The following is a 288358-nucleotide window of genomic DNA, read 5'->3' on the forward strand; positions in this document are numbered from 1 at the left end:
TTCCTTTGTTTTTTACATGGGATGACCTAACAGCACATGGATTTGAGATGCTTTCATCTGGAATTTAACTCTATGCAAAAATGCATGTGTAAGAAGCTTTCATCTGGAGTTTAACTGCATGTAAAAAGTTTGTGTGGGAGGGAAGAGTGGGGTGAATGGTTTGCCAGAGTACTTGACAGACTTCTGTGAAGTTCTATAAAATGAGCTAAATTTCAGTTCAGAAAATTTCTATAGCTGATCCCTGTAAAGAAAGAATTCAAGTGTACTTAAATTACAAAAAATGTACAGCTTATAAAAATTACCTTTTTGATGAATGAGTTCACTGGAATCTCCAGTTCAAGCCTTGATGATGTTGTCATCTGGCCTCTTAACATTCTTTACTTTTCTTTTTGGAAGAACCAAATTAATTAATAGCAATTGTATTTTATTAGAAGGATTTAATATAATGTTGTATTTAATAGTTTTGATAAAACAAGACTGTGCAGTAATATCACAGAACAGCCCTCCTGTAACACACATACTGTACAGTACCTCTTTTATCACAGATGTGTGTTTCGTAAATTTGTTTTGCAAAGACACACTACTGAGTTGCTAGGCAAAGTTCAGTAATGCATGGTGCAGAAACCATCATCCACTTTGTTGATTTTTCTCTTGTAATTTCTATCAGAAGAGAAAATTCTGAGAATTCCTTATTGGACCACAAATGAATTAATCATTCAGAAAAATAACCAAGTTAACAGCTCTGTGATTACTCATTGACCACACTTCTCAGCATTGTTCTAAGAACTCTTGCTCTGTGGTAGATAGCATCAAATATTGCTCAGTGATAGAGAAAAATATGTTTCAATATACATTTGTGGCTGTCTGGACCACAAAACTATGTAACTGACTGAAGTTAAGAAATAATCTTACTGTAAGGCTTGCAGAACGTAGTCCATAAATCCTCTTCCATAACTGTTAACCATACAGCAGGTTTTCATTAGGTCTGCGTGTGAAAATGAGCTGCAGCTTTGCTGAATTGGCCTTGCCTCTCAGGTCTGGCAACCTTTGACTTTTTTATTTTGAGTCATAGACTGAAGCATTGTCACAATCAATTTGAAGACATATCTGTCCTTAAGGCCACAAAGAACACAAAACCCACAGAAAGGTATTGAGGAATAAATTCATTAAGCCTCACTCAAATACCTTTTCCTGGCGAAAATAAGTAGGCTTTACCGTTAAAGTATGAACAGTAAGAGTTATGCCAGAAACATCCTTACCGTGAATCTTTGTTCCAAATAAGTATTTTTTAAAAAAAACTTTGTGATAATGCCAGTAAAGTCCCCTTGTTCTCTGTTTATTTTCAAAATTATTTTTATAGGTGTTTTTCCCCAACACAAAATTACCATTGTCCATTTGAAATGGGTTTGCTTCACTTTTCTTGGCAGAAGCAATACATTCTTTAATCATTTATTCCAGCACTACAGAGGTGAAGCTGTACTGTATGTGCACTTTCTCTGGCAGTGGCAATTCATCAAAGATAAAGTTTAAGCATTGTTTCATAATATTTCATAAATTTACCACTTAATAATAAGGATAGAATATGTTGGTCTGTTTTACAAGTATCCCTGATATTGTTGTTTGGCATGTTTATACTTTTGCTTTTTTTCAATCTCATATACTTTCTATAACCTGGAATATAAGAACATAAGAGAATAATAACAGCTCCAAAAGGGAGGAAGCCCTTTAGCACATATGTTCTTGGTAGTAGTTAGTAGCTAATTTGTATTAGAGCATATTCATTTTGAATGACATAGTGCAGAAATCTTCAGATCAATACTGGTTTCCTGTATTTGTTCCTATGCTCCTACGGAAGTGCATTTAAAGCCAAGAAACAGTAAAACACTTCTCACTGACGAACAAGATGCCTCAAAGGTTGGGTCATAATTCAGCAGCAAAGTTTTTGGATACACTTCTGAAGCAGCAGAGGAGCTTTATATTCAGATATCATTAATATCATATATCATTTTCACAGTTCTTGCACCTGAAGTTGTTCTGCAATGCTTACAAACGTATGTGATAATCAGGGAACAAATGAGAACTGTATGTGCTGGTTTTAGGAAGCGAACTGTAAGTGTTTCATTTGTTATTGAACTCAGCTGCAGTTCTAGCTTTAATGGCTAACCTAAAGGAGAAAAAAAGTTTTAATCATAGGACATTTCTGGCTGTGTCTCATTTTGTAGTACAATATATTCAAGTCTACAAGTAATTATTTTGACTAAATTATAAATATACTACAATCAGGTGTGACTACACTGAGCTACAAAACATTGTAAAGAATTTATTTTTTAATCCCACTTCCACCCTGCTCACAGAAATTAGTTTCATATTTTAGTTTATTCTGAATCAATAGTTTCATTTCTAGCTGCTCCCACGTTTTCACATTTTGTTAAGAACATAAGAATAATAACAAAGGAGAGCAGGATATTTGGCCCATCAAACCCATTTGGTAATTCTGCTCCTGCCTACAAAAATTATAAATGTTGCTAAATCCGACAAGATTTATGCAGTTTTTAATCTGACAACACATTTTAATGCAGGATCCAAATGAAAACAAATGGGGCCATAACAGTAAATGAATTAAGAAATTAAAATTTAATTTTTGTGGAGACCAGCCTGCAACAAAATATTTTTGCCACTTCCAGCCTTATCAAGGCATCACATAATTTCTAAGGGTCATTTTTGGGCAGTATTTGAGTTGTAGTTGAAGTTTCCATTAGATAATGTTTTTTCTTTTGAAGTTATTCTTTGTTCTGTATGAGATGTCCTTGAAATAATGCTTGATCAATGTGAAAGGGAAGGATAGTGGCTTTCCAGAACCTTCTAAAGCTTTATTACAAGGTTTTACAAATACAGATATGAGTTTCTTGATTTTGGCATCACTTTAAGCATCTTTATATTGTCATGGTTTCTAAGAAAACCCAGTCCTGTTACAGTGCTTAAGCAACGTAGTCCAGAACAGAAGTGATGAAAAGGCTTCTACCGAAGTTTGCAAGCACAACTCTTGGTACAAAGGTACAGTACATGGAAAGGAGGACTTAAGTTTTTCTTCATAAGGTTAACACCTGACCTATTAATAACTACTGTAACAAATGTTTTACCCCAGTTTCAACTATCAAGTTTTAAACCTTCATTTATTACTATCATCAGCCTTTATTCTCTCAGAAATTCTAACATTTATCTTTCAACACAAAGGAAGTGTATCCCTGAGATCAATTAGAGGTGATAATAGTATACCATTTACGAAGACCTTTTAACCCCTAGTGAAGAGGAAAAGGGTATTTCAGAAAATGCAGTGAACTGCAGTGGGAATAGTCCTCTTAATGAGCTTGTTAGACATAATCTCTCCTGTTTTCTGACATTTCAATGGGAACTCATGTCATGTAGGACCTATTAATTGATTTAAAGTTAAAATCTTATAGAGTGTGCTTACACAATGTAATTCAAAAAATGTCTCATTGTTTTTGTGTAATGGACTCTCTGCGGGTTAGGAGACTATCTTGCTATAAGGTAGCTATAACTGCTACACACTTGGCTTACAGGCAATTAGGTCATACAGGCCCTCCGGGAAAACCACAATTTCTACTTCTCTGAGTGACAGATAGAGCCTTGTTGATACATGTGCTCCAGCCTGCCAAATGGGCACATAAAACACTTGAGAATTAATGTTTTTTATATATTATCTGCTCTAAATTGTATCTAATTATAAAAAGCTTAAATCTGTGTTATATCTAATATCCAAATATTCAAATATTTCTAAACAAAAATATTTTTTTTCAAATGGGTTGAATGATTGAATCTAAGATATACTGTACTATGTGATGTTATATGTTTGAATTAGTGCCTTTTACTGTTATAAATGATAATGTAATACAGTGTTCTCAAGACAGATTTACTCTACAGCTAATTCAAAAGTAGTGAAAGAAAACAAAGAGCAAAAGAACAATAGTTCATGCTGGAAATCTGAATATGAGTTTAATAGTTGGAATGCACTTACAATATAAGCATATGGCCAAGTGAATTAAAACAAGCAGAAAATTGTTTTGAGCTAACAAAATATAAGTCCCAGTTGCTCTGTGAATAATTTTACAAACTAGATTGTGCCAAAATCTGAAGTTCTAAGGAAAGGAGAAGACAATTTGCACTTGTGTAGGTTTTTCAACGCCATCTCTGTTTTGTTTGTGGAGTTTTCTTCCAACACATCACCCAGACTTTATTTTAATAATTCAAAGCCCTTAAAGATGTTGTTCTGTAAAGCGTTAAATGCCTTGCTATATAGACTTGAAGAAGAACATCTTGTTGTTGATCATTTCTTTGTGACCTGCGCTAAAGTTTCTCCCATATGGAGAAAGGGTTTGTGCATTAGTCAACTCCACCACATCTCACCCCCAGCTGAGATGCATTCCAACAGAAAAAAAACCTATTGGCACTTAATTCAGCCCTTATGGCACAGAACCCCAAAGCAGCTCAGATTGCTTTATTTTTTTAAACAGTTCACACATATCTCTCCATGTAAGATAAGGAGTTATACACACAAGCCAAACCTGTTAAGAACATTTTGTTATGGAACTAAATCTGAATCAACAGAACTACCTAATAAAATCACTAAAGTATGTTATGTTTGTGTAATAATGTGTTTTTTTGTTTAATTTTGATTACTGAAAGTAAGAACCGAAGGGTAAATTCGGAACGATGAAATTCAATTTCCCAGTGTATGCTGGGAAACACAGTGTAGACGCTTGTTTTGTAGATAACTATTGCAATAATTAATTAAAACATTGGAAGCATGCATTATACATCAAAGGTCACAAATGAAAGGTCATTCGGCCCATCTAGCCATCAACTTTGCAAAATGAGGGATATGCATAAAGTTCAGAACCATTTATATTTCAATGAAAGAACAAGAAAAATAACAAATTGCACACATACAGTATATCTTCCTGAAAGACTCTGAAATTCACTTTTTAAAGCTAGTGTTCAGTGTTTTCCCATTAAACTTTTTTTACTACATTTCAACTGTAATGAGTGTTAATGTCTATAATTATATTTTTAACTGTACGTCTTGATTACACAATGTGTGGCTACAATTCATGCTGTATTTAACATTTGACCATGACTGATTATTTATGAAATTAATCTACCTACTACTAAAGATGCTACAGTGTGGCTTTCAGGGGCTTTCCAGAGTCTCTACATATCCTTTCTCTACTCCTGGCTCAGTAGGATGTTCAGTTAACAAAATACAATGTACCTATACAGTACATACATACAGTATATAATTTATTGTATAATCTGAAATTATGTGCAGGAGCATCATAATATGTTAACATAACATTTTTGGTATAATAAATTTATGAATGTGATTTTAACTGCTGTGTTAACACATGTCTTTTTATATATTCAAGGTTGTAGACTTTTTAAATTTTGGAGTTCATAAAGAGACTTGCTCTCATTTGATATTCATCCTTCTGTATTTGAAATAAAATAAAATGTATTTACAGTATTTTTTTTACACTGGACAGAAACTTAGAAACATGCACTATGTTTTAAACAGCCTGCCTATTTGATTAACCCAAAGGGAAATTGAGTTCTGTTCTGTATAGTAGAGCAGGAAACAGAGTACAGAGGTATAGTGAGTGATTCCAGAAAAAAACAAACACTCAATAAGTAGATGGTTTTATTTACTGATTAACGTTTTATCATAAATAGCGTAAAAAATGCATAGCTACACCTTTATTTATGTAAATACAATTATGTTTATTTAAATACAATTATATACTGTAGGCTGTTTATAGTTATAATATCAGCTGATTGGAGCATTGAAGCACCATAATGAAAAATATCTATTGTCTGTAATTATAACATTTGAAAACCCTTAGAAACAAAAACAACAGATTTAAAATATCTGTTTAAATACTTTCTGGTAAACGTGCAAAGGACTGATGATAGTTATAATTTATTACTTAGTGTCAGCTGCTTACTGTAGAAGTACTTACCGTAATGCCAGAAAACTAAACTACCTTAAAAACCTGTATTTCCTTTACACTCTACAGATCTAAACAACATCTAACATCAGTAGAATTATAATTGCAAATGCTGTCTGTTGTTAACTTATCTTGACATTTCTAGATAGAAATATTGCACAGTGTATAAAAACTATTCTGTATATTATACAAGATACTGTTTATACATTAAACTAAACTAATATGCAGAATATTAACATACATTCATAAGTTTAATTAAACCTGTTTTTTGTGGAATTTGTAATGATGTAATCTTTTAAATTATTGCATTCGACAAAATATTTTCAGAAATATTTGCTTTTACACACACACATACAATTTTCATAAGCTTAACTGTGCCTATTTATTTATGTCTCATACATTGTTTATTATCAACAGTGTTAGTCATTATTGTCTGTTCATTCTCCTGTAAATTGAAATGGCAGTCACTGCCTAGCTACCCTTTATGGGGCCGTGTAATAGTCCCAACCTGAAATAGAATCTGATGCCCTTCATTTCAGCAGTACAAAGGCTGAAAAATCTTAATTTAAGACAAGTTGAATGGGGGTTGTTAAATGACCCGAGCTGACCTTTAGATGCCAAATTCAGTCCTTGACAAGTGTGTAGTAAATGGAACTTGGCATCTGTTACATTTGTCACAATTGGTGACAAGGCCGGAATTCAGTTACAGGCATCAGGTGAATTGTTCTGTGTGACTTGAAGAAAAACAGAAGAGAAACCAGAGAGCAGTCAGACGGGCCTAAAAACAACAAGTGCAAAAATAGTTTGTCTAAACAAAACAGAGACCTTTTCACTTGAGGTTAATTTTGTTGATTTCTGCCTTCAGCGATTAAAAATAGACACCACAGAAAACAGACATTTTGAACATAGTAAAAATATCTTATTAAATAGCTTAGTGATGTTCAAATAATTTGTAAGTAAGACTTACTGAGTCTCAGACACGCAGACAATAAAATAAATCTTTAGGAGCTGCTCATAGACTAAGAATGTTTAGTGTGGGATGACGAAGCATGGTATATGAAGGCTTATGGCATTTTTACAAAATGTACAAAATGAGATGTGAAGGTTATTTCATAGACAGCACAAATTAGGTAGATTGTTAACTATACAGGAACTCTTTGATTAACTACAATCCGTAGTACATTTATTTATACACCACTATCAAACTATCTTTAAGGAATGAATGGAAACTTACTCCATTGTAGACACAAATACTAATGTAATACTAAGGTGAGAAAAAATAGAAGGAATGACTGAGAATCAAAGTTGAATCCACTGTATACTGTAAATGTACATATGTTTATATTTTTTCCCCGCTGGAAGTGTCTTCTATTATTAAGAGAACAATGAGAAAGGATGGATTTTACCATCTTTATTAAATAATCTTGGCAAGATTTCTCCATACTTGATCTCTTGCTTGATTAATGAAGTGTTTGTTACCTCATTTAGTTGTTCAAATGTTAGCACAGTGGAATGTAATTTTCAACAAGAAATAAGTAGAGGTTAATTCCAAGAGGAAAAGTATAATGGATTGGGAATTCATATAGCTCACTTCAATAAACAGTAGGAGGTCCGTTCTCCAGAGAAGCACTGAATATCTAAGGAAACATTACATAAAGCATAACCCAGCTATGGAGAATGGTAATTCAGGATACATGGTATTCAACTTATTGCACTTTAAAATACAACAATAACGTGTAGACAGTCAATAGGACAGGCAACAATGAAGTGGTTCAAGTATGTAGCTGCGTCAGCATGCGTAGGCTACAAAGGAACAAGTAAAGGTTTATTCCATGCTGAAAAGAGAAGGAAGGAAACACAACGTTTCAGCTGTGGAGCCTTCTTTGGGTGTTAAGAAGGCTCCACAGCCAAAATGTTGTGTTTCCTTTCTTCTCTTTTCAGCATGAAATAAACTTTTACTTGTTACTTTGCAGTGAACAACAAAGCATTGAACACTATATTGCTTCCAACTATCAGCCAAATGTCCATAAGTCTATACCTAAACCATTCTCTAGTCAGCGTTCCTGTGCCACTGATTACTACACTGCTGGTGCATGTTTGTCTTGGGAGATCTCAGTCACAGTCTTCCACAGTTAGCTACACCACCCCCTGTAATGCTGTCTTTTTCAATGGTTCCTGCACTTTAAAACACACACATGCTGCACTGCCCACAATAATGCTGCATGCTTGAAGTTTTAATCAAAGTGTCATCATCATTCCTCTCAATAAAGGCTTTTCCTGGCTTAAAAAGGATCAGATTCCCTTAATTGCTGTTAGCCATCTTAGCACAATTCCTCCTTCACTCAATTTCCCTGCAAACCTACTCTCCATGTTCCTATGAAAGCATGTATTTCCCCCTGAAGAAGTAATAGTAGGCTGTTTTGTCAAAAGCTTTCACAAAAGCGATGTCAGTTTTGTCAGTGCCTGGACTTTATCTGTTGGTGATCCCATACCAGTCTTACTGGCAAAATCAGCAGCTTCTAGTGAATGTTCAGAGCTTGTGTTAAGGAAGGCTTTGTAATGGACTCCATTGATACTTCAGGATACATATAGACAGTTATGTAATTCAAGTATGCCTGCTCTGATTTGAATTCCTTTCTTTCCTTTCTTCTGCATTATGTGTGGAGCTGAATGATCTGCTGTCAGACCCAACTGTGTTCCAGGTCTTTATGGTGAATTGTAAAAATAAGTAGGAAAATATGCAGAACCTGAAAAGGCTTGTATCACAGTTAGTCCAGGGGGTTAAAGAGTGAAAGTGGTCTAGGTGTACAGATTCCTCATAGCACAGGATTCCAAGCAGTTCTACTGATTTCTTTGATTTATAGTAAGGAAAAAAAGAAATGATGCACAACGTAATTTAAATGATTGTTCTTTGACAGATGTAATGATGTACACCTATGCTTACAATGTCGTGCTCCAGCATGCGAAAATATTCCAACAAGACAAGACATCTGTTATTTTGACAATCTACTTGATAGATGTTTGAGTAGTCACTTGATCCACTAGTCTTACAGAATTGAGAGAAGCTGTACAGTAGTCTGCGTTATTCCCTTGACATGTCTGTAGCCAAAATGTATATATTTGTCCATGTTTTCATTGTCTGCTGGATTACCTAAAGCAACAACCACTAAACTTTAGGTGCTGATTTCAAAAGGTCAGCCAGGGCACTATCTCCAAGGGCATCTGCTAAGAGACAATGGAAAAGTCAAAACAAAGCAGAACAATATGCAGTCCTTAATGAAAAAAAGCAATAAAATCTAGACATTTTTGGTAACTCAAGTAAATGTAAATGACAAGAGTAAAAATAATAACTATAATTCTATGCACATTAAGCTAACCAAACCACAACAATACATTATGTCATTTAAACAATGGAAGATGAATACTGTTAATAAAGAACACAAATACAGTACTTCTACAATTTTACAATCCTTATAATTCAGGTACATTAAATAGCCTCACTTATTCTTTGAATTACTAGTTAAAAAGCGAGATTATGGGTTGAAGGATGTAGAGGTGGATCGCCCTGGCCTTGTATGTAGTTAGAAACAAAGAGGATTACGCACATATCCTAACTTGGTCCTGGAAACTTACACACCTGCTGACCTCTTCACTTAAATTCTGAATTGAACCAAAAAGTCACTTGGTTAGAACCTTTGCTTTTTTGAAAATTGAAAATTTAAAGTTACTTAAGAAGCACAATAGTTACAAAGCACATTCTACATTTTTAGGAACTGAAACCAATTAAAGAGTTCTTGTTAATGACATTATTAGATGTATTAAGGGGTGAATTACTTTACTGAATGCTCAGGTGGAACAAAAACCAGTAGCTATGTGGGACCAGGGAGAGGACTGTAAATCCCTGTCTTAGAAAGACAGAGGACGGCAACACTGCCCAAATATTTGTTTGCATTTAATTATCTTGTCAAATTTCATGAGTGGTATTCAGAGAAGGTGATCATTATTTAACAAAACATTTTTTGCAAAAAAAACCCAGTATACTCCAGCCTTGTAGAATGTTAACCACTGGTAGAAATATTGGTATAACAAGTATAAAGTGGGATATATAGATCTTTAATTATAATCTCCTGCATACAAAACAATGAGTAAAGAAAAATAAACAGCACAAGGAATCCCTGCCCCATGGACAGATCACAGTGCAAATAATTAAGACCTGAAAATACAGCAAGTTCATGTTGCCAAAGACAAGATCTGGTGAACCCTGGCTTGTTCAAAAAGGCAGTTTATCTAGGACTAGCACAATGTTTTTGCACTAACATTTTTTGACATGACATGGTTATGTCAAGTGGCCTTTAACCCCCATGCACCCCAGTCCACCTGTTTAAATTCTAAACACTTTAACAATTCTGCATTTGATGGAAAAAATTGTCCTTTTACATCTGTTTTAGTCTACGTAGTTATGCAACAATGCTAAGGGCTCCAAAAGGAAATATTAATTAATGGTTTCATAGTATTTTGAATGACATGTACCTGTATATGAACAAAGATTTAAAGGCTTCATCACATCTGCCAAATACATGTGTAAGCCACAAAAATGAATTCATGAGGAATCTGAATCCAAGAATCAGATGATTTGTGAATGTTTATTATTTATCTATATTAAGTCTTTGCATAACCTGCTTGCTTAAGAAGTCCCTCCTGGATATAGGATGAGGAGGCTAGATCCTCTCTCTCACAGAGAGAGGAGTTAATCAAGGGGGTAGCTACAGAGGTGGAAATGGGGTGTTGGAGAGATGAATGTGAGAAAAAATGCTAGTAGTGTGTGCGAAAGTAAAATACAGTGAAATCAACCATAGATAAAAAATCAGGTTTTCTTTGAAAGGTTCAAAACTATCAAAATTGATCATGTTCATTGTTACCATAATATAACTAAGTTAATAATGTTATGACCATTTTACATAGTGCTAAAACATACCACATAGTTTTTTTACAGGTACCTTTGAATTGATACATTTCCATTGTATATAATGTAAATATATTGCTAGCTGTAATCTGTATATGTAATTTCTCTTACAGATAAATAGAGCAACTAAATGGAATAATAAGTGTAGCAGCATTATGCCGTAAAGACATGATAATCATAAAATGGCAATATGTGAATAAAACAACATCCATTCTTAAATGATAAGAATGTATATACTGCATATGTTTATACTTTATAAACAACTGTAACCGTTGTTTTTCTTCCTTTTTTAAATGTTTATCACTGTATAATAGTGCAATTTTGGGGGTAAAATATAACAGCATTATTAAACTTTTTAAATTCTGTTTTCTATTGTCAGGTATTTTTGATATACAGCATGACTCACAGATGACTATTAGAGAAATATAAAAAAGGAAGTTTAATCATATTTTAACCATACTTATAGAAGCTCTTTAACTGAGGACACATGGACAAGGGTCTTGTCAAATGTCAACATGCTTCGAACTCCTTTTAAAAATAAACAAAGAAAAATACTGCATGACAGACTGATTACTGGCATACATATTAAGTTACAATGAAATCTTGTAAAGGTTAATTAACTGTACAAAAAGTTATATTATGACAATAATAATGGGGCACATGGATTCCAAAAGGGTACTGAAAGCTTTCAGACAAGTACACATAATATAGAAAATAAACAAAAAACAAAATACTGCTCCTCCATTTCAGAAACTATGACAGCAGTACTACAGGACCTTTTAAACATGTTTTTACATATAAATCATATACAGTATGTAAATGTCAAGGCATATTGTGAATATTGTTTTTCAAACTTATGTTTTTCATAACATTCTTAATTTTTATTATATAATATTAACAATTTTTGCTACAATATATATATATATTTAATGTTAAGTATTGCTAATGGTATTATTAGTATTCCGTTTTTTATATGAAGTGAATAACATGCAGGCTGTCTACAGATTAACAAAGTTACTGTAAAATATGGAAATTAATATTTAAAACGATGGATATAAACTGGCATTTTCATTGATGTTGTCAAGACTGAGAAATTTAATTACAGTAATAGCATTTTGCTGACGAGATTTGTCTGGGAGTAGGAAAGGTAAATTGATACAAGATTTGTGATTTTTGTCTTGCAGTTTTTTTTAAATGTATAAGAGCATGTGTCTGAAATGTTTAAAAATGTAAATGTAAAATGTTCGTGCTCTTGTTTGGACTCGTGGACCACTTTAAATGGGAATATGAGAATTGAATCGGCAGCAGAGATAGGAAAGGACATGATGCAGGTCAGGGGGTAATTCTGGTCCTTGGGTCCCACAGTCCAGCTGGTATTACATGTCATCCTTAGCTCATCAATCTCAAAACTATTTGAACCGTTCCGTTGAACCGTTTTGACCACTCAAGCAGGCTGATTTGTTCAATTACGTTGTTCTGAGACCATCTGAAATGAAAATACCCACATCCTGTAGCTTCCAAAGGCCACAGCTGGCCAATCCTGACTTAATTAAACTAACTGACTAAAGTAATTAAAAGTCACATTGCATTGTTATAAGTATTGGTGTCCTGTCATTACTTGCTGGGATAGGCCCTGGCTCCCCCACAGCCCTGTATGGTCGCTCTCCAGATTCAGAGTGGTCCAAACCCCCCATAAATTCCCAGCACAAACAAAAACAAGCACATTTTTCAGGCTTCCATTTTCATTTGCATAGTGTGAATCTCTGCACTGAAACAGTGTGGAGTATTTACTGTATGTAGACAACATTCAGTTTTTTCTGCAAGATAATCAGTAAACCTGTATAATATCTTATGTTTAAAAGCCATTAATATTGTTTTAAGGGACATACAGGAGCATCATAATTAATGCAAGAACTGCATCTTCAGATCCATTTTTGTAGGTACTGTAATCTAGTGTCATTTGGCATCATTAGTTGTCTCACACTACTAATTAATTTCAGACAGTGCTAAAAAAATCCTTCCAAGAAAACGTCTGAATCAGAGATACCATAAGTGGCGATTCTATGACTTCTAAAATCACATGAAATGGTGACAATGAGGAGCAAGAACTACCACAGGGCATTTGGTACATTTCTGTGCTTTTTTTCTTGTCTGTTTCTTTTTACTACGATGCTTTGATATACAATGACTTTATGTGCAATTATCTCAAATTAATCTTGTGCATGTTCTGTGTTTAAATAAAAAATGTTAACAAGTTACAAATTACTGAGCTGTATACATTCTCAGTGAATTTCCATCTGAAAAATTCTGCATTAATATTCTGCACCTAAATTTTGTAAATCTTTGACATAAAAGTCTGTGATTTGCTAATGTGAAATAATTGACACAAAAACACAATTCACCTATTAACTATTTTCTGCAATTTACATTAGTATAATGCTGGTCAAACATTCACTGATCTTTTTTCAGATGGAACCAGCTATATCAGATCAGTAAAATCTGCCAATAACTGGTAGCTTTTGTAGGCCCGATTCAGTCTTACACCTCTGGACAATGCTGGGCCCATGTCATTGGTCTAATGGGCTACCAGTTAGGGACCCATGCAGTTTTGCATATAAGGACCACTCTGACATCTGATGTCATTACATCAATATTTGCTGGGCCAGTTGACCAATGATGTAGGACCAGACTTGCCCTAATGCACAAATCTGCATTGTAAGAGCTGTGGGTTATAGGCTGAGGTTTTAGTCTGGGCTGTGTGATTGGAGGTCAAATGTGGGCATTTCTGCTAAATTTGCATATACAGCTTTTCACATGTGTTGTCAAACAAGGTGTCACACCCAGGCTATGGTAGCTTGCAGCTCTCAGTTTCCTCAGAAACCGTGTGCATTCCCATGAGAAGCCACATTCCTTCAGAGCCTATAGTGCCCCCTACAATTCCTCATGGGGACCATGTGTGCATTTTGGTGGGTAATCATATCCATGTACATGCTCACATTGCTCACATTATTATCTCTCACTGTGAAGATAGTTATTTTTCAAAAATTAAACAGCCATACTGTGATTTTGTGGTTTTGGAGTAAACCTGATCTTTGATGCTTCATGTCTGTAAATGTCTACCATATTTCAGAAAATTCACTTAATGATATTATCCTTAGATTATCTATCCACACCCCTTGTTCAAATAATAATATTATTAAAAACACATTTCATAAAACATGTTAGAACACATTCAAACATTTACAATATTTATTTTCACCTTTAGCAAATTTCTTGTCAATTTCATAGTCCTGAGATTTAAGATTTACCTAGTGTATTAATCAATGCAATATTAATGCATTGTTACTGTTAATACTGTTTTTATTCAAAATTGTAATGTAATCAAATGAACATTTATATACTGTATGTGAAAGAGACCGAATGTCAGAAACATTTGCTCAGGAGACATAAAAGGTCAAATTTACTGATTATATACGTTTTCAGTACTACTTGTTGGAAGCACCTGTGATAGTAATTTCCACTTGCAGGCTTTTTGGATAGATCTCTAGCAGATTTGCACAGTGGGATGATGTAATTTTGCTGTTTCTTCCTGGCAACAATTCCTCCAGTTCTCTAGTTCTGAAAATACTGTTGGGGATTGCTGAGGCAGTGCAATCTTCAAGTCTTGCTATAAATGTTCTAAAGGACTTCCAGTAAGTCAGCATTTTGACAGGTCTATTCAAGTATTTTAATGTTTTTATTGTCAAACCACTCTAGTGTGGTTGTGGCCTTGTGCTTTGTATCATTGTTATATAAAATATAAATCTTCAACCCAGTTTTAGATACTTGGATGACTCAAGTAGGTTTTTGTTTATGATTTGCCTCTAGTGTGCTCACTTATCACTCAGTTCCAGATGCTTCTCATTACTCAGTCCCTGCTGATGAGAAGCTTCCCCATAAAATGATGCTGCCACTACCATGCAGACCAAAGTTCAGTTTTTGTCTTGTCTAACCATAAAAACCTTTTCCACATGTTTGCAGTATATCTCTAATGAAATTTTAGTTGTTCTGTTGGCATTACACATATTCTACTTCTCTATATACAGTACCACTTCATCTCTGACTTCCTGGTTGATCTGTGGTGTAGCTAGGTGAGTTTACATATCTAAAATATCTGTCTGTGGGAACATACAGAGACAGATACTATTTTTCTTGAAAATTCTAATTCATTTACTGATATTTATCATATTTTCATCTTTTTCAGTTTGGAGCAGTTTGTGTAAACTGTAAATATGCCGTCCTATTTGAAAATGTTATGATTGCAGGCTCAGGTAGTAACAAAATATGGAAATGTTGGGAACTTAAAAAAAAGAACCATTGGGCCCATCTAGCTAATTTATTAATTAGTTGTTGCATGGATGTTTTCTAAATATTTATTTAAAAGATGCCAGGGTATTCAATAACTTATGTGGTGGCCTGTTCCATTCTCCCACCATCTTTTGGGTAAAGAAGAGCTTTTTTTCTACTTTTTAATGGACCTTCATGTATATTTCACTTGTGCCCTCTAATTTGTGATTCACTGTTCATTTTGCAGAAATGCTCTGGATTGACTTTGTCAATACGTTTGAGCAATTTGATTACCTGTACCAGTTCCCCTTGTAATCTTCTGTCTTCCAATTAATGAATGTCCAGATCTGCATGCCTGAATAAATTAACAAAGCATATTGTGTACTCCTCAAAAATTTTTTTGTCACATATGTTTTGGTTCTGAAACGGAAATGCTCTTTATTTTTTTATTAACTGTATTACAGAATATTAATAGATTACAGTATAAAGTAATGACTGTCATAATGGCCAGCATATTTCTTCCCAATTAAGGTCATAGAATGTGATTCACCATGTGCTGTATTTATAATGTTCTTTGTGCGTGTAGGTCACTTAAGACCTTAAAACGCATCACAAATAAAACTTGTTGATTTCACTTCAGTTTGAATTTCAAATCAAGTATATAACACAAATATTGACATATATTGTAGATAAAAATGCAATACACAAGGAGACAGTAATAAGTGACAAACATGGTCATGAAAATGAATTCATAACTAATAATAGTATAAGGTGTGAGCATAGCTCATCAAAATAATTTAAATCTTTCATTTCAAATTAAACATCAGTTTTGCTGTTTGAGAACCTCTTTCTTAGACAAACAAGGCTAGAAGAGAAAGTCACAGTTTCTTTACTGGTCATGTTATTCAGCTTTTGCAGCAGTCACTGCATTGCATTAGCACTTCATTGACCTATTCAGAATCTCACAGGGACCACAGGGAATAGTGTTTCAAACTAGGGTTTGGGTTTATCTTTGAAGATCAGAGACCTCATGAATAATGATATATGAAGAAGCTTAATGGGCTCAAAATCTTGCATCTGCAAAATAAAAGCAGTTTTCCTCAATAAATTCTGATCTGATTCTATAGGAGGTACTGGTCAGCATGCTAGAAACTGAAACAGGATACACCTTGTAGCAAGATGAGGTTGTTGCACAAGTATGGATTCCTCTTTCAGTCTGTTTTTGCATGAATTCTTTAGGTTTTTTGTGGTTTGTGGAGCAATTTAGAAACAATAGCAAAGAAATGTCTTTCCAATGAAATGGGTCTGAGCAGCTGTCATAACACTAGGTCACCCATTTTGTGGCAGGACATGTGTGGTCTTGCTTGCTTGATAGCAACTTCTGATATTATAAACAGTCTCATTAAGCACATTGAGGAGCCATGCAAAAAGTAAAATTTAAGCCATCTGCAGGTTTTATATAATTTGATGTCTGACAGCCAATGACAGAACATAGAATTAGACACAGATTGGATTCCTGTTTTCACATGTTAAATGTCTCTAATTAAAGTACATACGTTAAACCTCAAAGTTACTACAAACCTCAGCTGCACTAAAACATGTATACTTGCACATGTTGTACATTACTCTTGGCAAAATGATTCATGATCTTTGAAAATGTTTTATTCTAGTTATTCACAAGCTTCTTAAACCTTTAATGGACACACAGTTTGCATTTCAACAGAACTGTGTTAAAATATGCAACAGATACAACAGCCAAAACAGTGTGTTTCTTCTTTCTACTTTTCGGTATTGAAATTATTCTTTACTTGTTAATTTGCAGCCAGTGCATAGTGGTGCAACGTCCTATTTGATCCTGTCTCCCTATATGTTGTTTGAGGGTGTGAGTATATTACAAAGTGTCTACTAAGACATAAGGGTTTAAATTATGGGACTATTCAGTGAAATATAAAGAAACAAAAATATAAAACAAATACAAATTTGTGCAAAAACGTATTCTCTCTAATGAAATTCAGATTGAAAATTCTGTATATGTTTCTCTCACATTTTACTGTGTTATTCTTTGTTCTCATTAACCAATCTTAAATTTTTTATGGTTTCTTCATGACACTATATTTGCAAAGAAACTTCTTTACTGTTTCCTTTGATGAAGAATTTGTTATAGAATTGGAATCAACAGTCCTTCAATTGTTTATGTCTCTCGTTCTCAGATTGTTTTGTTTTGTTTTCTTGTAGGTTTTAGTATGCTCTCAATGGTGTGCAATTATAGAATGTCATTGTATCTCATCTTATTTCTTAAAAGCATGGTAATTCATTGTAACAAACACGCCTTTTCTTCTATCATCCCTGTTTAAATGAACAAAGAGTTGATTGACCAGCCTATCAGTTGGTGACTTCTTCCAAATTATCATGTTTCCCTTTCCTTAATTATTCCTAAAAGCCGGCTCGGTGTCATGTGTATGGAAGCCCGTTTCTGCCAGGGAGTTAAAAAAACGCGCTATGGTATCTCAGAATTGCGACTTAGTAACTCAGAATTCTGACTTAGTATCTCAGAATTGCGACTTAGTAACTCAGAATTCCGACTTCGAAATAGCCCACATTTCATTGTCTATCCTTTTGTTATTGCAACGGATTCGGGTTCTAGGGCTTGTGCCCTCTCCGCTCCCACCCTAGTTTGTGCCTCACTGCATTGGCTCGAACCCAGGTCTTGCCAGCTGAGCTAAAGAAGACCTTCTTTTTTAAGTAAAAAATTACATACAATGGAAATATGTAAAAAGCATAAGTTTCAGCTTTTATAATTGTGAATTCCTCTGGATGTGAAGCGTCTATTTCTGTATCGTATTTCATATTCTGTCTCCGTTTTTGTATTTCTGGTGTTCAAATAAAAACTTTTTTTAAAAGCCCACCGTGCACTATTCCATCCAGGTACTACGGAAACCTAACTGGCGGAAATGGGATTCTATAAAAAATAGTGTAATTAATTTGATTTTTATCAGGGAACTGTACAAGACAAGTCTTCAGGCCTATAGATCCTATGATCCTGTACGATTCATGAATATAGTGTAATGGAACGGCCAACATACAGGTTGTACGATCTGGTTGCAGTGTGGTGACGGTACCGCCCTCCCCTGTGCATAACAGGGATGTTGGCCGCCGGGGCTAAAGAAAGTGTTCTTTAGCTCAGCTGGCAAGACCTGTGTTCGAGCCAATGCAGTGAGGCACGAAGTAGGGTAGGAGTGGCGAGGGCACAAGCCCTAGAACCCGAATCCGTTACAATAACAAAAGGACAGACAGTAAAATATGTGCTTCCATAGTACCTGGATGGAATAGTGGACGGTGGGCTTTTTAAAAAAGTTTTTATTTAAACACCAGAAATACAAAAACGGAGACAGAATATGAAATAAGATACAGAAATAGACACTTCACATCCAGAGAAATTCACAATTATAAAAGCTGAAACTTATACTTTTTACATATTTCCATTGTATGTCCTTTTTTACTTAAAAAAGGTCTGCTTTAGCTCAGCTGGCAAGACCTAGGTTCGAGCCAATGCAGTGAGGCACGAAGTAGGGTGGGAGCGGAGAGGGCATAAGCCCTAGAACCCGAATCCGTTGCAATAACAAAAGGATAGACAATGAAATGTGGGCTATTTCGAAGTCGCAATTCTGAGTTACTAAGTCGCAATTCTGAGATACTAGGTCGGAATTCTGAGTTACTAAGTCGCAATTCTGAGATACTAAGTTGGAATTCTGAGTTACTAAGTCGGAATTCTGTGTTACTAAGTCGCAATTCTGAGATACCATAGCGCGTTTTTTTTACTCCCTGGCAGAAACAGGCTTCCATATCATGTGAGAGAGAAATGAGTAATGAAATTTTCTTTCTTAATAATGTTTGTAAGGCACCATTTAAGAAAAGAAAAGCAGTTAACAATAAAACGAATTCAATGTTTTATACAAAATATAGCGATAATAATACAATTTTATTTGTAAATGCTTTTAAAAACAGACATACAAAGGGGAGTACAAAAATGCTTAGATAATGCACAAAAAATAAGTAAAAAAAGAGAAACAACTAAGAGAAACAAAGTAAACTGAATGAAAAAATTAAAAAGAAATTAGAGTAAAACTGAATCCTACATTAAAAACAAACCAGAGAACTTGGGATAATTCAAGGAGTATTAAAATCTTAATACAATACAGTATATCTAAGTCTAGATAGACAGGTTTTCTTTTTAAAACAGTGAGTTTTAAAAATGTGACTGTGTTCAAATCTAACGGAATGAGTTTTACAGATGTAGTGCTGCATAGGAGAGAGAAGTCTCTATCTCCCATTATGAGGAGCATGGTCACTGGTAAAATTAGAAGGCCAGAACAATCAAACCTTTTATTAAGAGCTGGACTTGACTCATGCAGTAACACCTTAAAATAATCTAGATTTAGTGCTTTTCATGAGAACAGGAAAACCTTAAAGTCTGCTCTAGGGTTTAAAGGAAACTGGTGAAATTTACATAGGATGAGTGTTACAGTATATACTGATGCAGAGTAGGTTCAGTTTGCTCATGAGTTGCAGAGCTCTGGAAATACTGAAATTTATTTGGTATCTTAAGAGTTACCTCAGCACATAAAGAGTTACAACAGAAGTATTAATGAAATAAAACCATATATCAATATTTCAGCATCATCTAGAAAGAGCAAAGACTTTAAATGAGCAATGTAATGTAGGTGGAAATAAGATCCTTGTGGTATTAACATTTGCTCCACATGAGAGCACAGGGTCAAAAGAAAAGCCAGCATTTCTATCTTTTCTCAAGTGTTCGATTTCAGCACTGTCAACAACACACAAGTCATCAACCTTGTCAAGCTGATGATGGGAACAGATTCTGTGTTTTCTGAACAGTTTGGGATTATTTTTTCATCCTTGATTTGGCAAGCATTTAAAGTTTAGGACATTTTTACACTGATGTTGACACTCCACACAGCAGTCTTTTTTCATAAGAATTATTTCTTAGAAGAACCTGACAAAACCTGACATTATCTGCTTTGTCACACCACTGAGATTAAGTTAGAAATGAATGCAAAAAGAACATTTTGCATCTGATCTCTGGTGAGAATACATTGTGTTGATTGGATTTTCTTATCAACTTCGCAAATGTGTTATTGTCATCTTGTAAGTACTAAGGTTAGGAATTTGGGTCATTTTTAACTGCAGCCCTGAACCTGAACCTGAAGCTCACATTCACAGAGGTGTGAAGCTGTCTTATTTTTATATGTGTAATATTGTGCGTCTGTCCACAATCCTCGTAGTCTGATGCAGAAAAACTAAAAAATTTTTTTCAGGCTTAATTATTGCAAATTGGTGCTTGATGGCATATTCAACCAGGTTCGCCTTTATTAGCTTATTTGCTGTGATTTTCTGGGAATTATGTTCTTACAGAATTCAAAATAGTGCAGTTTGTTGGGCTCTGGTCTTTTTTCAGCACCCAATATGAGGCTTCAAACTCTGGGAGACTGTTCTTTTTCCCCAAGACTGTCGAAAATATTCCTCTATCATATCAATTCCTGCTTTGTCAGTTAGCACTTTCAAATTCTATTCAAAAACTCACTTCAATACTGTAGCTTTTATTTTGGTTTATTTTAATGTCTAACTGGTTTGATTGTTTCATTGTACAGTCCCTTTGGACGCTGTGCCATGAAGTTGCTATTTTAAATTATGATTATTTTGTATTGTACAATAACTATGAGTAATACAGTATAACTGAATACATCCATATCTTTAATAACAGAAACATGTGAAGTGTGGGTCTGCAAGTCAATGTGAGTGGTGTCTGCATAGTAGTGAAACCCAAGTCCATGAATAACCTGACCAAGAGGCAAGATGTAAATTCTAAAAAGTGAAGGACTCAGCACAGAACCCTGCTGATCATCCTGCGTAAATGGTACAACATCAGATTCAAAACAGCCATTTATGAATTTGCTTCTGTTATAGCCAAATGGAAGTAAACCAACAAAATGAAGTAGTCTTTAGATTTCTATTACAACAGAAACTTTAAAAATCATTACCTATAAAAGGACTGAGTCCCTTAGGGAATGACTCCTTAATTGAGAATAGTGACAAAGCTGAGATAAAGATTTCTACATCTCTGACACATCATTGACTAAGAGAACTTAATTCCAATCCTTGTTTTGGGAATAGACAATAGAGTACTATCTGCTAAGAACAAGGAACAGTGGAAGTACAGTATAAGGAAAAAAATATGTTCTATACTTTGTACTTATTAATTGGGTGTGCTTAAAAAAAGATGAAAATCTTACTATTAAAAATATTAATAATATTCAAGGTATGTGTGATAAAAGAGCTAATACAGTACTTAACAAACGCCTCTCTCTTTTCTTCTTTGGCTAAATTGATGTGTGTCACGAAATCACTCCAGGGTGGCTCTGCTCTGTGGAATAATGTAAATGCAAAAGCACCATAATACCCTTGTTACTGTTAATCTCCTTCTGAGAATCTGTGTTTCGGGTTAGAACCAGTGAACCCAAACCAATGAAGGAACAAAAGCTGTGAGGCATTGCTGAGTGTGAAGCAGACAGTGAGACAAAGACCATGTGGGAGGCAGAGCAATCCCCACAGACTAGGTGCCTCATGGCTCCTTTCACTAAACCTCAGAAGGAATGAAATTATGGAGTGTTTTCCTGCTGTTTTAAGGCTGGTTTGCTGGCTTGGCGGAAAGCCAAGACGTCTGAACCAGTTGGTGAATGCTGGGTCCGATGATCTGCTCTTTGCCAAATTGCAGACGAGCTGTACAGTTGAACTCTGAGTCTCCCTGCCTAAGCTGTGGTTGCTTAGACTCACTCATCACATCCATCTCTGGAACATTAGCACATAGCAGTCTACAAATCACATTTTTTTCTATCACTCAACCCTTACAGAAAAAAGCCAGATGCTTTTCAGTAAAGTGTTTTGACTGTTCAATATGTAATGTTCTTTGCAAGTGTGTTTACCAGCTTCTTACCTAATGTTTGGATAAACCAGTTAATTGAGAATTCCAGATTTGTTTTAAGTGATAGCAATTATTCTTACTGCTTCTGGAATGAAAGTATATATTGTGTACATTCACATAATAAATAAATGAAAATAAAATACATTAAAGAGCATGCTTGTCTGGTCTATGTTAATATAATAAGTAGTATACCCCAAGACCAAAACAGTGGTGCAGTGGATAGCATGGCTGCCCAAGCCCTGGGGCTCTGGGTGCACTCCAGACCTGGGGTGCTATTTCTGTGGAGTTTGTACTGTATGTTCTCCCTGTGTTCATGTGTCTGGGTGCTGCAGTTTCCTCTCACAGTTGAAAGACATACTGGTCGGTTAATTGGCTTCTGGGAAAATTGGTGTGTGTGTCTGTGTGCTCCCTGTGATTGACTGGCATCCCACCCAGGATGTATCCTCCCTTGCCCCTGTTGATTGCTAGGACAGGCTCTGGCTCCCCTGTGACAATGAATTGGATGAAACAGTTAGAAAATGGATGGATGGTATATCCTACTTCTGGCTCAAGTGGAAAAGCATATGCATTTTCTTGTGAAGGAAATCACTTTCCAAGTTAAAAAATAGACTGCAGCACATAATTTAAATGCATGCTAGGCTAATTCCATCTGATAGTAACCCATTGCAAGATGTGGCTGCATCTCATGGATGTAGTCCAGTATGTGAAACTTCAGACAAGAAATGACATACTAACTCAATCTAAGACTTGTAAGACTTGATTGCATTTTCTACATTCATGAAAGTAGACAGTGATCTATTACACAAAGTATGCCGCTTTTACCAATAGGAAAGAAATCAAATGCTGTAACTCAGTTTATAAACAAAATATTGCTACAAAACTGGATATAGCTCACTGGAAATTTAATAGCTGCATGCAAGACACAAATTGAACCTTTCAGTTTGCATTTTCCAACAATGTATGGAGCAAAACAATATGAAAAACAAAGGTCCAAGTGTTAATTTTAAAGTCAATGCTTCAGAGTCAGCAATGACATTTATTGTTTCTGTTACAGAAATGTAGTAAACGTTCTCATCGTGGGAAAATAAATATTATGCAGTATACTTTGAAAGAAAATATTACATATTTAATAGAAAAATGTAAGAAAACATTCACATTTTCTAGATAATAAAATAAAGCATGTCAATAGTTAATTTTAAAGATTAGAAGCATTGTGCAAGTGAATTGACGAATGTCTGCTTAATATTATGGTGTATACATGTGTAAATAAACAGTAAGTACAGTAATGTAAATGACACAACAATGTCAGTTAATCTGAAGGATGTTCTGTAACAATACATCACAAACTAATTACCCGTTAATCCAGAAGAGTGTACATTTGATGTTTTTGCATATATAGAGTAAAAAATTAAGTTAATCTGGAGATGGGACCTATTAGCACATAAATTAGAAATGGAATGTCACAATGTTTTCCCAGAGTCTGTAGCAGCAGCCTAATTGTTCAATACCTCCATCTGTAACCTGCCAGCAAAGTATGAACTAATAGGCCCATCAAAGACTCAAGGCCTCTGATTCTTATTAGTCCAAACTAGCCAAATAAATTTCATTGGTCAGTGGTTTAAATTAGTGCAGCACCTGGGGTTTCTCTTGGCATAGGGCAGTGCAGGGGATGGCTTTGACAGAAAGAGGGCTTACCCAGTTGCCTCAAAGCTTGAACAAACCCAGGTCAGCAGGGGGCAGAGCTCTTGGACGTTCCTCGCCTGCAGCTAAAACTGTGCCCGGCTCCATGTCTGACAAAGACCGGCTCCCTTGCAACAGCACAGGGATTTTCCAAGCGGTTCCAGATGTGAAGCAATATTGATATATACAGTGTGCCACCAGCCGCAAACAAGATTCTCTTTTTTCAGATTGCAGGAGACATTTTTCTGGGATTTGAGAAATCCTTTTGTATTATTGACCCAAGATGGCTTGGAAATACAAAACATCACTGTTTTTAGTTTTTTCCCCTTCAGTTCACTTCACTTTTTCAGGAACAAGAAGAGATTAATTTCACGCTGAAAAGGTATATTTTGAATATTTAATTTTAGTTCATACAAGGTAAACATGAAGTACACTAAAAAAAGAAGTATTGCAGAGATGAAGAAGGTATCTTTTACTTTTTCTATTAATGCATATGCAGTTGAAGGGAGAAGGCTATGCCTGCAACTCTGAGGTATTGGAAGTTTGTGGCCTTTTATATATACAGTATGTAGACATACAGTTTGTGCTTATTTTGGAAGGTCAGTGCCTCTGCAGCTTTTCCTAGGATGCAGAAGAAAATTAATGGAATTTAGTAGAAATCACAGCTTTCAGCAGAGTGTCCGTTTTAGGCACAAAGCTCCTCCTGCTGAGAGCACCACCGCAAGTAGAGAAAAGGAATGTCAACAAGTACCATCAATCAAAGGAGAGATGGAGTGGATCTGGATTTGATTCCAGCAGTGAGAACAATACCTTAATGACAAAACACATGCTTGCAGACTCACAGGGCATGCTTTTACATCCTTGTAACATATTTTCTGAAAAAGATGTTTTTTTCAAATTCGTCACACTTCACTTTGAAGTTTTAGAATTGGCACGTCTACACTTCCAGTAACGTCAGTACACTGAGTTCACACATGAATCCTTAAGGTTTTACGTCTGTTTTTTGTGATATCAAGGTGTAGCCTGGAGCTCACATATTATTGTTGCCCTGTACTGAATCATTCATTGGCAAAATCATAGGAAGTAAAGAAGCTTTGCTAACTCTGTGTGATAAATATCTCACAATTACCAAGAAAAATAGTCCTATATAAAAGAAACTGGTTTCATCATTAAAGAACTGTTACGAAGCGTCTTTCAGGACCCTATGCAGACGACACAATCCGGAAGGGAGTGAACACACACGGGGGGAGACGAGAAGATGGGCTGGTAGAGGTACGGGGGGGTGTGACGAAGGGGCGTGGTTCAGGCGAACAGTCCAAAAGGGAGTCCAAAGGGAAGTCCGGTGCAGGCTAAGGTCCAGAGCCGGGTTATAAATCCAAGACGAACAAAACAAAGTTAAAAGCCGGAGTGGAATCTGGTGAAGGGTCCAGTGGGAAGAAAGGGGGAACAGAACCAGGCGCTCCAGGTCCCGGGCTCGGCTGGTTCAGGATAACTAGGAGGCGAATGCCACCTGAGCAGCGGACGTAGGGCGACTCGGTGATAGGCGAGCCTCCGGGCGTCCGTGTTCCAACACAGAGCCCGGAACAGAGTGAGCATCTGGCTTTTAAAGGTGGGCTGGAACAAGGAGCAGGTGCACAAAATCAACTTAAAAGTGAACAAGCCTGAGCACCCTTAAGGGGGAGGGACTACAATCGTGACAAGAACAAGAAGCGCAATCCTTATTTCAGCCAAACGTTTTGAGAAAGCATTGCATCAGAGATGTTCCCACATCTTCTTTTCACACAAAAGCATATTATCCATCAGACTGAGCATGTATTGTTGGATTAGGGGGTGAAGCGAATTTCAAGATCATTTGGTGTTTATTTTGTGTTGGACTTTATGTTGCAGTAACAGGGCAGTGGTTGTTGCAACAGGAGCTTGCACATGCAGCTGTGGTGCTTGACTCACACGTGCAAACGTGTGCACTTGACCCACAAGCAGACATTGCTCTGATTTCTCCAATGAGTCCTATCAACCAATTCATCCTATATGGCTCATGAGGCATCTCAACCAAGCAATCTCTCTTGCCAACTACCACTGTCCTGTTACTGGTGCATTCTATTTCAGATTTTAACAGAGGTAGTTTCCTTTTTTCAATTTTACAAATGAACCAAGACAAATATAAAAACAGAGAGAGAGGGAGGATTAATGCAAAGATGATGTTGGTGGTGCAGGAAGGATGCTCAAGAGGACACATGTCGGAGCAGTGCTCAGCCAGTGAGCGTTTATGCACTGGGAAGTAGAAGTGCAACATTAGTATTTGACGTCCAGGCGAACTTCTGTTTAATAACACATACTTCAGTTGTTTGGTCAATTTATAATAACGTTGTAATGAGCTGACAAATAAAGAGATTGCTTGATCAGTACTTTGGCTTTTACTCTCCTAGCTAAGGACATGACTGCGCTGGGCAAGATCAGCCAGAATCCCCAAAACATAGACACAGATTTCTAATGATGGTCTAAAAGCAAGTTGGTTTGGCTGTGTTTTCGCCAGAACTTAGCCAAACGTGTGTAATGAACAAAAACGTGTATGATGCAGACTTGCGCTAGTCTGAGCTAGTGGATTTGGATGAGGTCCTGAGAAGCACGTACAGTATGTCGTGGATGAAAAGACACGCGTTAGTTAGACAAAATGTATTTTGAGCTGAATCCAAGAGAAAATGAAAAGATGAACGAAAAGAAAAGGAATATAAACTATATATGTGTCAGGAAGAGTTGAAGGCTAACGCTGACCAGTTGGACATAAGCCAAAAGGAAGGGTAAATTGTCACGATCATCATCCCTCCTTTAGAGGGCACTCCGACCCTTTTGTATTTTAATTTCGTTATTACGTGCACCTGCCCCCTGTCTGTTGTTTACTATTTAAGTGTGGCGTTTCTGTAGCTCTTGGCTCAGCATCTGGAAGATGGACACCCAGAAGCCTGCCTACCAGCAGGTCCAGGAGTGACCCAACGGCATAGGCTTCATCACAGCGTCCTGACCATCTAAGTCCGGGACTCGGAGTCCCTGGCCTTGTTATACTTTTAACCTCTGTGTTCCTGTTCGAGTACCCCCTTCCCGGGGATTTTAATAGTCCTTGTCTTTGATGAGTTTTAGATCATGGACTGCACCCCGGTTTCCCTTTTTGGACTGTTTTGGACTCGTTCGCCTGCGCCATGTACCCAGAGCACCGGATCACAGCCATCACGCCCCCATCTGTCATCCTGTCCTGTTCCTGCCATGTTTCCCCTGATGTCCTACTCCAGTCACTCCCAGATTATACCATCTGCATAGGGTCCTAAACAACACATTCGGTTGGTTGTACTGTGCAGACATCTGCAGCAGTTTCTTGGTTTCTGGGAAGCTTGCTAGCATCAGGAGATTTGAAAGAAAAATGTGGGCAGTGTGGTGGGTACAGAGACGCTTAGTTTTAGTGGAGCTCCGAGTCTGGAGAGGCATCCGTCTGTGGCAAAGTGTTACACAGGTTGCTCAAGAGGATGCACGGCAGTGCACTGTTCATCCAGGAAGCTGAGATCAGCCAGTGAGCTTTTATGTGTGGGGAAGCGGAAGTGTAACATTAGAATTTAACCTCCACCTGAACTTCTGTTCAATAACACCTGAACTTCTGTTCAATTATTTTATATTTCTTTATATATTTATATATTTATATTATATTTTATTTCTTAGATTTTTTGTAATTATTTTGTCTTCATGTAAATGATTTTGAACAATACAAACTAAGATCAATGATTAAAAATTAATTGAATTATGTTAGCTGGCACAGTGGTGTGATAGTAAGCTCTGTTTCACTCACGGCTCTTGGTCCTGGGTTCAAGTTTGGATTGGAGTACATTCTGCATGTTCTCCTGTGTTCAGGTGGGACACTCCACTCAAAGTGCTTTACAGATAATGGGGACTCCCCTCCCCTCCACCACTACCAATGTGCAGCACCCACCTGGATTATGCGAAGGCAGCCAAAGTGCACCAGTATGATTACCACACATCAGCAGCCATTGGGGAGGAGAATAGAGTAATAGAGTAAGCCAATTCATAGATGGGAATTATTAGCAGGCCATGATTGGTAAAGGCCAATAGGAAATTTGGGCAGGATGCCAGGGTAACACCTCTACTCTTTTTGAGAAATGATTATTTTAATGACCCTACTGGCCCCACTAACACCTATTTCAGCAGCAACCGTTTTTTCCCAGGAGGTCTCAAATCCAGGTACTGGCCAGGCTCACACCTGCTTAGCTTCAGTGGGTTACCAGTTGTGAGTTGCAGGGTGACCTCCATTAGACTTGCTGACTAGAAAAATTGGTGACTCTAAATTACGTTTGTGTGTGCCCTGTCCTCTGACTAATCTTTCCTTGCCCCTTGTGCTTCAGGATCAGCTGTGGGTTGCCAAGAACCTTGCCAGGAATAAATGACTACAGTATCTGATAATGGATGAATGGACAAATATATGGACTTCATATCTAAGACTTACTTCGTGTTCATAACCAGAAGGACCAAAAAACAAACAAGATCATGAAATAAAGGCATTTCGTGTTAAAGTTAAATCTCTTTTATGATGCTATTCCAAATCTGTTTACATCACTCTAATAATATCTGGTTTACAGCAGCTAAACTTCCTCTCCACATGCAAGTGTCTGTAATTCAAGATTCTGTGGTGATTCACCAATGGAAAGTTGGGACCTGTGCTTAATGTTTAAACCTGTTCTATGAGAGAAACTTTAATCAAATGAAGTTCAATGCTTTTTAAAACAATTTTAATCTGATCATTTTAGACATAAAATATCAAAAACATGTGGTATTGGTCTGATTTAGTGGTTAGGAGCCTGGAATTTCCATATACATTAATACCACACATACACACTGTGGTTCTGATTGTTAAAATTTCATGCAGATTTATTTTCATAGTAAAAGTCTGATTTTAAAAGTTTAATTTTTTCTATTGTAAGCTAATTTCAGCTGCTAAAATATAGAAGCTGATAAAATAAAGTTCAATTCTTCCCATAAATTGCACATAAACATCTTTGTATTAGTAAACTCAGACAATGTTTTCTGCAATATCAAAGGAAGGAGAACTGTTTTTTAAAAATACCAAATAACAGAGAGGTAAATTAGTCCAACATTACTCACTAGTGCTTGAAAACAAATCCAGGGGCTTTTGTTATTTTATTTGGCCAAAAATGTCAGAATCTGAAGACAATTATATTTAGAAATGTTACATAAATAACAACATCCCCTTGTCCTAAAGCATGCCTTTTATTTCTATGCAATGAAAGTTTGGTGCCATGGAATTGCTTTTCAGTTTTAAACAGACACCCTCTTCAGAATAATGAAACAACCTGAGGATTGTTCATATACTTTAAAATTCAGACATTTGTACTTATGTAATTTACTGTTACTAATACCGGTAATCTGAGCTGTATAAATCATCTTTTATTTTATGCAATTACAATAACTGTGTAATGCACATCTTAAGAATATGTTAAGAAAAGTAAAAAGAAAAAGAAACAGGCTGAAATTCAAAGTAAGGAATCATTAAATGGGTGAACTAGCCCTACCTTTGGTGCTATAATGAGTAAAGGAAACATGATCTCATTCTCCATGTGCCACAGACATACAAAGAGAGTTTACATTTAGAAGAAGTTGTTCTTACACTGAAAAGCATGTGTGTTTAAATATAGTGCACAGAGAAAGACAAAAACACGTACACAGAGCTCAATTCCAAATTGTGTCAATATCAGATACTTTGAATGGAAAATTCTTTCTCCCCTCCTTACCCACCTCAATAACCCTATGTTTTCCAAGTTGCTTTTTCTTACCAAATGGAGTTCGGTCCCCTCAGTTCCTTTAAAGTGAAAATGCATGTAAGAATGCTGTGGTTGGAAGCAACCAATTTTGAAGTTCCTATGGAGTGTTGTACTTTCATTTTCTTGCTCAATTACCCAGACGTTTTGAATTAAAAATATTTCATAACCTATACACAATGTAGAGAAAACGACTGTGAACCCTCTAGGTTTGTCCATATTCTTATATTTATATTTTAAAATTTAAACATAATTAGATCTTGATGAAATTCTAAAAGATACATGTAGCCTGATTAAATGTATGACATGAGATTAACAAAATGATCCAACAGTAAATATCCTCTTGAGTCAGTAACTGGTGCTACTTGAGCAGGAATGACTGCAACTAGAGGTTTTCTGTAACTGATCATCAGTCTCTTGCAGTGACTTTTATTTATTTTTACCCATTGTACCTTACAGTATCCTTTCAAGTCAGTGACATAGGTTTCCTTACTTGAATAGCTCTCTATTATCCAGACTTGGCCAATTCAAAAAGTTAAATTTCTTCTTCAACCATTCTATTGGAGATCTGTGTGTACGTTTTTGATCAAGTGATTGTTTTCTTATTCAGCTTGTTATTCAGATTGTCAGAGCTTTGAATGGATGACAAAGGTCTACATTAAGAATAGATCCTACACTATAGAAAGAATAGATAGTAGATAATACTATCTATCAAGAGCTAGGAATATTGTGATATTATCTTTGTTTTCTTTTGTGACACAAATAACTATTTTCTCACAGTAACAATACTAATGACACACATCAGAATTGTAAATTGATGTAGTAGTAGTACCATATACTGTATGTACTATAGAATAGAGCTCATGCTCCTCAGTCCTCCATGAAAATAAAAAAATATTAAACTACAGTAAAAGAGAATACTGTTATAATGTACTATAAATCATACAAATCCCATTTTCTTACCACTTTGAATCTTGTTAGTAATTACAATTACAATTCTGTTGAATTACATTTGTTCTTCATTAATGAGAAACGAACTGTTCCCAAAACTGTCTCCAAACTCTGCTTAATAACTAGAGCCTTTCTCACAGGTCATAAAAAAATGTGTTCTGATTTGTATTAAAAGTGTCAGCATTTGACCTAAAATATGTTTAAAAGCTACTATGAGCTGAGCGGCATTCCCTCTTTACCACTTTTTAATGATCTCAGCTAGCTGTGTTTTGCATGGTGACGTCTAGATAGCGGACACAGGAGACCTGCAAAATGTTTACAACTCCTGTGTGTAAACCTAGTGTATGTGCATGTCTGAATTTGTCATCTAGTTTAAAGAGGGGTTGCTATGGCATCAGTTCAAGTCCCCGTGTCCAGGTTTGGATCTTTGCTCCACAGCAACCCCTGCAGGTGAAAACAATGCTATTGAAGCTACTGAGATGTCTGTTTTCCCGTGAAACTTTAAAAATAAAATAATATTTCTGCATTGGTGAAAACTTGTAATGCAGTATCACACCTCGCTCTTTTCTTCTCACTATGTTAGGTTAATTAAACTAAGCTATTCACTTTTGGATTGCTGATGGCAATACTTTTTAGCAGATTAATTTTATCCAAGGCCAGCTGCAGCTGAAGAAAACAGAGTTTCACTTTTGTGGTCCATAACATTCTAAAGTAATATAAACATTCTATTTGTGTTCAATACTATATTTAAAAACCTGACGATGATCAAAAGGAATGGATTTTGTTCAACACAACCTGCAAGATTTTCTTTTCATATAATTAATTGTAACTTCAAAATATTGATATTCCTCATAAAAATAATGGAACGAAATGAAACACCTACAATTTCTAACAGGATGATTAACTGTTTCTCTAGACCATTTGGCAGCATTCTGGCCCATGGTTGCAGCAAGCTGTTAATGTAAGAGCTCCTGCAGAGCAAAGAACAGGTAAAATGCTAACATTCAAAGTTTCCACAGTGGAGTGGATTTCAAAAGCAAAAAAAGATCCACAATAAACTACAAGGAAACATTTTTAAATGTACCTTATCATTATTGCAATTTATATACTGTCTGTTTTATAAAACTACACTATGTGAAAGATTGACTTAATAATTACACAGAAATATTTTTGTAGTTAGGGCTTGCTGTCACATATTAAACAATAAGTCCTGAGGTAAATTCGGCCTCAGATGAAATCATAGTAATTTATACTAACACAACACAAGCAAAAGTACTGTATATGGTATCAATCAGCCTACCCAGCAAGCAAACTGGCGCAAGTCTGGATACACCCTGGACCAGACATCAGTTCATCGTAGGACACACACAGACACAAACATGCACACAGTCACACCAGGGCCAATAATCCCAGATGTCAATTAACCTACCAGTATGTCTTTGGACGTTGGAAGAAAACCAGAGCACTGTGAAGAAACACGGGGAAAACACAAGCTCCATGCAGATAGCTCCCCAGATCTGGAATTAAACACAGGATCCAAGGCAGGAATACTACCACCATGCCACCTTGCCACCCTTTTACAACCAAATAAGATAACTTTACTTCTATTTACTTCAGTTGTGGTGCCATAAGTAACACACATGTAAGGAATGCATTCTAAACAAACTTAAATATTAACCACTGAGGGTGGCATGGTGGCACTGTGGTTATCGTTGCTGCCTCACAGCGCTGGGGACCGAGGTTCAGTTCTGGACCTGAGCTGCTATCTGTGTGGAGTTTGTATGTTCTACCTGCGTTTGAGTACAGTAGGTTTCATCCAGGTGCTCCAGCTTCCTCCCACAGTCCAAAAATATACTAGTAGTTTAATTGGATTCTGGGAAAGTTTGCCCTAAATGTGACTGTATGTGTGGCTGTGTGTCTGTCCTGCAATGGATGGACTGTTATCCTGTCCAGGCTGTACCCTGCTTTACCTTGTTGCTTGCCCGAATTGGGTCTGGTTTCCCTGAAACCCTGTACGGGGTGAAGCAGTTATAAAATGGCCAGATGGAATAAGCACTCAACAGCTTCATTACAGTAGGAACAAAATTTGACTATACTAATTTTCTTAATTTTCAGAGGGCACTGCTCTAGGAATAACAACACCCAATAATTAGTTGTACTAAATGGAGTGTTTAGTGAAAATTTGGCTTAACCTGCTTGGCTGAAGGCTAACCTCCTGGCCACTGGACGAGGAGGCTGGGACCCCCATGTAGAGTGTGGAGTGACAAAGGGGCAGGTGGAGGTGGGACGTGGATGGGAGGGAGAGAAGTGGATCAGGTACAGTATTTATATTGCTATACAGTATAGAGTTTTAGGAGAGGAAATGATGTCAGGAGTGATAGCTGACAGCTGAACTTGGTTGTTGTTGTCCCTCCCAAACTTTTGTTACAAACTCCATAAAATCAGTTAAGAATTGTGTTAAATTAGAATCAATGTCTTCACTTCTTGCATACCTGATCTGATGCAAATAAATAGTTTTGATGACAAAACACATAGGAGAAACAGTATAGAAAGCAAACATCCCATCTTTAGTTCTTTTCTCATCTGATAGAAAACATTCTGAGAAACATTTTAAGCATGAGAAGCTATTACAGAAATGGAGTAGTCTGCTCTGTCCAATGGAGTAATTTGTATAGAAAGCCTATCCAAAAAGCCTGGTTTTCATCCAGACAATAAGAGAAGCCACAATTGCTCCTCTTTATAGGAACACATTATTGCTGTCAAAATTAATGAAGACAATCATTTAGTAAAAAATGTGCACATAAAATGTGATGCTTTGCTTCAACAATCACCAAATTTATTTGCTTCTGTCCAGGTCAGAATAGAATAGAAGGTCACTATTCTAACCAGGAACATCACATTCACCTTCTGCTTCATGACTGCAATGGCAATGGTATGTGAAATAGCAATAAGAAACAATCTGGGAATCAGCAGAACAACTTTTTCACTCTATCTCCAGTACAAGAAAATCATGTGCATGCTCTTCCAAGGAGTCTCAACCTTTGTGTTCAGATTTCGTGGGCCAGACAACAACTGAGGTGACAAGGAGACTAATTAAGTAATAATAATAATTCCTTGCCTTTGTATTGTGCTTCCTAAAAGATCCCAAAGGGATTTATACATAGGAGGGGAATCACTTCATCCATCACTCCTGCAGTGCAGTAGAAATGATCCCTCAGATTAGACATTGCTTCACTGCTTAAACTGAGTGAACTAGGTGTGCTAGAAGCTCAGCATGGAATGTACTGTATAGCCCCATATATAGCCCCAATACACTAGGGTGAACACCCCTACTCTTTTAAAAGGCCTTTAATGACCAAGTAGTCACAATCTTTGTTTAACTGGCACTTCCTACAGTACAGTATATCTTTTCAATACACTGGGAGTTAGGTTTCTAAATTCTTGTCCAGAGGGAAGGGTTCCACTTACTGGTCCTGTAACACCACTTACAGCAGCAGCATGGTTCTCCTTGTTGTTTATTCCCAATACTATTTCTGTTTAGTGCTTCCTGAGAGGCAGTTTGTTTTTGAAAAACTAATGCAAGATAATCAACAGGGGTCAGCCTCTAGCATCCCTTAGTAATCTGTTTAGAGGCTTATTACTGTAGGTCCATGTGGCAGCAATGACGAGATTGTGTGACTGCTGTGCTGAGACAGTTTCATTATTATTTTCACACTAACAGTATACCATTTTCATAGAATAAAATCATGAAATGAATGTTGAAGTATTCAATTGCTGTAAACATTCTTCATACTGTATGTACTGTAACTGTTGATATATTGCTTATACTTGTAATTACCTATTAATAAAAATAATAATTTACCTGTTAATATAACTGTTAAAATCAAATTATACATTGAGTGTTAGTGCACACGTATAAAGTTCTTTACAAAATTAAAATGGATTTGCATGGTTATGTTTTCCCTTGACAGTTAAACATGGAATTTGAGCTATAATATATTTCAAACCATGCTGCTTGGACGCTGTTTGACACCAATTGGAAATACTAAAAACTCTTTTTATTTGGTGCCAGCCTGTGCAGACCAGCCCAAACATAAAACTGTTGAACTTTTATTCATTTTGGTCTCTAATTAGCATACTTATAATTTCACCTAGAGTGGAAATCATTAAACTTAACCAAACAAAAATCCTTCAAGCCAAGTAAGCCAAGAGAACAACATTCCACTGCAGATGCATTAAAGTTCTGTATAATGAACATTAGTGGCAAATTAAAAACATAATCAGAACTGAACAGTGCTCTGCATGAAATCAGACTAGTTAAAAAATAAAACAGCTGGTCTCTCGCCTCTCAGCTTGACCTTTCTCTACTTCAGTAGAGATCCCCTTTTCTGCTTTAATTCTTTTTAATGCATGTTTATGAAAGGTTCATTAAAAACTTGGTTACTTTATTCAGCAGGACACTAAGAAAGATTCTTGATGATAAGGTTACTGGCAAACCATAATAAGCCCATTATTTTTCATAAATCTTCCATGCATTCCCTGAATGCATTTGTCTGTGGGATGTACAGTATTATTGTCATTTCAGGCTATTAACTGGATCTTGGAGCAGAGATGATTTAATTAAATAATTTCAGCTGTGTAAAGCTCAGATTGCCCCATTGATTATGCAATTCAAACATTATTATCATTAAAGCCATATTTGAATGAACCGTTCATGACAAGGAAAGGGCTGTTTAAAATTAGCTTAGAATATGTATCTATGAATTATGGGAATGGATATTAATAAGTTCTTGCTGACTTAATACAGAGGGAGACAGAACCATCTAAAAAGAATTCTAGTTTCTGCCTTTTGCACATATTAAGTCAAAGTTAGCAGCTACAGTATGGACATCTTTTTTACTTAATATTCTTTCCCATAATTTGTAATGCTTTCACACTTTTTGCTTCTTGATTTTGAAACGTGTGTTTCTGTGTTCATCTATCTATTTGATAATTAAGTAAATTTATCTTATTAGTGTTGTCAGTGACTGCTACCTTTAAGTTTATATATATATGAAAGATTAGATCAGAATTATAAGAGCTCATTAATACATATTGTATTTCCACAACTTAGTGACTGCATTTCTTTTAATCGCAAATCTAAAAAAACATTGAAATATTTCTTTCTATATACTGTATTATATAAATATACTTGATTCAAAACTAAATTTATCAATGTCTCATAGTAGGACACAGTTAAGCAAAATTGCACTCTTGATGTTGAATTGAACATTGAGAGGCAAACCCAGTTAACCAAATTACTTAGTGGCAACAAAATAATTGCTATTTAGTACAGAAACATTGCAGCAAAGATCAGCGCCACCATTATTTTGTCTCATCAGAACCACAACATTAACAATGGTACTGCAATGTTCACTTGTTAGTATTTGGTAAAACAATGGTACCTTAATGTATTGACTGGTATTAAAATGCAATAATTGCTGTTTCTATTAGTCATTTGTTGCATTTGTAATACCTCTACATGTATTAATATGTATAAAACATCACCAAGTCTTTTACAAACATGCTGTTTACACAACACACACATTAGGTATTTGTAATGTGGCAACAATGCTTATGTCTCATATAACCACACGGCACCCTTCCAGTAATGTTGTAAAACTTTTGAAAGAATATTTTGTGTGACATTACCAAACCACAACCTTTTAGCAACATTTGCAAATGTTGGTGCAATGTTTTCTGTTAGATGGGCATGTTCTTATTGGAATCCATGCCTGATGATTAGCCAGGAACATAATGTGCGATTCATGCCTGATGATTAGCCAGGAAAATAATGTGCAACTGTGTATATGGACATGAAGTTACTTTCCAATAACAAAATCAAGTCTCTCTGCTGAAGATAAAGCTAGCTGTGGCCTTCTGGGAAACATCCCATCTTGGTTGATGGAGAGAATGGCAGCTGATCTGTTTTCAACACCTACACATAAGTAGTCTGGCAAGACTACTAATTCTTTGACAAGAGAAGCTGTCGATCTAACTTCAGAAAGTTTGGCCCTGCCAGAGAAATGCAGACTCTTCTCTCTGTACTGTCAGGAGAAGATTCACAGCTCCCTGAGCCTGATCTGTCACTATGGAGAACTCTAGAGCTCTCACTCTCTCTCCCCCCAGGCTGGAGCCTATACAAAGACAGAAACCCTTTTCCTTTCAACTAGTCTTATAAGCCTTCTAATTAGCATAGATGGTTTATTTCTCACAGAGCCTATCCCCAACAGTTTTAGTTTTAATGCACTTCCATGTAGTTTCTCTCTAGTTTGAGTTTCACTTTTGATTCTGAAGAAGTCCACTGTATTGACTTTGTCTGTGTCATGGAGGATTTTAAATATGTGGATTACGTCTACTCAAGATCTTCTCTGTATGAGACTTAAAAGATTCAGGTCTTGTATCCAAACCAAAACTATATGAATGATGATGAGTGTTTTTTGCGTAGATTCTGCAATGGACTGGGGTACTATCAAAGGGAGATGTTATGTGCTTGCAGTTTGCTTAACACCATGGAAACTGGGATAAACTCTATCCCTGTGACCTGTTGTGGCCTAATTACCTATTCTACCTATAGTTTGCTAATCCACATTTTTGGTACCCTTTGCAAAACTGACTAGTTTAGAAACTTTACCAGAATCTAGATCATTGATATAAATTAGGAAATACAATGGTCCCAGTATAGATCCCTTTGGTATCCCACAAATTACATCACCGCAACATTATCAATCATCCCTATCTGTCTGCACTGTTTCCCGTCCATTTACCAATTCTCAATCCAAATATATGTCTTTGTCTACCCCCTGTAATCTGAGAAATAATGTTTTATATGGAGAACTTCATAAATCGCCATGTGAAAATCTAAATCCATTACTGTTGTTGCTTGTTCAAAGAACTCAAACAAATGGATCAGACAAGAGAAGGGACCTGATCTTAAAGTCACAGGGCATGGTCAATCGCCCGAAGGAAGATCCACTCATGAGTGATCTGTAGGGTGGGTACCAGAACTATACCTACAGTAATGGTATCTCTGGTTGTACTATAAAACAGTAACACAAGTAATTTTTCACTGGTTAACTCACTGACTTTAAATCTCTCCATCTAAACTGGCTGTCTGACTGTTACAACTACATGACTACAAGCAGTCCAAGTCTGGACAAACTTTTCTTCAAGAAGCCAAGCTGTTATATGAGACTGATAGAACCTACAGTGTACAAGGTACACTGTAACATGCTATAGTCAATGCATATTTCAACCCTTATTAACTCTGATCTTTGTAATGACTAAGTAAAAGATCAGTCATTCGTATTCACAGATATATTGTATTGTGTTTGTTGCTTGTTCTGCGTGTTTTGGTAATATCAATAAATTACATGTTGTATATTTAGAATCCATGTGTGAGTCTTAAATTATTGTTTGATTGGTTCCTAAAAGTCGTCAAGTACTCTCATAATTTACTCTTACAATTCCTGAATGTTACAGCAAATTAAAACCCCCAATCTCCTACAATATCAAAGTTCTGTGAAGATGGTGCATTTGTGTGTGACTGAGTTGTTGTCATCCCTCCCAAAGGCCAGTTAGTAACTTTCATTTAGTACAGACCTTTGCCTTTCTGCTTTCTGAAACATGGGGTTAAGTTCTTCCTTAGTGAATACATACCTGTGTGAAATTACTGACTTATTCAGTGCATCACCTATTTCCCTTTCATTGTCTAGAATTTTCATGATTGTCTCACATACATTTTATTTAATCCTCTATAGTTCTTTTTGCAGTTATTTTTATCATTTATATTAGCCTCCATTGTCATATTTCTTTTCGTCTTTTTCTTGACCTGTTGTATCTTTTTTACCTGTGTTTCTTTTCATTATACTCCTTTTAAGTTATGGTTGTTGTCATTTTTATTTTTATACAGCATTTTTCCTTATTTTTCCTAATAGATTTGTTGAAACATTTAGAATCCTATTTTTTAGCTTTTGATCTGCTGACTCTTATGATAATTATACATTTGTTCTTTGTTTCAAGTAGAATTTGTTTAACTTGTTGTCACCCATTCTCCACTGATTCTAAATAAGACCTTTGCGATTCTACCTCCCTGTCTAATTCTAGAGATTAACACTAATCCTGAAATTACCTGCCCCTCAATTGTTTATGTGAGGTTATTAAATGCTCTATTAGTGGTGTTGTACTGCTTAAGCTCTGTTAGAAATTACAATTCTGCAGCTGGAAATAGAACAAGCATAATTTCCTAGAGCGTAGGATATTTGGCAGCTCTGAAAAGTGAATTTAAGAAACTCTTGCTGGTGGTGTGTTATTAATTCAGCCATAAATTAAATACTAAATTCTGTAAATTTTTCATTGCAAACTGGCTTTCTTCATAGATAACAAAGATCAGATTTAAATTAGCCTCTTCTTAAAAAAGAATAACAATAGAACACTAGCTATGGGCTGTTATTGCTATTAAACCCAGACATAAAACCATTTGTAAAGACAAACAAATCTAATACATCATATCCAGACCTTTTTAAGGGGCTGATTTGCTTCCAGTACCATAAGATGGCTCTATATCCAAGACCAGGCCTCTCATCATCTAGCCTTTTGTTTGATGCTTTTTTAAGATGAAGGAAAAGGCCGAAACTTGGAATTTATAAGGTGCTCTAAATTCCTTCAGTTTTTGCCCTTCACTTGTCACAATAATCTTTACTCTGTTCAATAGTCCAACCCCTTGTGTGCGGTCTCAGTCAATTGCAGGTACGCACCAAGCAGAAGATTTTGACAGAGCTGCCCGTTATTACCATTATTTGGTCTTTTGCTAGCAATAGTGATTGTGCTTGTGTTCGTATTTTATTATAAAGAAAAGACAGTGAACACTGATAGTCAGTTGTGTTAAATGAACAAATGTATTATTCAATACTGGTAGTACCGTGCATGATAGAATATTTAACAAAATCCAATATATTATTATTTAATATAATCGGTTATTTTGAGGTTTTTCAAAAACCTTACTTGCTACTGTATGTCAATTGGCATCAATTATATTCCCAGGCCTATGTTAGAGTTAGGTTTCAATTGCTTTCAAGAGGAAGGAGGTAGATGAAAATACCCAGAAAGGTGTTCCTTATTTTCCTGCATGATCTCCAGATTACTGGACTATGTACAAGCATGTACAAGCACATGTGGATGCTTGTTTTACAATATCACTTGGATTGGGATTTCAGTGTCAAAATTACTTTCCAGACCAAGAAGCTGCTGAAATTGCAAATATGGGGAAGAAGTAATAAAACTATTTGCTCAAGTTTAAAACTGTCTAAGTTTATGTTCTGTTGTAAATCACTAATAATGAGCCATTTGGTGCTAATATACTGCAATTCATTTGGCACAGTGTGCAGAAATAACATTCCTGGTTTTATCATTGATACAACCATGCAAAAAGAATCAGAATGTGCCCACCATATGTTAATAAAGATAATCTTCTTGAATGAGAACCTAACCTAGGAAAGCAACATTTATTTGCATATCTTTGCATTGGGATGCTAAAATCATTATTTTTGTCAGGTATTTGAACACTGCTACTGTAAAGTGTTTGAATCTATTTAAAAGTGTTTGGATCTGTTTAAAAGCTAGACATCTATCAGAAAGTGCTGAGACTTAAAGAAAAGAATTGTGTGTGAAAAATAGATTGCATGGATTTGGCTGAGGACAGCTTGGTGGAATGGTGAATAGTATTGCTGCCTCACAAATCCTGTGTTTAATCCTAGACTGGGGCAGCTACTCTATTGGGTATACTGTATACAATACACTGTATACTGTATTGCATGTAATCTTTGTGTTTGCTTGGGTTTTCTCTGGCTTTCTTTCACCTTCCAAAGATGCCCATGCAAGGTCAGTGGGTGTCTCTAAATTGACTCTGTGTGTGCCCTTGGAAGAACTGGCATCCTGTCTTTAAGCCCATCTTAAGCCCTGTGCTTCTGGGAAGAGTTCCAGGTTGCCATTACCCTTACTAGGAGTAATCAGCTTTCATACAATAGGAGGGATGGATTTAGCCGAAGACCAGTACAATAAAAAGTTAATGTAGTATTGTCCACTCCAGCTGACATTTCTCCCATGTCTTAGATCATGTCTAACACCAACATTTTTAAAGACATTGATTATAGGCTTAAAAATGTTCATTTTGATTTTGCTTGTGTTACTGTTTTTATGATTAGGATAGAGGATGAGCAACTACTTCATTTTTTATTTCTTTTCATCAAATTATTCTCATATGATGCCTTTACAGGTCATAAGTAATGTCAATGAGATCTTCATTCAATAGCATTTTGTGATAAATACAGTAATTCTCTCCTAACGTTTAATACTTCATGTTTTTTAGTTAAATTTAGAGTAATTTTAGTTTAGTAAATTATGCAACCAACTATTAAGGAAAGCTCTTTGGAACAATGGTCTTAACTGTTTGTATATTTCTGGAAAATCAGAAAGAGTTGATAGGGATTCATGCAAAAAACTGAAATGACTTTCATGCAATCTATTATTTAGTTAGTTTGAAACTATAAAAGCCAGTATTTGAATATAATTAAATCGGAGGGCGTAATTTAAGAACAGAAAATGCTATGCTGCTAAGCTAAGTCAAACAAGTTTTCTATTTTAAGTCCCGTGTGATGCCATTCCAATTTTCACAGGAAAATATTTCTTTTCCAAAAACCCTGGAGAAAACATTATCTTATCATCACCTCCTCAGATCCTTGCTCAGACATCTCCCTTACAGTACATTCTCTGTTCAGTTAATAGTTTGAACTCACTCATGCAAATGGCTTCAAGCTATTGTCAAACGCCCCTACCAATAGGAATATCTAGCTTAATTATGTTACATTTTCAAAAGAAATAATCAACTCTCATTTTATATGAGTTAAACTCAACATACAGTATATACATGTAATAGGTTAATCATGCAAAAATATCTACAGATACTACAGATAAAACCACTGTCAAGTGGCAGTTACTGTTTGTCTCAGGAAATACTTCTTTTTCACACAGGTTTTTCTGGGTGGAAGCTAGTTGAAACGTAAAGACCAACGTATTCAAACTTATACCTTTTAAAGTACTCATTACTACATGGACAGAAGTAGCTGACTCAGTGGCTCTTTCAGATCACAAATAGCATGTGGTAGTGAGAGGGTTTGAGCAAATGGGTGAAATTACAGTTTTCAAAAGGATTTTTTTTCCCAGTTCTCTTTTGCCTTGTCATCTTGTGGTTGCTTATTAATCAGCTGGCATATTTTCTAAAACTCACAGCATTGAAGTACAGTACATGTATGTGCACATTTTGCAGATGTGTTCAGGAAGCGCTCTGGTGAAATTAATTGCAGTAATGAAGTCCAGGAGTTTGGGTATTTTTGATATGTAATATACAACATGATATGCTTTTATCTTCTACAGAAGAGTGATATGGACTTTTTAAATTAACTCAAGGAGAAAATACATTTTTGACAGTACATTGTGGTATTTCCTGCATCAGTTCACAAATATTTAACTCAACCACCAGATTTCAGACTGGTTAATTCAGGGAAACTGTTCTACTCACTGAGAAAAACCAGAGATCATTGCACAGATAAAAATCTGTCCACTCACCTTCCTTTCCACAATTCTAAGCATCAAAGATTTTCAAATCCAATGCACCAGTAAGGTGACTGACACCATGCAGTAAAAGTTGCTTCATTTGTCACAGACCTAATTAAAATTCTACAATTGTACATTTTACCTAAACTAAAGCTACACTCTCAACTAATTTAGTCTATTAATTCCAGACCTCCTTTTATCCTTGAATAAGAACTGCGGCCAATGAATGGCAAAGACATTTGCTGTAATGCAACAAACCTACAGTATGGAATTCTCTTCAAAAGCGTATTAAACTTAGAGACTTTTTCTAAAATGCATTTTGAACCTGTTTTTACATTAGGTTTCTAAAATATTTGTGTTTTATCAGGCTTTAAGTTCTCAGACATTTGTATAAGATGAAAAAGACATTCTGACAAATGCCCTTTTCAATTAAATTATTATGTGCATACTACACTAATTACAACATCTAAAAAAAACAAGATCTGTGAAAAAAATTTAAACATAGAGTGGATTAAATTATTTTATTTTAACCAGCATCCACAAACAATTCTAATATCTGTTAATTACTGTTTGCAGAGAAGTATGTAACTGACAAATAAAAGCTTAATAGTACAAACCTAATGTTTGAGGATGCTGCTGCTTATGATGATTATGAACAACAACAGCAACCTGCTGCCTTTTAATCCCTGTGTAAACAGAGACACTGCTACTGCTACTGTGCTACTGTCAATGTAAAAAAAATACCTCTGTAAACAGTGCAGGTTAAAGAAGGGCTGTAAAAAATTATGATGGCTAATTTTGAGATTTGCACTTATACAGGATTGCATTTTAAATAGATTATTAAAACGAAATTGCTAAGAACAAACTCCTCTTGTAACCATTCAAATCCACAATATGAAGAACACCAATTTCAGGTCAGTGGTGGTAAAAATGCATTCCAGACTAATTCCTCTTAATATCCTGTGTTCAAAGTTGATGTAACTTTAAAAAAAAATCTTTAAACAAACACTTTTATTCTTCATTGTGCGCAAAACTGTTTGTCTAAAGAACAGCTTTAACTATCAGAGAACAAAAGATATTCATGCTGCAGACCTTGAGGTCCATTTGGTATCAATTTACAGCAGTTTTTAATCAGGTCATTTGGAACAGCACACACGGAAACGAGCCAAAACCCCCACTCAGGAAAGCCAGCTTTCATGTAATTGTTTATATTCTTCACATATTACAATGGGATCACCTGCCAACAAAGTTGCCACCACTGTGTAAGTAAGTTTATCATAATGCATAAAGTTATGAGGTGTATTGTGCTAATTGATACTTAATTAAAAATGTATATGTATTAATTCTGTGCTTTTGAAGTAAAAACAGATGAAATTTAATGAGCACATATTTCTGCCTTTAATAATTATTTTGAATCTGACCTGATGGGACACTCTGCTGCCTTTGCAATTTTTCAAAATGACCCAACTTTTTTAGCTGTTGTCTTAATCTTTACTTGTTGTGTAATAAATACGAATAAAAGAATCAAATTAATATTCTGTATATAAGGCAGTGAGTGTTAACATATTTAACAGCTATTCTATATTGTTGTGTTTTAATTCAGTATATTCTCATCTCTTTTCATTGCCTATACTGTACTTAACATTTTGAAGGAAACAGTATCAGTTAATTAAAACATGAAAACAGCCTTTCTCTGTAAGATAACATTCTTCATATGAACATGATGCAGTTATGCACTTCTGATATATACAGTATATATTATTTTGACTATAATTAAGCAACAAAAGGTGTTCCTGTGTTTAAACATATAAACATAGACAGCAAACCCGCAGCTGTGAAGTTATTAGGTCTCCAGTAGATGATAGCCTTTCAAAAAACTCAGAAACACAAGTTTTCTGTAAAAATAACTGACTAAATGCTGTATTTCTGTACACTTAAATTAAAAAATAATGCTTCATAATACTGTAATTCATAATATGTTTTGTGTTTTTGTCAGTATAAGGACAGTGAGGGAAATTCCATTTTGTGAACAGATAAGTGACCATCATTTGAACCAGGATATACAATGCTCTACAGGAAGTAAGCCTATATGTATTTACTCGTGTGTTAAATTAATGTAGCTCATTGGTTAACAATCTTTAAATGTTTTTATTTCCCCATTTTCTGCTGCAGGAGCTTGCTTATGGTTTTCACAGATTTTTGACATTCCATGTACAAAGTAACCTGACTCTCCACTGCTGTTTTTAGGGACTTGTGCTGTTTGTGAAATTAAATGCTTTTACAGTCCTAGCTTGAAACTGCGTTTATGCACTCATTGTGTGCACAGTGCTGTAAACTATATAACATTCAGCATTTGCATCCAATGTTTTCTTTTTCACTTTGTATTTCTAATTTATGGCATGCCCATCAATTCCTAAAAGGATGATTTATTTTTCAAACATTTTTATGTTCCTCTGCATGACTCTCTTAAGCAGTGTTATTTTGAAAGTTGGAAATATTACAATGGCTATTTCAGTCTGTTGAGTAAGTGCAGCTGTTTGAAATACCCAGGTGGCAGAGACTCAAGTTTGGAATTTGGAATTGTTTAATTTTAAGACAAAGTTTTATATAGATTTTAATGGCGCTAACTTAAACCAATCTCATGCCAGGACAAAACTGAAATACTTGCTACATAATACTTTTTCTTAAATACAAAATAAGTAGTGGGGCAGCACAGTGATACAGTGGTTAGCATTGCTGTCTTGCAATGCTGGGGCCCTGGGTTCAATACTGGAACTGGACACTATCTGTAGGAATTTGTACTGTATGTTCATGTGGGTTTTCTCTGGGTGCTTCGGTTTCCTCTCACACTCCAAAGACATGCTGGTAGTTTAATTGGCTTTTTGGAAAAGTTGGCCTAGGTGTGAGTGTTTGTGGATCTGTGTGCCTTCCCTATCCAGGGTGTAACCTGCCTTGCTCTAACTCCCCATCGAACCCTCAATTTGATGAAGTGGTTAGAAAATGGAATGTAAGTATAGAATGTAAGGATGGAATGTAAGTAGCACTCTTCAACTTTTGTCCATCTTACATAAAACCGAGGTCCTGACTCTCTGTGGTCATTAAAAATCCCGGGGTGTTTCTCAAAAACAGTTGGGGTGTTACCCCATTGGCCTTTACCAATCATGGCCTCCTAATAATCTCCATCCATGAATTGGCTTCATCACTCTGTTCTCCTCCCCACTGCTAGCCGATGTGTGGTGTAAAGAACATTTCGGTAAACATTTATTTTTTTATCCTGATTAGTTAATTTAAAGATATTAAACATTATCTTGAATACATGTCATTCAAATATTAAAAGCAAGACAATTGGACAAACAAGCTCTTTATTAGGATCTTAATTGCTGAAAAAATAATTTAAATACAGAACACTATTTAAAAGTCAGTTTTCTGAGAAAAAAAATGTTTGAATTAAAATTCAATGTAATGAGTTCTTAAACTTTAAGACTATACATGCATTTCTCCATCTCCGATCATTGATGGATGAAAGGGTGCTGCTTGAGCAGGTCCTTTTAACCCTGTTTCTGAGACAACTGGGGAAGTAGTGGGAGTTCTCATGGTCAACAAGGAAAGAGATGGAGAAAAACTTGGGGTCATGGCTGAGGGTGTGAGGCCTGAATTCCCATTGAGTGGGGATTTGGCATATTTAGGGAAGGATGGCCTGCTGGTTAGACTGGGCATCCGAGGAGGAACTGCTCGGATTCCAGGTTGAGCCACAGATGTAATTAAGGGAGGGGGGTAGATGATGCCTCTTGCTTCCTTCTCAAAGTTGTGCTTTTGTAGTGTTTCATCTCTAAGCTTGGCAATATCAGTAAAAACAGAAGCCAGCGGCTGAAATGTGGGCTCCCAGTTAAGCAAATAGTCCCAACTGTAGCTGCCCCGGAGCTCTTCTTCAGCACACACAAGGGAAGTAAGGGAGCCATCCACTGAAGTCTTGCTGTCATTCTGAAAAACATACTGTCTTGTTCTGTCTGAGACAACATCTTTCACTTTAATTGTCCTGGATAACAATTCTTCACCTCCACCTTCTTCTTTGAAATTGTAGAGGCTCTCAGCGCTTTCTGCCTCATAGTGACACCGTTCACCCATAGTGGTTGTGGCTAAGTCAGCTTCCTCTGACAGACAAGACAGGTATTCTGAATCTCTAGGGATCCCTGAATCTGGAACTCTGGATGCCCTGTCACTCAGGGCTGAGCCTGAATTTTGACAACATGGATGCTCATTGATCATCTTGATCTCCTCATCTTCAGCCAAGTCTCCTTCTGCAGAGCCCCGACCACTGGAGTCTGAGTGCCTGCAAGGGTTGGCCATTTCTTTTTTGGTTCTGATATCAACGTCTGCTTTTAAATCCTGAAGGCAAATAGAGCTCTGTCCATTGTCACTTGGTTTATCAAAATTGTCTGTGCTGGGGTATAAACTAGTGGCCAAGGAATCCATTGTTACCTTTTTAACTTTGGCATCATTCCTCTTGAATCTTAAAATAATCCCCACAAGGCTGATGGCTAACAGCAAGAAAATGACAAAGGAAACACTTAGACTGACGGTTAAAATGCTGAAGGCTAGCCCTGTAAAAGCCTCTGCAGATTTCGATATATTAATGGAAACCAGACAGGTAGCAGATTTAGAGTCAAGCTTGGGACTGCTGGCTTTAACCACAAACTCAACAAGGTCCTCTCTGTGCTTCAAACTGCCCTTTCTCCTGTAAACTGTGCTAGACATGTAAATGGTACCACTGGTTCTATTTACTGAAAAAAACCAAGATGGCTCGGGCAAAGAATATATCAGGACTCCATCAAGTCCCCCATCTCTGTCCATGGCTAAAACCTGGCCAATACTCTGGCCGACTTCAGAGTTCTCAGGCAGCTCAAAATAATACAGATCTTGTGTAAATATGGGACTAAATTCATCAACACCCTCAATGTCTATATGAACTTTTATTGTTGCTGTTTGGTCTCCTCTATCTGTAGCCTGTACAATAAGACAGTATTCACTCTCTCGTTCATAATCAAATGCTTGTTTGGTATGGAGATCTCCAGTGAGGGGATCAATAGCAAAGGTCTCCTTTCTGTCAGTGCCCCCATAATCCATGAAGCAAGATGACATAATGGAATAGGTTACATGTCCAAAGGGGCCTGTATCATGGTCCACTGCATAGAGAGAGCAAACAGGAGAGAAGGCTGGCTGGTTTTCCATGACAGAGCAGTTCACAGCAGGTAACATAAAGTAGGGAGAGTTATCATTTTCATCAAGCACAGAAATAAAAATCACTGCAAAGGCCACCTTTTTGGTACCTGCTTTACCTCCATCAGAAGCTTGTATGGTCAGTGTAAATTTGGCAGCTTCCTCATAATCCAAACTATGATTCACTTCCAAAGCACCGCTCCAGTGATCCAGCCTGAACAAACCCTTGCCATTTCCAGAAATTATGTCATACCTTATCTCTGCATTACTACCCTCATCTGCATCACTTGCTGAGATCTGAATCAGCCGGGTGCCCAGTGGACTGCTTTCACTGACCTGAACATGGTATTCCAAGCTCTTAAAAATAGGTGCATTATCATTGATATCTAGCACTGTCACAGAGATCACTTTAGAGCTGTTTAGAGGTGGAGTTCCACGATCAGAGGCCACCACCAATAGTGTGTAATTCGCTGTGGTTTCCCGGTCTAGGTTTTTGCACAACACAAGTTTACCGACGCACTTTTGTCGAGTTTCAGTCTGTACAACACTTGCTTCAATGCAAAATCTTTTCTCTTCATTTCCACTGGAGATAGTATAGTCAATGTGAGAATTAGCATGGGACCAGTCGTCATCATTTGCTGACAGAAAGAGGAGAGTGGTTCCTACAGCTGCATCTTCAGAAGTGCTCACTTCATAACTGACTTGCAAAAATCGGGGAGCATGATCATTAACATCTTTTAGCTGTATTTCCACAGATGTCACTGCTGTTAATGCTGGGTCACCTCCATCCTTGGCTTCAACAAGGAGCTGAATAGCAGTGCTGTCTGTGACATACCTCAGCAGCTTATTAGTGTATAATGAACCTGCAAGTAAAAACAAAAAAGTACATCAGGTCATATGTTTGTACTGAACACTCCTAGATGGTGAAAAGGACATGTAAAATATTTTTTTTTCTCTACGCATCACTGTTTTTTTAGATTTAAAGTGTTTTTAATTTAGGTATAAAATCAGCATAAAATCTAAGGTAAAATGTTACACTGTACAGGTATTATTTGACTTCTGTGTGGACTTTAAAATCCTCGTGCTCAACTATAAGGCTCTGCATGGCTTGGCACCTCAGTTCCTGTCTGAACTATTATCGCCTTACTTCCCACCTCACAACCTTCGCTCTTCTAATTCTGGTCTCCTAACAGTCCCCCAAGCCCATCTACATTGTATGGGTGACAGGGCCTTCTCCTGTTATGCCCCCAAGCTCTGGAACTCTCTGTCCAAGGATATCAGAGAGTCACCTTCTCCTTCAAATCCAGACTCAAAACCTTCTTCTTTAGAAGAGCCTTTACTTAACTGGTTCCATTCTTCACCCCTCTGCTTTTCATAGTACCACCATCCACGGTCTCCTCTGTATATTGTAATTGTGTTTTATCTTCTGTATTCTTTTTATTTATTGTTGTTCTCATTCTGTAAAGCGCTTTGAGAAGCCACCTTTAAAGGTGTTATATAAAATAAAGTTTATTATTATATTGTCTTCCTACTGTATTACTCAGCTCGGATATCTTTCATATATTTCTTTCACACTTCTTTAACTTATCTCTGCTTGCCTCCAAGTCAGACACCGTTTTCTCATGCCATTGGCCTGAAAGTTTGCAATTGGCCAATACAAAATTTAGGGCTGTGGCATTTCTGTGGCCTGTATTCTAGGTTTGTCTCCTTGAAGGTCCTGTTGCTACGCAGGTCTGGGGAGACTTTACATAAAGTCTCTAACCTTTCCCAGAGACTGCACCCTTCAGGATCGGATACCCAGCTTTTCCTTAGGGAATATACCTTGAGGCAACAATAACCTGCCTAATGAACTGTTGTACTAACCTCCGAGAATTTTATTGTTGCAGTTCCCCTTCTCAGGGAAAAGACTGAGAGGACCTGCTGATTACTTTCAGCTCTTGAGGAACCAGGTTATATTTCTTCTTTAACTCACTGGGGACTAGATCCCATATAACCACCTCATGAAAACTAAGGATTTATACACTGCAGCAACCCTGGCCCATTGCTCAAGGACTGGGAGCATCCTAAATGCTGACAGCTACCTCCTAGCTTACACTGCGAGTAAGATTAACCTTCTCCCTTCCTCTGTCTCTTAAAATCAAACCAAGTCTCAGTCTCCTGAAGATTATAACCCTGATATCAAGAGAAGGCAAGTTCTTCCCTGTTAAAACATATTTTGTCCTCGTAGATATTTTACCACATTATGAAGGACATCCTAATGGTGCAAGGATGATACCTTAAGAGAGCTGCTGGTCTTTTACCCTTTTACCCTTAGGCTAGACCACAGTGCTATGGCACCGAGCCTGAGAACAGCAACCCATTAAGCTCATCCCCTACTGGGTCTATCTTTTTCAGAGCCACCCTTGAGGAGAGCAATCTTATGCCCTTAGTGCCTAACCTAATTGAAATAATTATACCCAGAGCCTAATAAGTGTTTACAGAAGTAATTACATGTAAAGGTATTGTATGCAAAACAATTCATTTACACACAAATGCCACTGGATAATAGGGTTGATGCCAATTCACAACAGGTGAAGATAGCCACAGGAATATGCATGAACCTGTAGTTCTTGATTTATGCACTCTTAATTTATGCAAACAGGAATGTATCTGAGTAAATTGAAAATGTAAACCAATAATTACCTTACAGAGGTAGAGAGAAAGAGATGTACAGTATCTTTCATTCAATTCAAGCCAGTACACAAAAATCAAACCAGTTTCATAATTTTGATAATTATCTCTTTGAAATCACTGAGAACAACAATGAAAGAGCTGAGTATAAATGTGAGTACAGCCTTTTGCAGTCCAGCTTGCTGTTGAAATGACTGGGCTAAAAAGAAACATCAGCTTCACAGGTGAAATGAGGCCAATGCTGAGGAGACATACTGTATTGCTGGAGAACCTAGTCCCTGAGTGCTACATTCCAGCAATCTACAGTAGATGGGTTATTCTTCGACATTAGCCTCTAGAGATGTGGAACTCATGAATGTGTGATCGATTTAGTCATGTTTTCAATTAAGTCAGCCTACTGTGGTCCTTCAGGGCTGCAGGGTGTTTAGGTTTGTGTTAAAAATGATCTTTATATGAAGCTGAATACATTCCTGGCTTAACTGGTAGCCAAATTAGGGTTGTACAACTCTGATGTATCAAATTAAAGTAGTGCTTTCTAAAACTGATCTAAAACATTTCAGAATGTGTTCAAACTGAATTTAGATTTATCTGTTTCATTAGAAGAAATGTTTCATTTTGGAATCTGCAGCTTACACATTTTTTCCAAATCCATTTTTTTCTAAAAGACATTCATATTACAGAATCAAACAGGTTAATAATGCAATATAATATACACAATATACTGTACATCACATAACACCAATATAGGGTACAGTATCAGATTGCAGGGAAATTTTGTGTTGGATTAAACAATATTTTGAAAACTCAGATCTACTATTGAAATAATTCCAGGGTTCACTTTCCATTAGTCATTCTGCCACAAAACATGTAATAAACATTTCTTTTCTGCTATTAACTTTTGGCCTCCAAACAAAAACATTGTAAATCATGCTTCAGTGAGAAAAAAGTTGATGGTTTTCCATGACTTTCAGCCAATTTTTACCCATGTCTTCTCTAATTCATCTTAAATTAGCTTTGATTCTGAGTGTGATGATTTTATTGTATTTTCAAACTTAACATGATTCTTGAAAAGAATCTCAAACCTTTCATTACACACATTTCTCATTCATTTAACCCTCTTTATTACTTTTTTCCATACTGATGTACATATATGAACTTAAAGGAATTATAAAAGCTGCTGGAAAAAAACAGCATTTTATGTGAATCTTTGTTAAGATGCCATGAAGGATCTTGCAAGGGCAGTTTACTGGAATTCTTTTCATGGCACAAGCACGGCTAATGTGCTGGCTTTACCAGAGGCTTATTTGTGTAGCAAAAACTGTATTGCCAGAATATTTGACAAGAAACTTGGAAACTAAGACTGGGTTGTCATATTTCACTGGGCTATCTTGCTACACGATGTATTGCATGCTTTACTGTCACATTCTGTCTCTCATTCATAACACTTATTGGTAAAGAACAATTGTAATTTTATTCCACCTTTTGGGCAGCTCTGTAATGTGTCCTCACAACCCTTATGTTCTGGGTTTTATTCCAAGCTGGGGAACCTTCTGTGTGGCATTTAAATGGTCTTCCTTTGTCCGTATGGCTTTTCTCTGCTGTGTTTTTCTTTCACATAGGTTTACAAATGAAAAGAGTCCATTTTGCCCCATCTGATAATAGTTAATTAATCCCAGGATTTCAGCAAGCCATTTCTTGAAACAAATCAGGGTATCAGCTTCAAATCAGGGTATGGCTGGGTAACGTGTTCCAGAATCCCAGAACCATTTTCTGTACATAAAGTAGTACCTCCTGGTCTCAGTTTTAAAACCACCTCCAAGCATTTCTTTTTTAAACACTTTTTATTTAGTAATGAAAGGATTTACAAACAGAACATAACCAAAACAGCAGAATAAACATTTGCCTTTATCTTACATTTTTGTTAACATTGTATAAATAAAATGAACTATTTATATTATACCAGCAGGTATGGAGGGCCATACAAAAAAATATAATTGTTTGATAGGAAACACAACAGACAACAAAAAAGTCGACCCATACCTGTAGATATCACTGCATATTTTCTTGGAAGCTAAAATCAGGTCCCTGTATTGAGATAAATTTAATCCATGTTTCCCAGTATTTGCTAAATCTCTGCCTGCATTCCGAGAGAAAAAGTTTTTGTTTCCATTATATAGATCTCATTCACAACATTAACCCATTGTTCATGTGTTAGAGGTTCTTTTATAAGCCATTTTCAAGTAATTGCTTTTTTACTAGCTGCTAGAAGAATTCCCAATATATATCTATCCTTTACTTCAATATCATCAAAGTCAAAATTGCCCAAGTATATAAAAGAAAATTCAAATGGTATATTCACATTTACCAAATTATTAAGAGTTATATGTATAGATTTCCAGTATTGGTGTATTTTTGGGCATGACCAAAATATGTGTGAATAAGTTGCATCTTGCTCTCCACATAATCTCCAACATTGTGAACTACTGCCTTTTTGTTTGGCTTGAAATTTAGGGCTGATAATAATCAGGTCAAATTCTTCCATCAAATCTACACATATAATTCCATTGATCCATAGAAAGTGTTGTGTTGATTTCTTTTCCCCATTTTATTTTAATATATTCCATTGAATCTTTGTTCATATATTCGATACTACTTTACAGCTTTGATATTTTTTTCAAATTACCTTGCTGATATGCAGCTATAAAATTAACAAGCAGTTTATTACTTTCCTTTATATGTGGCTGCTTTCTCCATCTATTTATATAAAAGTCTGATTTGAAGATATCTATAAAAATCTTTTTTTTTTCCAGACTATATTGTTGTGATAGATCATCAACGTTTTTCAGATGGTCTTGTTTCATCAAAGTACATATTGCCGTAATCCCTTTCATAGCCCAAATCTTAAATCGTGTGTCAGATTTTCAAGAATATTTTAACCTCTCTCCAAGTCACAGATTTGTATTATCTTAAACCAAATTTTAATTGGTAAAGTTATCCAAGGTATAGCTGTTTTATATATAATTATAGCCAAATATCTATCTCCCAGGACCGGCTGTATTGGGAATTCACCTATAATCAAAGACTCCATCTCTTTCCATTTTGCAGTATAATATCCATCACACCAACATATTAGTGTTCTAAGCTGAGCTGCTTGGTAGTATGACTCTAGACATGACAGGGCTAAACCACCCTTCTCCCTGGACAATTGTAGTGTTTTAAACTTAATTCTTGGTTTCTTTCCATTCCATATGAAACTTGAAATCATTGTATCCCATTCATTAAACTGTTCTAATGAAATTCCCACTGGGACTGAAAAAGATATAATAATCATGGCAGAATATTCATCTTAATGACTTCTACTCTAGATCCCAATGAAATAGGTATCCAGCCAGCCAGATCATCTTTTATTTTACATATTAGAGGACTGAAACTTAAATGGAATAATTTTGATGAATCTTTTGGTAAACATACTCCCAAATACTTAATAGAGGGTGATAACCAATGTAACTTAAATTTTTCTTTTACTTGATCTGTGGGGTTATAATTATAACATAAAACATCTGTTTTTTCTAATTTAATTTGTACCCCGATAGCCAACCAAATTTTTCCAAAAGATCCATCACTCTGATAAATGACTCATTAGGGTCATCCAAATAAAGCAGAACATCATCTGCATACTATGCAATCTTATGTTCTTGTCCTTTAATTTCTATATCTTTAATTTTTGGGTCTCGTCTAATCCACTCTGCTAAGAGTTCCATATATAGAGAAAACAAAAGAGGTGACAGGGGACATCCCTGTCTTGTAACTCTTTTCAAACAAGATCTCTTAGGGAGATGTTCTTTGATTTTGATTTGTGCTATAGGATTTAAATAAATTGTTTTTATTATGTTGATACATTTATCAGCAAATCCAAATCTCTCCAATGTCTGATATAAAAATTCCCAATTAACCCGATCAAAGGCTTTTTCTGCATCTAGGCTGACTAAAATCGCCTCCCCCTTTGATCATTAATACAGTGTGCCTCATAATATGAAGGGTATGTCTAATATTATCTTGTGTTTGTCTGTTCTGAATAAAACCAGTTTGATCTAAATTTATAATCTGATGTAATATTGTCTCTAATCTTTTAGCCATTATTAAAGCATCAATCTTGTAATCTACATTAAGTATGGGAATTGGGCGAAAAGACCCACATCTAGTTTGATCGTTTCCTTCTTTTGGGATAACAGAAGTGACAGCTTCATTCCAAGAGGGTGGTAAATCCCCTCTTTCCCTTATCCAAGTACAAGTGGACAGGGGAGCCAATTGTTTTTCTTCCAAGCAGTATTCTTTTTTACCAGATTTAAGTCTAAAGTCAGATAAACTGGTGCATGGTCAGATAAATCCAAGGTTTCAATTTCACAGTCCTTTATTCTTGATCTGTCTAATTTATACATAAGAAAGTAGTATATTCTACTATATGAATTATGAGGTGCAGAAAAATGTGTATAATCATTTCCTGTAGGGTAAAGATCCCTCCATACTTCAACTAGGCCTAAATCTTCTATAGATCTATTCACATACTTCTCTAAAGATTTAAGTTTCCTTTTACAATTCTTAGAGGTATCTAATTTGGGATTTAAATTAAGATTAAAATCTCCTCCGAATATCAACACTCCTACTGTTTCTGCAGCTATTAAATCAAACACATTTAAAAAAAAAGACTTATCACTTCCTTATGGTGCATAGAAATTAAACAATGTAATTAAAGAGTCTTCTATTTTCACTCTTACAACGATGAATCTACCATCTTTGTCTTTAATCTCTGACAAACACTCAAAGTTAACTGTTGATGGAATGTGTATAGCTACTCTAATTTTACATCCCGTTTTATGAGATGAATAAAACACTTTATCAAAACCCATCCTTTTCAATTTACTGTAGCATGTTCTGCGTCAGATAGATGAGTCTCCTGGAGAAACACTACCTGGGCCTTGTCTTGCTTAACTTTTATTAGTGTTCTACTTCTTTTTATCGGATTATGCAGACCATTTACAGTACAATAAAAGAAATTACTTTAATATCCTGTGAAGACATCATTTAGAACTCTGCATATAAACCTCCCAGTCTCTCAACCATGCTGGCATTTTAAACTATACTACGAAAACAATCATGAATAAAAATAAAACCCTTTTTTTTTCTTTAAATTTCAGAGCTTCATGTGGGGGGTCTGAAATACAACCCCACCCTTTATGCCCCGATTAAAGTCTCAGGGAATTAGGAAACAAGAATAAAATTAAACCTCCACTCTTTTCTAAGAGGGCCCTAAATAAAAATACTACTGTTTCTTCGCTTCTCTCGGTCTCTAATCTATTTTACCTTATTTAACGAGCCCATTTTTATCATAAAAAATGACATTATATTAAATATTAATTTGCAAGATTAAGTAACGTATCTATATTAACCAAACTTATATTACAAAACACCATAGCTCCATAAATTTCTTAGTTACTTCACAACTAGTTGAATCTAGTACTTTTGGAAGGGAATAAAAGGGGTGGAACCTTACGGTAAATTATAACATTAACCAATAGATAAACAGGTGCTTTAGTTCTGAGGAAGGTAATACAGTCCTAGTAGTCTTGTGAAGTTTGGCGGCGGAAATCCTGGAGTGTCTTGTCTGTCTTGTCTTGTCTGAAAGCCTGGAGTGTCTCCTCTGTCAGTGTCTCCTCCTTGCGTCTCCCCCTGCGGCTGTCCACCCGCTGCCAGGAGCCCTGTCTAACCCGCCCCTCCGTGGACATCTCTGCCGTCACGGCTCCGGTCGCACCCGCAATTAGACCTCGGCGTATTAAATCCTTAGTAGCCTCCGCGGCACAATTATACGTTTGGACACCCGAGTCAAAAAAAAAATCTTTAATTTGGCAGAATTTTAAATTTGATGTTCATTTCTTTCAACGTCTTTTTTATTTCTTTGTACTCAAGCCATTTCTGGAAAACATCGGGTGCATAGTAGTGATTGAAATATATCCTTTTGTTTTAGTAAAATTGCTCCTTTCCCCCCCAGGCTTTCATTAGAACCTCTTCTTTGGTTCTAAATCTTGAAAAGCTGATGACAATAGATCTTGGTCTGGACTGGGGATTCACTGGTTTGGAGGCCAGAGCTCTGTGAGCTCTTTCAGTCCCTAAATCAAGCTCAGGGGAGAATTCTCTGAGAATTTTCAATGAACTTGGTTATTGACCCTCCTTCGCTCTCCTCAGGAATTCCTTAGATCCTTAGGTTGTGTCTCCTTGACCTGCCCTTTAAATTCATGATTTTGGCCTCTAACTGCTTCTGTTTCTGGAGCAGGTCTAAAAGCACGCCATCTGTTTTTTCACTCCACACCTCGGTTTACTCAGTGCATTCCTCCATTTCATTTACCCTTCTATTCATTTTATTTATTTCTTCAGTAAAGTCAATTAACGTTTTGTTTCTATCACTTCTGAAATCTTTCAGTTTGGTAACGATTTTTTCGAGGCTCACAGGGGATTCGCGATCTCCAGATTCTTCGGACTGTCTCCTTGCGCCCTGCTGGGCAGGGGGAGGACTATTTTGATCTCCACGATCCTCTTCAAAAAACCCTTTATTGGATAGTTTTGAGCGTTTTTACGTCCTCTTCCTCGTTTTTCCATTGTGACCCAACACTTAATGTTTCTTTTAAATGATATAAGATACGATTTTAACGAAGTTGTTGGTTTTTTTTAAAGATAACCGAGAGAGCAAACAAATTAAGCAGCCATTGCTTACATGACATCACCGAAAGCCCCCACCTCCAAGCATTTTAGACTGTGTCAACTGGTTTCTGTTTCACTGTTAATATTAAAGAAGTGTGCTGCATCAACTTTGTCAATGTCTTTGAGAACTTTAAATACTTGTATCAAGTCTTCTCTGATTATGACTAAAAAGGTTCTGTTCTATCAGTCGAGAGCTCTGGTTCCCTGCCAAACATAGAGTACTCTGATACTACACCATCCATCCATTTTCTATCTGCTTCATTCAATTCATGGTTGTGGGGGAGCCACAGCCTATCCCACCAAGAAACTAGTGCATTAATATTGGTAATTCATGATTTATTTCAAGCAAAGAGTTTGCTTTCTGCTTTACTTTTATAGCAAACCAGGAGAACATTATCACAGGATATGCAATTTTTGATTTTCAACGGGCCTTATTTTGGCAATTCAAAAAATGTTCAATACCAAAATCTTACCATTTTCTGAACTGATGTAAAAGCCCTTTGTAGGAGATGAAAGAAGGCGGTAGGAAATCTCTCCATTGAGTCCGGAATCGCTGTCAGTTGCTGAGAGGGCCAGGACAAAAGTGTCTTTGGGAGTCAATTCAGGTATTACAACCTACAATTGAATTTTGTACAGCTTCAGTAACAAAAATATAACCAAACATTATAATCTTCATTTGTATTGTTCAAAACTTGTATTTTATATTAAAAAGAAAATAGTAAGTCATAAAAGCATTTGAGTTTTGTTTACACTTACAAAATCAACAGATAAAAACAGTTTGAAATGATCAGTTAGATCAGCCTAAGCACATTTCAATGGTTAGATCTACGTTCCTTCAGTTTTGTCAGTCACAGATATTTGAACAGCAACATACTGTAACATATAGTATTTGATTTCCCTACACGTGTGGAGCAAATTAAAAAGGGTAAAATAAATCAATCATCTGCGCTGTACAGATTTATTGATAAAAAGAAATGTGAAAGTCTCACCTTGTATGTGACTAATCTCTTGTTCTCTAGCTACCTTTCATATATGCTGTATGTACATTGTGCTCCTTTGCAGCACAGTTGTCTTGCAGCACTGCATTCTAGGGCTTGTCTTTGTAACAAGTGGGCTTTACCTGGTATGATTCCCGTGAGAAGACAGGTGGATTGTCATTGACATCGAGCACATGAACCCTGACAGCTGACTCTGTTTCATGAACTGAATCTGAGGCCCTGATCCTGAGCTCATACTGAGATTGGTCTTCGTAGTCCAAGGTCTCTGTCAGCGTGATCACTCCTGTGTATGGATCAATCGCAAATCTCCCACTTGGGTTCCCCTGCGCTGGGAAACTGTATGACAAGGTTGAGCTGAGGTCCACATCATTGGCTGTTACTTGCGTGACAACATAACCCGCTGGAAGGTCTGTTAGTAATAAAATGGAGAAAATGCCACATTTTTCACATCATTTCTCATTTTTGAAAAACACAAAGGATTTTTTTCCAATATGAAATTCTCAAAATATTTAAAAACTCAGACTTTAATTTTTGTTTAAAATGGGCAAGAACTAATCCAATCGTAATATCTGTTGCTGACCAGATTAAAACTTACTGAGCTACACTTAATTATTTATTATTTTGAAGCTGTGTTGCTGCCTTTACAGAGTCAAATCAAAGTGTACTTCTTTGGCTGGTTTGTAATGCAGTGCTAAACAATAGATTTTTCTTGTTATTGAAGATGTATCCTGTAAATGAGTCACTGTGAACTTAATGTTGATTCAATCATGTAACAAAATACAGGTGGCAACTGCTGAAAGAATGAATAGTTTGACACTGGACAGATGCCTTACTCTCTGCTATCTCTGCAGGCTCCATTGGGGGTATTGCTGGGGCATTGTCATTGACATCAACTACCTCAACCTTGACAGTGGCAGTTCCTGTAAGAGGTGGGTCACCTCTGTCTTTGGCCTGTAGAACCAACCTGCCGGAAGACAGATTAAAGGATTAAAGAGAACAAGGATTAAAAGCCTGGAGAAACTTGAAGATGGAGTGACCTCCATATGTGATGTATGTTTCAATGTAATCAATAAATCTCACCCCAGTGTCCAAACCTTAGACTACACAATCAAGCTTTTGAAATTTGTAGATTTAAAATGAACAGATAAATCATATTAATGTGCACATAGTTTGAAAACTCCTAGAGTTTATCTGAGACATCCACAAGACTGATTTTACCTTAGATCAAATTGATAGTATGAATTAAAGTAAACTTTGAAAATAAGAAGAAAAAGAATCTAAGCCAATTTAAAAAGAATGTATTATTTCTTTTGTTGACATTAAAAAATGTCAAGATCCTCCTATAGATTTTTATCATTCAAGATTTTATTAAAAGATAGTTTGTGTAGAAAGACAGCTTCTCCTCACCATTTTGTTGTGTCATATAAGGACATTACGGATTGCTGAGAAATATAATTTAAAAATCTGTGTAAGATGGCCTTGTCATTCACTTTTCTAACTTAAATTAGGATAGCACACATCACCTGCACACCACAGAATATTTTAAAGCATCTGGTCTAATTACAGTTACATGCCACTTCAACAATCATGCCATATGGAAATTAAAAATCCATCATAGCCTCAAGGCAATCAATTTTTTTTATGCCGTAAAAGAGCAACAAGCTCTTTTGCACTATGGGGTTAAATTGGATGACTGCAATATTGCCATGCATGAATATTGAACATATTACATGAAAACAAACAAATGGGAAGGAATTGTAGTAACTTATTTAATAGTATTTTGCACATATTAATTTAAAGTGGCTTTAATCAAAACCACAGTGTGTCAGAAAGTCCAATAATTAAGGATATCCTGAGTTTAGAATTATATTAAAGTTGTTCTGTGTTGAGTCTGAAGGCACACCTACTTGTAAAATGAAACAATTTCTCGATCCAGAATGGTGTTTGTGGCCAAAATTCCCCGCACTGAGTCAATTAAGAAGGCGTCATTTTGGTTTCCTGAAAGGATGGAATACTCTATCTGCCCATTAACACCACTGTCGGCATCAGTTGCAAAAACCTGACAAAAATAAAATGAGCTCTCAAAAATGATTCTGTAGTTTAGTATTATACTTTACCTGAGGGCTAGTTGGACTTCAGTATATAGTTTTGGCCTTGTAAATTTTAACTTGTTTGCACTATTTGAACCAGTGGTAATTCAAATCACTGTCATACGTTATACATCAGATTAATTTACTTGCTTTAAAGGAAAATCTTTCCAAAATAAAACCCATTTTCTTCATGTAAAATCAAAGGTGTTCTTATGTCTCCAGAATAAAAAATTACAAAAGTTATTAATGCAGTATATTAAAATAAAACATGGATATCTCCCTAATCTTAGGGAAAAAAATTATCTTCATTTCAGGATTCCATAGAGAAGTTAAGGTGCTGATACAATTTTCTTCAGATGCACAAAAATACAATTCAGAAGCCCAATAACAATGTGGTTAATTTTCTACTAGCATGGTACATATTCACTACAATGAACTATAATCCCTTTTTTCAACTGTATTCACTAACCTTCACACTCATGTACAGTAAAACAGTATGTTGTCACCAGAACAGTTACTCCTATATATCTCTGACACAATGTCAAATAAATTTATAATGTAATAAAAACAGTGACTGAAAACTACTTGTGTCAGACTTTCTTGATGTCAAGTTAAAAAAAAACTGAATGCAAGAATCACATGACAAAATTCAGCATTTTCAGCATGTTAGCCTACTACGTTATTTGCATTAGGGTAAACTCACTTTTTGTCTATAACAACTTCTGAGGTACCTATTAAATCTGTTAGTACACTTTACAATAATGAACTCTTTTATTAGGAGTGCTAGCCTGATTGACTATGTTCAATATTAAAGGCAGACTGGTATTACCTGCATTATGTAAGTGTTGTGGATCTGCCCTTCCCACACTGCTGTTTTATAGTAGGTTTGTTCAAATCTTGGCAGGTTGTCATTCACATCTTGAAGTGTAATAGTAACTCTACAGTGAGCAGTCTGCCAACTGGTGGCTGCCAGGACCACAAGGTGCACTTTACTCTTCTGTTCATAGTCAAGACTACTCTGGTCCTTCACATAAATATCTCCTGCACACAAAGAAAACAGACATTTATATCAAAGTGTGTACTTTCATCTCCTATACACACGTTTTCAAATATTTTTAAAGGGGAACTGTTCAGACTAAAGAATCTCTATACACATACAGTACACTTTCAAAAAGTCATGACAGTGTATATATTCACACACCCACAGATGTACAGTTTTTTGATCTCATGAAAGGGACATCTGGGGGATATGTTTGCTTATATAAGTTTCTATATGATGATGACCATGAGGGCACAGCCAGACTAAAACTAAATAACTTAAAGAAGTTTCAGAAAAAAACTGCAGCGTGTGAAAGGTATGTGCTAGTTTTACCACTCCCTCAAGCTTCACTTAATTGCAATATGAATAGTGAATTTGAAATAGAAAATTGCTACCAATTGGCTTAATTAGTCTCATCAAGAAGATTTTGACAGAATGGACAGAACCAGACATCAACACTTCTACAGTTCCCAGCTGTGATAGATTACCCATGAATCCCCACCCATGAATGTTTTAATGAGAAAAGTTTGCTGTACAATACTGGCAAAACATGTGCCCCAACATATTTTATTTTTTAGAATGTTCATAAAAATCCCATGAACCAACACCAAAAGTTTAAACTATTTTTTGTTTTTTTGTGAAGAAAGTAATCATTTAGTTGCCCCTTTTAATATTTAGGGTCAATGTACTATACTGTATATGACCATTTTTATACTGTCTACACTAGTTATTCAGCAGTGAACATTAATATAACCAAAGATAGCATAAATGACTCCACCAAAAAATTACAACTTAGTAAATAAAATATTCACTTTGGGGCTTAGATAGAAAATGTATCAGCAGTTTTCTATCTGTGAAGAAAAATGTGACATGATAGGAGAAATCAATTATATCATATACATTCAAATATAGACACATGAAAAATATTATCTTGTCTGCAGCTATTACAGAGACCCTTGTAACAGGAGGTAAGGCATTCATATTCATGACAATCTATCAAATTATACAATTGAAACTATTGGTACTATTGAAAGTTTTCCTTTAAAAAATATGAAGCCCTTTGTATCAGAATAGTATTAAGAATACCTAATAACATGTAAACAGCAATAAAGCTCAAGAAATACTGAGTATAGTAATAAGTAGCAAGATAATAACATAATACAAAGTCAAACCATACAAATCATCTCAAAGCCAGTGAAGATCTGGAAAATTAGAGGAATTATGGAGGATTAGAATATTATTAATCAAATCTGAATGGTAACATAGACAGCAAAATGGTTATGACATACTGTTTCATCTAGTTTTGTCAAATGTCAGTCTGATTTTTCATAGTGCACAATACTGCATAAAGCTGCTTTATAAAGGGATCAAAAAGACCTCATGTCATTTTTCCTCTTGTATTTCTTAATATTAAGTACATGTAGTCCTAGTAAATAATGCTTTTTATGATTGAGTCTTCAGTATAAAAGTAAATTGTGCTTTCCAAGAAGCTATAGGCTGCTGACTACAGACAAAATGTTTCAATAATGCCAAAAAACAAAAGAATTTCAAAAAGGGCCAAAAAAGCCTTATTTGCACAAATTGCAAGTGAAGGAATAAAAAAAGTTTTGGAAAAATGACTTGAAGAATTCAACAATTATGTTAATTTTCATTATACTTGATAGCAGTGAGGAAAGTTGGATGGACATGTTAAACAACCATGTGTTCTTGGCTACATATAAAACCATAAATAAGAAAGCATGTTTGTAGTTCCTAGGGAAAAGAGATGAAAGAAGATTAATAAAGGAATGTTTGCAGGCAAGCAATAGCTTGTTTGCTGCCATCGCATAAGCTTCATTTGATGAAAAACCTCCTGAAGAGGTTAGGTGACAGAAAAGACTTTTGTTTTAAAACTGCACTAAGTCTTTAAGTATAAGATCACTTTATTAGCTCTATACATTTTCTTGCATTAGGAATTTGTCCTTTTGCAAACACCAGCTTGCTCTCTATGAGACACACAGACAGGGAGAGAAGCTTGGGGTCAGAGTGCAGGGTCAGCCATTGTACAGCACCCCTGGAGCAGTTGGGGTTAAGGGCCTTGCTCAGGGGCCTGATGGAGTAGGATTCCTCTGCCAGCCATGGGATTTGAACTAGCAACCTTCCAGCCACAGGTGCAGATCCTTAGGCACAGAGCCACCACTCCGCCCAATATTATAATAATTATATTGTATACTTATATATATTATATTATATATAATGCTCCACCCAGTATAATAATGGTGCTGTAAAGACTTACCAGTATAATGACTTATAGCAAATGCCTCATTTTCATTTCCACTAAAAAGGTTGTATCTGATTTTCTTTCCTTCTCTGCTATAGTCTTGAGCAACAACAGTCACAACCAAAGTACCTTAAGAAAAAAAAGACAAATTCAGTTACTTAAAATGTACATCACTACAGTATGAAACAAACTTAAAAAATTAAATGTTTTACAATGTAAGCTATTGGACTATTTTTATTTGTCCAGGCTATTGACACTCTAAAAAGCTTTTATATATACAGAAGTATTAGACACTCCAACACTTGAAATCTAGAGCTTGTTTAAAGGATATTTGTTTGATATGAAGAAATATAACCAACTGTTAAGGGAAAATTATTGGAAATATATACTGCACATACCACTCGATTTAATCTGCTCATTCTTATGCAAAAACGTAAAAAAATTAAAAATGGATAGTTTAAAACATAAGAAACTTGCTTTACCTGATTTGCTGTTTTCTGGAATAGTTGCTTCATACACATGCTCAGTAAACCAGAGTCCAGGTTCTTCACCCTGGAGATGGACCAGAACCAGACCAGAAGAAGACCTAACTGGCACACCCTGATCTGCAGCAATAATATGCAGTAGTTTTGTACCATGGTATCCAGACGGCAAGAAACTCTTTAACCAGATGTCTCCTGTCTGACTGTTTATATCAAAAATTGAATCTGGTTCTGATAAACTGAAAAGTACAGCCCCATTTTGACCTAGGTCACTGTCGTCAGCTCTCACTGTAGCAATGGTGTGGTTCAGCGCTGTTTCCATTGATACATGGCCACTGACGGGGTTCTGAATGAAAATGGGAGAGTTGTCATTGATGTCTTCAATGTGCACCATGACGTTGACAGTAGAACTCTTTGGCCCTTGGGTGCTACAATCACTCGCTACAGCACGGAACACATACTGTGACTTGGTTTCTCTGTCCAACTCTCTTGTGATCCTCACCACACCAGATGAGCTGTTGATTGTGAACATTCCCAGAGTGTCATCAATGAGAGAGTAAATGACCTGTCCGTTGGCTCCTTCATCGCTGTCAGTTGCCCATACCTGGAGAACTTCAGATCCCACTCCCAGGTTCTCACTGACAGATGTCCGATAATGCTTTCTGCTGAACACTGGGCTGTTGTCATTCTCATCCAAGACATTGATTAGAAGTTCAGCAGTGGAACTTCTATGAGGAGATCCCACGTCTCGAGCCTCAATGATGATTGTGTACATGCTCCTCTCTTCCCTGTCAAGGCTTCTTGTGGAACTTATGTCTCCAGTTGTAGCATTGATGACAAAATACCCGCTAAAACTTTCACCTAACAAGAGAAGCACACACGTTATGTCAAAATAAAATGAAATATCTATTCAAATTCAGCTACAGTAGGAGAGATACAAATAAATTCTGTATTTACAAGACATAGTTTTGATTAAAAAATCTATGTAAAGACTGCTTTCCAAACCTAAAGCATTGTAAAGTCCAACTAAAGTGGCATTCATTAAAAGTGATATGTCAATAAGAAAAAGCGTGCCCACCAGTGATTCTGTATTCGATAGTTCCATTTTTCCCGGCATCCTCATCAATGGCTTGAGCAGTGTGAATGACTCCAGGCTGTAGGTTTTCTGGGATGCTGATCTCAAAGGAAGTAAGCATGAACTCAGGAGAGTTATCATTATCATCCAAAACAGTGCACAGGATTGTTGCGGTACTGGAGAGGGATGGCAGCCCACTGTCACGACCCAAAACTGCAAAATACAATGCCTGTTACCATAGCTCAAAGTTCATCCAATGTTCTAGTATGTCACTAAGTCTACTATTTCCAAATAACCTTAGATTAGGGTTGGGGTATTGTTAGGATTAAGCTAAGGTTGGAATACATATACATAATCACCTGTATGCAACTTTAGAAAAATAATTCAATACTGTACATAACCCACACACTCAGCATCACCAAAAACCTTTATCCACCTCCTCTAGTTTCTTAAGGCCTTAAATCAGTACAGTTTTGCATGTTTTATTTGATCTTTCTTTAATGCAGTGGATTTTTTTGTTTCAAATAACTTCATAAGCATGTTTCTACCTATAGTCTTCTTTTAGGTCTAAAGAGTACTTTCATTTTTAACTGTCTGATATTTCATATCTTAGTTGCATTTGCTTTATCCTGCTTTTCCTTATGTATGGGTTTTGTTTCTGTACTGTATAACTAATCACAAATACAGCCCTTCAAATGGCTTTTACTAGAACGTTGGCAGAAAACATAAGCAGTGTCAATGGTTTTTACTTAAAAAGGCATTTTGGTGCAACTCTGTTATACTTCCAGACATCATTGTTTTATTTTAAAATAGCTTGCAGATGATTTTTGAGAGATGTTTTTAGAAATGTTAGTATGTAAAGGCTGAAACAACCAAATAACAGATAGCAAAGAAGTAAAATGAAAATTAGCATACAGTTGTTGTAAATTACGTCAGTAAGCTCTTAATTATCTGGGTAATGAAACATATAGAAAACACTGAATTCATCTTGTGAGTTTGACAAAGTCAATGTGTATATAGTTCTTGTTCTCATTAAAATGCCAGTGCAAAAATTTGGAAGAAAAAATTCCTGTACTGGAAATATATAGATATACTATTTAAAGATACCATATAAAATTCCATGTTTAAAAGTGAATTCAATATCAGACTCAATCAAATGTGGACTTGGCTCTGTACACAAGTCTCTTTAGTAATGCACTCTGTGACCTGAAAACCAAATCCCTTTCCCTTACTACAATAGGCCTTATGTCTAACTATTCACTACAGATATGATAAAAATGCATAAATGAGCGTTTAGAAAATCTGAAATTTCAGACTTTGTTTTCTAAGAAGTAGTAGTAACTATGTCCTACATAACACACTTGTGCTTTCTTAAAATACAAAACCCGATAATTTATTTCAATCTGTGTGTGTTAAAGGTGTTATACAGTATTTACTATGGAACAGTATGGCAAGTAAGGATCATTACCTCGAATGGTGAAGAACTCTTGGACTTCTCGGTCTAGAGTTACAGCAGTTTTTATCTCTCCAGTTTGTGAGTTAATTGTAAAAAACTCATACCCTGGTCCAGGCAGTAGGCTATAACATACAGCAGCGTTCATTTCTGTTAAATGCAAGTGAGATTCAAATAAAAGCATTTTCACATACATCACATCAGTATTCACTAAAATAATTTTCAAGTGAATGTCGGAACAGTTGTAAAGCTACAGAAGGTTATAAATTACAGCAGTAAATTATGCATATTTCTATAATGGATCTGTAACTCTAATTTCAAGCATTTCTTCTTTTTTAAGAATATTGAATTGAAAATTGTTTTACTGCTTCAAAATCTAATATTCTCAATCTGCTCTTATAAAATTCTTCATCCTCAGTAGGTAAACTTTAAAGAATTGCTTCTTTATGCACTAAAAGTAAAAGGCAACAACACAATTAACTCAACGCATGGTTCAGTCTAAACATGGACTTAAAATCAGAAATAGAGTACAGTACACTAACACATTAACAAGCTTGCAGAACTGCTGTAAAATAATTTTTAACTCCTATATAATGAAATTTCAGTCTCCAATTGGTTTTATGTCAGCTTAGTTCAGACTTTGAAGTGTAAAAACAAAACTAAATAAAAGATGTAAAATGAGTAAATGATTCAATTGTGCATTTTCAAATGACTAATGGGGCACCAAGGTCACTTGCTTCTCATATCAGGACAATCCATTTTGAGGATGTAACACCTTCTCTGCAATAAGGTCCAGCTGTAGATAATAATAATCCAAGCACTTTTTAAAGAATGAGTCCACTGAGATATAATCAGCCACAGTTTATGGCTTTAAAGTTTGCGTTTAATGGAAAATGTTGTTTTAATTCTAAAGAATTATTGATCCTTGCAGTTGCCCAGAACTGTGCTGTATATTTTGACTTGCCACCTTTCTCTGAATGTTTTGCACTGTATATGATGACTTTTAATTAAGTCACTGAAACGCTTTGTAACTTTTTAATTAACTTTCTAATTCATTCATCTATATTGTAGATTATTTTCATCTCCTTGAAGAAATTAAAAGTTGTCATTTACAACAACAGGTAAACCAGAAATCAGAATAATTATACAGTACTTTTGTTTTATGTTCCTCTCCAACAGTCTCAGCCCCATCTTAAATCTGTTATGATAATGAGATGAGAAAAGTCTTATTCCACTGCAGTGAAATAGAGGAAAGCCACTGATTATAATGTGAAAGCTATGGGAAGAAAAAGTGATTGGAGTCTGATGTTTGTGGTTTACAGACTATAAATGAGAATTAATGATATGTGGCTTTTGTCCCAGACCTTTGGCTCTACTAGCAAGATTCTTAAAGATCTTATTAAAAAGTATGTCAAGATATTGACAGACTTGTCTACATATAGAAAACAAGCATTAGGAATTTAGATGTCAGTAAGAACATAGTGAGGAAAAGCGTCGTGCCTGACTGAAAATATGTTGTATAAAGCGCTTTGGAACAAGAATTTCTTCAGGTATGAATCCTTTAGGATTCAGAGCCAAAACATTGTTTTTCTACCCTCCCCTTCTGCTTTTCAGCAAGCAATTAACAGCTAATTGTTCCTTTGTAGCTCATACGCTGACACAGGTCCAAATTTTAAATTACTTTTCACATTTTACAAAGTCTTGTGCATATTTTGGATTTACAAATGTCTGGCAAGCCTCCCATCTTTAACTATGCTATTGTGATTTACTATTTTTTCATTTCTAAGCCAGTGACTTTTGCCGCTGGATACACACACAAACTGTAAGAATTGTAAATGTTTGTAAGGATTTTATCTGGTGATAAGATCTATCTTCTGTATTCTTCTTCACTCTAAAACCAACATGACCATTTTTTTTACTATTTTATTTGTAAAAAGGTATTATAACTGTTTTAAAACAGTGCAATTGATGTTATTTCGTAAATGAAATCCTGACTAAAATTGTCCACATCTTCTTTGACCATTAAAAATATAAATACTTACTACATGTTTTAAAAGGTTGTCTATTCCAATAAATAAACTGTGACTCATATAAGGGCCTTTTGCTACCACCGCAGGATATCAGAGTAGCATTTACTCACAATTTCAAATTTTGATGAGTTAACACATTTGTGGGATATATTCTGGTTCTTAAAAATGCTAGCATAAATAAAAAAAAGACAATTTTATTCATCAGGAAATCTCACTGTTAATTTGCAAGCACAAAAGAATTGGTTGAATATTATAACATTTGTAGATTTTCTAGAAAAAAATACAAATATTATATTAACTTAAAATGAAAACCTCGAGATTTAAATAAAAACACCTTTCTTAACCTTTCTTTCTTAAAAAATCTTAACCTTTTCAAACATGTTATTTATAAATTTAACATGTTAGAGTGTGTTGAGAAGATAGTGTTGCCTGCAACAGAAATGTGAAATATCACAGATAGACCCTATGAGCAGATGAAATCTGACCACTCAGATCTCAGGACTTCACGAAGTACGGCCTTGTACCCTCAGAATATCACAGAAAGATGAGATCTGACAAATAAACCCAATTGTAAAGAGAACCTAGATTATCCACTATCAATTCTAACAACATTAAAATCAACTCACTTTTCTAGCCCAGTGGAAAGAGACAACGCAGTCTTTGAAAAAAGTATGTGTAGCATTTGTGGTTGAAGCCCAGATTCATACTGCCTATCCTGTCGTAGCGAGTATAGTCCATACTGCACACTAGAGCCTTGCTGCAGGAGTTTACATTTTCTTGTATGGCCTAGGAAGTACTGCTACTGTAATAATCTCATTTTATCATTCTGACTCTACCAAGCTGACGTCAAAAGTCACCGCTAGCTGTTACAGCTGTCTTAAAGAGAAGATAAGCCAGAGTTGCAAATGCATAAACGAAACGTCAGATATAAAAGTTAAAGTGATGCAACTATTTTGTCCACCATGATATTATACTATACTTATTGTACAGTACAGTATATACCTGTATATACACACACAGTAATGTAAATGCTTGTAATAGTGTACTATATTGTACTTGGATAATTGGAGTACTTTTCTGGTTTATGAGCATGAATTTGATATGACAGATGAAAACACACAATTCCAAGTGCAGATGGTCTGAATTAAGAATCATCACAGGACATCACATAAAATTCCATATAGAAGCTTGATTGCTGGTTTTGGCTAATTCGTGACTCAGGAATGTCTGTTTCAACTGACATTACAATTCTGCATAAAAAGTATTAAAACCTGCCTAAAATAAAAAGGTTCACAATTCTTTATGCAACAAAAGTCTTCATTATTTAATTTTAAAACATGAAAAACCTTATCATTCATTCTAAAGATTTTCAATACCTTATACTCTTTCTTATGTAAAAGAGCCAACAACATGAAATCTTCAGTAGACAAATTTAGACAATTACAATTACATTTATGTTCTGTTTTAAGACTATTTCGTCACTTTGTTGAAAGGTTCCTGCTTCAGGTCCCCAGATTTGTTGTGTGCTTTGAACTTTCTCTGTAAAGTTTAACTGCTTTTTTGCCTCGCTGATATTTAAATAATAGACAAGGCTGCCCCCTTGAGGCTGAATTGAGTTACAACAGTGCTTTGATACATTTCTTTCTAAATGCTTCGTTATCCTTTTGTCATGTTTTTTTGCCTTTTTAAAAAAAATGTCTACATTATGAAAAAATAAGCCCATTCTATTTTTATCAAGTGTTTTTTAGAACTATAGATTATGCTCAACAGGACTGTAACTGTACCTGAATCCTTGTCAAGTGCTGTAACCCTGATGAAAACGTCCCCAGGTTCTCTGTTCTCAGGTATAGATGCAGTGTAAATGGACTGCTCAAACACGGGTGCTTCATCATTGACATCAATGACAGAGACTGTGAGCACCTGAGTGGAGGAGAGTGGAGGGTCTCCACTGTCTTGAGCCTGTATGATTAGTGTATAGGAACCTTGTGTCTCATAATCCAGGGATGAGGCCAGGAACAGCAACCCTAGAGGCAAAAAAGAATGAGTACATGTATTGCTTGTGTTTTTAATTAACATGTCATTTGTTGATGTTTTAGTTCATTTTGAAGGCATCAGCTGCTATTATTAAATTATAATTATAATTATAAAATTAATGTTTCATTAAAATAAAGAACAAGAAACAGAAAGTCCTTTGCACCTGTGATTTCCTCCAACATGAAGACCCTCTTCTCATTTCCTGACAGGACTTTGTACACAACCTGGCCATTTCTACCTGAGTCCTTGTCTTTCGCAATGATGTGATGAACCAGGGCTCCAACTTCTGCATCTTCAACAATGTGTGAAATGTTTGAAGACACAAAGACTGGGCTGTTGTCATTCAAGTCTAAAATGAATATGTGGGCTGTCAGAGCTGTGCACTTCTGGTCCAAAAGGTTTGCAGCCTGGTCAGTAGCAGTAACCGTCAGGACAAAGCTCTGAGTCTCATCTCTGTCGATCTCAGCTTTGGTAGTAAGGGTTCCTTTGAGTGGATCTATCTGAAATGGAATTTCTTCCATGTTATTTGAAGTGACAGAATAGTGTAACAGACTGTTAAGAAAACTCCCATCCCCATCCTTGGCATTAAAGGTGTAAACTGGTGTTCCAATAGGCAGGTTCTCCTCTAATCCAAAAGTAATGACATCATCTAAAAACCAGGGTTCATGGTCATTGCTATCTTCCACTCTCACACTGACAAACACAGATCTGTTGAGGGCAGGAATCTGGCTGTGGTCTTCTGCATGCACCTTCAGAAAGTAGTGTGAGGCTGTTTCGTAATCAAGTTCATGGGCAAGAAACAGGTTTCCAGAAAAGCGGTCAATCCTAAAATGGATGCTACCATCTCCTTCAGCAATGGAGTACGTCATATTTTGGCCATCTCCATCGGAGAGTTTCACTGATCCAAGGATTTTTCCAGGTTTGGAATCTTCTTTAAGAGAAAACTGCCTGACGCTGTGGTCGGGATTATTAACCCTCTCAATTGGAAGACTCTGAAAGAAGAATATTTGTTTGTGTACCACACAGCTATTTCAATCTTTTTCAGTTTGTACAATAAAGACATCATTAAAATATTTCTGTATATTCTTTATTTGTTTAATGTATTAATTTATTACTTTTAATTTATTATTTGGATTAGAGATTTACTTAAGACTTTTTGAAAGCAATGACAACATACTGTAGCTTTTATACACTTTGCACAGAAATGAGGTACTGTTAGCTGTTATTACGAGCTATTTTAAATACATGTTGCAATAAAATAACAACAGAATTACAAGCTAAAAGCTTAACCTTTTTAATTCATGTCAAAGTTAAAGGGCGTTTATTTTCAATATTTTTACATGACTTTAAGCTAGAATGACAAGGACAAGTGCCCGCAGGACCTCAAGGGTCATGGATTGACAGCTCTGCTTCTCCATGAACAAAATAAAAAAATGAACAAAATATAATCTTGCAGAACTCAAAACATGTAAATAAGATCCATTACCAAAGCAAAACTGACTTCTGATTCAAAGAACGTTCAGCATTCCTACTGTATATGTAATCACAGTTTTAAGTGTCTTGAGCTTGATGTCACCTGCAAGTGAACTACAGCTGATTCTTCCAGAGGTGAGGGTCCTCTATCTCTGGCAGTGACTGTCAGTGTATAGTGGCTTCTAGGATGCTGAGAAAAATGTTCTGTTGTCTTTATTTCTCCACTTTTGCTATCAATTTCAAAATGCTCCAGGCCATCCTCTGTAACACAAAAGCATTGTATTTGATGGTATTTTCTGTTCTTTTAGGATGTATTGTTCAAGAGATGTTTCTAATTTCTAAAGTGACAATTCTAAATAATTTATAACACTGAAAATGACAAACAGACTTGAAATAACAGGAATATCTGTCTTTACAATAGTAAGTAACATGAGGTTACAAACAGTAATAGTCATGTAATCCTATCTTTCTCATCTAGTCGTCCGCAGTTAAAGAAGACTTTAACCCATATCTTAAAAAAATATATGATATGAAAAAGTCCAAATTCAAATGCATGTGAGCTACTGGGAAACAGAGAAGAATAATGACTTTCTCTAATGTAGTTACTAATTTTTCATCTTACACTTTATAACTTTGTACCTGAATGCAATGCATATAGTACTGTTCCATTGTCTCCAGCATCCAGGTCTTTGGCAAACATGCTGGTTACCACAGTACCTGCAGGCTGCCCTGCCCAAACCTAAGAAGCAAAAGAGGGATGTGAAATTACTGTAATAGAAAAAACATATATTAGAAGACAGAGCTCCTCTTACATTGTAAAACAGTGCTGTAATACACAGTTATAATAAAGAAACAACAAGACCTTCTGTTAAGTTAATTTTAAGTACAATTAATTCATAAATAACTAATGTGTAAAAGCAATAAACATTGCAATAATCAGTTTTAGTATTTGATTTAAGTCCATCAAGTAACATACTGATCAATACACAAATCTTCCACACTTACCTCAGATGTAGTGATATAATTTATAAAGCACATAATATACCATACTAATGCAAACGATTTTTGAATTTTATAGTTAAATTCCGTAACGACCACAAGTCAAGCACTCTAAAGTCTGCACAAGAATAAAAATGTTTTATAAACTGGCTTGTTAATTACACATGTAAAGAGTGGATTACTTTAAACAAGCACAACTAAAGCACCTTTCACTTAAAAAGTCGTTTGCAACTGCAGACTAATAAGGATTGTGAAGAGATGTCCACAAGGTGGAGCTATTTGTAGGGACCTTCAAAGAGAGCATGAATCCTGGGAGCTGCTTAAGAGACCAGAAGAGAAAGGCAATACACACTAGAAAGACCAACCTGTACATTTAGCTCTTTTCCAGCGGGCAGGTGTGTGAACTGAGGGGGGTTGTCGTTGATGTCTGTGATGAGAATGTAGACTGTGGTGGAAGCACTGTGACGTGGGAGACCTTGGTCTGTCACTAACACCGTCAGGGTATGATGAGTACGCTGTTCACGGTCCAGTGCCACCCAGTTAATAATCTCTCCTGCAGGACAGCACCAGCAAAACAGCTAGTTACTGAGTCAACTGTCACAATTCAACATTGCAATTACATGTTTACAGCAATGGATCTTAAAATAAAAAAAGAAGTTCTAGAAATGTTACTGTATTTAGGAAGATGTGCATCAATGCTAAGTCTGCATGCTAAAAATTATGAGAAGTAAAGAAATATAAACAACCCACTTGTCGAAGAAATAAGAACTAAACTGATATAAAAAACATAAGAAAGTGCTCATGAAACTTCACTTCTCACCTGTTTTAGAATTAATACGGAATTGTTTTCCATCTGATAATAAGATGTAGGATAGCTGGGCATTTTTGCCAGAATCTAGGTCTGTTGCCTTCACAGAACCGACTAGCCCATGAGGAACTGGTCCTTCTTGAATTGTAAAAAAGTAGGAATCCTGCGTGAAGACTGGGGCATTGTCATTCTCATCCAGAACATTTACAATAACAGTGGCTGTGGCACTAAGCAGCTGTTTCCCTTCCCAAGCTGTGGCAAGCACTTTGAATCGATGTGTCGACTTTGACTCGTAGTTTAGATTCAGGTTGAGGAAGAGCCAGCCACTGTCTGCATGTATCCCAAAGGGAGAGGATCCTGAAATGGGCTGCAGAGAGTAGGAAGGGCTGGAATTGTTCCAAGGGTAACTTCTATGGGCTCGCACTTGGATTATCCTCGTGTCTACTTGGGCATTCTCACTGATTTCCACCTGGTAAATGAGTGTTTCAAACACTAGAGTGCCCTCAGATTTTGTGTGCTCAACATTGACAATGAGTGTCAACATGGAACTTAAGGGGGGATCGCCTTCATCTACTGCCAGGATCTTCAGAGAGTAGCTGGACTGGGCATCCAGTGAAAGGCTGTCGTTGAGATACACAGTACCATGTAGCATGTCAACTGCAAATGCTCTTGTGTTATCTGCCTGTAGAGCATACTTGATCCTGCCATTGGGCCCACTGTCCTTGTCATGTGCATGAGCGATATACAAGACAGTACCTGGCAAAGTGCTCTGAGAAATGGTGATTGTTTCCAGGTCTTTTGGAAAGACAGGAGGGTTGTCATTGACATCAGTGATAGTAATGTTCACTTGAGTGCTGCTGTATACTGGGGAGGTGCCTGTCTGTGATTGCAGCATAAGGATCACATAAGACTGGGCTTCGTGATCGAGAGGTTTATTGGTACTGATGAGACCAAACTGAGGGTGGATGGAGAACAAGCCATGTGGATCACCAGAGGAAATTCTATAGAACAGGGACTCAAAGGAATCTGTAAATAGAGGAAGCAGCTCAGTTATTTTACTACATTTAAGATTTTTAAAGGATGTTACTTTAACCAAAATAAAAGACTAATTTCATATTACGCTTCATTTGAATGACACATTTCCTCAATTTTATAAGGATTTAGTCTAATACTTTCATTCATTACATTACAGCAAAACACACAATCCACTCATGATCTATACGTACACCTCTTTCAACAAAAACAGCATATAATAGCAGACAACAACTTGTCAGTGTTTCCAGAGCTTGATATTGAAAAACACTGTCTTAGTTCCTGATAACCTGAGCAAGGAAACAGTTTCAATTCATCTGTATTTCTTACAAAATGTAGTTTAGTCACCTGCCTTTAGTCACTTCTGCTACACTGTGGTAGTAAAGGTTTGTGAGATGAAAAGCTTATTGGGTGAGCTAATAAGGCTTGGCACTTCTTGAAGAAGATCCTTGATGCCTGTGTGTTAATGCAAGGGTTAATCTTTTAAGCAACAACACAGCCTTAAATGACTGTCTAACACCCTGGTTGGCTAAGCTGCTGAAACGACAAACTATTTAGTAAACAAAGGTCAATCTATCAGCTGGGAAAAAGTGACATTTACATTTCTACTTTAATACAACCTTTTTTGTCAATTTCAAGCAAATAATAAGTTGTACTTCTTGATCTACAAACATTTACAATATTTAATGTAAGAAAAGGACATGTATTTGAAGGATTTTCATCTTAAACAAAATATCAACAATGTCACCTACTTCTCCTATTGGATACTCAAAGAAATCACCAATAAATAACCTTGTACACAATAAATATAATTCAAAAAGAACAAAATACTGTTCCACAAATTCTTCAAAGATAGTGGAAACTCTCATGAACTTTGACCCAATGAATTCTAATCCCACCTGGACTTGCATCATGCCCAGAAGAAGCTGCTGTACAATGTTGCTAAATCTTACACACTTGGCAGTGTTTGGAATCTGGCAGGGAACCTGCCATAGAAACGTTATCCCACCCTTACTTTTCAATCTGGAATTAGCACTTGGTAGCATTAAGAAATCACACTTAAGGCAATATAACCCTGTGACGAATACTAAAAAAACAAGGTAGTAGATACAGTAGTAATGGCATAATAAGAAGTGCAATAAATGAACAATTGTAATACAGGTCCACCAAGAAATCTTTTGTTAAAAAAGCTTTATATTTTGTTCATTAAAATACTTTAAAAACAAAATAGAATAGCCTGAACAAGATAAAAAAGGAACATCAGTAAAGCCTCTGTGTAATCGTTTTGAAAAAAGTTTACTCACTTTTAGGGTTGGTGGCCTGCACTGCTCCCACAGCAGTCCCTATGGGGGCGTCCTCTGGTACCATGAAGTCATATCGAGACTTCTCAAAAACAGCAGGGGCAAGAGCACTACGTACAATGTTCACTGTGATGGCTGCTGGTACCAGACAGCTCAGACCTCCTCCATCCTGTGCTGACACCGACAGCTTCACACTGGTAGTGCCCAGGTGGCTTAGGGTCGATGTCAGATAAAGAATTCCTGTGGAAAATCAACAGACTCAAGCTCTTTTCAATTTGCCAAGCCTTTGTTCCCAGCTTCAAAATAAAGTAACAGGGCAAATACGTGAAATACCTTCTACAGTACTACCATAAAAAATTAAATAAATTAATTAAGTATAATACTAATATATTCTGCTCAATATCTGCACCTTAGTTTAAACAACAATCATAAAACTGAAGTAGTGCCTCTTTCTTTATTGGAATGCTAGTTTGCATCAGCTCAATATACTGTACATGAACTGGGCTTCTGATGAGAAAATGAGAATAGCTTCTTATAGCGCAAAGTAACAAGGAAGAAAAGACACTGCAATCTAAACAGGCCATAGAAAATGTAATATGGCCAAACATTCTGTTAATTTAGAGTATCGGATTTGGGAAAGCAGCTAGGTTTTACAGCCTTTCTCTTATGAAGACAAGGTATTTGTCACAGGATCACTGAAGTCTGGTATAATTAATGCTAGCACTAGCATCTGATTAAAAAAAACACTTTCATTAATTACCATATTAAAAATAGTGTGATAAAGAAAGATAACAAAACAGAAGAATGGCTATAACAATATATTTATTTTGTATTGTTATGTTTTAATTACTTAGTGATTGGGGACCACTTTGGGGACATTTAGATACCTGTACTGTACATGAAATGCAGAAATAGTGTGAAGAGTTGTACAATTACAACTTTTTGCTCATTTTAGTATGGAAAGGATTGATGCGCATTAATCGATGAATCTGTATTTTCCGTTTTTTACAAATATAGGAGCCCTTAGGAAATCCTGATAAAAAGTAAATTTTTGAACAATTTATTTTTATCCATACAAAACATAAATTCTATATTTGAAAAGGCCAATGATATCTTATACCTACACAGACTAAGGATAAGCATGCAATGGAATTTATATATAAAAATAATAAAACAGTTATCACAGTGCTTCACAGATTTATTCTATTTATTCAGGGAAATCCCTGTCACAGTCGGCTAATGAGATTTGAACCAAGATTTGAACCAGCAAAAACCAAACTATAAAGCTCCACCATGAGTAAGCAATTGTTGAGCTGCTACAAAGCCCTGCAGCATCGCTTTTAACCCATAATTCAAAATAAATACGTACTCTTAGATGATTTGAAGTTGTCAGAATTTTTTTTTTCTCAACAAGACCAAGAAAAGAAACAGGGCTGAACACTGACATAATGAATGGGATTTTATATATATATATGAGGGATCTCTACAATCTCTTTAAGAGTGAATATAGGTTTATAACCGGGGTTAAAATGTTTGCAAAAATTTTAAATTTAACATTCTGAAATGTGTTTTTTTGATAGGACATCAAAACGTTTTTGGTGTGACATCTAGGAACATGTGACATATGTTCCTTTGAAGATGATAATTAATCCCACTGTGCACCGTGTACATCATTTAAGGTCTGACTGTAACCTGATGCTTTTTGTACCAGACAAAGCACAGATGGCAAAAGACCCACTAGTTTTGTCACCTAATTTTACCTTAAAATCTGACAGTCAGATAAATCATCTAAAATCTGCAAGAACCTTTTAATTCTCTAAACAAGACAGGTCTTTCAAAGACACAGATGGCTTTCCTGTAATTACAGCATTAGTAGCACATTATTATTCAAATGTATTTCCTGGAAGGCCTAATGTCATGATTTGTGTTTCAACTTGAGTGTTCTATTAAGCAACCTAATTATTACAGTTACCACTACACACTGAAACCAGGTTCAAAGTATTACAATTATGCAATTCACAATAGAGTAGTATGAAACAGGTTAAAATAAACATTTAAATTATTTTTTTAACTTATTGGACGTCAACATTACTCCTAATAGGACCTTTGAGGGACTATAACTCTTTCTCTAGGAGTCTTGTTTTTTAACAGTTTTCTTAAACCTACTACTTATTTTGTGTTGTATACGTGGTATTTGAAATTTGTTTGCATAATATTATTTTGAGAAGTTAATGGCATATTAAAACTGAATGTGATATTTCTCATTCTCTAGAACAGCCAACATCATGTCCTTCTTGATGTTGTCATATAAATTAGAAAATGTAGTGACTGTGATACTGCTTTTTAAAGCTTGTTTTACTCTGATCCTTAAATTCAGTATTAGTGTTTGTCATTAAATCAGTTAATATATAACACTAATACCATTAAGGACTTGGATTCTAATGGGGATTTAAGGAAGTATCTGTTAATCCATTATATGACATTGAAGAGTGATGTTGTGAATTATGATCACTATAAAGATTCGATTAATTAGAAAAGTTTTTTTTACAAATTACAATGCAATTTTATGTTCCATGGCCTTAGAAATGTTTCAAACAAAATCTGTAAATATAAACTGAGAAATCAAAAAAGCAGACTGTGACAGAACAGCTAGAAGTTGACATGAAATTGCATGAACATACTGTGACCCACATTTTACACCAACATCTGCTCCTGTGTCAATAAAACAGTAAGAACTGTTCAACAATTGAAACAAGAGGCTCAAACAAAAGCCTCCTGGTGAAGAATATATTGTATTTTAAAAAATTTGTTTTTGAAAACAATTCCAATTTAAAAACTTTGTTCTTTTATAATACTTATGAGGTGATGGGAGAGTTAAATTATTACATAACAGGTACTAAGCTGGACAAATTCCAAAGTTATGCACAATATTCTGCATATAACCGAAGAAAAAAGGGATAAGTAACCACCCAAGAGGTACAGTACAATTAAATAGAGTTTTTAAATGAACACAATACATACTCTGAAAATTAATCATGTTTGTTGATGCACGTGCTAGAGATCATGATGGCTCATTTTATTTTTAAATTTGGCAGAAGCAGCAAATGACAACTTTAAGTCTCCAAACAATATTATACAAAAAGATTTTACTTTTTAGAGGCAGTAAAAACGTGTGTTTTCTGTATACATTTCAAACTACTGAACAGCTTTATTTTAATCATTTCAGTATATGTTATATAGATACAAGAAGGTCTGCTCTGCAGAGAAGCAATCTAATAGAGTAAAATCTTATGTAGATCATTTAAATAAAATATCTATGCATTTAATTAAAGGATAATGCTCTCCCAGTGAAAGGGGAAGCCTGTTTACCTGCTGATGTGTCGACAGTGAAAAGGGAAGACAAATCCCCTGGTACGAGCTCGTAAGAGACTTGTCCAAACAGGCCAGAATCTCTGTCAGCAGCAATCACATTAAGGATTTCAGTGCCAGGCTGTGTGTGACTGCTAATGCTTGTAACGTATTTCACTGGGTTGAAGATCGGCCGGTGGTCGTTGACGTCTTCCACCTCTATATGAACGTATGTCTGTGAGCTCAGGTTTCCCTGACAGAAAAGAAGGCAGAAATCAGTCTTCCTTTAAGCTTTCCCCTTAAATGAGGGATGGGCAGCTCCTGTCCCTGAGGGTTGGGCCATATTTTTCAGATTGTTTTCAATTAGCAACTGATTTAGACTGGAAGACATGTGATACAGTATGACTTCTTATCTGAGTTGCTTTTTCAAATAAGCCATAAAAATTACAGGAGGAATAAATCCCTTCGGAGCCATATGGTCCTTGAAGGCTGGAGTTGCCCATTCTTTCAAAAATGTAAAATATGAAACTGTTTTTTCTGTGACATAAATTAATTTTAACTGTACTGTATATCAACTATTATAGCACATTCATGATAAGTCATGCCTTAATCAATTAATACCATATATGACTGAAATTAACTCTGTGTCAAAAAACTCAAAAAAACTTTAACTCAATAATTTAATGTCATGTAGTGAAAATATCTGTGGTGCAAAGAGATTAAGAACACAACTACATAAAAAGGTTAAAAATGAGAATAAGCCTTTCAGTCCATCTAGCATATTTTGTAGCAAGTAGCTAATTGATCCGAGGATCACATCCAGACATTTCTTGAAAGAAGCCAGAGTATGAGCTTCAACAAAATAATTCAGTAGCCTGTGCAATACTCCAGCATCCCTTTCATACAGAAAAGCCTTTGTGTAAAGATCCTTACCCCATCTTCAGCTTTAACCAGAAGATCATAGTATGCTGGCCCCTCATCTCTGTCAATATCCTGAGACACACAAATCTGTCCACTGTCAGGGTATATTTGGAAGGCTTGAGGTTTTTCATAGTTATTAAAACCATCGTAAAGAGAGTATCGCACTGTGCCAAATTTGCCATCGTCTGGATCTCTTGCAGTAACCTGCAAAATATTGAGAGGAGAAAATCGAGAAAAATGAGCACAACCTGGCAATATTTCATGTTAAGCATAAATCCAGTCCAATTTAGCTGTTATAATTATTTTGTAAATACAAAAACAGCTAACAACAATTATTTTGTGGGGAAAACCATTTCCGAGGATTTAAATACAAAAATTTGAGTTTAAGCATAAGTTACTGTACATACAACTTAATACATACTATCTCTTTAAAATATGTTCTATTTAATGTCTGAGAGAAAGATTCATGCATCCAAAAAAGATATATGGTGAGGCACCAGAGACTGAACAGAATAGCTCTTTGTTTTTTATGTTTCATTATTAACTTCAAGGTACTCTTTACTAGTGAATGCTCCTTACTTTTTTTTTGTGGTTGTATTTTAGGTACTTTGTGTGTTAGAAAAGTAATATGCTTCGACCACAGCCCTATAAGAACACCAGACATAATGACTATTGCAGAAAGGAATCAGGCACTAGGGATGGGAAATGTTGGTATATTAAAGCAGTTGAGTGTACAGTATGTCATTTTGATGCCCAGTCAGCAACCATTTTCTTATCAGTTAGACCACTCGAGGATGACTGTCAGCGTAAGTGATCATCTTATATTGGTAAAACATATGCCTGCACAGCAAAACAGGAGCACACAATTAGTCTTCAATCCCCCTGAGCTACAGTACAACAGGTGCTGTTATGAGGACTACCCAGTTAGGGACAGAATAGATTAGAAACATCTGAAGCCTGTGGTTTGCGGTGTTGTAGGCCTTAGAATGTTCAAATCCTTACTCATCAGCATCCAGGTGAATGGCAATGCTGAGCTTTAAATTGATGTTATCTCAGTAATAGATCATGGGAAACGATCATGTACTCTGACTCATCAAGAGTTAATATCAGCTCTGCTGAAGGCTTCTTATTTGTCTATCTATGTCAGGAAGTGTAATTTGCTGCACTGGACTGTATTGTGGAACAACATAAGTCCAAGGCAGCAGGAGTGACATTTTGGGGTGTAATTACTAGTGACCTCTGATCACTACTTGGTGGTATACAGTATAGACTCACTGCACAAATGTATCTGTTTCTCCTTTTACTGTCAGTGATGCATGGCATAAATAAACAGCTTGCCTTCTTACAAGACAATACTTTCCCTCACACACAACCAGGGTTACACAGGCATTCTTTTGGATACATAATGTTCAAGTACTGGACTGACCTTAAAGATCAGTTGATACAAACCCAACTATGGAACAAGAATATTGTTGTATTTGATGACAACATTCTTAATCACTGACTATCACAGAATTTTTGCACAGAATTGCATTTTAATTGTTTTTTGGCATACATATGATTGGATATTGAAGAAAGACATGTAAGATGACTTTAAAATATTTTTTCATTGTACAGCTACAGTCAAGGTAGGCTGTTATTTTGAATAATTAAAAATACAGAGAAAATACCCAACGTTTATACTACTGACTTTATTGCAATACAATATTTATATTGTATTTAAGTGTTATTTCAGTGCACAAGCATGGACCTTAAATGTGCAAGAACAGGCAAGATGGTTATGATAATTTTAATGAAGGTTGGTTTTTACAGCTGCGTAACTCAATTGGGACAATAGGAATGACCCATCTAAAAATAAAAGAAAGGGCCAGCACAGCAAGTTGTGAGGCCTGGATATCTCGTATGAACTATAAAACAAGTAATACCATATGTTTCCATGCTTAGAATACCGGTGTGTCCATCTGCATCTATCCCAAGGATAATCCTTATCCTGTTAAAATATTAGCAGTTAAGGACCTGAAGACACATGCAGTGATATAAAGCGCACAAGGTGTTTAAAAAGCTGTCAGAAAGGATCTACAGACCCAGTTGTTTCACCTTTTTCAGAGATTAGCAATAGGTCTCTGTGATGCAAACCCTGGCTAGATGGAGATTCTCTTGTCATTGTCATTGTCGTTGTTCCAGACACCAAAGGTTTTCAAAGGATATAAAATGTGGTTTAATTAATTGAGGGTTTAGTGTAATCTGTCACACACAACACGCCTGAATTACTTGATAGAAAGTGCAACTAAATACCCCAGACAAAGCATACTCTAAGTCTCTTACACTAATGAAATATTGACCTTTTTTAATAGCTTCAAGTAAATCTCGGTTTTGCTGACACATGGGTCTGGCACATGACGTAGGGCAAAGCAGAAACAGTAGCATCCACATTTGATAGCTGTTGTACCACACTATAATGAAGGGGGCTCCTCTGCCACCAATTAAGAAAACAATATGTTCTTCCAGCACACTGCCAATGTAATTCTCGTTCACTTTACTGTGAGAAGCATTGAAACTCCAACATTTTCTGAGCAACCACAAACCAGTAGGTAAAAAAACTTTGAGCAGATTAATTCCTCAACCAGTTTTTAGCTCTTCAGTTCACAGCTCACAGATCACTGCAAGCAAATTCACATAAGCAGTTGTGTGTAAAGTGCTTGCTCTGAAGGTGGACTTCAGTTCACAGGCTCCTTTCCATTTCAAAATTGAGAAAGACTATATGAATGCAAACACAGATAACATGAGAGGGAAGTGAAGTTCAATCAACCTATTTGTTGTTTCTTGTCACTGGTTTAATAACCCATACTGCATTCAAAGTGCTGTTCTGATGTAGAAGGTTTTCAGCCACTTGAATAAGAGCTCCAAAGAGATTCAAGGTTTGAAAATAGGAAAATGAATTGAAAGGTAAAGGTTAAAGGTTCCGTGTCACACACTTCAATGTACTATATACACTTCAGTGTAACTGTTTCACCAATGGGATCCACAATAGTTTCATGTTGATTTTATTATTATTTTGGTTGAAAGCTTGGTTAGTATTATTTGGTTTGGTAAATTACTAAGTGTAAATAATATCACATTATATGGAGTACTCAAAGAGAAGAATATGCAGTAAACAAAAATGTATGTGGAAAACTCAGTAGAAAACAAACCCCCCTTTAATTAATTACGTCAAAATAGTAAATTCAAGGCACAAAGCCCTCAATTCAAAGCACAGCCACCAAAAGCCCTGCACAGCCTGCAAGATATAATTAACGTTTACAGCCAGTTGGTTAAAGTGAAATAAATAAAGCCTTTCACTGTAAAAGCTTAATCACAGCAATAAAATGCTGGTCAAACACCTTGAACATTGAACCCCAAAGTTTCTACATTATTGATCTTAATCAGGTTAGAAAATAATTGTACCAAGTCACATCTCAACTAAGTAAACAGCATCACAATAACTTCCTAGTGATTTATTACAACACCAAAGTGGGCTACTTCTGTGCTGAGACAGATTTTTTTTTTCATGTTTATTAACTTTTTGTACGTTGAGAACATTTATAATTTGGAAAATTGTAAGTAGTCATGTACTGTTTGACTGTTCACAATTATTACAATTATTACTGTGAATTACATTCCTCTCCAAATCCAGGTCCTCAGAAATTCACCACCTTCTGAATTTTATTTCTGACGGACTATCTTTTACTTAAATATTTTTTTTCCGCTTAAATAAACTCTTTTAATTGAGTTAGGAATAAAACGAAGCCACTAGTGTCCTGATCAAACAAATCTGTGCTCAGTCTATGATTTGTTCATCTTGTTTTTTTCATGCAAATATTAAACTACTCATCAACATACAGATGGAGTGCATTGAGATAAATTGTAATCTCTACATGTAAAATGCAAAAATGTAACTGCCTATTTTAATATACAGTGATAAATTTCCCAAAGTACAGAAAAGAAGAAAGAGAAAACAAAAGGTCTCATTGGATCAAAAGAAGAACTGAAAAAAAAACCCAACTAATAGATTGAGTTAAGTTTTCTGGAAGCTTAAGCGACACAAATTGTGTTAACATTTAAAATTGAAGGTCAGTTATGTGATCCCTTAATCATTAAGGGTTGTTCACGATTGAAAAGAAAACACTTTTTTTCATCAAATGCAAAACTTTAAATTCAAATAATAGTCTTTACTTGATTACATTAATTAAAAAAGATGGTATAATAAATCTACAATAGCCCATAAGTGATGGTTGCATCACCTCAAACACTCATTTCATGCATCTGATTGCATTCATACAACAGAGAACAGTTTCTGGCTACCTAATTAATATCCTTATTAAAATAAAAATACACGAACAGATCAATAAAGGCAAAATAAAGGCCATAATGAAATAAGTATGGAGAATTAATAGTTTTATTCAAATTATATTTCATAAGTACAGTATATACAGTATCTATATTTTAGGAAATTGTATCTTTAAGGTCATTGTACTGTACATCTGAAAAAATTCAGATTCAATATTGCATCTGTATAGTTCCTGAGAACTACTTCAGATAACAAGAATACTATATATCCAGACAGAAAAAAAAAATATTCAATATACAAATCATAGGACACCCTACAAAGATGGAAAAACTAAAATAATAACATGAAGAATTTCTACAAATCATGAAATTGTGAAGTAATCTTGGGTATTTATAATTTGGGTTAATCCACATACACAAGAGTGACTGCTCAACTATGTTAGATTAGATAAATGTACTGTATTTAACGACTTTAATGTATTTAAACAACTTTAATTCTATGTTAGAATTATGCAGTCAGGTGTTTGGACAGAGCTAGGATAATATGGTTACTTCAAGGAAACCAACACAAAGTGCTTTACAGTCTATGTTAGATCCCTAGAAAACATTACTCCACACCTGACATATTGTATCTACCACCTGCCCACCAGATAGCATATTCAATCTGCCTCTGTACCACAGTCTACCAAGGTCCTGTTGTCTCCTATTCCACTATGTACTGTAGCTCCACAGCAATAGATATCGTCTCATTGTGGCCTGTTGGAAACTTGTATGGTTAAGAGAGTTACAGAGATGCTCCTACAAAGAATATAGCCAATGTAGGGTCCCCATTCTGCAAAGCCCTTACACTCTCTCTAGTAAAATCTAAACAATGCATTTACATTCTTGTTGGATTTCTCTCAGAAGGCTCTTTAAACTGCCATTTTGGGATTTTACAGAAACATGTTTCTTGGATCAGTTCTTCTCTGAGTAAGCCGTATCCTACTTCTTTTTTTTCCGCTATAAGCTTTATTAGGCATGACCAAGTGAACGTGTTGCTCTCCCTGAAGTATGAAATAAAATGTGCATAATTTAAATTCTGTTATTAGGATATTAATCAAATCTAGCTTTAGTTCACAAAAGAACTATGCCTTATGGCAATTTACTGTATACAGTGTAGGCACTGTAGACTATAAACTAACAGAAAGTTAAAACATCAGTCACCAATTTCTCAAGAGTTAAAAAGATTTTAATGCAGTATTCAATTTATTTATTTCACTCCAAAACTGAAATATTTCTGTGGAATTTAGAATTTTTAAATGAATTATTATGGAGCAGTTATATTTCTAGGAAAAGTTTCTAAATTAAAATATGTTATAACGTACAATCTGTTTAGAGCCAAGAGGAGAAAGAATCTTGGTGTTCGGTAAAATTCCACAAGCACTTTAATTTTATTTTTGGAAGTGTTAGACATTTCATTTTTAAACCTCACAATAGACAGCCTTTATTAAGGTGTGACTCACCTTGACATTGATTTGGATAAACGGGCTAAACACATTTTCAGTTGCCCGTTGTGAGCTTAGCGATTAGGCTGATCATAGACCAGGCAGTCCGTCATTCAATGAGATTACAAAGAGCTTTACTGTTCAACGACAACTGTTGTTTTATCGACATCTGTATATAATATAAGTACATATGTAATAACATTTAAAACTATGAATGATACTGATAGTGATTTAAAAAGTACATATTGGAGGTGAGACTATTTCTATTCATAAGATAAGATCACTTTATTGGCCATATACAATTTCTTGTATTAGGAATTTGTCTTTTTGCAAGACAGGGAGAGAAGCTTGGGGTCAGAGCGCAATGTCAGCCATTTATACGGCATCCCTGGAGCAGTTGGGGTTAAGGGCCTTGCTCAGGGTCCCAACAAAGCAGGATTCCTCCGCCGTCCACAGGATACAAACCGGCAACCTTCCTGCCACAGGCACAAATCCTTAGCCACAGACCTGCTGCAATGCCCCATCATGAAGTATGGATGAATTATGACACTTTAGAGCATGATCTAATAGACCATTAACATGCTTAATTACTTATGATGTAACTATAAAAAAAAGAAAACGGAAACCTTCAGTTTCAATTTGGCTCTTGAAATTCAAATAGACACGCTTCTTTGAAAAACTATTTAAGATTTTTCATTTTAGACCCACCCAGTTTGGAAATGTCTTTTCTTTAGAGTTTTCTACACAGAAACAATTCCTGTCCTGCATAGGCCTAATTAGAAAGGGACAGACTTGCTCCTCCAGCCTGCCCTCCCGTCGAAGCCTTTGACACACTGCATTGACAAAACTACTTCCACTTCGAAACGTTTTCAAAATCTCTCCATCTTCCCCTACACAAAGCAGGTCATCATCTAGATCTTATTTTCTCTGGATACTACCCAACCACTACACTCTTTGCGATACCTCTAGACTATTCCAATCCCTGTTTCATATCCTTCCCTCTCTCATGTTTCCTCCTCCACTTACTTCTGTTGTTACCTTCCAGTAACATCCTCTCTCTGTCTCCTCCTATACCTAGGAGGGCAGAGTGGTGGCTCTGTGGTTAAGGATCTGTGCCTGTGACTGGAAGGTTGCTGGTTCAAATCCTGCAGCTGGCAGAGGAGTCCTACTCTGTTGGGCCCCTGAGCAAGGCCCATAACCCCAACTGCTCCAGGGGTGCTGTACAATAGTTGACCCTGTACTCTGACCCCAAGTTTCTCTCCCTGTCTGTGTGTCTGTGTCTCATGGAGAGCAAGCTGGGGTATGTGAAAAGATGAATTCCTAATGCAAGAAATTGTACAGTATACTGTATGGCTAATAAAGCAACATTAACATTATTAGGAACAAGTAATAGGTTAGAGAGTGGAGCCTTCTTCAGGTGAAGAAAGCTCCACGGCCGAAACGTTGTGTTCTCTTTCTTCTTTTTTTCAGCATGAAATAAACCTATTACTTGTTCCTTTGCAGCCTACGCATGCTGACGCAGCTACCCACCTGAACTATTAACAATATTACATTACTTTTGTTTCACTGTGCTCTCCCACCTCCCATTTACTAGTTCCTAATTCCACTCTGTTCTCCGCTCTTACAGTAGCTCATCCTTTGGCTCCTTCTACTTCACTCTGCCCTTACCAACCTTTCGCATTTCGGAGTCTCCTCTGTTCCCTGTTCAGTGAGAACCAAGCTGCATGAGCTGAAAATAAATGGAGGACATCTAAATTTCCCTCTGCCTTGGTTCTCCATTGCTTTTTCTTTGCTTCACCCAAAAGCACTCACTGCTTAGCATTCATTTTTTTCAATCATTCATCCAGTTTTCTACCCAAAACCCTTGAAATCCTTTCTCTGTCTTTTCCTTCCTACTCAACCCTCAAACCATCTCATCCAAAAATTTTGCCTCCTTTCTTTTCTCTGTAATCTTCGTGCAGAGGTTCAATGTTTCACTTGTTCCCTCATCTACCACTCTCCCCTTCAGCCTACTCACTCATTTCCATCTCCTACCTCTACTACTGTTCCCCCCTCTTTCAGGGTCATAAACCAGCTTCCACCTTCACTGCTGCCCCCCATCTCCTTCCCTTTATTTCCCCTTAACTTAACACCTTTTGCCTTCCCCTCCATTTTTAAATAGACTCGCATTACACCTCCTCCAAAAAACCCTCTCCTGATATTTTATTTCTTTGTGGCTGGGTGGCTTATTCCATGCTCTACAAAAATGTGACGATCATAATGTGATTAGGAGGTTATATCCAAGGTACATCCCAGGTGAATTCAGTATTAATATCACATCAAAGGTGACCTGGGTGACTAAAGAAACCAAAGCCTAGACTTTTGTTCACCTAAACAAAAAATCCTACTGTAAAGCCCTTAAAGATTTTAGACAATATCTCACTTTACTGCAGCACCTCTAAAAACAACATGTAATAACAAATCCAATTATAAAGGATATTTGTGATTTTGATCTCTTCACATACTTTATGGATTCCCCCTTCTTTAACAGCAGCTATTGTTCCAATACCTATCCCTTTTCCTGTCCACTACTGTACTAGTTTTGTTTAGTACTTGTGTAAGTCACAGAACATCTGCTCTATAATCAGATTTATCACTGTGCAGCTAAGGTGTGTGGTGATAAAGTGCTAATGACTGTAATCACCTGGTTTGCTTTTCCATGGGTCCACTAACAGATATGACAGGTGGTTAGAGTAAAAAAAATAAGACATTCTTGTGGTTAGGGACATACTTCTTGTAAACCTGTAGATAAACCTGTAAATTATGTTGTACTGTATGTCTTGAAAAAGTAATTTACTTTTTCCTGTCAGCCTCACTAAAGGCTTCCCCATCAGCATTAATTCTCCAGGCATCCCAGTCAGCCTACTTCCCTGTCTGTGTCTGCATCTGCCACTCTTCTTATCTCACCCTTCTTGAAGCCTCCTGAATCCCAAGTCCTGCAGTTAGATCTCAGCAAGTCATTCTGACTGCGGCAGTGCACAACAACTGGCAGCAGTGTAACAACTCACTTATTAGCCTTTCTTATCAAATAACCATGATAATCTTTGTGCAACGGCAGTCTTTGAAGCTACACATGTCTACAGCCTATAAAAAATGCTGTAATGTTCAGACAATATGATATGGGGGAAATGGGGGTGTAGTAAAATAGTTCAAGGTCTATCAGACGTCTAGCTATGAATGACTACTCATGATGAAACATTCAATTGAAATACTTCTGATTGGCTTGTTTCTCTATGCAGATCATTGTTGAATTAATGCTTATGCCTCTTAAAATGCCAAAGGCTGTGCCAATTAACATTGTTTTTACAGTGACTTGGTGCTCACTGTTTCAGGTGATAAAGCCCGTAGACACAGAAATCCTAAAAAATGGTTATAAGTATATTTGAATAACACTGTATATTTGCTGTAGTATAACTAGGTAGATACTGTTGTGACTGACGTGACTATTGACTTATATAAATGGTTACTATCATTACTTTCTTCATTTTATAACTAGTTTGTTAATAACTTTACCCTTCTCTGAATTACATTGCACTTAGTGGCTTACAGTTTCAGTGATCAACTGTAACTTTAAAGTTGTTTAAGCATCAGTACTGGAAAAAAACATGGGAATGAAATGATACATTTTAATGAAATATATTTGACCCCTTTTTTAAAAATTCAGTTCAGCTCCAACCAGCTACAGTAATAATTTAGTATAACTTTAGAGATGTTGCTCATTAAAATCTCACAGAAACTGAATGGTTAGTGTAGTATTGGTTGTGACTTAAGGAGTTAAAAAGACACATAAGATATGCACATTTCTATAAGGTTTCTTGTAACAGAACATTAACAACAGATTCCCAATGGACAAATGTGCTAAACCCAAGAAAATAACAACAACTTCAATTTCTTGGGTGTATCATACTATGAGCTCATCGGTACAAAACGTAAAATTCTAACCAGGAACACTGCAATTAAAATTTTTTTTTTACAACTTTGGAGGTATAACTGTACCACTGAGGTATTAACTGAGGTATTAATGTGACCACCACTAGCTACTCAGCAGACAGCATCTATTCTTATTAATAATAGCTCCTTTGTGCGTCTCTTCCACCAGTACCAGGCATGAGAACAGTGGTCTTTGAAAAATGAATGTGGTACCAAGGCTGTGCTTTGCCATATTACATAAACATGGATCGGAGCAAAACAGCTCATTATCCACAGCACAGAGCCCACTGACAGTGGGAGCTTTGTTATGAGCACAAACTTGTTGTGCTTTGTTATGAAATGGAATGAGCACAAATTTGTGACTTCAACAACTGCATCTGTGATGTTTTTGTGTAACAGCAAGAGAGGGCACATCCCTGCAGCTTACCACATTAACTGTGATTGTCATGCGATAATAGCCAAATGGTTAGTTCTCTATCGACAATGATTATCCTCACACACCGGTCTTTTCTTTGTTAATGAGTAAACTACTGTCTCTCATAAACCAACAAACACACATGGCTATATTTTCACTTTGACATAAGAAACAAAATTGATATGGTGAAATGTTTAACCATGTCTGTGTGCAGTATTTCTACCCTAGTCTAAATCCATGACAACTGCAGGAAACAAATTAGAGGATGGGGGGAAATGACACTTAAAATGCATAAAATCTATTTTAAAATGTATAAATCGATGTAAAACCTAAATGTAGACTACATAAAGGCACCATTACTACAGTGACCAAATTTAACGGGTTACATACTGTAGCTAATGTTAATGAGTATGAAGCTATACTCTTGAGTGGGACCAATCTGTCGGATAAAACCTTTAGAGTAAGCATGAACAAATAAAAAGAGTAATGCAATGCTTGTTTGTTATGAATTTATCTGGATGTTACATTGTAATTGTTCTATACCCATAAATCTGTTACTCCCCTTCTTATTAAACTGCTGGTCACACAGACATACATGTTCCTAAGCAACAATACAGTGTGTTTAGCTTATCCAATATATAAAAACACAATAAAAAGAATGGCAATATTTTAAATATATATACTAATTTTTTAACTATTATTGTCTTGTGAATGTGTTCATATTCAACCGCTAAGGCTTAAGTGTTAGCTTCCTAATCTCACTCCATCTTTCATCCCTCTCTGCCATATTCGCTTACCTGAAGAAAGCAGCTCCCAACTGGTGAGTGTTCTGGGACAGACACATTATAAAGCTGGGACTCAAACATTGGCACATTGTCATTGATGTCTTCTATTTGGACAGTGACAGCAACTGTTGAAGACAAAGATGGGGTTCCCCCATCAATGGCCATGACTAAAAAATTAATAGTGGCATCTTTCTCATGGTCTAGAAGTGATGCCGTAGTGATCAAACCAGAACTGGAGTCTATGTTGACTAGGTAAGTGGGGTGAAGATTTAAGACTGAATAATGGACAACTGCATTTATTCCTTCATCCAAGTCTTTAGCATGCACCTGGAGAAGGCCAGAGCCCCAAAACGCATCTTCTGAGATGTTTACTGTATAGTGACTGACATCAAAAACTGGAGGGTTATCATTTATATCTGTCACTTTAATCAAAAAGATCTTCTCACTCCACAGTGGTGGTTTGCCAAAGTCAGAGGCAACAATCTTCAGCTCATATAAATATGCCTTCTCCCTGTCCAAGGCTCCATCAATACAAAGAAAGTAGAGGAAGTTATCAGATGACTTTAAAGTGAATTTTCCATCACCACCTTCCAGAGACACTTGAAGCAGTTGACTTTCTCCAAGGTCAGGATCAGACACTGATATCCTAGCCACATATTCTCCTACAGCAGCCCCCTCAGAAACCTCAGCCTCCCCCAACTCACTGAGGAACATAATGTTAATGAAAGGGCTATTGTCATTAATGTCCAGCACCTTGACTATGACAAATGTGCTGCTGTACTCTGGCTGAATGCCATCATCTCGGGCTCTGATTATTAACTCATGGAATGACTGGGTTTCATAGTCCAACGGTTTATTCAGGCTGATTACTCCAGTGCTGTTATCAATAATAAAAAGCTCATTTGGGTCACTCTGCCGTCGATTAATCTCATAGATGACCCTCCCATTGCGTCCAAGATCTCTGTCCGTTGCGGAAACCTGGCACACCGACGTTAGTGTCGGTGCATTTTCCCAGATAAGCGCCTGGTATTTACTCTGATTGAACACAGGAGGGTTATCGTTTTCATCTAAGACATGGATGTTCACCTGAAAAAGCCCGGTCTTTGGTGGACTGCCCCCATCAAATGCCTCTATGCTTAGACAGTAAAAATCAGTGGTTTCTCTGTCCATTTGTCCCACAAGAATGAGGTCTGCGCTGTATAAATTGCTTGCTCCTTTTCTGTACTCCACCTTAAACAGTTTTGCAGAATCCCCTTCAATGATTCTGTATCCATGGATTCCAAATTCTCCTTCATCCTGGTCTAAAGCTGCTTCCAGCTGGAATCTGGTGCCAGTAGGTGTCTGTTCAGAAATGTTTAAGTGCACATTTTTCCTTGGGAAGACAGGAGAATGGTCATTCACATCAGTGACCACAATCCTCACCTTTACAATTTCCCCAGTTAATGCTGCTGCCACAAACTCATACTTAGCCCTGCTCTCCCTATCCAGAACTACAGCTGTAGAAATTATACCAGTGTCTCCGTTAATGTCCAGGTCTTTAAACACAAAAGATTCTCTGCTCTCAGATATAAAAAATCCACTATTTGGTGTTCCTTCTGGTAGTCCAGCTCTTATGTCCCCAACAATAGTGCCTGCGGGAAGCCCTTCCTCAACAGATAAACTCAGATTGTACACCTGGGCAGAGGAATGTCTGCACAGCCAAGCAACTGCAAACAGTTTTAGAAACACTGAAATCGCGGTCCAAGCGCTATGTATTCTCCAAGTGTCCATTTTACAGGGCGTGGATCCTCATTATTTTAATTTAAAAATGTACTTTCTCACAGAAACTACTTACAGAAAAGGCAGTCATTTCCCGGAGCAGAGGCAGTCTGGACAGATCCCATACATCATTGTAGTCAGGTAAAGTTTGTCAAAGTTCGTGATGCAACACGCACAACAAAGTTCCAGAGCTCATTTTGTCAAAAAATGGATTTTAAGGTTTGCATTTACAGTAATTAGTTTTGTGCTGGCAGAGTTTCCTCAATTATCCCCTCCGAAAATATTGTAAACTGGCAGCAATCGCAGATGATGTTGTTATTGAAACACTGACACCAGTTCGTCCTGTGAAACGGAACAATCCACAGCTCAGCACAAGCTCCCCACTGACAAGAGCTTGTCCCTGCTATCACGTGTCTTATTTATTACGCGTAATAAAGCCATCAGCTTTATCTCGTATAGCAAGTTGGCAAAATGACTAATCTGTGTATGAACTTCTCAGATGTGTTACACAATATTTCATAATTATTGTTTATATTTTATATACAGATTTTTACCCATGTCAGGATGCTTGTAACCGAACACGTAAATAAGTAGATCATTCGTGAATCCATATTGTCGTATAAATTCATTGTTGAACTTATACATTTTCCGAGGAAGAGAAACTTCTTGTACATGCCGTCTTCAGTACAAGGCAGTTACTATTTTTATTTGAAATTGCGTTAATCCTGAGGCTCTTTCAAGAATAAAATTGAACGTATTTGTTGATCACAATTACTGTAAATGTGAAGTTCGTTGTAATAGAAAAGTTGGAACAGCAACCATAAAATATCATATTATACCCGCTGCAATTACTGTTGCTGAGTAACATTCTGTTGGTTGTTTTCAAATATGGTGGATCAAACGCGTGTATAATGTAAACCAGGTCCAGTTAGGCGAACTCGGTCCGAGGCCACCAGGGGGCCCCCTCAATGTGCAACACAACATATTTTTTAGTCGGCACATTCAAATGTGAGACAAGCATCCCCTTCCAGTGGCTCTGTTGCTGCTGTTCTAATCTAGACTATTTTTTAGTATAATTAGTAATAAATATTGCTTAGTGTGAATGTAAGCGTAATCGTTTATTTCATTGTCGATGTATTAGATGACTCATCTTCGCTGTAAAATGACACTATCGGGGTGTTTTCAACTGCTGCTACAATGCTGTTCGTTACAGCAAGTAGTAAATTACAGAACGTAGTAACATGTTGTGTTGATTCATTTTATTAATCTTTCATTGCATCTAACATATTATGAAATATGTGTTATTTTACTTGAGATGCAGACTAATCCTGTAATTATTTAAAATTAAAATCATGTAGTTGCAACTGGTAAAGGCACATCGTGCTCCAGAAGAACGTTCCTTATCGTGCAGGAAAAGCGATCAGGAAACAAACGTACAGTACTCCAAATAAAGTCACTGTAATAATACAGTACATCTGTATTTCATTTAGTTTTGAGTCTGTCAGATGCATGTACAGTAACTAGCGAACGGTAGACAAGTCCAATTTTCCCAAGTAGACTACTTGAGATGATCTACTAAAAATTAAAACATTCACGTTTCAAGATATTTCTTGCAATGTGAAAGATGCGTCGTCTTTGTAAAATGTGTGCTACTTATTCTTGTTTGTAAGTTATTATGTATTCTTCAAAGGTGGTTAATTAAAGTTTTCTAACTATATAATTAATGTATTTAATTGTTCTAAACAGTAAAAATACGTTTGGGGTGGAAGCTGATAATGGTAGCGTCTGCTCAAATTGTGATCAAGCCGGTCCTGGCGTTACCTTCAAATCTTATTTCCAATTCGTAGCAGTTGTGGATCATGCATCAATCCAAAACTTTTCCTGATGAACATCTAGGCTACCACCGCCCTCTACAGGTATTGTTCTTAATTACGGCTAAAAAATCATATTTAAGCCCTTCTACAGAAGCAGTTATCGGTTACAAGATGAGGGTGCCCATATCTGGTCCAGAATAATCATAGTCCTGCAATTTTGATCGTTTAAACAGGACAATGCACAGAAATTCGGAAAGCATATTAATTTCTCCTAAATGAATGATTTTTCTTAATTGATTGAACAAATTATGTCAAAGTTCATCTGACATTAAACTGAATAGGGCCTGGCTTTCCAGGAGCAGGACTGAAGTATCGTTTACACTTGTAACTCCAAGCTACAGGTGTTAGCTTTCGGTTTTGGTCCCTATCCTTCTAAAAAGCTATTACAGCTATAATCACATAACAAAAAAAGTGTAACAAGATGATTTCCTGATCATAAGAGAATGTCGCACTGTATTTAGACAGACTAAGGGAACTGGATTTTACGTACTGCTATTAAGGATACCTACTTCTTGCGTAATCTGTTACTACATACAGAGAAAACGTGCACTGATCAAGTATAATTAGGCAACTGTTTTAAGATCAGAAATGCCATAAGTGGGACACAAGTAGAAATTAAGCTTAGGGACTCTTGAGAAGCCCTGGTCAGTCAGAACAGCAGCCGGTGTGGGGGAGGCTGCTATAATATGGCCTTTCATGACTCCAGCTTACCAGAGCTCAAGGAACTTGGGAAAAACTAGCTCAGCTAGGCAGACAGCTGGCAGATCTTCAGGTAAAGGGCTTTACTTCACGTAAAACCTCAACAATCTTTCTCAATTTTACAATACGTGTTTTATTTAGCAATAGTGAAGAGTATATACTTTTATCTAAGTAGCATGATGGTACTTTCTTCCAATTCTATATAATAGACTGCATGGGAGGTTCAACACCTTGGCTGTGGCCTTGTCTTTGCGTCTCTTCATAATCATATCTTTAACTTGTTTGGAAAGTTCTTTCGTCTTCATTTTGAGTCTCTTTTTGGAAAGTCTATACCATGCTGTTGGACCTCACCGAGAGAGGGGTATTTATATTTACAAAAGAATTGACAACAGTTGATACACTAATTTCTTACACGGGTGAAGTCAATCACCAAATTTCATGACTTTTGAGGTCATGTAATGCACCTGTGTAAATTTGAGCTTACAATGGCAAGAGGTATGAACATTTTTTTTTAATTGTTTTTAATTTTAAGTAAATTGTGGAAAGGTTTTGGAACATTTGTTTTGACCTGGTACTCAATACTTCGTGGATTAGTGCCTAAAAAGCCTACTTTAATAATATTTCAAATTCAGAATCAACAAATGGTGAAAAATGTGTTGGTGGCTGAATACGTTTTTAAGGCACTATATATAGTGCACCTTTATCATAACCACTCTTAAAATGGAAAGGCAAGAACTAATATAAAGAGGACTATAAAACAATGGAAAATATTCTGATCTATCCTCATTTGGGGCCTCTTCAAAAAAACTGAACACATCTGACAGTAAATCTTGAATATTAATGAAGAGAAGCACTAAGTATGGACATGAGAATATTGTGTAGCTTGTGTGCCTTCTTTCAAAAACTCCAAGGAGATTGCTGACTTTGTGTTAAATTCAAGAATTTGTCTGCCAAAAATCCTTGATGTTGAAGATGTAAAATTATAAGGTCATAAACTGAAGACTAAATGTGTTTAAGAGTGCTTTAATGTATATTAATAACAAAATTATTAAAACATTTCAAAAGATGAAAACCAAAAGGTATGTGATGGTAAAAGTATAGAAATATTTAATTTGAACAGATGTACAACAGGATCAGTTAAAGTGATGACTAGTTTTAAATGAAAAAAAAAATAGTAAAACCATTAATCTGAAATAAAACACTGATTGCTTTAAAATCTCTTCCGCTTGATAATTTCTGGTTTCCAGTTGACAGGGTGAGACTCTTCAGTCTGAAAATTGAAAAGAGAAAGTCAAAATCATTTTAATTTATAATTGAGTTTTCTTTAATTCTGTATTACTACTTGGCTCAATTCTAGTATAACACAGAATTACAGCTAAAAAACACAGATGCTGAAAAAAGTCTCTTTGCAATGTACATCCTTGTCATTTCATGTCTTATATGCCTTTGGATTCTCTGATATCCCTTTTTAGATTTATTTTAAATTTTATGACTAAAACACCTTAAACCTCATTACAAGGATGTTATGACTAAACCCCAAACCCACTGCTAGAGTATTAGGTAAAGTTCATCATGCTTTCTAATTAAGTGTACTGCAGAAGATCACATAAACACATAAGTGACTTCAGTCTGCATAGGGGAAAAAAACAGATCCTTACCGCAGTGTCATCCTCTCTGTAAACTTTAATTGTTTTATCAGCCTCAGCCGTGATCAGTCTGCTCTCCGAGTGATCAAAAACGCAAGCAAAGATTCCCGACTCGCTGTCCAGGGAACCTGGCTGAACAGCTGCATGAATTCTTTGGAAGTTGTAGCCAGTTCTCCAATCCCACATGTGGATCGTACCATTGTCAGCTGCAAGAAAATGCAAGTATGAGGCAGACTAATACCTCTACGCATGTGATCATACTAACTCTCTACGACTTAAAATAACTGAGGTTTCAATTAAAAGTATATACAATCATCACATTTCATTTTGAAATGCTTCAAAGTAGACCACAGACTACAGTGTTAAATGCTTATTTTATAGTGAGGAAAAAAGACAACATTTCTGAGTTACAACAAACATGCTAATTGCTTATTGAGCTGGACTCACAATCAAAATTAACAGATTTCCATACCTCCTGATACCAGCACTCCATCAGAGTTCACAGCCAGTGTATTGATAATGGCATTATGACCAGAAAGGTTTTGGATAAAATTTCCATCTGGGAATTTCCACTGTTTAATGTTGTCAGGAGAGCCAGAAGCAAACGTATACCTGTGTAGAACAGGAAACAGTCATAGTATAGAACACCCTTAACTATACTGAATCTTTCCATAGTTCCCAAATATTCAATAATAGTGATAAAAAATAAGTAATTTTTATAATAGTCAGTCTCATTATCTAGTACAAATCCATGATCAACTTCCAGTGCTAAATACAATGCTCCAGTGCTTCAATAATATTGGACATTTTGTTCTGCATGGTTCTTATAGGCTTAGAATCCAGATAAGCAAAGCAATCAATACCTCAAATTTGGGTACTCTATATCACAAAAAAAAACTAGACCTCATATTTTTGTGTTCACTCCTTATCACCAGCGACCAGAAGCATTCTACTTTAAGGAATGTCCTATACTGAGATGTTAAAAGAGCTAATCTTTTTAGTCTTGAACAGAGTAGACTAGACAGAGACCTGTCTAAAGTATTCAAAAACCAAAAGATGACAAAAAGTCATCGTGGATACAGGTATCAACTAAATTATTACTAATTACTTACTGTCTTGGATGTAAGACAAGGGCTCTGACAGATTTCTTGTGGTTTGTCAGTGTGACTCTAGTCTTTCCAGCAACTAGATCCCATAATCTGATGGTTGTATCATGGCTGCCTGTTAGAAGAAGGAAAATCAAACAGGACAATTACGCATGGGTCCACAAATTGAAGCAAAAAAATAAAACTGGTGAATATCCAATTAACATATACACCCCACACATATTTTTGTGTGAAGGAAAAGGTAGACCTTTTTAATTTAAAATAAATTAAGTATGATGTTACAGGAGATTCAGTGCAGACTGCTGCAAAGCCATATTGAACTGATGTCACAATGCACCTGTACCAGGGACTGCAATTTTCCTGGGTACCAGGAGAGTCCTGGGTTGATTACCAACCCTACTCCAGTGATGCAAAGACAGACGTCACTACCACTTAGGTGAGGTTTTCTAGTCATACCTGACTAGTAACATGACTCGGGTCATGTTCATTATAATTCTGTTACTAAATATGAACTATTTTTAATGAGAAATACAGAATGAAAAAATGTAGGGTCAATACCAAGAAGAGCTGCATCTCTGAACCCTGAAGTAGAAAAAAAACTGGAATGGTTGATGGGTGCAGAGCAGGCAAAAGACTTCAGGAACTGACATAAAAACAGGCTTATTGGACTACAAAACCTTGAAAACATTCAACAACACTCAAAATCCATTCACTCTTACCTGTAATAATCTGTGGTTCTGCTGACTGGCATTTTACTGTGGCCACTGTGTTGGTGTGCCCTGATAGTGTGTGCACATTAGCCTTTGTTCTGATGTCCCACACCTACAAAGAAAAAAAAGTATCCAAAAGCTTAACACATAGCCTGATCCTCCATGCTCTCAAACAAAACGGCATTCGAGCAGTGCAATGCTCAATCCAGTACAATCTTGGTGACCAGCACCATCAAATAACAGAAAGTTCAAATTTCAAGATCAAAGTGTGAAACAGCATTCTATATATTTTTTTTAATTCAGCATTCTCTTTGTCACGATTACAGACTCAAATGCAGCAGATTTGATACATACCCTGGCTGTGGAATCTCTGCTACAAGTCACCAGAACATCGATTGTGGGATGCAGGTCTAAATCATACACAGCACTTAGATGCCCATGGTAATGCCTGATGACCTAAAAATGAAAATGGAAACTTTAGAGTTTCAAAGATAGATTACCATCAGGTCCACCTGTAAAGACTAAAAGGTTTGTAAATTGTGCAATTTAACCATTATTGTGTTTATTTACACATTTTTCTAATTATTGTTAAAGAAAGAGACTGCATGTGAGTTTTTATATTTAAGGATGTTCTGTCATGGGAAAAGGGAAGATTTCAAGCATCAGGAACTATAAGTGTAGAATGAAAAAGATGCACTAAAATTTGCTGTTAAAATAATACCTTGTTATATTCAAGATCCCAGCATTTAACTTGTTTGTCCTCTCCACAGGAGAAAAGGTATGGGCTGCGTGAACTGACTGCGACACCTCGGACAGTGCTTATATGTCCTGTGAGTGACAGTTTCAGTTTTCCACTTGCCAGGTCCCAGATCTGTGGAAATACAGGTTTTAAGGGTTTTTATAAAAATATAAAATTCCATGCACCTGACCCAAAGTAAAAAAAAGATTTTATAGTAAAACAGTACAATAAAAGCATTTAATACACAACCCTAAATTTTGAGTTCATCAGTAAATTCAAGCAGCAGCGTCTACCATTTAAACACAGAGAAAAGGAGTGCTTACTTTTATAGTTCTGTCAGCTGAGCCAGTGACAAACCACTGATTGCCAGGCTCCACAGCTATGGATCTCACCCATCCCAGGTGACCACTGATTACCTATGAAAGACAAAACATATGCTTTTTAACATATCAATGAACAGCACCAAAAACTTAAAAGCAATTTACTGTAGCTCACATGCAAATAAAAATATCCCTACCCTGTACAGTTTCCAAGGTGGGTGCCACTGAGGTTTGGGCATGGTTGGTGCTTTCCTTGTTGCTAAAGCAGAATTCTTTGTCCCTCCAGCCTCCATTAGAGACTACAATGTAAGGAAAAAATAAAAAGGTACACTTCTTGACAACAAAAAAAACTAATAAACTATGGAAAAAAAGGTGACTATTTCATGAGTATTTAGTGTAGCCAAAAGCAAAACAGAACGTATTACTTTTAAGCTTCATAAAGCAGAAATTGTACAATGCAACCATGCTGTTTTTCTAAGTACCAAGCAGGGACGTTTGCATTCAGAATGAAAACTCACAAACATTCTTACCATAGAATGTGAAGGGGGCTGCGTTCTCTCAGCACTGCCAGCATGTCTGTGAATATCTCCTATGCTGGCTGCAGTCCGGTTAGCATCTTGCCTACAAAGCACAACAATTTCCTCAAGTTCTAGCACACAAATTAAAAATGAGACAATCTAACCAATTACTTGCCTCTAAATTGACCTCCCAATATGGTCTTTATCATAAATTATGAAAACACGAACAAAGACTTAAAACCTAAATTTGTCAAACAAAACACAGCATTTCATACAAAGATTGTTTTAATTACGGTAACAAAATGACTTCTCTTACTCTTGTAAATACAGATTTCTTTTTTTTTTAATTTAAGAAATATCCAAAGTGTTAAGGAGACCTAAACCATACTGAGCATGTCGCCACAGAAACAGTGTAAGAACAATTAAAATGTCTTTCCACATTTGATAATCACTTCTCAGTTACAATGAGAAGGCTTAAGGGGGATCAAACTTTTATGTTTGCTTTTCATGATTCGGAGCCATGTTAACAGATATAACTCTATAGGAGATGATTACAATACCTTGCTTGTGATGGTGGTAGTGCCAGTGCCAAAGACTGAACACCTGTGTCACTAGGCATTTTCTGTACCTGTGTATCAGCAGTCAGGGCTATACCTGCAAAAGGGAAGAGGGAGTGAAATGCTGTTAATATGCAAAATAGAATAAAAAGCATGTGGCAGCAATTAAATCAAATTCATAATGAAGGATAAACAATTTGGAGAAAAGAGCAGAATTCACACCTGGTCCAGAGGGGTATGGATGAGTTCCAGTAATAAGATACTCTGGATCATGCCCTGAAAAAAGTCAAATGAAAAGGTGCTCAGATTCTTTTTTTCTTATTATTTATATCCGGTCATTGTTCTCTCAATGTTTCTGCAATATAACTGGCTTAACTAAACAAAACAAGAACAAGAAGACACCACAAAAACAAAATAAAAACCTTTGAAGAAATGCCTGTAACCTGAGACACTTACCAGGGTTTGCAGAGAAGTTCTGCTGGCCATATGGGTCAGAGATCTGGAGGGAGCCCTTGTCTTTCCCCTCTTTGAAAACTGGCATGTGCAGCACAGCACTGTACTCCGTACGCAACTTGACTGCCATCTTGACCTTGTGGCTGACATAAGATAGCATTAGGTGAAATGTGAGCAACTCAGTACAAAGCTTTATAACAAAATGAATCAGATGGGCTTGGAAACACCATTAAGAAGTTGCATTCTGTTGCGGACTCACGTAAAAAAAACAGCTGCCCCCAATCTTGTTCACAAGTTTTTCGTTTTAACCTTTATCATATCATTTGTGACTTATCTGGACATGTTTAACAGTTGTACCCACCTTTTATTCAGGTGCTGGAGCATTAAAGAGACATGGAAACCCTGCAAGCACACCAGCCCTACATGAACTGGACTGGGGATTCATTTTATGGATGAGACCATTTTATGTCTCAAGTTACATGCTTAGTATTTTTGTATATTTTTCTAAGTATAATGTATAATAATTCTTATTCCTTACTTATAGATCTCCAAACAAGGACAACTTCAAAATTCCAGATATGAAAACAGCTATACCAGTACCTAAAGCATAATTATTTTCTGCCCCCAGTTTCTGATTTTACTTTACTACTACAAATTTAAGAGAGCACAGCACACAAGTGATACAATCTTATTTTTAACTCACCTCATGTAAGATATGAGATACCTAGAATCTTGAGAAGGGCTACACAACCTATAGGCTCTACATTCCACTCCAATACCAAACTGTGCTACCACCAGATCATTACTTCATTGCTAATTATTAGTATTAGGATTAATACAGCAATTCCAAGAGCTGGTTAAATCAAACTAGTGTAGTGGAGTCCCAGGTGTGGTCCTGATGTCCTGATGTGTGATGGTCACACACTTTGAAGGATTTACTGTAGTTTTTCCTCGCATTACAATGCTGACAAAGCTCAACAAGTCTTAGGATATCCACAGCCACCACAAACAACAAGAATACCACTGAAATCTACTGGAAAGTAGTGTAAAGTGAAAACTGTAAAGTTGGATTTGACAGCTTTTATAAGTTTTCAAGATGTAGAAATACTACAAATAGTATCTATTAATAAATTTTAAAACCTCACCTTTCTTCATCCATGTCAATGGGCTTCGCATGATCAGCCACGAACATATCATGAGTGCGCTTGAGAGATCTGAACACCAGTGTGTGCACAGAGTGCTTCTGTACCTCCTAGAAGATATTATAGGGCAGGCATGATTGTAAAACACTTCTGGAATAATTTAGCTACAATTCAGTATATTAATAAACACCACAGTCTGAATATAGGTTCTTGAAAATCTATTGAATTTTTTTAACCACACTAACTAGTTAATAGCAATAAACTATTTAATATAATGCCTTTAAATGCCTTTATTTTATAGTGACTTTGTGGCTTCACAAAGCACTTTACAGAAAAAAAATACAAAATGAGAGGATACAACAGACACTGTTGAATTCTGAACATATTGTCATTTTTTCAATGTGGATTTAGACATTGGCGAGTAGGGCAAGACAGTAATCAATCTGAGTTAACCAATTTGAAAACTAAAGTGATGACCAGCTTATCAGCAAGAGTTAGCAACACCATAGGACATAGTGTGGCAATATTTCTGAGGTGGGAGAATGACGTTTTTATAATGTGGTGCACATGTGGGTCAAAACGTCAAGCCTGGATCACGTATCACCCCAATTGTCATCTAATTAATTTGATAAAATACTAGATGCAAGCATTCAAAATCCTCTTCCGAAAACGTCACTGCTAAACCAACCCAGATTATTTTTTCAAAATTAATATTGAAACACCAGAGGACACGGGTGGAAACTCGGTGAAAGTGAGTGGAAAAAAAAAGTGGGGCACTTCTCTACAAAGAGGGTTGGGGGAGTATGGAACAATAATAATAAAAAACTTTAATTTAGAGAGTGCCTTTAAAAGGGACTTCTCAAAGGGCTTTACCATAAGAGAAAAAAATAACAAGGAGAAGAGGTAACAAAATTAGTACAATTAAAAACAAGCGTTTAAAATGCAGAAGAGGCAAGGGGCAGACAGAACCAGCTACTCAACGCCGCTGCTGAAGCCGATACCCTTGGAGTCTTTCAAGAAACCGCGGGATGACATACGTGGATAAATAAACGCCTAATTAGAAAATGTAACCTTTTATGTTGTTAAGAGTCATCTCTCTACCCAAGTAGACTGACATACTGATTTATATTTACATTTTTTTAAAATAAGTACATCAATGAAAATTGACTGAAAATTTTAAATAAACGTATCGCTATTTAGACGCATACATCCATACTAAGACCCGTTTTACGACCTTCAGAATCCGCTTCAGCCAATTATTTCGTATTTATCGAGCAATCGCACACAACTAAAACACCATAGTAAGACACCAGAGGGGAAAAAACATAACCATAATCAAATCTAAACTACTACAGAAGATGTTAATAACTTAAGATTCTACAACTGATCTATAATCAACTGATCTATAATCTCATATAATTTATATAACCTTTAATTCGTACCTTTTAAAACAAAAAAAGAAGCGTATACATTATACTGGCCTATACAACACATTTCATTTCAAAGTTCAAACACATTTTCCTTTTGAAAAATCAAAACATAGAACACAACGAGAAAGAATATAAACAATTAATTACCTCCACCATAGTTGAAGACAAATCCTTCTCACTCGATTACTTTTTTTAATCTTTTTTTTTTACTATTCGAAAACGTACCACCAACAAATAACAGCGCGCACACAATATGAATACAGAAGGAAGGAAACTCTACATTCATTTCCGCTTCCGGGGATAATCAAAACTCGCCTACTTGGAGACAGACGCACTCCTACTGAGTAGTACTATAGCGACTCCTACTGCAGCGGAGGGCAAAAATATATTCGTTGAGAATGTTATATACTGTACCGTATGCTATACAGTAGTTTTTAAGAGCAAAAATGTCCACAGAACTTCTAAAAAATATATCCAAATATATAGTTAAAATTAAAAAAATTAAAAATTATCCATCATTATAAACATGGGCAATGATAAGTGCTATAAAATACAATAAATTACGATTGCTTACAATTACCCTGAACCACCAAACGCTCTAGCAGAAGCATCTTAGACCCTGGTCCAGTCCCCTAAATTCTGTAGATCACTGTAAGTCACACTTTTCTAAGGCTTGTGAACACATTGGTCAATTAAGAAAGTAATGTATTCAGTAGAAGTAACCCTGGTCCTAGTTGAGGTCTAGAATACACTTGGAATTTTGTTTCATGTGGACTCTACAATACAGAATTTAACGAATCACCTGAATAATTATTCACACATTTTTTCCAAGCCTTTAGAAAATACCTTATAGGTACTGGAATGTTTTCAATTGGGGCTCTCCAGGACAGTATTGGAGACCAAGGTTTTGGACAATGGAGAATTAAAACTATTAACTAAAAATAAGCCAACTGAAGTGAACGCAAACCTATATTTCTACTGTTTTTTAACAAAGCATAATAGTAACGATTTGAGAATTGATAAAACATTGCGTAGGGATTTCACATTTATCATACAGTTCATAGTTCACATATTAATAAATACATGTATTTAAGTATGAAAAAAGGCTGTGGAGCTATTAGGTGTGGCAATAAGAGTGTAAAAAATTATCAACAGCCAAAATGTGTTTTTTCTTTATTTTTAGTTTTCACTATAGAAATAGACTTTGCTTGTTCCTTTGCAGCTTCCACACTGATGCAACTTGCCCTCTAATCACTTCATTTTATGTGTTGACCATTATAGCTGATAAATTTGTGCCTATATTGTTACTGCAAAGTCTCTAGCACGCAATAATAACAGTGAATTGTTCCTTTAGCCGATGGATTATATTGTTATTACTATAGTATTACAATGTTGAAGAGTACACTCTAATATAATGATAACATTTTTGACTGTATAGAGAATATTGTGGTAGAGATAACAAGACGGTTGATGGCATTGAAGAGTTCTCTCTATTTGTCAGCAGGATTTCAGTATTTTTTTACACAAAGTAAAATAAGTACATTTTAAAAGTGCTATTTTATTCTCACAATCTACATATTTAAGATTTGGTGTTAGACATTTGAAATGTTTACCAAATAATCTCCCTCGTTTGACTTTGGTGAGTAACCAACAAAAGGGCAAAAAGAAATAGCTATACGGCCACTGCTGAGTGGAGCTTGCAGGATGATTAGATGGAAACATCTGTCTAGACGGAGACATGAAGGAAGTGAAACTCAGCTTTCCGATCCCCCATGCAACACAGGTTTTGCAGGCAGTAGTTGAAGTGTCCTATAGGGAGATTGTGTGCATGCCATGAGTAGGCAGACTTGAAACATAAAAAAGGGAGATAACTGGGTGATGAGAGGCAGCAGTCAGAGGAAATGACAGACACACCCCACAGGGGTGGCATCCTCAGAGCTTTTGGAGTCCAGCCATTTCAAGGCCTTATTGGAGACAGACCGCAGGAAAACAAAGGACACATAGGAAAATGTTATGCCCCTGGACACCCAGGAGCCCATTCCTTCAGTAAAGGCAGGTAGTGATAGTGGCTGACTCTACTATGTGAGGTATTAACTATGTTGAGAAGGAAGCCTCCTAGAATTACAGTACACCACTGTTATGCAAATAGGCTGTGTTGTGACCAACAACAAACACCAGTCCTCCACCCTAGCTGTGAAGATTGTTCCTTGAAAGTTCCATATAGAGAAACTATCAATCTAATCAATGAGGGGGAACATGCTGCCATAAAAGATGCCTCTACTCAGCATCAGAAGCATTTGAACAAGTACAGCATCAAATGTAGCCATTGCAATAGGCTTTTCTATCATTGTACTAGCAGGGCCTTTCTGTTTTGTGCTACCATGTAAAGATTCTATTGAATACACTGAAAGGTTGTGAGAGATGGTTTGGAAGAAAGCCATCATCTTGGATGAAAGACCACTGGGAGGTGGTAGTAGACTTGAGATGAGCTAGGAGGGCGCTGTTGTAGGCAAGAAGAAGGGGACGAAACTGCAGAAGAATGCATTCAGTGATGCAAAGCAAAATGACTGAAATAGCTACACTGTATGTGTTGTTTTAAAACCATTTCCATAAACGATGAATAGTTTGTAAAGTGAACGGCTACCTACACTTAAGATAGCAGAAGGTTTGAAAGAATATTACACAAAACAAGTAATGAGGGAAGATACAAATCGTCGCTTAAAAAAAAAGGTTTGTTTTTACTTATGCCTGTCAGGGAAGAAGTTTTAATAAAGATGTTTGTTTCTTGACTCACCTTTCATGTACAGGAGTCCAGTGTCTACCCAAGACTATATGAATTTTCAAAACTCTCCCCTTATCATGATAAAACTGATGCCTGACCTCTCTTTGTTGAAATCTGCATTGGAAAAAACCTTTTGTTTTTGTTTTCCCTGGAAGAAAAGGCTCCAGTAATCCAAGCCAAGATGACCTTTGTTCTCTAGACTGCCTACCACTTATAATTGTCCCTTCTTTGTTTAATACCATTTTTAGTTCTTAAATGTAATATTGTTTAAACCTGTCACCTCTTTTTATCCTAGAAACATTTGGCTGAAGTTGGAATACATTAGCTTGTTCATTTAGCTTATTAACTTTAATAAAAATTGTATTTAATCCTTGTGCTATAAAAGTGCTATAAAAATACAAGTCATTTTTTATAATTAGAAAAAATATCCATACTGTACATGCAGTCACTTTGGTGTGTGGTAGCTATGAGATATTGTTTTGTTATTATTTTGTTGTTGAGAGTCTGGGTTTTATATATAAAAAATAAATAGACTGAAATAGACTCTCCTGTGTAGGATCTGAACAGGATCAAATAACTTGACAATCACCTATTTGCTTTTCTGTTAATGCGATAATTAAGCCCATAGTAGGTGGACAAATATTTCTCAATTACCGTTTTTTTTTTCATTTTCATTTAGTTTCATTTAGTTAATTTCACTATCTAACTAAATACCTATGATACTGAGTACTAAAACCCATGTGCTCATTAAATTTTTATTTCAAAATAGTAATCATAAAAATAGCATGATTTAAATGTTTAGATTCTGTGTGGGAGTTTGGCAGACAAATAAGTCCACTGTGATTAACCGACCGGATGTATGCTTGCACAATATTTCTGAAATATTAACTAAACAAAATGAAAGAATTGAACATCAAGTACCTACGTAGCTGTCATAGAAGGCCCATGTTTTCCTGGTGATATGACGTGAAGAAAAACAGTATAAAAATATGGTATGTTTACTGTATATACTGCATAACAAAACAGGAAATGGTGCTGTCATTCCATGAACTGTTAGCTCATCTAATGAGTAAAGCCTCCAAAGGTTTAAGATGTAAATTTCTTTTCAAGATACAATTAGCCTATATTCATTATTCTTAAAAATGTTGTACATATACAGTATATGAAAATGAAATTCAAGTGCAATTATATTAGAACTGGTAGATACATCAGATCTATGTTGATTCTTTTTGTGATGCACAATGCCAACCTGTCATAAAATGCATTGTTTGTATTGAATATACTGTATGTAAAACTCTAACAATGAAGGAAGTATAGGCTGTCATTACATACAGTAGGTACAGTAAATACTCTCCATCCCATCTATATTGTTTGAAAGTTATTAGATAAGGCATCAAGTAATTATTGGCTTATAAGATAGTTGGAATACTACAAAAAGACTTTTACAGACACACAGATTTGGCATCATTATGCATTTGTTAAAGAAATAAATTACTGCTTTATTGTGTTAAGATGCTAAGTATCTCTTGATAAAGGCAAAAAGCTAACTGTTGTCAGAGAAGGTATTTCAGAATTATACCAAGCTTAAACAAACAGTATGTAGTGTTGTTTAACTTTCATGTGTTCATCCTTGACATCAGGTTGTGATGTGCTTGCATACCTCAGGGCTGGTTGTTTTAGGCAATGTTTGGTCAAGCAAAGTACGTTCTTTATCTTTTGTTGCTTCATGAAACCAATATTAACCATTTAAATCCTTTGCTGTACTTAAAAAAATGTTTTGGTTCAATGCAATACTCAAATGTCTTACTTTCAACCTTTTCATTTACTGTGGTCTACATACTTTGGGATGACATTTTGTGTTAATTTAAATTACATAGACACTTCAATTTGCAAGTTATGCATTTCCCCATGGAAATATCTGCCACTTAGATGTTTGATTTAATTCACATTACACATAATGTCTTTCCAGATTTGAAACATTTTTTAAAACAGTTCCGATGCTTCATTATCACATCATTGCTTCAAGGTATTTAAGCATTATATTTAGGTATTATGTTTTTTTACAAGTTATTTCACTAAAAGAATATTTTCTATGACTTCAAACAGGCAGTAGTATAGGTTATAGAAAAAGTTACAGAAGCTACATGGTAACGAAAGTTTTCACAATTGTGTTCTTCACTGTCCAAGTGTTTTAACACTGTTGTGATCCATCACAAACTATTTCCCTTTGTTTTCTTGGGTCCAGACTGTCAGTTTATTTAGCTGAGAACACAAATGCTTTTCTTTAATGCTTTTCTTTTTTGATTGAACACTTTTTAGGCTTTGCCTTTCTTTAAAAACATGAGATAACAATTCTCAAAAGTCTGGCCCTTCTTCTATTACAGTATATGTTAACAGCATACTGATAAATGAAAGCACTGTGTGGAATTAAGCAAAATGTAAATATAGATTGATAAACCTTTCAGTGAAAATGACTATTTATTAAATACACATAACAGTTCATGTTTGTCACATTTTACAATAGTATTCCTTATAATTTTATATATTTTATTTAAAAATAAAATATTTAGATTTATTTTAAACAAATATACTGCTCTATCCTTACTATTAAAATTATTTTTACCATTACAAATGTTTTTTACAATGTTTTGAGAATGTGTTTACATAGTAAAAAAGTATCTCATGTGGATTTTAATCATCTGTTTTTAGTTTATTCATGTGCTAACAATCAGTTTTGCACATTGTTTGATAGCACATTAACCTATTAACAGATTTCCTATTACTCACTGCAAACTGGATATTGAGAAGTAACGATAATTGGTTTAACCATTAACTGTTGTGTCAAAAAGTCAACCTATTGGCACTAAAGCAGAAACCTAGCGTCCATACCCACATATAAAGATCAGGCTGTCTTTAGCAACCTACATTAGACAGAAGAAAACATCACCCAAAGATGAAGACCTCTATAACCAACATGAAGGTGTTACTCCTGGTACTTCTGTGTGTTTCTGCTATGTGTTCTTCAGATTATGATGAAGATGACCAGGTAAATATGTTTTCATAGATATTTTATTTTTTAAGTTAATTTTATTATGGAACTTTAAAAATGTTTTAATAATTGCCTTCCATTTTCCAATGTTATTTTTCCTTGTAGTTTTCCTTCTATTTGATTGTTTCCTAGGTACTGTTAAAATCTTCTGAAATATATTCCCTGTATGTGATACATTTCATTTTTCTTTTTTATAGGGTCAGGAGGCCACTGGGGTATGAATTCTTTAATTTTACAACTTGTATGTTTTGAATTTGTTTGTAGAACTGGTAAGATTATAAAGCATGTTCAAGTCTTTCTTGCACTCAGGTTTAAATATGGCTAAGTGCTGATAAATGGAAAGCTATTTCATTTCAATCAAATCGGCCAAAGCCAAGGTGTGGCTAAAAACTGGTAATAATACCCTGTCATCAAAATAACTTATTTATTGCCATTGTAAAATCAAACTCAATAGAATATTACTCAAAGCTACAATGTCTATCTCTCACGGTGAGGATAAACTTCAACACTCTAAGTCTTCATCACATTTAATCCTCTTTTCATACCATAGTTATGGCAATCTCCTGTCACTGCTCAAATTAAAGATGTATTTAATGTGCTGGAGACAAGTGTTTCTCAGAGAAAATCTCAGATTTGATAGTTAAAATGATAGAAAACCATTCCATTATCAGTTGTTCCTCCAAGTTGAAGGTGTGAATGATATATTGTGAATGCGTGAATCGGGTTTTGTTTCAGAAAGTTGTTGATGCTCGGGGGCACAGACCACTTAATAGAGGGGAGAGGCAACCTGTGATGCAGCCGGCCCCTCCACCTCTCAGCGGAACGTCGTACCGGGCCCGGCCCACCGTCCTACCTTCCCGCAGTGGCCAGCAAAAAGAAAAGGAAGTCCAGCCTGATGAGGGTGGCTGCACTCATGCATCTGAGGAAATGGTAAAGCAAAATCGTATTTTTCTTAGGATTTTTCTTTTTATACCATTCTCAGTTGGGTTCACCAGTTGTCAGTCACTTGAGATCACTGGTTATCACTCTCTACTGACTGAGGATGGAGGGAAACCATGAATGTGAATGCATTCCTCTGAAACGGTCACTGTCTTGCCATTTAACTTTATTCCACACAGTGATGCACACAGAGCCTAAAATGGAGTAAGCACTGAATGGAGGACTGAGGAAGCTCTCACTGATCACAGAGAGCACTACACATAGTAATTGTTTTCTGTTGCAAGCCAAGGCAATCCTGATTGACTCAAGTCCACCCAAATCTGGCACTGTTTTGTCCTATTGATTACTTTACTAATTCTGGCCACTTTATTACTGTTATTAACATTACCCAGACATAGATCAGCAATGTGTCCACGGTGGAGATCAATCTTTACTCTGAATGAAAACTTTTAATGTTTGAGGCATTTGGAAGTCCCTAATACAGCACAGCATTACTACCCTGTTGCCTGATCTCATCAGATCTCAGAAGCAAGACTGGTTCTGGTCAGTCCTCCAAGGAAAACCAGATTGAATTTTCAAGTGGTGTTGGTGGACTAGTAGGAGACACTCTGAACCAGAATTACCAAACCAATTCTCCAGTATGACAAATAGAAATTCTGTAAGATATACCATCCTTAAGCTGAGAAGTTAAACTGAAGTACTGAAAACTTGCTATTAAAGATCCCATTTGTTTTGTTAAATGGTTCTCTGGGTGTGTATTGACCTCAGTAGGCCCCTTAATGTTCCCCAGTATTTCAGTGAGTGACGTAATTTCTCACTACTTCACCTGATCTCTTTAAGAAAGCCCCTGTGTAGTGGTGCTGCTGGCACATAATGGCCGCTGAGCGTTTCAGTGGTGGATAAAGAACACCCCCTCTTGTATGTAAAAAGGTTATTCAATAATCCAAATCATGAGTATAGTGTAGTGGATAAATTCTTGCTCAATGAGTCGCCATGATTAGAATCCAATCTGCCTATCTATTACTATGCTGTGGTTATTAAGATTTTGTAAATATTCCTTCTCAACAATTGTAATAATCTATCTATGCCTACTTTAAATATCATCATTCATTTATCTCATTGTCAAAGGATTTTGTAAAACAACGTTCATTTCTGCACTTTGAAAAGAAATGCACGGAGCTGCATTATAGAGAAGTGTTATCAGCAGCTCTGGAATTACACTTGAATCAATGACTTGAAGATTCAGTTATATAATGTATATCATATAACAAAGATAATCCAAACTACAAAAAGTAACCATAATGCTTTTACATAGTCACAAAGTACAGTATATCAATAGTCTATTGTCTATTTTAATAGATGACTAAGGATTTCAGTCAATCTCCCAATAAATTAAATTGTTGCCTCTCCACAATATGTAAGACAGTAAAACTGTATACTGTATATACAGTATGTAAGCAGTGATCACTAAGAGTACTTACAAGTATTTTTTTTCCCTACCACACGCCTCCCTTCCCCACCAGGGTGTATTGTGTCCCAATGGATGTGAATTAAAAGCCAACCTTTTGAAACAAGAAAGAAATGTGAAAACAACAGTAGCACAGTTGAAATCAGATGTGCTGATCCTGTCCCAGTCTTCTAACCAGATTCATACATATGTCCAAGGTCTTTCTAATGCACTGCGAGAGAGACAGAGGGTGGCTGATGGTAAGTACAGTACCCTTGCCAACATACGCTTTAGATACTATAGTATGACAATGTGCTGTACATGCAATAGACCAGCTGCAAGCCAAAGTGATGGTTTCCATGCCATTGAAATACAAAAAGATTAAAGCAGCAATTTATAATAACTACAACAGAATTTTGCAAAGCTCATCATAATTTGGAATAAAAAAGGTCTGTAACCTCTTCATTTGGTTATCTAAAGACTGTTTAGGAAAAAGATGGATCAAGAAATGGATGTTGAAAGTTTATATTGAAAGGGTGAGAAATGTAACTTCTCATTTATTAAATTAAATAGGGGAGAGAATATAGAAACACAATGTAACTGACAGTGAAGATGCTGAGCTTTGCTATATTTTACTGAGCTTGTCACAGCTAGCTAATTGAAAACCATGAAAATGAGATTTCACTCTCGGATATACAGTACATAAGTCCATGTTCTATTTTTTATATAATTATCGAAGGTTGATCATACTGTCAATTGCAATATATAATATGGATAACAGTTTTGTGGGTTTCTTGGGGTAGTAAATGTTTTTATATGAAAATTTCCAAATTTGGTAAACGTGTTTGATGCCTAATGAGAGTAACATAAAGAAAAGGATTTAAACTATGATACATAACAATGAAGATGTACATCTGTAATTCCCATCTTATCCTGTCTGAGGTGCCTGGATGTCAAGACCAGGCTGGGCAGCATATTTTCTGTACTATCTGTGGCAGTAGAAATAAATGAGTAAGCAAAAAAAAAGCGCTACTCTTGATGAAGGTTATTTCTGAAAGTACCCTTTTTGTTTTTTGTTTTTATACATTTTTATTTTAGGAGCTTAGCATGGCCAGAAATGTGAATGTTGACTAAAATGTAAATACTATACAGTACTGTATGTACATATAACATACAATATATATTAAACACATACTGTATAATTGAAAAATGTATCTTTTGTGTTTCAGACAACACCAATGTTGTTGGGGAGTACACCTCAGATTTGGAGCAGCAGCATGTCTATATAAAACAAAGTGTTGATACTATAGTTCCATCCAGCGTTCGTATCCTTCGTGGAGTTTTAGATAACCTGAGAAACAAAATCCAGAAGCTAGAGACAGCTATTATTTCCCAGAAGCAGAAATGCGAGAAGCCATGCACTGTATCCTGCAAAATTCCTGTTGTGTCTGGAAAAGGTATTTCATGTTGAATTTTCAGAGAAACAACCTTCTCTTTTCTTTCATAGGATGATGTACTGTTTGTTTCATTTGTATTTAAACCAGCACTCACAGATGGCCAGTAATGGGTTTTGGTTATCAGTTCTGTCCCTGCCTAATCTAATCTTCAATAATTTATGTTGTAGATCTACAGCAGTTTCTTTTGCTATTCCGATTTTGTCAAATTATGCTTGATTTCAGAATGTGAAGACATCTTCCGCAAGGGAGGAGACACCTCTGAGATGTACTTGATTCAGCCTGATTCCTTCTTCCAGCCTTACAAAGTATACTGTGACATGACAACATTAAGTGGAGGTGAGTACCAAAAGGTTATGTAGAGTTTGGTGGCTTTGTCCTGCCATGGTATGTGTTTATCAATAACAAAGAGTGGACTTTTACTTTAGAGATCATATAAGTTAGAGGGAATTGTTTTACAGGCTGGACATTAATTCAGAACAGACAAGATGGAAGTGTGGACTTTGGCAGAAGATGGGATGACTATAGGAGTGGATTTGGAAATATTGCACTTGATAATGGTAAAGGTTTCTGCAATTCACCAGGTAAGACAACATCCAAAAAGGCCCAAAAATATTTTTTGAAAGACTGCAGCAAATACTGTGTCAGTGCAAATAAACGACAATGGGAGAAAGGTTTAATACAAATGGGTTCAATCCTAGAAAATGTGAAAAATGACCATTTTTCTTCACAAATTTCATGAGCACATTATTATGGGCAAAGACTCTCTAACCTACAATTGATAAATTCTTCTGATTTATACAATAGTCTGTGAAAACAACTCCTTCCCAAGTGCTTTTGAAATACAACAGGCAAAATAAGAATATACAGATTATATTTGATAAGTCAGATAGATAATACATGCATTATGAAAGTTATAGATTTTTTTCTTCTTTACACTTACTTCACATTATTATTATATTTTAGGGGAATACTGGCTTGGAAATGAAAGAATTAGCCAACTGACTAAAATGGGACCAACAGAGCTTCTCATTGAGATGAAAGACTGGAGAGGAAACACAGTGTCTGCTCAATATCTCCAGTTCACTGTGCAGAATGAAGCCTCCAATTACATAATGGCTGTAGCCAATTACAAAGGGACAGCAGGCAATTCTCTGTTAGAAGGTGCACCACAGTTATATGGTGAAAACAGGACAATGACAATACATAATGGGATGATGTTCAGCACATATGATCGGGACAATGACAGATGGTAAGTTCATTAATAAAATCTAGTACTGTATATTCATAGTGACTAAGTTTGTCTACCTGCTGTTCAACAGCTTATCAATGTTTCAGCACGGATGTTTTAATCAGAATTCTTTAACACAACATCACATGAATGAGTGTACCCTAGACAGCTTTGAAAATCCTTAGTTTGAAAATCCTATTGCTTTTCAAATGGGATCTCCTGCCTTCAAATCTAAGCTTAATTTCTCAATTTGAATGGAGGCACCATGAAGGCAAATTGAGTTGCAGAAGTCCAAAGCTTGAGAATTAGTTTTCCAAGTAGGACTTAGCTACAGCTAATGGCAGGGAATAGCATTGGAAGACCTTCAGATATAAGCTTGCTTTAAAGTCAAAATAGACAATACATTATTTATTTTGCCTCTAATAATTGTCCACTTCTTTGCATCTTTTATTAAAACAAGTACTGTATACAGATTGGTCTTAATTTACCTTCAGACGCTCAATATACATAGCGATTTTCCCTTTTTTCTGGATTTTTCTGTGTAATTTCAGACATTTACTACCATAATATCTAAAATAAAGACATTTAATTTTCAGATTTTTTTGTAAAAAGCAGAGTCCCATTTTCCCTTGTGCTTCACGTCATTGGCTGTGCTTTGTCTGGACAATCTAATGCAGGCCTTTTCTGTGTCTCCTGTAGGGCACCTGGAGATCAAGGGAAACAGTGCTCCAGAGAAGATGGTGGTGGTTGGTGGTACAACCGCTGTCACTCTTCCAACCCCAACGGCAGGTACTACTGGGGAGGAGAGTACTCTAAAACCATGGCCAAACATGGCACAGATGACGGAATTGTGTGGATGAACTGGAAGGGATCCTGGTATTCCCTGAAGGAAGTGAGCATGAAGATCAGACCATACTTCAGTGGATAGAAGGCTGACAGCAGATCCAACTCAAACCAAGTGAAGTGTTCTTACACAGGCTGTCTCCCCCTTGGTTTTGTGCAAAACTGACACATTATATTGACAAGTTATTCACAGGAAGAAGTAGGAAATTTAATTCCATAGAATATTTCATTGTAAAGCTTAAATGCTGTTCCTGAAAACTGCCAAGAAGCTTTTAACTTGTGCACATGTTTTTAAAACACCATATAAAGTAAGATGGTATCTTTATTTTTTTCTATGAACTTGGCTGTTGACATTGTCTGCAAAAGGAGGTAACTGTGTATTAATCTCCACTAGGTGATGAGTCAGGGTTAGGTCTTTGCTCTCATCATTAAAGAATGTTGCAATAGACCTGTGTGGGTCTTTGTGTATATTATGTTAAAGGATAAAGGACACTCATTCTGCGTGATTATATACTTTGAAGTCTGTTGTAATAGTGCACCACACTGAGTACACTGAGTACAATGACTAAAAACAAAACTGCTCACAATCCCACTGTTCAAGAATACTTGTTAGCATGTCAGTTAAATATACATAACATATTGTTTTGGAAAATTCTATATTAGAAGACCAGGAGACAGTTATATGTGGTTTCAATCTTTATGAGTTTAAAAAAGTACATAAACACAGGACAGGCACACTGCTAGGTTTGCTAACTATTATACAGTATACAGTTCAGGATCAGAAAGAAGTGCATTACACACTGAGTGCTGTGTTCGTCCTGTTCTTCGAGTGCTGGTCCTGCCCTTTGATATGCAATTACTTCTCTCAATACCTTGTGGAAGGAAATTAATTGCTGCAACTGTTAAAATGAGTCAGTAAGTACTCTAATGCATTTGAGAGAGAGAGTCTTTATTATCCCCGGGGGGGGGGGGGGCAGTTGTTTTAGAGCAGCAGTGTTGGTGTTGGTACAACAGGAACAACAATATACAGTACATATTTGCATAGAGTTACTATGCACATTACTGCTTAACTACATATTCCACAATGTAGTAAAGCAGTAATTTTGTAGGGCTGGATACAGTATGTGCAACATACAGTATAAATGCCCTACTTCAATCTTGAATGTCTAGTCAAATCATCCATACTAGAAAACACATCCAGAGTTTGTATTAATGAAAGGACAGAACACTGGAGATCTAGTGAGTTCTTATGCCAAACAATACTGTGAAAACAGATACAAAACAGAAGACGAATGAAGAAGACTTTGAGGTAGTAGATTTCACATAAAGGAGGGAGCAGACTTGATAAGCTCTGAGTGGAAATGGCCACTCCCCTGGACTGATAAGGAGGTTTAGGGTAACCATAATCCTAACCCAGCCATGAGGAAAATTATTTTTAGCCGGTGTCTTGGCTCCAACAGGGAAGGAAAAAAGAGGGAGAACTTTGGAGTGAGGTTTCAGCAGAAATGGGTTGAGTTGGCTTACAGGTCTGTGGGGGCAAGGAAAGGATGCTTTAAGGACAGGAGGGCTGTGTGGGAGTTCATTCGCCCTGCTCAATGGGCTAAAGTGTGCTGCAGAGGAACAGAGTTGGCCATCTAAACCATGGCTTATAGGAGGTATTAGTACCTGGAGGAGTAGGGCATCATCTGGCAAGGTAGTAGTGTATCTTCTCCCCATAGCTGAGAAGGAGTCTAGATTATACAGCTGTAGTTCTGAGTACTCTGATTTTACCATCATAAGACAGGTGTGTGGTCTAAGAGGAGAATGTGAGAGAGATCACAAAACCAGGGGCACAAATTGCTATTGATTAAGACAGAGAGCTGAGACACGTTCAGCTGGTATAGATAGAATTGAAGAGAGAATGTGGTTTTGTGAAGAGCATGAAATGGGGAAGAAGAACAATAAAGAGTTGAGAGAGAGTGCAAAGGATTCGTGAGGATTATGATAGACGGATTAGTGAAATTAAAATATTGAGTGATGAGGTGACACTGAGTAGAATACTCCACTTCCTGTTTATAATGGGAAAGTGATTAAAGAAAATGAGTTAATGAGAGATCTGAATGAGTGAAACCCTGAGAGAAGAACAACAAACGTGTCTTTTATTGTTTCTGACCCATGGGCAGTGGGGCAGTTTTTTTCCTCGGCTCTAGCGTCACTCGGCGCACCAGCCTCTGTTCTAGCGTCGCCAGACGCACCGAGCCAGCCTTAGCTTTGCGCAGCAGTCTCGGTGGCCTAAATTCTGCCCTTCTAAGCTGTCTGGTTACACGTTAGTACACAAAACTCCAGTGGATTCTGTTTGGTAGCAACCCCGGCTTCCAGCCTCCGCTCTGCACAGCAGCCCCAGCTCTTAGCGTCGCCAGGTACAACAGCTTCAGCTCCAAGCCGGCTCTCAGCATTGCCCGACACAGCTGTCTCTGATTCTAGCCAGCAGTTCTTTCCAAACTCATCCTTTTCCCTGCTCACCGCTTCGATCCTCAAGTCTGCCGGCCTGCATCCCTGACGTTCCTGAGGTCTGCCCTTCCAAGCCCATTCGGTTCCTTTCAGGGGTCTCACTATTCGGGTTCGTACGCTCGACTCCCATTTTCCACCTGACTGTGGTTAGCAGCCTTTCTTTCCGCCAGGGATGCAGTTTGTCCAGCTTTTTCTGGGATGGTCGTTCCTCCCCATTACTCGCCAGCCTGGGCTGATTATGCCCCGCTGGTCAGTAATTCATAATCTCACTTTCACCTTTCACTTTTCACTCTCCGGTCTCTTGCACTTGGGTTCTGACAAATCACCACTCACATGGCTGTATCCAGCCGCAACATTACACTAATAATGACAGAACAGTATTGATTGACTTACAAGACAAAATGTTTTATTATAAACTGAAATGAAGATCCACAAAATAATGAGTTTTTTTATAATCAACACATACTGTAAAGATTTAAAAAGGACATAAATTGCTTGGTTTCATCCATGATTATACAATCACAAATTAGTATTATCCTATTACATATCTGTCGAGTATAAAATCTTACAAACAAAACATCCAACACATAAAATGAATAATACATAGGTGAGGAAATTTATTTGGAAAAAAGATGGCCCAAAATCTGAGATCTGTATCATTTTAGTCAAATAAAATGGGAAAAAAAGGTGTGTGAAGGAGCCTTGATGGCCATCCAAAAATATAAAATTCTACACAATTATATTGATTCTGTGCCATAAAATTTAAGTTTGTCTTTCAAGCCATCAAGCTTTTAAAATTATTTTAAAGGTATTTAACAATGTTAAAACTTTTTTTGCAATGATAATTTTGTGAAATAATTCAGTAATGACTAAACCTTCTTCTCTGACAACCACTTTAGATGTAAGTGTTTCAGATCCAATTCTATGCTACACATGTTTATTGCACGTCAGTAAAACTGGATGTTTCTAATAAGGAGAAGGTGTTTACACATTCTAGTTTATACAGCTGGGACCTCTGGAAAGTGGTTTTCTAGCACTAGTTGTTGTAGTTCTATGTCTTCAAAAAGTGTCATATGTTCATGTCTTACAATTGGAAGGGACTTGTATGACCTGTACTTTGGGGCTTCTTGAGTTATTGTCCTCATTTTGACTGTTTTACCATTGCCAGGTTTTCCTTCCTTCTTGAAGATTTTGTCTAATTCATACAGTTGCTTCTTCACAGTGTCATAGCTCTCTTGGTCAATGCTGTAGATAAAAGCCTTTTCACATGATCCTTTGCAAGCTCGAATCTTCATGTCAATATCAACCTGAGAAAGATGATTATACAACTTAAGAGAGGTTTACATTTTAATTCTAAACATTGAAACTTTGAAATCTGTGTCTTGTGGTGAGATTTCTTTTTAGCTGATACTCTAGGTTTCTGGGGTATTATCAGTTTTTCAACAAACATTTAGAGTGCAAAGTATCACTAAAATATACTGCTATCTCAGGGCCTTCTTACTGAATTCAATAAAAAAGTTCAATATCTACTGAAAGAAAAAATACTTTAATTCAATTTTTGCATGCCTCAGAACTGTAAATGTGCAAAAGGGCTTAAACAAATCACTTAAGTCTGTGGTATCAACTGCAGGAAAAACTAACTGATTTCATTCACTGTAATAGAATTCTATCGCCACTGAAATATAGTCAAAGCTAGCCAATAATGGCCCTACAGAGGGAAAAATAAGAGCCAAGAGATGATTAAACGTTCTTATGAATAAAAAACATTTGAAAGTTTTTTTCATTTTGCACAATCCATTTCAATCTCATGCTCTAGTTTCACATCATAGTTTTGTTGATCTATTGGTTTGTATAATTTCAACCTGAATTAAAACAAAGCCTCAGTTTATCTGGGATTGATTGAGTATCCTGGGATTGTTGGGATATGCTGGCATTTAATACTGTTTTAATCTCAATATAAAATTTTACTGTAGTGTATTTTTTTCCCTTCTTACTCACACTTACTGCTGTGTCTATTACATTTCTTGTTGCAGGCAGTTTGGGTATAAACAACCAGTGATTTCCTTTTTTTCTGGAGAGATTTCTGTAAGGATGTATCTTCTTTCCCTTCCCCTCCCTGGCCTGTACATGATTGGTTTTACCTTTTGAAGGAATCCGCACTTGTGATGTAACCTGTTTTTAGGTTCTGTACACAAGACTGACTAACTTGAGAAAGAGTACAAAGTAAAGCAGCCTGAATATTTGGCAGGGGTATCTGTGTTATTACAAGGACATATGAAGTATTCATACTCAGGAAGTACTGTATGTATTTTATGTCCTTAAGTTTAGGGAAATCAAAGCTAAATAAAATGTATAATTTTTTAAAGATGTACAAAAATGTTCTGCACTGCCTAGTTCATTAAAGTGATATAAAGTGTATTTCTTTTTCAAAGGCATACAAGAGTTTTTAGCATGCCTGTGTATATGTAATAATGTTTAAATTTTTAGACCAGTACATTATTAATTTTGGAAAATGTGAATATTGTTTTTATTGAATTAATCTTGGAGCAATTTTCTAAAAGTAATTCTGAACAATTTGTTTAAAACATGGTGTTACGAACATAACAAACTAAGAACACTCAACCTATTTTTCATTATGAGGCATTACACAGCAGAAATTTGAGATTACAAGCTAAAATGTTACTGTATAGCTTTGTTAAATTATTGTTATGTCATTATTCTTTATATTTTATATTAAGATGGTGTAAGTAACCTTTGTGTCAAGGTTAAGTAAATATTATTTTAACGAACTGTTTATACATAGAGACAGGGTTGTCAGTAACCCAGGGAAAAATAATTGTAGCATTTTTATTTTATAAATGGTGTAATTGCATCGCACAAATGTAAAATAGATTCATCCTCAGATTGCACTGAAGCTCCAAACAAAATAAACCAAGCCACCACTGTGAATATATCTTTAAGTACTAGTTGTACAGGGGAGAGTATTAAAAGACTGTTAAGAGTATTAAGCTGAGAGTTAATGAATTCATATCTGTATTTCAATAATCATTTGCCAAAATATAGCATTTATTGATGTTCTGAATCTTCTAAGCAGAAGAAGATTCTTTCTATTCTGTTCATATACAGATGCAAGTCTTCATGCAAATAAAAACTAAGATGATTTACTGGAATCAACAGCATGGATTTCAATTATCCATCCAGCCATTTCCTAACCACTTCATTCAATTGCGGGAGAGCTAGAAGCTATCCCGGCAAGCAGCGGGTGTAAGGTGGGGTACACCCTGGGTGTGGTGGGACACCCGTCCATTGCAGGACAGACAGACACAGACATGTACACACTCACACCAGGCCCAGATTTCCCAGAATCCAATGAACCCGCCAGAATGTCTTTGGATTGTGGTAGGAAACCCACATGAACACGGGGAGAACATACAGTACTGTACAAACTCCAACCAGATATAGCACTCCAGGAATTGAATCCAAGGCCTCAATGCTGTGAGGCAGCAATACAAACCACTGTGCAACCATGCCTTACATAGTTATAAGTATTTTATACATTTCATGCAGTATTGACAGCATTCAAAATAAGCACACTGGTCCAAAACAATGGTCATTCAACTTGAATATTCAACATTTTCATTCTGCTTACCTCTGTTTGGTACAGTGCTGCCATTTGCTGTTCAATTTTGTCATACTGGCCTTTGATCTTCTTGAAAAGAGCAATAGTGCGCTGCTGCATGGCTGCCAGTTTCCTCTGTAACTCTTCTGTCAGTTCCATATATTTTGTACTCGAAACTACAGGAAATGTGAAATAAAACCAACTGAATTTGAGCCAATATAATACTCTTAATGAAATCATACTGCATGAGGGATGTTAAGGACTATCCAACTATTTCTAGTCCTTTTCCACATATTAAACTGGGTGTTTCATGGATGCTGGAGAAATCTTCTTTCAGTTGGACGACAGCAGAAATGGGGGGGGGGGGTTAAATGGATGTGGAACCCATCACAATAGCTGCCTTGGACTGAGCACTAGGAATGGCCTGGGGATGAGCAAAGAAGCTCAAATCTAGTGCAGACTGCAAATGGGGTGTGGGAAAACAGGAGGACTATGCTGACTTTAAGTTTGCATAGAATGGCCAGTGTCTCTATAAGTGTGGTACATTCATTTTTCTTAAGCTTCCCATTGACCAAAGGTCCTCCTTGTCCAGACACTCGTGATATACCACACAGCTCAGAGGCGATGTGGGATTGTCAGGTCTAACTGACTCTCAGACTGAAAGGGGGGCTCTAGAACAGGATGCAAATACACAGTGCATCGTTACACCTGGCCATCTGCATTCACCCACTTTGTTAATCAGCCCCAGGCTTTGGCCACACCCAAGACATTAAAGGGACACTTTCACAAACTGCTCCCCCAGGAACAACTCTTGAGCCATGGTTTGGGGGGCTTCAGAAACCCCAGCGATCTGGACTCAAGGGGGGAACAGAGACAGAAGAAACTGGAGGAAACACAGCACCCGGGAGAGGACTCGGACACCAGGGACACTACAGAGAGCAGAGGAGGAATGTCTCAACATAGTCTTTCAGCCTATGTTGGGACATAAGCCTGCTACCCGAAGCTGGACTCAGAAAAAACAGGGTGGTGGAGTCATAAGGGACCAAAATAAATGGCCAGGACTGAGGAAGATGCCTGAAGCTACACAGTTTTTTCACTGTGGCAGAAGGAAGCACACTGGTCACCGACTGGAGCTGGGTTTTAGTAACAAAGATGCTGGAGTGCTCCTTTGGGACATTTGGGTTTCAGTAACTGGTATCTGAGGGGTTCTTCTACTGTTGTGTGAATAAGTGCCTCCTGAGGATAATTTGTGTCATGGGTCCTGTGTGATGAGTAGACTGAAATAAATGTGATATTACAGTATGTACAGTAGGATGACTGTCTTGCCTGGTCTGTGGGTGCACATGTAGTTCTGGAGAAAAGGGTCCTAGCACCCTTAAAATTGCTAGGTGGTGCAGTCGGCTCCAAGAGCTAAAATCATCCTGCGTTTAGGGGTCACCACCAATGAAACTCCATTAAACTAAATGGTTTGTCCATCAACTATTTTTCTTTTCTGTAGCACAATTGTTACTTACCATAATTTGTGACAATGCTTTTTCTCAGAGTAGTATACGTCTGTTTGGTTATAACTTTAGAAGCTTCAGTTTTAATTTCATTCATTTTAATTATTTGACATATCTGATTAAACTTGTCAAAAAACTTTGTTTCTGTGGTGTGGATCAATCCTTGTATTCTGCAGCCTGATGGACATTTGGGACCCTGTGAAAAAAATATATTTAGATAGGAATAATCAATTACTTCCCATTTCTACATATTCCAACTTCTAAATATTATTCCCTTGAACATCTTCCATACAATTATCTTGGTAAAATGTAACATAATCATGAAAAACTGATTATATATAAAAACAGTGAAACACTAGTTGTATTAACATCATTTTTTTGTGTTGGAGGACTGATGTTTCTGAAGTAGGTCTTCATCAAATCCCCAATTCAAATAGCCGTCAAATCCCTTAATATTTTTTGCACAATGATAGTGTAGCAGAAAGTGTTTCACTGCTGGCAGTGAGCGTACAGCCTGTCCTCTCTGGATCTGTCTGTTGTTCAGTTTCTACAGCCAGGCTGTGGTCGCGGCTCTTGAGCTTCATCAGGGTTTTCTTCAACAAGGGTTTCTCCTTGTTTTCCCTCACTCCAGTCAGATAGTCTGCCTGTGTTTGTTGTAATTTCAGAGCCTAGTAGCATTCCAGTTTTTTGTGTGTCCCAATGGGCAAGGTAGTGTTAAGAACATAAGAAAGGTTACAACTGAGAGGACTGCATTCAGCCAACATAGTCCATTTGGTAGTTACTAGCTAATATATCAGAGAATCTCATCCTGCTTGAAAGAAGCCAGGGTTTCGACTTTAACAACATGACTGGCTAAACTGCTTCTATAGTATAATCCTATGTGCCTCTTATTCTGAAATTCAGATGCAATCCCACATAGTTTAATGTTTTTTGGTTTATGCTGTAATTTGGTTGATGCAGCTTTGTGGTGTTTTAGCTGGTCTATCATAAAGTAAGTTGGTGTCAATGTGGCTCAGGGCAGTTAACTTCAAGACCAGAGGATAAAAGGGACTTTTCTCTGGGATCCAGAGGCCTTTGTGGTGATAAGGGCTCTGGTCACTGCTTTTAAATTGATTCTTGACAATGTCTGTATAATTGACAATGTACTGTATGAACGGCAATATATCCAGTATTCCCACAACAATAGTATTATCTTCTTGCAGTTGGTTGCATTTCAGAAAAACACACTTGACTAAGGAAAGTTCTGAAACTCAGAAACTGGTACAAGTTTGAAATACCTTAACATTTTTTAAGACCTCCAAAACATATTTATAAATAAGGCTCGGACATCATTAGAATCAATTAGCCTGCAATTAATTAGGTGGAGCAAAGCCAGAAGATACTGGAGTACCTCAGAACATGAATTGGGAACCAAGATACTGAAGGATTATGGTTTCCTGTTTTGCAAACCTGTCAATAAGTCAGCTTGTGAAGTATAAGAAGCATTTTTTGTAGGCAAGTTAAGTGCTTGATGAATATCTTAAAATTCCAGGAGTTCCCTTAAGAAGCTGCTTAAATGCTGTGGAATATAAGCAAATGACACTTCTCAAATATTTAATTATGCTTAAATACTACTACTAATGCATTGGCTTTAACTAAACCAAACGAAATAACATTAATCACAAACTTATAGTAACCAGTTAAAATAAACAAGATGAATCCCTCCTCCAGCAGATGTCTGCACTTTCTCTCTCTGCCTCTGTGATTAGCACACCCCACTGTGATGAAACAGCCAGTAAAGCTGTCAGTGAGCCTGTCATTTCCCACACCGCCGATGCAGAGCTGGAAGTGTTCTTTACAGTAAAAATGACCACACTGAGATGCAGATGCTGGGTAGTGGGTACTTGGGCAGACAGCAGGGAGAGTCTCACTCACTAGCTAGAGTCGTCTCACGATCCTAGTCTGTTGCGCCAATAATTTGAAAGTTGCCATTTAAAACCTTTGGCTCAGTTTAATCCCCCTCTGCTCTTCCTTCATCCAAGACCCTGTTGGCCAGACAGGATCACTTATAATTTGCCAATGTAAAATTTGCAGATGCCAAGACCCTACAGTATTATCTGCAGCAATGATTGAATGGTAGAATGAGGAAGATGGTACTGTAGTTTTGTTTTGTTTTTATGAACAAAGTCTGCAACATTCTAATAAACTGCCATTGATAAAATGCTAGTAAGGTAGTTTTATTATATTCAGACTTCTTTATCTAGCTATTTTACTTACCCAGTCATCGTCTACACACAGGGGATAGTCTTTGTGAGGAAAGCACCGCCCAGCTTTTCTCTTATATTGTGTTTCTTCAGCTGGTTGTGTCCACACTGTTTTACACACTGTAAGATAAAATACATTTTTTCTTCAGAACTCAGTAATTATTCAGTTTTGTATTCATTTTATGTTTGAAATGTCCTTAGTTGTAAACCAAAGTATTATAAAAGCTAATATAACAAAAAGCAAAGTTAATATAAATTTACAATAATAATAGGTTACAGAGACAGACCAGTCTCTAACAATCTAAAATTATAGTGCTGATGATGGGGTTTTCTCTCCTTAGGTCTGCACTTTCACTATCTCTATGAAACATTAGTTGTTCATATAATGCATATTAGCTCAGCAATATAATGCGTTCATTATATTTAGTTATGTATAACTAATAACAGTTTGTGAAAGTTTGCTAGATGTCATTTCAATTGATTAAGACAAAATCAATATAATTTTATTATATTGAAAATGTTGATCTTTCTAACCAGTAGCTTTATGACTGAAAAAAACCTACACTAAATATTTTTACCAATAAATACAAAAACATTTGCCTTTTCTTTTCTTGATTACTTATATATGTACACTACAATTCAAACTAGTGGAATTGGCCATTTAGATGGTTCTGCTTTTCAATGTTGAAAATGATACAGTGAGCTTTAAATAATATTACTTCCCATAATTCATGATGTCTTCAAAACTCACCACAATCCTATATTATGTATTGTATCATATCCAAATCACTGATTTTAGTTGTGTAAAATTGATAGATCAGTAAGAAGAACTCTTTAATAGTTTTTTTAAGAACCATTTAGTCTGAGAATAAAAAATCAGTTTTAAAGGGAAAAATATCTAGTGCTACACACTCACAACAAAAGTGACACATTTTATATCAGCCCAAATGTGTAACAGTTATATAGATGGTAGTATTTTTTGTTTCATAACGATCCTGACTTCCGTAAGTAATTTGATTAATTAATCTCTTTTTGAGGTGTAAAACAAGGTCTGGTCTACAAGAAAGGTAGCCAACCCCCGTGAACAAACCTCTGAGTTGCAGTCTCACAAGCTGTGCAATGTGCAGTCTGTCTTGAAATGGGAAAAGCTGCATCAAGTCATTTCACTGTGCATAAAGATGTGGCTGTGGCTAGTGAGAAAAGCGGTTAGCTTTCTGAATTTGTAACTGGATGGTTGTGGTTTTCAAATCCCTTGAGCAAGATGGTTCACTCGAATTACTTCAGTTCAATGCAGTAAAATAAAATAAGATATACAGTAAGTAATAATAATGTTGTTTGTACAGAAGTAGATAATCAGTTGTATTTATTTGAGTCCAAATCTATGACTTAATGTTAGTTTCATTGCCACCATCATTTTCCTGTGGGGGGAGGCACAGAAAGTTCAGGAAACCACAGTAGACTGTCGAAATCATAGAAATCATAGCAGGTCAATTCCTGCTAGAATATCCATTATTTTCCGGATGAGTTTATCAATCTTACATTCATTGAAATTATTACCATATAATATAGATACATTATAGGTATAATATGACCGCAAGCTAGAGGAATTGAAGATGAAATATTATTATAGTTAAGACTCACTGTGCCTCTCTTAGTCACCCTGGTGAGTCTGTATTTTGTTCCATTGTTAATGTGATGTTGCCTGTCACTGAGGGTACCCTGGTCTTGTAATTTCTAAAAACATGAAAAAATGCTTTTAATGTAGGTATATATTGATATTGCTAAACTGATACTGAAGAAAATGAAATACAAGAGATGACATACACAGATGTTTATTAAAATGCTGCTGGCATTAACAAAAAGGAAGTACAGTGTCTGGCCTTCATTTGAAATCCATTCAATATTTGGTTACTGGGTTTCTGCAGGTCTTATTTTAATTCTGACAACTTTAAGTGAGTAATTTGCTGGCTTGAATGGTAGCCAGACTACACCGTTTTCAATCTCATAGGGAATTTTGCTACCTGGATCGTACAATCCCCCACTGTAATACATGCCATTCAGGTTGGCTGACTGACAGTTGTTATACCACCAGCCTCCACCATACATCTCTGCACAGTTCTCTTCCCACTTGTCACTATCTTTGTCATATGTGCTAAACTTCATGTTGTTATGGGATAAAAATGTACTCAGCTTAGTCTCTCCCTTTATAAGAGCATCTCCAGCATCACCATCATAATGGGAGACTTTCAGAATGTAACCTTCAGACTCTGAACCAACGCTAACAGAATACTCAGCATAGACTTCATTGCCCTCCCAGTCCTCCAGCTCGACCCTGAGAATACTCTCTTTCTGGGTAAGAAGGTTCAGGTATTTATTTCCCAGCCAAAGCTCTCCTTGGCCTTGCTTGTTCACGCTGCCAAATCCATGCTTGTACTCCTCCCAGGTTCTGTTGAAGTCGACAGATCCATCCATCCTCTGTTGAACTAGGACCCAACCGCCCAATAGTGTTTCCTGGTCACAGTAGACCTCCACTACATCCTCTGTGCCTTCCGGTTTAATTTTGAACAGGCCGCTTTTTGTGCCAGACCCATGGTTCTGGCTGATGTCTGCACAATCTGAAAAGTGATAAGAGATGTGAATTAAATTTGTTCTAACTGTGTTAGTAGTTCCAGAATTCATCAGAAACACATTTTGTTGACAGGATTTGGACCTAAGACCTTCCAAAACATATGTCCCACAAAATGAGATCAATCTTTAGTGATATCACAGAAGTATAAATGCTGCCACACTTACAAGAACTCTCCATTAATCTAATGTGACATATTAAAGGAGTAGCATTTTATTATTTATGTAGGATTCCTTTAACACCAATCACTCCAACTGACAGATGTGAGTAGTAATACTTTTATCAAAACCTATGAAATAAATATTTCAGTTAGTATTAGGTAATATTAAAAGAACTGACTTAAGATATATCTCAAGTGCTATGATTCCTTTATCAATATTATATAATACATTTAAATAGTTGTGAATAAGTACTTTCTATGAGATTCAGTTTAAGTCGGAATTGGGCATTGTTGTTCGTTTTTTAAAAAAAGGTACAAAATCATGAATAAATTCAGTTCTTAAAGTTATTTTTTGCCAGGAAACTGGAAAATAGCTTTGGTTTCCGAGTAATTACAATCTAATTAAAACAAGTTATGTTTTGCCAGATAAAGATAACGTCTTCATTACTGATTTGTGTTTACCTCTTCCAATGTAGTCTTTCTGACGTTTCACGGGTTCTTTCTTCAAGCTGCGAGCTCGGAAATCAGGCAAGTCTTCTTCTTCATCATCAAACTGAAAGGCACCCAAGTCGTCCCCCATATACATTGAAGTTTTAACAGTCTTGGTGCCAGTCACAGAGCTTGATGAATGATCGCCATCACAACAGTTTGATCCTCCACTTACCACAGAAGTCTTGGAGTATGAAGAGGAGCCACCCCCTTCGAAACCTCCAAACCCGTCATGTATACTTCCACCAGGCAAAATAACCTCCTTTTCAAATGTATGAAAGTCATCTGTGTCCCCCAGGTTTACAAAATCACCATCACCTCGTTCAGTATGTACAACTGTTTTGATAACTTTGGGCTGATCAGTGTGTCTTGTTGTGGTGGTAGTTATGGAAGAACCACTTCCCCCAAACTCTTTAGTGGTGGTGGTTGTGCTATGCTCTCTACGAAACAATGAGTCAATATCAGGGAAAAATTCAGACAATCTATCTACTCCTCCAGAGCTACCAGTGACTTTTACTGTGTAACCACCGCCAATATCTTTTGTTTCTTTAGCAGCACTGAGCAGAGCAGCATCATCAACTCCCAAACCTAAATTTTCACATTCTGGGCTGCCTCCTACTACTTCAACAGTTTCTACAGGGCCATCCTTTGTGAACACTGTTTTCTTTCTAATGGTTTTGGTACATTGCAGAACCTTAGTGTGTGTTGTAACAACTGAGTCTGTTTTTGGATCCTTTACTTCATCTTTACTGCCAGAAACTTGCTTATCTCTACCTGAAGTCACAGTAACAGCTGGGGACCCTTTGGGCCTAGTGTCGTCAACTTCTAAGGATAGTCGCACTTGCTCTATATCTTTGAAGAGGGTTAACTCCTGTTCACTTCCATTTGCAACACGAGATTTATAGATACTGGAGACAGTTGAGACCTCCTTTAAGGGTCTGCTCTTCATTACTCTCAAAGAGCTCACAGTTTCAACACTCTGCATGTTAACACTGTCTAATTGAGATAGTTGCTTGTCCAGGGTAACGTAGCTGTCTCTGTCAACTCTGTACTCATGGGCACTTGCACAAGATCCTTTACAGGACCGGATTTTGATGTCAATGTCGACCTGGTAAAAAAAAAACAGTAGATAAAAATAAGAACAAATGCCTAAAAATAACAATAAAAAATATTTTGAATGCCTTAAACCTTGTAATTCAGAAAAGGCAAATCATAGTTTAAGTTTGTTTAAGAACAGCAGCAAAATCTGGAAATACCCCTTCAAATGAGTGATTTTGACTATTATATTATACTGATGGGCTCAACATTGAATATATAATGATGTGATATTGTATCTCCTTATTTCACATATGAGAATTGTTAGAGTAATGCTTATTTCAGGTTTAATGCTTTATACATTTTAAATTGTCCTTGACAGGTGGGACTTGCAACAAAGTGCAATAATCACCAATTAATTCATATAGCAAATTTTCCTGATATGACATTAATACTTTGGATACTGGATATGATTTAAAGAATCTGGGGAAAAGATAGCATATACCTCAGATTACAGTTACCAAGATTGCCTCAGAATGAATTCTATACATTTTAGAAATTAAGAAATGGAAACTAATCCCAATATTTTGTTTAGCTAAGGATCTAACTTATAAAACCAGATACTTTAATAATAGCACAATTTGTATTTACCTCAATTCGCTGCATTTCATTAACTTGATCTCTGACCCTACTTTTAAGTGCAATGAGCAGCCTGATTTGCTGGTCAATTTTCAACTTCATGTCAATAATCCTTTGACGAAGCTGGTCTGCTAAGTTCTGGAACCTGTTATCAGCTCCTGCAAAGATGATGATAAAATACTTTTTTAATGATGGTGAACTGATATTCAGAAGAGTGCTAATATGAAACCTGTCTTTCAGACATCAGAGTAGATTGTACAGTAGATGAGACCAATTTTTGCCATCTGGGGAAAAGTACATTCAGAGAGATCATAATTTTTTCCTATATTAAAATGCATTTAAGAACACATTTAAAGAGTAAACCTTAAAAAGTTAGAAAATGTAAATTAATTGGGTCTTCTCTTAAAGATTTGAAAAAGAGAAGCATATGATTGTACATGCAGTAAATTAAGTAAAGAGCTAAAATATGTTTGAAGGTAACTTCCAAATCATTAAAAGAGAGCATTAGTCATTTCTGTTCTGTTTTTTTTTTCCTAAAGAAAAATCTTGTAATCTCGTTTACCTGTGTCGAGCACCAGTTTCTCCCTCAAAACGTCATAGGTGGTCTTGGTGATCTGGTCAGCAGATCTGTATTTGTTTCGGTTTTCATCTAAAAACTTGCGGATTTTGTCGATTTTATCAGCAAGGTCCTTATCAGCCTTGGTTAGAAGCCCTTGTATTCTGCAGCCAGAAGGGCATTTGGGACCCTACCAATTTGAATAAACAATGTTGTTTCATTATTTGACATATGTTACTATGATGTACAGCCATGTATTTACTATAACCAGGCACAACAGGCAAAATAGGTACAGAACCTATCTGAGATTATTTCTATTGTATCACTCAGATACAACCAATAAAACAATATAAAAGACCTGATGTGACTATTACATTGATTTGACATGGATTTGTTCAGAATAATGAGGAATCCTTGATGAGAGTTCTCACCCTCATCTTCTTGTGCTTTTTACACCAAGAGCTCATGTCTGAGGATGCACAATGTTGACAGAAAGACCTCAGCTATCTTACTTTGGCAGTCCAAGACTTGTGTATTCTGTTGAAAATCTTTCATAATATACCTGTTTGACAAAATTTCATATACAAAATTGGCATTGCATTTTTCTCTCTTGGTGGGGGCTACAGGCTTAATTCAATGTTTCTGCAAGAATAATTGATATGATTATATTTAGGGAATGCATGTTAGCTGCCTCACAGCTCTTGCATCCTGTCTTCGTAATCTGGCCTGGAGTACACTGTGTTTCAAATGTACATGTTCTCCTCAATGCCCACATAGGTGTTCAATGGGTGATTGAAATGGGTAATCAGTGGACTCCATTCATTGCCTTGTGATCCCTGTGATGGACTGGCATTGCTTCCAGGTTCTTTTCTGGCTTTTTTTTCCATTGCCTGCTGGATGAGGTTGTTTCTCATTGCAGACCTGTATTATACTAAACAGCTATTGAAACAGCTATGGGCAGATTATTATATCGCAAAACACCAATTCAAAGACATTTAAATCATTGAGTAGCATATGCCATTTGGACCTTCTTTGATAGTATCATTTAAAGGTTGTTTGATGAACCAGCATTTTCTTGGCAAGGTAAAGCAGGAACTTAAGTAGAAGTAGAAAGCTTTGTAGAAAAAACCTTACCCAGTCTTCATCCAAGCAGATTGGCCACTCTTTTTGAGAAGTACATGCAGCTTTGCTGCCATGTTCTACCGGTCTGGGTCCTCTTCCACTGGCGCCAGTTTCGTGAAACGTGGATTCTGGCTGAAAATCATTAAAAAATTAAACCTTATTACTCATATATTATGGCAATTTCCCAAATGCACCTGTTAGCATGGATTGCTGGTATTGTGTGAAAGGGTGTGTCTCTATAAATGTAAAATGTTATTTTACAATATAATGGTAGTACTTCCATGGCACATCATATTTGTGTGTGGTGCATTTGTGCATTGTGCAAAACATCTGGCAAAAGAGCTCTGTGCCTGGTGCATAACACGAGTTCACATGCAAAACAATTCCTTTGTGTCACATTTTACCAGTCTGTGTGTCAAATAACTTACAGTACTGTATGTTTCCTATGTTTAATGCACAAAATGTACATAAATCTGGAAAACAATACCATCATGCCTTTACAGTACATTTTCCCATATTTTAAGAACATTACAAGAGCTTTACATTTTTTTCAGTACTAAGTTATTCAATGTGAATGAAAACATTCTTATGATCCTGATATACTGTATATGGTAGATCCTGATGGAAAACGAAAAAATCCTCTTGATTGAACAACTGAACAATCCACGTGGAACACAATGATCCAACTGAATAGTGAGTGCACAAACTGTTAATACAAGTAAACTATCCAGGAACTGCGGAAACTAGTCAAAATGAATTTATCCTAAATGGCATGTGTTTTCTAATACAGTGTGTAATTTACAATCACAATTCTTGTTATATCTACCCAACTTGGAATAATTATTTGTGATTATTTTTTTTTCCAATTTGTGTACCTATACCCCCCCAACATTGCATACAGGAGAGAATGAGGACGTACAGGCTGACTCTTCTGACCCACCCCCTATCAAGCCACACATATTTTTACACATCACTGGCACCACAGTCCCCTGTTAGAGATTCGTCCCCAATTGGAGGAGAGGCATGTCTCTCATTAATTCTGATTGTACGCATTATTTCAATAAATGTGTTTGAGCAACAAATCAGCATAAGATACACTTAAATGAATAAATTCAAAAGTACTTGGAACAAATTTGACATGCATATGTACCAGAAACATGGAAAGGTAACTCATATATTTAAGAAATCAAGACTTCTCCTAAATCCTTCAAATCCAATGTGAATAAAAAGCAAAGGGAAGAAAATACTCTGAAACACTTTATGAAAAGCAAGCAGTAAATGCTTTAACATACTCAAAAAAGAAAACTGAAAAGTTGGTTTATAGTTCCTAATTAAATACACAGTTTTTGAAAACAGATTACTAAAGGTTTCATACACAGAAGAGCTCACTTTTCATAATATCCACTAGGAAAGTAGCCAAAGCACTTTTTAAAAGTACTGTACCAATCTCCAGAGGGTAGATTAGGGCAGAACAGGTGATGAAAGTATATTGAAATAAGTTCAAAGTATAAGCTAAAGTATAAAAGCTCTACTTTTTAAATGAACTCACTTGTTAAGCTTTTCATTATAATTTCTTACACACAAATATTAGTACTTTAAAAAAGTATTTACTGTTTGCTTTCTAAATCTGTGTTATTAAGTGTGACCTAACAATGTCTTAAAAGCATAGGAAAATACCCTTATATCACTTAATAATAAACTTACCTGTGATCGTTGAATAAAACCAACAATATCAAGTCAGAGCATACAGTACATTTTTAAAAAGCACTCACCTTTGCTGTAGAGAAGACTATAAGTAACCAGCATAAGTGATATAACTGCCCCATTGTTGTTGGTGGTGTCGAAAAGCGAGCTGAAATGTCAGTTCTGCTTGAAAATGTATCCAATTTGAACCCTTGATGACAAATCAAAGTTTGCTGACAATTTACCACTGTTTACCAAGCTAACAAGCACACGTAAGTAAATGATTGAAGAAAAATTTCTTGCAAAATTTGAGGTGATTTGTTTTGGCTGCCCTGATGTTCTTTCTGACACAGGACTCAGCTATTGATTTTAAGATTTTTTTAAAAGTTGGATAGTGGGCTGCTGCAATGTTTGAGACCTTTGTACTTGGATGCGCATGTACGTTCAAAGCCTCCAAAAGCACACAGAGAGATACCTGAACACCCACACAGGGCATCACCCTATCATTTCAGATACTAATGAGTTCTAATGTCTGGAAACATTATGTCTCATATCTGAATACTGAACAACTCCTTAGTCAGCGGGACATGACAAATGTCTGTTGACAGTTTACAAATACTGCTGTACCGTACTTAAGGTTGTTTGCTGTGTGTTAAATAAGAATGAATCATTGGTTATTGATCACTTACGAGAAGTTAAATAATGTATTTGCTGACAATAAAGTTTTTTGTTAAAAATTTTGAACTTCAGCTTTATGCATAAGAATGTCTTCTCTTTTTCCGGTTCTGTTAGTTGAAGCCCAAATCTGATGATAAGAAAGTGAAAGACACTATATCCTTAATCATAATGTTTTAGTTTTTACACATTAATCTATACATTTTCTTGGAGATTTTCTTTGACAATTGATTGTAGTGAGCACTCATCTAGGATCCACACAAGGGTTTTACATATAGGGAACACAGTCCCTATCTACAGTACAGTATATATCCTGTAGACACCTGTCTTTAACCAAACTATAGGATGTTGAGTCAGGGACATGATTAAGAGGTAATATAGTCCTATTAAAGCCTCTAGTTAGTTTGGCCAGTGTTTTCAAGAAAGTGGCACATTAATATTTTGTGTTAATTACAATGGTTTAAACTACATTTGTTTATTTTCTACACTCCCAAGGATCACTGAGGCTCTGGACCATAATGTTCTCTAACTGTAATCTCTTGATCTGAAGAGTGAATGCTGGACAGGCGGGACTTGCCCCTAGCGATAGACTGAAGATTGCTTTTTTGTTAACCTTTTGCTTCAGAAAACTGAACTGAACTTGCTTGTGTTTAAGAAAGTGACAGAACCACTGCTCTGAGGACATGAGGTTGTTTTGTTGCCACAAGTGGTGTTGGTGGAAAAATAGGTGGTGCCATTCCTTCTGGGCCAGAATCTACAAACCAATACTCCAGTGTGGTGAGAAGAGACACTATGCTGTAGGAGGTTTTTTTCCTTCAGTTAATGGATTATGTCGTTAAATATTCCATGGAACTATGGTAACCCCAGGGTCGTGGCTAAATTCTTCTCTGGTCTTACGTAATCTGCCTTCCTGAATATCAAATGGTGAAGCAGCTTCTTACTCCCCCACTTGATCTACTGTTTAGTAAGTGTAGGCTTCTGTAGATCACCCATGTGGGTGATGCTCTTTAGTGGTGGATGAAGTCGCTACCCTCTTATAATGTAAAATATTTTGGAAGAAAAATATTTTATATAAATGCGAGGGGTAATTATTATAAGTACTATTAAGAATTTTAAAGTGTAAGAAATTAAAAGATGACTGAAGTTAGTTGTTTCATTTTCTTCCAATTTACAATAAATACATAATCATGTTAGTACAGTATATGCTGTATAAGTACTGTATGTCAGTGATCTTCAGGAAGATCAGATGAACTGTAAGAGTAGAGAGACCTACTGTAACTGTAGAAATCAAAATACCAAAAAATGCCAGGGTACCGGCAGAGACAACATTTCTGTTGGAGCTGATCTACTGTATTCTGAAGTTGTTTTGATCCAGTACCAAAACAGAGTAGAAAAAATAAGAGATTAAAATTATGGAAGAATAAAGTGTATAAATGTTTCTGTTTGTTGATTTTTTATTGATCCAAATTGAAATACTAGATATGAAAAACAAATGGCCAGCACAGTGGCACAGTGGTTGGCATTGGTGTCTTGCAGCATTGGAACTCTATCTGTGTTCAGTTTCTCAGGGGCTATCTCTGTTTTTATGTTCTCCCCATGTTCGTGTGAGTTTTCTAAGGGTATTCTGGTTTCCTCACGCTGCCCAAAGACAAGCTGGAAAAATTAATTTCTTTCTGTAAAATTGGCCCTTGTGTAAGTGTGCGTGTTGGTGTCTATGCATGCTCTGCGATGACTGGTGTCCTATCTAGGGTGTATCCTGCCTTGCACCTAATGTTTCCATGATAGGCTCTGAGCCACTGCAAGTCTGAATTGGATAAGTGGATAATGAAAGTGATTATAATGATGATGATGATGGTGAAGGAAAAATAAAATATGTATTAATGATAGCAGCATACCTGAGGAACTCCTCCATAGACGGTCTCAAGCCTGTTTGCGAAAGGAGGACGGACTTCAGCGACAGGCCGTGCAACAACCGGCTGAAGAAAAATTCCTTGTTGCGTCAAAATGCACACGACAACTCAACGACATACGGGAAATGCTAGGGGGTCCACCGCAGGTGATGCGCAGCGTCCTCGCCCAGACGCTGCGAGAAATGGGCGAGCGCTACCGGCTCAAGGACGGAGACGGTTAAAGAAGCTAGTCCTTCATCACCACCATCATCATCATCATCATCATCAACAACAACAGCCAAAAAGAATCCGGCTGGCGACCATCAACATCGGAACAATGACGGGCCGAAGCCGAGAACTGGCTAATTCCCAGAAGGAGCGAAAAGTGGACATCGCCTGCATTCAAGAGACCAAATGGGACGGCGCAAAATCAAGATCAATCGGAGAAGGCTATAAGCTGATTTACCACGGCAAGAAGACGACACAAAATGGCGTCGGTGTGGTCGTAAGCCAGTGGATCCGCGACAGCGTCACCGAAGTAGCCCGAATCACCGACCGCCTCATGTCCACCAAAATCAGCATGGGAACCAGCATACTGCGCGTTGTGTCATGGCTGGCTGCCCAGACGAGGAGAAAGAGAAATTTTGGCACGACCTCGAAACGCACGTCCAAGCCATGACAGCGAACTTCTTTGCATTGGCGGAGACCTCAATGGGCATGTTGGCCGAGCAAAGGATATTTTCGATTGTAACCATGGCGGACAAGGACACGGCAACCATAATGAAGGCGGCACCCGGATCCTAGAGCACGCGGAAGCCTGGGATCTGGCCATCACCAACACCTTCTTCAAAAAGCGGGAATCACACCTCATCACCTACTACAGCGGCAGTCGAACATCTCAGATCGACTACTGGATGGTGAGACGACGAGACTTCAAAATGGTCACTGACACCAAAGTAATCCCGTACAACAGCATCCCCCACAACATCGGCTACTGGTGTTGGATGCCAAAGACCGTCGAGTCCAAACTCCAGCGCGACCAACCACCAAGATTGAACGCATCAAATGGTGGAAATTACCAGAACATTGAGCTGTCGTGAAGGCAACACTAGGACCATTGGTGCCCAATCCAAGATCAACAGTCGGCGGAGATTGGAACGACCTGGTTGAATGCGTCAAGACATGCGCCGCAACCACCCTGGGAACCATAAAACCAAACAGGCTTCATCGACAAACAAACCTGGTGGTGGAACGATGATGTGCAGCAGGCAACCAAGGCAAAAAAGGACGCCTACAAGACCTGGTGGCAGACAAAATGCCCAGGCGATCTTGTACGATACCGCACACTGAAATCCACCGCAAAGCGAACCGTGGCGACTGCAAAGGCTGCGCACTACCAGGACCTCTATGACCAACTGGACATGCCTGGTGGTGCAAACAAGATCTACAAACTCGGCCGCGCACGCGACCGTGCCACACAAGACCTAGGACACGTTATCAACATCAAAGATGAAAATGCCGCAGAAGCCAAAAGACATCCTTCAGTGCTGGAAGGACTACTTCGAGAAAATATGTAACGAGGAATTTCCACATCCTCCACTACTAGCAGCCCATACCATCTCCGGCCCAGTACCCACCATCACAATCGCAGAAGTAACCACCGCCATCAACAAGATGAAAGGTGGCAAAGCAACTGGCCCGGATGACATCCCAGCCGAAGTATGGAAGCTCCTTGGAACACAAGGAGCAGCATGGCTCGTGGACCTCTTCAATAAGATCATTGAGGAAAAGGCACCCCCGGAAACGTGGCAAACCAGCATCACAGTGCCAATTTGGAAAGGCAAAGGCGACGTTAACAACTGCTCCAATTACAGACCGATCCGGCTGCTGTGCCATAAATGAAGATTTTCGAGCATGTGCTGGATGCACGACTAAGAACCATCGTTGATATCTCGCCAAACCAATGCGGCTTTGTGAAAAACTGCGGATCAACAGACGCCATACACGCAGCCCGCCTACTGATGGAAAGGCACCACGAGAAGAGGAAAACAATCCACATGGCATTTCTCGACCTGGAAAAGGCATTCGACAGGGTACCGCACGATCTCATCTGGCTGGCACTGCGACAGCACCACGTCCCTGAAGCCTATGTCAGCTGGACAAACCTCCTGTACCAAAAGGCCACTAGCTCAGTACGTTGCACAGCTGGAACCTCAGACACCTTCCCGATCAATGTTGGCGTCCACCAAGGCTCAGCCTTGTCTCCTCTGCTATTCATACTTTGCATGGATACAGTGACCAAAGATATCCAAACAAGGCATCCATGGACGCTATTGTATGCCGACGATGTTATGACAGCAAGTGAAACGCGACATGGCCTCGAACAGCAAGTACAGGAGTGGAAGACACGCCTTGAACAATTCAGGATGAAATTGAACATCAAGAAGACGCGAGTCAGCGCCGCTTGGATGAAATGGCGGCAGGTCACTGGAGTACTGTGCGACAAGAAGATCCCTTTGCGCCTAAAATCCAAAGTCTACCGCTCAGTGGTCAGACCAGTTTCCCTATACGGAACTGAATGCTGGCCAACGACAAAGAAACATGAACAGGCACTCCATACGATGGAAATGAAGATGCTGCAATGGACCCTCGGCTTGACAAGACTAGACCATGTCATGAATGAAGAGGTGCGAAAAACACTCAAAGTCGCCCCAATCACTGAGAAAATGAGGGAATCGTGCCTGCGATGGTATGGACACGTGCTCCGCAGCAATGACACATCAATGGCAAAGACCGCCCTCGAATTGAATGTGGAAGGTCGCCGGCCCCATGGACAACCATTTACGCGCTGGCTGGATCGGCTGAAAGACGACATGCGCCTCGCAAAAGTCACCTGCCGAGACACCGCAGATCGTACGAAGTGGAAAAATCGTTGCAAACAAGCAGATCCCACATAAGTGGGAAAATGCGAAGAAGAAGAAAGAAAGATGGCAGCATACCTGAGGGTATAATGAAGAAATAGGGAAAGGGATATAGAGACGAAGAGCTCTGTAAAAGCTCTCATGATAGCCATAGCCTGTCATAGTATGTTTATCTTTGAGCTCAGGTTAAGATCTATAGTTCATGCTTTGTTAGTTAAAAACTAACTCACCTAACTTAGGTTATCCTATAGTATTACATAATTAGAAGAGAACCACCAAAGCTGGGGGGGTGTTGCGTTTCAAGGCAGTCCACACATGGGTAGCTACAGTATGTGGATAAGATGGGACTCTGCTCGTCTGCAGTGACATCAAAGAGAGGTGCACTCTTTTTCCAAACTCTCCTGTGAAGCACAGCATAGTCCTCAGCACATTAAATACTATTACAGAGTTTTGATTACATGACATCTTACTTATGGAAGTAATTGATTTTTCCAAATTGGGAAGGTGTAAAATAGAAAAGACAAAAAATTTAAGCTACTTTACATTCTCTTAATACAATGAATTGTTTAAATGCTACATAGAGGTAGTCAGTCATAATACCTTAGTTGTTATAATACCTTGCAAATAGATATTTAAAAATATGAAATAGCAGTAAATCCAGATTCATTTTCTTTCACAGTGATTATTTTTTCAAACACAGACTATGAAACATTGTTGTAAACCTATACTTTTCAAATTGAAAGTGCACAAAAGCATCAGATATATCAGATATATCTTTATTTAAAAAAGGATATGCATGTATTTTGTGTGATGATATTGAAAAGCTTAATAATTTTATAATAATGTTATAATATCAGTTTTACAGTCTAAATGATTAAGGCATCAGATTGTTAAAAAGTAAATTAATACAAAATGAATGTATGTACAGGTATCATGGTGGTGAATTGTGAGGTGACTTTTCTACTGTACAGTACAAGAACATAACCAGCTTTCCACCAGACAGACGCAGAGTGAAGAACTAGAGGCCTTTAAAGAGCATTATCAATTGGTGTTACTTGTTTCTGCTTTAGTGTAAATTAGTACTGTGAACTAATGCCCTCATGTCTTTAACTTGTGTCTGCTCCTTTCATTTTCAGTACACATTATTCCAACATGTATTGAATGAATCATCAATGGAAATGGGCAGCATGGTGGCAAGAGGCTTTTAGTGTTGTTGCCTCGAATTACCTGGGCCCTGAGTTCAAAGTTGGTTTTCTGTTTTATTGTTTTTCCCACGTTCATGTTAATTTTTGTCAGGTGCTCTGCTTTCCTCCCACCAACCAAGGACATATAGTTTAGATTTTCTGCTGTGAATAATCCCTTTCTAAACTGGGAGGGTTTTTTTCCAGGAATGATGAGACTTGGTTATGCCACCAAATCACATCTACTGTAAATGAGCAAAATGGACAGAATGTCCTCCTCTCATTTGTAGACTGGAAAATGATTCAGTAAAACAATATTGCTGGAAACTAGTAATTGTGAATTTTGTGCCATTGCAATAGAATCAAATAAGGCTTCCAAGAATTGTCGAGTGGAAAGCATGAGAGTTTCAGCTGTTAAGAAAAAATACTTTTATTGTTCTAACAGGAAACAAACCACCCTTCTACTGATACAGTGCGAAATAGTCACTGTAATTATTATTCTGGTATGTACTGGAATGATTTTAAAAAGAAAGATTTTGTGTTATTTGTGTGCTTACAAAAATAATCTAATAGCTGATATTGAAATCATTATAAAGCCACAAAAGCTTAGATGTACTGTATACATGTAAGGTTTGCCTTGTGGCATTGTAAAAAGGGAATATATAGATCCTAAATTCCATAAAAAGTATATTACTCTTCCTTTTTGAAGTGAATATTTAATTTGTCATTTGAAAAACATTTCAACCAAACAATGAAATGGACTAATTTGTTCATGTGAAATCTCCTCTGCCCCTTGTATTATCATTTCCATGTACATTCACCACTTTCCCACTACAGTTTTTCCATTTCAGAGCTTCATGTAAGATCAAAGAGAGATATCTTCCAATGATCACAAGATAGACTTTTAAACTTAAAAAAAGACAGGTTTATTGATCAGATGTCCAGGTATTCAAAACCAAATTAAACTGTTTTTAAAATGGTTTAACAAAAGCAAATCCAGTCTACAATGAAGTGAAAAGGAAGACGTGGTGTTGTTCAGTTAATCACTGGGAAATAGCAGGGCCTATTGTAACTGGTCCTTTAGATGTCACCTAGTCCTCCATGTTTCACACCAGTCTGCTGCTGTCCACCGCCAGCAGTCATGCGGTTAATAGGAATTATCTTTATTGTGGTTTCTTTAAAGGAGTACCAGCGATCGTGCCATGTTGTCCAGATTATGCCATTGTCAAAACCGTGTTCCCCAGCATCTTCCTTTGTATACCTTCCACCTTGAAACAAGAATCCAGATTATTTGATATTACAGATATGAATAGAGACACCCATTTAAGTAATAACACGATCTGAAATCTGTGCTTTTCATTTAAGGACACCATAGAATTCTGTGGTATTTTTCCCTTAGAAAAAACAAATTACCTGATTACTTGTCTTTCCAGTTGTTAATGCAATTATAATTTGTGCCCTAATGGACTATCCAGTGCTAATCAGAATTGCCTTGATGTAGCGCATAGAGAGGGAAGTTAATGAATTACAGACAATTAACTTTACCTGTGTAGTATTTGCCATTGAGATGGGCAGCATGGCACCGGTTCATCCACCAGCCTGAGCCATCCTGTTGAGCACAGTTGCCAGGGTACTTGTCATTGTCACTGTCAAAGGTACTGAACTGCATCCCATTATGAGAAGTGTAGAACTTGTCACTGGGGTCTTCCCCAAAGTCAACACCATCGAAGGCATCACCGGCTTCACCTCCATAATAATAAGCATAGGTCAGGCGATACTTGTCTGCCTCGGGCGCTAACTTGAACATGGCGTAGTCTGCATGTCTAGAGTCAAAGCAATAAAAAGACAAAAATGTGCGTTAGTCTGCATTCTGCAATGAAACACCACATTCAAAGGAAGGAGAAGATAAAAAAGTAGAAAGTATGTAGGACAGTCTCAAAGCAACATACTATAGCAACAAGCAAAGCTAACAAAATTCATTTAAATAATTTAAAGGTATTCTAACATACATCTGTGATATGTGGCAATACTGTTTTGATTTCTATTCATAAAAACTTAAATATTCTTAAAATGTATGCTAGCCCACAAAACATGCCAATAAAGATCCCATTACTTTAGACTTGTGTAGTGCAATTATCTATGGATGCTTTAAAACCTTCCTTGCGAAGCAGTGTACAGCATATAACAGTTCAGAAAAGTAAACTTTTTTTGACTAGGCACAGCCAATACACACAGCAAGGTCAAATTGGTGTCACCTCAGATTTAAGATAGAATAATCAACCGTTATGTAATATGGCTCAAAGTGCAATGTTTCACAAGAACTCCGCACTTCCCAATTTTCACTAGTTTTTTAAGATAGCTAAGACAACTATTTACAAGTAAGATTTATTGAAGTACTTCAAATATTTGTTATTCAGTTCATAGATAAAACTGACAACTAAGCACCTTTTATAGATATAGAGTACAGTAGTCAAGAAATTCTGTTGTATAAAAACCATGCAACGGAGACTTCTCAAATATGACCAGATTACGCAGCGTTTCATGCCCTGATATGAAAACATAGCCCTGCCTCTCCTTACTCCTAAAAACACCTTTGTTTTCTCGAGTTATATTTAAGTGAAAAAATACATATTTTATTTTTTTCTACTTTGTACATGTGTATGTAGATTTGCATTTAAATGTTTACTATAATTCCGACTAAAACTGCCATCCCACTTTTCTCCAGAACTGAAAATCAAAAGAATCACCCCCTTAATCTTTGCAGAATAACCACATTTCTCAATCTTTTCATTATATTTGTTTATACTGTACTTTGTCTGGCCATTCCAGTCTGTCATCTCAAGCCTTAGAATATATGGAATACTGGACTGGGTGGAAATCAGATGAATTTTTTCATTCCCAATCCAGAATTCAGACGTATCATCTGGAGTCAAGTAACCAAATCCCTCTTTGTACTGAATCCAGTTCCTGAAGAAATTCACAGAGCCATCACGTCTCTAAAAAATAAAGAAAAATATGTATTTTTCCTCATGTATTGCAAACGGATTTGATAAACAGTTATTTAAATTCTACCTACCCTTTGAAGGACTGTCCAACCATTTCCAAACCTGTCTATTTGACAGTAAACCAAGAATTGTTCTTTTGCTTTTACTGGTTTGATAAAGTACAGACCGCTGACCCTGGCACCTTTGTTGGTAATGTCTTGGCAATCTGATAGAAAATAATAATGCAGCAGAGAAAGAAATTAAATGAGTAGCAGCAACACTGACCACTGGCTTAGTACAGTATGTTATCATGATATACCATTGTTCAAAAAATACATATTCCCAAATCATCTTAAATAATATAGGACAACAAAAATATTTTCTGTTTACTTAGGAACAAATTCAAAATTCTGGCATTTGTCAAAATACCTTTTCCAGTAGTTGGTTGAATCTCAACAGTATCTTTGCAGGGCTGTTTACAAGATTGCTCAAGTTGGAGAGCCATTTGTTTGAGTTGCACCATTCTCTTCTCATTTGAATCTAGAATATTTTGGAGCTCACTAGTAAAAAATAAATAACAGAGTTATTTATACGTAACTGAAATGGCACCATACAACTAAAAGAATGCCTTTCACTAATCTATCAAATGCAATAAATGTAATTTGTTAAATGACAGCTACAAGGAAGTTATACTGTATCTCTTCTTAGTTTACTGATTTTTTCTAGCAAATTGAATTTAAGAGTTCTAGTGAAATACTGCAATACAATATTCTTGGCGAGAACACTTCTGTCCATCTGTAGAGTGGCAAGCAAATATCCACACCTTGCAAGTTATATTAAGTTATTAGCATTATTATTCCATTCAATTAGCATTATTTCATTCAATACAACCAAACGAGATTTTAACTTCAAGGCGTCTTAAACAAAACCAATCAAATTACTCACTATATCTGTCCCTCCTGGTAGACAATACTCTTCTCAAATCGCAGAATATCATCCAACATGCTGCTTGATTTTTTTATGTAACTATCTGAAATTAAGAAAACAATTGTCTGATAAAAATAGAGATGGGGTATGATTGTTCTAATACAATAAAGCTTAACAAAGTTGTGCGATGTCAGTCGATTCTGAAGTATGGTACTTATAGTCTTATAATGTCTACAATGTTTTTTTGGGAGAGCATTTACTAGCGTTAGTAGCGTTATATATATATAATAGATTCTAATCATAATCTTTCAGCGATGTATCCATTGAAATACACTTTACCTGGTGAAGACTTTTGCGCAGCTGTACTGGAGTCTCTCATGTATACTACAGTTTCCTGTGCCCCTTTAGTTAAATTTGATATCTGGGTTAGTAAATTCTCCAAGTATTTAAGATCCTCATCAACGCTGGGTTTGTATCGCTGTAGGTAATCTGCGATTCCACATGTTGTGGGACAATATCGCCCCTGTAAAATCAGAACAAACCCTCAAATAAGCAAAGAATTAAAGTTGCCCCAATACAACAACAACAGCATCACGTTGCCATAGAATATAATTAAAATAAATGCCATTTAATGTCAACATTTCGTATAAAGCGTTTAAAAATATGTATACAGGCCCTTGAGTAAAAAAAACAAGAACACTTACGAAGTTATCACTTGGGGTGCAAACTTCCGCTGGAGATGAATATTGCTAGGAAAATAAAGCATAACGATTTAGAGACGTTTTAATTTTACATACAGTACATCGATTTTCTCTGAAATGGGATATAACTTACCGCCAAACTTGACGAAAACATAAGGACAAAAACGGTTATATGAAAGAAAGTCTGCGCTTTAAACACCCCCATGTTGTAGTTAAAAGTCTTTGTTGCCTTCTCTGTGAAGAGTGAAATGTCTCAATACGGAGACGAAATTTATCTGATCTGTACTCTCCATGCAGCCCAAGATAATGGGAGGTGCATAATCTCTGAGGTTGTATTGACAGCTGTCACTGTATCACAGTTACTCACTCTGTTTGAAGAACATTTTGTCAGTCTGATTTACGAAAACGTACTTATTCAGACGTAGTAAGCAATTTATTTTTAAAAAATCATAGTTTCCATACTCCTTCAAAAGCCAACATAACCAATTATGTAATTATATACAAAGCTACATAAATTAGTTCACACAATCAATTTCCAACTACCTTTCAATTACGAGACTTGTCACATGTGTGTGATCTAACAGTATCATGATTACTGTAAAAAGCTCTGAGAAATGTTTTTTTTCATTGGTTCAAAACCTAGTGTATCCAGTGGCAGCTCTAGTGAAGTAGTGTTAGTGGACCATAGAGAACTTTTGCCAGAAGTGAGATGCTTTCACCACTCACAAGCACCCCTGACTGCTTCCATTGCTTCCTGCAGCAGTTCCAGGAGTGTCACCCATAGGCTGTGTGGTGGTGAGAATTATGAACCTATGCAAAGAACCTATGGACAAAGAATAAGAGCTTCTGGGAGCTATGCCTAAGTCCCAGTTTTGGACTACTGTACATCAGGAATTGCTTAGGATGCATATACAAGCCAATAGCAAGGTGTCTCAAGTGGATGAATATTCAGTGGATTTAGGCTGCAGGCTGAACTACATATTGATTAAGGAATGACTTTTAGGCCCCTGCTGTAACTGACAAGGGAAAGAGCTGTGATGAAAACAGTTCCAGGGGACTACTTGCAGTTCTCGGTAGTTATTATTAGGACTAGAACCAACAATCCCTCTAGCTTTGTGCAGTAAATCACATGTTGCATGCTTGTATCTTTGATGTTTAAGAAGGATGACCCCTAATGGACCAGAGATCAGACATCAGGAAAAAATAGTATTGGACTATTGTGGCATTCTCACAAGCTGGTAGCAGGAACACCTGATTAAAACTAAGCATGAAAAGAAACAACCATATGGTCTGAGTGGTGGCATGAAACAGGGACCAATTGATAAACAATAAGTAGGAGTAAGTCTCTATTTTTCCCAACTATATACAGAAAGGCCTGGAGACAGAATAGTTATGTTACAAGATGATAAATTAGCATTACCATCTCTCAGCCTGATCTCATCAGGTCTCAGAAGCTAAGTAAGACTCGTCCATAATACAGGGATAAGAGACCACTAAGGAAAAGAGGTTCCCACTACAAAATGTTCATGAACTACAGTAGTATTCCCTGTGGACCAGGTTATTGTGAACAAATGACTAGAGACACTGTGCTGTAGATGGAACCAGCTTTCAGATAAGACACTACTGTAAATAGCGTGACCACTGTTGCTAAATGGCTAGTGTGTGTCAGCAAGGTGAGTGCCGCACGTCAATTGTATATGAAATTCTGTTCAATGCTCAACTCCTATTAAAACTGCAAACTCTTACGAAAGAATGAAAATTCTATATAATGATATTACTAATGCTTGGTGATCAAATATTGACTTAGCCCATTAAGCAGTGCAGAAGAGGATTTTGGAAGCCTCCCCACAGAATACTTTAGAATGGCCAAAAACACAGCAGTAATAGACATTTTATTACAGCTCATTTTATGACATTTTACAGTATGTAGGGGTGTTCTTCACTGTTTCTTCTTTTCCCCTGTGTGTCTATAGTGTGGTACTGTATGTTTAGTCACCCAGTCTGTAATCACCATAAAAAGGTCCTGCAGTATGCTTCTGACTCTCTATTCTCCTGAAAATTGAGTTGCTGGAGTTCTCACTGCTACTACTGTGTGGTACTTGAATTCCTCTTTGAACCTACCATTGCCAATGTTCTAAAAAAAAGGCCATTAACAAAAAAGACTTTGGTGTGTTTATTTAACCATTGGCAGATGTCACATCCAATAAAATATCATGTGAGAATTAGCAATCACAAGTTCTGAACCTGCTTTTACCCCCATTTATCATGGGCACCTAAATGATGCATAAAGGATAAAGTGGATTAGCAAACAAATTGGTCACTAACCAAAAGGGTTAGCCAGGATCAGCACGTTTCTTTTCTTCAGCTACATGCCCCAGGATTATGTTTTTTTAAGTTGTGAAATTTTCAGGGCACACAGGTGAATGTGTGGGTAGAAGTCAGGTTGGCAAACATTCACTCATTCACAGTCAAGGTCAAGTAAATGTTCAAAATACACAGGTGAAGAACATGATATTTCAAAATAATCAGGAAAGACCCTTAAAGACCTATACAACATGCAGTATGTAGTTGTATGAAACTATTCTGTAAAATGTACAGACCTTTATTGTAGTTGTTAAGGACACCTGAATATACAATAGCTCATACTTAGAGGTTTTGCAGGTTGGAGTATAAAGAACTTTATTGATAAACAGAGACTAGAAAAGTGAACATTTTGTAATGTGCCATGCTGCTCTCTCACTCCTTTCCCATTACACAAGGAATGTGCAATTAATTCCATGCTAAATCATTCAGAATTAGTTTTGCTTGAGATAAAATCTAACTCTGTAATGACACACAAATACCTCAGTACACAATAGAAGAACCCGGGCACTATGTCAGCCTGGATCCCATTTCTACTTAGTCCCTAATGTGTACAGTATTTTGTGGTGCTTGTTTAGGTTTTTTAGGCATTTAGAATGGGACCTGTGTTCAAACTAATGATCTCTACCATGTGTATGGAACCTGTGCAGTATGAATAGGAATGTTTATGTGCACAATATTGAAGAACCAGTAATTAAACATTTGATACACAGCATAAATACATTAAAAATCTAATAATCTTAATAAAATTAAGAGAAAATATTTACCTATATTTATCATTCATATTTATATATAAATGATGGCTTCTGCAATGTCTTCATTTGTCCACATTATTCTGATACATTTTATACTGTATTTGAATATTATATATAATAAATATATATTAAATATATATATATAATATATTTTTAAAAACTGAAATATATACAGTACATCAAGACGTGTTTCTCTGCTTGGAGAAACAGAGAGCATGATTTTTATAAGGGGTAAAGTAGTGGTAAGGCCTTCGGTCAACTATGAGAATTTCAGTAGCTAATACAAGGGGCTTTTCATATGACTGCTCTGTTTTTGTGCCTCCTTTGCCTGCAGAAATAAGGGTAGAACTGATTGATTAGAATACTAATAACCACCTGACCGGACAGAGCTACTCTGAGCAAGTCCTATGAATTTATCTGATTTCCTTTCTGTGGGCTCATCCTGACAAGACAACTTTCCAGCTAGACAATACACATTCTCATATAAACTGTGCATTTCTTGTGGGATGTTATACTGTGGGACAGTTATACTGTGGATGTCCTACGTGTTCGATGGGGATCAAGTCTAACTTCTGTGGGATGTGAAGGTATGATGTGTGGCATCTAGGGCTCAGAGACCAGAGAACAGGCATGTCCTTTACCTAAATTATAAAAGGAATGGGACAGAATCCTACAAGACAACATCTGCATCTCTGTGGAAAACATTCACTGCAGATGTACAATGCAACTGTAATGCTTCCATTAGTGTCCACACATGCAGACACACTAGCCTGTGACGTCTTGTTTATCAATGTGTTTTCTGCTATTATAACACTTTTGACTGTGTTATAGTAAAAAAAAGATATGAAAAGTTAGAAACTGTGCTTCTTCATCAAGTAGGAAAAACGGTGAGAGAAAACAAGAAACTTTTGCACAGCAGTGTAAGAATATGTGTGTAAAAAGTGAAGTTTTCAAACAAGATGCATCCTCTTAGTATTGAGTTTACTGTACAAATACATTTCAGGCATATAATGATAAAATTACACAAGAAAAGCCAATGTATGTCAGAAATACATTTGGATATAAATTAAGATACATTTCTTTATATGTCATTATGTGTTCAGTTTCGATTTATTTTCACACCATTTTTGATATTGCAATTTATATCTTAAAGTTTTAATTTTAACATATGTATTTCCTTTTTCATATGGGATTTAGCCAGAACAGAGAGGATGTTTTGTAAGATTTTGGGGATGTACTGTATGTATTTTGTATAAAAAAAATCAATAGCCAGCAGCTGCAGAAGGAGTCTTGAAAGATTGCTTTTACCTCACAAAGCAGTGATCAGTAAATACAAGTGTTGGATCTGTGTGTTGAAACAAATTGACTTACCTGCATTAACCCTTGAACTTTTGAACCCCATAACTACAATCAGGCCAAGTCAAGAGCATTTACAGCAGTTTAGAAAATGTATGGGAATACCTCAAAGTTGCTATCTAATGAACTTATTATTTGAAAACTGTACAATGATGACTTGGGCTTTCATATTTCCTTTAGCCTAATACTCCTGTGTTAATAGAAACTGTGTCCTAAATACTTGGATTTTGTCAATTTGATTGTTAATAATAATCCATCTATCCATCTTCTAAACTGGTTTATTCAGTACATGGTTGTACTGGGGTCCTGGGCTCAATTCCTGGGGAGCTGTCTCCATGGGGTTTGTATGTTTTACCCATGTTCATGTGGATTCCTCCAGGTGCTTCAGTTTCCTCACACTGTGTGTGCCCTATGATGGACTGGCATACCATCAATGGTGTAACCTGCTTTGTGCACATTGCTTGCCAGCTCCTCAGTGATCCTGTATTGGATAAAGTGGTTAGAAACTGGATGGACAGAGTTGGTCTCTTGGGCACCAGCTGTCAACTATTCTCACAACATTGTCCTACAGAAGTTGAGTAGGTTTTAGATCTGTGTTGGCAGGACAATGCACTTTTTCAATGCTGTTCTATTCCAGGATTGTTTGAATTAACCTTACAAGATGTGATCTGATATTATTATAATTTTTAAAGTATTACTAATTTATTAGACTGAATTAAAACAGTTATTAATTTAATGTTATAAACTGCAGGACAAATTCTACTCAAATGGGATTAAACATAGATTTCACAGTCCTAGTTTTCATAGACTAATAAAGCACTCAACTACATCCTTATAAAGGGCTCGTTCAGGAAATTGAGGTTGTGTTGTTTCAAGATAGTTTCATTTTCATCATCTTCCAAATGATTTCCTGATTAATTAAATAATTAATCACCCAATCTAGAATCCAGTAACAGTTTACAAAGTTATCTGTAAAAACAGTCACTTACAGAAGGAATTTTGAATGTAATTCCAAATGTCATACCATGCTTGATAACAGATGCTTACTGTATAAATACTGTTTAGAAATGCGTATAGACTGGCACGGGTTGTACATTTGGATTCTATATGCAAAAAGCTTCCATGGACTTTTTTGTGTTACTTTAGTTATGTTTTTAAAAGAGTAAATTATTAATGAACGTGGGTTTTGGTCATGTGGCATCTTTGGCAAACACAAGGGAACTTATTTTATTTTAGCTCAATGTCAGACCTTCCAGACACACTTACTTTCAACCCACCTCCCATAAGTAAAGTTATGGTCAAACATCAGTAGGTTATAGTCTTCTGTAATCTTCTGGACTCTTGTCAGAACTAACCTGCTAATAATGAACTTGCATATATTTCCATGTACTCGTCTGAACCACACACTTATTTCATTTCATCTTGGCATCTCACATGCAGATTGCACGCAGATTATTTCTATACCTCTGAACATACAGTACCTCATACATTTCTATACCTCTGAACATACATATTTTGTCACCTTTAAAATGGTGCACTTTTTAACTTAATTGTATACTCATACATACTAAAGAGTATTTATAAATTTAAGTTATTATTAAAGTAAAGACCTTTTTAAAACTATACTGTTATTACTGTTGTTAGCCATAAGACATCTTGCACACAGAATACAAGCAATATGTGCTTGTCTGTATCCATTTATAGAAACTAGTTATGAGCATATCTGATAAAATGTGTTCTAACATTGTAATAATATTAATAATGTATTTTAGTTTTATAATAATGTTATAACTTTTAATAATGTCTTATGATCGTTTGAAGCAACATTTATAGTGAAGAACAATACAGTAGATTGTTCTTGGTTACTTATAATGGAGCCCTAAACTAAAGTTTTAACAATAATTTCTGCTACATACTTACAGTCACATCTGGAACAATAACCTTTGTCACTTCTGTAATGTTTCAATTTTAAAATTGAAGACGATCCTATAGAGAATGTCTTAATTATTTGCTTTTATTGCACTGGAGAAAATCATCCTTTTGTTGATTTATTGCACAATACACAGTGAACATTTTTTGTTATTTACAAAAGACTGTAGTAACTTGGAAAAATTTCCAAAATGAAATCGTATGACAATATTTAGCTACTTAAGAGTTTGTTTTGACTGTTTCAGAGTGTACCTAAAATAAATGGTACTGTGCCATTGTATGTTTTACCTTGTTCAAGAGATCAATGGCCTTTTTGATATCCTTTTGGCCTGCCTGTTTGTGAACACTGCTCGAAAATTAGCAGAAAATGAGTAAGATCAAATATTTCTGTGAATCGGTGATAACTGATTTGCCAGTAATTCACTTTTGTCAAATGAATGTTTTTTCAAAGTGATGGTAACACAAGTCATTTTGAATTGCTGGGTAAGCTTCACATTCTTTTTAAACGTAAATATAAGTAAGAGACTTGTTATCAAGCTAGATATTGTATTACAACAGCAAAAGCAGAGCAAAGGATAAACTAAAATGTCTCACTGATAAAATGGGAAATATTTAAACAATGAAAGGGGAATGAGTGATATATTAAATAAATATTTCACTGAGGTATTTACAAAGGGAAAAACAACAACATGCTGATGAAAGATGGGGATCTGTATTAAATTATATCAGCCTAAAAGAAGAATAGAACTGTAACAGGTACTGGAAACAAGATCAACAAATCTTGGGCTCCTAAACGTACGCTAATGATTATACTTAAGGGAAAAAAGATGCATTTGCAGGTCATCAACAAAACTCTTCTAGCAGACACTTAACACAGCAGTGCAGCTGGAAAAGTAAGCAATTGCAATTGCATTCAAAATGATTTGTTGGGAGATTTAGGAAGTGAAAAATGTAATATAGATAGGACATGTGGATAACTGCAATACTGTACGCTAATGAATAGTGCCATGTTATTTTAATGACCATTCACCACAGGATAACATACTGTACAGGAACTTGGGAAGGAAGTGTGCTATCTATGGGTCCACCAACACCAATTAAACGATTGTTTTCCCTTAGGTGTTTCCCACTGATGTAATATCCTACCCCAACCTTGCTAAACCTCAAACATCTCACAAAACCAGACTACAGCAATACCATAATTGACACCTGATAAGTGCGCTTATATAAAAATTAATTCTCAAATTGCTGACAGTAGGCATTCAAAGTAATGCATGTTTTTCTATGGAATGTTGCTTTATGTAAAATACAGAAAAGAGGTAAATCCTCAGAATGGGGGTATTGCAATTAGTAAAGTACCACATGTACAGTGTCTGTATTTAAACCACTGCTCATCATAATTTCTATCAATTATCTAGGTTGTAGTATAGTAAACTCGTCAAGCTTTTAATTAATACCAAAAGAGGAGGATAAGCAAACATGTTAGAAGCTACAGTATAAAGGAAATTCAAACAAGTTTAAACAAAATTCAAGATTGAGAAAATCCTGGCAGGTGACATTTAACATAGACGAGTGTACAATGCTATACAGAGAGAACAAAAAAATGTATATTTAAGATAGGGAAAACTAAGCTTTAAGAGGCTACCAATGTTTAAGTGTAATGTTTAAGTGTTGACTGCTTTTTAATTTTCTCACTATTTGGTGAAGCAGTAAAAAGGGTAAACAGAATGTTAGGTTGGAAAGTTAGAAGTGCAGTATATAAAACAAGGGATGTTTAAATTGTACAATGCATTGCATTGAAGTGTAGTGCTCCCTGCCCCTGCTGGGATTTGATCCTGATCCATCAAAGACTCTGAGCATGTACAGCACCACTCCCTATACGTACTTCAGTCACGCTACCTTCTTCCATGTTTTTATTTAAATATTAATAGGATTATAAATCACTTTAACTGTATTTCATATTTTAACATATTGTATCCATCCATCTATTATCTAACCACTTCATCCAATTCAGGGTTGCGGGGGTGCTGGAGTGTAACGTGGCAAGTAATGGGCACAAGGCAGGATACATCCTGGACAGGACACCAGTTCATCACAAGGCACACACAGACACAGATATCGACACACTCACTCACTCCATTTTCCCAGAAGCCATTTACCAGTACTTTATGTCTTTGGACCATGGGAGGAAACCAGAACACTAGGAGGAAACACACAGGAACACAGGAAGAACATACAAACTCCACACATATAGCACCTCAGGAGCTGAACTCTGGGCCCCAGCACTGTGAGGTAGCAATGTGCAGCCCTACTGTAATGACATCATTCTTTAAATTATTGTAATACTAACCAAACAAAATAATGAGCTTTGAGTACATGGACGTTTTAAATGACAGATAAAAATAGATCTTTGCTACCATCTAGAGTTAAAATAATGTAATACAGTCAGAAAGCGGAACTTTTTAAATTTGGATTGCAGGGCTACACGGGAATAAATTTTGTAACACACAGAAATTATTGAACTTTGGGATTTGTTTTACTATAATTTATTTATGTCCTATTAGTTTTGAAATGATAGAGCTTTTAAGGTTACGTGCTGCTGCCTACCGTAGCGGATGCCATTCCGCTTTGGTTAGGAGTATTCTTTTCAGAGTTGGAAATAAATTATTTCACACGAATATCAATGTTTCCAGTTTCCGATCCGCAGAGAAGGATTACGTGAGCAATAATCATCGGGATAATAATGTATGTAGAAGAAATTATTCCTCATCTAAAAAAACTGTCAGAATAGGATGTGCTTCTGGTTTCTGGGGAGACACAACAGTCTCAGGTAAATTTCAGTTTAGCTAAGACTAGGACAGAGATAGCTAGCTACCATTACTATGAGCAAGAGACATTTTATTTCCCTTTTTTCTGCCTTTACTCCTCATGAAAACCTTGTTTTTGAAATTGTATTCACAAATAGTCTTGAGTCGATCATTTTATTACTAAAGGCTACGAGTTTGCTTAAATACGTTCCTAACATAGTTCCCCCCTCACAAAATTTAATTTGCGTTGAACTAACCTTCTCCATGTAGTTTGTAAGTTTGGTGGTATATTTGTAAATGACGTATGCTAAAATACGTATTGTTGAATTTAGTGTGCGTGCATGTGTTTTATTTAAATACGGTATTTTGTGCCTGCCTGATGCTGAAATCAAATTTAACAAAAAGAACATTGGACAAGTTTTTCTTTAAAAAGTCCCATTTTTTGGTCGTATTAATCTCGTTTTCTGAATTAGACCTTCCTATTTCAGCACCGTCTAAAATGTCTGTTTTCTGTACATGGAATTCTCCAAAGTGCATTTTGCGTGGCTAGGTATCCTAAATGATGGGAACGTAGTAACTTAAAAACATTTTAAGTGAAATAATGAAAAAATACTTGTAATATTGGCTTACCATGAAGTGTTACAGGTGTATACTGTTCAGACTAAATAAGGATATGTATTTTGCAGTCCCACAGCTAATATATGGAGGAAAGTTGGATTTCTTGGTCTTTGACTACTTGTCTGAAATTACCATGTCACTACTCACAGCTGCAAAAGCCAAGTCTCCAGTAAGTATGACCATATAAAAATATTTTTAAATGCTCAATACTGTATGTCATTGGATTGTCTTGTTCTTTAAAGTAGTATGACAAGATTTGGAAATTTAAAAGAATTTTCTTTTAAGCTGGGTCGTGTAACATTAAATCCACAAATAAATAAAACATATAAAATAATTACTCTTAAAAGCTTTCTTTTGTATTCATTATTTGAATGCAATGTTGATTGTGAAGAAATCCTGCATCTATGTGAAACATGAGTACAATGGATGAGAAATAAATGAAAAATCATTTTAAGAAATATCCTTTCTTTAACTTGTTTTATATTACTTTTTTTTCAAAGAAAATAAAAGATCTGCTCTTAATTTTCAGACTAATGAAACGGTTTGTATGAAAGGGAGCAGAGCCTATTTGTACGGTTTCTGGGAAGATTTTAGAATGACAGAGTGATTAAATCCATTAAATTGACATAGACCTGTATATTACATTTATGTATAATATCAATCATTACAGTTTTCTGAAGAAATAAAAAACTGAGGCTTTTACAATACAACTTAAAAAAGTGAATAACACAATACAGCACATATGAAAATGAATGCACAAATGCTCTTAAATCATTCAGATTCTCCTGTAGTGTGTAACCAAATTCAGATAATCTTATTGTTTTTTTTAGTCTTTACAGCTGTATATGTTTGTTTAAAAGTACTTTTTAAAGAATAAAGAGATGAGGTTTTTTTTTGTTTGGTCATATCTGAAAATATTCCATACCTTTCTGTTGTCATTACAAGAAAGAGTCTTTCTGATCAGAGCCTTGGAAAATGCATGAATGTCATATGAATTTCTCAAGCCTAGTTGTAGAGGAGCTCTGTGCCTTTTGATCTCTCTGAGCTTCTAATAACATGGACTAATTTATCTTTTAATTGTACTGCTTGCTTAATTAGATCTTTTAACCGGTTACTGCATTCAGTCTTTAGTTTCAAAAACTCCTGTTCCTGGCTTAAGGTTTCTAGAGACATTTAGCAGACACAATTTGGTGTGTAAATATAGTGATTTCTTTTTTACCGAGTTTGTAAATTCACTTTCTAAAATAGTATTATGGCTATTTAGGAATCTACATTAGTAAATGTATTGGATAATTACTGATTCTTAATACTGTCATCTTGACACTGAAGGATCACTTTACAAGTCCAAAAACATACAAAATGCTGAGGATTTTAAAACCGTGTCACCACGCCGCTCATAAGAAAAATGTTATCTACTTAATTGACATTAAAAAACACCATATAAAAGCAGTGATTTTGAGAATACTAAATAGTACACCGAGAAAACATACTCTATGTAATTATTTTTCAAAAAGAAGATTGGATCTTCAGATTAATGACAATGTTACTAGCTGACATTTTGTTGACACTTTGCTGAACTGCGTCTCTCACCTGCATCTGCTTTTATTTTCCTTTTGCAGAACTTGGGTTATGCTCCAGATTTTGTGCACATTGCTATAGCACCATTCATTAAGGACATCCATAAAAAAGGTAAAAGGTCAACTAACCATGCATGCAATGTCCAAAAGAGAGGTGACCAAAGGCAGGATCAAAACCATTGCAAAGGCTAGCTGTAAAATGAGTTTTAGATGTGCATATCTGAAACCTGAAACGTTATCCTAAGTCCTAATAATAGATAAAGTTAACCAGGTGAAACAAATGACACAAAACATGATACTCCTTCAACATGTACCATAAGATTACATGAACCGTTAGATTTAGTAACTGGTGGCATCCCCTTGAGCAGCAATGACTGCAAATAAGTGTTTCCTGTAACCAGTGATCAGTTAATAACATCAGATTTGAGGAGTTTTCGTCCATTGCTCCTTATAGAGCACCTTCAGCTTTGTGACAGTTGAGTGGACAGCTCACTTCAGGCCCTGCCATGGGATTTAGACCTGGACTTTGACTAGGCCATTGTAAAATGTAGAATGTCTTTGGCAGTCATTCTTTTTTAAATGTGCTTGTGCTTGTAATCCCTTGCCCCTTCATCACTCATTCCTTGTTCAATTTAAACATCATTTTGTTTCAAGAGACATGTGGTAACTACAGTATAAACTCTATTGAGTATTTATATAAAGACTGGTTTTGATTCATGGTAAAACTATGAAATCCCCCTATCTATCTTTGGGATTCAAAAACATTTTCTTAACACTTAAAGTATGAATGCCCAGTAGTTTTCCTTCTTTCGCATCTTAATTGGTGTAGTGTTCTCGGCTGAAAGTGTGACTTTAGTGTGAACAGCTTGTTTAGTTGCAGAGAAAATAATTTAACAACAGAGCTTCTGGATGAGACAAACTTCATTAAGATGTACTGTAGAAGGTGTTCTGATTTATTATGAAGTGAAATGTCTTTGCGACACCAATACTCTAGCCCTTCTCAGTTCTTCATTATTAGCTTTGAGGAATTTTCTTAGAATAATTTAGACTATGTTTCTGTCAGAGGTCTCATCAGATTATTTCTGAATATTGACCACAAGTGGGAGTTAAGAGAGCAGTCAAATAGAAAGGATTGTGGTTAGTGAAAAAATCTATAGTTGTGCACAGATTTAAAATTTCTGCCAAACTAACTCCATGTTTCTTAGATTAGGTTAGAACAAGACAGATATATGAAATAAATATGTATAAATATTTATGTTTAAATACTATGTTTCTGAAATATGTCATGGAGAAGAGGCTAAAACATAATTTTGTCACAGTTTAAAGGCTGATGCCTTACAGTGTTTTTACAAGATTTGGAACTAGCCATTTTGTGAGTTCTACTAATCCAATACTGTAACAAGGTGTGACATTTTAAATAAAGTGTGATATTATAAAACACATTGCTGAAATCACAAAAGAAATCAGAAAATTACAAGACTAGTTCTGTAGGTTAAGGTGTTTCTTCAGCCAGGTTTCCATGTTGTGCTTTTACTGTATGTGCAGGTATTCGTGTGGTGAGCAATGCTGGGGGGGTAAATCCTCTTGCTTGTGCAGAAGCTCTGTATGAGGTAGTGAGGAAAGCTGGACTCAGCCTCAAGATCGCTGTGGTCACCGGAGATGATCTGATGTCAGAGGTGGGGAAACTCTTGCTCATCATGCTAAGTTTTTATTTCTGGATAGTGGCAAATATAGCCTCAGAAGGTTCATATAAGCCTTCTAGTAATGTAGTAATTCTAGTAAGTACCTGCAATCCATTCATTTTCTAACTGTTTATTCCAGTTCAGGGTTGTGTGGGGGCGGGGAGGATCCTGACAAGCAGCAGGATCAAGGCAGGATACACCCTGGACGGGACTCCACTTCAGCTCATGGCACACACAGAAACACACAAACTCCACACAAATAGCACCGCAGGTCTGGAATTGAATCCAGGGAGCCAGTGCTGCGAGGCAGCAACCAGTGTGCCACTGTGCCTCCCCTATTACCTGTAATGCAATATTAAATACTTTTACTTGCTAGGATTCCCAAATCATTTTCTAAGCCTTTCTATTCTAGAGGGCAATTTTAAGTTATTTATCCATGATTTTATCCTGATGGGTGGGTTAATGTCTTTAGTTGGCCTGGTCTGTAGTTGTTTTGAACAGTTCCAGAGTTGGAGAAAATTCTTTGGGATTGACCAGTTGTTGATTAAAATTGGATCCACCGAACCTCGCAAAAGTGTTCATCCCCTTCCGATGATGTCCCAATGTTTTGAATTACAAATAATGTATACACTTTTTAAAAATTGTGTAGTCGCATTTTGAATGTTTAAACAATGGACTTTTATGTGTTAAAGTTAAATATTGCCAAAAACTGCAATGAAAACGCATAAACTAAAATATGTTGAACTCAAAAACTAAAATATCTTGAATCACCTGAGTCAAAACTTGGTAGAAGCAACTTCAGCAGTGCATACAGTACATCTTTTTGCAGCGTATAAGTCTTTATAAACGTTGTGCACTGGGATGGTGCAGTTTTCACCTCTTCGTCTTTGCAAGCTAGATCAAACTCTGTCAAATTGTGTGGATTTTCATTGTTGCTAGACATCAATTTTCATGCTTGGCTGATGATATTTTGTCAGATTCAGCTAAGGAATTTGACTGGGCCACTCAAGAACATTCACTTTCTTCTTGTTAGTTTTTTCCAGTATAGCTTTCGCCTTGTGTTTTGGGCCGTACTGATGAAAGGTGAATTTTTATCCCTATTTTGGGTCTTCAGCAGATGAGAGCATGTTTTCTTCCAAGTTTTCCCTGCTACTTTCAATTTCCTCTCAGTCTTGACAAACAGTGCTGAGACTCCACCATGTTCTATAGTAGGGATGGTAGTGACTGGGTGATGTGCTGGATATTTTGAATATTGTCTCAAACATTTTGTTACATATTTGCAGAATTACTCTTTTTTTATCAGTAATGGCTTCCTTCTTGCCACTTTTTTATTTGTGGTCATTTTCTCCCATCTCAGTTGTTGAACTGTAAGTCTTTAAAAGCCACCACTGGCCTTGTTAGTGGTATTCCTAACCAGTTTCCTCCTTACAGAGACATATTTATTCTGATATCATGTCAACCTCTGATATTTCACATAGGCAGAGGTCAACTAAGTGTTGTGATGTGTCAAATTTTATGTAACTGAACTAACTTTAATAATTACACATTATTGTAATTCCACAGTGTGGGACATCTGTGGAAGGGGGTGAATACATTTATAAGGCACTCTAAATAGAATTAAACACTATTTGTATTTAATCTTCAGTTGACATGTCTGCTCGTCATTGTAGACTTACAGTGATTTGTACTTCTAAATATACATTTTCAGATTTGTTTGTATTACATATTTTTATGTTTGTTTTTTTCTGTTTAGAAAGAGTCAGTAAAAGGGCTTGGTATCAGAGAGATTGAAAGTAGGAAGTCATTTCCGGAGAACATTCACAGCATGAATGCATATGTAGGGTAAGACAGAATTTAATGCAGTTTAACTGGCTTACCGGTTATATGTTGTAAGTTGGATGATGCAAAAAAATACATACCCTAGACATCCGATGCACTGTCAGAGTGTGAATTCTTATTCTTATTACATTTAAGTGCTGCTTGTTGATATAAACTCAGGAAAGAATTGGCTTTTGATATATCTGTATCAGAAGTAAGATTAAAACAAAAATGAATTAAAAGTGGAATTGTAAAAAAGGGATTTAATACCTTAGTGTTTTTTTGTGAAAATAAGCTCACAAAGATTCCTGTGATTTAACTGAATACAAGAAAAACAGTGCATTTGAATAGTCCTGATATGATCCTGTATAAAATAAAACTGCTGGTCCACTCAAACGGCGGTTTCAGATCTTTTAGTTTATGTTCAGAAACATATGACAAAACACAGTACTTTTTTAACCACAAAGGAGAGAACATCTATTACAAAGACCTTTTTACTGTGAAATGATCAGGACTAAAATACTAAAATGCTTTGTGTTTCTCTCTTTCGTTGTTTCAGTGCCTTACCCATCAAGAGGTGTTTGGACCTGGGAGCAGATATAGTTGTAACTGGTCGATGTGTGGACAGTGCAGTAGTCCTGGGACCACTCATGCACTCGGTATATTGCAAAATTAGTCATATCAGTAAGATATACAGTCTGTCTGAGCTTTGTTTGAATTTAGCCTGTGTTGAAAGCTCTTGGGAAAAATGTGAGATCCTTTAATCCATAAGGTTCACTACATGGTTTAAAATGTTTTGAGATCTTAATTAGAGATTAAACTAAACAATTCTTTATTTTCTTAATCTGTGTGCAGGTTATTTTTGCTAATCTCTTTGTAGAAGTGGTTTGGTGAAAGTGTAACATCTCATTCTAATATCTATTTTAAGTAGAGCAATAGAATAAGCTTACGTGAAATTAATGAAAAATGTGGTATTAACACATTTTATTTTATTTACTTCCCTAACAAGGATCAGTCTTTTCATTCTGGTTGCTTAAATAGAGTCACTGGGGGAGGAATAACACTGTATATTTTGTCTTCATACTACGTGCTGAGCTTTCAGTGGTTTTTTTTTTAAATCATTTTTCTGTGGCTGATATTTTCTTCTCATGGTTGTATAAATATTTCTGAACCTCTGGTCTGGTTGTATTATGAATCCTGTAGCCAGAAACAAAGCTTGTTAACATGATAACGTCTCATTAACTGCCATGTTTGTTTGTCGTGCTTTTCATCTTTCCTTAATGCAGTTTGGATGGAAGAAGAGCAGCTATGACTTACTGGCAGCTGGAAGGTAAACATTTCATTATTATCCTTAAATGTCTCAAAGAGAAAATTGAAGTTTATCTCAAAGCACATTTATTAAAATCTTGATATATTAAATATTTTAGTCACAACTTGTGGATAAATATTATTTTAATTAGATTAGGACTGTTGATTGTGTTATGGACCATTAAATGAGCAGAATTAAATTATTAAATACAGCTTACACTGAAAAATTGAATACAACAACAGTTGTATTCAATTGTAGAATGTCCATTTCAGCCATTAATTGTAGAATGTCCATTTCAGCCCCAAAACATGTGATTATATGATAAAAACTATATATTATATGGTATATATGCTTTCTAGGTGTTATTATAAATAAGGGGTTACAGAAAAGGAGAAAAAAGTGAGAACTTAACAAGTGGATGAAATCAGTAAGTATATTTAATAATCATAACCACCAACTTGTAAGGATTTTGCAAAGAATATACAGTACCCAAGTGGTTGGTATAGTTAGAGGCACATGAATTCTTTGTTCTCTGGCACAGCTTTGCTTAAAAGAGTAATTCAGGCACTCTTGGTAAATCAAATATTCAACACTATACTACACACAATATACAATGTTCTCTATAAGTTTAAAGACAAGGCATCCCAGAGGCCTAATGTCCTAATCACCCTTAATGCCTACAAAGGCTAGAATAAGAGATACGCTACCTTCTATACTAAATAGAATACAATCTGTGATTAAATCTCTCTCTCTGCAAACCCACAGAATAAAAAATAAAAAATAAAGGCTTCTACAAAATAAAGGAGATCCTATCTTCCTGTTTTGAAAGGCACCATTGAACCAGGAGAGGCCGTTTTTAACAAAGTGATTCTTCACTCAGGAAATCAAAGTTCCTTCGCAAGTTTAAAATATTTAGCTCAACCCTGGTTTTTATGGATGATCTGGACAAGGTCCTCTCACCTGGCACACACTTTATGTTCTGTCCCCTTGTCTCTCCTTTCTCTTCATCTCTGTTCTTCCCCTCTGTTCTGTCTTGATCTAATCTTATACTGTCTTTCATGATTGTTCATTAACACTTAATCATTTTCCCAGAATTTAATTAAGGTAAACCATTTAATCCATGTTTTCTGAAGGGAAACTCTAGTTCATGGGGTTCGTATGTGCTGACTGAGCTGTGTGGACCTCATTTTCTGTCTTCGAACATGGAGGGCTCAATGGAGGGCACTGTCCTCCATTCGTACTGTTCTTCTTTAGATGATCATGAGCACGGGCAGTAAATAATCTACTCTGCAATCTGATTGCTTTGAGAAGGCATTTGTCATTAATAGAACCCTAGAAGTAAGCATATGTTGGGCCTTAATCCTTGCCACACTGCAACGGACACATCTCTGTAATTATTTTTGTTTCTTGCAGATTGTCCAATGATTTTTTTGTGGTGACACATCTGTACGCAACCACTGCTTGAAATCAGTTAGCAATGGGCTCAGAAAAAATAACAGTACTGTATTCCAAAAGGCAGGAGGGTTGGATGCATCTCTCAGTAAAAGTGAGGTGTGACTTTCATCATCTCCTATATCATCCTATACAATGGAGATGATGATGAAATGTTCTTGTGGGCTCTAATACATTTTATGTGCTTCTTTTTTTACTGTGTTTTGCAAATATACAGTTTGCATTGCCATGGATTAGGATGTTAATACAGTAAATGTTTAGTTGCTTTTCCTGAGCTTGAATGAGTTACACTTTCTTGTAAAATGTGTTCTTTTAAGGAACTAATCCTATCCTTAACCAATGCCCTCTCATCTGTCTTAATCTTTTGTGGCCTCTCTGCTGCTTTTGAGACTGTGGATCACAGTATTCCTCTGTCAGCTGTTGCTAACTTGGAATCTCAAGCACCACTTATACCTGGTTCTCTTGCTAGTTTGCTCTTTGTGCCTCACTCAGTCTCCACAGGTGTCCCCCAAGGCTCTGTGCTGGGTTCCTATGCATTTTTTGCATATGACACTTGGATCTTCTCTTTTCCTCCTTCTGGCAGTAAAGCTACCCCACTACCACTAGGAATTGATATAAATTCCATGTGAAATCAAAACAGCACGGGACCACAAGTTGCCTTACTCATAGTGAGTATACCTGCAACAAGATATCAAGTCTAAAACGGAGCCATTGTAACTGGCAGGGGAAAATTGGATAATTCTGTTGTATGTGGGGATACACATTTTATATTATACACTCTCATCTTTGCTAATTCAGCTCACTGAACCTGAAATAAGAAGAGATCCCTTTTGTTCCAGGGATTATGCATTGTGTAATAGAGAGATCGCGTTTCTGATTCAGAATCCTTTAGTCTTGCAGGTCACCTGATAGAGTGTGGAGCGCAGTGTACTGGAGGAATATTCACAGATTGGCACATTGTGCCAGACTGGTAAGATGCCTGGTATGCCCCTCCTGGGCTGTTGTGTTTTGCAAGTTATCTTAGTTTTTAAGGAAGGATATTCTTTAGGGTTATTTCTGGATCTCTCTTGTTCAAATGCCGTATCTAGCCCTCCTAATGTGACCAGCTTCACATGTTAAGTGTAATTTCTTTTATTAAATTACACTGTAGGATAATATATAGAACAACTTTGAAATGTATCTTATGTCTTTTGCTTGAAAATATAAAATATAAAGCTAAATTTGTAGCTTTAGTAGTATAATGTAATTGTTTATTGTACTACTGTGCATAACGTTATAACCCATCAGAAAATATATTAATACACTGGAAAATTAAAATAACAACTTCGAGCTATCATTTGGACACTAAACAAATCTCTTCACCTTATGAATATCACCTTGAATTAAAGATTCCTTCTAGGTTGCATCTTCAAATCAGTCAGCTGTTAAAAGTCACCATTCTTATTTTGTTTATAGATTCCCATTTCTTTCTTCCTCCTAATTTATTTAGGCACAACATTGGTTTTCCTGTTGTTGAATGTTCCCCTGATGGGACATTCATATTATCCAAACCACCAAAGACAGGAGGCTTGGTTTCCTTCGGCACAGTAGCTGAACAGTTGGTGTATGAGATTGATGACCCAAAGAATTATCGTCTGCCTGATGTGACCTGTGATTTTTCCCGGACCACAATAACTGAAATTCCAGGTCAGTCTGAGTTATTGAAATAGCTTCTTTGACTGGATTTTCTTATCACTGAAACATATCACTTGCACATGAACTTTTAGTAATGATGGCCAAATAAATAGCACAAATATCTCAGTTATCTATGTGGTTGGGGTTAGATGCTTTATGAGCAAGATATTTACTGGCGTTTTGTTTTTTGCTTATACAATCACAATTTTGCACAGTAAAATCCAGTTTATCCTGTTGGGTGGACAACAACTGCTTGTGTAAGTCCCCAAAAGTATTAAACTTTGTGTAATTGATTATTACACCACTATCAAGCAGACCTTGGACAAATACAATGGTGTTAAAAGTGAAAATATCCATTAGTTGGATTTGTTACATGTTTATTTTTTCACAAGTATCTGTTAAGTTGGATGTACATCTTTATATACTAGTTTATCAGAAGAAGAGGGTTATTGGAACAGCAGGAACCTTGGGTTCTTTGTCTGCAATTAAGTATAATCCATTAAACAACTCATTAATGCAGTCTCAAATCATCTCAAATGAATTGGTCTATTGCAACTACGTTTCATAAACCAGTACAGTAACTGAAGTAGTGTAGCAGATGTCTTCTGTAAATTGAAACAGAAATTAGGCAACTGCTGTATTATTTTTGACTTATGACAAGTTTTAGTATATTTAGTATATTTTAGTATATTTCTGAACTTACAGCAAAAATTATAGCTTGCAATGTGTTGTCTAAATTATCTACCGATGTTTTATAATATATAATGAATGTTATATTTATCTTGCTTAAATATTATTATACACTGTATTATTTTGCACAGCCTTATCCCATGAGGTAATGTAGCTATAAAGATTTCATCAATTACTGAAGACCTGAAATTTGCCAAGCATCTCTTCTGATTCAATAGACTGTACTCAGAATATTTTTGAGTTTTGAAGTTGGGCTTTTAAAGGGATGTTTTTCTGCATATGATTACATTACCATTACCTAATATATTCTGAATTGCATTTTGGTTTGGAGTTGCCATTCAATATTCATTAAAACATGCGACATACGTAACTTTCCAGTAACTTTAATTCAGTTAAAGCCATTCATTTCAGCTTTTAGTTTCACACCAGAGCCTGAGATTGAATTCCTATTGTGATTTCATTTACTGAAAAATCCTCTTAATATTACTAATAAAAATATTTCTGAACTGCCAAATGTGACTTAATACTGCAGTGCAACTTGTGACAGATATAGAGCATAAGCTGACCTAAAAATGAACTGCTGCCTTGCCAGTGAACCTCAGAAAGCACATTTGAACTCTCTGTGAACTTTAACATAAACTTTATATTTGTCTTCGTTGTAGAAACAGAGCAGATGGGAAATATCTTTAACTCTTTTTAAACATCATACAAGGTCACTGCACTTGACATGCTCCAAACAAGAAGGATAAGATATGCACTTTCCCTTTTCATACAGTATTTATTTTAGTGCTAGAAGTACTAATTAAATAATAAAGTTGAAGAAAGCACAGTCTCAAGGTTGCTGTTAGGTCACTTACTAGTACTTGTTCACAGTTTCATTTCATATTGTATTGTTGTAACTGCCGGCTATAGCTACTGTTGCACAATGAATAATTGACACATTTGTGACTTGTGACACAGTATCAGAATGAATGTGGTCTCCTTCTAAATCTGTTTTTAAGAAATATTTATTTTAAATGTTCACAAATACAACATAGACCAGGGGGGTCAAACAAATGATCCATGAGCCAGGTCTGGCCCAACAAGCCCATGTGGCAGCTGTGGTCTGACCCAGTAGCCAGGAATAGCCCACACATGAAGCAGGTGCCCTTAGTGCTGTTCCTGTATCAGTCCCGCAGACATGTGCTCCTTGTGGTTGTCCACCTCTGTGCAGTTGTTCCTCTTTGAATATGCTACAGATCTAGTCTGACAGGGGCATGTTTTTGCACAAAAAGTCTGTGACCTGTACACACATTTCCTCCAATTTACTAAATTGTGGAACGTGTTTAGTGACTGAACCATCATTGGTCTCTGTGATGATCTGGTTCCAGTCCCCACCCACAAATGAATTATTTATTTATTCATGGAAATATTTCACTCTGCGGGGATTTTTAAAATCGTGAGCACACCTGACTGCAGCTTCTTATCGGCTCACTGCCTGAACCATATCGTGAGGTAGGGGTTCGGGAAGGAGCCCAGGATATACATTTTTATGTGTCCTTTATGTCTAATGTATCTTTTGGTGTGCTGTTCGTGTATTGTCTCTTCCTTTGTGCTGTTCATGTGCTGCTAAGCATTGTTACTGCCCTGTAGAAAAGTATTCAAGGTGTTTCTGTTAGTATACTTTTGGGAAAGGGGGAAAAGGGATTTATACCCCAGTTTGTATGCATTTGGGGGAATGACAAAAGTGAGACTACGTGGAGAGAATGTCGCCTCAAATTCCCTAGAGACTGAAAGGTTATATCAAGAGGTCTGTGAACTAGTATCCCATCTCTGCTCTACAGAATGATCAGATTCTCACAGGGACCTGACCATCTCCAGGATTCTGGTTCTGTCCTTCTGCACCTGAAAAGGCAGCCATTGAAGAAATAATTCTGCCTAGCTCTATTGTATTTACCATATAAGAAATTCAGTATGAAGTCCAAGTAACAGATTTAGTTTTTCTCTACCAAGACTAATGTTTGCCTTGTGCAGTGGCCACAGACACAGAAAAAGTGAGTAGTCTTACGTGTTCAAGAAATGCCAACTTGGCTTCCAACATTGAGCAATTTTAAAAGAATTATGCATTTGTGGAAGAAAAACAGAAGAATAATCTTTAATGGCGCCTTCCCAAATACACTGTCTACTAAGACACAGTAAAAATGAAGAAACACTTTTAGTTTAGCTTGAGGCTGTGCACAGATAACCTCATTTTGATATAGTACAGCATGTGAAGATACATCAATATAAATCTGCAGAAGAAGTGTTGCGATCTGAGCATCCTTATAATCTTTTTAAGAGTGCAACTTGCAGATTTGTTTCAGTACACTACAGGTTTCCAAAATCAGAAAACATGCAGATGTGCTGTGGAAGAAGCTCTAAGAAAAGCATAATATACTTCCTGATAAAATGAATTACACTGATGCTTTGTTTCTGTTGAATCAGGTGTAGAAGGTGGAGCAGTGAAGGTTCAGGGTGCAAAAGGCTCACCTCCTTCCAGTGATTTCAAGGTAATTCAGTCCTAAACGCATGGATAGTGAAATTTAGCCTCTGCTGGTGGTTTCATTGTGAAAGTACAAAAGTATTCACATCCTTTCTTAAAACAAGGGATTATATTAATGTGATTTAAGGCATTCCTTGTCAGGACATTAACTGTAAATACTGTTAATATTTACGTAAGTTCTGATGAGACCTACCAATCATTAAATAAAATTATGGTTTCCCTGCATCTCTTGCAAAAAATAAAGACAACTGAAATAGCAAATCATTACAAAGTAAAGCCCTGGTAAACTGCTAAAAACTGAGGTCCACTGTCATGGTTTATGAACTATTATTCTCATACTCTTATACTTCAAGAAATGGCCCAGCAAGACATAAGGTTGTTATATAGTTTTGGTGGGTGAACATTATGAGCTACAGTCACATCATTTTAACAGAAGAATCCTTTCTTCACAAATTATTGTCTAATCTGAGATTGAAGCAGTTGCCCAGTTGCAGACATGATTCCCATGATGGCAGCCTTGCATCTTAATGTACAGTAGATTTATTACTTCACATTCCAAGCAGTGGTTTGTGTATTGTTTGTGTGGTGTTGTGTCCAGGATCCAGGAATCCAGGAATTTACTGCATGTGGGAGTTTGTTTCTACAGTATATGTCTTTTTCTAATCATAAAATACCAGCATATAATTTAACTTTAAATAAATACTGTATTTTAAGGTTTGTGCCACTTATATGGACGGATATAGAGCTACCGCTGTGTGCCCAGTTGTTGGCCCAAGAGCTGTAGCAAAGGGAAAGAAGACGGCAGAGAGCATTTTAAAAAGGTTGGCGAGTTCTCTGTTAGGGTGTCACTTGAAAGAACCCAGGTCAGGCAAAATACCTATAGAGTTCTCTAAAGAAGTAAAACCTTCAAGAAAGTGCACATTTGTTTTAAAGTTTTAGAGCATCTGTGCTAAGCTTCATGTGGACTGTGAGATTAAAGTCTCTACCAGTACATATTTTAAGATTACTTTCCAGATCTGAATTTTAAGATCTGAAATTATTTGATAAAAAATTGCTTTCTGTTTATGCCAGTTTGGTGAGTGTGCACATTTCTGCAGATGGAAATTTTTATGTACAAATGCTAAAAATTGCTGTCTAAAAGGACAAATCCATGTTTAATAAATAGCCTCTTTCGATACTGCACTGTTTGTTAACACTAAAATATGTTTTACTATATGTTAATACTAAAATACAACATTACAAAAATGAATGGTTACAGAAATGTGTAATGCACGATTTTTCCTGCATGCAAAATTTGGACAAATATTTACTGTAAAGGTGGAAATATCCCCAGGAAGAACACCAGTCGGTGATATTGTGTTGAGAATCCTTGAAATGATAAAAACCTAGCCAGTGTGACAAATTATTTATTATATTAATCAAAGATGATGGAGACATAACACAAGGGTCTGGTAAAAAAAATGGAAATAACAGAACCCTCTTTAACACTGAAGAGGTTAAAGAGGTTCTGTTTATTTAAGACCTTAAGCTTATTGTTTCTTCTAAGAATATGGTCCAAAGCCTGAAATATCCCTGAAATGCACGTTGTTCACATGTAGTTTTATTTGTAGTGGCTCCTACATTATTGACTGTCTTAACACCACAGATGCTCATCTTTTTGCTGTTCCTGACCAGGACAAGAAATATCCTCCAGCAGCTGGGCCTGGAGGATTTCAGCTCTGTAAATGTGCAGGTTCTTGGCTCGGAGGACTCTTACGGACCACATGGCCAGAATAAGAATGGTGTATGTACTTAATGTTTATTTTTTAAATAAACACAATAGGCCTTTCCTTATGAAAGAGCACACTTTATGAGAAGAATAGGTTGAGATGTCTTTCTGTTTTGTGGTTCTTCTTTCTGTTTCCTTTGATTTCTGTAGATGTTGTAATCCCATCCAAAAAGATCTGAAAGACAAATCTGCTTAAAAATCTTTTACATTAAAGGCACAATTTTAAAAGTGCACAGTAGTAAGATAGAAGCTGTGGCTTCAGAGTGGCTCACATTTAGAGTGCACACTGAGCCCACAGTCTGCACACAGATTTAAACTGACTTTCTTCTTATGTTGTCTTTAAGTGTTCCTTGCTCTAGCACTCAGTACCAGTTCTAACAACTCTGTGTTTCTGGGGCAAAGTACATATGGATCTCAAGCTCCACTGTGACATTATCACATTGCAGTGAGCCAAGATGATTAATGATCAGTGATTTCAAACTGGTGATTCCAAATTAAAAACAGAGCAGCTCAGAGTATTACTGAAAAGATAATTTGATGTACATTTGAAATTACAAAATGAATGCTGGTAGAGTAATGAAACCCACACTATTCAGGTGTACTCTACATCTTTTGCATATACAGTAATGTCTTAGCTGGCCCCCACTAACCTTCGCAGATGCAGACGTCTATTTTTTTTTAACTTTAACACAGACCCAAGAGTTAGCGGCAAAACAAAAGATAAATTTGGCCTGCAGTGTCTTATTTATCAAATGATCAATTTAAATTTTCTTCACGGAGTGTACATTTTTCTCAGACACTATGGAATTCAACTTGTCCCCAGTCCCCTTAATTGCCCTGTCCAAGGCATGTTGCAATTTAACCTCTTCTCATGTTTTTAGAATCACTACATGTTTTATTTATGTTTTAGAAACAGTTTTCTTCTTCTTTGTTTATATTTCTAAATCAGGATATTCCCTGCTCTCACCTACTGGTTTTGTTGTTGTACAGTAGTTATCTGATTCTTGCTTGTGGATTATTAGGTTGGTAACTTGCATCATTATAATGATGGTGGGGTGGAAATGGTTAAAAAAAACTAGTTGATGAAATAATCCAGATCTTTGCTCCTAATATGCAGTGGCATGCTGATGGCTAAGAAGTAAAATAACAGACCCATTGTTTTGTCTCAGATTTTGTTGAAAGTGCTTCATATTAGCCTACATTTTGTTTTAGAAATATCCACACCACATTCTCAATGGCCTGTTACAGCATATATACTGACTTAATTGTTATTTATTGTTTTTAAGAAATGAAAGACATGATAGATTTAGAGGGTAATTATTTATTCTGTTTATTCTGCTAATTATTTATTAATTCATTTTAAGGTCTTAGTGTTCTTAACGTGTAATCGTGGTCCAAACCACATAGTGGAAAATGCCTGTCTTTTGCTTTAACTTTAAAAATAAGCAAAAATTATTTAAAAAACTCCTCGTTTTCAAACACATTTTTATCTGAACAAAAATGTGTAATTAGCTGTTTTTTAATATAGTTGTCTTAAGACAAAGTGAGTATTTGAGGTGGATAAAAATAATTAGATTAGAGCAGCTCATTGGTAGTATGAACCTTTTAAATCATTTTTCCATTTGATTTATACAGTAATAATGGCAATCATTTTCTTAATGCTTACTTGTGTCTTTACACATCTATATAAAACATGTAGGTAGGTAAATTCCTCATTTGAGCCATTCTCCAATGACTCATGAGGTCAGATCTTTTCCTAGTTTTCACAGTACTTGAAATTAAGTATCTCATTCAAGGTACAACAGCAGTGTCTGTAGCAGGGACTTCAACTAACAACCCATCAGTCATGAGTCCAGTGACTAGTTACTCTATGCTGCACTCCCTTCAGAATATGCAGAATTACTTCTATAACAGATTATGTTCCAATTATTAGCATGATGTTTAACATAAGACACAAAAGCAATTCTGGAAGTTAACCAAACAAATGTAAAAACTAAAGTCTTATGAATGATAATCCTTCTTTTTTCTACCGTGTTTTCACCATATCAGGGGCCTCGAGAAGCAGTTCTGTGGCTAGCTGTTCATCACAAGCAAAAGAAGGCCATGGAAATCTTTTCTAGGGAGGTTGCACCTGCAGGCACTGGAATGGGTGAGTACAGTGTTCCACGTAAACCATGAACCTGATGTTACTAGTGGGGTCTGGAAAATGGATCAACACAATCCACATTTGTTCACTTTTGCATTTGTTTGGAAAGACTGAAAGTCAGTGATTTCAGAACTGACATTTTACTAAATAATGGAAAAAAATGTATGAATTATTAATATTAAATTCAATTATAATTATAAACAATATTTTAAGGTGGGCATCAGCATGCGTAGGCTACAAAGGAACAAGTAATAGGTTTATTCCATGCTGACGAGAAGAAAGAAAACACAACGTCTCGGCTGTGGAGCCTTCTTCAGGTGTGAGGCTAAGCAACATTTGTTTTCTCTGATCAATGAGAAAATCTGTGCTGTGGCGTGTGGCTTCCAGCATCTTGAAGAATGATGCTTGACAGATGGTATTGGTGTTTACTTATCTTAAAAAAATAGATACAGGGGTAATAGATACACTGTATTGCTTTAACAGTGATGCCAACAGTGCAGTAGTTGCTGCTGAGATGCAAGTGTGACTATTCTTTTGTTGGTTCATTGTCACAAAATGACGTACAGTATAACCAGTTTGGGATGAAAGCAGACCCATCAAATGAACCAAAGTAAACCACTTTTCTTCAATCTACTCTTATTTCTTACCCTGTGTGACTGTAAATCACCCTCTAGAATTGAGGTGCTTCTGAGCAGTTTCCGTTTTCAACCTTATTTTTTTTTATAGAAAGCTTAATGTTCAACATGCAACTTTGTAGCTGTCAAACTTGGACAAATGATCTTGGTATCAACCTTGAGGAATAGAAGAGTTTTTAAGACCTGGGAAACTTGTAAACTGTCTTGCTGTAAATTACTTGCAGACATATTGGGTCTGCTGTATGCTCTTATTCATTCTGGATTCACCAGACATTTATCATGTAAGAGCTCATCTCATGTTATTATATACAATCTTCAATTCTTACAAACTTAAGATGCTATTCTTTAACTGTAACTTATATTTTACAGTTTTTAGCTTTACATATTTCTTAAATAGTAAACTCTGCGTGTCAAAACATTATGCATTTAAAATGTAGAATGCTAAGTTACACTGATCTTTTAAATTGCTTAATCACATGCTACCTCTAATTGCTGTTGGAGAATTTTAGTACGCAAGTGGTGTGTTTAATTTTCTTTAATTTACAACCCTCAAATGGTTCATTCTAAATTTTTGCTGGCTTTTTAGCTGTTAAAGAAGCCTGTTGCTCAAGACCGTGAGGTGAAACCCTTGAATGTTTGTGTATTGCATGGAGTTGGGAGGTCATGCAGTGGTCACAGACCAGACAGCTCTTTCAACAGAATTTGTATGACCTCCAGGACTGCATGTTGTTACCAGAATACTGAACTCTCACTTTTATGTCAGCACTGTTGCCAGTCTCAACCATCAGGAAAAATATACTGTACCTGAAATTTCTTTCCTCCAGAAAATGTACCAGTTTATGTATATATTTTTAAATTATTCACTTAATTCCTTGTAGTTGTGTAAGCTTTGGCAGGACTGTGAATGGAAAATACATGTTATTGCTGTGTTTTTAATGGGAGCCCTTGTTTCCTCACAACTTTGAAAGACATGCCGGATAGGTTAATTGACATCTCTGAACTGTCACTCCATGTTTGTGTGTATCATGCAATAGACTGTCATCGCTTCAAGGGTGTAGTCCTGTCTTCCAGCCTGTACAGTTGTGAGAAAAGGTTTGCGAACCCTTAGGAATTATATGGATTTCTGCATGAATGGCTCCTAAAATGTGATCTGATTTTCATCTAAGTCATAATAATAAATAAAGACAGTCTTATTTAACAAACAACACACACAAAATTTCACATTGCCTTATCTTTATTGAACAAATGGTTGAAACAATCAAGGTCATTGATGAAAAAAGTATGTGAACCCTTATATTTAGTAACTAGTGGAACCTCCTTTATTGGCAATAACCTCAACTTAACGCTTTCTGTTTCAGTTCATGTATTTTTTTTGGGATGTCTTGCTTCAATGGCCTGCTTCAGATCACTCTACAGCATTTCAATGGGATTGAGGTCAGGACTCTGACTTGGCCATTCTAAAATACAGAATGTCTTCTGTTTGAGCCACTCTGTTGTTGATTTACTCCTGTGTTTTGGATCATTGTCATGTTGCATGACCCAACGTCTTTTGAGTTTTAGATCACGGACAGATGCCCTGACACTCTGCTGTAGAATTTCCTGATATAACTTGGAATTCATTGATCCCTCAATAATTGCAAGCCATCCAGGCCCTGAGGCAGCAAAGCAGCCCCACACCATTATACTCCCTCCAGCATGCTTTAGAGTTGGGATGAGGTTTTGGTGTTGGTATGCAGTGTTTTGTTTTCTCCAAACATAAAGCTGTGTACATTTGCCAAAAAGTTCTACTTTTGTCTCATCTGTCCACAGAACATAGTTCCAGTAGTGCTGTGGAACATTCAGGTGGTCTTTAGCAAACTTGAGACGGGCAGCAATGTTTTTTTGGAGAGCAGTGGTTTCCTCCGTGGTAACCTCCCACGAACACCACTCTTGTTCAGTGTTTTTCTTATGGTAGACTCATGAATACAGACATTATCAAGTGCAAGAGATGCCTGCTGATCCTTCTTTGTCACCTGTTTGAAGATTGTACGGTGCGCCCTTGCACAGATCTTTGTAGGACGCCCATTCCTAGGAAGAGTAGCAACAGTGCTGAATTTCTTCCATTTGTAAAATATCTGCCTGACTGTGGACTGAAGGAGGCCCAGGTCTTTAGAAATCCTTTTGTGACCCTTTCCAGTCTTGTGAGCTTCATCAACTCTTCTTCTGAGGTCCTCTGAAATCTCTTTTGATCAGGCCATATTGCACTTCAACAGAATTCTGTTGTGAAAAGCAGGTAACTAAAATTGTGTGATTTTTTTATATGGCAGGGCAGGTCAAACCCACACCCCAATTGATTGGAACACATGACTCCAGTTACCCTCTTTTCAAGATGTCACTATCCTAGAGGTTCACATACTTTTTCCATCAATGACCTTGATTGTTTAAACCATTTGTTCAATAAAGATATGACAATGTAAAATGTTGGGTGTGTTGTTTGTTAAATAAGACTGTCTTTATTATTATGGCTTTATAATAATAATAAAAATAATAGCCGTTCGTTAATGCAGAAATCCATATAATTCCAAAGGGTTCACAAACTTTTTCTCACAACTGTACTTCCAGGGTAGGCTCTGGGTTGCTATAAACCTACAGGAATGTATATCATAGCTTGATGATGATGATGATGATGATGATGGATGAATACTCTTTTCATATTGGAGGGCACCTATTAAAGCACCCATTATATAGGAGACAAGATGGGGAAGTGAGAAATTATTTCAAAAGTTGAATTGAGGGAGAAATTTAGGCAGGCCAGATTGTGCAAACCCAAACTGAAATTTGCCCAGGACACTGGGGGCTCTACTCTTACAAATATTGTCTTGTAGTGGATCTTCAATGGCCACACATTTGGGATCTTGGCTTAGTGGCTTGTACAAATGACAAGCTCCTGAAGGAAGGTATCTCAGACCATGTTGGGGCATTAGCTTGGAAATATTAGTTGATGTACACCTCAAAGAGAACTGTAAAGCTAATGTTTTGCTATATTAAAGGGCTATTGAGTACTGTATCATAAAACGTTATGTATTTACAATAACAAATCAATTTCCTCTTAGTACTAATATCCTGTCATTTCACATATTTTAGAATATGATTTTTAATGGTAAAAAATGTAAAACTTTCAGAAATTGGGAGAGTGGGCAAGCAAGTAACCCCTTGCCTCTTAACAAATTTATTGCTAATAAAGTTATTTATATAATCACTAATATAAAGAAGTCAGAAGCACAATCGCACTTTTTTGTATTGCAAATTGCCAGAGATTGCTGTTTCTAAGGGCATATCCAAGAAACAAATGACATAGAATTTTAACTCATTAGTGATGTTTTATGACAGTTTTCCTTAACCCTGTAAAACACAGAAGTACACAGGATTTAGAATATATAAAATACATTTCTCTGGATTCTTGTAGACTGATATTTTTGCATGTTTTCTTTTGTAGTCAGTCAGATTTACCAGTTATAAAAAAACAATTTTATCATTTAAAATTATATAATGAGAGACACAAAGCCTGTTGTCCTTTCATTGATTGTAAGTATGGTTAGAGCTTAAAGTGTATTGAGTATGTTAAAACTGGATCAGAATTCTAACAAGGGAGGATTTTGTTTTTAACAAGATTTAGTTTAAGCCAAACTTAAACAAAGTACTGGTAACTGATTCAGGTCATGAAAGCTGTAACAATTAGTGGGGTCGTTATGTAGGTCAGCTACTTGCTTATTCCATGGAAACTTAAAAAGCTACACAGAGGTGGACAGATTGTTGATGTTTTGTTACTGTTTGGCCTAATTAGTTTTTGGATTGTAAAATAAACTAGAAATTATTATATCTGAACTGGCTGTCTGCAAAGGCATAAATCATTTTTCAGGGCTAAATTACAATTTTACAGTACATATAGGAATTAAAGAAAATATTTTTTTCTTATTTTCGAATTGCTGTGTTAATTTAATAGATCATATTTTTATAACTTTGAGTTACAAATTATAACTGTTAATACAATTATTTATATGTATGATTAAATACATTTTAAAAATGTTTTTTAGGAGTGCAACTTGATATCTCTGACAGCTCTAAAAAGAACAAAATGAGTGTTGTAAATAATTTGAACCTTGTGTGGCTCAGCTAAATTACCCCCTTTTGTATACAGTACTTGTTAGAGGTTGGCCAGTAAACCGTGGTTCTTTAGTCATGCAGTACTTAATTTCCATCAGCAGTTTTATTTTTTAGATTTTAACAAAGATTTTCTACTGTTTACATTCATAAAATCAAATTTGATTCAAAGAACAAAATGGCTGCGATAAATATGTCGTTAAGTTTAAAAGGGTGAGTAAAAAATACTAAAGGTATTTCCTGCATATCATTGGCTAGTAGATTTCGGAAATCACACAGAAATAATTGCAACTGATTGGTTCAGAACGACCTTGACTTTCTTCAACACCGGCATTCCCAATGACCCATTGAACCCGTGCACCCACACGTTCACAAATCCTTCCAAAAACTTCTCATGACGCTATGCACACCTTGTGGTAGACCTCATTAGCAATCAATTTAATACAACTCGCACCTGCTCTCAGTAGTTCAAAACACATTTGAGAAATGGAGTAATCTCATGCAAACTGTTCTTGCTCCAAGACTGATTTGCTAGCTATAGCCAGAACCTTTTTGGTATAATACTGGTACCAACAGCATGAATATATGTTAAAATGGGATGCCTGTATAAGCCATGATGACCATGATGAAAGCATGAATCTGAAAGATTCTAATGTACCAGGGGATACATGTTGTTCACATGCCTCATGCTGCCTGTGTGTTAAAATAAGTAAATTATTATTAACAATTAATTAGCATGGGGAATGGGAAGAACATTACAGAAATACATATTTTCAGTCTTTTTATGTTTTTTATGTTTAATGTTGCTTGTCCATATTTTTTTCTTAATTTAAGCCTCCTTACTGTATTAAATTATACTCTTGTATGCGTTTTCAGGAATAACACATTTCTGATGATTCAGTACATTAAGAAGGATCCAGAATCTGAATTTATCATTGTCCAACTTCACGTACTAGGTTTTGGCTTTCTTAATATTTGAAGAAATTTGTGGGACACTATTTGTTTTGTAAATAAATGCAACCTCTGTCTTTACTGAAAATTCAGTATAATTTTTAAAAACTACTTGATGGTTCAAATTACTTAAATTTCTAGAAATATCCGCTTTTGAATAATGATGTGTATTCACGAAATACACAGTTTTTAAATGTAACAGTAAATGTAAACATGAATTGTCATTCCTTCAGTTAAGTGGAAGAACCACCGAGAAAGCTTGACACTTCTTAAGAGGCTATCTTTGTACAGCAGACTTTAAAGTTCTCTCAACTTGGGATAATGTATTGACCTCAGTTTGACTTGAAAATGACCGAAACTTGACTCCAGCCACAGCTGGGTATTGTTGACTCTTTCAGCGATCACCATGTCCGTGTGCAAATATTTTGACTGATAGATTAAAAGCACCAGATCAATTTCTATTACTTTATGACTGTCACTATGTCTAGTGTGATTTAAGAAGTTATCGACTACATATCATCGCACATGTTGCTAAGATTTTTTTAAAGTAATTTTAGTGAATTTACTTCAAAGGTTATTAATGCTAATTGGATTGCAGTTCTCTATAATAGTGTTGCTTGTATCGACTTACATGTCATGATATAAATTTCTTATAGAACAGAGCTTGAAATTATGTAATCTGAAAAGTGCTGTTTTTTTGCACTTATTATTGTTCTGTAGCATGAATGATTCCAAATCTTATCGTATGCATTTCTTTAACCATGATTCCTGCATTCCTGCATTGTTTGTAATCCTTTATTAGAAGGATTCCAAAGCACTTTACATATACAGTAGGAGGGGACCTTCATTTATTGCTGAAGTGCACCTGGGTGACATGAGGCAGCTATTATGTACCAGCCGTCCACTTAATTGCAGACTGAAGAATTTAACCAGCCACATAACTGACCAATTAAAATTCAGCAGCTCATAATTTTATTCTCTTTTCTTTTAGCTCCTGGCCTGACTGCGATAGTTGGAGGGCGACCTAAGGTGTAAGCTGCTCTATGAAGAGTTAGCAGTACATATGATAGTATTATATATTTTCTGTTACACATTACATGGTTTATGTTATGTTAGCTTTACAATTCAGCGGATAAATGGTTTAAAATCCAGATCTCGGTGTAAGTTTGACTATATAAGAGTTAATCACAAGGTCCGCTGAGCAATTTTTAAAAAGAATGCGTATTATCTTTGAAAATAGATTTTGATAAAATATCAATTCCATAAGGAAATGTAGAAGCGACTATGACGTGACCTTTATTTAACAGTCAGAAAGGTCTGCAATTTGACATGCTTTTTGATTTTATGTTTTGGAATACAATATCATGATAAAGAATAATTCACCAAGTCAGCATGGCTGAACGCTTAGTGTAATCTGGAACACGGGGAATCATCTGTAATTATGTATATCACACGTTATCATTATAATTTATTGTGGTTTACAACTACAGATTGTTGTGATTGAAGAAATACAATGTTTATGAATGATTCTGCCTCTTACAAAACAAATCTGAGAACTAAACTGCTGTTCTTTGCACCCTTAGGTCACCAGTGCTGAAGCCATTCTTTTTCTTGTTTCCAAAAACCAAAGTAAAGGTACAGGAAACGGCACACTAAACCCCCCACCCCAACCCCCAGCAGTTCACTGGTTATTTCTGTTTTCATTAAAACATTTAGCAGTCTAGGTAGCTGAAAATAATCTTATAGGAGGCTTTTAGCCAGTGAAATTCTTCTGAAATGTCAGGAGTCTCAGTGAGATGAAATTAGATTTTTTTAGAAGCTTCTTTCACCTTTCAGTTATATGACTTAGCAAATTTGTAATTTAATCGTGGTCTTTGATAAATTCCATTTGTAATCTTAAATTAGTATGAAGCCAATCATTGCAAATAAAAGATGAAAGCTTAATAGAAGTTCCACATATTAGCAGGTTAGTATACAGGAATTGGCCTCTGGACTCCAGACCAGAGGGGTAGAGATTTCAAATCTGTAGGGGGTCATTGATAATTCACCATAGAGTAAGATAATTCTTTACACAAAGTGTGCAAGCACATCCAACTGCATAAATGAATAGGAGTATTCCTTTATAGAAATAAGTAATTGGAAGTCAGTTTGTATAAAAATAATATACAGTTCTGCCCAAAGTAGTGAGTTCGATATTAACCTGTGCTGTGTTTTTTTTTTACAATTGTATTCTGTGTTGGTGACTGGGAAACACATGAAACTACACTGATGTTTTGCAGGTTAACATTCATTTGAATGGAGAACTTGTAGAGACACTTCAGGAAGAGGACCTGTTCATACCCGAGGCCCCTCATGCTAACAAGCCTGAGGAAACCAGCGATCTTACAGGTGGGTTTAATACTTTAATGTGTACAAAAACATTGTATTCATTATTGTCCAAAAATATAGGAATTATTGTAAATCTAAGGAAAGAGATATTTTCCTTAAGAAAAAAACAGTAGGTATAATGATTGTTATATAATTTTTCTATTACTTTTTTTAAAAACTCTAAAACATAGAATAGTATTTGTTTCAGTAGCCAAAACTAGTAAGACTGGAGATAAGATGCTTGCAAAACCATCCTTCAGCGGAATAATATTAAGTATAACTGAACAAAGATATAGAAAACATATAGTAATGTTATGGATATAAAACCAATTATAACCTGCTGTTTAAAAACTGGTCCCAATTTGGTTTCATTCTAGTGACCATACAGTGAACTTCAGACACACTGTGTATACCAAGATGAGTGCATGATCACCATTTTGCTCTCATTCTCAGATTTTCTCCATGATGGAAATTGTGGTACTGATTAAAAATGAGTAAATGTCTGCATCTATTTTTGCAACTCACAGATTGCTGTTAATCTGATAATGTTTCCACATACAGCTACTTGGCAAAAAGTTAATATCTCAAATGTATGTAGGTTTTATTAAGTAAATAAATTATAATAAAGTCTAAGAACTTGTTGCTATCAAAACACCATACTTTTACAGCCTCTGCTTCAGTATAACACAGTATAATGTGAACTATAAAAGTGAAATTGGCTTATTTTAGTTATATACTGTAGCTCTGTGAAGTAAAATAATTGTAAAAGCCATAACATAAAATACACAGAATTATTATTAGATATTTGAATGTTTTTCCTTCTCAGTACACAGATAGATTTGTTTTGGAGAATCTTGGGTTTTGAATTTTACAACCATGCAAGTTTCACAGATTAATATAATAGTTATTCTTCTTCTTATATATACTGTAGTTTAACATTTTTGTTATGATCTATGTAGTGTACATAGTTATTTAGTTTAAAGAAGAATTGCATTTCTATTTTAATATTTTGGGGTTAGAAAGAATCAGCATTGATGAGTGCATTTGAAGCCACAATAAAATTAAAAAGCACACAGTAACTTGCAAAACCTGCAGTTTACATCACAAAATAGACAAAACTTCCAGGTATGCGCAGCCCCATATTGTGTGATTCAGAATGAGGCAACAAGACTTCAGATGATGTGTTGCAGCCTTATTACATTGTAAACAAGGAGACTTATGAATACATCTCTTTTAATCCAATAGAAATATTGCTTCGTGTTTTAGATGGTTTTGCCGACTAATACTACTTGTTAACTCTCCATGCAGATCACGTTGGACCATTTCTGCTGTGAAATGTCTGCTGCATAAACTATCTATGTGCTGGTACATCATATTACATTAGTCATTACAGTGACTAGTGAGCAGGAAGGGCCACATCATGTTGCAATTTGTGGGAACTCGAATGCGAGTTTTGTGACAACATGGCAAGTTACAGTACTTTCACAGTGTTCACATTTTATGCTTTATTCAAAAATGTAAAATTTCTCTAATGTCACTGGATTTATTTTGCTACTAAGATTTAATGACCGGTCTGAAAAATTGGGGCTGAATTTCCCATTTATTTGCATATTTCATGGTATAACACCAATGGGGGTAGTCTTTCAATATAATTTCTTAACCCTGCTTGAAACCATTTTTAGGTTTTAAAAATACATATTTACCTTGATTTTATATTTTAAATAACCTCATGATTTAAAAATATTTATCGATATTATGTTATAAAAACCAGGCAGAGAAACAAATGAATAAAACCACTAATTCAGCTGAAAAAGCTAGTTAGGAAGAACTGTCTTCACTCCTTTTATTCTTCTCAGACCTTTCTTCCATTCAAACTAAAGTCTTTGCACATTCACAGCCATCACTCAACCCAAATATTTCATCTACATTTTAATAAAGTACTTATTGTCACTAAAGGATTATTAATTCTCCTGTTTGTAAAGGGGTTGTTTGGAGATAATTTTAAAAATAAGGAATTGAATACTTCTTGTTTTGCAATGATAATGTTTTTGATGACCTACTGTTGTACTTTTTGTTAATGTTTTCTCATTAACATGCGATTTGTTAAAGTCTCACATTTGTAAAGAACATTCTAGTCACAGAAGCTTATCTTTCCTTAGAACAAAGAATGGCTTTTTAAGATGATGCACTTGAATGAGATGCTGTCAGGATTATCAGTTAAACTGGTATTCAGTTTTGCATGTGAATTAGGTCATTGAAAACAAAGTTTCTGTTCATTTCAAAATAATCTTTTGAAGTTTCAGTCCTGAATGGTCTGAGTTCTGTTCAGATGAAGAAACCACAGTCTCAAGGAGCAATCAAACTCAAGCTTCAGCCTGGGATTTCGGCTTCATTGTGAAAATAAGCAATGCAAGTATAGAGCAAGAGTAGCACTTTGTTTTAGTTTATGGGGCCTTACCCATAGGGGAGTTATAAAAATAAAGGCAGAATATCCATATTCACTCAGTTTGTTACATTCTGATGTGCAAGACTCTGAACCTAACAGTGCTTTCCTAACTGTGTGCTCATGTACCTTCACTAGTTCTCTCTATTTCTAACATCTGAAAATTCTCTAGGTCACTTTTAAGTCTCAGTCCAATGACTTATTTGCTGCTGTGAGATGGTTTTGTGAACAAGTGGCTGGCACCCTTCCCTCTGGAGCACATGTTTAAAAAGCAATGCCCCCATATGGCAACAGGGAACATTGTGCTGTAGGAGGTGCTGTCCTCTGGAAGAGACAGTAAACTGAGGTCTTGACAACTTAGTCTTTAATGGACCAATGGCACTGTTTGGGAGTGAAGGAGTATTAAACCCAGTGCTATCGGTCCATTGATGGATCTAGTGTTACTCAAAGGAGCTAAATTCCAACTTGTGCTCGCACAGGTACCCTTAGTCAGTTGATGAAATAAATTATCAACTCTCCATCTACTGGAAATGACCTAGTCAGGTTTGGTTCATGTTTTTTCAGTTCTGTAGTATCAAGTGACATGCAGTAGACGGTGTGGTATAATAATCTTTCTGAGCAACAAAAAGTCAAGATGTCCAGACTCTAAAGGATGTTTCCAAAGAGAACGGGGCTCCCACTTGAGCAGAGCTTTCAAACTGCTTACATTAAGAGTATGGTTACAAACTGTTAATATCTTCTCTGATCTCTCACATGTTCTGCATGAACAGTACCACCTGATGCCTTCAAACAGATGATTTAGAGCTCCCCAGTGCAGACTCAAGAAAATGATGAATTCCTTTATCCCACATTTACTCGAACTACTCAATAAATGAGTTCACAATAAAGGAGTATTGATGAAGTGCAATTATTGGTTATGTGAAAAAATTAAGGGGTGCAGTTACTGGGACTTAGGGTGATTACTGGGAAAAGTAAATGTTCAGGTTCTGGTAACCTATGTAGATTCCTGTAGGAGTGGTGTGTAATGACTATGTATGGGTTGACATCTTTATGTTATGTAATGTTTATTTGCAGTGTTTGTTTTTGTAAGTCTTTGTGAGTGTAAAACATAACTGCTTGAAAGCAAAACAGATTTTTTAAGGAATCAAACAATAAAGTATTATTGTATCATTGTCGTATCGGATCACCGGATCTGCATTATAGTGGTTCTGCTCTCACGTAGCAGCAGCTGCTTTTCATCAAGTGGATGCTGCATTTCAGTGGTGGCCATCTATAGCATGTGGGTTCTATATGGGTCCTATATATAAAGCATTTTGGAGACCTCCAGGGGATGAAAACTGCTTTGCAAATTTGCAAATGCAATTTTTTTTTTAATTTAAGTACTTAAATGTACAGCTTGACATCATACATATCTGTGTTCCTTTGAAGTTGCTTTAGAAAACCAAACAAAAAATGTATAAACAAAACATGTACGAAACAAATACATGTCACTTTCTCTTCTAATTTAGATTTGCCTGTGGGTCCTCACAAATACCGGTTAGAAGAACTTGCTTATACTAGGAGTGGAGACAAGGGTGACACAGCTAACATTGGTATGTCTATCGATTTTATTTATTCTGATAGGAACAAAGGAATAGTCAAGAGAGAAGATATCTTATTAAAAACACTTTCCACATTAAATCTGATGCTCATTTACCCTCCCATCTCAATACAGATAACCCATTTGTTTTTAAATCTGAGCTAATGAACTTAAATTTTAATATTTAATTGGTTTAGGAATTGCCTCACTAAGATACAGCAAAAATTAGAATAAAAAAAAAGTATTTGGTGTTTTTAATGGGAGCAGCCTAAAATCTGATCCACATGGTGTACAGAAATGCTGAGTCTAGAGGCTGTTATGCTTAACGTGTGGCATTAATTTGCCTCGGAAAACTGTGTGATAGCAACATCGTCAATGCCTGCCTTTGTTTTCATTCTTCATGTACAGTGTGCATGTGTAGTATCTTCCTACAAAAATCATCGTATCAAGTAAGTTCACATTTTATAGGTATGGTCCAGGAAAGTACTGGGGTGAAGAGCACAATCCAATATAAGACAAACAATCACCCAAAAATATTTTAAGTGTTTCTTAAACCACATTTATAGAATAATGTAAACATCTGTTCAACAAATGTGACATTGCAATTAAATTTCATTCTTTTTATTGAGAACACTAATAGTCTCTCTTAATTGGAAAGATATGTTATGTGTTGCTTTTAGTCTTCAGACCAGACTACCGGCTCACTGTGGGACTTAAAATGGCTTTCACATAGTAGGATAGGTGTAGTTGCTGTTTAGATTTAGATCAACATTGCCACCAATAGCAATGGGCTATTTTTTAAAGTGATGTTTCTCTTTTCTGTGTTGCCAAATAAGTCATTAAAGTCTAGTAGAGGCTGTAAAACCTCATGAATACCAGATTAATATAAAATAAGTAATGCTTATCTTATTTGGAAATATAATGAAAAATATAACCTAAAGGAAATATTTAACTTAACCAGAAGCTAATCATCTAGACTAAGCTTGTAAAAGCGTTGAAGCTTGAATTCAGTTGTGGTGAACATGAACCAGGATCTAATGTTATTTAAATGTTTCATTCATTTTGTTGCAAGTGTAGGCAAACATGCCAGGTTTTATATGGAACGTGTCGCTTGTATGTATAACTTTGCTTATGATTTTGTCTAACAAATTTATATGCCATAAAACTTGATAAATATCACGGAACTACAGTATTATGAAATGTGTATGCAGTGAAGACTACCATGCAGAACAAGTGCAATAAAGACATACATCACAAAATGTAACATATTTAATGGTTTGTAACAGTATAGTGTGTTTATTTAATTGACATTGAAAGTGTTTTGCATCTCATGTATTTATATAAAAACCAAATAGCAAATGTTATTCCTCAGTGTAATCACTCTTCATCTCAACACATAGCCCACACTGTATGTTCTCGAACTTAGCAGAGCCCTCATAATAGAATTCTTTCACTGCTTCTCACAATGTCTTGACAACAGTGGACTTCAAGGAATTGTCTTGAAGCTGTATATATGTCCATTCACAGACCTATGCATGTGAGCAAACAGTTGTCATTTGGGCCTCAGTCTGTGCTATAGAGTGGATGATTCAACTGTTCAAACCCACACTTATTAATGGCAGTCAGTGCAATGTTGGCTTTTTTAAGTGGCATATTGTCGTGAAGCAGCAGAACCTTAATATTCCTCACTATTTTTAGAGCTGCGCGCAGCTGGGCTAGCAGAGCAGTGTAATGTTAAACTGATATAACTGTAAGTTTGTGCAAACTATAATTAGCAGCACATCTTTCCAATCCTGGAAGATGCTGGCCATTATCTTGCCATGTAAGGCTGTGTTGCCAAAATCCTTCAGCACAGTAAACGCCTGGGTCTTGAGATGCATTGATTCATTCTTGGTCTTAGGGTCTCAGTGGTGAACACGTCTTTATCAGTATCCAAACAAGACAAAAACTCTGGTGAATCAGCATTGAAGAGCTCCTTATCAGCTCTTTACTTGTCCCTTCTCTGTTGGCAATCATTGGAATGATAGTTTTTGCATCTGGCAGACATTTCTTAGATAAATATTTCAAAGGAAATGACCAGTTCTTCAAAATTCTACAACCTTGTTTTAGCAGTTAAGGATTATGATCATTCTGCAGAGATTGCAGAGATGATCAGATATATTTGTTAGGCTGGTTGTATCCAAGAGTCATCCAGATCTTGGTTCATTTTTTATTTATTCTCTGCCATGTTAACACTCCTTCAGCTATTGTGAAACTAGAACATTGAGAGACAGTTACACTTAAGACAGCAAGCAGGCGTCTATGGATTTGCTTTACATTGCATCCTTCTTTGCACAACATTGTGTTGACCGCCCATTGTCATTCTTAATCATTTTGTGAATAATTTAAAATGTAACATCTGTAACTAACAGAGTGGTGTGATGTACAGTATGTGAATGTAATTTCACAATTTAAGCACAATACCTCTCCTAAGCTAAGATTCAAAGTTTTGATTTTAGTTTGATAGCAGTAAAAAACTGCCATATGGAGCTACTGTCTTCCATCTTCCAGGTGTTATAGCTCGTCACCCTCTGTTCTATCCGTATCTGAAGAAAGGGCTTAGTGCTGAGGCTGTAAAAGAATATTTCCAGCATCTCATTCAGAAGGACGACAGTGAAGTGCCTTCAGTTATGCGGTAAGACTACCATAATAATGTCTGGCCTTTCAACTTGTTGAATGTCCCTAGGGACATGTAACTTGATACTGCCTTGATGGTAATGCAGTCAGTTACAGTAAGAAGGTACCAGTTGTACTGAGATAACTCCAAATTCCTCACATCACATATCTTAAGACATGTAATGTAATGTTTTTGCAGGTATGAGCTCCCAGGAATCTGTGGCTTGAACTTTGTTTTGCGGAAGTCTCTTGGTGGAGGAGGGGTGGCCTCTCTTCGCAGTGACCCCCAGGTAGGCACAGCTTTGAACCCTTTAGTCTCCTTAATCAGATACACGTGTGAACATCTGTATGTATTAATGCAGAGTTATATGCAGTATAGTAGGTGATGCAATATGGTATATTATATTGTTTTGTTTGCTGCAAGAACTTTATTTTTAGAAGGGCCTGATTTTGCTGTTGTTTGAAAATATTGAAGAATCAAGCGATATATTGATTGTTTCCCATAATGAGCCTTGGATTGGGTAGCTACTAGAAAACAAATGAGCTAGATGGTTTCCTCTAGTTTGTAACCATTTATGATGGTTTATGATGAACAGTATGTACACAGTATCTACTGGATTAAGTGTCTAGTCATTTCTGTCTTTAAGAATTGGTATTTTAATCCAAGATATGATCTCTACACGCTGTACATGTCTATAATAACTTAATCACACAGGCATGCTGTTGGATTCAATATAATGTATGAATCAAAGTCAGTTATACAAATGACTAGGTGAGAACTTCCTGTACTGCTAATGTGATTAAATCAATATCAATTGAACTATTTTTCATCTGTAGGATGAATTTCCTTTTTTGTTTTGGGGGCATTTTATTGGATTAATAACTTTTCTTTTTTAACAGGGCAAGGCATTTGGACAGATGCTGTTGGATTACAAGATTAAAGGGCTGCCTGATTTGAAGTCACTTGTAGACTGAGGTGAATGACTAATACATGCAATATGCTATGAAATAATGTAATGTTTATAATTTGAAATAATTATGTAGCAATTGTTGTAAACCACTAGTGCCTTTTACATTTTGAAAGTAAAGATTAAATATCAGGTTTTCAAAACGGAGACACTGAGTCATCACATAGAAATGTAAGTGTAAACAGTACATAAAACACTAAAAGCTGCGAATATTTTAGTATACTTATATATTTAATTAATGAATTTAATAAAATCTAGCCTCTTTCATATTATTCTATATGTAATGCAAAAAGAAGTTGAGGGCTTCCTCTTGATTTTATTGCTTACTGTAAAATAGAACTAATGTTTAATTATGTAAAATACAAGTGTGTATTATAGAATGTTTTAATCACATAATGTAATGTAACATCCTGATAGTGTGTTATAAGACAGATTATTCTATCAAATAAATTTGATAAGTAGAAGGATTTTTTTGCATTGTCTGTAGCATGCACCATTTCTGTAGTGATGATGTGAACTGTGTTTAAAGTAATTTGAAATGGAAGGTTTATCTTCACGTACTGTAGCAATAGATTTCTGAGTTTCCTTAACCTCAGAACCCCTTACCCCCTGACCTACCTTTTAAACACACTTTGTACTTGACTTTAGCCTTCTTGTGTGAGACCTGAAGGTCCAGGATGGTTTTAATTTTTTCCAGTCTTTTCTAATTTTATCTAAAGCAGACAGATGTCAGTTCCCATTAAAGCACAGCATGTGTACTCAGAACACACCAGCCCTGTTTCATCACCAGCTCAGGAATGACCCATAGAACTGTCCTTGGCCTTTTCTTGACATAATGGCACTCCTGTTTTAAATATGTTTGGTGTTTTAAGTTTTTTGCTTTTCTTTACACAGATCACCACTTAGTGAAGTACTGATTTAAAACCAGGAACCTGATTAAATTAATGGTTCTTGCAGGTTTTAATTGTATATTAAGCCTTATTTATTTTTATTTTACTGAAGTATTATATAGAACTATTTAAAAACAAAACTTTTTTTACAGGTAACCACAACTGTACTGACAGACCTCTAGACAAACCTTATTCTTATTCATGTTTTACTAATGTCCATGTAATGATAACATTATTGAAGTTAACTTTTTAAATTATTAACAATTCAGTTCTCTTTGGGTTTGAATAAAACATTTTGTAGTTATGCTTTTTAAAATATTCCATATTATAATTAGGTACTTAGTATACATTTTGATTTAAATTATTTTAGAGTAGAATTAAAAGAATATTTTGATAAAATTCCATTTAGACTGAATATTTATGAATATTTTGAGGTTTATTATAGGTTTTCCTGTCCATTAAGTAATAGAAGGAAGTTGAACATTTCCTATAAAAACAATAGCAGTTGAATCCTTCTTAAATATATCCCTCTTTTACACCACACAGGAGACTTTTCTTCATTGGGAGAAAATAAACTAATCTTTCATAAAATACTGTACCTCAGTGTTTCTTTTTTTCTGATGGTAATACAAGAGCCAATGAAAATTGTTATTCCATCTGTTTTTGAGACTATTATATTTTTTAAACATTTTTGTTGTTGTTCTTTCATAAAAGAACATCTAACCTCACAGACTAAGAAAAAAAGAAATAAGGAAGGGGTAATTAAATTAAGGTTTACAACATAGGGGAAGGTGTCTGATAATTTTGTCATGGTTTTTTCAAATCCTAGCCTTTCCATAAGACCAAACTTCTGTGAATTAATGCAACCAAGAACAATCTAAGGATACCTCAGTCTCCACCCTGCCTTGTAAAATAGATTGCCTTCCTTTCAGGCAATTCACAGAGTAGTGAGAATGCATGCAGGCACACAGAATGTTTACATCACCACAGTGAAACATCCATTCCCTTTTAAGTTTGAATGGTCCACTTATCTGTACAAAACAATTGCAGCTTTGAGACTGTTTCTTATAATCAATGATTCTGGACAGCCTTTAAAGTTTAGTATAAGGAACACTTGTGGTGTAACCATAAGGTAAAAATAAATGTATCTAGCACAAAATGAAACAGTAAGTCTAATGTACTTATACATAATAAGAGATCACTTTATTAGCCAATACATAATAATGTATGTCATTATTATAAAAGATACCATGCAAAACAAAATTAAATCAATAATGATTTAATGTTTATCAATATTGGTTAATGTGAATTTAAAATTAAACATAATGAGTGAAAGGCAGTATGGTGGAGTTTTAAGAGTTTTGACTAAAGAAGTGTTTTGGACTTTAAAGGACTTCCAGGACTTGTACGAAGTCCCACCCCTCAGAACTGAAAACTGTTTTGTCTGCCATTGTATATATTTATATAAAACAGTATTTAGAACAATAGTGGAGATCACAGTTTTGCCTCAGTGCTTTAGGTAGTGATTGCTAAAGCATTAGTCATAAAATACTTGATCAAATTAACACAAGTTTACATCATGTTTTTCTCTCACAATAATCCCTCCTTGGTTCTTTCCTGTGTGGAAAATTACTGCTTTTGATGAATCAGACTTCCCAGAAAATTAATAAAGATTAGAAGAACAAACTTGTGTGAAATTCTAAGAATGTGCATCACAGCTTAAGAGCATCTTTGTTTTGAGCGTTAAAATAGTCCTATTGAGTCTAATGGGCATACAATAAAATGTACTGGTACCTGCAGTATGGGTGTAAGGTAATTATAAGAATGCTGTTAATAATTATTAGTCAGAATGTAGTGAAAAGTGGGTGAAGCTGAATTAGTCCAAAGCTGCAAATACTGGGACAGACTATTGCAAAGAGTAGTGGTTATAAGGGTTTATTGTATCCCATTAAGGACTCACTTTCAGCAAACATTGCCATAAAACCTTGAAGTCTTGTGATGCCTCCAGTCATTGCCTGTAATTATGTTTACACAGGAAGCAAAGCTCAAAAGGTTAGATGGTATGGGAAGTCCAGGGGAATTGGGCGCATCATCGTGAATGGGAAGGACAATTTAATACCAGTAAGCAGAGGTTTGTGCAGCATGTCCAGACAAGGTTTTAAAAGCCATTGTTTCTTTTCTACTCAAAGTTTTTTACTTACTATAAAATTTAAAGTGTATTTTTGCAATGTACTCAGTATTTGTTTCTCAGCCCAATAGTTCACATACTCCTACATGACATTGCTGATTTTTATTTTTCAAAAACTAAATTGACGTGAGATGGAAAAACAACCCATTAATAGGTTACTTTCAACTGAATAAATAGATAAATGCTTATCATATCTCCAGCAGAGCACTTTTGTTTTATCATTTTGAAAAGAAGGAAAGTGTGTGTCAGTATGAAATTGTGTAGCTGTTTTTTAAATTAGGGTATTTTCTTAACCACAATCAGAAACAGCTATATAAGAACAAAAGATTCAGGATTTGCTGTTGATATGTGGTAAATTTAAACAAGGGAAAATTTTAGCAGATATTGCAGCATGTTTTATTGGGATTATACTGTAACTTTCTTTGCAAAAGACAGACCTCAACAGCATTCACACCTATGCATTCTCTAACCTTCTATCATAAAACAGTTAGACTAGAGTGTTAGACTATCTGTATTTGTCCATTTAACCTTAATCATCTTTCAGAGTGTATTTGTATTGATTGCAAATATCTATTTCTCTCTTCTTCAAAGCCCATTATGTATTGATAAATATAATAATAAAATCGTGCAACAAAAGAGATGTATCAGGTGGTTCCAGTCACTGAGGTTCCTTCTGGTTGTGTGAAGGAAAATTAAAAACAAATCCTTTGCCCACAAGTCACTTTGCTATTTATCCTACAGTATATATTTGCAAAATGGGGGCAGCACATTGGTGTAGTGGTTGGTGCCTCACAGTACTGGGGCCCTGGTTCAATTCTGGACCTGGGGTGTTATCTGCATGGAGTTTGTATGGGAGTTTCCATTAGGTGCTTTGGTTTCCTCCCACAGTCCAAAGACATACTTGTAGGTGAACTGGTGTCTGGGAAAATCAGCCCTGGTGCGAGTGTGTGTGTCTGCCCTGTGATGGACTGGCGTCCAGTCCAGGGGGTTTCCTGCCTTGGACTGTGAATTGTTACTGTAGGAAATGCATAGCATTCTAATATTTGCTTTTCACATGGTGTTCACTCTTGTACATCAAAAGAACAAAAAATGCTTTATCTTTCCACATCTCCCCTGTTTGTCTTAACTAGTCTTTATAATTGACTATAAAGTACACAATTTGAGTAATAAAGACCAATGGCGAAAAAGTAAATCCAAAATTTAGATTTCATTGCCTTTGTAGATTTTTGTGTGTTTATGCTGGTTACCTCACTGAACAAAGCTTTTTGAGAATTACTCAAAACTTAATCAAATCCCGAAGTTGGGGAGTTTGAAGTCCCCAGCAATGTGAGTACTGTACTGATTATGGGACAATTACCCAAGAGGTTAGTATGGAGTAGTAAGTTAATCTTCTCTTTTAGATGAACCTATTTTTTTTTATCTGTGGTTTGCACCAATTTATACAAATGTCTCTCTCTGGTGGAGCATGGTTGGCAAACACGTATACTGTTAAATAATACAAACCATACTGTACATGCTCACTGTCACACTCACCGTTTTAGAAGCACAGTGACTTGCAGCAGAGTTAGTATGTTTTGTAGGAGAAATAACTGTCTGACTAATACCACTACAAACTTAGCAGTTGTTACATTACAAGCCAAGGATTCCTGGCAGTGCTCAGCCAGTTGTGTTCCAGCACTTCCAGGACAGGGAATTTCGGTCACAGCAGTTGGCTCCAACAAACAATGTCAGTTGTGCTTGAAGTGAGCATCTTTACTAGTTCAGACATTCAAAAGCTCCTTTGATCATGATTCATTTTGTTTTAAGTTTTCGTCACGATTTACTATTCTGTATGTTTTCACCTGTGACTAGAGGATGAAAATAATATGTTAAGAAGTTGCAGAGACTACCCGAGCAAAGATGTGCTTACTTATGTCATAGGAAGTGGAAGTCTGGTCAAAACAAAAACAATAGATGTTATTCTTTGACTGCGTTGAAATTTGAAACGTTGAAACATTTTTTATTTAAAACGTACGGAGTAATGACAAAACAATTTATGTGGCTTTTTAAAGGGGGAAAATGATTTGCTTCCAGCTTCCAGAAAATGCTCTCTTGTTCTGTAAAAACAACAGCATTGAAACAGTATCTTATTCAATGCAAAAAGAAAATAAAGCTTCAGTCCGTTCTGCTAAATGTGAGGGCTTTCATTTATTGTTTTTGTGCAAGTGAAACAGGCAATATTAGCCACCTTTTTAGTATTCCTTCTGCTGAAGAGTTAGAAAACATTGGCCAGCTTCAGAAGCGTTTGAATATTTTCTCTATAAATCAGAACTGTGGCACATGGTGGGAAAAAAAACAGATTCCTTATTATTAGTAGTATGAGAAATGATACTGGTTAATGTGTCATTTATCAAAATTAGCTAGCTGTAGTCGTTGGTCATGTGGAGATCATCAGACAAGTCTTTTGTGCAAAGTGAAGGTAGAGAAAGAATTGGTACATCACATTTCTAACAAAGATAAATGGCTTGGCATCCATCATCGCAATCAAACTCAACAACAAGTGGAATCCCTGCAGGTCACAAGTTAATCCTTCCAGCTGCTGAGGAGTATTAACCCCAAGCTGAGAGCCATTGTTGATGAGAATGGACTGATCTTTTTGTCACCCATGCTGTTTCAGTCACTAGCATTTAACCAATAGAGGAACAAAGATGAAGACGTGTCCAATTTCACTTAAGTCCTTAATCTCTTCCTCCTTAGTTTAATGGAGGAGCTGTGTCTCCAGGTACAGACATTCATTGAATTATTATTATGAGAAGGAGAATGTAGAACAGAAAGAAGTTCAATATATACTGTACAGCCAAATAAAATATTTTATTCTGAAATGACTGTGTGCATTGTTATTATGATGTCAGTAGATTACCATTGTTGTAACTCAACATTACAGTATAAGATGTGTTTTACAGTATAAATTGTATGATCTCCGGGCTTTCTTTTTAAAATCAACATTATCACTTATTCTACTTTTTCTCACCTTGTGGGTATATTTAAACTATTTTTCCAAGTTCCAAATCTGTACTGTCACTTGAATTACAAAAAATTATATTATATATTATATATATATATTTTGTTTCTTTAAAATGTGGCATAATAAAATCTCTTAGTTTTCCTACTCTGTCACTGGTTCTTCCTGCAAGACTCATTATAAATGGGTTAGTTGTATGCTACTCTGAGCAAGTTAATTATTGCCATATGCCAGCTGCTTGCCTTAATGTACTAAAACCTCCTTCCCTAAACCAGCTTGCCATCATAATTTCCATTCCAGGGTCTGCTCTACAGTTCCCTCATTTTCTGCACAACACTTTTTTTGTTTTATACGAATAGCATAAACAGTTTTACTAATGAGCCTTTCCTCTTTTATATGCCACAATGAATGCTTTTTGATAAACTATCAAAATAAAATTTTCAATAATGAATAAAACATAAAACATACATAATTTGTAAAAAAGTTCTTATCAGAGGGGTATTCAGAATTTTAGTCATGTTTAGTTAGTGGTGATTTATCAATCTAGTTTCCCTGCCTCCATAACATACAGTATACAGTATTTAACCATACCTGACAGTGTTCATAAAGTAACAAACGACCCTCCTTCATCTCTGATAGTTCTAAAACACTAGTTCAATTTTAATATGGAGAGTTATCGTCAATTTTTAACTAGCACGGGAAATTGTAATTGCTATAACTTTGAGAGCAATGTTCCAAGATGTTTGCTATGGTTATTCTACTCTCCTTTTACTTAGTCAAAAAGTCTTTCTCGCATATAAAGGGAATAGCTTTAAAAGAACTGTATAGGGTTTGGATTTTTTCATGAAAACCTCTGTTGAAAATAAATCCCAATTCTAGTGTGGAGAACAACACAAGGTCCTGATCTTTGACTTTAGTTTACAGCATCCCATAATATTTATGTTGGAAGTTATAGAAGATGGTATAGTGCTATGGAACGACCACATTTTGCCATTGTTGTTATTATCATCGTAATAAACATATCTTCATTTTATCAGGGAATAAAGGTAATGATTACTTTAAAAACAAGAAATGTTTTTCTCCATATTAATTCGCAAGAAGAGTGGTAAAACCGTAAAAACGTAAAGGTCTGCCTTCAAGTTCGTGTATTTCATTGAGCCGATTAGAATATAATTTGATTTGGTTAAACAGATCTGTGTTTCAGATTGCATCGCTGTTCTGCTCGTTTTGAAAACTTCTAAATTTCCGTAGCCTTTCATGCTACTGGGAACCTCTTGGCATTTCAGAATGAAAAGGAATAAAGAAAAGCAATTATGTCATATCTGTTTTTTCATATATTTCTACAGCCATCAATTGTTTGCCGAGAAGAAGTATATGGTCTTAAGATGTACCTTTCATGTGAAGTTTTTATGTTTTTGTGAATTAAAGGAATTTAAGAACCGTAAAAAGCCACCGTACTCTCCACTGCCACTAACTACGGGATTAAAAAAAAAACTTTTACAGATCCTAACCTCACGTTTCTCTTGAGGATAGATCAATCAGTGTAGCCAATCGTGATTCCTGCAACTATATGATGTCATACTGTCTCCTCCTTGCGCGCAATGGAATAAAAGCTGTGATTTAAGTTGTTACTGACACCAGTAGCTCCCAAAATGCTTGACTCGTTGACATTTCTGTTTGAGAAGATTTTCCTCCTAACTAACTTTAACGTCTTCAATGTAATATCAACGGATGGAGAAAAATGCCCTAACCATTGTGATGGCTCCTCTTTTAAGAGAGGAGACTTGTTGGAGGTTCCACGCACTCTCTTCATTCACTTCGGCATTTACCTGGGTGACAACAAAGTTGCGCATTTGATGCCTGACATTATGCCGGTGCTGACGACTGACAAGTGTCAAATTCAGAAAGTAGTGACAAACAAGAGACTGCTGCTAGGGGTACTTTCGAAGATTGCCAGCATCCGAGTTGACACTGTAGAAGATTTTGCATACGGGTCTAAAGTGATTGTAAATCAGATGGACATTATTAGTAAAAAGCAACCATTGCCTAACGAAGATGTGGCGTTAAGAGCGGAAAAACTTGTTGGAGCTACACCTTACAGCCTGCTTTGGAATAATTGTGAGCATTTTGTTACATACTGCAGATACGGCACGCCTGTGAGCTACCAGACAGACAAGGTAAATTATATTTTTCCTCACCCAGCAGCAGGTAAATGTTTAACAAATTAATAGCACACACACCCATTGAGGGATTATAAAAGTGTAGGAAAAAACTAGGCGACAATGTGAGAGAGATTAAAAAACTAGACAACATTTTTTTCTGGATCTTGGGGATCACCAAACGTGTTCTGTAAGATGTGAGGAATTTGTGATAATAAGAATAAGAATAACTACGCCATAAATATTAAAAAAAAAACAATATATTGATGCCGATAACGTAGAAACATAGCTTCTTCTTCTTTCCAGAGGAATTGAGAAAATCTTACAGTATTGATAACATCGTCACCTGAAGCGGAAATACATGAATGCATATTGCACTTCGTTACCGCTAGGAACAGATAACTGTGCGCTCGGACTGTGGGGCGCCTGCAGTTACTCACGGCTACTTGGCACATCGATTCCATTCCAAGTCTTTGTTCCAACTTGCCCCCTATTGGAAAGTGAAGTTCATCTGTAGTCTTCCTGGGACTCTCAAGTGAAGAAAGTTCTAACCGGTTTGATGGTTTTCACTGGAAAAGTTTTGAAAACATGTAAAATACTAAATAACGAATAAATACTGTAACGACAGACCCATTTCATTTCTTGGGAAATGTGTCAAAGGCAAAGGAAAGAATGATGGCAAGTTTCAAATTACACGGCTTTGGGCCTTGGAAGCTATATGATCCCCTACGAGCTAAGTTACCATATAGAATCATGTTTTTGTATACTAGGTGACATTACTTGTTTTTAGGACTAAACCTGTTGCTAGTTGAAAATACTTCTAAAACATTCACAAATCCAACTCTCGAAAACAAAACTTGCCCATCTCTGGCACGTTATGTGGTGGAAAATAATGCCTTATCCTGGTTCTTTAACTCATTTAAAAACTTGTGGGATGATAAATCAGTGCACTGTGCAGCGCGTGTAACTTACTATCTTCTGCACAGCTCTAAAATATACTGTATACCAGCCTAACCCAAATTTCTCCGTTCATGCCAAGATCTGGTGTTACACATAATCATCTGGTACCATTCAGCCAATTGTAACTACCTGCCTCCAATATGTAGTATGAGTTTAAATGTTTGAAAAAATTGATAGGCTACAGTACATGTACCATGTTAATTCACTAATTAAAAAAACAATGTCTTTAACAGCCTATGTCTATTGTATGCCATTTGAAAAATACAGAATTAAACTAATAGTCACCTTCCTTCTCCAGTAATGCTTTTCACTAATTTATTAGAATATGCTTTGTAAAATTATTATTTATTTCCGTATGGTAATGCTTTTAATTTTATTAAGCACCTTTTAGGCACAGATGGACAATACCTTACAAACACATCATCTAATTTAGGTGTAATGTGTTCCATGCCCTAGTGAGTGGTATTTAGCATTTCTAATGAGTTAATTAGATTAGGACAAATAATATTTATTTCTGCAGATTTATTTAAGTCTCTGCCTTTATTTAATCAATTAATTCCTACTTTTTAGGTTGAATGAATGCTTAGTAAACACAAATAAACTATTGCTATGAAGTGTCCTCTAAGTATTTTTTATATACAGTAAATTGTTAAACACCACTGATCAAGATGAAGAATTTAATACTTATATAATAGACAAATAAATAAGATAAATGGGTGGTTTTTATATAAAAAAACAACAAAAGTAAATCTTTCCAAGAAATAGGCTGGAGATGTAAATATTTCATATTATAAGAATCAAGTAGAAAACTAATATTTTTAAATGTTTTTAATGGAGCTAATTTGTTTCATCACACAATTTATATGAAATATTTTTAATTAAGTCGTTTTTTTGTGTCATTATTTTTATTAATTCTAATTTCACCATATAATTTTTAAATACCCCTACAGAAACATTGTCACCTACTGTAGTCCCTCTTTTTTAGAATACCTATTATTTAGTCTAATAACCTGTTCTCTTCAAATTGCAGAAATATGTTTCTCTTCTTGTTCATTTTTGTTAGCCTCAATAATTGTGTTCACAATTGCATAATTATCTAAGTACCAGACTTGTTATATACTGTATGTTGAAAAGAATGCCTACACAAATCAGTCATAAATTATAATTTTCTGTAGGTATTCTTTGAAACTTAATTGTTAGGTTAATACAAAAAAACAACAACAACAAAAACAAACACTATGCAATACTGAAACTGAAACCTTAGAAATCAGCAAAGCTGAAGTTTTCTCATCCTCATCCAGCTCAGTAAATCTGAAAACAAGCTGCTTGGCTTCCTATCACATTGAGGTAAATCATATGATTTTAACTGGCCATGTTGCATTGTGCCCAATAGTAGTACTTTGTTTTAGAAAGATCTGAATAATCATGGAAAAGCCTGGTGTATCCTTGGCAGTGCGAAATTACTCAAGAGATTTAGATTGCTTGTTTTGGATCACAAATTTCTCAATCTTTTCACCCATATAATCTGATGAAACATTCTTTTAAATCTCGCTCTTTCTCAGCCAGAACAAATACTTCATTGAACCAGCAAGACAATAGTGAATTAGTGTGTTTGAAAGGTTGCTCAGCAGCCAAAACCTAGTAAAATCTCTCATTGCCCCCCTCTTTGATATTTATGGGCCCTATACTCAAAACACTTAGTAGGAAGCAATGGGGATTTTACTGTTTGAAATATAGAGCTCTCTGTGTTTTATAGCTTTTTTATGTTTTTGTGTTAGTTGTATCATCAAGGCTTTAAAGAAAAACAAAACACAAAATTGCAAGACCTAGATGCATAGGGGCCATGCCAAAGACTTTGTTTCATGGATTTACAGTGCTTGATGATGGAATTTTGATCGTTTTTAAGTATGACAGTGCAAGAATGAAGGCTGTTATTGCTGGCTATAAAACATGGATTAACCTATGGAAATAAACATAGGAATTTATTGTTATCTTTACAAAACAGACATTGCTCTGTTCCATAATTATAGTTAGAATTAACTGTTTGTTTTTTTAGTAAACCTTTATTGTAGTGCACAGCATTATTCCTTAGTTAGGGTTATTTCTAGTGTTCAAATGTTTTCTTTACTAGTTAAAAAAGTAAAAAATACAACCTCTACAATTTCAATGCCATTCACCTGTCACATTAAATCTGAAAAAGAATTATTTGAAAAAATAATGTTATTGTGTACTATGCACATAAATGTTGTATTTATTTATAAAGCACAAAAAATGAAATCAGAAATCCATAATACAGTACTGTATGTATATTCAGTAAAAAAAAACTGTGATGAAAGTAGTACAGGTTTGGATGTTTTTTAATCATAATCTTAATTAAGGGCGTGTGCTAAAAGTAATAATATAATATTAAATCTAGTATACAAATAACATGAAAGAAGAGAAAATGTATAGAAAAAGGAGGAAAAATAAAAAAGTCAGTCCCTTCCCGTGTCCACCTCTTTAATCCATTCTCTGGAGCCCGTCTGCCTCGCCCTGCCCCCGATGGAGCCGCAGATCAGTCCACATTGGGTCTTGACCCCTTTTTCACAACCCTAGTCACCCCACATGCAGCGAAGGGTCTCTCTAATACCCTTCCCCCCATTCTCTGCTGATGGTGTGGTATCAGCCCCCAACTCTCCCTTCCTCGAACTTTCTCCTTCATCATCTACAAAGAACCCTGATGGAGCCTTCTTTTCTTGTGCCAACATGAAGAAGCGCCTTTTTGACCTCTACCTCTCTAGACTTCATAGAAAGCTGTCTTGCCATTTGCCCTCATCTTCCAGCTGTTCCTGATGACGCCATTCCTCCTTGGAGCTCCAGTACAACTACAGTACATGCCCAGGGCCTCTAGCTGTCCTCTCCTCTATGCCCATATTGTCTGCCCCCCTTCCTTTCTTTCTCTTTCTCTGTCTTGTCTGCTCTCTCATCTACTTTCTCCTCTTTCTTCTTTGTTTCATCTTCGGGTATCCAATCCATCACAACTTCAGCCTCAGTAAAACCTTTGTTGACGTCTCTTTCACTTCCTCAGTACTCTCTTTCTGCTGTACCTGTAGAAGCCCTACCAGCCACTGATACTCACTCTGACCCCCCACAGGGAAAGTGCACCAGATTCCTGCTTTCCATTAGATGCCTTCCTTTAGTGGCTCTTCTGCTACATCAAGGGAGTCATCACTGAATTCTGGGCTCCAGCTTTGCACCATTGCAGCTTGGACTGACACCTGCCTAAATAAATTGAAAATGCATCTCTTCCCCTGCTCGTCTTGACCCCCCTTTTCCATTCCTGCCCTCTACTCAATTTTGGATTAGCTCTCTATTTATACCCGTCTGCATATATTGTGCTTAATTGATCTTTCTTCGATTCATAACTTCCCTGCTCTTGACTTTAACAAGTCTGCTCACTAATTCTGAGATCATAACAACCACCATCATAATGTTTTTAAATTTATGCTTATCAATCGTAAACCTCAGACACTTCATAGGGTGCACTGATAAGTGTTATGTCACAGTCCATCTTGCTTTCAGTTACCGCACCAGGCCAAGATATTTGACACTTTAAGAAACCCTCCGCTGAATATTCCTTCATTTACAGATTAACCTCCATCCTCCATTTCTTGGATGATTTTCTCTGAGTGGCACTCCCCCTGCTACAGCACTTTTAGCCTTGGGTTTTTCAAATGTTTCAGCACAGAGTAAACTTGGGCCATTTCCCTCTTTTCGGTCTCCAAGGATTGTCCTTGATTCTAACCTTTCACGCATTCTTGTCTCTAGCCAAAACTTGCTGCATTCTCACCACTTCCCACCTCTCTTATTCAACACAAGCTCTTAAACCACCTCATCAGTTGGCACTGCATTCTTCACTGCTCATGAAGGAATCCTAACCACTGCATTTAATTCCTGAAGTGCTGATCCTTTGAAGTTTGCATGGAGTTTATATGAAATCTGAGCCCGATCCACTTTAAACACACTCACCATGTTCCACAATTAAGGATTCTGCTTTGGTGTTCTGTGGGTTGTTTTCATTTCCCTTCTTCGCCCTCTTTTAAAAACTAATTTTATATGCCCTTTGGACATATCGTTGTCCCCAGCTAAAGGAGTTACTCCAGTAAAGATCACTTTTCGAGTCACGCCTTTTCTTTGCCTTAATTAGGGTTTGACCAAACTACTCTAATAATGATGTGTGGCAAATACTGACCATTTTATCTTGAGGACTAACATTTACACCTAAATATCCATCCATCCATTTTCTAACTGTTTCATTTAGGGTTCCAGTTCAGGGTTGTGTGGGAACCGTAGCCTAGTCATGCAAGCAACGGACACATGGCGGGATGCTGTACAACCTGGACAAGTCACCAGTCCATCTCAAGGCAGACAGAGATACACACACTGACACTAGTGCCAGTTTTCCCAGAAACGAATTAACCTACAGAAAACCAGAGCATGAGGAGGAAACCCATACAAACACAATGACAACATACAAACTCCATGCAGATAGAACTCCAAGTCCAGAATTGAACCCAAGGCCCAAGAGTTGTGATCTGTTGGTTTTATGCTGTTGAATATCATTATATTTTAATTTAATGATCTAATATTAATTGTTTTTGTTTTAGCACTATTTTTAATTAAATATATTATTATTAAGATGAACATTATTTGTTAAAAATATCTTAAAACATTACTGCATAGGCTTATTAATATAGTAAAAGATTTATTTGAAACACAGCTATTTAAAGCAGTTAAGATGCTTCTGACACATCATAAATTTAGATTCCTCACTGGTATCTGATAAAGAATGACGGAATCTGATTAATCAACTTGCAGAATACCTGATTCATGACCGCATTCTGTTTTTTTTAAAACCAGTCCAAAAAGTATGTGGATTGTTTACATTTTTAATTAAATTATTTGTATATTTTAACTAATTGAACAATGGAGAAAAAGTTTGATGCTGGTCTGAAAGGTTCTTTCTTTTTTTTCAGTTCTGTGAAGCTCTGAAAATGATCATTCGTGACCAGAGGAGTGTCCTTCTTACAGCTCTAATAGGAATGATCTCAATTCTTTACGCAGGACTTGCTCCTTCTACAGCACTGCTGACCACTCTGATTCCATTCACTCTCTGGATGGCTGGTTAATTTTGACAGAAGATACACATACAGTACAACAACAAACACTTATATTGTTTCTTATTGGATGGACATTTATTTTTTAAAAGCATGTACTGTAATATACTATATGTGATGAGAAAATAAGAGATGTACTGTATGTTTTCTATTTTTGATATCACATTTTAGCTTACTGTGTAAGCAAGTGTGGTCTGCCAACAATTATATGCCTAAAATTAAATGATTTGTTTCTTATATATTGTAACTATTATCACTATAGGCTTACTGTGTGTTTTACATTCAGAGCATTATGTAGTGTACATAATTAATTAACATTTTCTAATTGTAATATTTGTATTTTTGGGCAAATAAATGATTTACATTTAACTTACATATAAAGAATGTATCATTTCTACTGGTGAAAATGCATCTCATTTTGATAGTAACACTGGACAAAGCTTATTTCTTTTTGAACATTTACTGAAAGACGCAGGGAAAAGGCTGCATTGTGAATAGAATATGCTAGTATGAGAACGATCTTTGCTGGAACAACCAAAACACTTTTATACAAGGACATCAACCCAACAATGCTGTAATATCAGCACAGTAGCACAGTAAACAATGAGGAACCCAAATACGGGCTCCCTTTTTTCTGGAGTTGTACACAGACACTCGGGAGAAAATCAAACTCTTACCTTACCTCTTATCATCTACCTACTGTATGTATAAATAACACTTCATTTTTAGTTCCCTTTCTCCACCTCCTCTTTGCCCTTACAGCAGCTCCCAGACTCATTCTTATTAAAGAGGGGGGAGAGGGGATCACTCTCCTAAGTCAGGCAAGTTATTTGCACCTCTTCTCTGTCATAATTAGAGTTTGACTAAATTACTATGATTCTTAACCTAAACATTCTCCTGATAGGTCTTGCAAAATATCTGATATTGTATTTTTCATGCCTGAGCATAACAGAATACAGGAATTATTTAAGGTCACAAATATTTGTCTATTCGTTTCTTAATGGATTAGGGGCTTTATTTGAATTGGAGTAAAAATAATTAATACATTTTCTAATATAAATGTGTTGATGTATTTTGTGTTACAATACTAATTAAACTAATTTAAAAAGTTGCTTTTCTGGAACAAGCAAAACAGGAACAGTTCTGAATGTGATGTGTAGAATAAGCACTTTAATAAAAGATCCTAGACCATGAAGGACTTCATAAATTATGAAGTTGTGGCTTCTTTAAGATCATTTTGAAAAAAAATCACTGGCAACTACTGAAAAGACCTGAATGCTAGGTTTATATTGTAATGGATTCAGGTTCTTGGGCTTGTGTCCTCACCCTCCCCACTCTCACCCCCGGTTCATCCCTCACCACATGGGCCCGAACCCGGGTCTCCGGCATCACTCCACAGGGGTCTTGCCAGCTGAGCTACTGTAAAGAAGACTTTCCTCAGCCTGGGCGGCCAACATCCCTGTTATGCGCAGTGTCGTATTCATTACAGTATGTTTAGAAAACTGAGTGTAAATAATCCAGTTGCAGCCACTCTACAAACTGGAGTCTATTGAGTTTATTATCTTAAAGAGATCTTAAAGAGAGTTACAGTGATTTAGGTAAGAGATCACAAAAGCATAAAAGTTGTTTCAAAGTAAATTTGGTCATTTTTCTTAGCTGATAGAATGCTGTACTACCAAAAAGAACTGTGATGTGGGTCTTCTCCTTCTTCTTGCTTAAAGTTTTTGTTTTCCTGATTTTATATAATCCCACTTATAATTGGGATTGTATGCAGGGCAGGATCCCACTTTAAATCAGCCTCTGACACTGTGTTTGTCCAGTTGATATTTGTTGTATGTTAATTAACTGTGACTTTTAGTGAACTCTTCCTGTATAAATAAATCTCAAGGTTTAGAACGATACCAAGTTTCCGTACACTTGATAGAAATAAAGCAGAGCTGCTATCAAAGGTTCAGCAATTCTGAAGAAAGTATAATTTTATTAGTGCTCTTAAGAAACAGTTTAGAGATAATGAAAATTTACCATTCTCAATTTGTACTGTATGTAATGAATGGGCAGGCCCAATTTTCCCAGAAGCCAATGAACCTAGCAGGATGTCTTTGGACTATATGAGGAAATTGGAGAACCTGGAGGGAACCCACACGAATATGGGGAGAACATGCAAACTCCACGCAAATTTTTAAAAATCATATTCAGAGGATTGGCAAACATCTTGCTGTAAAACAGGGCTTGATCATTCCACTGACTCTAATAACAGCACTGATTCACAGAACTCCCAGTCTTCATCTGAGAACTGCATCACTCTTCTTTAATGGAATCCATGTGTTATGTACTATGTTAAGGGCATTGGAGAAAAAAATGCTGTATTTATTCCCTGGCCCAGGAGGAAGACCAGGTTTAGGGAAGATTAAAGATAAAGATAACTGGTACATTCTCCCTGTCCACAAAAGGGGCTTCTTCTTCAAAGATCTGTTGAAAGAGATAACAGAGGTGAAAGATTCTTCATATTGTTCAAGTTAGTCAGCCCTTATCTGGACACCATGTTGCTGACAGACAGATTTGTCAGTCTTGTTTGGTTTTAGTTTTGGTGAATTATAGCTAAAGGGCATACTAGCTAATTACAGCAGCTATCAACACCAAAACTCACTAAGTCTACACTGACAAAGGCAGAAGTCCCTCAGTGGCCTATGTACCCTTGACCTCTGACCTGAAGGATATATATCTGTCTGCACTCAGGTTTCTTCATCACTTTCTCCATAAAGTTAACACCAACTAAATCTGATATATAAAAAAGATAAAGAATCTGAGTAATAATTTGTCTTTGGTGTACTTACGGTAGAAGAACACTCACTAGACTCTTAATCAAGAAATATTAAGTGTATTGGATAATTAGTGATAGGTTTATGTCTTAAACGTAAGTCAAATATTTAATATGTAAGACTCCATATATCATGCTAGTATGTCAGTGAAGGTGAATGATTTTTACCATCGAAAAATAACATTTAGATTACCAACACTGTTTCATCCTCACAATGTGAAGTAACAAATGTAGTTTACTGTCACAGGCTAGGTGAAATATCAGTTTTGAGCTACTGGACCAAAGTCAGCAGTATGATTAGTACAAAAAACATGAAGCTCATGTAAAACGTGTATCATCCCTTTTAGAAATGAATTTGTTTAGCTTTAGGATTGTTCTGCATCATCTGAACCTAGTGTCCTTGTTAGAATCGAGGGATGGTTAGTTTGTCCCAAAGTATTTCAGGGTTTTATTTAATAACCTATCTTGTTCTACTAAGAAGGTCAAGCTTGGGTGCAAATGGACTTTCCAGCAGGATAACATTTTGAAACACACCTCCAATTATAAATGCTTGTACATAAAAAAACAAAGTTCTGTATGAGTCATATCAATCTCCAAACCTAAATCCAATAGAGCACTGGTGTTGTAAACTAAATAAAACTGTTCATAAACACAAGCCACTTGAATTGAAAGAGCTGTGGAAGTTTTATTATAGTGGTATAGTCCAAAACCATTACAGAGAAGTGACTGAATACTGTATATCTGAACTGAAGTGCTTACTTAGGACAGAAGAAGTACCTTCTTTATTGTTATAAAAGTCAGAGGAGAATCAGTGGAATACTAATCCTGGGATGTCAATTATATTGAACAATATGCAATTAATTTGTGTTTGCAAATACTTCAAAATAAAAAATATTATACTGTAGTTCTGAATCAAGTCTTCAGATGCAAAGTTATCTGCAGCAATGGTGAAGTGACAGACAGCTTCAGTATTACAACTGGCGTTAGACTGGATTATAAGGAAAATGACGGAAGGAACGAAGTGTGGAATCCAGTGGACACTGACAAGGATCTGCGAAGATCTGGACTATGCTGATGACACAGCAACCACACATTGCAGCACAGAGAAAGTTCAACTCTGCATAGAAAATGAGTAGAGAGTAGAGTAGTTTATTGCCAAATGTACACGTACATTGGAATTCTTACTCACGCTGATCTCTCGGGACATACACAGTACAAAAGACAACAACACACAATGTAGACGGTACATTACAAACATAATAAATAATAAGAACAGGAACAATAAGTGCATTGTGGGACAATAAATATATAGTAGTGAGAAAAAAAACATGGTAGACCATGCAGAAATTGCATAGTGCAGATGTGTATTGAGTCTGAGGCACTGCAGTTACAGTAGCTGTTGAGGATGCTTACTGCAGTGGGATAGAAGCTGTTCTTGAGTGTAGTGGTCCTTGCTTTCATAGAAATGTTAGTAAAAAATGCAAAGGAAATCAGGCTCAAGGGACATCTAGACAAAGTTACTGAGGCAGAACCACAATTCAGACCAGCCAGTCACAACAAGAAGCCAGCCGATAGAAGAAGAGACACAATTCACCTACCTTGGAAGCAAGATCACGCAGGATGGGGACAGCACACAACATACAATTGCTTGCCTGAAGAAAGCAAACCAACCCTTTGCCATGCTCCATCCAGTGTGGAAATCCAAGAAATTAGGAATCAAGAACTAAATAATGGATCTTCAAAAGTAATGTGCTCAATGTTTTGCTGTATAATTCTGAATGCTGGAGAGTGATCAAAACCATCTCAAAGAATATTGACACCTTTCACCCTAAGTGTCTACAGCGAATATGAAGAATTCACTGGCCAAACGCTCTCAAACCACTCACTGCAGTGATCACAGAGAGAAGATGGAGGTGGCAAAGGTATTAATTAGAGAGGGATTTACAAAAACAAATAAGCAAATCCCTTATGTAAATGTGCAAATCTTAGTACAAATACAGTATATGTGATTCAGTAGATGGTGGCAATAACAGCTAACAGTCTGATCCAATTGACCTCTGTTTGTCACGGTTTGCAGAGAGTCCCCAGACATGCCCCCTGACTCTCTGCCATGAGCAGTGCAGTTTTGGACACCGCAAGGGAAAATTAAAAGAGGCAGTTGCACTTTAGAGCTGGAAATGAAGTCCAAGAAATCGACCTGGGAAACAGCACAAAGAAGAGAATGAGCGGTTCCTTGCACTGTCCCATGTGTTACTTGTAGCATAAAGAAGTGCTGAGTCAAAAACAAAAAAGTTTGGACTTTATCTGGAGAATAATGTATGTAACACATACCATACAAGGGATTTGGCATTAACATACATGCCAGATCAGGAAGGCTGTTCTTGGAGCACATGAAAATTGTGCTACTATTACTCTGGTCATCTCTCATTTATGTTGTGGACGATGTTTTTTTTGAGACTTTTAATACATTATTTGTACTTTTGAGCATTGTCTGAGGTACTATTGGTAATATTGTGGATACTGCATCCATTTCTGTATGTCCATTTTAACACCAATTCCTGAACACATTTATCATAGCTAGTTTCGTGCACCACATCCAGTGGCTGAATGACTGCGCTCCTAATTAACCCTTATAATATGAAAAGCTCTCAGTTTAATGCCGTTCACAAACTTCACTGGGATATTTTGAGTTAAAGCTGTGATACAGTGAATTGTAAGCTGATTTTATGTGAAATTGCTTTGTAAAACTTTTAGATTTAATAGAAAGTGACAACCAAAACAGAAACAAGCATAACAATGAGACAATTAAATATTAACATTGGAAAAAATGTAAACAAAAAAATGCAGATCTAGGAAGGGCTGATGAAGAAAACCTGAATAATACAGAAAATATTATTAAGATCTAACAACATTTGTCCATGGACAAAGACACTACATACCAGGAGGCACTAGCATCACCAATGTCTAGCAGAGCACATGTAAAAGGTTATAAAATCAATTAAATTCTGTAGCTGCCAGCAGGTGGCTGAGGAACAATCCACTCAACACATTATTATTAAGAATGGGAATTGGCACTTAAGGTGTGAGACAGGCCTTCAGTAAAGACCTTGTGGTAGCTGCCTTAGCAGATTTGAAAGATAAAATACAATGGTCATGTCACTCTCTGAACAATGAAAAACAAGTTCTTCCATGTATATAAACTTACGTACCTCAATTAGCTGTGTAGTGTTATTGTTCATTGAAATCTGTTCACCATGGTCTGATTTTTATTTGTGCAGAATATCAGCGTGTTATTTTCATGGCGTAGTTATTTCAATGGGCCCACTTTGTACATATAATATATTGCTAATGAAGATATTTTACCAATTGATTAAATAAAATTGAACTTGAGTCCAGGTAACAACAAAAAGAAGAAAGACAAAGAATTATTGTATATTATTGTACAGTTTTGTTTCTGGATCATCATAAAATCTATATTGAGGTAGAAAAGATACAATTTCCGGCAACAAATAAATTAAATATTGGATTTACTTTTGGATTTACAGTATACTGAACGGTAATCAGAGACACTTATGTTTGGTGTTTTCAGTGCATTCTCACAGAATACAGAAAATATCTGTATTAATTCACATGGGCTCACACCAGGGCAGCACAGGAAGTTTAAAGTAACTCAAACATGTTACAGTTTAATGAATTGAACAGGTTTTCTACCACTGTTTTAGACCTAGTAGCAAATTTCACTCTCTCCCAGCAAGTCACATGCAGAAAGCCCGGACAAACAGAGGTCGATAGGCTCAGACTGTCAGTTGCTGTTCCCACCATCAACTGAATCACATATATTTGTACTCAGATTTGCAAGTTTACATAAGGGATTTGCATATTTGTTTTTGTAAATCCCTTTCTAATTAACACCATTTAATTCCGATTTATTGTACAGTTCTCTGTATAATCGGAGAAGACAAAAGACAAGACAATTACAAGAACCACAAAATCAGCAAATATACAGTATATGAATATATGCTGAATTATTTAACCACAAGACTGTTATAGGTGATAAAAGACAGAAAAATAACTTTACTGAGGAACTTCTGTCTGTTTTTTCTTATCTATGACAAACATTTAAAGGTTCATGCTTATAGTACCCTTGTTATGAAAGAATAAAATATTTTGTTTATTTGGAAAGGACAGTAAAGGCAATGTTGTTTAGTGGTCTCTGATATGTTCTTCCATGGCTACTTGTTAGGTTTGAGAAACAATAAGTTGCATAATAATTATGCAAAGGCAGCTTGAAAATTCTTGCGTAAGTGGCAGCTTATTTCCTCAAAGGACTTTACAAATGTATTATCAAATGTATTATACAACTACTCCCTACTTTTGACTGTGTTATTGTAGAGAATGTTTGCCAGTTCAGGCAAGGAATACTTGTAGAATTTGATTAACTGATGAAATTATTAACATTAGCAAAGCTATCCATTGATAGATCTGACCAGTTAAATACTGTAAATAAAAGATTGTATTAGGCCAGAAAGCTTTCTGCCAATTAATTATTTGTGTAACCATATGATTCTGAAAAGCACTCCCCAGCACATTCCCCAGAAAAACTCAGCTGCTGGTAACCATAATCCCTTGACTCCTCCCAAAGTTTCTAGGATAAAAACAAGGCAGCGAACAATTTATAATTGCTTTCAAAATGTTCCTTTTCCAGCTTTTAGAAAATATTTGGAATCTATTTTTTGTTATGACAAAAGAGAGCACTGAAAATATACAGAGCTATGATATTTCCCTTTTTAAAAGAGGAGACTTGTTGGAAGTTCCTCGAACTTTATTCACACATTTTGGTATATATCTGGGGGACAATAAGGTAGCTCACCTTATACCTGATATCCTGCCTGCTCTGACTAATGACAGCAATGCCATTAAGGAGATGGTGTCAAATGTTAGGCTAATCTTAGGAGTCATCTCCAAAGTGGCCAGTGTGAGAGTGGACACAGTGGAGGATTTTGCTTATGGGTCTGAAATTTTGATCAACCACATGGATCAAGTCTGCAGCCGACCACCACTGAATGGTGAAGAAGTGGCCAGAAGAGCTGAAAAACTTGTTGGAACAACAGGTTACAGTCTACTCTGGAATAACTGTGAACATTTTGTGATGTACTGCAGATATGGTACTGCTATAAGTTTTCAGACCTTCCAGGTACAGTAATTTTATGATCTCATAAAAATAACATGATCTGTGTAATGCAGAATTTGTTTTTTATTAACATTGTTTTTACTGTGCAAATACAGTATTTATTATTAAGGATTTTCAATTATATTTTGATGTCTTAGACTTCCTCCATTAAAAAAATCACGTAGTCTTACTTAATTTAATTTTTTGGAAAACCATTAATATTTTTAGCATAACACTGAACATAAAGCATGTGATACTAAATATAAGTTACTTGCATTTTAACACATCTTTTTAGCCTTCAATTGTGACAAAAAGTATCATTTAAAATATATTTATTTTATTGACCTTTGAAAAATAACCACAGAATGTCCATTTCACAGTGATCTTGGGACTGTGTGAAGCATGCACATTTACCAGCACTTTACATATTAGTCACAACTTAATTCTAAATATGACATTTAAATTGAAAGAAAATAGAAAAAAATATCAGAAAAGCTTAAAATTAAATTAGTTGCTGAAGTCTTATTTACAAACAACATCTGAAAGGTATGTTTTTTATAAACATAATATCTGTAACAAGGCAGTTACAGTAGCTTTTGTAGCGATCGTATCCATGGAGAGCCCTTTTCCTGCATCAATGAAAGGAGGTTAAATCATAATTTTTTGCTTGCGTTACAGTTTTTGCTGGATCCTTAACATTTGCATATGAATTTCGTAGGTGACAAATCTGTAACACACCTAAATGACCCCCTAAAATGTTGTGTCAGTTTAAAAAAATACTTTTCTATTTAGAAAGGACCCTGGATTGCCAACTCTCCTGAAACTGAAACCATGGTAGTAATTCTCTTAAAACTTTCAATATGCAGCACAGAGGGGTCAGGTCAAGAACTGAACTGTAGGTGTGTCAATGACATTACATTTTGGGGGTTGTTTACACAAGAGTTATAATGCTAGGGTGTTTTCATCATGTAATAGGTGAAAAGTGGGGTTCAGTCCAGGATGTATTATCTGCATAGGCAATGGCAGTGTTTTTGAGACTCAGATTCTGAAATATCTTGTATAACAGCCTGTGTGGCATTTTCTCTCCCAGAAATATGGCAAAAGACTGACAGAACATCCTTAATGCTCTTATGGTCTGTGTTTGTGTGCTTTAGAATGCTGATGACAGAATGCTCTGTGGGGTGCAGAGATAGTGTAGCAGAACAGAGAACCATGGTGGCCTTTGATGCATTTACAAGGTGCATTTAAAGAAATTTAGAAATCTTGATATAACCACATCAGCTCCACTTAAAATAAAATAGATGGCAACATACTACTTAGATTTGGAAAATAATGCTGTGAAAATAGGAAATTGACTGCTAACACCATCTTATTATTGGAAGCTTTGGTAAGAAAAAAACTCCAAATTGTTCAGTCCTCTACAATGTACAAGTTGATTTATTTCAATTTGAAGGCAAAGAATTCAGATAATTGGAGACCAGGTTGCATTCTATACTATGCCATTACCTGTCTGACGCCTATATTGTGTCATTTCGACCATATAGGCTTGACAACACTGGTACAGTGTAAGAGAGTACACTTATGCATGACTTCACACAGACTTTGTTAGCCAGATGGCCTTCTCTCATTTGCAACTTTTCTTATGTTCCTACAGTATCTCATTCACAAGAAGTAAATCAAATTCCAAAATGCAAGATTCCATGTAGTTTGGTAAAATTAGTTAAACTAAGAAATAATACAAGTATGCTTTTATTGTTTGCTTTTATTAAATAGCTGAAAATCAATTATTAGGTCCAAATCAACAACAAGCCAAATAAATATAACACTTTATGGTTTGCTATGTAGGGAGTTCAACAGTATTCAACATAATTTTATTTTTATAAAGAAAAAAAATAATAAAAAATGTATAAAGTAGCATTCACTGGTGGATAGATATCTATCTATAACTACTCTGCCTCTCTCATCCAGTAGGGACAATAGATCCTGGATCCAAAAATAGGAAAAGAACACTAGATCCAAGCAATTGCATACATGACTGAGAAACAATGTAGATATATACTGTATATAGTTATTATATATGTATTACATAAGTCTCCTGTGTGTGTGTGTGTGTGTGTCTATATATACAGTAAGTGGAAGTTGTCTCTATATGCTGTATTTTTTTTAGATTTATATCCAATTTACAGAATGTTGGCCATTGCACTTCTAGGATTTGTTTAAAATTCAGAAGAAAACTTCTGTTGAGGAGATCTATCTGACTCCTCTCAAGCCTAATGTTACTTGGGAAAAACATTTACTTTGAAATAAAAAGTCGAACAGGAATAATTGAAAATAAAATAGATTTTTATGTGACAGGCTCCAATATAAAATATATAATATATAACATGCAAGTACATAATGTATAATATGTATTATTTATAAACTATAAATAATAGCCAAAATTTAAAAAGTCTAGAAGTCTAAAAAGTTACATCTATGGCTTCTATTCACTAGAGAAGCTTCATCTGATTTTCTCATTACAGATGGAAGGTTTCTTTTTCGATTTCAATTTCGATATTATCCACAGGGAGCTTATTTAGCAGTTATGGTAGAAGATCAACCATTATGATTGATTATGAAGATTATGAAGATGCTTGATTACATAGTTTCATCTTAAAGTAAACCATACCAGCTGCTGCCAAGACTCTGAAGTGATGTTAACAATTTGAGAAGCACAAAATAATAAAATGAGCAGACTCTACTGGGCCGGACCTTATCTGGTCAGGTAACTGCTATCGCTTTTGAAAATGTCTAACAATTATACTCATATGTAAGAGTGATGGGCATGGTGTTCAATGGCAGTGTGAATGCAATCATGCTACATCAGGCATTAACATAATACCTTAACAAATCAATTCTAACAATACAGTAGATATTTAATACAGCTTTAATGTTGAACAAGGCTCAAACACATGATGTTGCACATGATGTACCATGCTGTTTCCATGTTCAGTTTATGTCACAGTAATTCCTATCTTTAAGTCACTTCCACTTAACAATAGGATACCTTTTTCACAGCACTGAGATAAGCGTGCCCCAGATTTCAACAATTATTCATGGTTTTGCAAAAAAAATCAATTTGTCAATGCATGGGAATAACACATATATTTGTGCTTACAATTCCAAAAGGAATTTGAATAAATTGTTAGCAAGCACTGCTGTAAATTAGTAAAGCTTTACATGGATTAACAGGGTTTAAGAATTAAGATTAATCAAGGGGAGGGGTTTACCCCTTTGTGAAGTATCTGATCATGTCATATGTGGCTGCACATTTTCTGTTACTTTTTTTATATACTGTATATCCCAAACATAGATATAGATGACAGGTTTGTAATCTAACCAGAGCTGCTTTAAGGAAGGAACATACTGTATTTAAAGGACATAAATATTTGTAAACAGTAATGTTAACACAGCTACATTCTCTTTTAACAAGTTTGCATCCATAGCGAAATCAGTTATTCACACATTGCAGTCTATTACCTACTGTACACTTTTAAGAGCTTACAGTTACTGTGACTTTTCTGAACATCTGTAGCTTTGATAACTGAATTAAAGTACATATATAGTATATTTTCCTTTTTTTTTGACTGTGTATCTTAAATACTTGGCTTTATGCACACTTGTTCTATTATCTTAAATGTAATCAAAACTGTTTATGTCTGCTTAATATTTGTAGTATTTGTCAGTCATACTTGGCATGACTTAAAATGTACATCAGGGTTTTTTATATATGTAGGCCTTTACATAGATTATTTTTAGTTTCTATGCATATATGTACAATACAGACCGACTTCATTAATTATATTGTGCGATGGGAGATGACGTGTTCCACTGTAGCAGAAAAATGAGTTTGCACCTCGGCTTTCACTTTTTTGAAAATAAAACTCCCATTTATCACTGATAGCTGTTCATGGAATAAAGACCCCATCTAGTGGTAGTAGAGAGGGCTAGTTTTCTATTGGAAACCTCAATTAAAAAAAGGGCAAAAGAATATAATCAAAAACATATAATCAAAATAACGTTATGATAAAGTGCATTAAATATTTTCTTTTTTTCTTTCCTGGCATTACATTTAGCATATATACCATAATTCATATCCTGGGTGATTAACCTTTAAGAATTGTCTACGCAGTAGAAGAAAAATTACATCCATCGCCTATCTGCTTTATCCATCAAGTCCATCAAGAGCAGACACACAGACACAAACACACACACTCACACCAGGGCCAATTTTAGCAGAAGCCAATTAACCTACCAGTATGTCTTTGGAGTGTGGGAAGAAACCCAGGCGAACACGGGGAGAACATAAAATCTCCACGCAGAGAGCACCCCAGGAATTGAACCCAGGGCCCTAGCGCTATCAGGCAGCAATGCTATCGGAGAAAAAAAAATTATAAGGAAAACAATCCTTTACATCTGTGGCCTCTATGGGTCTTTAAAGTTTTCAAGTTGTATGTGTTCAATAAACTTTGAAGTTTTTTCAAAGTGCAATTTACAATCAGAGTGGGCGTCTGCCTTTGTGTTAGAGGCCCGAACACCGAAGTGGTGTTCTTCACTGCTTTTCGGTTCTGACCCAGGTGTAAAGAGAGTATGTAAATCCATTCAGATGTATTGATAAGCATTTTACAAGGCAATTATGGCTATACAATATGTTAACAACATTTAAGATGCTAAAGCTGTCACATGTCTTTGTCAGCTTTGAAGTTTTTTTTAAGTGCAATTTTACATGTGACCTCCCACCTTTATGTTAGAAGCTCATGGTGTTGTTCTCGACTGTTTTTCAGTTCTGCAAAAATGTCAGGAAAATCGTTTGTAGCAAGAAAGGTGTCCTCTTCACGGCAGGGCTTGGACTGGCCTCCATCCTTTCCCTGGGAATGGCGCCGTACACCACAATCCCCGCCGCCCTCGTCCCGTTTACCCTCTGGATGGCTTCTTAACCCCCGTGGGCACGAAATGGCATGGCAAGGTGTGCAATGAAAGAAACAACGCCGGTGCAATGAGGAGTGGATTTGGAATCACACACCAGTATGGATGGTAACATTCCCGTCGGAACGAGTCAGAAATCCAGACACAATGCAGTTCTTTATCTCCGCAGCGAAGAGCGAAGTCTAGAAATTCAAATGTTGCCAGCAAGCCCTAGGGGAATTCTTGAACAAAACGACAAACGCAATCATGGATTTAAAAAAAAAAATATGTTGGTTATTCTCTTCCGTTATAATAAAAAAGATCTAGTCTGAACCACATTGTAAAAATAAAAACAGGTTCAATACAGAACATTTTCAGATGAATATATGTTATACTTAATACATAGCATTTTAACAATTATACTTTCATAGAGGAAACAAAATGTTGTATTTGATATACCTGAAGATACTCCTGGAGATAAGAAAACTGGGAATAGATATACTTGTTGATTGTTTAAGGATGATAGATTTTGTAGAGGAGCGATTACTTTATTAAATTACTCTTAAGTTATTAAATGAGGTATCATGAGTGATGTTATCTGAAAAATATCCTTTTTTCTCCAAAAGGATTTAAAATGTACAAATATTATATACTACTTCCTGAAAAACTGAATTTGTGTTGATCATGAATAAATAAATGTTTGTGACTTGGTTGTATAGTACTACTACTAATAATATTAAAATAGGAAAAATAACTTTATATATTTACTGTATGTTCCATTTAGATTCATTAGAACTACAGTATGATTCATACTGTAGCTGCAGTAGTGCTCTTAATGAGTTGTTGTATAAACTATGTGTAAAATGATTGAAGGTGCTGTTACTATTGAAGTGTTTGTAAGCTGGAATGCGCATTAAGTACATGTATTTGTAATAATTTATTTCTTTTATTGGATGTCATGTTTCTTGTTTCTTAAATGACCTCAGTCAAAATACAAACATTTACTTTTATCATTTTATAGTACAAAGACTCTGTGGCTGTGACTACTGTATTAAAACTGATTTTAAAATATAATGTTGATCTTACATTTGTTATGAGCACAAATAAAGTTGTGTGCTTAATTTAATGCATGATATCTTATTTAAATATGAAATTTGAAATGCAAATCAGGTTCTTTGTTGCATCTTCTTTATAGGGGGATAAATATTTCATATAAATCTATGTGAAACTCATTTCTTTTTCATTGTTTTAGTTTGGTAAAATGTCAATAATGTTTCTGTCATTCTGTCATGATTATCCACTATGTCAAAATTTGCAATTGCACACATTCCTGCAGCACACAACAAAAATTCAATTGAAATGTATCTTACCAGAATTAGAAAAAAAAGAATTCTTCAACCCTAATTTGACAAAAAGGAATGATGAAGGTTAGGGGAACAATTTTATATTCCTGGTATTGCAGCCCAGAACACTTTGGATTGATTTAAACTCTTTAAGAGACCTACTAACAACCAAGAGCCTACCAAAATCTAGGTGAACAAGTTAGAAATCTTGATGAGTGGTTTGAGAGATCTATGGACTGACAGCCTGGGTGCTACAGCAGAAGAATTTACATACCAGTTTACATTCCATATTCAGACAAACCTGCCCACAAATACTTCCATCCATCCAATACGGGTTGTGGGGGGAGCCAGAGACTAAGACAACAAGCAACAGGCTCAAGGTGGGATATACCCTGGATGGGATGCCAGTTCATCGCAGGGCTCACAGTCACAAACAACAGTGCCAATTGTTCAGAAGCCAAAAAACCTACCAATACATCTTTAGACTACACACAGACATGGTACATATACTGTACACCACAAATAAAATAGATGTTTATGTCATGCTTTATCAGTCTCACAAGTGAGAAAGGGTTGTCTTTTCAGATCCACCAACATTTTAATCACAAAACCACAACTGTAACAATACTGACTATTAAGGTGTCATGTACAGTAACTTTTTTCAGTTATATTACCACAGTTAATATAAGTAGCCTTTGTGTCAAGGCTATGTAAATGATATGTTTAAGAATTATACTAGTAGACCAAGATGTTCAGGAAATTTCAGTAGCATATCTTTCGTTCACGTATATATTCATAATATGTAGAATACACTTACTAGAGTTAAAAGAAACATTCGAGAAGGATGAACGTAATTTCCGTTCCGGCTACCGTATTTCTTCAGTATCTCACATGGCCACATGATGCCGCCAACTCTAGTGTTATATTTCCTTAAGGAGTGTACTTGCTGTCAACAACGACATAAAATGCAAGGCTCGTCACATCTTGCTGCTCCATTAATGGTCCCAGAATTTCCAAATGTAAAAACGAGGAATAAAAAGAAAGAGACATTTAAATTCTATCTAAACATAAAACATTCTTTTCTGTTAACTCCAGATTAATATTACTAAACAGTAGAATGTCAAGTAACATAGCTCCCTGCAAAAAAAAACAATAGTAAAGAGGCAAACTAAGGCATTAGTAAAAAGTTGATTAAATTACTGGGGGGGCTGTGGAACTGTGGGACAATGACTCTGGGGTTGCACTACGAGTTTGTATGGGGACAATGGATCAAAGCAGTGCAGTGCAAGTTTTGTCTTTTGCATGTCTGGGGAGTTACGTTTAACCCTAATCATATGATGTCTGGGTTGCCAGGAGGGGTAAAATGTGCATCCTTACCCTGGTAGTCGGTATGTATTACTGGAGGCGTTAGGACTGTGATGTGTTCTGTTTTACTATTTTAAGTTTCCTTTAACTCAGTTACTCAGCAGCTTTTTAGTTTAAAGTTTTAACAGTGTTCGGGGGTTATATCCCTGAGGATATACTTGTACTTGTAAACTCTACAGTGTGTAACCAATTAATTTCAGAACACCTCTGCAAGTTCAGTACTAACAGGCGTCATCGTACATTTACATAAGACACACATTTCCCGCTTTTGGTGAAATCCGCCTTCCTGATTGGCCGGCATAAGCACACGAGGCTGAAACGCTAATTTTGTTTTCAGGTCTTTTGAAACGCGTAAGGAGGGGGGTGCGGCTCTGAACACGCAGTGATTACAGTAGGGTAAGCTAATGACTTTGTAGTTTCACGAAGACACCAGTTATATCCACAATAATAGTAAAAAATCATCTGTTAGTAGGAATCAGTTAAAACAACAACAATTAAGCAACGCTGCCAATTGTCAGCTTTCCGAGACTTAATAAAGCGTCTTGTGTTGGGTGAAGGAGAACTTGGGTGACTGACACACCTTGTCCTGAGGCGGTGGGCCTGGAGACTGAAAGCAATAAAAACAGTTTATACAGAACCTGCGGGGATACCTGACAGTTCACCCAGAACCGGGACCGTTGGGTTAGCTGTGGATAACTTGAATTTGAAAGCATTTATACTGAAGTCAGTAAATTAAATCGGTTTTAAAAACGTAGCCGCGTGTTCACACATATTCTGCGTAACGGTGATTGAAAGGGTGACCCATGTGTTATCAGTAATTTAAGAAGACAAAAATGCAAAAATAGATCCATGCCTCTTTATTGCATTATATAAATTACGCTTATTCCCACACTCAGCGAGAGGGAGGTTACAATTTTCATTTTTGTGTTCGCAGTTTGAATAGTATTTACAACAGCTGACAGTTAAGAAGAGCTGCGGGAATGATCAAATGGTGGAAATGACAGAAGAGTGGTGGGTTAAGCAGTTTATCGATGAAAAAAATAAATTAATCTGTAAGAATCGGATGACGCAGTTTTTAATTTCAATTTCCCGCCAAACAAGCACCGGGGCTCCAAACAAAACTGCCAGTTATGCTAGTTTCAAATTCATGATCTGTTTCGGCGTCTGATGGGGGAGAAATGCTATAATCGACGTGAATGATCTGTATTGGATATAACGTTAGAGGGAATATGTTTGAAACTTTACATCAATTACCGAAGATACAGTACCCAGTAATAGAATGGGACTCAACAGTAATGACCAATTTACCAAGAATCAACGCGTACAAAACATCCCTTACCCACCAAACCCATCGAAAATATTTCATTTAGCAATCTTCCGTTATTACAATTAAAAAAGGTCTTCTTTCGTTAACTGTGTTGCGATCTTGAGGAAAGAAAAAGTAATTACATCATATCCAAAATGCACATAACCATAATTGTGCTCTTAGTTTGCAAATTATACAGCATTAGTGAATAAAGTACTGAAAAAAATACTTGTTTAAAAACTTATTTTAATCAGGCGTATCGGTGCTATCTTTTCTAAATCGGTTGAATACACAGCAGTAAAGATTACGGTGCAATTCATATTCATGTGTCAAAACATAATCACTTGTATTAGAAAATTTCCCCTGGTACTTGACTAAGTGTTCAATATTAGTCCAACTCAAAATGAGGTTTATCTTGCACCACCCCTACTATGATCACCCCTACTACGTGTAAGAACACCAATGTTGTGTCGATTGAAACGCATATCTTATATTTTTCCTCTGAAGCCATGGCAAGAGAAAATGGAAGTTTGCTGCATGATGGTGGCAGAATGGAAAGCCCTAATGGAGCTGCTCTGCTTGCATTGATGGAGAAGACAGGTTATAGCATGGTCCAGGAAAATGGGCAGAGGAAATTTGGGGGTCCACCACCAGGTGGGTAATTGATACTTAGCATTATTTAAAGCATATACTTTTTTTCATAGTACCTATAATAATATTTCAAATAGTTACTCATATAGGGCAGCATGCTGTTACAGTGGTTAGCATTGCTGCCTCGCAGTGCTTGGGCCTTGGGTTCAATTCTGGACCTGGGGTGCTATTTGTGTGGTGATTGTACGTTCCCCTTGTGTTCGTGTGGGATTGTTCAGGGTGCTCTGGTTCCCTCCCACAGTCCAAAGACATACTGGTAGGTTAATTGGCTTATGAGAATTGGCCTGGTGGGAGTGTGTGCATTTATGTGACCGACTGGCGTCCTGTCCAGGGTGTATCCAGCATTGCAGCTGTTGCTTGCCAGGATAGGCTCCGGCTCCCCTGTTTTGGATAAAGCAGTTAGGAAATGGATGAATAATTGTTAATATTTCTGTAAAAGTCTGAAGTGTCAAGATGATTTTTGTGGAATTTGGAAGCCATTTGTATGATCAGTTCCCTTGATGAACAATTAAGGTTAGTAGTATGTTTTCTTTGGTATTTTAATTTAAGTATTTTTATTAGATCAACTAAATAACATTGTAGCTAGTATTGGATACTAAAATAAATCCTGAAAAGTCCTAGGCCTTTCTCTTACAGTACATTAGATTTTTCAGTAATAGTGCAGACAGCTCCATCTTGTTTCTGCCTTGTTTCTGAAAATACTTAATGTGTTATGTATGATGTGTTTGAGATACATGACTTCTTCTTGTTGGACAAATTAACTCAAAAAACAAAGCTAGAGGGGGATGGCAGGTCTACCGTTGATGAAGTGCTGCTTGCAGGAGTGTCCATCTTTCACCGTGGCAATCCGTTGTATCTCCCAAAGATCACAAATTCGCAGATTGAGCTTTACTCAGAACACCTTAATGTGAATGCATAACTTGGGGATTTGAACTTGTATAACCTAAGTTAATTTTTTGCTCTTAATGGGTTCTTGTTGTGACACCTAAATATAGTGTGTAAGAAATGCTACAGATGATATTTGATATCTATGCATCTTGAGACTGAATTAATAACCACATACTAGGCTTTGAAATTCTAAGTCATGACTGGGATTTTTTGTTAGACATGGAATATTTATATGAATTGCAAAAAATGAAAATCTCCTTTTCCAAAATGCAAGTCCAAACCAGACATCTCTCCTTTTCACCTTTTTGTATAATTTAGTGATCCAGTACCTCTTTAAATCTGTTAGAATTCAACCTGATAATGGTATGATTGTAGTATTTTTTTTCTTCAGCATACATTTGTCCTATGTAGGAAGTATTTGAGGCAAAATGTTACAGTAAGATTTCATATAATCTTTTAGATAGACTTCTAAAATGGTCACTTGTGTAGGTACCTTGGCTTCTTTGTAGTTGTATCTTCTGATCTATACATGCTTCTAGCACAGTTCTGGTGTCATTTTAAAGCACTTTGTATGCCCCAGTAGCCTTTGAGGTTTGTGAGGAATAAATGAATATCAATTTTTGTATTTTAATAATGTGACTCTTAAAAAAACACCACCTTAGTTTTTTTTAATTATAATTGCAGTGTTACATAGCTGGACTTCCAATAATTTAAGAACTATGATCATTTAATTAACAAAGGCAAGATCATTCAAAGCAAATTATTATTCATCACATGACATTCCAGTTTACCAGTGATTTAAAAAAAAAGACACAATAGAATTTCATAGGTACTTATAGAGTTGAAGGGAGGATCTTGGATGGTCATATCAAAATAAGCTTTATTTCTAGACACTAAAGTAGAAATACTGTTTTTTTATTTCAGGCTGGGAAGGCCCTCCACCACCTCGCGGCTGTGAGGTTTTTGTAGGGAAGATACCACGTGATGTATATGAAGACGAACTTGTTCCCGTGTTTGAGAGAGCCGGCAGGATTTATGAGTTTAGGCTAATGATGGAGTTCAGTGGGGAAAACAGGGGCTATGCTTTTGTCATGTATACCACCAGAGAGGCTGCCCAGCGAGCCATCACCTTGTTGGACAACTTTGAGATTCGCCCAGGAAAGTTTATTGGTGTCTGTGTCAGCCTGGATAACTGCAGACTGTTCATTGGTTCCATCCCAAAGGACAGGAAGAAGGAAGAGATTATGGAGGAAATGAAGAAGGTGACAGAAGGAGTTGTGGATGTCATTGTCTACCCAAATCCAAGTGACAAGAACAAGAATCGAGGGTTTGCGTTTGTGGAATATGAGTCACATAAAGCAGCTGCAATGGCCAGGAGGAAACTTATTCCAGGTACAGCATCATTTACAATATGCATAAACCTATCATGATAGTATAGAACAGAGGTCGGCAACCTTTCATAAGGGTTCATAACCTTTCATAAATTTCCATTGATACTATTTTAAATTTAATAATAGCACTCCTTATATTTTGATTAATAAAACTTATTAATACAATCAAACTTAAAACACAATAATGTCTGAAATTAAAAAGTTTATATGCACATCTTACCATTTAGTGTGATACTTAACCTTGCTTTCTCTTGCTGAGGGACATCACTTGAAACATCAGTGGGATGAAATCTCTGTGTGTTTTCCTTGAAAAGTTATTGACATCTGAAACATTGTATCTCAAAATAAATAGGTGTTTAAATGATAAAGTGAAAGGTGTGAAAAAATTCACAATTACCCTCAACAAAACGCAAAAAGTTTGACATCTCTAGTTGCTTTCGTTCAGATGATACTGAAGTTCCCAAATGAAAATCATGTGAATATCTAATTTGATATTCTGCAGTGTATTTCAAAATCCTCAACACCCTTCCACTGAAACAATGAAAAATCCATTTAGCTGGTATAAAAGCTGTCTGGTTTAATCAGAATACAAAGCATCGGGCCAAAATGTTGGAAATTCTGAAATCTGACAGACATTTGTGAAGCCAGTTCTTGCATGTACACTCCAAACCCAACAACATGGGTTTGTGCATTGTGCAATGCTTTAAAAGTTCAGTAATACGTTGGAAGTAGCAGAAACTTGAAGTGTCAGTGTCCTGAGAAAAAATGGCAAGTTTGCAAGAAATGCTTTCCATTTCTTCCAAGATGTGTTTTTGAAACAAGTTTGATCTGCACATTGCAGTTGGAGGTTGAATTCATTCATATGAGCTGTGATGTAGGCAAGAAGCATTAGTTCTGCAACCCATTTTTGCATCAAGACAGTCCATAAAGAGTATATAAATATAAAACCTTCCCACAGCTTTACAATGGTTGACGTTACACTTAAGTGTGAAAAATCAGGGGCACGGATTTCAAACTTTACTGTGAAAACAATAGGCTAGACCTGCTAAAAGTAATGCAGATAATAAACCAGGTGAATCCTTTTTTTTTCTGCATCAAAGAGCTTTAATTGGGTAGCGTGTCGAACATCATTTTTCAACTTAATTTCTTGTAGCTTACTGGTTCTTTTATTCCACATGCTGCTTTTCTTGCACATATTGTTAAAACTTCCTTTGCGTGCCAGTAATGGCATGCATACTGTAGGTTGCCAACCTCTGGCGTAGAATAAATGTAGCATTTATAGTTAATGCAGTGATGTGATAAATTGTTTATGGTGTGCCTGTTCTTCTAATATGTGTGATATAAAGACAAGACATACTGAAATACGACAGATGCTTAAGGTTGGAAACAGGGTATTTATTTAGTTACTATCAGGTTAACACTGTTTTAGAAAGGGGTGGTGTCACCAAAAAAGAATTTAGAAATAGAGTTTAGTTAAACATTTAATATTAAGTCGTTATACCAAGCACTCAGAAAGGGACATAAATGTTTGAAAGAGTTAATAAGCCTTTTCATAGATTAACTACTCTTCTACCGGTAACCCTGCACCTCTAAACTAATGCAAAAATAGTTTAAAAAACTATAAAAAACAGCACTTGTCCCTTCAGTGCTCAGTAACTGATCCTTGTGAGTTCATCAAAGAGAATTACAGAGGTGAAATGGATTATAGGCTATATCTTAGGAATCTCTGTGTGGATAGCAAAAAGTAGGACAAGGGAGAGAGAATGTACAGTATATAAGTTGGGGTCCTAGGTGAGGAAGGTTAGATGTTTGACCACAAAGTAAAAGAGTTGGAGAAGGGGGAGAATGGAACAGGCTAACTAAGGAAGAAAGAGAGGGGGACAAAACCACTGTGGTTACAGAGAGGCTGGGGAAAAGGTTTAATATTGAAAATGTTTTTATGTCTCTAATGTCTAGCTCCACTATTTGTATTCGCTTCTTAGAACAGGTAACTATTTCTTTTAGAAGACTGTGATAAGGAAGATATTTAATTGTGATAAAAAGTTTGATCAGATTAGGGTGGCTCTATATTAAATAAGGTTATTGGTTTTAATGAATTCAGTTACTTCCCTCTTCAAATTATTTTAAAGGCTTGGAAATACCATACACAGAGACTGCTGACAGCATTGGTGATTGGTTGAGGCCCTATTGTGTTTAAAAATGATTATCACAATAGTCCTCTATTGGAATCATGGAATCGTTTAAGCTTGGCATGTCACACTGAAACATTTATATATGTTTTGAAATAATGCAATGTGAAAAGTGGATAGGCTGAAATGAGTGCATCTTTCTGCAGCTAGGTGTGCAGTACATGTGCACAGCCGAAAAAAAGATGATCAGCATGTGTCAGGCTGGTCTTTGAAAGCTTTGTCATAACAGTAGAGCTGCCACTAAAGGCCATCAAAGGCCTCTGTCACTATACTGTCAATAGTTTCTCAGGGTGTCAGTTCATTATCATATTACTTGTAAACTACATACTGGTCATTAATTAGTGATATGTTTGAGTAGGTAAAGGGCTTACAGTACATGGCGTTGGTGGTGCTTGGGTTTTAGGAAGCAGTCTGAGTTTGTGGCTATTTTAGCAGTAATGACAAAATAGGCTCTTGAGCCTTTTTTTGTATAAGATCTGTATAAACTTGGCAACAAAGCCGGCTCCACCTTGACATTGTGGGTTTTTACATACCAGATCCCTGGAGCCACCTTGTCCAAGGGCGAAGTCTATTGCACCGCAATTAAGCAATGAAAATTTAACTGTACACAGATGTTATCTCTATGATATGAGCTTCTAGTATAAAACTGCGCAATATGATTTTTTTAATGGTAAAATTAGATATTTGGATTTTGAAATATTTTCTCAGTAGGTGTGTACTTTACTTTTACTCTTCATTATAATTGCAAGTTTTTTCCACCTTAAGGATTGTTTAATTTCACCTTAAGGAACCCTATATCTAGGGAAGTATCTCATGAATTCAAATTATTTGCTGGCGACACGGTGCCAAAGTGGTTAGTTAGCATTGCTGCCTTGCTATCCTGTCGGGCAGAGTTTATATATTCTGCCTGTGTTCACGTGGGTTATCACCAGGTGCTTCAGTTTCCCCCCACAGTCCAAACACATACTAGGTTAATTGGCTTCTGGGAAAAGTGGCCCTGGAGTGAGTGTGTGCGTGTCTGTGTCTTAGACTGTGTGTGCACTAATGTCCTGTTCAAGGTGTATCCTGCCTTGGGCCAGTTGGTTGCCAGGATAGGCTCCTGTTCCCAGTGACCCTGAATTGGATGAAACGATTAGAAAATGAATGGATTGACTAAAAATTATTTGCTAAAGGTCATAATAGTTCAAAATAAGATACATAATACAATGCTTAGATAGGAAACAAAATTAAATATTGCGCTTTTTTTACTGAATCTGGAGGATTACAGAAATGGGAAAGGTTTGGAATAGTGGCAGAGAGGGTAGAAGACTTCAGATGTTTTTTTATATTCTAGTGTTGAAGATTTCTTGATTTTCACATCATAAAATATCTGGGATGAAATATGGTATTAACAGTGCCCTCTAGGTTATTTATTTTCATAATGAAAGGGGATTAAAAAATATCATATAGTACACAAATTTACAGATTGGATCATGTGTCTTGCTTATAAAATCAAAAATGTTTTAATGGAATCATAATTACATTGCACAGAGTAAGGTTTATTTGTTATAAACTGAATTCCAGAAAAGATGAGGGTTATATTTATTCACCTCTAGGTATTCCTATCAAAAAACAAATATACAGTAATAATCTGCTCTGTTCTGCTCTTTGAAAGTATAATAGAACCCTCAGGAACTATACAGAGGCTTCAGAAGGCTTCTGTTTCCCAGCGCAATAAAAGGAAGTTACATGGCTATTGGTATATTAGCAATATATGGCAACGCTACCAGAAAGAGGTAATGCAAAAGTCTCTGTGAGACAGGAGGTTTGTGTGGCAACCATTAACCCAAAGGGAACAGTTGGAGATCTCTAACACAAACTGACGTCTTCAAGGTAAAAGTGTCAAATTACTGTTCAGCATCATCTGCTTTCTTTAAACCTAGCTACATACAGTACTGTATGTGGCATTCATAGCTAGGTTTAAAGGAAGGTACCTTTTCTGTGGGTAGACCACCAAAAACAGTCCATATTAGAACATACTTATCTCGTCTCCTAAACTCCCTCCTCCGTCTTCCTGAAGTCATTCTTGTGTCCTACAAACCTCCATGCGGTTTTCTCCCTACTCTGAAAGTCCCTCCTCTGTCCTATGAAAGAGGAGATAATGACAGAGAAGTATTCCATCCAATGACAATGTAGACTAGGTGGAGGCTTTTGTGATTCACTTTTTTACCTTTTCAGAGCAGGGAGTAGAGCACCTGGAGGACCAGACACCCTATTCCGTCTGCCAAAAGGCTCAAGTTATGCCAGAAATGGCAACATGGCAATTATGCGAAGCAGCCATCCAAATTGCCAAGTGGTTAAATGCACACAAAATAAATGTTCTTCATTGGCCATCTCAGTCTTCAGATTCCAATCCAAATGACCATTTGTGGTTTAAACTCAAGAAGGCGGCTTACAAAAAGAAATGAGACTTAAGTACCCTGAAAATTCTGCCTTGAGGAATGGGTAAAAAAAAAACCCTCAGAAGTGTCACAGCATAGGAGGCATCTCCTCAATGTATATCCATCACAGAGTTGCAAAATGCTAACAACAGGGGTGTAAATAAATGTGACCCTCATATTTTCTGGTCTAAAGTATGACATATACTATCAAGATAACAGCTCTTCTCTGAAATATATTCCCCAGAAAGGTGAGAGGAATGACCTGCCACCTTCGATCACCTGACTGATTGGTTCAACACGTTTTGGAAAAGTATTATGTTGGTTTTTGGGAGATACCTGGTTTTGGAGTTGGTAATCAGCTTAGCTGGCCAGCTATTATTAGAGAGGGATTTCGAAGATGTCTAGTTACAATCTCAAAGATCTTAGATGATGTGTTTATATTGTGTGGGCTTTTTGTTTCCTCACAGTGCAAACAAATTGCACTGTTACTATTTTCCTTACTACTGCCTTCTGTGTGCTTGTCCACTAGTCCACTTTTTGATCCTGGGTTGTGCTTCAAGGGGTATGAATATATTTGGAATGCACATTACATTTTGCAAACGTAAAAAAAAAAGAATTGGGATTTGGAATAGGGAGAATTAACCCCAACTGTGATCAACAGTGTATTATTCGTGGTTTATATTGTTTTTTCATACATAATATTTGTAAATTAATATATGATGTATTCTGTAAAAAATTCCCAAAACTGTTTTTGGGTTAAATTCCATTTTTTCTTAAGCTTAGGTTTCCTGGAATACAGTGGATCTCTTTTTAATTCCAGTCTGTCAGTAGATTTTTATATTACTTAACAGATGTTCGGGAAGAAGTCAAATTCTTATTAACAGTTTCGCTTTCCTATAAATACTTGCAGGGTGCCCACAGCTCTACACAAACCTTTTCTAAAACATGGCATTACGGTCTTGTCAAAGACAGACACCTCTCACTTGTGTTTGGTGTTGCTAAGACCTTTGTCGCATTCACCAGGTCTGGAAACGCTTTCTCACCTCTTCTCAAACAGCAGTTCTTCAACCTCAAATTCTCCAAGGAAAATGGCTAGCTCTACACCTCCCATGCATCCTGCTGTTTTCTTTCTATTACCCTAATGACAACAACCTTCCTTGAAACCCCAATCAACTGCAGCCACTTTGTCTCCCTCCTTGCCTCTAAATGGAGTTTAGCTGTAGGCATGTTTTTTCTGTTAGTTTGCTTTACTTAATTTATAGATAGAGGTTTCTTTTAAAGGTCTTGCCTTTCCAGTGCAGTGCAATTGAATTTGACATTCAGTCTAGTAAAAAAGTCTGTTTATTGTCAGTAACTGATTTATGGTAAAAAATAATGTAACATAAATGCTGTATGTGATAAAATGTCATTTTGTTATGCATGGTAAGAATTGTTTTGATTGTTTTATGAATGGAATTCTCTTTAGAGGAAGGATTTATGAATAATGAAAGCATTATATAATTAAATATTAAGCATTAATAATTAAATTAAAAAAGTTATAAATTAAATATTAGAAGAAATCAATGTGGGTTTTCTTTCAGGATTTTGTTACATTAAAGCTTTATTACTGAATTTACATTATTACTGAAAAGAAGAACAAGTCTAGTAATTATTACATTTTTATAGATATATACAGTATACACCAATTTAGAAATTTCTTTGAGTTCTATTCAGTCTTACGTGGGGACACAAGGTACAAAAATAACTGTTTCTGTGTGTGTTGTCATGAGGCTTAGTTAGGGTTCACAGATTGTTTTTTGGAATTCTTTCAGGGACATTTCAGCTTTGGGGAAATACTATCCAGGTAGACTGGGCAGAACCAGAAAAGGATGTTGATGAAGAGACTATGCAGCGGGTGAAAGTGCTTTATGTACGAAACCTGATGATATCCACGACTGAGGAGACTATAAAAAATGAATTTAGCAAATTCAAATCTGGTGCAGTGGAGCGAGTGAAGAAGCTCACAGATTATGCATTTGTGCACTTCTACAGTCGTGAGGACGCTGTAGCTGCCATGCATATAATGAATGGGAAGAACATCGATGGAGCAAACATTGAAGTGACTTTGGCCAAACCAGTTAATAAAGAGAATAGTCGAAGGCACAGTCTCAAAGGTCAGGGCCCCCTATATGCTGAGGGTTTCCTGCTACAAAATAAAGATGATGGGAACATCACTTCCCCCTCCAGACCACTGAGCTTGCCTGCTAGGTTAAATAGCCAGCAGAGCCCCTCCTTCACTGGGACAGAGAGATGCATGTATCCCCTTTACCCAGGGTCTAATCTTACAGAGATAAGCAGCTTCTCCTTGAAGCCAAACCATTTCATCTCTGCAGTGACACGTCTGGATTACTTCTGTAACAAGAACAATTGGGCTCTACCAGAATATTATTTATACTCTACAACAGGTCAGGATGGAAAACTTCTGTTGATCTATAAAGTGGTCATCTCTACAACTCACAGGAGTTTCATGCCAGACAAGCTTTGTACCATCCTGGAAGATGCCAAAGAACTGGCTGCACAGAATGCACTGTGGAATTTAGGTTAGTATTACATGCCATTAGATTGCCTGTGTCATGAGATCACTCTTGATTTTCTTTAATTCCTCTTAAAATAAAACAGTGTGTATAGAAACAGACACTTAAATATTGTCTTCTTAAAATGATAAAGTTCACAGTAATTAGGTAATAAAGGCCTTTTCTGCTTGATATGTGATGGTCCCTTGGTTTTAAACTGACACTTTTCTGAAGACAGCTGTGAAGTCAGAACTGTATATTTCTAAAATTATGTTTCCAAGTCAGTGAAGCAAAAAGTCAGATGTCATAAATCATTGAAAAATATGTATTGGATTATAGGCTATTTCTCAAAATAAGTGGTCTTATTTAGGGAATGAAAAACTTTAAAACTCCTGTGTGTTTTGAGAGCCAGACACGTGATATTTTACAATAAATCTTCTGGTAGAAACCTTTTTTGCAATATGTGTCAGGAAACCTCTCAACATTTGAAGACAAGTGACAGAACCTTTATATTAAGATGTATTATTTTTGCTTTATTGAACAAATGTTAATGTTTCATTTTTTATTCATGTTTTATTTTTGCTTTATTGAACAATGTTAGTGATCAAGCACTTGAAAGAAGGGAAACAGCAGGAGGACATGTAAAATCCAAAGTGATTAAAAAGAAAACCTTTGGGGCAGTTTGTAATGAGGACAGTCTCTTGCAAAAAGAAACTGCCTCAGTGAAAATATATGCAGACTGATGCATTAACTATAATGTGTAGATTAACTACCGATTACACACACAGAGCATTACACTGTTTGTGTCTTTCAAACTATTGTTTTCACCTCAAATGGTTTTATGTTGAATGTTGAAAATGGTTTAAAAGCAAATTTTTGCTTGATCAATTTGGGTTGATTATGTAGTGTATATTCTAAATAAAAACTGTTTAAAAGTTTCAGGATTGCAAGCAGATGACGACAAAATGTGAAAACGTGGCAGGAGTGGTGAATACTTTTGCAAGGCACTTTTGCAGTTTTGTGTTTTAACTTCACAGACTGCAATACAGGTATAGAAATGCTAAAGGAAGACCTGACTATTTATGCAGTTTTCTTCTTTTGTTGCCTTTTTTCTAGATTCCACTTGTCATGGTCTGGCATGTCCTAGCCTGTCTCCTCCAGTTGCAACCTCAGGCAGTGGTCTGCTTTCTTATGTATGCAGGACCTTCCCTTACCCAAGCTACCCAGTCTCTCCACCCTTCCCTCTACTCAATGACAGCCATGGTGGACAAAGAGTTTATCTCTCTAATCAGTCTCCTTTCTTTTAAACCACATTCAGCAGCAGTGGCTGCAATGTAGGCGTTATGTGTTACTATCTTATTGTCACATCCTAGCATATCGTTTGAAACATTTAAGTAACTCCCATGCCTAAAAACTTTAATAACTGATACTAACACTTAGCAGTAGTGTGATACTAGTAAATTTAGCACAATACATTGTGTATAAAATAAGTCTAAGACACTTTCATTAAGTGTATAATGATTTGTTTTAAAATCAGCTGTATTTTGTTATATCTGTAAGGGGCATTGACTTGTTCAGTGTTCATGTAATCTGTATATGATTATCAAGCTTAACCCTAAATTTTCCCTTGTTAATCCCTTTAGCATTACTTACTTAAGATGCTTATACTTATTGATTATATATATATATTACATGGTCTCTCAATTCATGTTTAATTTGCAATATAAATCCTATGGCGAAGTTTCCAGCTGATATTTTTCAATGATACAAATACGTAAAACTTCATCTAAATCCCTTGGAAGTCTTAAGATGCCAAAATCTGTTATTCATCTCTACAGTTGTTTGTATTATTTAACTTCAAACTGGTATAGAAGGTTAAATGGGAGACAAATTATGCCCACACTAAAAAAATAATAGCACATTTTTGTAATACCATTTTCATAACTGAATGATTCTGAACAGTTTTATTTAATTTATCTGACTACTAAATTGAAGGTCAGCGCTATAAGTGTTACTTTCATTTGGCACATACATTGTTCAAAATAATTTAGTAGGTAATCTAGAAGAAGTTTGTTCATGAGACATTACAGCAACAATAACCTATCCTGAATTTTCAGTTTTGTTTAGAGTTTCGAGTGGATTGGAAGTTGAAGGATATGTAATATGACCTTTTTTTCCACCAGAGAAATAGTCTGAGCTTCAGCAACTGATGATATAGTTCACCAATCTTCAAGTGTTTAGTACATTAGTATTCTTTTGTGTTTGCAAATTTGCTTTGGAATTTCATAATCTTTTTAATGATTCTAGTTCTTACATCTGTCATAAACTAAATTTCTAAATGCTAACAAAATATAAAGATGTAAGATATTTTTGTTCTTGAAGTTGCAGTACATAGTTAAAACTATTTTGTAAACTTTTTTTTAGAACAGGTGTTCTGCATTTGTTATTCTAATGTTGTTTATTTGCAGAGTTTGAGTCAACTCTTAACAGCATACACCATTGTTTTACAAGAAAATACATTTCATTTATAGTTGATTAAACTTTTTACCATTGTGGTGGTTTCAAACTATAGTTTGATAGTAAAGTAGTATGATAAATGCTTGTTTTTGTAATTGGAGTGCTATTTGGTGATTTTAAAAGATATAAGTGAATAACAAATACAGATTATCAAGAAAAATTAGACCTTATAGTTAGCTTAACTAGTGAACACAGCATTGTACTGTATTGTACCTCTAATAATTGAAATTTTAGTTTCTGTTTTAAATTTGTATAGTTCTTGTTCTGTGCTATTACTGTTCTTGTGTTACACATTTCAGTAGTTTTTTTTGTCTGCTAATAGACACAAAATGTGTAAAAGGTCATTTAATGCAATTTAAATTTTTATTGTGTCACATTCATTTGTTTATATTTTTGGGCTGTGGTGCATTTAATGTTCAATAAGGATGTTTATCAATGTCCTTAAGTGTTAGAATCATGTTTAATAAAAAAGTTTTTAAAAATTCCATGCATAATCTGTTTGTGTGTGTCAAATATTATGACAAATTTAGACGTTTTCATTCATAAAATCTGTATTTGAATGTTTGCTCTTGTTTAATGTCTAAAGTAAAGCTATTAATATTTTAATTTCACTTTTATAAAGAGTCTACATACTGTACATAAAGTTTTCCATTAACAAACCAATGGATTCTTGAAAAAAACATCACAGTGACATCTATTGTTTTGCGGTAATAGAATGAACTAGTCAAAGCTTTGCCCTGGCTTCACTGAACATGGAGAGAACCCAGTGTCCTTCACGTCTCCTAGAATAATCCCTATAAAAACATCCCAGAGAGCCATTTTTCAGGATACCTTATCAACACAGACTCTACAGACTAGTGCTAAGTATACACCTTATAAGATGGTAGAGGAGAAGTAGGAAAAAAATTAAAGTTACAATATATTTTCTGCCTGATGTTTTATTGGGATGGGTATATCTCAGGAGTGTGTTTTGCCACATAAATAAGCTTAGTCCTTACACAACTTTCTCATCAAGGGCTCATCTAAAATCAGTCCAGTCTCAGTTGCATTTGTATGTAGGCAAACCATATAACTCTGTTTTAGAAGTGCCTTTGTTATGAAAGATATTAATCTGTAAATTCACCCTTATGCCTTAACTGAAAATATTGTCAATACCTATGGACCGTAGATATACTGTATAGAACAGATTTACTGTTCTCACAGTTCCTGCCTATTAGCAGACCATCTGAACAGCAGTACATCATTACGAATTTGTTTGAAAGGGTCATTTAAGGTTAGATTTTAGTGAACGGTGATAAGTATTACCTGTTTATTGTACAAGAGCACTTATTTACATCTTAGAATAGGCGTAATACTGAATTTACAAATATTCTGTTTAAGTGCAGTTTGAAAATGCTGTGGTATCTCAAATTGTCTGTGAGAACAATCAAAAGGTCACCTTATTTATGCAGGTTTTGAATAGGTTTGGATCAGGATTGGATTAGGGATCAGCCTTCTGTGGTGAATGTTTCTTTTAGATATGGCTGGTGTACTGTACGTAGCCATTGAGCCCTTTTGTACTTGTCAGTGATAACCCCAAAGTTTTTATCTGTTCATGGATGTGACTGTAGCCAAAAAAATCTGAGGATTGGAGTACGCTGAGAAAACCTTATATTGCACTTGGTAGCATTCATTTATTTTTTTATACAGTGCCATTCACAACAAATTAATATCAGCTCTTCCAGTTATTTATGTAAATGATACAATCAGGGTTGTACAACAATGAATCAAAAGTAGTATATCACGGTACAGCCAACAGGTACAAAGGTGAGTAAAGCACATAAGAAAAATAAATTAATTTACAGAAAGAAGTACAGAAAGAAGTACAGCAAGATTACTTTTTGCTAGTACAAAAACTGACTGCATGGTCTTCTGCTTTCTCTTACAGTACCTCTACTACATGACTTTGGTATTTTCTTGTTTTATTCTGTTTACAGAATAAGAATATTAAAAAGTCTCATCATTAACAATGGTACTGTACTGTATGTATCTGAAAATCTGATATTTGTCTAGGATGTAACCATATTAGAAATATAGAAAGCTTAGAGAAGAAAAAACAACATAGTGCTCGATTCCAATAACTTATTTGTTCCCCACTACTGACTTACTGCATGCTTTTGTGAATTTCATGCTTTTTAACCAGATATCAAGACTTCCTGAAAAACATGTTTCTAGAGGGAATAACACAGATTACCAAGAGCTTTTTCCAGCAAAGGGTCTTGTGATTCTAACCCATATCTAAACCTATTTATTTATTAAGACTCAAGAGATATAGGCAGAGGGATTTTATGTGAAGCTTAGCACTTAAGAAGGCTAGAATTCATTCTTCGTAAGATTTTTTCAGTGTAGTCAGGGAACCATATCTAAGAGAAAACGGTATCTTGCTATTCACACATTTTCGAGACAAGAAAATACTACCACACAGAATAAATGAACATTGTGGATAAACAAATATTAGGTTGTTGATTTGCATGGAAGTGCAATTAATTATTAATAGCTTGACTTTGACTTTTAAAAATCCTCTGTAAAATCTAAAATACGAAGGCAGTCACTATTTTGGAATAATAGAATCATTATGGACAGACTGATTCAAAACAAAAGGTTATACAAACAAACAAAAGGTGAAAAAAGGTTAAATTACCTACCTAGAACTATTACATTCTACATTCTGTAGTGAAATCCCTGTTATAGAAAGTATTTTTCCAATAAGCTTGTTAAAAAAGGGGATCAGACAATTTATCCATTATGAATGTTGACTTTTCTTGAAAATTGTTGTACAAAAGACTGAAAAGATTTGCCATTTTTCCTTTTTAAAGAAATGAACTGGTTTGCACCAGACCTACAGTATATTGACTCTTTGTCAGTGTCAGGTGATAAGAGTTTTTTTGCCATATGTACTGTACATATACATTAGGATTCTTATTCACACCGTTCTCTCAGGACATGCACAACACCACACAATGGACACCAGTCCATCACGGGGCACACACGGACACAAATACACACACACCAGTTTTTCCAGAAGCCCGCTTAAGCTACCAGTATGTCTTTAGACTGTGGAAAGAAACCTGATCACCCAGAGGAATCCCATGTGCATGGAGAATATAAAAAATGCAGATAGTGCCCCAGGTGCAGAATTGAACCCAGGATCCCAGCACTGCAAAGCAGCAATGATAACCTGTCTGTCATTGTCACCCCACTTTGAAGTTGCCAGTCATTAAAAGAGTTCAGGTGGGTAGCTGCGTCAGCATTCGTAGGCTGCAAAGGAACAAGTAATATGTTTATTCCATGCTGAAAATAGACTCCACAGTCGAAACGTTGTGTGTTCTTTCTTCTCTTTTCAGCATGGAATAAACCTATTGTTCCTTTGCAGTCATTAAAAGACCTAATCAAGTTCATAAATTATGTTAGTGGTAACCTCAGAGAAATCATAACAGTCAAAATTTACATTTAAACTAATCTTTTATTACTAGGGAATCCCACATTATTAACAAAACAGTTTGTAAGAGCTTTACACTGAAACTGATCAGACTAATAAATATGGATAACACAAACATGAAAAATGTACCATTTACTGAGTTCAACTAACGCAAAACAAGTTGACATGCCCCTGGTATCCAGAAGTGTTCTTTTTTCACACAAGCTCAATACATTTAAATGCTTACAGGATACATTTAGAACCATGCTGAGCGTACACAGATCAGTTTGATGAAGTCCTTAGAAGAAAGCAGCCTGGAAGCAATATGGGCAAACTAGCCTCTTGTGTTTGTAATCTTTCTTGTATTCTTATGTTACGTGCTGTTGTGTTTGAAAATACATTTGAAAATGCTGCAATCTGTAATGGATTGCTCAAGGAAATAAGCTGATGTCATTCAAAGTGCACACAGTGAGAAATAAAAGAACCGCCTGCATTGAGACAAATTCCAGAAATAAACATTTGAAATCTGATGTTCAGTAAGGTGATGGTTGAAGTCTAAGTGGTATATAGCAGCTTACTATTATATTTATAGCTTTATATATGCTAGTTATCTAACAGTTCTTGGTAAATTTATGTTGTAGTTAATTCCTTGACCTTTTAAATCAGAAATAAAATACAGGTGCCTATGAGGATATTTTGGAAACAGGTAATAATTGTATTTTGGGCCTAATCAGTACTGATGGGAAAACCAGGTTGCCACTTTAAGTACTATTGATGGACCAGTAGGTGGTGTTCTTCCCCCTGGAACAAAATTTCCAATACAAGGCAGTATAACTGATGAAAAAAAGAAACACAACAGTTTCTGGAATGAGAATACTATCGTTATAGCTTATGTACTTTCACTAAAAGTTGTCCGTTTGTTTTAAGCCCTCTGACCAGTAATATAGCTTGTCCAGTGAGGGATTGCAACTTTCCAATCACACGAAAGCTTGTTAGGTGCACTTTTACCCAACGAGGTCTAGGTGGAACAATGCCTGATCAGGTCACCTTTAAAAAGGCCTTAATTCAAAGCTGAGGTCACAGCAAGAAAAAGACCACAGTTTTCTGTGCATTCCATAATGCCTCGAATGTCACCAGAGGCAAGGGAGAGGGCCATTGGCATGCTGTAGGCAGGCATGTCATGTGCCAGTGTTATTTGCAAGTTATTCAAAACAAAATTATATTAGAGATAATTACATGCATTTCTCACATGCACTGTCCCGGGCTGTTTAATTACCAAAGAGTACACTATACGTTGAAATGGAATCAGATACAATGTCACCGGCCCAGGATGTGTATCCTGGTGAGAGTCTATTATGGGGTTTCTTTAATTTCTGGGACAAACCTGTGAAACCAACCACAGAAGTATAACCATGCAGGAGAACAACTACTAGTGCCCACATTTCATGTTATCTGCATGATGTTGAGAGAAAAGTAGGAGGTTTGGTACAACCTGAAGTATTTCAGGGATTTTAAGAAAATTAAGATCTGCTCACCAGATTAAATTACAGAAAAAGTGTTTCTCACTGTTTGGAAGCATTTTACAATTAGCTATTTGTTCACAATGAATTATTGTGAAGATTCTTTATTCTAAATATCAACAATGAATTTCAGAAGGCCATAATCATTATTAAATTAAGATCCAAGAAGAAGAGGTACTGAATATTTTGGAAGAACTGCTTCCAAAACATTAAAAAGGATAGATTTTCAAATCAGTACTAAAAAGCTTAATAAATCAAACTATCCAAACTTTGGCTTAAAAGTGAGATTTGTGTGAAATAAAACAAAACATTGTTATTGCAGGGATAGGGCGTGAAGCATTTTAAGCATAGTGGTCGTAAACTGGAATTCAAAGTAGTACATTAGGGTTGCCATGGTGAGAAAATGGAAAATAAAATGGTAAATTTCCCCTTTATTATAGAGACAAGCCCTTTGCTAATGCACTGTGGGATGTGTCATTTTAATAATTTCTTTTTAGCTTCTACATTATGAATTCTAACCTGTCAGTGCAGTTCTTCAGCATCCCTTTAAAAGCTTCAATATGAGGTAGTTCCACACATTTCAAGGGATATTTCATACTAGTACTTGACTTAGCTTGGATTAGCTCCAACATCACAATCTATCCGCAGACACTAGAGTACATACAGTTAATGGAAAATATGATTGGTGGTACAGGTGAATAAAAATAAATATTTCTGGAAATTCTAGATGTTCTGCTTTTGTTTTGTACTTTTTCCAGGGATCAATTATCACATTTCTAAATAAAGGTCTTAAGAGACATGAAAAAAAGTTTTAAAGTTGAGAGCAACCATTAACACATTATTATTTGCCATCTTGGAAGCAAAATGTAAATTTAATTAATCTTGGACCTTTTTGTTTGATGAAAGTAGATCACTTTATACAAGGTGGATGCTGTTCATGCACAAAGTGGCAGTAAAATTCATGTCACCCTGAGCAACAGAAACTTATAACCCAAAATAATAAAAACAGTGTTAATACTGAGATATTAAATACATCTAACAGTTTTTAATTTTCTGGGTAATTTGGACACTTAATTCATTTAAGTTTTGATGAGGTATGTGTCACATCCACCAGCAACCGTATTCTACCCTGTAAACAACCTCTTGCTAAACTGACCACAGCTATGGGTAATTCCAGCAAGCGCCAGCGCACTGATCAATTATCCAATCATGACACCACACTTATAACCAAACCCTCCACTTCCCAGGATATTTAAACCCTCATTACATTCAGGTCTGCGCTTGGTATTAGCCTTTGCCCTTGGAGCTCTCTTGGAGTTTTCTATTGAGATATTCTCTTTCTGATTGAAACTCTGGTCTTGGATATTCTACCTTTGTCCCTCGACTCCCACTTCAGCCCAGCAATTTGGATAATTAGCCATCGATCTCTCCCTTTCACCATTTTCCCGATCTCCTGAAACTCTCAGAACAACACACAGGGTTCTTCCTCTAGCTCGTGGACACTGCAATCGTTACAGATGATGAAAGAAAGATAGCCATGGACTTTTTAAATGCTATTAATGTCTTACATCCTCCACATTGCTCTGCATCATCCTCTGCATGATTTTGTATGCAGAATTTCTAGAAATCTGAAAAGTTCCAGCACAATCTTTTAGGATTTCTATTTTGTACCCAATTTGATTATTACCTTAGGAAATGAAAGATGGATGGCTTTAAAATTGACAAAATTGAAAAAAGCACTACTAACGAATTATTCCAATATGAATTTTTGTTATTTTAACCACTTCTGAATTATTCAGTAGGAAATATCAGAAGATAACAAAATAAATAAGGTATGCATAGACACGTACTGTATTATAGATTATAGTACATAGATTTATCTGCAATTTTAGAAAGTCAAACAAAATCAGTAAATCAGTAAAGTGATATTATTTTTTTCATAAAAATATATAAACATTTTGTTGGCATTTTTACTGTTTCCCCACATTTTCAGGAAGATGTGTCAATGTTTGCACATACGTCTTTTCAAGCAGTTTCCCATTTTGGATGTATAGTTTATTTTTTCTATCTGCATATAATACTTTGCACTTGTTTACATTAAATGTCATCTGCTTGGTGTTTGCTCACTCTTTAATTTCATTAGCTGCTTCTGTAGTGCTTCTATAGTGTCCTACTGTATATTCTTACAGGCTTCTATAGTGCTTGTCTATAATAATCAGGATTGCTTGCGAACCTGATTATTTTACTAGCTATACTACATCAACAACTCCCTAGTAATGTCAAAATATGGTCTCAAGTGCTATAGTGGTAAGAGGAATTTTAAATGAGATAGTTCAAGTAGGTACTGTAGCTGCATCAGCATGAGTAGGCTGTAAAGGAACAGAAAAGAGAAAGAGAAAAAAGAAAAAGGGTAGTTCCTCTCAATTACCCTGTCTTTTGTTCTCCCATGCTTCATTAATTGCCGGTTTCTCTCTCTCCCTCACACCAGAAGAAGGCTCCACCACTGAACGTTGTGTTTCTTTTCCTTTCAGCATGGAATAAACCTTTACCAGTTCCTATTGGATGAGATATTAAACTGTGGTTCTAGACAGTACAGATGTCATGAGATTCTTTTTCATAAGAACAGTGAAACTTAATCCAGTGCAAGAAAAGGTTATAAACATTTCTAAGCCAGTTTTTGCCTTAGTGAGGTTTCTTTAAGGCCTGAGGTTTGCTCTTACACCATCTATTCTTACAATCTACTGTTACTTTTGACTAACGTAAGAACAGTTGTAAGAACAGCTCAATGGTAATTGTGTTACATTTCATTGTGTAATTACTGATATAGCTGTGGGTTTGCCATGAAGAAAAGTTGAGATCCTTCTTTTGTTGGATATTTTGATACGACGACTGCAATCTCAGACTTAGAGCTTTGCCAATCTTTCAGAGTGACTGTTGGGGCCCTCAACCATTTTTAGAAGGGTGGCTTGATCTTAGCAGTATATAGTGTAGCATGATGAGTATTGCACTTCTTAATAATTGGCTTCACTGTGCTAACGGGGAAAAGTAACCCACTCTACCACCCCTGATTTGTTGTGAAAGCTCCTTGGTGTTCATGATTGGTTTATTATATCAGTATGCAAAGTCTGAGTTGAAATTCTTATCTGAGAAAATTTACAAAGAGATGCAGTTATTCTGATATTAAGTTAGACCACTTTAATCAGCAGTTACCATCTGTAACTCAAAATATTAATTTTAGGACATTTCAAACCATTCTTTTGCTTCTTAATTGATTTAATTGCTGTAGCAAAGATATTAACTATGTATTTGAGAATATTCTTTTTTTAAAGAAGGTAAAGAATAAAGATAAAATAACCTATTTAATTACTATCAGTATTTTTAGCTCTGTCAGTTTGGAGAAGATTGTGTAGATTAAATATGAAGTCTTATTTGAAAGTGATTAAAAACTCAAACAGCAACAAGCAACAAACTTTGCAAGGGGGGTATGAATACTTTTGCAAGCCACTGTACATGATTCCTTGTCCTGCAAGAATCATCTTTATGTCCTAAAATATTATTATTTCCTTTATACCTTTGTTGCTGGTCTGGTTTGTATTTGTGCAGTACTGGTATGGGTTTGATGGTGTTTAAATATACTGAGAGAAATTAAAAACTCAAAGAAGGTTGGTTATTGGTTCCAATATGAGTATTTCAGTCAAATATTACTCAATGTGACACAGCAACAAAGTTTAACAGGGTAATGCCGTTGAATGTTTACTTGATGTAATAGGCCTGGCTGAGGAAATGCCAACTTGGCAAATTGGAAATGATAAAGCCAAGTCTGAGAAGACCATAAAGGTGTTTAATAAGCCCATTAAAACTGATTCACAGTGACTCAAGAAATACTTATGGTGCTGACGCTTGTTGAATGGTTCAGTCTTCATATAAATGAGGTAGGCTTTAGAGGACAACTGACATAGGTTTGATGGTAGAGATTGGTTCCAACCTGGAAGAAGTGACCCAAAAGCAGCTTTGGTTAGCCCAAAAGGTACCTGTAACCACTTTGTTCATCAGTGAGCAGAGGGTCAGAAGGAATGTCTACCTGATGAAGAATGAAGAGATAAGAGAGATGCCCAGGAAGTAGGATAATAATATAATTTTCATGTTTTTGTATGTCTTTTGCAAACTATGCAGTTTAGTGGCTTGACGTAGGTTTTGTGCTCAAATGTATATAAAGATGCTGCCTGTCCTTGGTCAGTAAGATAAGGGCATGTATTTGGTAAGCTGGCTGTACACCCAGAATATGAAAAGAACTAACTATTGTCTAATCTGCAACTTAGATATAATTAATTGGCAGGTGTTGCTTTTTCATCATTTGTTTAAGGTATAAAGGACCATCTTCAGCTACTTATTTTTTAAGTCTGGTGGTTGCAAGCCAGACTTCCATATGCATATGAATAAAGGGACTTCTGCTTCACAGACACCTGAACTTTGTCATTTGTTTGACACTACACTGAGATAAGCAAGGGGAGTAATATGATTAAGTAACCCATAAGACTGATAGCTGAATTGAACTTGAAGTGATAAAAGTATGCACCTTAATCTAGCTTCATCTGAATCCATGAGGATGGATTGTTGTTCCAGTTGGAACCCCAAAATACAGTGGCTGTGGGAGTGTCTCCACTGAGGCCCCAGTTAGAAGAATTTGGAAGCATGAACTATGATCGTCTTGCAGATTTTAGGATTGGTAAATAAAATATATTTTACATTGATTAATAGCGGGAACAATAAAGGTCTCTTCCATTTTTAATTAAAAACTAAAAACTAAATAAAAAGAAATAAAAAGCATTTCTGCAGTGTTTTATATGTTATATTCATAAATTACACATATAGTTATCCAATCAAACAGCCGAACATCACTAAAATATATAGCACTTTAAAGAAAATAGGACAATTACACAAAAATCCTGATTTTTGTGCCAATTTGGAATAAATGACTGAAAATTTAATCAATGTTGCGTTCAGATTGGAATTCTTTGGTGATTTTTCCTTTTTTTGAGATTCTTAAACCTCACTAGCATTTTCAGAATGCATGTGAAGTATTCATCATGGCTAAACAGCAAAAGCCAATTTTGAAATATGGTGGCTTTGATCTCCACATGCGCAAATCACACTCAACATTTATAACATTCACTCTTAAAACATCTGCTCCAATAATCAAAAGAAGCTTTGTGCTTCAGAAAGGCTGGTTAGATGATCAAAAGGTAATTGTGTTGGGTAATTGTTTTCTGTATAATAGGTTTGCAAGAGAATCCTGATGGTTAAATCTGTGGTGTTGTTGAGACCCTCTTCAAAACCTGTAATAGACCTCCAGTTTCCACTGACTATCACAATAAGCTCAAATTGCTGAGGTCAGTCCATTTACAACATAAATCTGCATGCAAAATGTATTCTTTAGCGCCTCACAGTGTGGTATGGTAATTACCGTATTTCTTCTGCATCATAACTATCCTGAGTTCAATTCTTAAGTAGGGTGAAGTTTGCATGTTCTTTCAGGGTATTTATGGGTTCTCCAGTTTCCTCCAACCTTTTGAAGACATGCTGGCTGGTTTAATTGGTGTCTCTAAATTGTGGTTGTATACTGTATGTGTGCCGTGTGATGGACTGGCATCCCATTTGGATTAGGATCCTTAAACCCTAAACGTCTGGACTAGGCTCTGAGACATTTTATTTGATTAATCAATAAGTTGGTGAGTAATAGTGCTCACATCTGTCTCAAATATGCGTACCATGACACTGTTCGAATATCCAAGAATCAGTTAAAACTATAAGAAAAACTCTAAAGATAATTAATATTATTGCTAATTAATATTATTATCAATGAAATGTAATGATATTACTAAAGATCTGCAGCATTTTATCAGGAGGTGTATCTGTTGTGAGAGTTTAAATACTTTGCAAGGGCCCAGATATGTTTGCATGATACTGTCCAGTATATACAGTAATATACTGTATGTGTTGTTTATGTCATTGAATGTGACTGTCCTAAGTACAATTAAACACCAGCATCGACATTAGTTTAATGTCTCCTGTTACTTGTGGGATTCTTTAGCACACTTTTGAATTATCAATAAAAAAGTAAAATCATATTTGTCAGATGTAAAGATACAAAGTTACATGACTTCAGAAGTTGTTTGCCAGGTATTTACTCACAGTAGTTTCATAGAAAATTATTTTGATACAAAATTAAAATTAAATCAATTAATAAATTAAATATTAAATCAACTGTCAATACTGCACACTGACCTGCACAAACTAACAAGACCCCAAACATAATGTGAATTAAATTAAATTCAATTTATTTTTAGATAGCGCCTTTCACAGATGGTGCGGCTGGGCACCATCTGGATATGTGAGGAGGAGAATTGGATAGTTTGGTCAGAACAGATGTATGTGCCTGGCAGGCCAACGCCAAGACACACAATGGCATGCACAGCAGCACCAGCAGCCATAGATGCAATGAGCTATGATGTAAGGTGTGAGTAGGCTAGGCTAGGCCACCCGTAAGTAGGCTGGCAGACTGTTGCATAAACTAGGGGCCGTGTAGCTAAAGGCTTTACTGCCAACTGTTTTTTATTAATATGTGGAATAAGAAGAAGACCTGCGTTCTGTGATCTACTGTAAGTGGGCGACTTGGATTATTACATTACTCAGATCCATTAAATAGACAGGTGCCTGACCTCTGAGAGCCTTATAAGTAAAATAATTCTGAAGTCTGCCCTGCATCTAAAAGAATGCTAAGTATAGGTGCTATGTTATCATACTTTCTACTCCTAGTAACAATTCTAGCTGCCACATTTTGATCATTGTAATCTAATCAGCTGTATACGAAAGCATGTATTAGTTTCTCTGTGTCTTGAGTGGAGAGAAAATACCTTAGTTTTGCAATGTTTCTTAACTGTAGGAAGCATGCCTTTGATACTGCATTAACATGAGAGTTAAATGAGAGCCTTGTGTCTAAGATGACGCCTAAGTTACTTGCTGAATCTTTGAGGTAAAGGTATAAACTCTCAGAGTTGAGTGCTGGGGTTATAGCAGTCCTATCCGCACTGTTGCCTCCAAACAACAGAACCTCAGTTTTACTAGAGTTGAGTGACAAAAAGTTTTCACACATCCAAGACTTTACTTCATTAATGCAATTAGCTAAAGTGACAATTGATGAGTTGTCATAAGGTGTAAATGAAATGTATATTTGAGTGTCATTGGCATAGGAACGAAAGTTAATATTATGCTTTCGTATTATCCTACCTAGCAGCAACATGTAGAGAGAGAACAATACTGGTCTGAGCAGTGATCCCTGTTGTACCCCAAATTAAACTGGTGGCATTGACGAAGCAGTACAATTATTAGATATTTGAACATTGTGAAAACGGTTAGTTAAACCACTTAAGGATCGTTCCACATAGGCCAACCTCAGACTCAAGCTTGTGTAACAAAATACAATGGTCAACTGTGTCAAAGGCAGCACTAAGATCTAGGAGCACAAGCACTGTTGTATTCCCTGCATTAGTTGCTAACAGAATATCATTTACAACTCTTGTTAATGCAGTTTCAATGCTGTGGCCTGGGCTGAAACCAGATTGGAACTAATGTCCAGATTTCAAATGATCTCTAAGGTACAGTAGATGTCTAAACAAGCCTCAATGAGATGAATGAGGTTCTTAACTGGAGTTTGGGAGGAATGACTCATTTTCGCCCCAGCTGTTTGAAATCCTCATCATTTATGAAAACTACGTACAGTATATAGTAATTAAGGACCTTTTTTCCATTTTCATCGATTGCGTCCCTACTTCCCCCTATGTCCACTTTTACAAATTTTACAAGCCTCTTCATTCTAAAGCCAGGGGGCCTCAGTCAAGCGGATTAAGCCAGATTTCTCAGGACTCAATAAGCTTTCTCAAATGCATGTATTCTTGGGTTATTTCATGTAAACTGATAATTATGGTGAAAATCTAGATTGGAAAATAAGTCTCAAAGAAAGAGGAAAAGATTAGAGATATTGTGAATTACTATTTTTATGCAGGTCCCTCTTCCCCATGAATATTTTATACCGAAAGCAGTAAGCTATATGGCAACAAATGCAATGTATTTCCTCATTCATCAATTCCGTAGTGACAAATTGTTATTCCATGTTAATGCAGACTCATACTGTTTGAGCTTCAGATTTCTTGGCCTGGGCAGGAAAGATTTATACCACTTGTCCTATTTGGTGTAGGTATTTTACAGATAGTAGTCAAAAGACCTGCTATGTTTTAGATTTTTGTAAAAATATTCTAACCATTTCAGTGTAGTCTGTAAATATATAGAAGTATGAAAGCAATGTAAAGCATTTTTTTCTGATCTGTGTGCAGAATTGTTACTAGATTAATGGTACATTAATAAAAGCCTCTTGTAGTTTGTTGAATTTCACTTTCTTCTTTTTTTGAGTTAAAACATAGTTACACACAGGGGGTCTCCTGTCTCTCCTATTGTTATTGTAGTTTTTAAACTGAAATTTGGGAAATTGTAATCTCTCACTTCCTCTCTCATTCATGTAAATATCTTGCCATCTGAGCACCCGTTTGTATCTTTTCTCACATTTAGCATTTCAAAAATCTCTTGCACTCGGCATTGTTAAACCCTACCTTTTAATTCGTTGTCACTCCTCATTTGGCTCCCATCCCATCATCACCTCGTGCTTGCCGACCTCCCTAGCACCTCCAGATTCAGAGATCTGACCACAGTTCAGTCCCGTAAGCGAAGATTGGAATTGCTTTCTTGCATCGCATCAAACATGCAGCTCTTTGACCACTACCTCCCCACAGAAAACAACCCACTGTCACGGACGTCCAAAGGGACTAACCGTGGAGAGCAGGAGAGTGGAAAAAGACCCATATGCGTAGCGGCGAGACGGGAAAAAGGCCCAGGCTCGTTAGTGCAAAGAGTTCAGGACTGCTGTATAGAAACCTATGCCCTCAGGTAGCGGACGTGGGGCGACCTGGTGCTAGGCGGGTCTCAGGACATCCGAACGTCAATGCTGAGCAAGGGCAGAGTGCAAGACCCAGAAATATATAGCCCAAGGGAAAGAGAGGGACCGAGGCAGGAAACTAGGGACAGGACAGAGAAGGAGTGCCCTCTGGCTGCAGAGAGCGTGACAGTACCCCCCCCTTCATGGGCGGCTCCTGACGCCCATACAAATAAATAAGCTGCACAGCACTGGGGGGAGGAAAAACCTCATTTAACTGAAAGGAAACCTCCGGGAGTCCACGGCTGAAAGCTACCCCCTCCTCCGGGACAAAAACCTTTATTGGGTGGAGGAAGGGGGGGGTCGAGTAGACTTTTAAAAAAGAGAACTTTTTTTTATAACAATAACGGCATGTGTTCTTAATACATATTCTTAGAAAATACATATTCTAATACATACTTTTTAAATGAAGTATATAAACTTTATATAGTTAGAACAAGCACATATATAGTCAAACCTTTTACAACATAACCAACAAACATAAATTACTGAGTTAAAGACTTTGATGCAGAAAAAATGTTTATGAAGACAGTGGAATACTGTGGTGTACCTTTTTTTTATATTTAGCTACCACTACCATCTACTTTATATACATTAGGTATATGTTATGTATGAGAACATATGGCTTTAAAGCCACTACAGTATAGTATGGGTGAAATATATTTTTTATAATCAAAATTTAATGTTAAAATGTTTCCTGATTACTCATTTCTGAAATTTAAAATATAAATTGTCTCAATGCTTAAAAAGCACATCACATTCACAACAGGTTACAAATATACAGTATAACAATAAACTATTTTTATATATCCAACTGGGTAATTTTCTTTTTGTAAAATAGCTCTACTTTAGTTTTTAAACTAATTTAATATTTAACATACTGTGAAACACAGTTTAAGATTAATAAAAGTCTAAATAGTATACAACGTAAATTCTATAATTGTCAAAAGATTGTCCCTCAACATTGACCAGAATTCAAAACCAGACATTTTCTAACGACAGCTCAAATGCTTCCACACACCATGTCAAGCATTCACTCCTCTCCCTGGTGGTTTTACAAACATTACAAAGTAATGCAGTCTGATAAAAATATTTATAAAAAAGGGCAGCATGTTGCAGTAACTTGTGTTGCTCATGGCACAATGTGAAAAAGTATTTTGTGTTAAATGGCATTTAGTTCTTTATATCTGTACATCAACAGTCAAATAAATTTGCCCTCATTAGTATTTTATTTTTCCTATCATGAAAAGCTGTAAAATAAGAAAATTTAAATTCAGCATGTAAGTGCTTTGAAATTGAGTTCATCCCCTTAAATGGTACTGCTTCATGAATATGCAAAAGAGTCTTTGCAGGAGGACAAGGTCCAACTCAGCTGCAATTTCATTGCCTAACTTGTCTTGTGAATGGACTGCTGCCAACAAATCTCTGGACTTGGGAACTGGCTGAAAGTTCAGATGACTTGGAAGAAACATGGTATATCTGTAGGTATGTGCAAACACTGAATATTTAACAAATGTACCACTGTTTGATTTTGCTGATCAGACATAATCACAGTAAAGAGCATCACTGACCTTCTCTAGTTTCTGTGGGTTCTGGATAGAATTCTGATTTATATATGGTGGCTCTCCAGCAGCTTCTCACTTCCAGTGATTCAGTATGGACAGATGTGGTCACAGTCACATGGTTAATTTGTTGTTAAATTGCAAAAACGTCAGAGTTCAGAACATGGTGCACCCATATTTATGCTGCATGTTCAAAGATAATGATTGGTCATGAGTTTGTCAGGTTTGGTGGCAAATTCATGTAGCACTGCTTGTTCATGGATCTTTTTCTCCCTGTCAATTGATTTATGGCAGGTGTTGTCCCACTGGGGTGTGAATGCAGAAGTACAGTACAATCTGCATTTACACTGCAGATTGAGAGGCATGGATTTTGCCATTATTTCTGTCGTGGGGTTTCACTACAGACCCAATATATAATTGCTTACACTTATATAGCACTTTTCTGGACACTCCACTCAAAGCGCTTTACAGATAATGGGGACTCCCCTCCACCACCACCAATGTGCAGCCCCACCCCGATGATGCGACGGCAGTCATAGTGCGCCAGAACGCTCACCACACATCAGCTATCAGTGGGGAGGAGAGCAGAGGAATGAAGCCAATGGTTTCAGTGCTGGAATTACACAGTATCCTGGGTACCAGATCCTTATCTCAGAAACATTCTAAGGCACATGGCTCAGAGATATTGACCAGTTACTGGACTGAATGCCAGGGGCAGAAGAAAGATTAAAATAATATTCTCACTTGAACAATTAGCTTCAAGCTTAATTCTGTAAAACCCCAAAGAATATGTTGGCCTATGTGTAGCCTATTTACTTCCTGCTTCTGCTCTGCTCCTCGCTCAACATTGAGGTTCGGATGTCTTGAGACCCGCCTAGCGCCAGGTCACTCCTGTCCTCCTGTCATGCCACTCCATGGTTCATCCTTTCCGAAATCTGTGACAGTATGGTTACCTAATACAAACTTTGAATTCCCAGAACTTATCTGGCTTCTCATTGGTCTTTGTCTAAAGGTTCATGTCAACTGTATTGATCATGTCGATGAGAAAGGCAATCTTTTTCTTCTTATTGCTAAGTCTGGCCTATTATATGCAATGGTGCAAATATGTTATTATTAGATTATCCAGAGTACTATTATTATCAGACATTGTAGCTTAATCTACATATCTGTTAGGAGGGTATCCTTCATTACTGATTACTGCAGATATCCTTTTCACTTTAGGATATTTATGCGCATCAGGGTATGCAAACAAAAAATAATGATCCTGTCACATTTAATTAGGCAAGAGGACTGACATTCCCTTTGATTAAATTTATTTCAAGAGTTTGAACTTATGATTTCTAGGTGTTGTTTGTTGCTAATTTAATTTAATGCTGTTGCATAAGCAAGTGTTTGTCAGTTACTATGCGGTTCACAATATATAATATATTTTGTGTATGTACTTTTCAGCAATTACAATGATATATTTCAAATATGCAATCTAAAATATTTTTACGTATTTTAGTACTGCGGGGTGGAATAGAAAAATGGGTGGCACAGTGGTTAGCATTGCTGCCACTGGCTTTCTGGGATCAATCCCTGGGTTGTTATTTGCATGGATTTTGTACGTTCTATCCCTGTTCGTGTGAGTTTCCACTGGGTATTCCAGTTTCCTCCCACAGTTCAAATGCATACTGCTAGGTTAATTGGCTTCTGTGAAAAATGGCCCTGATGTGTGCACATGTTTACGTGTGTGCCCTGTGATGGACTGGCATCCTGTCCATGGAATCAGGAATTTTCAAAATGCTTCACAGGATGGAGAAATGTTGGAAACATTTTTACTATTTTTTGTAGTATGCCTGTAAAGAAGTTCCCTCTCAAATGTCTTATAACAACTATTGTGTTATAATGTTTATAACAACTATTTTTATTGTTTATATTATAAAATATTTTATAAAAATCAATATTAAAATATATTTAAAATGAGTAACATTATTTCTTCAATCTTCACTGAACCAATAATACATAAAAGTGTACATTACTGGACAATAATCTATAAAGATCAGCAAAGGATACAAATAACTTTTCTTATTAAAGTAAATGAGGTTAACCAAACAGACACTCTAATGAACAATTACTTCATGCTTGCAAAAGACATCTACAGTTTGAGTGTTTCCACTTCTGAGGGCAGTCTTCGATTAATTTGCTTCACCCACTGCATCAAAAGTGAATTTTTGTAGCCTGAAATCATAAGCAAGGGCCAATAGAAAAAAATAAGCCTACAGCAGCAGTATTGCAACATATCCTAGGCATACTAAGTGACAGGAGAAAATTCTTTTGTCCACTCATTTAGATTCACCAATTATTTGTTCCCTTGTTATACCCATGATTGCTTAATGATAAATTGAAAATTTCAGCTACATAGTTAACCTGGGAGATACAGTATTAAGGCAGCAATAATCACATCCTCTATAGCATGTTGCCAGGCTGTATTAGTTTTGCATTGTGATTGCAGCATGTCTGCGGTAGATTTGCCAGGTCACGCTGTGGACTCATACAGCTCTGAGCAATAACTCAGATAACTATCATCTGATCTTGCACGTGCCAAACAGCCCATAGAGATAATAGCACATTTTCCCTGGTAGGTCAAAAAGCCGAACCCCAGCAGTGCTAGGAAAAATCACTCAAAGATGGGCTCAATGGTGCGTCTTTGAGTGAGAGCTTTTTTTTGGATCTCAATTTTCCCGCATACACGGCAGAGACCTTTACTGTTTGAGTATCTGAGAAGTTCTCTGTGAGGTGCAATTTAATGCAGAAGTAATGAGTTGGTGTGACAACAGCTAGGCAGGCAATGAGGATGGAGTGTCACTCCTGGGATTCTAAGACTGGAGCTGATGTAAAGTATTTGTTTTTTATGTCTTTAACTGCTATAGGTACTCTGGAACTGGAATCTGTGATATGAATTTAGTTTTAATATCTTTGTCTTTCACATGTGTGTGTTTCCTGGCTGTGACAGGTTGCCTGGTTCTGGATCAGTTATTGTGGAACAAAGAAAAGGCAGCTCTTCTCCTTAATTCCTTTTCAACCATGTTATCTAATTTTTACAGTACTCTATATGCAAAATGGGGCTTGTTTTTTCACAGTTAAAAAGCATATTAACACTTCCATTTATTTCTAAAACACTAAATGCAACACATTCACTCTCTTAAACTTTCCAGCATGTCTTCTAAAGGGATTTTCTAATATCTCTTTACAACTTAAACCATCAGAAAACATTTGGGAAATCTGCAGATGCAGCCATTCAAAGTGCGCGGTACAGACACCGCGGTACAGATACCCCAGGTATGATGACACGGGATACCGCGGTGCGTGATTGGTTGACCGACAGGGGCACTCGTGGTCCGTTGGTCTGTCGTAGAAAGACTTACTGTAAACGTCTTTACTGTGCCCGTTGTAGATATTGAATTTTACCACTGAAGGGAAATCTTAGTAGCTGAGCATAAAAAGAATAGGAGCATACTGTAACGCGTGTGAAGGCCATAAACGATATTAATTTTGGAACGTAAACATACAGTATATAGCTGGTCTTGGTACTTTAAAGAAAAAAATACACACCGGTATTCCATTTCTCCCTAAACATTGTAAGCTTCGAAGTCTTTAACTAACGTGATACCGGAGTCAACAAGCATACTTTTAGAATTTGATTAAAAGGGAATATAATATGGAATCGCGTATCTCAAGAATTTAATAACGGTATGATTATATCCGTGTACTGCGGCAGGGCTGTGTAGGGCTGTTTCGCCTGCTTGATCATGCGAGCTCTCTTGTAGCCTACTGGTCTAGGTGCGTGACTACCAACTACCAGGTTGTGTGTTCGAATCCAGCTGGTGCTGGACTTTTATTTTAACAAACATTTCTTCGAAAAAATAGGTAAGCGATATTATGGACAATCAGTTGACTTTTATATTTCAAAATATCGCAACATGATCGATATTTGCGATATTTTGAACATATCTTCCCTTCTGACAGCGGTTCCTGCTTCTATTGTGTGTGTGTGTGCAACAGTAAATTTTTATAGAGAAATGGAGGCTGGACAGTATGCGTTACAATATAAACATTTATATTGATTTAAATCGTGTTCTGATTTAAATCGCAAACGCGTGTTTAATTATGTGTTTTTAATCATAATCAGGCTAATGCATTTCTACATTTTCTGTATGAACCAGCTTAGAGGTTCATACAGAAAGACAGCTTGTGTTTAAATTGAGTGTAAGGTAATTTATGCTTCTAAAGTCATGGTCAGTATTATTGTACTGTGCTGTACTGTGTCACATTATTTTATAGCGTTTTTATTGCGTTATTAAATCCGGTGGCGCTGTGTTAGTTTCCTGACTCACATTATTTAAACTACCACACTGATCATTCATCTCTAAATAAACTTTATTTTATATAGCGTTTTAAGCGATTAGGTAATTAGATTGCTCATAAACCTAATCGCTTTTTCTACATAAACACAGCGTGATTGCTCTCTGAAAATGCTTTTCCTTTATTTTTAAAGTAGGCTCAGATTTCAACTATAGATCGTATTATTATAAACTTTCTTGGAAAAATGTATTTTATGTAAACCATGTTTGCTATTAATTCATTTAGGGCTAAAATACGTTCATTGTCTTCCAATCGAGTCGAGTTGACATTGGAAGCCTGCCACACCCGGACTGTTAAACCAACGCATTAGCACGTCAAAGCCCATTGAGCCAGTATTGGCTTTAGTATCCCCCCCTTCTCCCCTCAATTCAATTCAATTCAAGGTGTTTTATTTGCATGACAGATGGGTACAAGCAGTGTTGGGTATGTATATTGTAACGCTTACAGCAGACAGGCACTGTGTAGGAGCCGACGCACCAGAGCAGCGCCTGCATTTATAACTTAGTTTTTAAAATTAGTCAAGCAATACGAAGCATCTCCTTTTACTTAGTGCCTGAGCATACTGCAACGCGTGTGAAGCCCATAAACGATATTAATTTTGGAACTTAAACATACAGTATATGGCTGGTCTCGGTACTTTAAAGAAAACATACACACCAGTATTCCATTTCTCCCTAAACATTTTAAGCATCGAAGTCTTTAACTAACGCGATACCGGAGTCAACAAGCATACTTTTAGAATTTGATTAAAAGGGAATATCATATGGAATCGCGTATCTCCAGAATTTAAAGACCAGACAATCGCAAACTCGTTTTCAATAAAATTATTTTATTCATTCAGCAGTTTGTGAGAGGGACATCCAGCAGGGAGAGACACACACACCGGTTTTCATTGACAACATTGTTTTTTTTTCAATTCCTCTTGTCTAACAGGAATGTTTTGTTTGTGGACAGACTGTTAGACAAGAGGAAAAGACCGCCTCCTCCTACGAAGCATTTCGTTGATCCGATCACGAATTCTTTTCCAGTCGTACGCAGCAAGGGTTGAGAATCTCCGATTCACCATCGTACTAATGGTTTCCCGGAGATTGCAAGGCAAGGCACTTTTGCCTCTGGACCCATCGAAATTTACAGACGTGGTCCACCCCCAGTAAATTTCAAAAGTCACGACGCATTACTGGGGAGGACTGGGAGGCTAGAGACACTCCTGAAAATGCAGAGGAAGGAGACAGTATGTTCCAGCAGTCAAACAGTTGAGCAGCTGTCTCCTGAAAAGTGCCTCTCCCCGCCGCGCAGGTTGCAATGCCTGGCGGAAGCTCTGCCCCCCGCAGAGCACACACCGCCTCAGGACACTCCATCCCGGCCTCTCAGTTCACCACCGCGCAGGACTCTGTTGATGCTGTCCCCGCCGGCTATCTCCCCCCAGGAAGCACAGCGGAATTCACAGATGCCAGTGGGACGAATAATTCTCCCAGATGTCCAACTGCTACCCATCACCCAGGAGATGGAGGGGGGGTTGTACTTGCAGTGCATCGGCATAGACGGGAAAGCAAGAGCCGACCGCTACACCGCCCTCGTGTTTCGAAATCTTGTGACTTTTGAAATTTACTGGGGGTGGACCACGTCTGTAAATTTCGATGGGTCCAGAGGCAAAAGTGCCTTGCCTTGCAATCTCCGGGAAACCATTAGTACGATGGTGAATCGGAGATTCTCAACCCTTGCTGCGTACGACTGGAAAAGAATTCGTGATCGGATCAACGAAATGCTTCGTAGGAGGAGGCGGTCTTTTCCTCTTGTCTAACAGTCTGTCCACAAACAAAACATTCCTGTTAGACAAGAGGAATTGAAAAAAAAACAATGTTGTCAATGAAAACCGGTGTGTGTGTCTCTCCCTGCTGGATGTCCCTCTCACAAACTGCTGAATGAATAAAATAATTTTATTGAAAACGAGTTTGCGATTGTCTGGTCTTTAAATTCTGGAGATACGCGATTCCATATTATATTCCCTTTTAATCAAATTCTAAAAGTATGCTTGTTGACTCCGGTATCGCGTTAGTTAAAGACTTCGATGCTTAAAATGTTTAGGGAGAAATGGAATACTGGTGTGTATGTTTTCTTTAAAGTACCGAGACCAGCCATATACTGTATGTTTAAGTTCCAAAATTAATATCGTTTATGGGCTTCACACGCGTTGCAGTATGCCCAGGCACTAAGTAAAAGGAGATGCTTCGTATTGCTTGACTAATTTTAAAAACTAAGTTATAAATGCAGGCGCTGCTCTGGTGCGTCGGCTCCTACACAGTGCCTGTCTGCTGTAAGCGTTACAATATACATACCCAACACTGCTTGTACCCATCTGTCATGCAAATAAAACACCTTGAATTGAATTGAATTGAGGGGAGAAGGGGGGGATACTAAAGCCAATACTGGCTCAATGGGCTTTGACGTGCTAATGCGTTGGTTTAACAGTCCGGGTGTGGCAGGCTTCCAATGTCAAGTCGACTCGATTGGAAGACAATGAACGTATTTTAGCCCTAAATGAATTAATAGCAAACATGGTTTACATAAAATACATTTTTCCAAGAAAGTTTATAATAATACGATCTATAGTTGAAATCTGAGCCTACTTTAAAAATAAAGGAAAAGCATTTTCAGAGAGCAATCACGCTGTGTTTATGTAGAAAAAGCGATTAGGTTTATGAGCAATCTAATTACCTAATCGCTTAAAACGCTATATAAAATAAAGTTTATTTAGAGATGAATGATCAGTGTGGTAGTTTAAATAATGTGAGTCAGGAAACTAACACAGCGCCACCGGATTTAATAACGCAATAAAAACGCTATAAAATAATGTGACACAGTACAGCACAGTACAATAATACTGACCATGACTTTAGAAGCATAAATTACCTCACACTCAATTTAAACACAAGCTGTCTTTCTGTATGAACCTCTAAGCTGGTTCATACAGAAAATGTAGAAATGCATTAGCCTGATTATGATTAAAAACACATAATTAAACACGCGTTTGCGATTTAAATCAGAACACGATTTAAATCAATATAAATGTTTATATTGTAACGCATACTGTCCAGCCTCCATTTCTCTATAAAAATTTACTGTTGCACACACACACACAATAGAAGCAGGAACCGCTGTCAGAAGGGAAGATATGTTCAAAATATCGCAAATATCGATCATGTTGCGATATTTTGAAATATAAAAGTCAACTGATTGTCCATAATATCGCTTACCTATTTTTTCGAAGAAATGTTTGTTAAAATAAAAGTCCAGCACCAGCTGGATTCGAACACACAACCTGGTAGTTGGTAGTCACGCACCTAGACCAGTAGGCTACAAGAGAGCTCGCATGATCAAGCAGGCGAAACAGCCCTACACAGCCCTGCCGCAGTACACGGATATAATCATACCGTTATTAAATTCTTGAGATACGCGATTCCATATTATATTCCCTTTTAATCAAATTCTAAAAGTATGCTTGTTGACTCCGGTATCACGTTAGTTAAAGACTTCGAAGCTTACAATGTTTAGGGAGAAATGGAATACCGGTGTGTATTTTTCCTTGTGATATTTTAAGCTCTAGTTGAATGATAGGTGTCGCATTTTAAATCATTTTCGTAGCTAGAAATTATGAAACGCCCTGTTAAAAGCAAGGAAGTTTTTATGCCCGTTGAAGTAAAACAAAATGCCTGACAAAGTATGGCTTGGACAGATTCCAAGTGCTTGTACAAATGTGCTAAAGAAATTATACTTTGAGTATACAGCTTGTCCAAAGTCATCCATTATTAATACTATTAGTAATATCTTCAGTAAAGGCTTTGATATTTCTGATAAAGGTAGGTTGTGTACTTTTGTCCAACTGAGCAATCTTGCTTTCATAAAATATACCAACATTTTAATGACTGATGATTAACATGCTGTAATACACAGTTCAAAATTAAAGGCTCAAATGCTGTACATGAGAGGTTAAGCTCCCCCTGGCGGTTTTACAAGGCGACGCCGGATAGTTAACCACGTGACACCACGTTAACTGCGTCATACCGCGTGATACTGTGACACGCCCACCGGGGTATGCCGCGAAATACCTCACGCATTTTGAATGGCTGCATCTGTGTATTCCTGGTCTTTCTCTACCTTTCATTGATACTGAGAAAACCAACTTCTCGATACATTTTAAGTAGCCTAATTGTTGTTCAGGACTACAGTCTATTTACAATACAGATTGAAAAATATTGAACTGAATTCTTATGACAAGCAGGACTGGAGCCTTTTTTTAATGAACACCTCATATACAGTATATATTAGTTTACTTAAAGTAATATACAGTAGTTATGGATGTCACAGAGTTTTAAGAGTATTCTCTCACGTCAAGTTATATCACATATATTTATATATATATATGAAAGTCTAAAATGTGGAATATTTGAAATGCACGAGTCCTCCCTTGTGAGCAGCCACTTGGACAGATACAGTGTGCATTTAGCATTCTGGCAGTCTCCTAAGAAAATCAAGATTGATCTGCCAGAGGGCCCAAGCATTCCGCATACCATTATGCCACATCTGTTCCATTTCCCAGTACAAATTTCTTATTCCATGTTTCATAATGTTTTTTTCAGTCCAGAAATGAAGTACTGCAAAAAGTTTCTTTTATGAACACATCTTGAAATATCACGATAATGCTTTCTGTGGTTCATATTTTGCAGGCTACTATTCAGAAGCCTTGTGGGTTTTTAATAATCAGTTTAATAGCATTTTCATTTCTATTCTTTTTTCTACACAACACCTGGAACTTTCAACAGACATTAAGGATCCATAAATGAGGTTGTAAAGACAGCGGTATATGATATATAGTGCATACCTGGCTGTTCCATGTGGTTTTCATCTTGGCCTACTGAGTGAAGAGGGGCCATTCATCAAAGTGCTTAGTGGAAGACCATGAATAAAAATGATGGGGAGATGGCAATCTGTAGAAGTAGAGGAATGTGATGCAGACAGAGTCTGAATTCCAAGGATTGTGATTGTTACTGTACATTCTTGTTTCATGGTCGGTTTGGATGCTGTTATGAATCCTACTTTTTATTCGTATGTACTGTAGAAATGTGTCTGTTATTTTCATTGTTTACTATATTGTTTTTCTCTAATAAGTTACTCTCTACTTTCTACTTTTAAAATTCTGATTTCTTTCCTAGTCATAATTTACCAAATGCAAATACCAGTAGTAGGTTAACTGTCTTGTCTTGGGCAAATAAATAATTTATTTGCTAACTTTATGCTATAAATGTTTGTTCAAAATGTAAGTGAATAGGTATTTGTAAAACTAAAAACGGGTCTCTCAGACTTTGCAGTGCATTATATGCGAGGCTTAGATGCTATAGTTCAGCCTTCAGTTTTAAATATTACGAATACTATTCAGGTTCAGTAGAAAAGTAACTTTCATTTTATTTGTTATTCAGAAATAATCAACCTTATATAATAAGCTTGGGGAGGCATGATGACATTCTGACCAATGCTTCTGTCCTGGTTTTGATTCCAGACTGTGGTATTGTACGTGTGGAGTTTGCATGTTACCCCTATGTCTGCATTGTTTTCTTCTAGGTGCTCTAATTTCCTGATGCCTCCAAAAGACAGGAGGAAATAGTCTATGTCGAAGTAGTGCTATTGGCAATAGACTTCGGTCTGCCTATTACCAGGAATAATAGATAGGTGAATACAATAGGCCTTTTCTACAGATAACCTCTCCCAAGGTTTCAGATTAATATTGTAATCTCTCTAGATTAAAAATGGTATAAAAACATTGGATAAAATTAGATTTTAAATCTGAAATAATCCTCTGAATTGAAAGTACCTTGTTGGCACGAAGCGTAGATCAGGAACCTATAAAGACAGAGAATCCGGAAGGGAGTGAAACAGACACGGGGAGATGATTAGGAACTGTGCAAGTAGACGAACAGGGCAGCGTGACGACTGTGCACTGGTGCTCGGGGGGGGGGGGTGTGTTCCAGGCATACAAGTCTGGGAGTCTGAAGGGAAAATCCAGGCCGAAGTCCAGGAGTCCAGAGCCGGGTGATCCATCCAGGACAGACAAGACAAGGTTTAAAAACCGGAGCGGGATCCGGTGCAGGGATGGGGAATAAACATGGGTTAACGAGGCCAGGCGCTCTAAGCCCCAGACCCAGAAGGTCAGGACGCAGTGGTGAAGCCTATGCTGTCAGGTCTCTCCTGGACCCACTGGTAGGCGGGCTTCCAGGCGTCCATCTTCCAATAATGAGCCCAGAATGGTTGGAGCGTCTGGCATAAATAGGGAGGGGCTGGATAGGAGGCAGGTGCACAAAGTCAACTAAAACGGGAAAGAGCCAGAGCGCCCTTAAGAGGAGGGACGTACAATCGTGACACTTATAAAAAACAAACAACGCCCTACCATATTTCACTGAGAAAAGGCTATTTATTACCAGAGGTATTTATGTATTCCTAATGTTAGTGACCTCTAAAGTGCACAAATTTAATTTTCTGTGACATTATAAAGATACTTTCTTTAGCCACTGCCAGAGGCTGTGATCTTTTTTGGATGCCTTATTCATGTGCTAACTTCTGAATTTATTTTTCCTAATGAATGGCATATGCCTGTGCGTCAGAAACCAATCTGAGTTCATAATAAAGTAATTAATGCAAATTAAGCTCATATGTTGTACAGTATTGACATAAAAGTCATTTTAAATTAGTTTTGGTTAATGTGTATTGTAGAAGGCAACAGTAATGGGAGAGCTTTAGGGAAAAAAAAACACAAAAGCAATCTTTAATTCTTTCACAGTTCTTTTAAAACATTTATTGATTTGCAATTCTTGAATCTATATATTATGCATTGCATAAAATATGTTTTGTGGACAAAATTAAATATAATCTTTAGTCGTAAGAAAGGATGTATAGAAGTGCATTACTATATTAAAGCTAACTTCAGCACAGTAATTATCATCCAGAATACAGCTTTCTCTAGATTTGTTTCATGTCTGTGCGATAATGGAATTTTTTTTCTGGGTGTTAAGTAATCTATATCTATTTTTTTTCCCCTATTATTGATGTCTCTGCAACTAACAGCTGCTAGTAATTTGCTGTGTTGCTATGATATCTAATTACCAGAGAAAAAAATGGCAGCTTTTCCTTTTTCTTTTTTTTTTCGTACAATTGTCTAGTAGTATTTTTTGGGGATATCCAGAACTACAATACCTGAAACTAAATTTCATAATCAGCAGTTTACCTCTTCAAAATTAATTTATTTATTTATGAACAATAGCAGCGCACAAGGGAATCTTCAGTGCAGATACTGATAGGGTGTGACTACTATATATTATGGAAGAAACTGTGTGAGTATGCAGTGCCCTCAGCACAAAGGTGTGAGTCTGTCAGTAGATGTTTTACAGTTGGTTTTACTGTCTCTGTCATGGTTGTAGAAAGAGGAAACATATATTAATATTTCACCTCAAAGCTGCAGTATTGGACCGTAGTTCCTTTTGTTTAGAAAAAGAAGATAAAAAGATAAAAATAACCAAAACAAAAGTAACCCTTGGTAAGTGCATACACAGGAAAGCAACACAAGATGTGTGATACATGGGTCTGAAAGTCAGTTTCTATAAATATGAAGAAACTAACAGCTGGTTCATGTGAGACTTAAGTCAATTTTGGAAAGATGAAAGCAAACATAACAGCTTAGTAACGCTAGTGCTCACAAAGCTAAATGTATACAGCATCAGAACTAGCATGCCACAGCTAGAGCATTTGGATTAATGAGGATTCATTTATATAAGAGGATTTCTATCTTTCACACTTCACGATTCCACACCTTTAATTTGATTAGAAAAAAAAACCCTTAAAATTTCTTAAACACGTTATGGTTTCAACTTCTCAACCAGCCTCTCAACCAGCCTCAAAAGAAACTAATATTACTAATATGTCTTATGTACTGTATATTGCCTTTAGGAATTATAATTTAAAATTTATAGAATCAATTTCACTCCCTTATCTGTAAGAGTTTCTAACTACATGAAAGAGCAGCGTTAACTTAATTAAAGTATAGCGCAGTGGTATTTTCAAAGGAACAAATGACTTTTTATAGGTGCATATGAAGGCAGTATAAAAACTCAGTTACAGTGACATGTGATAAGCATTGCTTTAATGGATTGGAACTGATAGTTAAGAACCGATGTATTATCAATATATCTCTTTATGATTAAAAGATCTTCCCACTTTTTACTCATCTTTGCTTTTTTCACAATCATTACTTCTAAACCCAATTAAAGCTAATATGTGAACATATTGCTGCAGAAAAAACAAGAAAAACATTAGGTATATATTCTCTATCTCTTTCTTTATCATTCCATCTGTACTAGCAATTTTCTGTAAATGGATACTCTCTAAATAGACTTTAAAATACCTATCATGAATCATAAAAATACTTCTCACCATTTTTCTGTTCTGGTTGCTTCAAATGGAGGATAACTAACTGTATTTCTAATCTGAAATGTATGTGAAGACATCAAGTAAACTAGTAATTGTCTATGACATTCTGTAATTCATAAAGCATAGCTATTCGAAAAACTGCATAAAAAGCCCATTGCTTTATTTATTTCATTAATGTACTATACCACAAAAACTGTGTAGAGTCATAATCAGTCACAAATTCCAGTCATGAAGAGTGAGGATTTGAAAAAAATAAGTTTGATAAAATTCCTAACCTTAAAACATTCATTAAACATTCATTAAAACAATAACCCTTTTATATGATCCTGCCAAATGTTGTTTTTTGTGCTCTGTACATGATAGATATTTTGTCTTAGGATATCATTGAGTTTCCAAAAAATCAATTGACTCTCTTGACAGGAATGGACAAATGAGTATTAATGCAAATTAGAAACATACAGTATCTCATACAGGACAACTACTACTCAGTTGGGGATACCATGACAGTTACTGTACATCAACACCAACCAAATTTTTCTTATATCACATCAGTTTGTTGACAATTAAACTTCTTTCACTTCATGTCCTTTCCTGCAATTTCCATTAGATCTCTTCCTTGCAGTTTTGAAGAATATTCAAATGTCGAGTTTTCACTGTTATTTGTTGATAATTTGATTAAAGTATCTATAAAAATGTGAATATGATGCACATATCCAGAACAGAAGTAGAATGTTTTTCAGTTACAGTTATGGGTTATTAGGTCTTCATAAAGAAAAAAAGCAAATTGTGGAGCAAATTTTGCACTGGTATAAAACACTGTGAATGTCTTAAGAGAATGTGCTGAACTTATTTTTAGAAAGTATAGTTTGACAACATTATAACATTTTTTCAAAGCAGTATACGTTTGTCCTTTTCCTTATTAAAACTGCAGTCTCAACAGGAAATTATTAAAAAATGCTGAATATTTGCAGGAAAAAGTTAAAAGGCAGACCATAAACATTTGTGTAATCAATAAGCATTAATGAAAACTTACGTCTGAAAATACAAAAACAATATTAATGAAACATCTGAAAATCACAGCTAAAAAAATCAATGTCAACCCAAACGATGTTGTTCACAATCTACTGCAGTAGCTAAAATATCTGCAAATAGTCATTTTCAGAATAAAATCAAACTGAAATCTGGTGTTCAGAAATGGTGTTGCTCTAAATACAGTATATCAAAGAACAATTCGATTTCTACTTTTTAAACCAATGAAGTTTCTATCACTATGGAATGGTGTTCCTTTATACAGTGACATTTTACAGTGTTGGAATTAAATGGAAGATATAAACTGAAAATTGGGAGGGATAACAAAGACAAATCAATCTCACAGCTGTTTCTAATCACCATCATTACGTAAATTAACTACATATATTGAACACAAACACCTCCCTTCTCATTTGTCTCAAGTAACCTTCCTCCACTCTATCTCCACCTTGCAGCTGGTTCACTCCTCTCTGAATGGGATTTGATTCTCCTCATCCTGTCCAGGAGACTGCCCATTAACCAAGCAGGTTAAGTCTAACTTACCTCACTTGATATTCCAAACATTCACAAATCAATCTAATTCTTGGATGTAGCTGCTGTCCTTGGTGAAATTTACTAAGGCTAAGTTTTGTGAACTTTTCATTTTCAGTCCTCACTTATCTCCCTCTTACAGAACATAAGAAAAGTATTTGGTCTCTCTGGCTTGTTTGCTCGGTAGTAGTTAATTGATTGCTGCGAAATATCTCTTGAAAATAGTCAGGGTTTCAACAACAACCTTGCAAGGTAGCTTGATTTATACCACAGAATCCCTCTGTCTTCTCAGTTTTGAATGCAGTTCCCTGAAGTTTCCATTTGTGCCTTTTATTTAGTGTTTCACTGTTGATCCAGAAAAAGACAGTTCAAATATTCACTTCAAGTCTCCCTGATAGTAAAATGTGTCAGCATAAGCATCTCAGTTTTTTTCCTATATAGCTTCTTCAAGCTAAATCCTTCCCACATACTTGAATATAGTGAAAAGTGTAGAAATAAAGGAACTTCTGTGATGTTAAGATTTTGCACTTTCTATATTCTAAGACAGGATCTGAAGATAAATGAGAAAGCAATTAAGAAAAGATTAATGCTATATATATTTATATAGGAAAGGGGTGTCCATAATACTTTTGTTGAAATAGTTTAATACCGGCTTTCTTAAGTATCAGGAAAAAAATGTGCCTAAGAGTCTGCTTGCACACTTAGGTGGATGCAACTGTGACAATATTCTTGCACTGTGCATTGCACTGCGTCTAATGTCTTACAGTGTTCCTTTTTAATTAGCGAAGAAGTACATTTCAGCCATCTTCTTTTGAAGGAACTCTACATAATTTAGACAGACAGTGGAGAAGAAGGCCTGGAGAAGGGCATTATATTTGCATAATGAACTTAAAGACTGTAACTTCAATTAGCACATTTCTAAAATGGTTTAACACACATGAACGGCAAACCTTGCAGCTTTTGCATTTCTAACAAACAAAAGCTATTCAACCCATGACTGCTTGTGTGCCCATGTTATTTTTTCTCTAATTTATTGTAAGAGAATAACAAAAATTCCATTACCATATGCCTAATTTTACTTGAATGCATTATTCTCAGTTTTATACAGCTAAGAAATGTAATGGAATACTGGCTCAAATAAATCAATAACAATACATTTCAACATAGCCTTTCAAGCCTAATTTTGCCTTCTCTTCCTTTTGGCAATGCATTGAATTCTTTTTTAAAAATCAGCTCATATTAAAATCCCATTGTCTTTAATCTATTGAAAGTGAAGTTAAAGCCTCCTTTAAAAATATAAAGATAGGTGTGTTGAATTAAGTGCAGCAGTCTGTACCTGATAGACGTAGCTACTTCTCCCATAATTACATAGTCTACGAATCTAAAACATTTCCTATTAAGTCTATATTAAGTCTCTAGCTCCTGACCGGAAGGTCCTGGGTTCGATTCCAGGTAGGGGCAACCGATGTAGCTTGCTCTCATTCCTTCCACACAGCGCCCTCAGCCTGGAAGGAATGAGAGGAAGGAATAACCCCCAGTACTCAGCCTGCTTTCCAAATGAGTACCGGGGGTTAATCCTTCCGGGGGTAATAGGCCAGCCGGAGCATGATGCTGTCCACATCACCTCCATTTCCAGTGTCGGGTTGGTTGAGAAAAAATGGTGGCCCTTGCCCCCCATTCCCCCATGGGCCTTTATGGCCTGAAAAAGGGACCTAACCTAACCTACAGTACCTACTGTACCTACTGTATACTGTAAGTCTACATCTTGGATTGGTGACTGCATTCTTCAAGGATTACATTTCTGCAGGTCTAATGAGTATATTGAGAATCAAGAGGAACACATAATTCTATTTATGCATATATGTTTTTTTTAATATTTAGTATAAAAATAACATTTGGGATATGGATTAAATGTTTTTAGTATAATTGAGATAAATTGATCATTCCACACTGAGTGTGATTCACTCGAGTGACTCAGACTACTTCATAAACACTAAATCACTGGATAAGTGGGGTTGATTTGGAGGGTGATTAAGTAATTTCACTTGTTAAATGTCAGGCCTGGTGAAAATCGGGAAAGAAAAAAAGAAATTAATGAATCTGCAGTGCTTATTAAGGAACCTGTTGTATCCTTGGTTTGCAGGAGGGTGGGCTAGATCAGCACAGTATCATTTGGTGCCAAGGGTATTGAAAGCCAAGTATTTCTAACCTGCCAAAATGCTGCAATTAAACCATCCATCAAGCCACGATTTGGGAGGCCAGGAGTCAGGGTACTTCTCAAATATCAACACACAATACACAATTCATCTTCATGACCATGTACACACTGTGAGCTGCACTGCATCAGAAACTCCAGGTTGCAACAATAGGTTCAGCTGGGAGGATGCTGCTAAACAGTAATTTTTCCAGTTGAAATAACCCAATTGATGCCCACTGTTCAGAGAAGCATGAGGCGGTTCCGTGTCTTCTTGAGTGATGAATCGACCAGTTTTGTAGACAAACCTGATGGATGTCAGTAAGTGTGATGTAGATCAATACACTAATTGGGATGCAAAACAGAGCAATGAAAGTGTAAATGTCTGGGCAGAAATGTCAAATTGTATTAATTAGTGGTAACCTGATTTCATGGCACTACTTTGATCATGTGCTGGGACCTCACATGCTGCCCTGTCTGTGAAGTCTCATCCTGATGTGATACCATTGCAGCAGTACAGCATATTTCTTCGTGCTGCTTGTGTAAAAGCTATGTGTTATGCAGAGCTTAGGAGCAATGGACATCCTTGTTTCTCATTCTTTGTAATCCACCATATGAATAGGTTTCATATTTTTCAAATGTAAGTAACTTAGTGTATACAAAATGTTAAGTGTCTTTTCTGGAAACAAAAGACAACAAATACTCTTAATTAGATAATTTAAAAAATGATTCAGTGTTTTAATACAGGAGAAAATATTAGAATAACATTTAACTCAGAAAAAGGATGACTCTGCACACTGTTTTCTATTAATATATTAGACTTATTAGCACTGCGTAATGTTTTATACTGCATTGTAATTGCATTTTGAGCATCTAATGTGCATTCCAGTATGTACTTTTTATGTCAGTTTCCATGTGTATTTTAGAAAAATAATGTAAATTTGAAATAATAGATTTTGAAAGATTTATTAACACTGTGATTAATTATTTTAAATTCTTCATCAGACTCCTTCACTCAAGGCAACTTCAAATAATTAGGCAACATTTTATATTAAAGTTCTGTTTATGCATTGCATATTAAAATACATTAATGCTGACAAGAAGGCGCTGGAGAGAAATTAGAATGAGAGGGAAGGTAATAATTGATATCTAGTAGATGAGTACAGGACAAGAAGGAGTATAGGGAGAGACAAGTAATTTAAGATAGGAGGTTCAAAGGTGGTGGAGATGAGCAAAGATGCCAACACTGTTTGCATGAAAAACGCTCTTGAAATGGATGTGTGCACACAGGAGGCCACAATTTAGATGTTTAGAGATTATTTCACTCCTGAGCAACTGCTAAAACACTACAGTTCTGACAAAGCTAAAGTGTCTTCTTTGTCTGTGTTGTCAGAATAATTTCCATTGCAAACCTTCCACATTCACAATAACCCAGCAAGCCATAAGACTACATGGAATCACTCACTCAAACACTGGTTTAGAATTAAGGTAAAATTATTTCTCGAAGAGATCAGCGTATGGGACTGCTTCAGCTTGTGAGCTGCAAAGGCACAAGTAGAAACTATTTCCATAATGAAAAGAAAGAATGGACAGGATGTGCAATGGAAGTACTTGGAGTGGGTATGATGTATTGAGGGCTGTTTTTGGCATGGGTGAGGGCCTGGTCAGTGATGTGTGAAGGATATCAGTTTACTTCTAATCTGGTAGATGAAAGATATGGCAAGTATTGCATAGAAAATGAATATACAGTATCTGCTTAATATAAATATTAGGTTTTAGGTCTGTATTATGTAAAAACTTCAATCAGACCTTCCAGAGCAATAGGTTATGGTTATTTTATTTAAAAGAGGTTTTTTTTTGCTCAACTAAAACTCACCATTACATCCTACTTCTTAGATAAAGGTAAGAGTTTGTAGTTTGTAGTCTTTTTTCTTGTCAGGGAGGTTTACTGAAAACCGCTGACAAGAAAAAGAATATTATTCAGGCAGAACCTGAATTCAGAGCTCAAATTTGTCAAGTGGGTCTGGGAGAATAGACCATACCTGACTTATAAGCAGCTTTTGTTCAAATGCCTACCCCTTCATCAATAAATGAGTAACTTCAGATGAAAGTGACAGTGACTAAAGAGCTGATTTTATTATTTATTATATTATTATCTTAAATGTTGTGTTTCTTTCTTGCCTTCAAAAGGAATTAAGGAGAAAACCCTTATATATACTGTACAGTATGTAGCATTTCTTCATTTATTAATACTTAATTATAGAACAGATACATTATACAGTACAGTGCTCTCCAGATTTATTCATACTCCTGATAAAATATGTACAAACATAAATTTATAACAGAAGGATCTATGATTTGGTTAATGTATCATGCTGAAAACAACTAAACTTATTACAGTAATCGTATGGCTTTACTCTGGGTATCAGTCAAACCAACCAATCAATCAATGCACTTGTTCTGTGCATATTTACCCCTTCTAACCACATGTAATCTATCTAATATCAGTGCCCCCATATTTTGTCTAGAGTATACATTCTATGATCTTGCCAGAACAAACCAACTGTGGGAATAGGGAGGTATATATTTATATGACTTCTTTCTATCACTACAGCATTCACGCACGTTGTTACCTCTGTTACATTTTGTAATTGTGCATATCTGTGTGTAATATACATACTGTGCTTACAGGTGTATATCTAGAATCACACAAAAACATACAAAATCAGTATACATGTACAGTATGCATTGTATGTCACCTACTGTATAATATAATATATGTCTTGTCTTTATCTCCTGAGCTACTATATTGCTAACTTCCTGTCATGCTCAATCAACATGCTCTAGCTGGTGCAAAGCACAACAGCCAGAATATTAACTAGTGTCATGTGACACAAGCTCATTATTTCACACCTGACTGGTCTACACTGACTGTCCATGTGCTATTAACATGCTGAGCTCTTTAACACCGTGGCCCTGACTACATCTCTAACTCATTTCATTCATATCCACTATCTAAGATTATGTAGTTCATAACTCCTCTGCCTGAAAGAATTACAGTGTGTGTACTGTAGGTATACATTACTATGAATGTGGGGACAACATCTGTGCCTCTGCTAGTACGCCAACCTCAGATTTATTTGCGTTGTTACAAAAATGCTTGGAAGTTTCATATGAATTTAAACATTTACAGACAAGCTTTATTAAACTAAACCACTGTTTCTACAGTGCTGGATAATGACATGATCCCTTCTAATTTATGTTCAGATGATGTCTTCCCTCAGGATAAACTGCCCACTCAATAATAAATGAAATGTCCTCTCACAGTTAGGTCACAGAATAGACCTCTCTGACAAACTAAATCACTAAAAATGAATGATTATTGATATAAAGTGTAGTTAAATAATTTTCAACAGGAAAGAATTCAATCAAATTCCATCATTCTCAAGTACAGCATATTGAGACTTTGCCACCATATTAACAAAGAATTACTGTAAATGCAGTAATTACATTAGTTCTTAGACAGAGAGTTAATACAATTATAGCTCAAAAAGCTTTTATAAGCATAACCAATCTGAAAAAAAATCAACAATAAACTTGGCATACATCTAATCCAAAAAAATGAGTATGAATACATTTACACAAATAATGAGTTTGACATTCAAAAGGTCACACTGAAAAAATTGAAACGTTGTGATGGTTTAATGGAGTTTATTTAATAGATTCACCTGCTCTAAAGTTACAACATTACAACATTTGTTGTCAGCAATATTTTTGTAAACTCTAATTTCTAGTAATTAATGTAATGTAATTAATCTGTTGTGGCTCTTGTAATTTTTGTTGTAATTAAAGTTGTATTTTTTTTTAGACATGGAAGAGGAAAAGGATAAACTCTGTCACATAAGTGTCACATAAGTTCACAGAAGTAGATAATCAGTGGAAGTTTTATTTTAATTTCTAACAGGGTTACAGCATTATATAATTTTCTCCTGTCATCACCATCCCATTGCCTCTTCTCTTTGTTGAAGAACATACTGAAAGAATTAAAATCTGTGAGACCAATCTGACATCTTAAATAAGACTTTTTAGTCTAACATCTCCTGGGCAGTATAGCACATTCTTGGTGAATAGAATATGTTTAAAAGACATTGATTCATTTTTAGATCAGCTGACAGTTTCTTTTCAATAAAGATAGACAATGGTGTTTCTTTTCAATAAAGAGGAAATATACAGTATCTAAGAACCATTTACCAAACAGATCAGCAAAATAAAGTGCTGAATTATAAAAGAGTCAATTATTTCAGAATGTTCATGAAGATAAGTATTTACCTGGGTGCTTGTCATTTAAGTACAGACTTAAATAACAAAGGTGATGTGAAAAAGACCATTCACATGAATTTGTACTGTAAACTTTACAAGCTAATTGGATAATTGGCTTCCTCTCATTTTTAATGTTTGCCTTGAAAACAGAAAAATGGGTCAAAAAAATCAGCTTCCTTCATCTTTGTAAGATCATAAGCAAAAAGAACTGTGTTGTTTCTCATAAAAACAACTGAATTAGACAGATGGAAAGAACAGAATTAAATAATTAAGTGTACCTCATTATACTGTTCATAAAGAACTTGGGTTTGGATGTTGTGTACTTCCATATGATGGAATACTGTATGCTTGCTGGATCACTTAAAATTGAAACTAAGCAGCTGCTGTTTTAATACTTTAATGGATTATAATTTATTTTTATGCAAATATGATGCAGTGACGATGAGTGATTATTAAGTTGTAGAAAACATATAAATATACTGTATGTTTAGCAACAAAGAGGAATTCCAAATTCAATGTGAGAAAAAGAAATTAGATCTTTTCAGAACCTCTAAAAATGCAGGATATGCTGTTGACTGGAATATATGAAGATGAAAATAAATAACAAAAAATCCAAAACAAACGTATAAGATAAACAAATCGTGACCTTAAAAATTTTACATCTGAAACTACCATTGTTTTCACCATTGAGCCTAAACAAATGTTCGGGAATTGGAAAAACTCTAATCTACCAATCTTCTGCATACTTATGTATTAATATCACATTTCTACCTTACTCACCTGCACGTTTTCTTTTGCAAGATACCATTTAGCAATCACCCCTACAAGACACCATGCTACTCTCTGTGCTTCCCTTCTCCTTCAGTCTGTGTGCAACAAATCTCCACTCAGCAAGTCACAGAATTCCAGCTGATTTGAAAACAAAACCAAACACCCGCACATCCTTCTTGCAAGTCTCCTTGTGGTCCGTTTCGTCAGGCCAACCTCTGTCTCTCCCTATCGCCTCACCAGTCTGCTTGCAGCTCATCCAGCAGCTGAATCTGTTTTCAGTCCTGCATATCTCTTTCTTTTTTCCCGAGTCATCTACACCAGTCCATCCTCTGCACAACATGGAACCACTGGAATCGGCACGCTGAACATTCTCACTTGCTAAACATACGTCCAACTCCTTTGATTCATCCCAAAAACGTTGCTCCAAACAATCACTCTCAAGCCTTTCATTCTACCCTGTGTGCCTGTCCTCCTTCTCTTGCTCCTCTCGGACCCACTGGGTCTGCTCCCACCTTCTTTTGTTTTCTCTTCGATTCACCTTCTCTTTCATCGATGGTCATCCTGCATCCTACCCACTTGCCTAAGGCTTCAGTACCCTCTTCCCTAAGCAATTCCAGGTTGAAACGAATGGCCTTGATATATATATATATAAATGTCTACTGAAAGCTTTTAGTCCCGAAAAGGAAAGACCTAAAGATATTGATAAAATTAACCCACTAGACGTCATCAAAATCAAAATGGAAATGCAAACCAGAGGATAAAACCAAGAACAGAAGGTATTTCTTTATGAAAAGAGTTGTGGGAGTAAGGAATAAATGGCCGAGTCATATTGTTAAGACAGATACTGTGGCTTCTTTCAAGAAACAACTCGACAAGAAACAATTGGACCAAATATCTATTGAAAAAACAGATGAGCTAGACAGCCCAAATGACCTCCTATTATTTAAAAGTGTTCTTATGTCATAATCATCAGCATAAAAAATGCACCATCTGTCATGGAAATTGCATCATTTTGTATTTTGAGGCAGGAGGAATGAATAACAATGTCAGCCCCTGTAGAAGAGATACCAAATAATTCTCCATTAGGGTAGTGATCCTGTTTTACTTACTGCATGGGGTGCTGTGTCTGTGTCAAAGAAAGGGCAGATTAGAAAGCCACACATTCAGTTGTACTGGGTCAGAAATATCAACAAGACAGAACCTAAACACTTGTTTTAAAATGTCAAGGTTTTTTATTATAAGGGAGAGACATTCATAAGGATATAAGATGGCCTGATCATGAGCTGACAAATTTCTATTTGTCAGCTTGAAGTTACTTAATATGAATTTGAAGCTTAATCGATCCCATATGTCAGAAATAAACATACTGTACCATGATCCAAAAAGGCTTATTTCATCCATATGCTTATCCTGGCATACTGTATGTTTGAAACATCAGGCCCAAAATATCGAAAGGTTAATGAATTTGCAAGACCTACTGTATGTCCTAGTCCCATTTAGGCCAGGATAGTTTTCTGTATATTTCATGTTTTACTCTAATTTTGTAAACTACTCTTCATTTAAACATTTCAAAGGTCTTCAGTGAATTGAACTACTTCCAAAGGTCAAACATTTTCTTGTATCTATTCAGGTGAAGAGAGCTCATCAATTTTGTTTCTCAAGGGCCTACATTGTACTTCATCAATATTCATGAAGAACTTTAGTAGAGGCTTTTCATGTGTGAATACTGATATTGTCCAGCACAACAAGATTAAATTACATGTTCACATTAATAAGAGGCACACAAACTCTTTCAGGTGCATTAGAAATCTTGACTCGTATTTACAGGGGCTATGCACACAATTTAAAAAAGTGAAGTGCTTGACTTTTTAAGACAATTTCATAACACAAGAGACATAGCTGTGGTTTTCATACATACAGAATCATAGAATCACATACATAGATACAGAATCTTAAATTAATTCTATACAGTATCTTGCTGAGTAATGTCAGATGCTAGAGAAAAGCCTGGGTGAGGTCTGTTATGCTGCACACAGCATCCACTTATGTTAACGATGCTATTGCACTTCTGTTTGGGGTTACTCTGTTACAGCACTTACAGTAGGTGCCTTGGCGGGTTAAATCTAAATCTACTTTGAACAAACTGCAGTATGTCCAAAATTCAGCAGCCAGAATCCTGACCAGGTCTAGTGCAAGTGTTCACATTACTCCTATCCTGGAGTCCTTGCACTGGCTTCTGGTCAAATTCCGTGTAGACTTTAAAATCCTCATGCTCACCTATAAGGCTCTGCATGGCTTGGCACCTCAGTACCTGTCTGAACTATTATCGCCCTACTCCCCACCTCGCAACCTTCGCTTTTCTAATTCTGTTCTCCTCACTGTCCCCCAAGCCTGTCTACATTGTATGGGTGACAGGGCCTTCTCCTGTTATGCCCCCAAGCTCTGGAACTCTCTCCCCAAGGATATCAGAGAGTCACCTTCTCTAAACTCCTTCAAATCCAGACCCAAAACCCTGTTCTTCAGAAAAGCCTTTACTTAACTGGTTCCATTCTTCACCCCTCTGCTTTTCTTAGTACCACCATCCACGGTCCTGGGGAAGTGAGTCCGGGCGAACAAACAAAGCCAAAGTCCAAACAGGGAATCTAAACGGAAGAGTAGAGTCCAAGGCCAGGAGATCCATCCAAGGGTTAAAAGCATGAGCCGGGTCGGGACCGGCAAGGCAGGGAATCAGGAACAGAAGGTTAAAACCATAACGGAGCCAGACGCAGCAGGACCCCGGGCTCTCATGAAGCAGAGTTCAATGAGGAACGCGAAGTGAAGTCTGCGTCTGGCTTTTAAGGGGGAGCGGGAATAGGGAACAGGTGCAAAACACGGAAGGGCTGGAGCGCCCTTAAGAGGAGGGGTTAGTGATCATGACACAGGGCACCTTTATCATGTGTGTCTTTATTTAAAATTTGCAGGCCTTTTTGAATTTTGAAACTAGCTCCTAACATTTTATCCAAAGTAATTTCAGGCCATTCTTCACCACATTCAGCTTTGATGTCTGCAGTCATCTTTGGTTTACGTTTAGGAGCAGCAGCCTTCAAGTCAATCCACAACATCTTGATAGAATTTGATTTGTTTAAAAACTCCATAATCATGTTAAGTGCCTATTGTGAAGAGAGAATATTTCGCACAGAGATTATCTTAAATGTAGTTTGTCATTTATAGAGAATACAAGAAGTCGAGCATTTGTTTTCAGTGTTTTTTTTTAAATCTGTTTCTGTTTAAGCACTCAAAAAAATACAATATTTGAATTGCAGTTAAACTTTCGAATACAAAACATTTTCACTAAATTGAAAAAATTCTGAGAGGGCTAAATTCTTAAAAAGACAAATATCCTTTATAACACAGTTGGTATTCTGCTAATGGAAATCACTGCACAGTGGTCCTGGTGTGCTTTTCATTAAGCGGCTAACAGCTTCTTTATAGATTGATCTTTTATAACTGCTTAAAAATGTGCATAAAATGAGGATATTGATTAAAGACTGGACAAGACATAACATCCAGCCATCATTTTTCTATACTCAGAGGAGATCAATGTGCAAAGAAAATCTACATATTGCAGCTAAGGTTGTACGTGTCAACTAGTTTTATTCAAATAATTTTTAAATAATTTATCCCTTCCAGTGTAGCAGAACATGAATTATGCAACCTTATGGAAACAAAGGGCTTAACAGGTTTACGCAACCAAATTATGATCAATGGCTGACGCATCCCATGCCTACAAACGTATTTGAATGTCCTGGAGACCAGTGAGGCTACCTACAGTACAAAAGATTTTTTCCTTCGGTTTTGTACCTCATTATACATTTCATTGTGTGTCTAATAAAAAGTATTTCTTTTTGGTCAGTGAAGTAATATGAAAGAAAACAACAAACAGTTCAAAATTCAATTTTAAATATAGTACACCCTGAAGTAATTCACAAAGGCATACTGTAAATTCATAAATTTAATAAAAATATACTCAGCATTAAAAGGGCCTTATTACTTATATGCCCAACCAATTCTTTCTAATGAGGTGTTTTAGTGCTTATGAACTATTAATATAAATAAAGAACAAATGGTTTTCTTAGAAAATTTGATCTTTCCTTACACAGAATGTGAAAATATAAATATAAATGGCTGACCCTGTGCTCTGACCCCAAGCTTCTCTCTCCCCGCCTGTGTGTCTCACGGAGAGCAAGCTGGGGTATGCGAAAAGACAAATTCCTAATACAAGAAATTGTATAGGGCTAATAAAGTGATCTTATCTCATATGTAACAATATGGCATATTTTGAACTAGTTCAAGTACAGTAGGTTCACACACCCAATGAAGGCTTCACAGCTGAAATGTTGTTTACTTTCTTCTCTTTTCAGCATAAACCTTTACTTATTCCTTTGATATGAACTACACTTTGAAACCGTATTCTAAGAATAGAGACAAAAAATTGTAACCACCATGAAGGAATAATGCAGAGCTTAAGAAGTGATGAAAGGCCAAGAATGGAAATGGAATTAGTAGAGAATGGACAGGAACAGTTCCAATAGATATTATACTTGAAACAGTACAGATTCATTCCAAGATTAGGTATATCAAAGATATAGAGTAGAGTCCCAAAAGGCCCAAAATGGATTAAGAAACGCATAAAGATAAAAACGTATTTTCTAAAATAATCAAAATGTACAGGATACAGTTAAAGAAAACAAATGTAATGAATTACAAATACATGAAGAAACAATATTAGAAAGGCCAACAGAGTGAAAGGAATATTGCAATGGAATTTAAAATACATAATAAATAGTAAACAGCATAGGAACACTAAAGAAAAAAAGTATCTAGGAATAATAATAGGAAACCTGTAAAAAAAGTTAAAATGACTGATGTATTAAAATATATTTCACTCAGGTTCTCACCAAGAAAGTAATAGGAAGAATACCTCACCCAGAGGAAAGAGTTATATTAAACAGTATTAGCATAGAAGATGCAGAAGCATACTGGAAGCAATTATAATAAATAGATCTGCACGGCCTGATGGTATTCTACCAAGTGTTCTTAAAGAAACAAGCAACGTGTATTCACAAACCATTTACAAAATTGTTCCAATAGTCTCCCAGGAAAGAGGTAATACAGTACTTATTGATTGGAAAATTGTTTATGTACCTCTCATCCATAAAATGTGTAATAAAATGGAGCCACATCATTAAAGACCAATAATTGTAACTTCTATTATGTGTAAGGTTATATAAATGCTAAACTAAAACTAGAGGATAATCTATATGGAAATGGGATTCAAGGGGATAGGCAGTATGGATTTAGAAAAGGAAGGGCTTGCTGAACTTACTTGTTATGCTTTAAGATAGTGACATTAATAATGTCTTCACACAGAGATTGTGACATATATTGTACATTTAAGTTTTCAGTAGGCTTCTGAAAATATGCCTTAAAAATACTTCACAAAGTTCATGCAAGTAGGCAATGAAAGTAAAGGATATATTTGGATGGGGAATTGTTTAGTGGGCAGAAAACAAAGAGAACATATAAGGGATGAACGCTCCAGATGCAGGTGATGTAATTAGCATAGTATCAGAAGGATTTTAAAGACTATTGTGATTGTATATAAATGATCTAGATTCTGGTATAGTTAGCACACTAATGTAGTTGTCTAATGATACCAAATTAGAAGGACTGAAAAACACTGTGGAAGCAGCAAACAATATTCAAAAAAGGCTTAGATAGATTTCAGGACTGGCAGATGACCGCAAAAGCATAACCACTAAATAGAAAATGGAAAGGAGAAAAAAGAACTGCTTAGGAAAACACTTTGTTGTGTGTTTACAACAATGTGGGGAGGAGGTGCAAGGTGGTTTTGGATGAAATTTGAAAAACAAATAACGACTGAATAACTGGGATTATATAACTGGGATAACTGGGATTGAGATTTCACATGAGGGAGAAGAATTGTCAGGATGGGATCTCTGTGGAATTATCTACTGCCCTGGGCCAAAGAACAACCAGGAAGAAATGGTCTTCAGTCTGTGTCTGGCCTCTAGCCTGAAAGGAATGAGAGTGAGGGTTCCAGAGGGTCTTCTCTATAGCAATGGGTTGAGCTGGTTTACAGGCCTGTGGAAATCTGTGAGCAAGGGATTGCAGGTCACATGCAAGTGATCACATTACTCCTATCCTGGAGTCCTTGCATTGGTTACCTATCAGGTTTTGTGTTGACTTCAAAATCCTCCTGCTCACTTACAGGCTTACAGTATCTATCTGATTCATTATCATCCTACTCCCCACCTCTCAATCTTCGTTCATCTGATTCTGGTCTACTGTTTGTCCTCAAAGGTCGCATACACCCTATGAGTGATAGTGCCTTTTCTTGTTAATCCCTAAAGCTCTGGAATTCAGCCTCCAAGGATGTCAGAGAGGCACCTACCCTGAGCACATTCAAATCCAGACTCAAATCCATCTTCTTCAGAAAAGTTGTGTCTGCTTCTTTAACTATGTTTTCTCTTGTGTTTCTTCATGCTAATTTTGTTATGTTGTTTTTACTTGTCCTGTAAGGAACTTTAGGAAATACTTCTATATGTAAATTATTGTTATTATATGCTTGAGAAAATAATACCTTTTAAGAATTTTGTATACCGTGTTAGTCACTGCATTGCAAAAAAAGATGGATTCAACAACACAATGGATTGAACTTAAAGGAATGTCCTATTCCGACAGGCAAAAAGAACTGAGGCTTTTTATCCTTGAGTAGAGAAGAGTAGAAGGGCACCTGATTCATGTATTTCAAATTCTCAAAGACATTGACCATTATCCCAGTGACTATTTTTGGAATAAACAAGGAAACATGAACCAAGAGACACTAGTGGAAACTACAGCAAAACTATTTTAAGCCTTACACAAAGGTTGTGCAAGTCTAGAACAAGCTATCCAGCTGTGTTGTACAGCCATCAATAACACTACCATTTCTTTCTATGGATGGGATTGTTCAGTGAATGGATGATTGATGGATTAGTTCAGTAACCTTATACCAACTAAATGAGCTAATGAAGCAAATGGCATTTAAAAGTGATTAATAAAATCTATTATTAAAAGGGCTGAATACTTACTGCCACATTTAAAAATAAGAAAACAGTGTGCAGTTTCTTCATAAGGTGGAACTTTTAAGGCTGTGTGCCAGAAGTCCATACTTCTGTGATGGAGAGCAAGTGTGGACTTCAAGTGTGCGAGAACTTGAGGGTGCACCGTTATAAAAAGGGTAATTTGACACCCCAGTCTGAAGTCATTTGCTGGTTACAAAATGCTTTCTGTTGTTGATGCTGCTTTTTTAGTGACTAAGTGCATGCCGCTGGCTGCAGAGGGCGCTCCCACTCTGTCCTGTCCCTTGTTTCCTGTGCTGTGCTCTCCTTCTGGTGTCTCTCTCTCTGGGGCTATATATTTCAGTTATTCTCCTGCGCTCAGCATTGACGTTCGGATGTCCTGAAACCCACCTAGCGCAGGGTCGCCCCACGTCCGCTGCCTGAGGGCATAGGTTTCTCTACGGCATTTCCTGAACAGCTGAGCCCGGGCTAACCCCCGTCTCGCCGCTATGCATAGGGTCTTTTTCGCTCTCCTGCCATTCCACGGTTTGTCCTCTCCGACATCCGTGACAGTTGGCAGATATTTTGTTTAAAGAATTTTTCATTCTCCACTCACAGCTTGATGATATTGAATTTAATCTCATCTGTCCCTGCATAAAAGTAGAGACACATCATGTTCATTCATGTTAAGCAGGCTTGACTCAAAATGGGCGAAGTAAACTCAAGAATACTTAGCAATATCAGTTTCTTTTTATTCGAAGATTTGTACTAGTAAAGACATTTGATATTATCTGTCCCAGTACAGAAATGACAATATGAGGAATATAAAGCATTAATTCATTTTAATTCAAAATAAACTAAATAAGGTCAACTTGACAATATCTCAAAGCTTTGTACTATTAAATACATATACTATTAAATATTAAGTGTACAAAATACACTGCAGGTAAACAAATATTCATCAGTCAAAATGGGGAGATGAAACAAAACTTTGTACCTAGAATATATACAGTATGAATCTACAGTGACCTAGTGAAATTTTGATTTTCCATACAATATCATGAATTTTAAAACTGTAAAAAAGTTAAATTTTACTAACACATGAATATTTTATTCTCCATGACAACTTCTCTCTGCTTTGATATGTTAGAAAATGAACCGTCAGCCATTCCACAAAGAAACAATATTAGGAGGTAATTCATTTCAAATGGAGTCCACTCCGATGCGGAATTCAGAGAAAGGCTGCATTGAGGGCACATTGGGGACACTCGTGAGATCCCTTGTGAAACACGAACTTAGAATTGGGACACCCTGAGCCTTCAAAGGAACAAGTAATAGGTTTATTCCATGCTGAAAAAAAGAAGAAAGAGAACACAACGTTTCGGCCGTGGAGCCTTCTTCAGGTGAATAAACCTATTACTTGTTCCTTTGCAGCCTACGCATGCTGACGCAGCTACCCACCTGAACTACTACCACCCTGAGCCTTTGCTGACTTGAGTGAGAACGTGCATATGAAGGGTGTAACTGCAACTGTGCATATTTGGATATGGCCTATGCAATTACATCAGTTAAAGAATGGAAAAATCTTCAATCATTAGAGAACTTGGTTGATCCCAGTAATCCCAATACAGTAAATTGGAGTACATTACAGTACATTAAATATTGACTACCTCCCTGTAATCATTTTATAAGTCATGCAAGTTAATTTGGTATCCAACAGCAACACTTGGAGTCCATTATAATCATTTGATATTGTATATCCTGACAATCACATTGGGTGGCTTTGGCAACAGAATTTAATAACCTCAATGATGTGAAGTAGACTGCTATGCGTCATTCCCAGACTAGCTGTATTGATCCAGAAGGCCACTTAAATGCCTGAATCTAATTTGGTAATCTTACAATTAATCTGTATAGCACTGCAGTGGCAAGCTAATTGTCAAAACACAAGATTACAACAGAGAGTAGTATATCTAAAATAAATATATAAAGTTGTGACATTTAACAGTAGTCCAAATAAAAATAAATTAGAAGTTACAAGTGAGAAATGTGTGAGTTGAGTTACAAACTGCATTGCAAATTAATACTAAATTATTAACAACCAAAATTCTTACTCTACAACTGGAATAAGCATATCCAAATCTTATAGCACATTGATGTTCATATTGTGAACATTTTTAATGATCCACATGGTTTTGAAATATTTTAATGATGGGATCTAAAACAATCATCCTTCACTCACCTGCCTAACTACCCGATAGAGCACATGATGTGGAAGTATTGTGTGTAACATGCCTTCCTTTCCCCCTCCTGTCTATTACAGAATAGACAAATAATAATAACAAGAAGAATCCTAACTGCACATATACAGTAGATATTATAGATATATATTAACAGTAACCCAACATAATGTGACATCGGATACATTACTATTTATTAAATTTTCAAATGGGCAGAAAATCTGGCCCCACGTGTCTTTTCTTTATTTTACATTTAAATGCATTAATGGATATAAACCCAAGTTTACAGATAAGGAGCTCCAATGGACCTGATTTAATTAGTGAATGTGGAAGACCCTTGGCCCCTGTAACATGGCACTGAGGATCCTCACACATGAAACTCTCAAATATAGAATTTAAAGGTCCGGGGGGGGGAACTGGCTTTATTTGAAAGATGTTTTCTTTACAAAAAATAATAACAAAATAAAATACTTCACAATAATACACAAATCAAAATAAACACAATATAAGTTTTAGAAAGGATTGTCACCTTAACCCTTCATATGTCTACTTCCCTTACTACTACTTTCTTTCTGGTCAATAAAATGTACCTACAGTATATGCATACAAAACCCACTAATTAACCCCATATGATAATCCCGCATTACAAAACAGTTATATAACCCCAGTTGAAAATACACTGTCCACAAGGCCCAGTCTTTTCAAACTGTTTTGATTACATCTAATGGAAAAGCATTACTCATTACAGACCTACAAACTACATGGAAGAACTTGTAAAATTGAGAACAGAAATACTTTTTTCTGTAAAGGTATGAAAATATGACACGGTCATTGCAGCTATATTGTTAAGCATGAAACTCTGAATCTTTTAAAGAGTCCTCCTCCAGGCTGGTAGCTGTTCTGAGCCGGGGACGCAGAAGATGAGAGGGGACTAGAGGATGGGTAACTTTGTTACTTGCTCCTTGCAGATGTTTCCCATGGTTTTGTCCAAAGGTACACTTGGGTATCGCACCCTGGCTTATTTCCGAGTAGTGCACAGGTCTACCACTCTGTTGGTCTGCATTCCTGGCAACTAAAGTGGTCTGCCCCCCCGAGACCTGTGCGGCCCCCCTTTCCTGTCGTTCAGTAATAGGAATCTGCTATGAAACTCAGAAAGTGACATCCCATGCAGTTTAAATGGAGGCTGTCGCTGTTTCATGGCAGCCTTTCTCTTTTCTTGCCAGGGAGTCAGAGAGCCAGTCTCTCCTAAGACGAAAACGCCTCAGTCATTTTTTTTCTGAGCAGGGCAATCTTTTCTCTTCTGGCCAGTATTCCATTTTTTAATGGCAGAGTACTGTATGATTCATTACAGACTTCATGGTAGAACTTGTAAAACTGAGAATAGGAACACTTTTCTATAAAGTTAACTTTTTTCTATAATGTTGATTTTCTATTGTGTCAGTCTGCTAGTCTGCCTGGCCCTCAGGCTACAGTATATAATAATGCTGACCACCAGACTCTTGTTGCCCCTTTTCCTGGGAGCTTGGTAAAAGGAATCTGGTCCAAAGCAGAGAGTGCGACAGCCCGTGTTTGGAGGCTCCCTGCATCTTGTTGTAAGGATGAGGTTGACAGTTTATCTGAAGGCTGGCGCTTTGCCATACAGCTGTTACGATCCCTGCCTCCCGGCAACGGAGGAGGCAGAAGTAGGCGTAGCCCCTATTTATCAGTTCACCTATTAGTTTTCCCATTCACCACCACACCCCCGTCTCATCCTACTTAAACACCTGTCCTTCCCTACCTCGTTGCTCAGTATTGGTTTTTCCGTTCGAGCTTCCTGGTTGTGCTACTTCTACTCTGTGTTCGTCTTGGCTTTCGGTTTGCGGTTTTTCTCTTTGGACTTCGGCTTTTCGGATCTCGGCTTGGATTGGTTACTTTCGTTCTGTTTCGGATCACTGGCTACCCCTGGATTATCGGATTGCTCTACTGACTATGACTTCGGATCACGCTTCGGCTTCGGTACTCGTTCCCTTTCGGATATCTGGCTTCCCCTGGACTCCCGGCTCGTTCCTACGATTACGGCTTGCTTTTGGATTACGGCTTGGCTTTGTTCGCTCCTGCAAGTGGGTTCACTCACTGGTTCGGTCCCTCTTACCGAACCCTTAACAGAATACTGAGCCTTTTAACATGGACCCAGCGGAGCAAGAGGAGATTCGCTCGGCTTTGGATCAGCACGGACAAGCCTTACTTCAGCTCCAGGCTTCTGTCCAACAGATCTCTGCGCACCTGTCTGCAATGCCGCCCATCGGCAATCGAGGAAGCAACGCTGGAGCTGCCGCTTCGGCTCCGCCCCTGCCAGCTCCTACACCTGCCCCTCGACCTCTTCCACTAACTCCACCTGACAGGTTTGACGGCAACCCTATGAAATGTCGGGGCTTCTTAGCACAGTGTGAGCTGGTTTTCAGGCTCCATCCGGAAACTTTTTTTTCTCCTCAGGACAAGATCGCCTTCATAGTTTCGCTGCTAACCGGCCGCGCTTTGGAATGGGCTACTGCTCTGCTTGATCGCGGGGCTCCTGAAATTCAGGATTATGATCTTTTTTTAGGAAAATTTAAGGGGTTTTTTTGTCGTCCCGTAGTTGGCCAAGACTCTGCCTTCCGCCTCTCCTCCATCTACCAAGGCCGCCGGTCTGTACATGATTATGCTATAGATTTTCGAGTAGCAGCAGCAGAGACTCACTGGGACGATGAGGTCCTTATTTTTCTTTTCTGTCAAGGACTCAGTGAAGAAATTAAGGACCATCTGGTTAATATGCCACAATTGGGCAATACCTTGGAGGAAGTTATTTCACAGGTATTGCAATTAGAACTTAGAATTCGTCATAGGAGTGCTGAGAGATCTCGGTCCCCTATACTAGAGGCTCCTTGGCTATCACCTTTTAGATCTGCCGACTCAGAACAACCTATGGAAATAGCCCGCACCCGGTTAACCCCTGAAGAACGAGAGAGGCGCCAACGAGAGGGTCGCTGCCTGTACTGTGGGAAATTTGGACACTTTAAAGCGGCCTGCCCTGCTGCATACTCATCCTTGAGGCGCCGCCCACCTTCTCAGAATCCTAAGGTGAGTGAGAATACTCAATTCCCTCAGCTTTCCTCAGGATTTTTTATTTGTTCTACACTATTCTGGGGTAATGAAAAGAGACCTCTTCTTGCTTTTATAGACTCAGGGGCGGCAGGAAACTTTATAGACGCCTCCGTCGCTCGAGCTTGGAAACTACCCTTGACCCTGGTGACTACCCCTCTTCGTGTCCAGTCTATTGATGGCTCCCCCGTATCTCCAGGACTTATTAGGTGGCAAACGGAAATTATAAGCCTGCAGATAGGTGCCACCCATGTGGAAGACATCTGGTTTTATCTCCTTGAGACCCCAACACATCCGCTGGTGCTAGGCTTTCCTTGGCTACAGCAGCATGACCCACATATTTCTTGGTCCCGTAAAGAGATTGTAGCTTGGGGACCCAGATGTATTAGAAATTGCTGTCGCCTCCCAGTGAAGATTGCACTCATGGCGACGTCCCCTTCAGGGGTTCCTACCATACCCCCTCAATATTCTGATCTACAGGAAGCCTTTAATGAGCAGGAGGCCTTGGCCCTCCCCCCTCATCGACCATACGATTGTGCCATTGACCTTTTGCCAGGTACTATCCCTCCGAAAGGTCGTATTTTTCCACTCTCCAATTCTGAGTCTGAGGCCCTGAAAGTCTATATACGAGACTCTCTGAAGGCTGGGCTTATACGTCCATCCACTTCACCAGCATGTGCCAGTTTTTTTTTTGTGGAAAAGAAGGATGGTGGGCTCCGTCCCTGCATCGACTATCGTGGCCTCAATGAGATCACAATCAAGAATCGGTACCTTTTGCCTCTAATTCCAGCAGCACTTGAGTCTGTGCATGGAGCCAGGATCTTTACCAAACTGGATTTACGAGGGGCCTATAACCTAATCCGCATTCGGGAGGGGGATGAGTAGAAGACGGCATTCATGACAACCCATGGACATTACGAATATTTGGTCATGCCCTTTGGTTTGGTTAATGCTCCTGCAGTGTTTCAGTCTTTTATTAATGACATCTTTCGTGATCTCCTACAAAGATTTGTCTTGGTTTATCTAGATGACATATTAATTTTTTCTGATTCCTTCCAGGATCATGTTCTCCATGTCAGAGAAGTACTCTCCCGGCTCATTAAGAATAAACTATATGTCAAACTAGAGAAGTGTACCTTCCATGCTTCGAGGATTCACTTTTTAGGGTACGTCATCTCGCCGGAGGGGGTGGAAATGGATTCAAGTAAAGTCTCGGCGATTACTGATTGGCCCACTCCCAAGAATCTCAAACACATTCAACGATTTCTCGGCTTTGCTAACTTTTACAGGAAGTTTATTCGAAACTTCAGCTCGGTGGTCACTCCCATAACCTCTTTGACCCGTAAAGGACCAAAACAAGGCAAATGGACCCCTCAAGCCGAAGAAGCATTTCAGCGTCTGAAACACCTGTTCACTACAGCCCCCATCCTAAAACACCCTGACCCAACTTTGCCTTTTGTGGTCGAAGTGGATGCTTCAGGCCATGGTGTGGGTGCTGTTCTCTCCCAACGTCATGGAGACAAACAGATTCTTCATCCCTGTGCCTTCTTCTCTAAGAAGTTATCCCCTGCCCAAATGAACTATTACGTTGGTAACCGTGAGCTCTTGGCCATTAAGCTAGCATTGGAGGAATGGAGGCACTGGTTAGAGGGTGCTCATCACCCTTTTTTAATTTACACTGATCATAAAAACCTGGAGTATCTGCAGTCGGCCAAACGTCTTTGTCCTCGCCAGGCTAGGTGGTCCCTTTTTTTTTCCAGGTTTAATTTCTTGATCACCTACACTCCAGGTTCTAAGAACATCAAAGCAGACGCCCTTTCACGGATCCACGACCCCCCTGAGGCCGAATTGATTCCAGAACCCATCATCCCGTCTGGTAAGTTCCTGGCAGCTGTAAGATGGGACATTGAGGTAATTGTCCGACGAGCCTTGGTAGGGCAGACGGTACCTCCTCAGTGCCCTCAGGACAAGTTATTTGTCTCTAATTCCGTCAGATCGGCAGTTTTACAATGGGGACACGACTCCCGCTTCGCTGGACACCCTGGATTCCACCGTACCTTGGATTTCATCTCCAGAGACTTCTGGTGGCCAACTATGGCCAAGGATGTCAAGGAATATGTCCAGGCCTGCTCTATCTGCTCCCAAATGAAGTCTTCCCGGATGAGGGCAGCGGGCCTTCTTCAACCCTTACCCATCCCGGACCGTCCTTGGACCCACCTCTCAGTAGATTTTATTACTGACCTTCCACCCAGCCATGGACACACGACTATTATGGTAGTGGTAGACCGTTTTTCCAAATCTGCTCATTTTATTCCCCTACCATCTTTACCTACAGCTCGAGAACTAGCAGAATTGTTTGTGCAGCATATCTTCCGACTGCATGTCATCCCTAAGGATATTGTTTCAGATAGGGGCCCTCAGTTTGTCTCCCGATTTTGGAGGGCCTTCTTTAAGTCACTGGGCGCCTCAGTCTCACTTACCTCAGCTTATCACCCTCAGGCCAACGGTCAGACAGAACGCATGAATCAGGAACTGCTGACCTATTTACGGACTTATATCTCCTCTACCCATGATAATTGGGTGTCCTTGCTCCCATGGGCAGAGTATGCACACAATTCATTGTATACCACATCTACTGGCATGTCTCCCTTTAAGTGTGCCTTAGGTTATCAGCTTCCTCTTATCCCTGACTCCCATCCCAACACAGAGGTACCTTCGGTTCAGGACTACATCTCTAACCTGAAGACCTTCTGGAGGAAGGCCAAAGCCACCCTTCTTCGCACCTCAGCTCAGCAGAAGAAGGTAACTGATCGGCGCCGTCGTATCCCACCCAGACTTCGACGTGGTCAGTTTGTTTGGTTATCTACTCGTAACCTTCCTCTTAAGCAACCTTCTGGCAAGCTTGCTCCCAGGTACATTGGTCCTTTTCGTGTCCTTGCCCAGATTACCCCAGTAACTTACCGGCTGGCCTTGCCTCCTACCCTTCGGATCCACCCTACTTTCCATGTTTCCCTCCTTAAACCCTTTCACAGATCCACCCTCTCTAAACCGCAACAAAAACCCCCACCGCCTCGAGTAATTGATGGACTCCCTGCTTAAACGGTCAATAAAATCCTGGATTCCCGATGGTCTCGTGGATCCCTACAATATCTCGTCGATTGGGAAGGCTACGGTCCGGAGGAGCGCTCATGGGTTTCGGAGAAGGATATTCTGGACCCCAACCTCATCCAAGACTTCCACCTTAACTTCCCGGATCGTCCCGTTAGGGCGTCAGGAGCCGCCCGTAGAGGGGGGGGGGTAATGTTACGATCCCTGCCTCCCGGCAACGGAGGAGGCAGAAGTAGGCGTAGCCCCTATCCATCAGTTCACCTATTAGTTTTCCCATTCACCACCACACCCCCGTCTCATCCTACTTAAACACCTGTCCTTCCCTACCTCGTTGCTCAGTTTTGGTTTTTCCGTTCGAGCTTCCTGGTTGCGCTACTTCTACTCTGTGTTCGTCTTGGCTTTCGGTTTGCGGTTTTTCTCTTTGGACTTCGGCTTTTCGGATCTCGGCTTGGATTGGTTACTTTCGTTCTGTTTCGGATCACTGGCTACCCCTGGATTATCGGATTGCTCTACTGACTACGACTTCGGATCACGCTTCGGCTTCGGTACTCGTTCCCTTTCGGATATCTGGCTTCCCCTGGACTCCCGGCTCGTTCCTACGATTACGGCTTGCTTTTGGATTACGGCTTGGCTTTGTTCGCTCCTGCAAGTGGGTTCACTCACTGGTTCGGTCCCTCTTACCGAACCCTTAACAACAGCCTTTCTCCTTTTGTTGCCTGGGATGTAGACAGCTGTTTTTTTCCTCAGACAGCTGCATTTTTGTCTTTTCTCTTTTATTGATGACTAGCTAGAGCTATCTAACCCTGCTGACAAATAATCTATTACTCTATTAGGACTCACTTTCACATCACTTCACTTTCCTGCCGTATCGGAGCGCTAGATCCCCCACCAGTCAGGTCTTTTGGGGCATCTCTGGAACTCACCGGTCTCTTGCACTTGGGTGTGGTCCAATCACCACGCCCGGGGCTGTATCAAGTCACCTTGTAACAAGATCATAATCAGTGGAAGGACACCAATTGTAATAAAGAAATCCAATTGTAAAGATGCTTGCACAAGACAGATGGATTGTAATAATTGGAATTAATAACCGTGCCCCTGAAAAGTGTGGATTGATTATTTCACATAAAAATAAATGGAATAGAGTAGGATTATAGACCTACTGTGTAGATCATAAGCAGTCAGATAAATGATGTTTCACTTGTACCTACCCAAAAACATTACATTGCTGTATACTGTATGTAACATTTTTAAACCATTTTTACTCTTACCTAACACTCACTTTTATCTTGATCTACCAATCATATTAACATTAAATTATTTTAAGCATTGTAAGAAACATTTTCAACAAACTTATCTTAACCAAACCCTTGTTTATATGATCTTACTGTGAGAACTAGATGAACTGTGCTTGATTGTTGATGCTACTTACTATGTTCAACACTTGCACTACACCTGGAGCTCATCATTACACAGATGCAAATATGAAATATAAAAGTCATCTTTGTTTATGTTTACCACAAGTTACACAAAATGTGAGATGCAAAACTTCTTCTAAATGAAAATCACTAAAATAAAACATTTTTTTCTCAGGTGTGGGGAATTTTTATATTTCATTCCCAGTTAGTAAAATAGTTCATGATGTGGGAAAAATATATCAGGGCAAGTTATAATGGTACCCCTCTGTATAACATTTATTTGGTTTAGCTTGGTTTATATTAAGACCCAAAAATGTAATTCCTTTTATTTGGCCCTGCATTCTTTATGTGTATGAGCAAATTTATATATTTTATAATTATTATATATATTTATTGTGAATATACCATAAAGTTATTTTTAAAATAAATACTCATGATAAAACTGGCATTTTTTAAAGTACAAGCTTAATGTGTTGGATTACAAATTTTTTCATCGGCATTTGAAACTACACAGATATATCTATATATACAGTATGAGAATTAAACCATTTGTATACTGCATCTTATAATTGGCAAATGAAAAACAGATCTTTTTCTTGTGTTACTAATGTTTAATCATTTGATGTACCAATATATTGGAGCCTCTTCTGTTTGGTTTGAAGATACATTCCTGGGAATATTTTTTACAGTTTAAAGTAAAACAGTGATCTAAAGTAATTTCCATTTAATTTCTCTGTTCCCATCATGTTAATAATAGACACAAGCTTTGCAAGACTATTGTCAGAAATGTCTCTAATTGGCTCCCTCGTTGGTCACCTCTCTGATAGGCACAAGGTTGTCAGTAGAAAGAGTGCGCACCTAATTATCAGCCATTAGAGGATTACTTTCCACAGACAAGTTCCAAGCACAGCAGCAAATGAGTTTCAGACACTCACACAGATGATACAGATGCCCCACTGCTTTGTGGAATTCAAAATAGAGATTTACTCTTGAGTGCTGTTAGTATTTCATAGATGTCACAGCCATACATCAATGCAATTTTTAAATGAAAGCCATATGATTCTCATAATTTTACTTGCTCAGAAAAATAATCTTTAGGTATTAATACAGAATACTAGTATATACCTACTAAAGCGTATAGTGCATACCTCTAAATTTACAATTATGTCTTTAATAATCTAATATGGAACTGCAGTGCTCTATATCTAATATATTTCAAATAATATTTCTTCACATAGATTTTGAAGTAGTTTTATTACTATTTTCATTTTTACAAGAAGTTATCCAGAAACCTAATCCTTATAAAGTACAGTTATACAGCACAGACATATACCGTTTTAGCTCTAAGGCCTGTAAGAAAAGTGAAGATACTATCTTAAAGGTATTTTAAAACACGTCAAGTTGTCACAATACCCAATGCTATGCTTAGGGAGGGAGGCTGGCATTTTGAACATTGAAATCACTGATATGAAACCACATTGCTGCCATCAAGGAAAAAAAATAGTGTGCTATCTCGTAAATACGAGAAAAATATCTCAGTATAATGAAAATGATCTAATTATTATGAGATCATTTACTATCTCTTAATTATGAGGTAATGTACTATGTTATAATTATGAGATAATAAATTACATCATAATTACAAGACAGTACATTATAGCATACTTTATGTGATAGTCACGCGATAGCACAATTGTCATACAAAACCTACATCAGGAAAAAAAATTCATGTATAATCTTACAAGAAAATAATCTCATTATTATGAGATAATTTACTAACTCTTAATTTTGAGATAATGAAATGTTGTAATTACGAGATAGTAAAATTGTAACATTTAATTATGATGAAACAACTATCGAAAGTAAGATGTGCACGTTCTGCAGCATTGGACATTGTCACAAACATTAAACCCAAAATTCCAGCTGAGCTGTGGGTAGCTTCTTGGTGCTGTCATTGCAAATTGCAATAGGTTGCTTATACACTCAAATGATCATTGGTATCTGGTAATTCTGAGATTATTTCCTGTTGTAATTATAAGATATTGTACTGTCTTTTAATAATGAGATAATTTTCTCATAATTACGTGGTACCATTTTAAATATTTTTTCCTTGATGGCAGCAATGCACTGCTAGAGTCTGACAATGCATTTAATTAAAGTTTTTTAGAATTCTGTGAATTTTTCATTTTTTTGTAATTTCTGTGATTTTGTTCACAGAAACTAGTGCTACACTTAGCCATCCAGTAAATTACATGAAATGCATTATTAGCCATTTATCTAAGAGTATATTGCTTTGGACTCTTGAGTGTTTAATGTAATGTAATGTAAGCGAGTAGAGCATAACAGTAGTAAATTCGAGAGAACACAAATGTGCTGATCAGGTTTTCAGCCACAGTTAGTGATAGCCGAGGGTGTAGTCTAGCGATATTTCTGAGG

General features: G+C 36.4%; 10 protein-coding genes and 1 pseudogene across 12 annotated transcripts; 6 read left to right on the forward strand and 5 right to left on the reverse strand.

The window, feature by feature from the left end:
• Positions 1–45773: 45773 nt before the first annotated feature.
• Positions 45774–93540, reverse strand: dchs2 (dachsous cadherin-related 2). The gene is made up of 20 exons (XM_088924396.1): positions 91401–93540; positions 80422–80613; positions 79510–79741; positions 76144–76380; positions 73820–74833; positions 73365–73552; positions 72640–72739; positions 72104–72261; positions 70691–71519; positions 70278–70517; positions 66479–66613; positions 65014–65223; positions 63936–64796; positions 63469–63582; positions 60984–61195; positions 59972–60123; positions 58898–59028; positions 58187–58473; positions 57540–57681; positions 45774–48506 (listed from the first exon to the last, which is right to left on the reverse strand). Exons 1-20 carry the CDS (start codon positions 93156–93158, stop codon positions 45910–45912), a joined length of 9789 nt encoding a protein of 3262 aa, XP_088780522.1. The 5' UTR covers positions 93159–93540; the 3' UTR covers positions 45774–45909.
• A 3261-nt stretch (positions 93541–96801) lies between these two features.
• plrg1 (pleiotropic regulator 1) lies at positions 96802–104612 on the reverse strand. The gene is made up of 15 exons (XM_088912989.1): positions 104488–104612; positions 102914–103020; positions 101772–101911; positions 101538–101591; positions 101319–101412; positions 100771–100861; positions 100438–100539; positions 100244–100336; positions 99903–100052; positions 99536–99637; positions 99191–99293; positions 98478–98586; positions 97838–97977; positions 97378–97571; positions 96802–96989 (listed from the first exon to the last, which is right to left on the reverse strand). The coding sequence occupies exons 1-15, from the start codon at positions 104494–104496 to the stop codon at positions 96930–96932; spliced, it is 1548 nt and encodes a 515-aa protein (XP_088769115.1). The 5' UTR covers positions 104497–104612; the 3' UTR covers positions 96802–96929.
• A 5422-nt stretch (positions 104613–110034) lies between these two features.
• Positions 110035–116533, forward strand: fgb (fibrinogen beta chain). Its single transcript, XM_088936811.1, has 9 exons — positions 110035–110168; positions 110369–110386; positions 110907–111101; positions 112634–112817; positions 113787–114014; positions 114237–114350; positions 114473–114595; positions 114978–115263; positions 115942–116533. The coding sequence occupies exons 1-9, from the start codon at positions 110076–110078 to the stop codon at positions 116168–116170; spliced, it is 1470 nt and encodes a 489-aa protein (XP_088792937.1). The 5' UTR covers positions 110035–110075; the 3' UTR covers positions 116171–116533.
• Positions 116534–118959: 2426 nt separating this feature from the next.
• LOC148841294 (fibrinogen alpha chain) lies at positions 118960–127668 on the reverse strand. Of its 2 annotated transcripts, none has more exons than XM_088923850.1 (5): positions 127581–127668; positions 125953–126059; positions 123709–123892; positions 122225–122370; positions 118960–119882 (listed from the first exon to the last, which is right to left on the reverse strand). In XM_088923850.1, coding segments are annotated over exons 1-5 (747 nt in total). In that variant the 5' UTR covers positions 127582–127668; the 3' UTR covers positions 118960–119573. The 2 variants fall into 2 exon arrangements, with proteins under 2 accessions (XP_088779976.1, XP_088779968.1); XM_088923842.1 differs by lacking the exon at positions 127581–127668 and adding an exon at positions 127030–127573.
• An 87-nt stretch (positions 127669–127755) lies between these two features.
• Positions 127756–134447, reverse strand: fga (fibrinogen alpha chain). Its single transcript, XM_088923829.1, has 6 exons — positions 134339–134447; positions 132579–132698; positions 131451–131634; positions 130901–131046; positions 129188–130322; positions 127756–128554 (listed from the first exon to the last, which is right to left on the reverse strand). The coding sequence occupies exons 1-6, from the start codon at positions 134390–134392 to the stop codon at positions 127848–127850; spliced, it is 2346 nt and encodes a 781-aa protein (XP_088779955.1). The 5' UTR covers positions 134393–134447; the 3' UTR covers positions 127756–127847.
• Positions 134448–136928: 2481 nt separating this feature from the next.
• Positions 136929–138390, forward strand: LOC148841296 (uncharacterized; annotated as a pseudogene).
• A 3427-nt stretch (positions 138391–141817) lies between these two features.
• Positions 141818–145785, reverse strand: fgg (fibrinogen gamma chain). Its single transcript, XM_088928028.1, has 9 exons — positions 145661–145785; positions 145531–145575; positions 145166–145349; positions 144845–144929; positions 144329–144459; positions 143992–144125; positions 143727–143911; positions 142461–142738; positions 141818–142183 (listed from the first exon to the last, which is right to left on the reverse strand). Exons 1-9 carry the CDS (start codon positions 145730–145732, stop codon positions 141996–141998), a joined length of 1302 nt encoding a protein of 433 aa, XP_088784154.1. The 5' UTR covers positions 145733–145785; the 3' UTR covers positions 141818–141995.
• An 8634-nt stretch (positions 145786–154419) lies between these two features.
• Positions 154420–190770, forward strand: LOC148841298 (uncharacterized). 2 transcript variants are annotated; one of them, XM_088915660.1, is made up of 21 exons: positions 154420–154758; positions 155422–155522; positions 156973–157042; positions 158476–158606; positions 160366–160454; positions 160990–161089; positions 161717–161760; positions 164084–164161; positions 164681–164877; positions 168019–168083; positions 168791–168897; positions 169751–169859; positions 171894–171993; positions 178708–178747; positions 179300–179351; positions 179996–180104; positions 184035–184118; positions 186656–186779; positions 186960–187050; positions 187661–187736; positions 190654–190770. In XM_088915660.1, exons 1-20 carry the CDS (start codon positions 154500–154502, stop codon positions 187733–187735), a joined length of 2025 nt encoding a protein of 674 aa, XP_088771786.1. In that variant the 5' UTR covers positions 154420–154499; the 3' UTR covers position 187736; positions 190654–190770. The 2 variants fall into 2 exon arrangements, with proteins under 2 accessions (XP_088771786.1, XP_088771778.1); XM_088915652.1 differs by lacking the exon at positions 190654–190770 and having other exon boundaries at positions 187661–188193.
• Positions 190771–195459: 4689 nt separating this feature from the next.
• On the forward strand, positions 195460–202163 carry lratb.1 (lecithin retinol acyltransferase b, tandem duplicate 1). Its single transcript, XM_088919372.1, has 2 exons — positions 195460–195984; positions 201942–202163. The coding sequence occupies exons 1-2, from the start codon at positions 195460–195462 to the stop codon at positions 202092–202094; spliced, it is 678 nt and encodes a 225-aa protein (XP_088775498.1). The 3' UTR covers positions 202095–202163.
• A 7427-nt stretch (positions 202164–209590) lies between these two features.
• On the forward strand, positions 209591–215188 carry lratb.2 (lecithin retinol acyltransferase b, tandem duplicate 2). Its single transcript, XM_088915600.1, has 2 exons — positions 209591–210094; positions 214894–215188. The coding sequence occupies exons 1-2, from the start codon at positions 209591–209593 to the stop codon at positions 215044–215046; spliced, it is 657 nt and encodes a 218-aa protein (XP_088771726.1). The 3' UTR covers positions 215047–215188.
• A 4349-nt stretch (positions 215189–219537) lies between these two features.
• Positions 219538–230426, forward strand: rbm46 (RNA binding motif protein 46). Its single transcript, XM_088915588.1, has 4 exons — positions 219538–219682; positions 221492–221959; positions 228379–229146; positions 230236–230426. The coding sequence occupies exons 1-4, from the start codon at positions 219538–219540 to the stop codon at positions 230424–230426; spliced, it is 1572 nt and encodes a 523-aa protein (XP_088771714.1).
• Positions 230427–288358: the final 57932 nt, after the last annotated feature.

The sequence above is a fragment of the Atractosteus spatula genome, chromosome 1, assembly GCF_055471065.1.
Source record: "Atractosteus spatula isolate fAtrSpa1 chromosome 1, fAtrSpa1.hap1, whole genome shotgun sequence".
Lineage (NCBI taxonomy): Eukaryota > Metazoa > Chordata > Actinopteri > Semionotiformes > Lepisosteidae > Atractosteus > Atractosteus spatula.

Coding starts and splice junctions, on each gene's coding strand:
- fga (XM_088923829.1), bottom strand. CDS start 134,392: ATGGGGCAGTTATATCACTTATGCTGGTTACTTATAGTCTTCTCTACA. Junction 132,699..134,338: donor TAGTCTTCTCTACAGCAAAG/GTGAGTGCTTTT, acceptor AATGATTTTCAG/CCAGAATCCACGTTTCACGA. Junction 130,323..130,900: donor ATGAAATGCAGCGAATTGAG/GTAAATACAAAT, acceptor TTTTTTTACCAG/GTCGACATTGACATCAAAAT.
- LOC148841294 (XM_088923842.1), bottom strand. CDS start 127,093: ATGCAGCTTTTCCCATTTCAAGACAGACTGCACATTGCACAGCTTGTG. Junction 123,893..125,952: donor TGTGTGTAGACGATGACTGG/GTAAGTAAAATA, acceptor TTTTTTTCACAG/GGTCCCAAATGTCCATCAGG. Junction 119,883..122,224: donor CAGCACTGTACCAAACAGAG/GTAAGCAGAATG, acceptor CATCTTTCTCAG/GTTGATATTGACATGAAGAT.
- LOC148841298 (XM_088915660.1), top strand. CDS start 154,500: ATGATAGAGCTTTTAAGGTTACGTGCTGCTGCCTACCGTAGCGGATGC. Junction 154,759..155,421: donor GGGAGACACAACAGTCTCAG/GTAAATTTCAGT, acceptor TGTATTTTGCAG/TCCCACAGCTAATATATGGA. Junction 180,105..184,034: donor GGAAACCAGCGATCTTACAG/GTGGGTTTAATA, acceptor CTTCTAATTTAG/ATTTGCCTGTGGGTCCTCAC.
- fgg (XM_088928028.1), bottom strand. CDS start 145,732: ATGGGGGTGTTTAAAGCGCAGACTTTCTTTCATATAACCGTTTTTGTC. Junction 144,460..144,844: donor TACCAGGAGGGACAGATATA/GTGAGTAATTTG, acceptor ATTTTTTACTAG/TGAGCTCCAAAATATTCTAG. Junction 142,739..143,726: donor GACTGGAATGGCCAGACAAA/GTACAGTATAAA, acceptor CTTTGACTCTAG/ACATGCAGACTACGCCATGT.
- lratb.2 (XM_088915600.1), top strand. CDS start 209,591: ATGTTCCTTTTCCAGCTTTTAGAAAATATTTGGAATCTATTTTTTGTT. Junction 210,095..214,893: donor TAAGTTTTCAGACCTTCCAG/GTACAGTAATTT, acceptor ACTGTTTTTCAG/TTCTGCAAAAATGTCAGGAA.
- lratb.1 (XM_088919372.1), top strand. CDS start 195,460: ATGCTTGACTCGTTGACATTTCTGTTTGAGAAGATTTTCCTCCTAACT. Junction 195,985..201,941: donor TGAGCTACCAGACAGACAAG/GTAAATTATATT, acceptor CTTTTTTTTCAG/TTCTGTGAAGCTCTGAAAAT.
- dchs2 (XM_088924396.1), bottom strand. CDS start 93,158: ATGGACACTTGGAGAATACATAGCGCTTGGACCGCGATTTCAGTGTTT. Junction 74,834..76,143: donor GCAGGCCACCAACCCTAAAA/GTGAGTAAACTT, acceptor CTCTATTTACAG/ATTCCTTTGAGTCCCTGTTC. Junction 60,124..60,983: donor ACAACACTTACATAATGCAG/GTAATACCAGTC, acceptor TATTTTTGTCAG/GTTTTTGCAACTGATGCCGA.
- fgb (XM_088936811.1), top strand. CDS start 110,076: ATGAAGACCTCTATAACCAACATGAAGGTGTTACTCCTGGTACTTCTG. Junction 112,818..113,786: donor GAGACAGAGGGTGGCTGATG/GTAAGTACAGTA, acceptor TTTGTGTTTCAG/ACAACACCAATGTTGTTGGG. Junction 114,351..114,472: donor CATGACAACATTAAGTGGAG/GTGAGTACCAAA, acceptor ATTGTTTTACAG/GCTGGACATTAATTCAGAAC.
- rbm46 (XM_088915588.1), top strand. CDS start 219,538: ATGGCAAGAGAAAATGGAAGTTTGCTGCATGATGGTGGCAGAATGGAA. Junction 219,683..221,491: donor ATTTGGGGGTCCACCACCAG/GTGGGTAATTGA, acceptor TTTTTATTTCAG/GCTGGGAAGGCCCTCCACCA. Junction 221,960..228,378: donor CAGGAGGAAACTTATTCCAG/GTACAGCATCAT, acceptor GAATTCTTTCAG/GGACATTTCAGCTTTGGGGA.
- plrg1 (XM_088912989.1), bottom strand. Junction 100,862..101,318: donor CTACCACCATCACAAGCAAG/GTATTGTAATCA, acceptor TGTGCTTTGTAG/GCAAGATGCTAACCGGACTG. Junction 98,587..99,190: donor AGAACCACAGATTATTACAG/GTAAGAGTGAAT, acceptor TTCTTCTAACAG/GCAGCCATGATACAACCATC.